This window comes from Nerophis ophidion, linkage group LG07 (assembly GCF_033978795.1).
Source record: "Nerophis ophidion isolate RoL-2023_Sa linkage group LG07, RoL_Noph_v1.0, whole genome shotgun sequence".
Lineage (NCBI taxonomy): Eukaryota > Metazoa > Chordata > Actinopteri > Syngnathiformes > Syngnathidae > Nerophis > Nerophis ophidion.
This window is the reverse complement of record NC_084617.1, coordinates 32,031,061-32,310,158: the sequence shown is the minus strand read 5'-3', so window position 1 is coordinate 32,310,158 and position 279,098 is coordinate 32,031,061. Positions and strand designations below refer to the sequence as shown.

At 39.8% G+C, this 279,098-nt stretch overlaps 3 protein-coding genes across 3 annotated transcripts; 2 read left to right on the top strand and 1 right to left on the bottom strand.

Moving 5' to 3' along the window:
- Nucleotides 1-79,430: 79,430 nt before the first annotated feature.
- Nucleotides 79,431-169,496, bottom strand: nbr1b (NBR1 autophagy cargo receptor b). The gene is made up of 23 exons (XM_061905980.1): nucleotides 169,284-169,496; nucleotides 157,394-157,456; nucleotides 154,712-154,730; nucleotides 154,621-154,643; nucleotides 150,483-150,671; nucleotides 145,405-145,473; nucleotides 145,099-145,319; nucleotides 130,229-130,354; nucleotides 126,672-126,878; nucleotides 126,012-126,171; nucleotides 119,702-119,785; nucleotides 115,124-115,309; nucleotides 114,957-115,064; nucleotides 106,093-106,168; nucleotides 99,958-100,062; nucleotides 99,739-99,894; nucleotides 99,482-99,664; nucleotides 94,231-94,423; nucleotides 91,917-92,162; nucleotides 91,670-91,755; nucleotides 91,509-91,587; nucleotides 86,255-86,348; nucleotides 79,431-81,666 (listed from the first exon to the last, which is right to left on the bottom strand). Exons 1-23 carry the CDS (start codon nucleotides 169,383-169,385, stop codon nucleotides 81,493-81,495), a joined length of 2,949 nt encoding a protein of 982 aa, XP_061761964.1. The 5' UTR covers nucleotides 169,386-169,496; the 3' UTR covers nucleotides 79,431-81,492.
- Nucleotides 169,497-174,347: 4,851 nt separating this feature from the next.
- aoc2 (amine oxidase copper containing 2) lies at nucleotides 174,348-209,489 on the top strand. The gene is made up of 5 exons (XM_061905979.1): nucleotides 174,348-176,044; nucleotides 187,945-188,063; nucleotides 190,724-190,890; nucleotides 191,092-191,224; nucleotides 208,229-209,489. Exons 1-5 carry the CDS (start codon nucleotides 174,499-174,501, stop codon nucleotides 208,517-208,519), a joined length of 2,256 nt encoding a protein of 751 aa, XP_061761963.1. The 5' UTR covers nucleotides 174,348-174,498; the 3' UTR covers nucleotides 208,520-209,489.
- Nucleotides 209,490-228,796: 19,307 nt separating this feature from the next.
- On the top strand, nucleotides 228,797-262,846 carry LOC133556244 (all-trans-retinol 13,14-reductase-like). Its single transcript, XM_061905978.1, has 12 exons — nucleotides 228,797-229,529; nucleotides 230,460-230,642; nucleotides 238,079-238,217; nucleotides 238,279-238,381; nucleotides 243,476-243,671; nucleotides 243,744-243,941; nucleotides 246,213-246,332; nucleotides 246,413-246,551; nucleotides 250,061-250,170; nucleotides 250,711-250,877; nucleotides 261,291-261,450; nucleotides 262,421-262,846. The coding sequence occupies exons 1-12, from the start codon at nucleotides 229,376-229,378 to the stop codon at nucleotides 262,570-262,572; spliced, it is 1,821 nt and encodes a 606-aa protein (XP_061761962.1). The 5' UTR covers nucleotides 228,797-229,375; the 3' UTR covers nucleotides 262,573-262,846.
- The last annotated feature ends 16,252 nt before the right edge of the window (nucleotides 262,847-279,098 follow it).

Below are 279,098 nucleotides of genomic sequence, written 5' to 3'. Positions count from 1 at the left end.
ATGTCCAACAATGGAGTAAGGCAGAACCCAGGGAAAGAAGAGCTATGGTCCAGGAGGAAGTACGAAACCTGGAAGAGGAAGGTCGAATATCAAGAGCAGTGGAACTAGCGTCCCAGGGAGCTTGGACCAAATGGGACCTCCCTAAGAGAAAGATCACATGGGCAGATCTGTGGAAGCTGGAACCATTCCGCATCTCTTTCTTGCTGAGATCAGTGTATGACACACTCCCGACTCCAACAAACTTGCACAGATGGGGCATGAGAGGGGATCCACTATGCAAGCTTTGCGGGCAGAAGGGTACCATGGCACACATTCTGTCAGGGTGTAAAACAGCACTCACCCAAGGGAGATACAGATGGCGTCATGACAAGGTGCTCATGACACTGGCTAACACCTTGGAGCAGCAGAGATGCAAGAAACAGCAACCCCAAGGGAAAACAAAATCCATCCAGTTTGTGAGGGAGGGAGAAAAGCCACCAACCACAGCAACAGCAAGGAAGAGCCTACTGCAAATGGCACGGTCTTGGGATATGAAAGTAGACCTGGGAGGAAGGCTGCAGTTCCCCCAGGTTGTACAAACAACCCTGAGACCGGATGTGGTGCTGTGGTCTGAAGAGGCAAAGAAGATAATTCTTATTGAACTCACAGTCCCATGGGAAGAAGGTTGCGACCAAGCCTTTGAAAGGAAAAGTGCTAAATACCAGGACCTTTTAAATGACTGCAGGGGAAAAGGATGGCAGGCATGGCTTTTCCCGGTCGAGGTCGGCTGCAGAGGATTCCCTGCCCAGTCGGTATGGAGAATGCTCACAGCTTTGGGAATAACGGGGAAGGAGAGAAAGACAGCAGCTCGCAGGATGGGGGAGGCAGCGGAGAGAGCCTCTTGCTGGTTATGGAGCAGGAGAGATGAGATGAGCTGGAAGCCAGGAGGAGGAGATAGGCAGTGACTTGGCCACCACTGCCGGCCCACCAGCGGTAGGGTGTTACGGTTCAGGGTCGAAACACCCAATGACCGCTGGACACCGTCTGAAGATATCAAGTTCTCCTGGCCAAGGCTCCATTCACCTAAGGTGAATGAAGAAGAAAGCATCTCCGGATGTAATGCAATCTTATATATATATATATATATATATACATATATATATATATATATATATATATATATATATATATATGTATATGTATATGTATATATATATATGTGTATATGTATATGTGTATATGTATATATGCATATGTATATATGTATATGTATATATATATATATGTATATATATATGTATATGTATATATGTATATGTATATATGTATATGTATATATATGTATATATATATGTATATATGTATATGTATATATATATGTATATATATATATATATATATATGTATATATATATGTATATATATATATGTATATATATATATATATATATATATATATATGTATATATGTATATGTGCATGTATGTATATATCTCAGTGACGTGCAGTCAGGGGTGGCAGGTGAGGCACACCTGCCATCATGGAAAGAAAAAAATGTAAAAAGAAAAAAATTATAATTATATTGTTATATGTATCCAGTGATTATACTATAAAGTTATTTTCCATTTAACTTCACCAGTTTCAAGTTATTTTTTATTCAAAATCGCTTAATTTTCACATTTGCCGTTCAAATACTTACCAGAGACTTGCGGTGAGTCAGCAGCCAGTTGAGCCTCCCCGTCACCATGGCAATGACTCGGCTAACTGCTGGCTGCGGTGCAGTGAGACCGTATTGCTATATGTATTATATTATACATTTCCATAGTTTAGTTAGCTGAGGTACATAATGTCCAGAGTATTTTGTCAACAACTGTATGTGTGTAACGTGTTTCTTGTGCAGGGCAATCATAAAACGGCTGCAAAGACGCACTGTGTGAGGCTCGCAGTAATCCCGCCTCCTGGCGGGATCATTCTTGCGGCTGCAGAAAAAGTGACAACAATCTACAGTTAGCAAGTCAAATGCAGCGGCCGTTTTTTTTTCTTCTTGCCTGCAGTTTTAAAATGGTGGATTATATATTTAAAATAAAACAGTTTTGTAAACTGGACTTTCAATCGAAGCAGGAGATAATAATTAATGGAAGACCAACGCCGGAGATAAAAGGTTTGCTTCCGACTTCGGGACAGAAGACCCGCACTTTTCAAACGGCGTGGTACACACGAAAAGGCTGGCTATGTGGATGTCCAGCAAGAAACCGCCTTTTCTGCTTTTCCTGTTTTCTTTTCTCGTATTGTGACAATATCTGGACTCAGATGGGATATTGTGACCTGAAGAATTTGCAGAGAAGCCTCGTCAAACATGAGCGGTCGACCACTCACATTTAAAGCCAGAACACGCTCAAAACGTTCGGGATGTCCAGGATAGACTTGGCTTTGGATGAACAGCGAAGACTCAACATCAGCACCTACAATGCTAAGGTAAAGAAGAACCAAGAGATTTTAAAATACCTCATCAATGCCACCTGCTTCCTCGCCAAACAGCAACTGGCATTTTGTGGAAATGATGAAAGTACAGGCTCTACCAATCGTGGCAACTATGTTGAACTATTGCATGTTTTTGCTGAGAATGATCATGATGACAGGCTAGCTCAGTGGTTCTCAAACTTTTTTTGTCATCCCCCACTTTGGACAAGGGGGCGTTATCAAGCCCCACCTGCCCCCATCGCCCCAACAGAACGCTAATGCCAAGCTTAACATTTTCAAATTTATTGAACATCAACTAACATCAAGTTGTATACATTCAAACTCAATAACATAAAATAACATTAAGTTCAATAATAAATAAAAGACTGTGCAGCTCTGGTATAACTTGCATCAAGTTCAATAATAAATATAATAAATTGCATCAAGTTCAATAATAAGTAAAAAAGTGTTATAACTTGCATCAAGTTCAATAATAAATCAAATAAAAGTGGTATAACTTGCATCAAGTTAAATAATAAATCAAATAACTTGCATTAAGTTCAATAATAAATAAAATAAATGTGCCACTTTGCAATAATTGCAAAAAAAAAAAAAAAAAAGGAGGAGCTTTTGCAAATCCTCGCACAGTGACTCGCCATTCACAAAGCGGATGTATGCAAAGAACAGGCAGTCCTTATTGCTGTCAGTAGCTTTGTCCACTTGTAAAGCAAAACGACTTTCTTTTAATTTGTCTTCAAGTTGTTCCTCAAGATCACTTGCAATGTCGCATATACTTCTCGCAACGGTGTCGTTTGACAGAGGGACAGCTTTTAATTTTGCTGCGCTTGTCTCATTTATTGCAGCGGGGAGAATGAGCTGCTCAGCAATTGTGTGTGGTTTTTTTGCATTGTGCAATTCTGTATGCAACGCTATGTGAAGCCATTTGAGCGTTACTGTTAACTGATGCAGCTTTTACCATGCGCTTCTCCTGTTGACGGTACTCTGCCAGTTTTCTTTGAAAGAAATCAAGTGGCTTATTGACATGATTGGGGTGTGTGATCTTCAGGTGTTTCTTTAATTTGTTGGGTCTCATGCTGTCTGCTGCTAGCGGTTTTAGACACAGAACAGACAGGAGTCTCTCTTCTGCCCCCACCACCGCTGCCGTGAATCCAAGAGCAAGATACCCTGCATCATATTTTCATTTCGGTTGGCTTTTTGGTTGATTAGGCCCGTCAGATTTTTGTTTCTCTGCAGGCGCTGGCTCGACAACCTTTGAGGTGCGAGTCACAAATGTATCCATTTTGTGTAATTGTGGTCCACACATTAGCCTGCTACCCATCCATGAGAAAGTTTCTTATGCTTAGCCCCGCCCCCATTAGTTACTGTTGCTATGTCTGTCAAACTTTCGGTCCTACCTAGACATTTAAAGCCTACAGGAAAAATAAGTAATTTACATTTATTTATATAGCGGATTTCACAGACAGAATCACAAAGTGATTTACAGTGTGTATAGAAAATGAAAGCATAGTAAAAAAAAAATATTAAGTGAAATTTTCTCCCGTTTCTCGCGTCCCACCTGTCATATCCCTATTCCCCACCAGTGGGGCCCGCCCCACACTTTGAGAAACGCTGGGCTAGCTAGACATTCGGAGACATCCACTGTATTTTCTGGTTTGTCAAATAGAATACAGAATGATTTAATCGAAGCAGTTGGGGGTGTCATTAAATGACATTAAAAAGGAGATCAGTGCAGCCACATTTGTTGCTGTAGAAGTGGACGAGACCACAGATGTCACAAACCATGCTCAGATTTCTGTCATATTACGGTATGTGACTACAACTGAAGCAGGCTGTGCGGTGAAGGAGGCATTTTTGGGATTTGATGACGTCAGTAATGACAGACGCGCTCCTGCCATTGCTGAGTATGTCTTGGGAGTGTTGGAGAAGTATGACTGTGTTGAAAAGCTTGTAGCTCAGACCTATGATGGGGCCGCTGTAATGGTCTCAGAGCATTAAAGAAAGAGTACCCAAAGCCATGTTCACCCACTGTTACGCACACAAGCTGAACTTAGTGCTACTGCATTCAGCAAAGTGCATGCCCGAGTGTCGCACGTTTTTTTAAAACAGCTGAGGGACTAGCCTGATTTTTCATTAAGTCCACAAAGCGCACTCACTTGCTGGATGATGTTGTCAAGCGCCGTTTACCCAGGGCAGCGCCCACAAGATAGAGCTCTAACTCTATGCTGCTGCAGACAATAAGCATAAACCACAATGATATGTGCGAGTTATTTCACATCATCATTGAAAATCCTGACAGCTGGGATAATGACACGCTAATGATGGCAGCAGGATACGATCAGTGGCTGTCAAAACCATCTACATGCTTTCTCCTTATGGTATATGAGGACATTTTCAATGAGACTAATGCACTTTTAAGAGTGCTTCAAAACAAAGTGATGGACATTGAATATTGTCTTGCACGCATCCGCGACACCATTGCAACTCTCGAGCACATGAGACTGGAGTTCAAACATTTCTGTGACCGATTTGAGAAGAAATGCAGCGCACTTGGCCTGGCAGAGAGTGGAGGCAGACAGTCAATGAGATTTGAACGAAAACGAGTGTTCTGTAACATTCTGGATGACATAAGCTATCAAATGAAGGCTAGGTTTGATCATTTTGGTGAGCTGGCTTGCCTTGGTTTGGTTGATTGTTCAAAATTCAGTGAAATGTCAAAACATTTTGATGACACAAAACTACAGAGCCTGTCCAAATATGCCAGATTCTTTGACTTTGTGCAACTAAAGGTGGATCTAGTTGGACTATATAGCTCACAAACGGTGAGGGATAAATGTAAATCTCCTGGACAGCTTCTCAGCTTTTTGGCCCAGAAGGACCTCATCCAAACTGTTCCTGAGGCGACAAAGTTACTCCAGCTAGTGCTCACTGTTCCAGCTACTACAGCATTGGTGGAGCGGTCATTCTCAGCACTGAAAATAATCAAAACATACAATCGGAACAGGACCGATCAAGGACGACTTGCTTCCCTGGCAGTGATCTCCATCGAGACAGAGAGACTTGTAAAACAGAAGGAATATAATGAAGACTTCTATAAACAAGTTATTGATGCTTTTGTTCAGAATGGACTTCACTTATAAGTAAAGGTAAGACCATAATAACGTTTTTTTTAATTTAATGTGCTTTTTTGTGTGCCACTGTTTGTATGTGTAAAGAATGCTGGTATGAGCTTTGAAACATAACCCGTTAACTGCTGCCAATCAAATGGTGAATAAGATACTCTTTAGGGAAGTGGTCCCCAAGACCGTGGCCCGATTGGTACCGGGCCGCAGAAGAATTTTTTATTAAAAATTGTTTTTTTTTTTTTTTATTTAATCAACATAAAAAACACAATAAACACTTACAATTACTGCACCAACCACAAAAACCTCCCTTTTTCATGACAAAACGTCCCTTTTTCATGACAAAGAAGAAAAAAATAAATAAAAAAAGGACATATATATATATATATATATATATATATATATATATATATATATATATACATATATATATATATATATATATATATATATATACATATATATGTATATATATATATATGTATATATATATATATATATATATATATATATACATATATATGTATATATATATATATGTATATATATATACACATATATATGTATATATATATATATATGTATATATGTATATATATACATATAAGTATAAATATGTATATATATATATATATATATATATATATATATATATATATATAAGGAGCCAGATGAGTTGGTCCGGGCATCTGGTCAGGATGCCACCTGAACGCCTCCCTAGGGAGGTGTTTCGGGCACGTCTGACCGGTAGGAGGCCATGGGGAAGACCCAGGACACGTAGGGAAGACTATGTCTCCCGGCTGGCCTGGGAACGCCTCAGGATCCCCCTGGAGGTACTGGACAAAGTGGCTGGGGAGAGGGAAGTCTGGGTTTCCCTATTCAGGCTGCTACCCCCGCGACCCGACCTCGGGTAAGCGGAAGAAAATGGATGGATGGATGGATAAACTATAATTTGTATATCATGTGCTATCATTTTGTATATTGTGTACTATCGTTTGTATATCATGTTTTATCATTTGTATATTGTTTACTATCATCTGTATATTGTGTACTATCATTGTGTATATTGTGTACTATCATTTGTATATCATGTATTATCATTTGTATATTGTGTACTATCATTTCTATATCGTGTACTATCATTTTGTATATTGTGTACTATGATTTATATGTTGAGTACTACCATTTGTACTGCAAAGTATTCTCTGACTGCACAAAACCACAACAAGAAATAAAAAAATAATATTTACATGTGTATATATTTGTATATATCTGTATACGTTTGTATGTATATTTTTATTGTTTTTATATTGAAGTTGCACGAAACATCAACAATGATTCCTGTTGCAAAGGAACATGTAAAGTACTCAGTAGTCAGAGTACACTACATGTGCTATGTATACTACAAGTGTAGGAACACATGTTACTAAGAGTACACTACATGTACTATGTATACTACAAGTGTATGTACATCGTACTCAGAGTACATTACATGCACTATGTACAGTACAAGCAAGGGAGTAGGTTTGATTTTGAGATTGGTGGGGACACAAAAGTGCTCCAAGGCAGCACTCTGAAAGTTTACTTTTTTTTTTTTTACATTAGCAATCATAATTTCACGTCTTGCAGATGTTATAGGGTAAAGCAACTAAAATGAAAGCAAAGGAGACAACTTGGAAGAGTTCTCATCTTTACTCTTTAGTGTAGGGCTGTACTGCAACTGCGCATCATACTGTTAATTAACATGGCCTACTGTCCATCAACAACATCAGATATACTTTAATGCAATACAACATTGTAAATAAACATAAATGAACTGTAATAATCTCCAGCGTCTCCTTCTCTACTTCCTCCTGCCTCTCTTCCTCTAACTTCTCTGGCCTTTCCTCCTCCATATCCTCCAGCCTCTCTGCTGTCTGTCACCTTACAAAAAAATATGTTGATGCATAACAGATACATTAGGGACAATGACCATAGAGCTTGATGGTACAGTTACTACCTGAGCAAAAGGGCTTTTACTAAATATGAATATTATTAATATCAATTAATTATATTTTATAATTGTAAAATCACATGATCATCTAGTGAGGTTTTATTGTATTTCCACCACAAAGTTTTGTTCATTGGTATTTTCAAACCGTTGCTCACTTCTACACAAATACATGAAACTAAAAAATTATAAAAAAAATAAAACGGAAAGGTGAAATCTGGCGATCTGATTGGCTGTTAACCGTGGTTTAAATATTGAGCACGGCTACTATTCTAAAGCCTTATCACAGCGCAGGCTATCACTCCGCCTCAGGCACGTATGACTGGTATGAATGGAAGTTGTTGTCCATGACAACAGACTGTTGCAGTCTGTAGTAAAAGACAGCTGATGTTTTTACGATGTTAAAAAAACGGACTAAAGAAGTTGAATTCACATGTTTAAGGTTAACTTTCACCTCCGGGGAGGGTTAACAATGGTAGAGGGGACTGAGCATTGACTTTCACCTGAAAAAAAGCGGAGGAAAAGACGAGATGCAGTGCTAATTTGGAGCTAACGTCTGGATAGGTGGGACTATTTTTTCCACAGTGAGGCTATTTTATTGGATAATGTGTATTTCTGGTTGAATAAAACTACATTAAATTGATTGAGTATTCCTATTTCATATTGCCTTTATTGGTAACCGTTTTATAAAAGCAATATATCACTCCAGTCCATGGTACATGCTCATTATAGCACTCTAAGGGGCGTGACTGGAGTGATATATTGTTTAATTATTCAATATTGTTGAGCCTCTATACACCCTTGAAGTAACTTACAGTTTGACTCCTAAAGAAGTCTCTTATATCCAGTTTTCTTTTCATTGACATCCTTCAAAACCTACAGCACACACGCACGCAAACAGACACAAACACAATGTAAATCACACCACTGATATTAAAATCCATCTAGCTACCGTGTGCCAGGAACAACAAATGCCGAACATGTTGACAACTTGCACTGACAGTTGCACCGCCTCTCGTCCGGTGGCTAGCAACTAGTGTTGTGTCGTTCGCAAACGATTCGTTCGAATGAACAAATCTTTTGAGTGAACATACTGAACCGAATCACTTCATGAACTGATTCGTTCCTTTCTAAGTTCAGTTGAGCTCCGCCGTGACCATGCCGGCATGAGTGGAACTGGCGCGAATCACGTGAATCACGTTCACGATCGTACTGACGCAGAAAACTGACTGCGTCGCGACGTGAATCACGTTATTAACGTCCGTGAACGTACTGACACAGGGAACTGACTGTGTCGTGGAGGATGACGTCACATTGAGGATCTCGTTCAGTCACTTTGCGCGTCATTCTTTGGGTGCTGAGGGCATGTGTCATTCGCGAACTGACACACACCGAGATCTGCTGCTTGGGAAGCTGTTACTGACTGACTCATGATTCGCCGACCTGCACACATTTTTTTATTCTATTTTTCATGTCGTGTTTATTATATACCACTTTTAGAGTGATCATTATTGTTTAAAAAAAAACAACACATTGAATGTGATATAAAAGGAAGAGTGATTTTCATTACATTTTTAATCCATGTATGTTTTGTTAGAAACATTACATGTTAAAATAATAAAATGTAATGTGAAAAAAGAAAACTTGTAACACATTTTAGAATCGTTTCTATCTTGTCAAATCCACTATGAATTGTTAAAATAAATATAATGTAATAATGTAGAAAATATTTGCATTTCAAACACATTTAAGAATATATTTCAATTGTGTCGTCAAATCAAATGTTAAAATGTAAAAATAATAATACCATTTCTAAATTTGTATGTAATTTTTACCACTTTAAAAAACTTTTCTTTTTTTCAGATCCATTTTAAAATGTCATGAACACCTCATGGAGAGGACACAAATAAAAGAAGAAGGAAAAATAATAATATTCGTAGCAAATTTTAAAATAAATTGTTATTATCTTGTCAGATTCACACACACCGAGATCTGCCGCTGGGGAAGCTGTTACTGACTGACTCATGATTCGCCGACCAGCACATAGAACTGCTGCTGCAAAAGTGATTCGGTGAACGAATCTTTTGAACGAATCAATTTAAAGAACTGATTGTAGTGATTCAGTACAGTCAAAAGAACTGCCGATCCCATTACTACTAGCAACTAGCACGTAGGCTAGCTTTTACAAGCAGAAAGAGTGACAGCGGGGACAGCCAATTACACGTAAGTTAGCATGAAACCGGCAACCAATCAGGGAGCGATATTTAGGTTAGAGGCGGGACTTCTAGCAGAGACCGACATTTAACCCTTTCTGTGTCATAATCATTGAATAAACATTACGGGCAGCGCTTGTATTGATAGTGACTACACAGTAGCGGCTGGATATTGGTAGGGACGTGTCCCTAGGGTCCCTACCCAATTCTACGCCCTTGAGTACAAGTGTGAGTACACACGGTATTCAGGGTACACTACATGTACTATGTATACTACAAGTGTATGTACACAGTACACTACATGTACAATGTATACTACAAGTGTATGTGTGATGGACCCGAGTGGTGGAATATTAAAATCCAATAAAAATTGTTGGTTAAAACCAATATAAATATTAAGAACCCAATGTAGTGAGAGCAGCTGTCCCAAAATAAGGAAATATTATATTGGTTCACAATTTATTAAAATACAATTAAAAACCAGTCATGTTGTCGACACTAAAATACCAAATGGTAGCAAATGTAATGGGCGAGGGTACAGTCACGAAAGCGCGTGGGTCCGTATCTTGGCTCTGCCCACTGCCACGGCGCCCTCCTGCACACAAAATTAAAAAAGGAGGCAGGCCACGGGGATGAAATCAACTAAAACCACGGAGACGCTATTAGGGCTGACGTCACACTTACACGCAAGGCAGGGTTTCTCCTGCCTTTGCTGTAGTTCCGCGTCAACGTATTGAGTACGCCCACTCCCCTCGCCAGTCTCCGGTCACTCGCGGGACCTACGTGGCCGTACCGTCCCGTTACGCCTCCTGGTCGCTTCCGGGGGTCGCCGCAGGTTCCTGGGTGCAATCACACATACATACATAAGCCAGTGGAAGAAGAACATTTGGGGAAGACAATGATCTTGGAAGAAAGTGTGAAGAACATCAAGACTGTGGAAGAACAACATCTGGGGAAGACAAAGACCTTGGAAGAAAGTGTGAAGAACATCAAGACTGTGGAAAAACAACATCTGGGGAAGACAAAGACCTTGGAAGAAAGTTTGAAGAACATCAAGACTTTGGAAGAAGAACATCTGGGGAAGCCACAAGCCTTGAAATAAAGTATGAAGACGATGAAGACTGTGGAAGAAGAACATTTAGGAAAGACAAAGACCTTGGAAGACATTGTGGAGAAGATGAAGACCGGACAAATCAACAAAATGGAAAACAAACTTGAAATTAAAATTGAAGTAAAAGAAATACATGTTTCTACATTTGAATAGACCCTGAATGCTTTTTGTTGTAGAAATTAATGCCATTCCTTTTCTCAGAAACTCACACCACTTGTTGACAACACTAAGGGTGTGAGGTAACACCTGTGCAGTCAGATTAGAGAAGGTGTAGACAACAAAAAGGAAATTGAGGTCAAAAATAAACACTTTACACTTTGGTTCAATCAATCAATCAATCAATCAATCAATCAATCAATCAATCAATCAATCAATGTTTATTTATATAGCCCTAATTCACAAGTGTCCTAAAGGGCTGCACAAACCACAACAACATCCTCGGTAGAGCCCACATAAGGTTAGACCCTGATATTCTCTCTCTCTTAGAAACTCACAGCACTTGCCAACGACATGAAGACTGCGGAAGACCATCTGCAGAAGACCCTGCACGAGAGTGTGGATAAGTTGCACTTTCAGACTGTAGAAGTTGCAGACACCAAAAAGAAAATTGAGGTAAAAACCAACACTTTTCTACATTTGTATGAATGTTGGATCCTAATAATTTCCTGTTTTAGGAACTCATGCCACGTGTTGATGACATGAAGACTGTTGAAGAAGAACATTTGGCAAGCGGAAGTTATAGTCAGAACACTCAGCAAGTATTGATCTTTCATCATGTGTGGATGAACGTGGGTGGCTGCTATGACAACAGCACAGGTATGATGTCACTTCCTGCTCACCTTAGATCTTTGAGTCAACACCAGTAGGGGGCACTAGTTGCACTAACATGACATGATGGTCCTCCTGCAGGGGTTTTCAAAGTCTGCATCAAGGGTCACTACTTCGTCACCTTCACCTGCGGCAAAATATTTAAAACAAATGTGTGCATGCGTGATGAAGAACGACCAAGACAAGATGATGGAAGTGTATGAAGACTCCACTACAGGCGGCACTGTGAGCCGCAGCATGGTGATGGAACTGGATGTGGGAGACTACCTCAATGTTGTGTTATGTAGAAGTGGATGTGGGAGACTACCTCAATGTTGTGTTATGTAGAAGTGGATGTGGGAGACTACCTCAATGTTGTGTTATGTAGAAGTGGATGTGGGAGACTACCTCAATGTTGTGTTATGTAGAAGTGAGATGTGGGAGACTACCTCAATGTTGTGTTATGTAGAAGTGGATGTGGGAGACTACCTCAATGTTGTGTTATGTAGAAGTGGATGTGGGAGACTACCTCAATGTTGTGTTGTATAGAAGTGGATGGGAGACTACCTCAATGTTGTGTTATGTAGATGTGGATGTGGGAGACTACCTTCATGTTGAGTTGGATTATGGTTGTAACGGTATCAGGGTCAACATGGATATTGATCATCATGTTAGTCATAACATGGATATTGATCATCATATCATTAATATTAGTGCGGTATCAGATGGATATTGATCGTCATATTAGTAATATTGATTCACTACCAGATGGTTATTGATCATCATATTAGTACAATTGATACAGTATAGATGGATATTGATCATCATATTAGTAATATTGCTACACTATCAGATGTATATTGATCCTTATATTATTAATATTATACAGTATCAGGTGGCTATTGATCATCATGTTAGAAATATTGATAGAGTATCACATGGATATTGATCATCATATTAGTAATATTGACATCACTATCAGATGGATATTGATAATCATATTGGTAATATTGATACACTATCAGATGGATATTGATCATCAAATTAGCAATATTGATACAGTATAGATGGATATTGCTAATCATATTAGTAATATTGATACACTCTCAGATTAATATTGATCATCATATTAGTAATATTGGTATACTATCAGATGGTTATTGACGGAGATAGATATATACATATATCCATATTTAAAAGTGGCATATTGAAAAAGACAGGATTCCGTAGGGTTGTTAGATTAATTTAGGCGATGCGAATTGAATGTGTTGTTCTATTGGTTGATCTCTCCAAAGCTTTGGAATAAAATGCAAAATACCTACTCTGGTCTGGGTTATCATTTAAAATCAGCTTATGTGTCATCAAAAGAACTTGACCAGCAACTTAAATTCCCTCGGAGGAACATCTGGTCTAAATGCAACATTATTGATCATCACGTTTGTAATATTGATACACTATCAGATGGATATTGATCATCGTATTAGTAATATTATTTCAGCATCACATGGATATTGATCAATCATCATAAGATGATATTAATCATCATATTAGTAATATTGATAAACTATCCGATGGTATTGATCATCATATTAGTCATATTGACACTATCAGTTGGTTATTGATCATCATATTAGCAATATTAACCTAGTATCAGTAGTATTGACACAGTATCGGACAGTGTTCCAATGCATGTCCCTTAGTAGGCGTTTTGCTGTAGCATAGTCTCTCTCTGTAGGCATATAGAGGCAACTGCGTACCAAATCTCTCGGCTGTCCTTTGGTAAACTGCTCCAACTAATATAAGCAGTCACCACAATCATTAGTTTTTGCTCCTACACAATGCTCAAATGCTCTTATGAAGCCCCGAAACTGCAATGGGTCACAGAAAATGGAATTTGTCTGTGTGGCAGCAATTGGGAGGTTTGTGCTTGAACCAGGAGTGCCATTAATTAATTTTTTATTTGTAATACTGTGTGGAATTCACCTGGTATTGTTTTGTTGCCTTGAAATGATTGAGCTGCTTGAGGTAAATTTTGCCTTGATTGGTTTTCCAGAGGGTCCAATGTTGATGAGCGAAGTGATTGTTTGTTTGGTTGAAGGTGTGAATTAAAGGGGAACATTATCACCAGACCTATGTAGGTGTCAATATATACCTTGATGTTGCAGAAAAAAGTCCATATATTTTTTTAACCGATTTCCGGACTCTAAATGGGTGAATTTTGGCGAATTAAACGCCTTGCTATTATTCGCACTCGGAGCAATGACGTCACAACGTGACGTCACATGGGTAGTCAATCCGCCATTTTCTCAAAGACATTACAAACACCAAGTCAAATCAGCTCTGTTATTTTCCGTTTTTTCGACTGTTTTCCGGTACCTTGGAGACATCATGCCTCGTCGGTGTGTTGTCGGAGGGTGTAACAACACGATCAGGGACGGATTCAAGTTGACTTACGTGGAGTGTGCATTGAGTAGCACGGCATGCTAATCGATGCTAACATGCTATTTAGGCTAGCTGTATGTGCGTACATTTGTAGCTATATTTGCATCCAGCCTTTCACTCCACCCACATTTAATGCCAAACAAACACTTACCAATCGACGGATTTAAGTTGCTCCAGTGTCACAAGATGCGAAAGTCCCGATCGTTTGGTCTGCACATTTTACCGGCGATGCCAAGGCAGACATGGCACAGAGATGTATGGATGTCCCTTGCCTACAATAGGACTCCATTCCATCAGACCTATTGCTCCTGCCAGAAAGACTGGCTTCATAGATGACAGACAATTTAGCATTGTGGGCTGCTATCTGAGCATCCAATTCCATTTGCTCCTTTTTCCTCCTTATAGTCTCTGCTTGTTCCTCCTGTTCCCTCTTTAGAGCTGCTGCCGGCTCCTCCAATGCATGAATCTCGTTTAGAGCAATAGCGCGGGCGATAAGTGCTGCCTTATCTGCCACTGCTAGTATTTGAGCAGAAGAAGTGGAATACATTTTGCTTTGGTTTGAGGCTGTGGATTCATTGAGCTTTGATAAGACATTAGATGGAACATTTGAAATGCTGTTGTAGGGTTTTACACTTTCATTTTCAAAACCATCAACAGCTGAACCAAAATTTACAACCTCATCATCATCATCATTTTGATAACACATCAACCTGTCAACCTTGTCAATAAAACCATCAAAATTCAAAATTTTTGCTTTGTACCATGTCACATGTTTAGTACACTCATCATTTGCTCGAGTGAAACATAAATAGACACTAGTGTGATTGACAGCAGGTGTGAACCGCTGCCAATCAACGAAAAGAGAAAAACAACAGTGCTCCGTGAATAAAACAGGAAATACAACAAAATAAGAGCACTGAACAGGAAGTAAATACAAAAACACGAAAAACTAACAGAAATGAAGTGACAGATTGTCACAGGACCTTCCCCTCAATGAACAGATACCAGATGTTCCCTGGAAAAGAAAAATGGAAAAAAGTCCACAATGTAAGGGAGGATGGAGGGAGGATTTGGTGGAAGGTCGCCAAACCTCGTGTCCCCGCAGCCAGCGAGGGAAAGTCAGGTGGCGACGGCGCGTAGAGCGCCGCTGGAACTGGCGAGGCGGGCGGCCAGGGAACGGCCACATCACTGGCCGAAAAAGAGGAGAGTGCGTCCCTCGAGGAGAACGCCCAGGGCACGGCCACATCCGCGGCCGATGTAGAGGCGGGCGCGCTGAAGCAGGCCGGGAAGCAGCAGGCGTCATCGGCGGCGTGAAAACCGCAGGCTTCATCGGCGGCGTGAAAGCGGCAGATGAAGACGCCGGGCGAAGAGAAGCAAATGCCGGCCGAGGAGCTGCATATGCCGGCATTGGAGCAGGCGGCGACGATGACGACAATGATGATGGCGGTGTCATGCGAAGTCCCACCGGTGATCAAGATGTCTCCGTGGGAGAAGATGATGGCGTGGATGACAGCGGCGTGGAAGCAGCAGGCGTCATCGGCGGCGTGGATGATGACAGCGGCGTGTGCTCGGCTGCACCGCCGCGAGTAGTGGCTGGCGTCATCGGCAGCGTGGAAGCGACAGATGAAGATGCCGGGCGAGGAGCAGCAGATGCCGGCTGAGGAGTAGCAGATGCCGGCGGCGACGAAGCTTGGCGTGGTGCTGCTACTGGCGCCGTTGGAGACGTGCGTAATGCCGGCGTTGGAACTTGGCGTGGAGCCGGCATTGGAGCTCGGCGTGAAGCTGGCGTTGGAGCTCGGCGTGGAGCCGGCGTTGGAGCTGTGCGAAAGCCCGCCAGGGACGTAGATGTCTCCGTGGAAGGAGACGCTTGCGAGGATGACAGCGGTGTGTGCCTGGCTGCACCGCTGTGTATTGTAGGCCCCCCTCCACTAGGCGGCTGCCAGACGCCGTCCACACTTGCGGGAAAACGTGCCTCGTCGTCGGAGTCCCCCGGTGCGAAAACCAGGGACGGGTGGGAGGGGGCCAGGAGGAGGGACGAAGACACGTCCCGTGCCGAGTCCCGTGCCGAGTCCCTCACAGTGGTCTCCACTGGAGCCCTCGGCGAACCAGAAAAGAGAGCGGGAGCAACCGCTGGAAGCTGCGTAGGAGCAGGGAGAAGCAGCACAGTAGAAGACGGGAAGGATGGCGGCGGCGGACGTGCCGGTTGGAGAGCCGTAGTCGGCGACGGAGCCGCGGGAGCCGCGAGACGTGAAGGAGGAGGCGGGCGCGCCGGTCGGCGAGCCGTAGCCGGCAGCGTTGCCGAGAGGAAGGATGGCGGCGGAGGACGCGCCGGTCGGAGAGCCGTAGCTGGTAGCGTTGCTGCAGAAAGAGGGTCCGCGTCTGTTGGCTGGGACCGCACAAACCTGGCCTTCAAGTCCTCCAGGAATTGTGCGGTCCAGAACGTCGGCTGAGGATTGCCGACAGGGATTCTCGCGAGGACTTTCTGGCTCGATGATACTGTTGGGAACTCGCATGTCTGCTGTTGTGTGTCCCCGAGTAGGCAAGAATCCAGGAGAGTTGAGTGAAGGTAAGAATATTTAATACAAATAGGAAAATAACAAACGCAAACATAAAGCAGTCGTGCAGATAAACGTTCTCAACATAGATTTTATCATCGAGCACTGAGGAGTGCTCGAGTGAAACATAAATAGACACTAGTGTGATTGACAGCAGGTGTGAACCGCTGCCAATCAACGAAAAGAGAAAAACAACAGTGCTCCGTGAATAAAACAGGAAATACAACAAAATAAGAGCACTGAACAGGAAGTAAATACAAAAACACGAAAAACTAACAGAAATGAAGTGACAGATTGTCACATAAAGTTTATGAGTGTGAACATCAAATATATTGTCTTTGTAGTGCATTCAATTGAATACGGGTTTAAAAGGATTTGCAAATTATTGTATTCCGTTCATATTTACATCTAACACAATTTCCCAACTCATATGGAAACGGGGTTTGTAACTGAAGCTAGTTTAAACGTGTGCAGCCGAGTAATAATCATGTCCAGAATTGTGTCCATGTTTAAAAAAAATGTTTAATATCATACAGTCACGTAAATAAAACTCCCTTTGTGACAAAACAGAAAATAAACGGGAGCAAACAAATACTAGCCTGGCACAGTCAAAAACTGTTGCGCCTCCACTCAGCAACACCTGAGCAAGATCCCAGCCCCACCCCAAGTAGACTGGCACTTGGCCTGAAGCCAACCCCTTAGTGACGTCATGAATTTGACGGACAGAAAGAGTATTTGGCTCTAACAGTATCAGATGGATATTGATCATCATATTTGTAATGTTGATACAGTATCCAATGGATATCAATCCTCATATTAGTAATATTGATACAGAATCAGATGGATACTGATCCTCATATTAGTGATATTTTGATATCAGTAATATAGTATCAGAAGATGGTGATATCAGTAATGTAGTATCAGAAGATGGTGATATCAGTAACATTGATATCAGATGGATGTAGATGGTTGTATCAGTAACATTGATATCAGATGAATATTGGAGGGATGAAAGATGTTCTATTTGTCCTACAGGTTGGTGTCGGTGTCATCCAGCTGGAAAGGGTCGTGTTGGACAACTGGACAGCTTTTTTGCTTGGCACTCACATCCTCTCAGTGACCTGTGTTTTAATGTTGATGGAAGGGGTAGGTGTGATAAGAAACAAGTATGATGCAATAAATGAAATACTTTTACATAAGGACAACATTTTATTGGCGTGGACATTCACTTTTTTATCAGTTTAAAAAGGTACAATTATGCACAAACTTTGACACTGAACTCCCGATTAGTGATATATATCGATACCAATACTCCTTATAGATACCGACATTCCTCTTTATTTTATCTAATTTATTATTAATAAAGACGTTAAAAGATGAATTTCATGACTACAAGAGGGCGCAACAATTGACATCTCCATACTCATCCATTTCCTACCACTTGTGCCTCTCAGAGTGGCGGGGGGCCGGATCCTGTTCCAGGAATTAACCTCTTAAGGCCCAAGCTGTTTGTTTACATGCTTTTTTTTATTTCTCTTTGCTATTTGGGCTTCTTGGACCCTAATTAGAATAAAAACTAAGAATCATATTTTGATATTATGTACTTAGTCCATAAGTGCACAAAAGTGTACTTCATGTTTAGTGACATACTAATTCTTATTTTTACACTTTTTTTCCCCAAATTCTATTGTATTCTACCAGATGGCAGTATAAGTGTCCACATAAGCGGCCATAAGACCCCCATTCAGTAGTGTACACAAATTTGGAAATAAGAGCTTAAAGGTGCTGTCAAAGCATGTGGCCACTAAGCTTTTTGAAGTTTTTAAGGGCACAATTCGATATTATTGTGGAATTGTCACCAAAAAAACAGACTAGGTCAAATATTATAGTGTGAAGTGAATTATATTTATATAGCGCTTTTCTCTAGTGACTAAAAGCGCTTTACATAGTGAAACCCAATATCTAAGTTACATTTAAACCAGTGTGGGTGGCACTGGGAGCAGGTGGGTAAAGTGTCTTGCCCAAGGACACAACAGCAGTGACTAGGATGGCTGAAGCGGGAATCGAACCTGCAACCCTCAAGTTGCTATAATATGTGAGCTATGCCGCCCACATATTATAGTGTGTAAAATGAAGTGTTCCTGCTCCTAGTGTTTTGGTCTAGCTCCCTTTTGGCGAAGCTATTTTTATTTTCCGTGCTGCATATATTTGTGGTGCTTTATGGAATAAATCATTCTTCTTCCCGGCAAGCTGTTTCCTGACATTCTCCACATCCTGGAAAGACGACCTTTTGCATCGTCATAGTAACAGAAACGCACCATTATATCGTTCTTCCGAAGCCGGCTTTGACGAGTTTGACAAGGATACGTGGAAGGTGCGTCAAGCGATGAAGGCGGAGACACTCAGCTATTGACATGAAATGAGGCCCGGAGGTTCCCTGGTCCCCGCCATTCCGGACAAATCAGGTAAGACGGAAGCCGTCCAGAAAGGCTTCGACTCGCTGCCAAGACGCGCCAATTCTGCAAGTTTCTCCTCCAGAGCGCAGCACTCCACAGCCTGTTTAGACTTCTCCAAAGTTTGGAAATTGAATTCATCACTTTGCCAAACAGTTCACTGACTAGGCTAGAAGCAAAATGAATAACCTGTGCCGATGACGTCACTCTGCCGGCGCCCTCCAATGTTGTCACCCTACCGCCGTTTCGTGATGACATCAGAGAGCAAGACTTTTTTTTTCTGATCCATTTTGTCAGCCTCCCGCTAACGACATTCACTTCAAAGTCACAACCTCCTGAAAGGCCAGCTCCACCACAGCTGTGCCCAGCCAGGCTGCTACCTCCGGCTCGACCACCACCACCAGTCCTACGGGGAGCCAAGCCGCAACCTCCAGCCAGGCCACCTCCGCCAAGGTCAGGACTAGCCTCAACCCAGGTGGGCCTGCAGAAACCATCCTCTTCGTTGGGCCCACAGATGTCACCATCATCCCCGCCTCCTTTGCCAGCTACAAGGCTTCCTCCTGTGTCAGCTTCACGGCTGGTGCCCGCGCCAGCACCTGGTCCACGACTGCTCTACGCGCCAGGACCTGCTCCACGGCGGGTTCCCGTGCCAGCACCCAGGCTGGGCCGCCTGCCAGCACCCCGGCTGGTCACCGTGCCATCATCTCCGTCAGCTCCTGCGGCAGAACCTCCGTTAGCTCCTGCGGCAGCACTACAGCTAGCAACACCATTGTCAACACCATGGCCAGCTCTTGCGGCAGCACCATGGCCAGCTCCTGCACCAGCAGCATGGCAGTCTCCTTTGCCTGCCGCTCAAGTTCCAGAGGCGCCTCCAGACACGCCTACTGCTCTTCTCACGGTGACGTCATCGTCTCTGGCTGGCCTTCCCACGGCGCGGTCTCCATCTTAGTCGTCTCTGGCGGTCCAGCTTCCGTTTTCTCCGGCGGTCCTTTGTACGGCGCTGCCATCTTCCTTATCATCTTCGGCGGGCCTTCCCACGGGGCCGCCATCCTCCTCGTTGTCTCCGGCGGGCTGTCCCACGGCTCCCTCAGTGGCCATTTCATGGACGTTTTTTGCAGCAACAGCAGCGGTGTGTTATAGTAATGATATGCAAAGCACATGTACTCAACACCACCCGTAGAATCACCAGCTGTGTTATAGTAAAAGGCATCTGTCCATCAGTGGTGACGATTGACGATTGATATACAAATATACAAATTAATAATTCCATGAACAAATAAAAAACTAAATCAATGAAAAAACAAATGAACACATTATTAAATAAATGAACAAATAAATAACTAAATAAATGAATTGAAAAAATTATTTTAAACAAACATAAATGACCAAATAAATGAACGTCCTCTGGCCTTTCAAGGCAACATTGAACAGATAAACGGATAAATAAACAAACAAAAAAAAGTACAATTAAAGAAATTAACAGATAACTAAACAAATACAGGAATAAATAAAACAGCAAACAAATCAACAAATTAATCAACAAATGAATTAATACATTGATAAATAAATGACCAAATAAACACATTAATATATAAATAAACAAACAAACAAATAAATACATGTACAATAAAAAAGAACAGATAAATAAACAAATACAGGAATAAATAAATAAGCAAACTAATAAATAAATCAACAAATTAATAAATACATTAATAAATGAATTAACAAATAAATAAACACATTAATACGTAAATAAATAAATTAAATAAATAAATTCTAAATAAATGTATGAAGAAATAAAAATGTATAAACAAATAAAAAATGCAAAAATATAAAATACAAAATATAAAATACAAAAATAAACACATAAATAAATAAACAAATAAATGACAAAATAAATGAACAATTAAATGAAAAAATTAATAAAGAAATAAAAAACTAAATAAATGAATGAACAAATAAAAAAACTAAATCAATAAATGAACTAATACAAATAAACAAACAAATATATTAATAAATAATTAAATGAATAAACACATTAATACATAAAATAATAATAATTCATTATTGCACAATAAATGATAAGATACATAAACAAATGCAGGAATAAACAAAAAAGCAAACAAATAAATAAATCAACAAATTAATAGATACATAAAAAAATAAATTAACAAATAAATATAAATGAAATAATTATAACACATAAATAAACACGAATACTGTATATAAATTGATAAATACATGAATAGAAAAACTTAAAAAAGAAATGAACTAAAATATTCAAAAAATAAACAAACAACCAAATAAATGAACATATAAATAAATAACAACATAAATAAATGAACAAAAAATAAACAAACAAAGCAAATAAATGATTAAATAAATGAATACACATATAAACAAGATAAATAAACAAACAAAAATAAACAAACAAATAAATGAGTAAATAAACGAATACATAAATAAACAAATAAATACATGATCAAATACATAAACGAAAAAGTGACAGATTAATAAATAAATAAACAAACAAATAAATACATGAACAAATAATTAAACAAACAAGTGAACAAATACATAAAAACTACATAAATTAAGAAATACATAAATAAATACACAAATAAACACACAAACAAATAAATAAAATAATAAATAAGTCATGGAGTGTTAGAATATGCATGACTTCCTGCTTGTGATACATGAGATACACCAAGAACCAAGATAGTACAACTGCAGGAGTACTAAGGACAGTAGTACAAGGTGCAGTAGTACAAGGGACAGTAGTACAAGGAGCAATAGTACTAGGGGCAGTAGTACAAGAGGCAATAGTACTAGGGACAGTAGTACAAGTACTTGTTCCAGGTGTGAACTCTTCTTCCTTCAGACGTTTCAAGGTGACTTTTTTTCTTTTCTTCTTTCAATTGTACTTCAAAAGAGTAAGTAATACTTCAACTTCTACTACAGTATGCATATGCTTTTTTTTACAAGGCACTTTTACACATATTAGGACTACCCACCATCGTTCACTCCAGTCCTAATATTTGAGCAAGAAGTACACAACTATGTACTTCTTTACTAATCCATCACTGTAGTACTTCCATAATACTTTTGATCATACTGTAGTGGTATTCCTTCACAGTACTTTGCCATTTTGATAAACGATGTATTGACATCCGTTGGCCAAATACTACTGACAAGTACTTCAACCAATCAGAGAGTAACTTGGACTTGTACTAATTCATATAGTATTTACTACTCATTTTTACAGTACATTTATAGTATTTTTGCTCATTTTACAGTACATTTATAGTATTTTTGCTCATTTTACAGTACATTTATAGTATTTTCTGCTAATTTTACAGTACATTTATAGTATTTCCAGGTCATTCAAAGTGTTTATTGTGGTATTTGCAGGTCATTAGAAGTACTTATTGTGGTATTTGCAGGTATTATCATGTCGGCCATGCATTGGGAGGCCAGACGGCGTCAAAGTACTTTGGATCGCAGGATGGCGATAGACAAAAAGCAGGTAGTACTTTATGCTTTTAGTAAGAGCTACAGTAGACCTATGTATTAAAAGTACTACTCAGAGTCAGTACTGCTAAGAAAGTGATGCTGTGTACTTTTGCAAGAAGCAGTACACAAGACAACGAGATGTTTGTGAATACTTTGTAGAAGAGGTGTGCTGAAGAAGTATCACATACTACAAGAGTACTTGAATATTCTACTGCATTATTCAAGCAGGACATGTGACACTCAGTAGCAAGTGTACTTTACTTCCTGTACAAGTACAGTACAAGTACAACTACACCTTACTGACATTACTGCAGTATATTTCAGACGTTCTGTTATAATTCATCTTTGAATACTTTCCTCTGATGTGAGGATTTGATTAATGGTTTTTGTCTTTGAAGCTTTTGCTGCAAAGTGAGAAGAACTGCAGTACAACTGAATACTACACAACACAAGTACACACAGGTAGTACTTTGTACGCAGTACTGTCCTTCAACAGTGAACATAGTCTTCTTATTCGACATCATCATCAATAAAGTACTTTTGAAATGACTCACACATCAATCCTTGAATGCCCAAGATGTATGAAATATGTAACAATAATCAATCAATAATCAGTCAATATATGAACTATTACATATGTATCAATAATCAATCAATAATCAATCAATATATGAAATATTAAATATATATATCAATAATCAAGCAATATTAAGTCATTATATGAAATATAAATATGTATCAAATCTCAATCAATAATCAGTCATTATACGAAATATTATGTATGTATCACTAACCAGTAATAATCTGTAATCAGAAAGATTTCATGTGGGTCAATAATAAATCAATAATCAATTAATAGATACAAATTTTAATATGTATCAATCAACAATCAAAAATTGGTAAATATATGAAAAATTCAATATGTATCAATAATCAATCAATATATGAAATTTTACATATTTATCAATAATCAATCAATAATCGGTCAATATATGAAATAATGAATATGTATCAATAACCAATCAATGATGAGTCAATATACAAAATAGTACATATGTATCAATAATCAATCAATACATGAAATATGGATATGTATCAATAATCAATCAATAATCAGTCAATATATGAAATATTAAATATGTATAAACAATGAATACTGTGTAGAAGAGGTGTGCTGAAGAAGTCAATAAATGAAATATTAAATATGGATCAATAATTAATCAATATTCAGTCAATAGATGAAACATTAAATCTGTATCAATAATCAATCAATAATCAGTCAATAGATGAAACATTAAATCTGTATTAATAATCAATCAATAATCAGTCAAGATATGAAATAATACATTTGTATCAATAATCAATCAATAATCAGTCAATATATATATGAAATATAAAAATTGTATCAATAATGAATCACTAATCCACCACTATATGAAATATTAAATAGTTATCAATAACCAATCAATAATCTGTCAATATATGAAATATTAAATAAGTATTAATAATCAGTCAATATATATAATGTCAAATATGTATCAATAATCAATCAATAATCCGCCAATATATGAAATATGAAATATGTATCAATAATCATCCATCCATCCATCCATCCATCCATCCATCCATCCATCTTCTTCCACTTATCCGAAGTCGGGTCGCGGGGGCAACAGCCTAAACTGGGAAACCCAGACTTCCCTCTCCCCAGCCACTTCGTCTAACTCTTCCCGGGGGATCCCGAGGCATTCCCAGGCCAGCCGGGAGACATAGTCTTCCCAACGTGTCCTGGGTCTTCCCCGTGGCCTCCTGCCGGTTGGACGTGCCCTAAACACCTCCCAAGGGAGGCGTTCGGGTGGCATCCTGACCAAATGCCCGAACCACCTCATCCGGCTCCTCTCATTGTGGAGGAACAGCGGCTTTACTTTGAGTTCCTCCCAGATGACAGACCTTCTCACCCTTTCTCTAAGGGAGAGCCCCGCCACACGGCGGAGGAAACTCATTTTGGCCGCTTGTACACGTGATCTTATCCTTTTGGTCATGACCCAAAGCTTATGACCATAGGTGAGGATGGGAACGTAGATCGACCGGTAAATTGAGAGCTTTGCCTTCCGGCTCAGCTCCTTCTTCACCACAACGGATCGGTACAACGTCCGCATTACTGAGGACGCCGCACCAATCCGCCTGTCGATTTCACGATCCACTCTTCCCTCACTCGTGAACAAGACTCCTAGGTACTTGAATTCCTCCACTTGGGGCAGGGTCTCCTCCCCAACCCGGAGATGGCACTCCACCCTTTTCCGGGAGAGAACCATGGACTCGGACTTGGAGGTGCTGATTCTCATTCCGGTCGCTTCACACTCAATAATAAATCAGTTGATATATGATTTATAAAATATGTATCAATAATGAATCAATAAACAGTCAATATATGAAATATTAAATATGTATCAATAATCAATCAATAATCTGCCAATACGTGAAATATTAAATATGTATCAATAATGAATAAATAATCAGTCAGTTTATGAAACATTAAATAGGTATCCTTAATCAATCAATAATCAGTCAATATATAAAATATGAAATATGTATCAATAATGAATAAAAATCAGTCAATATATGAAATATTAAAAATGTATCAATAATCAATCGAAATATAAAATATTAAATATCTATCAATAATCCGTCCGTATACAAAATATTAAATATCTACCATAAATCAAACAATTATGAAATATAAAATATGAAATATAAAATATGTATCAATAAATAATCAATCAGTCAATATATGAAATATTACATATGTATCAATAATCAGTCAATGAATGAAATATTGAATTTATTTTAATAATGTACTAATAATCAGTCAATACCACATCTCTGAGCTGCCACCTTATCGTGGTAGAGGAGTTTGTGTGTCCCAATGATCCTCAAATCTATGTTGTCCAGGGTAGCCTCCCTCCGCCTTCGGGTGGGGGGACGGGTCCGGACTGTTGTTTGTGCTTACACACCAAACAGCAGCTCAGAGTACCCACCCTTTTTGGGTACACTCGAGAGAGTACTGGAAAGTGCTCCCTCGAGTGATTCCCTTGTCCTCCTGGGGGACTTCAACGCTCATGTTGGCAATGACAGTGAAACCTGGATTAGTGATTGGAAAGAATGGCCGCCCGAATCTGAACCCGAGTAGTGTTTTGTTATTGGACTTTTGTGTTCATCACAGATTGTCCATAACAAACACCATGTTCAAACATAAGGGTGTCCATATGTGCACTTGGCACCAAGACACCCTAGGCCGCAGTTCAATGATCGACTTTGTAGTTGTGTTATCAGATTTGCGGCCTCATGTTTTGGACACTCGGGTGAAGAAAGGGGCGGAGCTTTCTACTGATCACCACCTGGTGGTGAGCTGGCTCCGATGGTGGGGAAGGATGCCGGACAGACCTGGCAGGCCCAAACTCAATTTGAGGGCCTGCTGGGAACGTCTAGCAGAGTCTCCTGTCAGAAAGAGTTTTGATTCCCACCTCTGAAAGAACTTTGAACATGTCACGAGGGAGGTGCTGGACATTGAGTCCGAGTGGACCATGTTCTGCGCCTCTATTGTCGAGTCGGATGATTGGAACTGTGGACGCAAGGTAGTAAGTGCCTGTCGTGGCAGTAATCCTAGAACCGGGGGAACCGGAGGGTGTGTTCCAACTATCGTGGGATCACACCCCTCAGCCTTCCCGTTAAGGCCTATTCAGGTGTACTGGAGAGGGGGCTACGCCGGATAGTCGAACCTCGAATTCAGGAATAACAGTGAGGTTTTCGTCCTGGTCGTGGAACTGTGGATGAGCTCTATACTGTAGGCAGGTTCCTTGGGGTGCATGGGAGTTTGCCCAACCAGTCTATATGTGCTTTGTGGACTTGGAGAAGGCCTTCAACCGTGTCCCTTGGGAGGTCCTGTGGGGAGTCCTCAGAGAGTATGGGGTAATGGACCGTCTGATTGCGGCGGTCCGCTCCCTGTACGATCAGTGTCAGAGCTTGGTCCGCATTGCCGGCAGTAAGTCGGACCCGTTTCCAGTGAGGGTTGGACCCCGCCAAGGCTGCTTTTTGTCACCGATTCTGTTCATAACTTTTATAGGGATAATTTCTAGCCGCAGTCAGGGCGTTGAGGGTATCTGGTTCGGTGGCTGCAGGATTAGGTCTCTGCTTTTTGCATTTAAACGTTAAAAGCATTGCACGTGTACGACGTTGTAATACTATTTTTTTTTTTACCAGCCGATGACGACGAAGTGAAAGACGAAGAACTTTGTTTAAACGATCTTACAAAGTTGGAAGATGATTATCGAGGTGTGTTTAAACCTTCAAATTATTTAATATTATGTGTATTCATTATTTTGTTTCATAGAGGAATTGCCTTAAGATCCTAACGCGATCGTTTTAACACAATCGCAATCTGGTGAGTCAAATGATTCTCATTTTACAAGAAAAAAACATGCGGTATACAATACATATATACATATATTTACTTACAGATTTTCCGTTTACATCTCCGGCTCGCTCGTCTCCCTTAACGCTGGCGGGTCCGTCAACGGCCGTTTCAGGCAGAGGAGAAGGCTTGATTGCGCCAAAGACTCCAGACATCGAATCCTTGCTCCGAGGGGAAATCATCGAAAGCGACGGTGAATGTCCGACAGGCACCCGCTGTAAGTTTTTCTCGTTTTCTGTAAGCTTTTTAAGATTCTCAGGAGCTTTAAAGAGCTCCTCTCACTCTAATGTCTTTCGCTCAAATGAATTTCGCGCCTAAGGGGAATGGGCGGGGACTGATTCCGGAGGTGGGCGGTTGTTTCCGCCAAGCAACCTTCTGGTTGAAATGGAGTGTGGACCAAGATGGATCCCTACTCTATATTCTTTTATTTAACCCAATGTTTTTTAAATACGTGTATAATGCTTTATATCCTATGTGTTGTGAATTCCATCCTACAATATCTTCCAAGGAACCCAAAGAAATGTTACCACACCTCCCGCTTTATTTATTCTATAGATTGCCTGAACTATTTCATAAACTAAATCTTGTCTTGTTTCTGATGCTATGTTTTTTTATGCTCATCAATGCACTGTTGGACTGCGAGCACACAACTACTTTCCTTGCTTTGTTTTCCTCTATCCAGTTAACTGCCATATAAATTGCTACCAATTCCCCCGTAAAAACAGATAGTTTATCACTGATTATTTTATTTAATACTATGTTTCCTTGTGGGATAACTGCTACAGCTCTTACCTTTATTTTTTTTTATAGTTTTTGATGCATCCGTATATATCATATCTCAATCCATTTTTCTATCCGGTAACTATTTACATTTCTATTCTTTAGTAATTGCATGTTTTCTTTTGGGTTATCAAACATCCACGGTGGTATTGCAGGCATTGGTACTGCAGGACTAACTTTAATATTGTCAATTTTAACTTTATTACATATGTCTCCTATAATCCACCCAAAACTATTCTTTTTTTGTTTTCTCTTTTTCTTGGCAGTTTGGTAGCACTGGACAAGTGGGATATCCTTGCTTGGATCCTTTTAAAGTTGCCCGATAAACTGCTGAGAGTTGATCTCTCCTCTTGTCCAAAGGTTTTTCGTTCATTTTTACTTGTAATACTGCCACTAGGGTCGATGTAGTAGCTCCACAACATAACCTTAAAGCCTGTGACTGGATCCGGTCTATTTTCCCAAGTCATGTTTTTGAAGCAGATTGGTAAATAATGCATCCGTAATCAATAACAGATGGAATTAAAGTTATAAATATATACATGTATTGTTTTCAACGTTAACCTATCAGCCCCAATCATTACCCCTCAAAGCCCTCATTATATTTAACACCTTTTTACTTTTTCCCCTATTTTTTTTATTTTCCGGAAGGAACGCTCCTGAAGGAATAAATAAAGTACTATCTAATCTAATCTAATCAAATCTATTTTGCTGATGTGGGTTGACTAGTTCATATTTTTATCAAACCATATTCCTAAATATTTAAATACTTTTACCTCTTCTATATTTTCACCTTAGAGTTTTTATTTGGAGCTTGTTTTGTACTTTTGTCTTTGTAAAATGTATGACTTTTGTCTTTCCAACAGAGAATCTTAAACCTCAAGCCGTTCCCCAGTCTTGAACATTATTTACCACTTTGTTAGTTTTTTGATTATTTCTTTTGACTCTAAATAATATACTAGTCTTTCATTAATCTTTTTTTTTTTCCATTACTTTCCCCAAATTTATAATTTCCTGCCTCTTCCGGGTCTTACCCTGACTTGCATATTGGAATTGTTACCGCTAATTTTCCCCTCTGCCGGTCATTCTCCTTCTTCATATATCCTGTCATATCATTTCAAGACCACTTCTCTGACGATGCTACCTAAGTTTTTGATCATTTGATAACCCGCTAGGTCTTTCCCCGGTGACGTATTTTTAACCTTTTTCAAAATTCGAACCATTTCATTCAAAGAAAATGTCATATCCATAGTGTTGGTAAAGCTATTATCGTTGTCTTCCATCATTTCCCCAATATTTAAACTCATTGTTTTTCTCTCTTTTGTTTTTCCACATTTCTCAAATTATCATTACTGTGCACTTTAACAAATGTTTTTGCTAAAGGTTCTGCTGTTTCTTTACCCGTGACTACATCTTCTTTGATAAATGTGGCACATCATCCTCTTTACCCTTCATTCCTATCTTTACGAATCGTTATATATCCTTTTATTATAAAGTTTAATTTTGGCTTCAGCCCTGTTTCTTGAATACAAATTATACGTGGTTTAGTTTTCATATTTTTAATATATCCCTTTAATTCATGTTCGGTTGCTATCAAACTTCTGGCATTCCACCGGACAATTAACAGGGTGTTGGAATGTGGTAACATGACTCCGTCACGTCTACTCTCCGTAGTACAGCTTGCACCCGGTCCCAAGATAGTTCTTTCAACAACTTTGATGCTGCTTCGACATTCATTTTGATCTTCTCAGTCTTATTTTTTACTTTCATTTTGTATCAAAGCTGAGTTGTGCTCTCTGGTTTATTTTGCAAATGAACCGACAGAACATGATCATGTACAAGACTCGCCTACCCACAATGCACTGCAGCCCAACGCTCCTGGTCGGATGTTTTTTCGGGGTTCATGGAGAGATGCGGTAAAGAGTGGTAGCCAAGACACACGGTCACACACGGTCACACACGGTCACACACGGTCACACTCGGCAATTATTTTGACCTGGGGAGCAGATTTAGAGGAAAAAATGTGTCTGGGGGGCCGGGATATCTGATTTTCAGGTACAAAAAACTTCACAATGACACAAAATAAAACACAACAGTTAAACCTCACACTAAAAACAAGACATTGACTTGTACGTTCAAAAGACAGAATAGAACAAGACAAGACATGCAATGCCATCTACAAAATGTTATGTAAATGTTAGTCATTACACACTTGGCTATGGTTTTGATGTATTTGTTACAGACATGTTTACGTCAAGTAACATCACATGGTTCCATTTGCACCTTTCAACAAATCTGAAAAGGAATATTAAGAAGTAAAACTTATATTTAATCCTACCTCTTCTCCGAGCACACGGTGACTGTACATACGGGTCGAAAAATGTTGACCTAATTCAGCATTTCTCAAAGTGTGGGGAATAGAGACATGACAGGTGGGGCGCGAGGAAAGGGAGGAAATTTTTATTTTTGATTTTTTTTACTATGCTTTCATTTTCTATACACACTGTAAATCACTTTGTGATTCTGTCTGTGAAATCCGCCGTATAAATAAATGTAAATTACTTATTTTTCCTGTAGGCTTTAAATTTCTCGGCAGGAGCGAAAGTTTGACAGACATAGCAACAGTAACTTTTGCAGGCGGGGCTAAGAGGAACAAACTTTCGCGCGGATGGGTAGCAGGCTAATGTGCGGACCACAATTACACAAAATGGATAAATTTGCAACTCGCACCTCAAAGGTCTGCGGAGAAACAAAAATATGACGGGTCTAATCAACCAAAAAGTCAACCTAAAAGAAAATATGGCGAAGGGTATCTTGCTCTTGGATTCACGGCAGCGGAGGTGGGGGCAGAGGAGAGACCCCTGTGTGTTCTTTGTCTAAAACGGCTAGCAGCAGACAGCATGAGACCCAACAAAGTAAAGAGACAACTCGAGACCTCACATGATGTCCAATAAATTGTTTTGTTGGGGCGATGGGGGTAGGTGGGCCTTGAAAACTAACCCCTTAGTCTAAAGTGGGGATGACAGAAAAAAAAAAGTTTGAGAAGCCCTGACCTAATTGTACGGATCTCACTTTAAATGGCAAACTGATCATTTAAATGTTTTCACTTTGAATATGAAACGAGGAGTAAAATGTACAATGTACAATATTATCAATTATTTCACAAGGACATGTTTTAAGGATATTGTACAGTATAATTAAATTTTTGACTAAAGGTATCCCCTTAAATTCTCTTACCTCGTTCATGAGTGAGGGAAGAGTGGATCGTAAGGTCGACAGGCGGATCGGTGCGGTGTCTTCAGTAATGCGGACGCTGTATCGATCTGTTGTGGTGAAGAAGGACCTTAGCCAGAAGGCAAAGCTCTCAATTTACCGGTCGATCTATGTTCCCATCCTCACCTATGATCATGAGCTTTGGGTTATGACCGAAAAGACAAGATAACGGGTACAAGCGGCCGAAATGAGCTCCCTCCGCCGGGTGGTAGGGCTCTCCCTTAGAGAAAGGGTGAGAAGCTCTGCCATCTGGGGGGAACTCAAAGTAAAGCCGCTGGTCAGGATGCCACCTTGGCATGTACGACCGGTAGGAGGCCACGGGGAAGACCCAGGACACGTTGGCAAGACTATGTCTCCCAGCTGGCCTGGGAACGCCTTGGGATCCCCTGGGAGGAGCTGGATGAATTGGCTGGGGAGAAGGAAGTCTAGGCTGCTGCCCCCGGGACTCGACCTCAGATAAGCGGAAGCAGATGGATGGATAATCAATCAATAATCAGTCAATATATTAAATACTAAATATGTATCAATAATAAATCAATAATTATGTATTTATGCTTATGTATTTCAGTAATAAATATAAATCACACTTGTACAAACTTTGATTTTTACCAAAATGAAACCGATACATTATTAAAAGATATATTCTTCTAAATGTAAAATAATGAATGACAGAGTCCATTATTAATTAGAAAAAGATACATTTTAATTACTTTATCAAATCAATATTTTATAGTGAATTTATACCTTTCTTATTCTGTTATTTCATCATATTTTGATTTACCATTTTCTCTATAAGGAGAAAGTTGACCAAAGATATTTAAAAATATGTTAAAATATATTAAGCAAATATTTCTTGTTAATATTAATTGTCCATTAGGAGAAAGTTGACCAAAGACACTTAAAAATATATTTAAATATATTGAAGTGAAATATACATCTATTGGGACACATCATCAGTGATTTTGTTTCCTGGGATCATCGGGGGTTTCGGGTCTTTCAACATCAGACCCTGTCGGCCCAGGCGACCCGGGGTGATCAATCCCCAGCCTGTGTACCGGCAGCGTTTGCCCACGGTTCTGTCCTCTTAATCCAAAACCATCTTGTGGCTTTCTTTGCGGTTTCAGTTGCGGATCTGATTGCCTTCCGTTTTGCCTCCCCGACAAGTCTTAGCTGGGTGAGCATCTGCAGAGTGACTGCCCTGTGACAGCCCACCTACAGAGGCACATATACTGTTTTCTAGCCTTGCCTCCTACACTCTTCCTCCAGCTCCTGGTACTTGACACACTTCCTCTCATTGGCCTCGTCCATACGTTCGTCCCATGGAACAGTTAGCTCCAGAATAATCAGCTGCTTGGTGAAATCTGAGACAATGACCATGTCTGGGCAGAGCCTGGTTGATGTAATCCGAGAAGGGAACTTCAGTTGCCTGCCCAGGTCCACTTCTAGGTCACAGTCGTTGGCGGAGGTGAGGAGACCGGACTTTGCCCATAGTGGTATGTTGCGCTTCTCTCCAGCTCTGTGGAATGCGATGGTCTTTGGCTTGTGGTGGTCTTTGCTGGTGTTGATGGTGGTGGTGATGCTGTCAGTGACTGCCCTAAGCAACTGGTTATGATGCCAGTGATAGCGCCTGTCTCCGAGAGCTTTTGGCAGCTGCTGAGTATGTGTTCCAGGTAGCCCTGTCCTGAGCAGCAGGGGCAGGATGATGTCTCTGTTCAACCCCAGACATGGCAGTTTGCTGGGTTTGGGAGATCATCATACACAGTCTGGACTAAGAACCTAATTCGATGTAAGTCTGCTTTCCAGATTTTGGACCAGGTGATTTTCCGTTGCAGAACATTCTCCCATTTAGTCCAAGCTTCTTGCTGCCCCATTCCCACCATCATGCTAGCTCGTACTTCCTCAACGCCTGCTCGCACTTCCTCCTGGATGATGACGCTCCTTGCCTTGGGCTTTGTCAACTCTGATTGACGGAAAGTAGCCAATTCCTGCACGCCCTGTTGCTATGCCATTTGCCTCAGTCCTGACTCAGCCACATCTATGGCTTTGCCTGTGTTCCAGTTCCTGCATGTCTGCACCTGGATACCAGCTGATGCCACCTTTGGATCTCTGGATTCTCTGTATTGCAATGCTTGCTGTGTTCTGGACACCATGACCTCTTCAGTGAGGCCACTGATTGGGGAGCTGCAGTATGTTGCTGGTGCCATACAGAGCAGAGCTGCTTAGGCTGCGTGGTACACCAAGCCATCTTTGCAGTTAGCTGCTGATCTTTCTCTCCATGCCCTCGACTGTTTTTATAGGTACTGTGTACACTAGCAGAGGCTGCAGGATCCGAGGCAGCATGGAATGCTGGTAAATCCAGGCCTTGAAACTGGCCTGGATTTACAAATCATTTATATTTGAACTTAAAAATATGTTCAAATATATTAACCAAAATAAGTGAGCTTCTTTCCAAAGATGATGTAAATATAAATGATTATATTTACAGTCCTCAAGTTCTTTGCTAGTTCTCTGGATGGAGGCACAGTCTTTGAGGCTACAGTTAAAGTACTTCCAGAGGCTCTTGACTGGCTTTTTCTGTGATGAATGAGATGGTGGCTCCAGCCAGTGAGAAGAGAAACCAGACCACTACTTTCCCTCTCTTGAGCACGAGAGACCTTGATTTTGCTGGCTTTAAACTTGTGATGAGCTTCTCTAGGCCTTGGAGAATCCACCTGCTGCCTGGTACGGACGTAGTGGTGACAGTCAGGTCATCCATGAATGCTCTGATTGGTGGCTGGCGTACTCCTGACTTGACGATCATGCTCATGGCGAGGGCGAAAAGGATGACTGAAATGGTGCAGCCGGTTATAATGCCATTCTCAAGCCTATGGCAATCTGATGTACCTGATTCAGCGGTGAATTTTATCCTGATTACTGTCGTAATCCAGAATCATGTTGCTGGGAACATGATGTTGGTGGAGGGCAACCTCAACAAGCTTGTGTGGAATGTTCCATACCATATGCGGGGGCCATATCAAGCCTCAGCACAGAGAGGTCCCCTTACCCCTTACACGTGCCTCCCTGCGGAGTTGTGTTCCAATCAGCCAGGCACTCCAGGCACTCCAGCCTTCTGAACAACGTTGAAGGAACTTAGACTTAGAATTAGACTTTCTTTTTATTGTCATTCAAGTCTGTTAGTCGTCGTGACAAGATGCTGAAGAACATTTTGCCTTCGATGCTTAGCAGCGAGACGGTTCGAAACTGACTGATGTCCTTGGACCGCCATTGGTTAGCAACTTTTCCCCTGCGCCAGATCCTCCTCAGGATCTTCCACAGGTGACGAAGAAGTTGCGGGCAGCGCTTGTACACAGTGTATGGGACTTCACTAGGGCCTGGCTCCTTTTACCACTTCCTGAACCTCTTACCATGAACCAAATTGTCCAATAGGAGAAAGTTGAAACAAATATACTTACAAATATGTTCAAATATATTAACCAAAATAAGTGAGCTTCTTTTCAAAGATGATGTAAACAAAAACGATTACTCATCGTTAACACGTTATCTTTCACAACTTTGATGTTTCAATCTGCTACTCATATTTTCCTTCATCAACAATAAAAATATATATTTTTTTCATCCTAATCATCTTTTTTACAGTTGTTCAAACATGTCCTCACTGCAACAAGAACATCCATCACAGTGGACAAAACTGCCACAGATTCTCAGTGAGTCTCAGCACAACAACAACATGTTTACACCAATATTATCATGTCAACATCATGTTTACACAAATATTATTATGTCAACATCATGTTTATACTAATATTAATATGTCAACATCATGTTTATACTAATATTATAGTGTCAACATCATGTTTATACTAATATTATCATGTCAACATCATGTTTACACTAATATTATTATGTCAACATCATGTTTATACTAATATTATCATGTCAACATCATGTTTACACTAATATTATTATGTCAACATCATGTTTATACTAATATTAATATGTCAACATCATGTTTATACTAATATTATAGTGTCAACATCATGTTTATACTAATATTATCATGTCAACATCATGTTTACACTAATATTATTATGTCAACATCATGTTTATACTAATATTATCATGTCAACATCATGTTTACACTAATATTATTATGTCAACATCATGTTTACACTAATATCATTATGTCAACATCATGTTTACACTAATATTATCATGTCAACATCATGTTTACACTAATATTATCATGTCAACATCATGTTTACACTAATATTATTATGTCAACATCATGTTTAGACTAATATTATTATGTCAACATCATGTTTATACTAATATTATCATGTCAACATCATGTTTATACTAATATTATTATGTCAACATCATGTTTACACTAATATTATCATGTCAACATCATGTTTATACTAATATTATCATGTCAACATCATGTTTACACTAATATTATTATGTCAACATCATGTTTACACTAATATTATTATGTCAACATCATGTTTACACTAATATTATTATGTCAACATCATGTTTACACCAATATTATCATGTCAACATCATGTTTACACTAATATTATGTCAACATCATGTTTACACTAATATTATTATGTCAACATCATGTTTACACCAATATTATCATGTCAACATCATGTTTACACTAATATTATTATGTCAACATCATGTTTACACCAATATTATCATGTCAACATCATGTTTACACTAATATTATGTCAACATCATGTTTACACTAATATTATTATGTCAACATCATGTTTACACCAATATTATCATGTCAACATCATGTTTACACTAATATTATTATGTCAACATCATGTTTACACTAATATTATTATGTCAACATCATGTTTACACTAATATTATCATGTCAACATCATGTTTATACTAATATTATTATGTCAACATCATGTTTACACTAATATTATCATGTCAACATCATGTTTATACTAATATTGTCATGTCAACATCATGTTTACACTAATATTATTATGTCAACATCATGTTTACACTAATATTATGTCAACATCATGTTTACACTAATATTATTATGTCAACATCATGTTTACACCAATATTATCATGTCAACATCATGTTTACACTAATATTATTATGTCAACATTATGTTTATACTAATATTATCATGTCAACATCATGTTTATACTAATATTATTATGTCAACATCATGTTTACACTAATATTATTATGTCAACATCATGTTTACACCAATATTATCATGTCAACATCATGTTTACACTAATATTATTATGTCAACATCATGTTTACACTAATATTATCATGTCAACATCATGTTTATACTAATATTATCATGTCAACATTATGTTTACACTAATATTATTATGTCAACATCGTGTTTACACTAATATTATTATGTCGACATCATGTTTACACCAATATTATCATGTCAACATCATGTTTACACTGATATTATTATGTCAACATCATGTTTACACTAATATTATTATGTCAACATCATGTTTACACTAATATTATTATGTCAACATCATGTTTACACTAATATTATTATGTCAACATCATGTTCACATTAATATTATTATGTCAACATCATGTTTAAACTAATATTATTATGTCAACATCATGTTTACACTAATGTTATTATGTCTTCATCATGTTTACACTAATATTATTATGACAACATCATGTTTACACTAATATTATTATGTCAACATCATGTTTACACTAATATTATTATGTCAACATCATGTTCACATTAATATTATCATGTCAACATCATGTTTACACTAATATTACTACGTCAACATCAAGTTTATACTAATATTATCATGTCAACATCATGTTTACACTAATATTATTATGTCAACATCATGTTTACACTAATATTATCATGTCAACATCATGTTTATACCAATATTATTATGTCAACATCATGTTTACACTAATATTATCATGTCAACATCATGTTTATACTAATGTTATCATGTCAACATCATGTTTACACTAATATTATTATGTCAACATCATGTTTACACTAATATTATTATGTCAACATCATGTTGACACTAATATTATTATGTCAACATCATATTTACACCAATATTATCATGTCAACATCATGTCTACACTAATATTATTATGTCAACATCATGTTTACACTTATATTATCATGTCAACATCATGTTTATACTAATATTATCATGTCAACATCATGTTTACACTAATATTATTATGTAAACATCATGTTTACACTAATATTATTACGTCAACATCATGTTTACACCAATATTATCATGTCAACATCATGTTTACACTAATATTGTTATGTCAACATCATGTTTACCCTAATGTTATTATGTCAACATCATGTTTACACTAATATTATTATGTCTTCATCATGTTTACACTAATATAATTATGTCAGCATCATGTTTACACTAATATTATTATGTCAACATCATGTTTACACTAATATTATTATGTCAACATCATGTTCACATTAATATTATTATGTCAACATCATGTTTAAACTAAAATTATTATGTCAACATCATGTTTACACTAATGTTATTGTGTCTTCATCATGTTTACACTAATATTATTATGTCAACATCATGTTTACACTAATATTATTATGTCAACATCATGTTTACACTAATATTACTATGTCAACATCATGTTTATACTAATATTATCATGTCAACATCATGTTTACACTAATATTATTATGTCAACATCATGTTTACACTAATATTATTATGTCAACATCATGTTTACACCAATATTATCATGTCAACATCATGTTTACACTAATATTATTATGTCAACATCATGTTGACACTAATGTTATGATGTCAACATCATGTTTACACTAATATTATTATGTCTTCATCATGTTTACACTAATATTATCATGTCAACATCATGTTTACACTAATATTATTATGTCAACATCATGTTCACACTAATATTATCATGTCAATATCATGTTTACACTAATATTATTATGTCAACATCATGTTTACACAAATATTATCATGTCAACATCATGTTTACACTGATATTATTATGTCAACATCATGTTTACACTAATAATATCATGTCAACATCATGTTTACACTAGTATTATCATGTCAACATCATGTTTACACTGATATTATTATGTCAACATCATGTTTACACTAATATTATCATGTCAACCTCATGTTTACACTAATATTACGATGTCAACATCAGGTTTACACTAATATTATCATGTCAACATCATATTTACACCAATATTATCATGTCAACATCATGTTTACAGTAATGTTATTATGTCAACATCATGTTTACACCAATATTATCATGTCAACATCATGTTTACACTAATATTATTATGTCAACATCATGTTTACACTATTATTATCATGTCAACACCATGTTTAAACTAATATTATCATGTCAACATCATGTTTACACTGATATTATTATGTCAACATCATGTTTACACCAATATTATCATGTCAACATCATGTTTACACTAATATTATTATGTCAACATCATGTTTACACTAATATTACTATGTCAACATCATGTTCACACTAATATTATTATGTCAACATCATGTTTACACTAATATTATTATGTCAGCATCATGTTTGCACTAATATTATTATGTCAACATCATGTTTACACTAATATTATTATGTCAACATCATGTTCACATTAATATTATTATGTCAACATCATGTTTAAACTAATATTATTATGTCAACATCATGTTTACACTAATGTTATTATGTCTTCATCATGTTTACACTAATATTATTATGTCAACATCATGTTTACACTAATATTATTATATCAACATCATGTTTACACTAATATTACTATGTCAACATCATGTTTATACTAATATTATTATGTCTTCATCATGTTTACACTAATATTATCATGTCAACATCATGTTTACACTAATATTATTATGTCAACATCATGTTCACATTAATATTATTATGTCAACATCATGTTTAAACTAATATTATTATGTCAACATCATGTTTACACTAATGTTATTATGTCTTCATCATGTTTACACTAATATTATTATGTCAACATCATGTTTACACTAATATTACTATGTCAACATCATGTTTATACTAATATTATCATGTCAACATCATGTTTACACTAATATTATTATGTCAACATCATGTTTACACTAATATTATTATGTCTACATCATGTTTACACCAATATTATCATGTCAACATCATGTTTACACTAATATTATTATGTCAACATCATGTTGACACTAATGTTATGATGTCAACATCATGTTTACACTAATATTATTATGTCTTCATCATGTTTACACTAATATTATCATGTCAACATCATGTTTACACTAATATTATTATGTCAACATCATGTTCACACTAATATTATCATGTCAATATCATGTTTACACTAATATTATTATGTCAACATCATGTTTACACAAATATTATCATGTCAACATCATGTTTACACTGATATTATTATGTTAACATCATGTTTACACTAATATTATTATGTCAACATCATGTTTACACTAATATTATTATGTCAACATCATGTTTACACCAATATTATCATGTCAACATCATGTTTACACTAATATTATTATGTCAACATCATGTTTACACTAATATTATCATGTCAACATCATGTTTATACTAATATTATCATGTCAACATTATGTTTACACTAATATTATTATGTCAACATCGTGTTTACACTAATATTATTATGTCAACATCATGTTTACACCAATATTATCATGTCAACATCATGTTTACACTAATATTATTATGTCAACATCATGTTTACACCAATATTATCATGTCAACATCATGTTTACACTAATATTATTATGTCAACATCATGTTTACACTAATATTATCATGTCAACATCATGTTTATACTAATATTATCATGTCAACATTATGTTTACACTAATATTATTATGTCAACATCGTGTTTACACTAATATTATTATGTCGACATCATGTTTACACCAATATTATCATGTCAACATCATGTTTACACTGATATTATTATGTCAACATCATGTTTACACTAATATTATCATGTCAACATCATGTTTACACTGATATTATTATGTCAACATCATGTTTACACTAATATTATTATGTCAACATCATGTTTACACTAATATTATTATGTCAACATCATGTTTACACCAATATTATCATGTCAACATCATGTTTACACTAATATTATTATGTCAACATCATGTTTACACTAATATTATTATGTCAACATCATGTTTACACTAATATTATCATGTCAACATCATGTTTATACTAATATTATCATGTCAACATTATGTTTACACTAATATTATTATGTCAACATCGTGTTTACACTAATATTATTATGTCGACATCATGTTTACACCAATATTATCATGTCAACATCATGTTTACACTGATATTATTATGTCAACATCATGTTTACACTAATATTATTATGTCAACATCATGTTTACACTAATATTATTATGTCAACATCATGTTTACACTAATATTATTATGTCAACATCATGTTCACATTAATATTATTATGTCAACATCATGTTTAAACTAATATTATTATGTCAACATCATGTTTACACTAATGTTATTATGTCTTCATCATGTTTACACTAATATTATTATGACAACATCATGTTTACACTAATATTATTATGTCAACATCATGTTTACACTAATATTATTATGTCAACATCATGTTCACATTAATATTATCATGTCAACATCATGTTTACACTAATATTATTATGTCAACATCATGTTTACACTAATATTATTATGTCAACATCATGTTGACACTAATATTATTATGTCAACATCATATTTACACCAATATTATCATGTCAACATCATGTCTACACTAATATTATTGTGTCAACATCATGTTTACACTTATATTATCATGTCAACATCATGTTTATACTAATATTATCATGTCAACATCATGTTTACACTAATATTATTATGTAAACATCATGTTTACACTAATATTATTACGTCAACATCATGTTTACACCAATATTATCATGTCAACATCATTTTTACACTAATATTATTATTATGTCAACATCATGTTTACCCTAATGTTATTATGTCAACATCATGTTTACACTAATATTATTATGTCTTCATCATGTTTACACTAATATAATTATGTCAGCATCATGTTTACACTAATATTATTATGTCAACATCATGTTTACACTAATATTATTATGTCAACATCATGTTCACATTAATATTATTATGTCAACATCATGTTTAAACTAAAATTATTATGTCAACATCATGTTTACACTAATGTTATTGTGTCTTCATCATGTTTACACTAATATTATTATGTCAACATCATGTTTACACTAATATTATTATGTCAACATCATGTTTACACTAATATTACTATGTCAACATCATGTTTATACTAATATTATCATGTCAACATCATGTTTACACTAATATTATTATGTCAACATCATGTTTACACTAATATTATTATGTCAACATCATGTTTACACCAATATTATCATGTCAACATCATGTTTACACTAATATTATTATGTCAACATCATGTTGACACTAATGTTATGATGTCAACATAATGTTTACACTAATATTATTATGTCTTCATCATGTTTACACTAATATTATCATGTCAACATCATGTTTACACTAATATTATTATGTCAACATCATGTTCACACTAATATTATCATGTCAATATCATGTTTACACTAATATTATTATGTCAACATCATGTTTACACAAATATTATCATGTCAACATCATGTTTACACTGATATTATTATGTCAACATCATGTTTACACTAATAATATCATGTCAACATCATGTTTACACTAGTATTATCATGTCAACATCATGTTTACACTGACATTATTATGTCAACATCATGTTTACACTAATATTATCATGTTTACACTAATATTACGATGTCAACATCAGGTTTACACTAATATTATCATGTCAACATCATATTTACACCAATATTATCATGTCAACATCATGTTTACACTAATATTATTACGTCAACATCATGTTTACACCAATATTATCATGTCAACATCATTTTTACACTAATATTATTATTATGTCAACATCATGTTTACCCTAATGTTATTATGTCAACATCATGTTTACACTAATATTATTATGTCTTCATCATGTTTACACTAATATAATTATGTCAGCATCATGTTTACACTAATATTATTATGTCAACATCATGTTTACACTAATATTATTATGTCAACATCATGTTCACATTAATATTATTATGTCAACATCATGTTTAAACTAAAATTATTATGTCAACATCATGTTTACACTAATGTTATTGTGTCTTCATCATGTTTACACTAATATTATTATGTCAACATCATGTTTACACTAATATTATTATGTCAACATCATGTTTACACTAATATTACTATGTCAACATCATGTTTATACTAATATTATCATGTCAACATCATGTTTACACTAATATTATTATGTCAACATCATGTTTACACTAATATTATTATGTCAACATCATGTTTACACCAATATTATCATGTCAACATCATGTTTACACTAATATTATTATGTCAACATCATGTTGACACTAATGTTATGATGTCAACATCATGTTTACACTAATATTATTATGTCTTCATCATGTTTACACTAATATTATCATGTCAACATCATGTTTACACTAATATTATTATGTCAACATCATGTTCACACTAATATTATCATGTCAATATCATGTTTACACTAATATTATTATGTCAACATCATGTTTACACAAATATTATCATGTCAACATCATGTTTACACTGATATTATTATGTCAACATCATGTTTACACTAATAATATCATGTCAACATCATGTTTACACTAGTATTATCATGTCAACATCATGTTTACACTGACATTATTATGTCAACATCATGTTTACACTAATATTATCATGTCAACCTAATGTTTACACTAATATTACGATGTCAACATCAGGTTTACACTAATATTATCATGTCAACATCATATTTACACCAATATTATCATGTCAACATCATGTTTACAGTAATGTTATTATGTCAACATCATGTTTACACCAATATTATCATGTCAACATCATGTTTACACTAATATTATTATGTCAACATCATGTTTACACTATTATTATCATGTCAACACCATGTTTAAACTAATATTATCATGTCAACATCATGTTTACACTGATATTATTATGTCAACATCATGTTTACACCAATATTATCATGTCAACATCATGTTTACACTAATATTATTATGTCAACATCATGTTTACACTAATATTACTATGTCAACATCATGTTCACACTAATATTATTATGTCAACATCATGTTTACACTAATATTATTATGTCAACATCATGTTGACACTAATGTTATGATGTCAACATCATGTTTACACTAATATTATTATGTCTTCATCATGTTTACACTAATATTATCATGTCAACATCATGTTTACACTAATATTATTATGTCAACATCATGTTCACACTAATATTATCATGTCAATATCATGTTTACACTAATATTATTATGTCAACATCATGTTTACACAAATATTATCATGTCAACATCATGTTTACACTGATATTATTATGTTAACATCATGTTTACACTAATATTATTATGTCAACATCATGTTTACACTAATATTATTATGTCAACATCATGTTTACACCAATATTATCATGTCAACATCATGTTTACACTAATATTATTATGTCAACATCATGTTTACACTAATATTATCATGTCAACATCATGTTTATACTAATATTATCATGTCAACATTATGTTTACACTAATATTATTATGTCAACATCGTGTTTACACTAATATTATTATGTCAACATCATGTTTACACTAATATTATTATATCAACATCATGTTTACACTAATATTATTATGTCTTCATCATGTTTACACTAATATTATCATGTCAACATCATGTTTACACTAATATTATTATGTCTTCATCATGTTTACACTAATATTACTATGTCAACATCATGTTTATACTAATATTATTATGTCTTCATCATGTTTACACTAATATTATCATGTCAACATCATGTTTACACTAATATTATTATGTCAACATCATGTTCACATTAATATTATTATGTCAACATCATGTTTAAACTAATATTATTATGTCAACATCATGTTTACACTAATGTTATTATGTCTTCATCATGTTTACACTAATATTATTATGTCAACATCATGTTTACACTAATATTACTATGTCAACATCATGTTTATACTAATATTATCATGTCAACATCATGTTTACACTAATATTATTATGTCAACATCATGTTTACACTAATATTATTATGTCAACATCATGTTTACACCAATATGATCATGTCAACATCATGTTTACACTAATATTATTATGTCAACATCATGTTGACACTAATGTTATGATGTCAACATCATGTTTACACTAATATTATTATGTCTTCATCATGTTTACACTAATATTATCATGTCAACATCATGTTTACACTAATATTATTATGTCAACATCATGTTCACACTAATATTATCATGTCAATATCATGTTTACACTAATATTATTATGTCAACATCATGTTTACACAAATATTATCATGTCAACATCATGTTTACACTAATATTATTATGTCAACATCATGTTCACACTAATATTATCATGTCAATATCATGTTTACACTAATATTATTATGTCAACATCATGTTTACACAAATATTATCATGTCAACATCATGTTTACACTAATATTATTATGTCAACATCATGTTTACACTAATATTATTATGTCAACATCATGTTTACACCAATATTATCATGTCAACATCATGTTTACACTAATATTATTATGTCAACATCATGTTGACACTAATGTTATGATGTCAACATCATGTTTACACTAATATTATTATGTCTTCATCATGTTTACACTAATATTATCATGTCAACATCATGTTTACACTAATATTATTATGTCAACATCATGTTCACACTAATATTATCATGTCAATATCATGTTTACACTAATATTATTATGTCAACATCATGTTTACACCAATATTATCATGTCAACATCATTTTTACACTAATATTATTATTATGTCAACATCATGTTTACCCTAATGTTATTATGTCAACATCATGTTTACACTAATATTATTATGTCAACATCATGTTTACACTAATATTATGTCAACATCATGTTTACACTAATATTATTATGTCAACATCATGTTTACACCAATATTATCATGTCAACATCATGTTTACACTAATATTATTATGTCAACATTATGTTTATACTAATATTATCATGTCAACATCATGTTTATACTAATATTATTATGTCAACATCATGTTTACACTAATATTATTATGTCAACATCATGTTTACACCAATATTATCATGTCAACATCATGTTTACACTAATATTATTATGTCAACATCATGTTTACACTAATATTATCATGTCAACATCATGTTTATACTAATATTATCATGTCAACATTATGTTTACACTAATATTATTATGTCAACATCGTGTTTACACTAATATTATTATGTCGACATCATGTTTACACCAATATTATCATGTCAACATCATGTTTACACTGATATTATTATGTCAACATCATGTTTACACTAATATTATTATGTCAACATCATGTTTACACTAATATTATTATGTCAACATCATGTTTACACTAATATTATTATGTCAACATCATGTTCACATTAATATTATTATGTCAACATCATGTTTAAACTAATATTATTATGTCAACATCATGTTTACACTAATGTTATTATGTCTTCATCATGTTTACACTAATATTATTATGACAACATCATGTTTACACTAATATTATTATGTCAACATCATGTTTACACTAATATTATTATGTCAACATCATGTTCACATTAATATTATCATGTCAACATCATGTTTACACTAATATTACTACGTCAACATCAAGTTTATACTAATATTATCATGTCAACATCATGTTTACACTAATATTATTATGTCAACATCATGTTTACACTAATATTATCATGTCAACATCATGTTTATACCAATATTATTATGTCAACATCATGTTTACACTAATATTATCATGTCAACATCATGTTTATACTAATGTTATCATGTCAACATCATGTTTACACTAATATTATTATGTCAACATCATGTTTACACTAATATTATTATGTCAACATCATGTTGACACTAATATTATTATGTCAACATCATATTTACACCAATATTATCATGTCAACATCATGTCTACACTAATATTATTATGTCAACATCATGTTTACACTTATATTATCATGTCAACATCATGTTTATACTAATATTATCATGTCAACATCATGTTTACACTAATATTATTATGTAAACATCATGTTTACACTAATATTATTACGTCAACATCATGTTTACACCAATATTATCATGTCAACATCATGTTTACACTAATATTATTATGTCAACATCATGTTTACCCTAATGTTATTATGTCAACATCATGTTTACACTAATATTATTATGTCTTCATCATGTTTACACTAATATAATTATGTCAGCATCATGTTTACACTAATATTATTATGTCAACATCATGTTTACACTAATATTATTATGTCAACATCATGTTCACATTAATATTATTATGTCAACATCATGTTTAAACTAAAATTATTATGTCAACATCATGTTTACACTAATGTTATTGTGTCTTCATCATGTTTACACTAATATTATTATGTCAACATCATGTTTACACTAATATTATTATGTCAACATCATGTTTACACTAATATTACTATGTCAACATCATGTTTATACTAATATTATCATGTCAACATCATGTTTACACTAATATTATTATGTCAACATCATGTTTACACTAATATTATTATGTCAACATCATGTTTACACCAATATTATCATGTCAACATCATGTTTACACTAATATTATTATGTCAACATCATGTTGACACTAATGTTATGATGTCAACATCATGTTTACACTAATATTATTATGTCTTCATCATGTTTACACTAATATTATCATGTCAACATCATGTTTACACTAATATTATTATGTCAACATCATGTTCACACTAATATTATCATGTCAATATCATGTTTACACTAATATTATTATGTCAACATCATGTTTACACAAATATTATCATGTCAACATCATGTTTACACTGATATTATTATGTCAACATCATGTTTACACTAATAATATCATGTCAACATCATGTTTACACTAGTATTATCATGTCAACATCATGTTTACACTGATATTATTATGTCAACATCATGTTTACACTAATATTATCATGTCAACCTCATGTTTACACTAATATTACGATGTCAACATCAGGTTTACACTAATATTATCATGTCAACATCATATTTACACCAATATTATCATGTCAACATCATGTTTACAGTAATGTTATTATGTCAACATCATGTTTACACCAATATTATCATGTCAACATCATGTTTACACTAATATTATTATGTCAACATCATGTTTACACTATTATTATCATGTCAACACCATGTTTAAACTAATATTATCATGTCAACATCATGTTTACACTGATATTATTATGTCAACATCATGTTTACACCAATATTATCATGTCAACATCATGTTTACACTAATATTATTATGTCAACATCATGTTTACACTAATATTACTATGTCAACATCATGTTCACACTAATATTATCATGTCAACATCATGTTTACACTAATATTATTATGTCAACATCATGTTCACATTAATATTATTATGTCAACATCATGTTTAAACTAATATTATTATGTCAACATCATGTTTACACTAATGTTATTATGTCTTCATCATGTTTACACTAATATTATTATGTCAACATCATGTTTACACTAATATTACTATGTCAACATCATGTTTATACTAATATTATCATGTCAACATCATGTTTACACTAATATTATTATGTCAACATCATGTTTACACTAATATTATTATGTCTACATCATGTTTACACCAATATTATCATGTCAACATCATGTTTACACTAATATTATTATGTCAACATCATGTTGACACTAATGTTATGATGTCAACATCATGTTTACACTAATATTATTATGTCTTCATCATGTTTACACTAATATTATCATGTCAACATCATGTTTACACTAATATTATTATGTCAACATCATGTTCACACTAATATTATCATGTCAATATCATGTTTACACTAATATTATTATGTCAACATCATGTTTACACAAATATTATCATGTCAACATCATGTTTACACTGATATTATTATGTTAACATCATGTTTACACTAATATTATTATGTCAACATCATGTTTACACTAATATTATTATGTCAACATCATGTTTACACCAATATTATCATGTCAACATCATGTTTACACTAATATTATTATGTCAACATCATGTTTACACTAATATTATCATGTCAACATCATGTTTATACTAATATTATCATGTCAACATTATGTTTACACTAATATTATTATGTCAACATCGTGTTTACACTAATATTATTATGTCAACATCATGTTTACACCAATATTATCATGTCAACATCATGTTTACACTAATATTATTATGTCAACATCATGTTTACACCAATATTATCATGTCAACATCATGTTTACACTAATATTATTATGTCAACATCATGTTTACACTAATATTATCATGTCAACATCATGTTTATACTAATATTATCATGTCAACATTATGTTTACACTAATATTATTATGTCAACATCGTGTTTACACTAATATTATTATGTCGACATCATGTTTACACCAATATTATCATGTCAACATCATGTTTACACTGATATTATTATGTCAACATCATGTTTACACTAATATTATCATGTCAACATCATGTTTACACTGATATTATTATGTCAACATCATGTTTACACTAATATTATTATGTCAACATCATGTTTACACTAATATTATTATGTCAACATCATGTTTACACCAATATTATCATGTCAACATCATGTTTACACTAATATTATTATGTCAACATCATGTTTACACTAATATTATTATGTCAACATCATGTTTACACTAATATTATCATGTCAACATCATGTTTATACTAATATTATCATGTCAACATTATGTTTACACTAATATTATTATGTCAACATCGTGTTTACACTAATATTATTATGTCGACATCATGTTTACACCAATATTATCATGTCAACATCATGTTTACACTGATATTATTATGTCAACATCATGTTTACACTAATATTATTATGTCAACATCATGTTTACACTAATATTATTATGTCAACATCATGTTTACACTAATATTATTATGTCAACATCATGTTCACATTAATATTATTATGTCAACATCATGTTTAAACTAATATTATTATGTCAACATCATGTTTACACTAATGTTATTATGTCTTCATCATGTTTACACTAATATTATTATGACAACATCATGTTTACACTAATATTATTATGTCAACATCATGTTTACACTAATATTATTATGTCAACATCATGTTCACATTAATATTATCATGTCAACATCATGTTTACACTAATATTATTATGTCAACATCATGTTTACACTAATATTATTATGTCAACATCATGTTGACACTAATATTATTATGTCAACATCATATTTACACCAATATTATCATGTCAACATCATGTCTACACTAATATTATTGTGTCAACATCATGTTTACACTTATATTATCATGTCAACATCATGTTTATACTAATATTATCATGTCAACATCATGTTTACACTAATATTATTATGTAAACATCATGTTTACACTAATATTATTACGTCAACATCATGTTTACACCAATATTATCATGTCAACATCATTTTTACACTAATATTATTATTATGTCAACATCATGTTTACCCTAATGTTATTATGTCAACATCATGTTTACACTAATATTATTATGTCTTCATCATGTTTACACTAATATAATTATGTCAGCATCATGTTTACACTAATATTATTATGTCAACATCATGTTTACACTAATATTATTATGTCAACATCATGTTCACATTAATATTATTATGTCAACATCATGTTTAAACTAAAATTATTATGTCAACATCATGTTTACACTAATGTTATTGTGTCTTCATCATGTTTACACTAATATTATTATGTCAACATCATGTTTACACTAATATTATTATGTCAACATCATGTTTACACTAATATTACTATGTCAACATCATGTTTATACTAATATTATCATGTCAACATCATGTTTACACTAATATTATTATGTCAACATCATGTTTACACTAATATTATTATGTCAACATCATGTTTACACCAATATTATCATGTCAACATCATGTTTACACTAATATTATTATGTCAACATCATGTTGACACTAATGTTATGATGTCAACATCATGTTTACACTAATATTATTATGTCTTCATCATGTTTACACTAATATTATCATGTCAACATCATGTTTACACTAATATTATTATGTCAACATCATGTTCACACTAATATTATCATGTCAATATCATGTTTACACTAATATTATTATGTCAACATCATGTTTACACAAATATTATCATGTCAACATCATGTTTACACTGATATTATTATGTCAACATCATGTTTACACTAATAATATCATGTCAACATCATGTTTACACTAGTATTATCATGTCAACATCATGTTTACACTGACATTATTATGTCAACATCATGTTTACACTAATATTATCATGTTTACACTAATATTACGATGTCAACATCAGGTTTACACTAATATTATCATGTCAACATCATATTTACACCAATATTATCATGTCAACATCATGTTTACACTAATATTATTACGTCAACATCATGTTTACACCAATATTATCATGTCAACATCATTTTTACACTAATATTATTATTATGTCAACATCATGTTTACCCTAATGTTATTATGTCAACATCATGTTTACACTAATATTATTATGTCTTCATCATGTTTACACTAATATAATTATGTCAGCATCATGTTTACACTAATATTATTATGTCAACATCATGTTTACACTAATATTATTATGTCAACATCATGTTCACATTAATATTATTATGTCAACATCATGTTTAAACTAAAATTATTATGTCAACATCATGTTTACACTAATGTTATTGTGTCTTCATCATGTTTACACTAATATTATTATGTCAACATCATGTTTACACTAATATTATTATGTCAACATCATGTTTACACTAATATTACTATGTCAACATCATGTTTATACTAATATTATCATGTCAACATCATGTTTACACTAATATTATTATGTCAACATCATGTTTACACTAATATTATTATGTCAACATCATGTTTACACCAATATTATCATGTCAACATCATGTTTACACTAATATTATTATGTCAACATCATGTTGACACTAATGTTATGATGTCAACATCATGTTTACACTAATATTATTATGTCTTCATCATGTTTACACTAATATTATCATGTCAACATCATGTTTACACTAATATTATTATGTCAACATCATGTTCACACTAATATTATCATGTCAATATCATGTTTACACTAATATTATTATGTCAACATCATGTTTACACAAATATTATCATGTCAACATCATGTTTACACTGATATTATTATGTCAACATCATGTTTACACTAATAATATCATGTCAACATCATGTTTACACTAGTATTATCATGTCAACATCATGTTTACACTGACATTATTATGTCAACATCATGTTTACACTAATATTATCATGTCAACCTAATGTTTACACTAATATTACGATGTCAACATCAGGTTTACACTAATATTATCATGTCAACATCATATTTACACCAATATTATCATGTCAACATCATGTTTACAGTAATGTTATTATGTCAACATCATGTTTACACCAATATTATCATGTCAACATCATGTTTACACTAATATTATTATGTCAACATCATGTTTACACTATTATTATCATGTCAACACCATGTTTAAACTAATATTATCATGTCAACATCATGTTTACACTGATATTATCATGTCAACATCATGTTTACACTAATATTATTATGTCAACATCATGTTTACACTAATATTACTATGTCAACATCATGTTCACACTAATATTATTATGTCAACATCATGTTTACACTAATATTATTATGTCAACATCATGTTGACACTAATGTTATGATGTCAACATCATGTTTACACTAATATTATTATGTCTTCATCATGTTTACACTAATATTATCATGTCAACATCATGTTTACACTAATATTATTATGTCAACATCATGTTCACACTAATATTATCATGTCAATATCATGTTTACACTAATATTATTATGTCAACATCATGTTTACACAAATATTATCATGTCAACATCATGTTTACACTGATATTATTATGTTAACATCATGTTTACACTAATATTATTATGTCAACATCATGTTTACACTAATATTATTATGTCAACATCATGTTTACACCAATATTATCATGTCAACATCATGTTTACACTAATATTATTATGTCAACATCATGTTTACACTAATATTATCATGTCAACATCATGTTTATACTAATATTATCATGTCAACATTATGTTTACACTAATATTATTATGTCAACATCGTGTTTACACTAATATTATTATGTCAACATCATGTTTACACTAATATTATTATATCAACATCATGTTTACACTAATATTATTATGTCTTCATCATGTTTACACTAATATTATCATGTCAACATCATGTTTACACTAATATTATTATGTCTTCATCATGTTTACACTAATATTACTATGTCAACATCATGTTTATACTAATATTATTATGTCTTCATCATGTTTACACTAATATTATCATGTCAACATCATGTTTACACTAATATTATTATGTCAACATCATGTTCACATTAATATTATTATGTCAACATCATGTTTAAACTAATATTATTATGTCAACATCATGTTTACACTAATGTTATTATGTCTTCATCATGTTTACACTAATATTATTATGTCAACATCATGTTTACACTAATATTACTATGTCAACATCATGTTTATACTAATATTATCATGTCAACATCATGTTTACACTAATATTATTATGTCAACATCATGTTTACACTAATATTATTATGTCAACATCATGTTTACACCAATATGATCATGTCAACATCATGTTTACACTAATATTATTATGTCAACATCATGTTGACACTAATGTTATGATGTCAACATCATGTTTACACTAATATTATTATGTCTTCATCATGTTTACACTAATATTATCATGTCAACATCATGTTTACACTAATATTATTATGTCAACATCATGTTCACACTAATATTATCATGTCAATATCATGTTTACACTAATATTATTATGTCAACATCATGTTTACACAAATATTATCATGTCAACATCATGTTTACACTAATATTATTATGTCAACATCATGTTCACACTAATATTATCATGTCAATATCATGTTTACACTAATATTATTATGTCAACATCATGTTTACACAAATATTATCATGTCAACATCATGTTTACACTAATATTATTATGTCAACATCATGTTTACACTAATATTATTATGTCAACATCATGTTTACACCAATATTATCATGTCAACATCATGTTTACACTAATATTATTATGTCAACATCATGTTGACACTAATGTTATGATGTCAACATCATGTTTACACTAATATTATTATGTCTTCATCATGTTTACACTAATATTATCATGTCAACATCATGTTTACACTAATATTATTATGTCAACATCATGTTCACACTAATATTATCATGTCAATATCATGTTTACACTAATATTATTATGTCAACATCATGTTTACACCAATATTATCATGTCAACATCATGTTTACAGTAATGTTATTATGTCAACATCATGTTTACACCAATATTATCATGTCAACATCATGTTTACACTAATATTATTATGTCAACATCATGTTTACACTATTATTATCATGTCAACACCATGTTTAAACTAATATTATCATGTCAACATCATGTTTACACTGATATTATTATGTCAACATCATGTTTACACCAATATTATCATGTCAACATCATGTTTACACTAATATTATTATGTCAACATCATGTTTACACTAATATTACTATGTCAACATCATGTTCACACTAATATTATTATGTCAACATCATGTTTACACTAATATTATTATGTCAGCATCATGTTTGCACTAATATTATTATGTCAACATCATGTTTACACTAATATTATTATGTCAACATCATGTTCACATTAATATTATTATGTCAACATCATGTTTAAACTAATATTATTATGTCAACATCATGTTTACACTAATGTTATTATGTCTTCATCATGTTTACACTAATATTATTATGTCAACATCATGTTTACACTAATATTACTATGTCAACATCATGTTTATACTAATATTATTATGTCTTCATCATGTTTACACTAATATTATCATGTCAACATCATGTTTACACTAATATTATTATGTCAACATCATGTTCACATTAATATTATTATGTCAACATCATGTTTAAACTAATATTATTATGTCAACATCATGTTTACACTAATGTTATTATGTCTTCATCATGTTTACACTAATATTATTATGTCAACATCATGTTTACACTAATATTACTATGTCAACATCATGTTTATACTAATATTATCATGTCAACATCATGTTTACACTGATATTATTATGTCAACATCATGTTTACACTAATATTATCATGTCAACATCATGTTTATACTAATATTATTATGTCAACATCATGTTTACACTGATATTATTATGTCAACATCATGTTTACACTAATATTATCATGTCAACCTCATGTTTACACTAATATTACGATGTCAACATCAGGTTTACACCAATATTATCATGTCAACATCATGTTTACAGTAATGTTATTATGTCAACATCATGTTTACACCAATATTATCATGTCAACATCATGTTTACACTAATATTATTATGTCAACATCATGTTTACACCAATATCATCATGTCAACATCATGTTTACAATAATATTATTATGTCAACATCATGTTTACACTAATATTATCATGTCAACATCATGTTTACACTAATATTATTATGTCAACATCATGTTTAAACTAATATTATCATGTCAACATCATGTTTACACTGATATTATTATGTCAACATCATGTTTACACCAATATTATCATGTCAACATCATGTTTACACTAATATTATGTCAACATCATGTTTACACTAATATTATCATGTCAACATCATGTTTACACCAATATTATCATGTCAACATCATGTTTACAATAATATTATTATGTCAACATCATATTTACACCAATATTATCATGTCAACATCATGTTCACACTAATATTATTATGTCAACATCATGTTTACACTAATATTATCATGTCAACATCATATTTACACCAATATTATCATGTCAACATCATGTTTACACTAATGTTATTATGTCAACATCATGTTTACCCTAATATTATCATGTCAACGTCATGTTTACACTAATATTATCATGTCAACATCATTTTTACACTAATATTATTATGTCAACATCATGTTTAAACTAATATTATCATGTCAACATCATGTTTACACTGATATTATTATGTCAACATCATGTTTACACCAATATTATCATGTCAACATCATGTTTACACCAATATTATCATGTCAACATCATGTTTACAATAATATTATTATGTCAACATCATGTTTACACTAATATTATCATGTCAACATCATGTTCACACTAATATTATCATGTCAATATCATGTTTACACTAATATTATCATGTCAACATCATGTTTACACTAATATTATCATGTCAATATCATGTTTACACTAATATTATCATGTCAACATCATGTTTACACTAATATTACTATGTCAACATCATGTTCAAACTAATATTATCATGTCAACATCATGTTTACACTAATATTATCATGTCAACATCATGTTTACACTAATATTATCATGTCAATATCATGTTTACACTAATATTATCATGTCAATATCATGTTTACACTAATATTAACATGTCAACATCATGTTCACACTAATATTATCATGTCAATATCATGTTTACACTAATATTATTATGTCAACATCATGTTTACACCAATAGTATCATGTCAACATCATGTTTACACTAATATTATTATGTCAACATCATGTTTACACTAATATTATCATGTCAACATCATGTTTACACTAATATTATTTTGTCAACATCATGTTTACACTAATATTATCATGTCAACATTATGTTTACACTAATATTATCATGTCAACATCATGTTTACACTAATATTATTATGTCAACATCATGTTTACACCAATATTATCATGTCAACATCATGTTTACACTAATATTATTATGTCAACATCATGTTTACACTAATATTATTATGTCAACATCATGTTCACACTAATATTATCATGCCAATGTCATGTTTACACTGATATTATTATGTCAACATCATGTTTACACCAATATTATCATGTCAACATCATGTTTACACTAATATTATTATGTCAACATCATGTTTACACTAATATTATCATGTCAACATCATGTTTACACTAATATTATTATGTCAACATCATTTTTACACTAATATGATCATGTCAACATTATGTTTACACTAATATTATCATGTCAACATCATGTTTACACTAATATTATTTTGTCAACATCATGTTTACACTAATATTATCATGTCAACATCATGTTTACACTAATATTATTATGTCAACATCATTTTTACACTAATATTATCATGTCAACATTATGTTTACACTAATATTATCATGTCAACATCATGTTTACACTAATATTATTATGTCAACATCATGTTTACACTAATATTACTATGTCAACATCATGTTCACACTAATATTATTATGTCAACATCATGTTTACACTAATATTATCATGTAAACATCATATTTACACCAATATTATCATGTCAACATCATGTTTACACTAATGTTATTATGTCAACATCATGTTTACACTAATATTATTATGTCAACATCATGTTCACACTAATATTATCATCTCAACATCATGTTTAGACTAATATTATCATGTCAACATCATGTTTACACTAATATTATCATGTCAATATCATGTTTACACTAATATTATTATGTCAACATCATGTTTACACTAATATGATCATGTCAACATCATGTTCACACTAATGTTATCATGTCAATATCATGTTTACACTAATATTATTATGTCAACATCATGTTCACACTAATATCATGATGTCAATATCATGTTTACACTAATATTATTATGTCAACATCATGTTTACACTAATATTATAATGTCAACATCATATTTACACCAATATTATCATGTCAATATCATGTTTACACTAATATTATTATGTCAACATCATGTTTACACTAATATTATCATGTCAACATCATATTTACACCAATATTATCACGTCAACATCATGTTTACACTAATGTTATTATGTCAACATCATGTTTACACTAATAGTATTATGTCAACATCATGTTTACACTAATATTATAATGTCAACATCATGTTTACACCAATATTATCATGTCAACATCATGTTTACACTAATATTATTATGTCAACATCATGTTGACACCAATATTATCATGTCAACATCATGTTTACACTAATATTATCATGTCAACATCATGTTTTTACTAATATTATTATGTCAACATCATGTTTACACTAATATTATCATGTCAACATCATGTTTACACTGATATTATTATGTCAACATCATGTTTACACCAATATTATCATGTCAACATCATGTTTACACTAATATTATTATGTCAACATCATGTTTACACTAATATTATCATGTCAACATCATGTTTACACTAATATTATCATGTCAACATCATGTTTACACTAATATCATGTCAACATTATGTTTACACTAATATTATTATGTCAACATCATGTTTACACTAATATTATCATGTCAACATCATGTTTACACTAATATTATTTTGTCAACATCATGTTTACACCAATATTATCATGTCAACATCATGTTTACCCTAATATTATTATGTCAACATCATGTTTACACTAATATTACTATGTCAACATAATGTTCTTACTAATATTATTATTTCAACATCATGTTTACACTAATATTATCATGTCAACATCATATTTACACCAATATTATCATGTCAACATCATGTTTACACTAATGTTATCATGTCAACATCATATTTACACCAATATTATCATGTCAACATCATGTTTACACTAATGTTATTATCTCAACATCATGTTTACACTAATATTATTATGTCAACATCATTTTTACACCAATATTATCATGTCAACATCATGTTTACACTAATATTATCATGTCAACATCATGTTTACACTAATATTATCATGTCAACATCATGTTTACACTAATATTATCATGTCAACATCATGTTTACACTAATATTATTATGTCAACATCATGTTTACACCAATATTATCATGTCAACATCATGTTTACACTAATATTATCATGTCAACATCATGTTTACACTAATATTGTCATGTCAACATCATGTTTACACTAATATTATCATGTCAACATCATGTTTACACTAATATTATCATGTCAACATCATGTTTATACTAATATTATCATGTCAACATCATGTTCACACTAATATTATCATGTCAATATCATGTTTACACTAATATTATTATGTCAACATCATGTTTACACCAATAGTATCATGTCAACATCATGTTTACACTAATATTATTATGTCAACATCATGTTTACACTAATATTATCATGTCAACATCATGTTTACACTAATATTATTTTGTCAACATCATGTTTACACTAATATTATCATGTCAACATTATGTTTACACTAATATTATTATGTCAACATCATGTTTACACTAATATTATCATGTCAACATCATGTTTACACTAATATTATTATGTCAACATCATGTTTACACCAATATTATCATGTCAACATCATGTTTACACTAATATTATTATGTCAACATCATGTTTACACTAATATTATTATGTCAACATCATGTTCACACTAATATTATCATGCCAATGTCATGTTTACACTGATATTATTATGTCAACATCATGTTTACACCAATATTATCATGTCAACATCATGTTTACACTAATATTATTATGTCAACATCATGTTTACACTAATATTATCATGTCAACATCATGTTTACACTAATATTATTATGTCAACATCATTTTTACACTAATATGATCATGTCAACATTATGTTTACACTAATATTATCATGTCAACATCATGTTTACACTAATATTATTTTGTCAACATCATGTTTACACTAATATTATCATGTTAACATCATGTTTACACTAATATTATTATGTCAACATCATTTTTACACTAATATTATCATGTCAACATTATGTTTACACTAATATTATCATGTCAACATCATGTTTACACTAATATTATTATGTCAACATCATGTTCACACTAATATTACTATGTCAACATCATGTTCACACTAATATTATTATGTCAACATCATGTTTACACTAATATTATCATGTAAACATCATATTTACACCAATATTATCATGTCAACATCATGTTTACACTAATGTTATTATGTCAACATCATGTTTACACTAATATTATTATGTCAACATCATGTTCACACTAATATTATCATCTCAACATCATGTTTAGACTAATATTATCATGTCAACATCATGTTTACACTAATATTATCATGTCAATATCATGTTTACACTAATATTATTATGTCAACATCATGTTTACACTAATATTATCATGTCAACATCATGTTCACACTAATATTATCATGTCAATATCATGTTTACACTAATATTATTATGTCAACATCATGTTCACACTAATATCATGATGTCAATATCATGTTTACACTGATATTATTATGTCAACATCATGTTTACACTAATATTATAATGTCAACATCATATTTACACCAATATTATCATGTCAATATCATGTTTACACTAATATTATTATGTCAACATCATGTTTACACTAATATTATCATGTCAACATCATATTTACACCAATATTATCACGTCAACATCATGTTTACACTAATGTTATTATGTCAACATCATGTTTACACTAATAGTATTATGTCAACATCATGTTTACACTAATATTATAATGTCAACATCATGTTTACACCAATATTATCATGTCAACATCATGTTTACACTAATATTATTATGTCAACATCATGTTGACACCAATATTATCATGTCAACATCATGTTTACACTAATATTATCATGTCAACATCATGTTTTACTAATATTATTATGTCAACATCATGTTTACACTAATATTATCATGTCAACATCATGTTTACACTGATATTATTATGTCAACATCATGTTTACACCAATATTATCATGTCAACATCATGTTTACACTAATATTATTATGTCAACATCATGTTTACACTAATATTATCATGTCAACATCATGTTTACACTAATATTATTATGTCAACATCATGTTTACACCAATATTATCATGTCAACATCATGTTTACACTAATATTATCATGTCAACATCATGTTTACACTAATATCATGTCAACATTATGTTTACACTAATATTATTATGTCAACATCATGTTTACACTAATATTATCATGTCAACATCATGTTTACACTAATATTATTTTGTCAACATCATGTTTACACCAATATTATCAGGTCAACATCATGTTTACCCTAATATTATTATGTCAACATCATGTTTACACTAATATTACTATGTCAACATAATGTTCTTACTAATATTATTATTTCAACATCATGTTTACACTAATATTATCATGTCAACATCATATTTACACCAATATTATCATGTCAACATCATGTTTACACTAATGTTATCATGTCAACATCATATTTACACCAATATTATCATGTCAACATCATGTTTACACTAATGTTATTATGTCAACATCATGTTTACACTAATATTATTATGTCAACATCATTTTTACACCAATAGTATCATGTCAACATCATGTTTACACTAATATTATTATGTCAACATCATGTTTACACTAATATTATCATGTCAACATCATGTTTACACTAATATTATTTTGTCAACATCATGTTTACACTAATATTATCATGTCAACATTATGTTTACACTAATATTATTATGTCAACATCATGTTTACACTAATATTATCATGTCAACATCATGTTTACACTAATATTATTATGTCAACATCATGTTTACACCAATATTATCATGTCAACATCATGTTTACACTAATATTATTATGTCAACATCATGTTTACACTAATATTATTATGTCAACATCATGTTCACACTAATATTATCATGCCAATGTCATGTTTACACTGATATTATTATGTCAACATCATGTTTACACCAATATTATCATGTCAACATCATGTTTACACTAATATTATTATGTCAACATCATGTTTACACTAATATTATCATGTCAACATCATGTTTACACTAATATTATTATGTCAACATCATTTTTACACTAATATGATCATGTCAACATTATGTTTACACTAATATTATCATGTCAACATCATGTTTACACTAATATTATTTTGTCAACATCATGTTTACACTAATATTATCATGTCAACATCATGTTTACACTAATATTATTATGTCAACATCATTTTTACACTAATATTATCATGTCAACATTATGTTTACACTAATATTATCATGTCAACATCATGTTTACACTAATATTATTATGTCAACATCATGTTTACACTAATATTACTATGTCAACATCATGTTCACACTAATATTATTATGTCAACATCATGTTTACACTAATATTATCATGTAAACATCATATTTACACCAATATTATCATGTCAACATCATGTTTACACTAATGTTATTATGTCAACATCATGTTTACACTAATATTATTATGTCAACATCATGTTCACACTAATATTATCATCTCAACATCATGTTTAGACTAATATTATCATGTCAACATCATGTTTACACTAATATTATCATGTCAATATCATGTTTACACTAATATTATTATGTCAACATCATGTTTACACTAATATGATCATGTCAACATCATGTTCACACTAATGTTATCATGTCAATATCATGTTTACACTAATATTATTATGTCAACATCATGTTCACACTAATATCATGATGTCAATATCATGTTTACACTAATATTATTATGTCAACATCATGTTTACACTAATATTATAATGTCAACATCATATTTACACCAATATTATCATGTCAATATCATGTTTACACTAATATTATTATGTCAACATCATGTTTACACTAATATTATCATGTCAACATCATATTTACACCAATATTATCACGTCAACATCATGTTTACACTAATGTTATTATGTCAACATCATGTTTACACTAATAGTATTATGTCAACATCATGTTTACACTAATATTATAATGTCAACATCATGTTTACACCAATATTATCATGTCAACATCATGTTTACACTAATATTATTATGTCAACATCATGTTGACACCAATATTATCATGTCAACATCATGTTTACACTAATATTATCATGTCAACATCATGTTTTTACTAATATTATTATGTCAACATCATGTTTACACTAATATTATCATGTCAACATCATGTTTACACTGATATTATTATGTCAACATCATGTTTACACCAATATTATCATGTCAACATCATGTTTACACTAATATTATTATGTCAACATCATGTTTACACTAATATTATCATGTCAACATCATGTTTACACTAATATTATCATGTCAACATCATGTTTACACTAATATCATGTCAACATTATGTTTACACTAATATTATTATGTCAACATCATGTTTACACTAATATTATCATGTCAACATCATGTTTACACTAATATTATTTTGTCAACATCATGTTTACACCAATATTATCATGTCAACATCATGTTTACCCTAATATTATTATGTCAACATCATGTTTACACTAATATTACTATGTCAACATAATGTTCTTACTAATATTATTATTTCAACATCATGTTTACACTAATATTATCATGTCAACATCATATTTACACCAATATTATCATGTCAACATCATGTTTACACTAATGTTATCATGTCAACATCATATTTACACCAATATTATCATGTCAACATCATGTTTACACTAATGTTATTATCTCAACATCATGTTTACACTAATATTATTATGTCAACATCATTTTTACACCAATATTATCATGTCAACATCATGTTTACACTAATATTATCATGTCAACATCATGTTTACACTAATATTATCATGTCAACATCATGTTTACACTAATATTATCATGTCAACATCATGTTTACACTAATATTATTATGTCAACATCATGTTTACACCAATATTATCATGTCAACATCATGTTTACACTAATAGTATCATGTCAACATCATGTTTACACTAATATTGTCATGTCAACATCATGTTTACACTAATATTATCATGTCAACATCATGTTTACACTAATATTATCATGTCAACATCATGTTTATACTAATATTATCATGTCAACATCATGTTCACACTAATATTATCATGTCAATATCATGTTTACACTAATATTATTATGTCAACATCATGTTTACACCAATAGTATCATGTCAACATCATGTTTACACTAATATTATTATGTCAACATCATGTTTACACTAATATTATCATGTCAACATCATGTTTACACTAATATTATTTTGTCAACATCATGTTTACACTAATATTATCATGTCAACATTATGTTTACACTAATATTATTATGTCAACATCATGTTTACACTAATATTATCATGTCAACATCATGTTTACACTAATATTATTATGTCAACATCATGTTTACACCAATATTATCATGTCAACATCATGTTTACACTAATATTATTATGTCAACATCATGTTTACACTAATATTATTATGTCAACATCATGTTCACACTAATATTATCATGCCAATGTCATGTTTACACTGATATTATTATGTCAACATCATGTTTACACCAATATTATCATGTCAACATCATGTTTACACTAATATTATTATGTCAACATCATGTTTACACTAATATTATCATGTCAACATCATGTTTACACTAATATTATTATGTCAACATCATTTTTACACTAATATGATCATGTCAACATTATGTTTACACTAATATTATCATGTCAACATCATGTTTACACTAATATTATTTTGTCAACATCATGTTTACACTAATATTATCATGTTAACATCATGTTTACACTAATATTATTATGTCAACATCATTTTTACACTAATATTATCATGTCAACATTATGTTTACACTAATATTATCATGTCAACATCATGTTTACACTAATATTATTATGTCAACATCATGTTTACACTAATATTACTATGTCAACATCATGTTCACACTAATATTATTATGTCAACATCATGTTTACACTAATATTATCATGTAAACATCATATTTACACCAATATTATCATGTCAACATCATGTTTACACTAATGTTATTATGTCAACATCATGTTTACACTAATATTATTATGTCAACATCATGTTCACACTAATATTATCATCTCAACATCATGTTTAGACTAATATTATCATGTCAACATCATGTTTACACTAATATTATCATGTCAATATCATGTTTACACTAATATTATTATGTCAACATCATGTTTACACTAATATTATCATGTCAACATCATGTTCACACTAATATTATCATGTCAATATCATGTTTACACTAATATTATTATGTCAACATCATGTTCACACTAATATCATGATGTCAATATCATGTTTACACTGATATTATTATGTCAACATCATGTTTACACTAATATTATAATGTCAACATCATATTTACACCAATATTATCATGTCAATATCATGTTTACACTAATATTATTATGTCAACATCATGTTTACACTAATATTATCATGTCAACATCATATTTACACCAATATTATCACGTCAACATCATGTTTACACTAATGTTATTATGTCAACATCATGTTTACACTAATAGTATTATGTCAACATCATGTTTACACTAATATTATAATGTCAACATCATGTTTACACCAATATTATCATGTCAACATCATGTTTACACTAATATTATTATGTCAACATCATGTTGACACCAATATTATCATGTCAACATCATGTTTACACTAATATTATCATGTCAACATCATGTTTTTACTAATATTATTATGTCAACATCATGTTTACACTAATATTATCATGTCAACATCATGTTTACACTGATATTATTATGTCAACATCATGTTTACACCAATATTATCATGTCAACATCATGTTTACACTAATATTATTATGTCAACATCATGTTTACACTAATATTATCATGTCAACATCATGTTTACACTAATATTATTATGTCAACATCATGTTTACACCAATATTATCATGTCAACATCATGTTTACACTAATATTATCATGTCAACATCATGTTTACACTAATATCATGTCAACATTATGTTTACACTAATATTATTATGTCAACATCATGTTTACACTAATATTATCATGTCAACATCATGTTTACACTAATATTATTTTGTCAACATCATGTTTACACCAATATTATCATGTCAACATCATGTTTACCCTAATATTATTATGTCAACATCATGTTTACACTAATATTACTATGTCAACATAATGTTCTTACTAATATTATTATTTCAACATCATGTTTACACTAATATTATCATGTCAACATCATATTTACACCAATATTATCATGTCAACATCATGTTTACACTAATGTTATCATGTCAACATCATATTTACACCAATATTATCATGTCAACATCATGTTTACACTAATGTTATTATGTCAACATCATGTTTACACTAATATTATTATGTCAACATCATTTTTACACCAATATTATCATGTCAACATCATGTTTACACTAATATTATCATGTCAACATCATGTTTACACTAATATTATCATGTCAACATCATGTTTACACTAATATTATCATGTCAACATCATGTTTACACTAATATTGTCATGTCAACATCATGTTTACACTAATATTATCATGTCAACATCATGTTTACACTAATATTATCATGTCAACATCATGTTTACACTAATATTATTATGTCAACATCATGTTCACATTAATATTATCATGTCAATATCATGTTTACACTAAAATTATTATATCAACATCATGTTTACACCAATGTTATCATGTCAATAACATGTTTACACCGATATTTTCATGTCAGCAGTATTAGTACTGTCACTTTGACATATGAAATCTTTGTATATTTCAGTCTCTGCAGTACCAGCAGCAGTGGTGACACAAAAAGAAACCAGCCAATTTGTGCTTGCAGCCTCTTCCACCAAACATTCATTAATTATTTTCTCTCTGGAACTCACCGAAGGTGGACCCTCCCCTCCCCTCTCCTCTCCCTTATCGCTCCTGCTTGTTTCTTTGTTTTGTCTTGTCTTAACTTTCTTGTTGCGTCTTTTTGCACTGCTCTCCAAATCTAAACATTGGAACTATTTAACTGGCCTCAACAAAATTGACAAGATCTATGGTTTGGGGGAACCTGCTGTTGTGACGAAGCGGTTGTTGCTGGACACACGACGGACTCTTGGGAGAAGAAGGAGGGCCGTGTGCCTGGCGACCCTTTTCTGTCGAGGACGTGAAGATATCCACCTATTCGGAATTATGACAACAGGACATCTGCTGATTGGAGTAAACGTTGCTCTGGTTTGTCGACAAATTGGAAGTTGCTGGCAGTCTTCAAAGTACCCCAAAGCTGCCACAAATGATTGGAGGATGCGGGAAGAACTGTGGATTACATCGAACTGTCTACCCCGCAGTTTTTGAGGACCAGTCATAGACAATTTTAGAGTGAAAAGCAAATTTTATTTTCACTCGCATACAAATCATTTTAACTTGGATTTTTTCCCTGGCTTCGAGACTCTCCCGAAGATCACTGTAGGAAGACACAACAAACTCCCTTCTTGTCTCTCATGGACACACACCTGTTGTTGTGGACTTTGGACTAGCGACGGCAAATACATCAAGGCCGCGGAACAGAGACACACTATGGGCTTACACACACACACACACACACACACACACACACACACACACACACACACACACACACACACACACACACACACACACACACACACACACACACACATCCACAAAAAATATACGCCACACATACACCCCCCGTCCCCCAACCCAACACCCTCGACGCAAATCCCGTAGGGGTGATGAATGGATGGTCAGCGCCTGAGAGCTGCGACCTACCACCATGACCTTGAACTACCTTCCCTCTGTTGCTAGATATCTCCAGATGTATGTTGTGATGTGTATATGTGCTTTGCTATGGAGGTTTTTTCTCACTCTGAACTGGGCCCCCTTAGGAGCCCAGTCTGGATTGTATTTTTTTACTCATCCTTCCCCAGCGTTGACCTTTTCCCCATCTTTTACGGGGCGCCTTATGGCGACCCATCAGCGTTCTTGTTCTGTAACCCTGTACACTGTTTGTTTGTCTAATCTTGAACAGGTTTGTGCTGAAAACAAAGTTTTGTTTAACTTGTTGCAATGATAATAAAGACCTACCTACCTTCACAAACCAGACCTTCATTCACCAAATATTCATTCATTCATATGCCAAACATTCATTCATTCATACACCAAACATTCATTGATTAATATACCAAACATTCTTTCATTCATACACAAAACATTTATTCATACACCAAATATTCATTCAGTCATACACTAAACATTAATTTATTCATTCATACACCAAACATTCATTTATTCATACACCAGACATTCATTCATACACCATTCATTTATTTTTACACCAAACATTTAATCATTCATTCACCAAACATTCATTCATGCATACTCCAAACATTTATTCATTCATACGCCAAACGTTCATTCATGCATACACCAAACGTTCATTCATACCCCAAAGGTTAATTCACTTGTACACCGAACTTCATTCACACATACATACATAAGCCAAACATTCATTCATTCATACAAAAAACATTTATTCATACACCAAACATTAATTCAATCATACACCAAACATTAATTTATTCTTACACCAGACCTTAATTCATACACCTATCATTTATTTTTACATCGAACATTCATTCATTCATACACCAAACATTCATTTAGACAACAAACATTGATTTATTCATACACCAGACCTTCATTCATACACCAAACCTTAATTAATTCACCAAACATTAATTTATACGCCAATAATTAATTCCCTCACACACCAAACATTAATTTATTCATACACCAGACGTTAATTCATACACCTATCATTTATTTTTACATCGAACATTCATTCATTCATACACCAAACATTCATTTAGACAACAAACATTGATTTATTCATACACCAGACCTTCATTCATACACCGAACATTAATTAATTCACCAAACATTCATTTATACGCCAAACATTAATTCACTCATACACCAAACCTTCTTTCAATAATACACCATACATTCGTTCATTCATACACCAAATATTAATTCAGTTATACACTGAACATTAATTTATTCATACACCGGACGTTCATTCATACACTAGACATTCATTCATATAGCAAACATTCATTTATTCATACAGCAAACATTCATTTATTAATACACCAAATATTCATTCACTCACCAACCATTCAGTCATACAGCAAACATTAATTCATACACCAAACATTCATTTATTCATACACCAAACATTCTTTCATAGACCAAACATTAACTCCTACAGCAAACATTCATTTATTCATACAACAGACATACATTTATTTTTACACCAATCATTTATTCCTAAACCGATCATTCATTCATACACCAGACTTTCATTCATACACAAACATTAGTTTATTCGTACAAAAACATTCATTAATTTCATACACCAAACATTTATTTATACAGCAAACATTTATTCACAAACCAAACCTTCATTCATTCATACACTAAACATTAATTCACTCATACACCAGACAATCATTCATTCATACATCAAACATTCATTGATTCATACACCAATAATTCATTCATACGCCAAACATTCATTGATTAATACACCAAACATTATTTCATTCATACACCAAACATTTATTTAAACACCAGACATTCATTCGTACACCATTCGTTTATTTTTACACCAAACATTAATTCATTCATACACCAACCATTCATTCCTGCATACACCACACATTCAGTCATACTCCAAACATTCCTTTACTCTTACACCAAACCTTGATTCATTTACACATACACCAAACATTCATTCATCAGCCAAACATTCATTCATTAATTCAACAAACATATATTCATACACCAAACATGTATTCATACACCAAACATAAATTCAATCATACACCAGACATTCATTCATTCATACACCAAAAATGCATTTATTCATACACTGAACATTAATTTATTCATACACCAGATATTCATTCATACACTAGACATTCATTCATACAGCAACCATTAATTTATTCATACACCAAACATTCATTTGTACACCAACCCTTCCTTCATACAGCAAACATTCATTCATACACCAAACATTCATTTATTCATACACCAAGAATTCATTCATACGCCAAACATTCATTGATTAATACACCAAACATTATTTCATTCATACACCAAACATTTATTTAAACACCAGACATTCATTTGTACACCATTCGTTTATTTTTACACCAAACACTAATTCATTCATACACCAACCATTCATTCCTGCATACACCACACATTCATCCATCCATCCATTTTCTACCGCTTATTCCCTTTTGGGGTGGCGGGGGGCGCTGGCGCCTATCTCAGCTACAATCGGGCGGAAGGCAGGGTACACCCTGGACAAGTCGCCACCTCATCGCAGGGCCAACACAGATAGACAGAAAACATTCACACTCACATTCACACACTAGGGCCAATTTAGTGTTGCCAATCAACCTATCCCCAGGTGCATGTCTTTGGAAGTGGGAGGAAGCCGGAGTACCCGGAGGGAACCCACGCATTCACGGGGAGAACATGCAAACTCCACACAGAAAGATCCCGAGCCTGGATTTGAACCCAGGACTGCAGGAACTTCGTATTGTGAGGCAGACGCACTAACCCCTCTGCCACCGTGTCATACTCCAAACATTCCTTTACTCTTACACCAAACCTTGATTCATTTACACATACACCAAACATTCATTCATCAGCCAAACATTCATTCATTAATTCAACAAACATATATTCATACACCAAACATGTATTCATACACCAAACATAAATTCAATCATACACCAGACATTCATTCATTCATACACCAAAAATGCATTTATTCATACACTGAACATTAATTTATTCATACACCAGATATTCATTCATACACTAGACATTCATTCATACAGCAACCATTAATTTATTCATACACCAAACATTCATTTGTACACCAACCCTTCCTTCATACAGCAAACCTTCATTCATACACCAAACATTCATTTATTCATACACCAAACATTCTTTCATACATCAAACATTCATTCATACAGCAAACATTCATTTATTCATACACCAAACCTTCATTCATTCCTACACCAAATCTCCATTCACTTATACACCAAACATTAATTCATCCATACACTAAACATTCATTTATTCATACACCAAATCTTCATTAATTCATACACCACACATTCATTCATTCATACACCAAACATTCATTCAGACAGTAATGTGAGTGGAACTGCAGCAAAGTGACGAGAATGGTGGAAGCTGGTACCAGGAACCCTGAAGTCTCCTGATGGCTGCTCTAACATCTAAGCTGCACCACCACAAATCACAAATCACAAATCTACCTGGCTATTATCTACCGCCCTCCTGGGCTCTATTCAGACGTTATCAGTGAATTCTCAGAGTTTGTCGCTGATCTAGTGACGCACACCGACAATATAATTATAATGTGGGAATTTAATATCCATGAATACCCCATCGGACCCACCATGTGTGGCGCTCCAGACTATAATTGTTGCGCCTCCTGGAGCACGACCCGGGACTCGCCCATGGCCGTGCACTTCTAGGGACGCGCCGGGCGCGTCTCCGCCCTGCAGCAGCTGGCAGCGGCAATCATTCACCGCCAATCTGCGCACCTGTTGCTAATGAGAGGTCCTGCCTTCAAGAGCCTACTATCTGTCGCCAGAACGTAGTCATGTGTTGTTGTAAGCATCCCGTGTCTGGCTTCCCTGCCGTGCGCCTGATCTCTCTCCGTGTCTTCCGAGTTCCCGTTCTGATGAATAAATATGTGAATTAGTGGGACAAGGAGAGTTAAAAAGTACATTAACAAGTTCATTCAATGGCATACAATCAGTCCTCTGATATTACAGACAACAATTTAACAATACAACAAAGGATTCTAGATTCCAAGATTTTTGAACTAAAATTATCTGAGTATACTGATCACAATTCATTAGACTTGGAATATCATCTCGATCCAGATAATTTGTTTCCATCATCTGACTCCATTAACTGCAAATACTATTCAGAAAAGGAATATAATAACTCAATAAAATCAAAAGGCACATTTTCAGTCATCCATTTTAACAGTAGAAGCATGTATGCAAATTCCAGTGCAATTCAAGACTACTTACAACATTTTGTGAATCCATTTAGCATAATTGCTATATCCGAAACATGGTTTAATGAAGCAAAAGGCATTGATTTTGAGATAAAGGATTATAATTTAAACTATGTTAACAGAACTAATAAAATGGGTGGAGGAGTCGCTATGTACGTTCACAAGAAATATAAATACAAAATATTAGAAGACATGACTGTATCAGTAAATGATATAGTTGAATGCTTATCAATAGAAATCATTAATGAAAGGAAGAAAAATATCATAGTTAGCTGTATATACAGGTCACCAGGTTCAAATGTGGAACTATTTACTGAGTGGGCTGAAAGAACTTTCTCAGAAATAGTTAATAAAACAATATTTATTTGTGGGGATTATAATATTGATCTCATGAATCCAAATAACCACATAGCAACAGAAAACTATATTAACAGGATGCACAGTATGAGTTTATACCCAACCATTACAAGACCGACTAGAATAACATCGCACAGTGCAACCCTCATCGATAACATCTTCACAAATAATATGCAGTCTTCAAACATCAGTGGAGTAATGGTCTGTGACATAACCGATCATCTGCCTGTATTCACAGTCTATAATGATGAGACCAGTACAGACCTGAATTCACAGCAAAAATATACTTACAAACGAGTTAGAACAGAAGACTCTTTCAATCTATTAAATCAGGACCTAACAATGCAAAACTGGGATTGCGTGTACAACAAAAAGGATGTGGATAGTGCCTTTGAATCATTTATAGATATATTTAATTAAATATATAACCAAAAATGTCCAATAAAAAAAATTTGAAACAACAACAAAACTTTAAAGTGCCCACGGTTAACCAAGGGTTTACAAAACGCTTGTAAAAAGAAAAACACATTATATAGACAATTCATCAAATTAAGTAATGTAAAACCTGGCTCAAAAAATGAATATACAAAGAAACTGATTGAAGACTCTGAACATAGATATAAAACATATAAAAATAAATTGACTGATATAATAAGGACTAGTAAGAAATTATATTATACCAATCTATTACATAGGAATAAGAACAACACTAAGGAGGTGTGGGGAATACTTAACACTATAATTAAAGGCAAATCAAAAAATAACTTGTATCCTAGCTATTTCACTGATAACAACCAAGATAATTATAATATGAATAATGTTGTGGAGAGTTTTAACAGTTTCTTTGTAAATGTTGGATCACAATTGGCAGCCAAATTCCCTGATTATAACAGCAATGAAATAGAGTCACTGATTGAAATGAATTCAATGAGTATGTTTCTGTTGGGAGTAACTGAAGAGGAAATAATAGATGTTGTTAATAATTGCAAAAATAAAACATCTACTGATTGTTTTGACATAGATATGACACTTGTGAAAAAAAACATACATTCCATCACCAAACCATTTAACCTGTCCTTCCAAACAGGACAATTTCCTAATAAAATTAAAATGGCAAAGGTAATACCAATATATAAAAATGGGAACAAACACATCTTCACAAACTACCGACCTGTCTCTTTGCTCCCGCAGTTTTCCAAAATTTTAGAGAAATTATATAACACTAGATTAGAGAAATTTATAGATAAACATAAGATAATTAATGAAAGTCAATACGGTTTTAGGACAGCAAGGTCAACATCTATGGCAATAATTGATGCAGTAGAAGAGATAACCAATAGCTTAGATCAGGGGTGGGCATTACGTCGATCGCGATCGACTGGTCGATCTCGGAGGGTGTGTCAGTCGATCTCAAGCCAGGCATTAAAAAATATACATAAAAATGAGCAATCATCAATCATACCAAGACTTCACTTTCGTCAGTTGTTTGACATTCTCGGCACCCGAGGATCTTGTGAGATGACGCTGGCTGCTCCGAGCTCATATTTAAGAAAAAAATCACTAACTCTCCTTTGAGTCACACATTAAAAGCGTTACTAAAACGGCCTTCTTTCATCTCCGTAATATCGCTAAAATTCGCTCCATTTTGTCCACTAAAGACGCCGAGATCATTATCCATGCGTTTGTTACGTCTCGTCTCGATTACTGTAACGTATTATTTTCGGGTCTCCCCATGTCTAGCATTAAAAGATTACAGTTGGTACAAAATGCGGCTGCTAGACTTTTGACAAGAACAAGAAAGTTTGATCACATTACGCCTGTACTGGCTCACCTGCACTGGCTTCCTGTGCACTTAAGAAGTGACTTTAAGGTTTTACTACTTACGTATAAAATACTACACGGTCTAGCTCCAGCCTATCTTGCCGATTGTATTGTACCATATGTCCCGGCAAGAAATCTGCGTTCAAAAGACTCCGGCTTATTAGTGATTCCTAGAGCCCAAAAAAAGTCTGCGGGCTATAGAGCGTTTTCCGTTCGGGCTCCAGTACTCTGGAATGCCCTCCCGGTAACAGTTCGAGATGCTACCTCAGTAGAAGCATTTAAGTCTCACCTTAAAACTCATCTGTATACTCTAGCCTTTAAATAGACCTCCTTTTTAGACCAGTTGATCTGCCGCTTCTTTTCTTTTTCCTATGTCCCCCCCTCCCTTGTGGAGGGGGTCCGGTCCGATGACCATGGATGAAGTACTGGCTGTCCAGAGTCGAGACCCAGGATGGACCGCTCGTCGGGACCCAGGATGGACCGCTCGCCTGTATCGGTTGGGGACATCTCTACGCTGCTGATCCGCTTGAGATGGTTTCCTGTGGACGGGACTCTCGCTGCTGTCTTGGAGCCACTATGGATTGAACTTTCACAGTATCATGTTAGACCCGCTCGACATCCATTGCTTTCGGTCCCCTAGAGGGGGGGGGGGGGGTTGCCCACATCTGAGGTCCTCTCCAAGGTTTCTCATAGTCAGCATTGTCACTGGCGTCCCACTGGATGTGAATTCTCCCTGCCCACTGGGTGTGAGTTTTCCTTGCCCTTTTGTGGGTTCTTCCGAGGATGTTGTAGTCGTAATGATTTGTGCAGTCCTTTGAGACATTTTTGATTTGGGGCTATATAAATAAACATTGATTGATTGATAACAGGGCGGACGCAGAGAAACACATTTTATATCTAAAGAATCCGTACCTACTGTCAAAACTCTAAAGACCGACTGCACAGTTCCTGTCTTCACCATAAAAGACCTGTTTCATCCTGCCTGTGCTAACAAAATAAGAGTCTCAGAAAGCTAGCGTGCACAAGCTAGCAAGCTACGGAGTTTGATGCCAATGTATTTCTCCCCCGCCCTCAGCGACCGCTTTCTCACTTGCTTGCCCACCCGCACACTCACTGACGTCACTCACCTGCTGCCAGACATTAAAGGGCCACACACATATGCTACTCTCATAACAAAGTGTTTAAAAACGAGTATGCAAGTTGGACAAATGAGATGCCAAATCCAACCACTATCATGTGGTATTGGACAGAAAGGAGGACTTTTTTTTCCCTCCATTTGAAAATGCGGATGTTATCAGCACCACTGTCTAATTCCAATCAATGCAAGTCATCAGAATCAAATACACCAACTTATATTCTTGTCTTCATGAAAGAAAGGAATCTATGTGTGTTAAACATGCTTGTATTATCATTAAACACCATTAACTTGTTAACAAAAATGTCTATTTCATAAATAAATAAATATAAATTATAAATAGGAATGAGGTAGATCTCCTCGACTTGGTCAAATGAAAAGTAGCTCACCTGCAGAAAAAGTGTGAGCGCCCCTGGCTTAGATAGTAAGAAATATGCAGCTGGAATTTACATGGATCTTAGTAAAGCATTTGACACCATTAATCATCAAATATTACTGAAAAAATTATACAGATATGGAATAAGGGGAGTAGCTTCGACTTGGATAAGGAGCTATTTAACACAAAGACAGCAGTTTGTGAAGATGGGCAAGTTTACATCTGGGCATTTGGACATTGCTTGTGGGGTTCCACAGGGATCCGTTCTTGGTCCCAAGTTATTTAACTTATATATTAATGACATATTTACAGTATCAAATGTATTAAAATTAGTCATATTCGCAGACGACACTAAGATTTTCTATTCTAACGATAATTATACACATTTTGTATCCACCCTAAATAATGAACTTGCAAAATTAAAAACATGGTTAGATATAAACAAATTATCCCTTAATTTAAAGAAAACAAAAGTTATGTTATTCGGCTATTCCAATCCAGGACCAGCAATAAATATAGATGGCGTGATTCTAGAAACGGTGTCAGAAATTAAATTCTTAGGAGTCACTATTGATAATAAATTAAGCTGGAAACCACACATATACAAAGCAAAATCTCCAAAACCATCTCTATTATCAATAAATCCAAATTCTTCTTAAATTACACAGCTCTGCATTTATTATATTGTTCATTGGTCTTGCCATATCTAAATTACTGCATAGAAATCTGGGGCAACAACTACAAAACTTCACTACATCCCCTGGTTACACTCCAAAAACGTGCAATAAGAATTCTACACAAGGTGGGATATTGTGACCACACAAATATTTTATTTTTACAATCTAAATTATTAAAACTGCCTGATCTAGTTGATTTTAATACAGCTCAATTACTATTTAAAGCAAACAAAAAGGTTCTACCTGCCAATATTCAAATACATTTCAAACACAGAGAAGGAGTTCATAACCTAAGGGGGTGTAGTATCCTTACTATTCCAACAGTAAGAACTACGAGGAAAAGTATGTGTGTGTCTGTGCGTGGAGTGAAACTTTGGAACGGATTGGATGTGGGGCTCAAGCAATGTTCAAATGTCCATCAGTTCAAAACAAGATACAAAAAAATGGTGTGGGCAATGTATAGGAATGTGAACATGGATGCCTAAGTGTTAAACTCCATCACTGGCTAATAATGATTATTGTTATTATTATTATTATTGTTGTTATTATCATCATCATCATCATCTTCATTATTTTATATGTATTATTGTCATCATTTATTGTCATTGCTATTGCTATTGTTCATATTGTTATTATTATTGTTATCATTATCGATATTATTATTGTTTAGTCATTGTTGATATTATCATTATTATTATTACTTCTATGACATCACCCAACTAGTTAAACTATATGAATTAGTATCAATGAGAGGAATACATTGAATTGTGTGTGTGTGTGTGTGTGTACACAAACAATCCTATATGCAATTTGAGTAATACTAATTTTCTGCAAATGTAAAAACAAATATGAATTCTGACTAAAGAATTGGTGCCGATGGAAACTAAGAAAAGGGATTTGGGTACACTATCTGGAGTACAGGGCAGGCGAGTGGGGGATCTTATGTTCGTGGATAACTCCTCTGGCAGGGGGCTCCCCTCGTCTCTTTTAATGCACAGCATAGGACACATAGCAAGATTGGTCCTCACGTCCTGTTGATCAGGGGCAGTAGCTCCACAGCCACAGATCCACTATTAACCACTAATATCACAGTCAAAATGAAAACTTGTTCCCATAGGCACCATAAACTGTTAATAATGTTTAGACAAAAGTGTATATTATATATACTATTATATATATAGTATTTATATAGGTGTGTGTGTGATGGATATGTGTGTATTTTGGGTATATGCATGTGTGTATGTATGTGATTGTGTGTGTATATATATATATATAAATATATATAAATTCTATATATGTGTTTGTACATATGTATATATGTAAGTGTGTGTGAATTTAAATGTATTATATATAGACAATATATAGCAGCAACCACTGAATTGAATTATATTATATATATTATTGTATTATATATTATATATATATATATTGTATATGTATAGGGGTGGGACCTAATAAGTTAACTTCTTCCCACTCCCTTTTGAACCAATCTTGACATCTACAAAAGATTAGTCACATGTAATGTTTTCAACGTAGGTGTAAAAATAATGTATCTATATATTTCTTTTGTATTTTATGTCATTCTCTTGTTTTGTTTGCATGGCTCAAAATAAACCTTTCATTCATAGTCACACACACATACACCCCTTTTGGATTAGTTAAACTCCATTCTCTTGTTTAGTTTATAAATATATCTCTCTCTCTATATATATATATATTTATAATACAATACATAGATCAACATTCCCCCTTGTGTCTGTGCCGTCAACTCCTGCAAACAAAACAGTATGTTCTGGCCAAATTAATTACAAGGACCTGACTGCTCAGTTTTTCTTCAGCCTCGCTCCCCAGTGATGTTAGTCCCACCTCCAGTGACTTTTCTTTTTGCCCCACTCACCATGTCTTTTTCTTTTCACTCATCCCTGGATACTGTAATTTTTGTAGCCCTCCTTATTCTTCCAAGGGAATGTTTAGCTCCTATATGCGGATGGAGGAATTTACCCGTCGCCTTACCGCCCGCCTCCCACCCTTAGGGACTGTTCCTCAGAGTGCAGGAAGGGTCTGGCATCCGCTGTCAGAGGGGATGGTACTGATGGCTAGGCAGGCGGGGTAGCATAGCTGCGGCCAGCAAGGCCGCTCGCTACCACCGGTATTTCTTTTTGCCTGGCCGCACCCGCCAACCAAACTACCAGCACACGCTCCAGAATTGGTCCCCGACCCAGCACATGTTCCAGAACTGGTCCCTGACTCTGCACCCAGGCTGGTCCCTGTAACAGCAAAAACACCCAGGCTGGTCCCTGTACCAGCATCAACACCCAGGCTGAACCCCGAGTCAGCATCAGCTCCCAGGACGGCCCCTGAGTCAGCACCAGATCCCAGGCTGGCCCCCGAGTCAGCATCAGCTTCCAGGCTGGTCCCCGAGCTAGCACCCGCTCCGAGGCTGGCCCCCGAGCTAGCACCGGCTCCTGCACCACGGCTGGCCTCTGCCTCAGCACAAATGGTCACTACTAACAGTCACTAAAATAGTCTCTTCTATTAGTCACTATTATTAGTCCCTACTAAATGGCACTACTAATAGTCAATATTATTAGTCACAACTAAGAGTCACAGTGAGTAAATCATTGACAACAAGCAGTAAAGGACAAAAACACTACGTATAGTCAGTAGTATTTTATTAGGAGTGTGCCATTCATTCCATTTGTTATCATTCAGTGTAATAACTCTTTATTGTGATTAGTAATAACTATTTATTGTGATTACTAATAACTCTATTGTGATTAGTAATAACTTTTTATTGTGATTACTAATAACTCATTATTATGATTACTTACTAGGATTATTTGTCAGCATCATTAAATAAAGTCAATAAATATTAGACAGAACACAACACGTTCCCCACAACATAAAGTAATACATATTACATACAGTGTAATACTACATATTACATACAGTGTAATACTATATATTACATACAGTGTAATACTACATATGTATGTAATACTAACATATTACATACAGTGTAATACTACATACAGTATTACATACAGTGTAATACTACATACAGTATTACATACAGTGTAATACATATTACATATAGTGTAATACATAAAGTGCTTTTACAAATAAGACTTCTTTGTACCAAAATGATTGTGTTGTTTCCACAGACGTCACTACCAGAATGTTTACTACAAAACAAATCAGAAATAATAAACACTTTCAAATCAAATTCATCAGCAATAAGTTCATTGAAGTAAAGTCATTTTTTTGTGTACAATGAATACACCTAGTGTGTGTATCTGTGTGTGTGCGAGTCTGTGTGTCTTTCTGAAGTAAGTGGAGTGAAGAAAAAAAGAAGTAAAAAAAAATAAAAAAAAGTACTTCAGGGAAGCGTTTCAAGACAAGAGGCACTGAAAAGTGCTTGGACCCCTGCTGAGACACCCATGTAACGTATTGGTGTTTAGATGACCCCTGCTAAGACCCCCATGATAACGTATTGGTGCTTGGACCCCTGCTGAGACCCCCATGATAAAGTATTGGTGCTTGGACCCCTCCTGAAACCCCCATGATAACGTATTGGCCTTGCTTCACTTTCCCCACATTTTCACATATATGTCCAAAAAGGAACACATTCATTTTTGTCCTCAAAATTCTACACACGATACCCCATCATGACAATGTGAAAAGGTTTTTTTTATTGCAAATGTAAATAAACAAGTAAGAAATTACATTAATATTCACAGCCTGGCCCTTGAAGCTGAAAATGTGCAACAGGTCCTCATTGAGATGTTCTTACAGCGTCAGTGGAGTCAACTTGTGCTAAATTCTGTTGGTCGGACACAGCTGTCTATATTTAAGGTCCCATGCAGAGCACAAACCAAAAAGAAGGTCAAAGGAACGGGCTGTAGACCTCAGGTACAGATCTGCGGCCTTGAAGATCCCAATGAGCACAGCGATCTCCGTCATCCAAAAATGGAAGAAGTTTGGAACCACCAGGACTCTTCCTAGAGCTGAGTGATCAGGGGAGGAGGACCCTAGTCAGGGAGGTGACCAAGACCATGGTCACTCTGTCAGAGCAACAGCTTTCCTCTGTGGAGAGAGGAGAACCTTCCAAAAGGAAAATCCACCAATCACGCCCAGACGGAAGACATTTCTTGGTCAAAAGTTTGCACCTGAAAGACTCTCAGACCAGGAGGAACTAAATCCTCTGGTCTGTTGAGACACAGATTGAAGTCTTTGGCGTGGATGTTTGGAGGAAACCAGATCCAATACCATCTCTACAGTCAAGCATGCTGGTGGCAGGCAGCATCATGCTCTGGGGTTGCTTTTCAGAGCCTGGAACTGTTAGAGTACTCAGGATGGAGGGAAAGACGAATGCAGCAATGTACAGAGACATCCTACATGAAAACCAAAACTTAATCCAACCTGATGGATTTTGAGAGGTGCTGCAAAGAGGAAAGAGAGAAAATGCCCAAAGATAGGTGTGCCAAGGTTTTTCAAAAAGACTTGCCGCCAAAGGTGCATTGACTAAGTACTGAGCAGAAGATCTGAACACATGTCCTTTTTGAGTTTTTCTACATTTGCAACAATTAAAACAACTTTTCACATGGTCATTACCAGGACAAAAACCAAAGTCTTCCATTTTGGAATAAGGTTGTGACTACACCTGCGTCACACCTGTGTCACACCTGCGTCAGACCTGTGTCACACCTGTGTGGTGTCAGTAAGGTGTGGAGTAGCAGTCACTGTCAGTCAACTGCACCAGCTCGTTGACCACGTCCAACAGGTGGTACTGGTGTTGGTGCAGCAGGCGCTGGTTCAGGGGCCGGTCCCCAAAGCCCATCTCCAGCAGCACGGCCATCATGGTGTCCTGGGTCCACTGGTCCACTGGGGGCTGACAACACTTTAGTAGGTACTCAAGAACATATTTCACTTGTACTTTAGTAGGTACTCAAGAACATACTTCGCTTGTACTTTAGTAGGTACTCAAGAACATACTTCACTTGTACTTTAGTAGGTACTCAAGAACATACTTCACTTGTACTTTAGTAGGTACTCAAGAACATACTTTGCTTGTACCTTAGTAGGTACTCAAGAACATACTTCAGTTGTACTTTAGTAGGTACTCAAGAACATACTTCACTTGTACTTTAGTAGGTACTCACGTACATACTTCACTTGTACTTGGACTCTTTAGTAGGTACTCAGGAACATACTTCACTTGTACTTCAGTAGGTACTCAAGAACATACTTCACTTGTACTTCGACACTTTAGTAGGTACTTAAGAACAAACTTCACTTGTACTTAGACACTTTAGTAGGTACTCAAGAACATACTTCACTTGTACTTCAGTATGTACTCAAGATCATACTTCACTTGTACTTTAGTTGGTACTCAAGAACATACTACACTTGTACTTTAGTAGGTACTCACGTACATACTTCACTTGTACTTGGACTCTTTAGTAGGTACTCAGTAACATACTTCACTTGTACTTAAGGAGGTACTCAAGAACATACTTCACTTGTACTTCGACACTTTAGTAGGTACTCAAGAACAAAATTCACTTGTACTTAGACACTTTAGTAGGTACTCAAGAACATACTTCACTTGTACTTCAGTAGGTACTCAAGAACATTCTTCACTTGTACTTGGACACTTTAGTAGGTACTTAAGAACAAACTTCACTTGTACTTAGACACTTTAGTAGGTACTCAAGAACATACTTCACTTGTACTTCAGTATGTACTCAAGATCATACTTCACTTGTACTTTAGTAGGTACTCAAGAACATACTTAATTTGTACTTTAGTAGGTACTCAATAACATACTTCACTTGTGCTTGGGCTCTTTAGCAGGTACTCAGGAACATACTTTACTTGCACTTGGACACTTTAGTAGGTACTTAATAACATACTTTACTTGTACTTGGATATTTCAGTAGGTACTCAAGAACGTACTTCACTTGTACTTCCGTAGGTACTAAAGAACATACTTCACTTGTACTTGGACACTTTAGTAGGTACTCATGAACGTACTTCAATTGTGCTTCAGTAGGTACTCAAGAACATACTTCACTTGTACTTGGACACTTTAGTAGGTACTCAAGAACGTACTTCACTTGTACTTCGGTAGGTACATAAGAACATACTTCACTTGTACTTTAGTAGGTATTCAAGAACATACTTCACTTTTACTTTAGTAGGTACTCAAGAACATACAGTACTTCACTTCACTTCACGTGTAGCCAGTTGGTTCTACATGTTGTATTGTATGCGACATAAACAGTCATCATTTCCTGCAGAATTGATAGTAGGAGACACGTCACATTGTTGAAAACATGCGTGTGTAGTAGTGTGGTCCGGTATACTCTACTAGTAGCGGTATCCTATACTGAAGCCGGTATGTTATACTAGTACTGGTATCCTATACTAGTACCGGTATACTATAGTAGTAGCGGTATCTTATAATAGTAGCGGTATCCTATTCTAGTAGGGGTATCCTATACTCGTAGTGGTATCCCATAATACAAACACCGTTTCCGTATGAGTTGGGAATTTGGGTTGGATGTAAATATAAACGGAATACAATGATTTGCAAATCATTTTTAACCCATATTCAGTTGAATATGCTACAAAGACAACATATTTGATGTTCAAACGGATAAAATAATCATTAACTTTAGAATTTGATGCCAGCAACACGTGACAAAGAAGTTGGGAAAGGTGGCAATACATAGTGATAAAGTTGAGGAATCCTCATCAAAAACTTATTTGGAACATCCCACAGATGTGCAGGCTAATTGGGAACAGGTGGGTGCCAAGATTGGGAATAAAAACAGCTTCCCAAAAAATGCTCAGTCTTTCACAAGAAAAGATGGGGCGAGGTACACCCCTTTGTCCACAACTGCTTGAGCAAGTAGTCAAACAGTTTAAGAACAACGTTTCTCAAAGTGCAATTGCAAGAAATTTAGGGATTTCAACATCTACGGTCCATAATATCATCAAAGGGTTCAGAGAATCTGGAGAAATCACTCCACGTAAGCGGCATGGCCGGAAACCAACATTGAATGACCGTGACCGTCGTTCCATCAGATGGTACTGTATGAAAAACCGACATCAATCTCTAAAGGATATCACCACATGGGCTCAGGAACACTTCAGAAAACCACTGTCACTAAATACAGTTGGTCGCTACATCTGTAAGTGCAAGTTAAAGCTCTACAATGCAAAGCGAAAGCCATTCATCAACAACATCCAGAAACGCCGCCGGCTTTTCTGGGCCCGAGGTCATCTAAGATGGACTGATGCAAAGTGGAAAAGTGTTCTGTGGTCTGACGAGTCCACATTTGAAATTGTTTTTTGAATAATTCGACATCGTGTCATCCGGACCAAAGGAGAAGCAAACCATCCAGACTGTTATCGACGCAAAGTTCAAAAGCCAGCATCTGTGATGGTATGGGTGTGCATTAGTTCCCAAGGCATGGGTAACTTACACATCTGTGAAGGCACCATTAATGCTGAAAGGTACATACAGGTTTTGGATATGCCAACTAAGCCCCTGCTTATTTCAGCAAGACAATGCCAAGCCACATTCAGCACGTGTTACAACAGCGTGGCTTTGTATAAAAAGAGTGCGGGTACTTTCCTGGCCCGCCTGCAGTCTAGACCTGTCTCCTATTGAAAATGTGTGGTGCATTATGAAGCATAAAATATGACAGCGGAGACCCCGGACTGTTGAACGACTAAAGCTCTACATAAAACAAGAATGGGAAAGAATTCCACATTCAAAGCTTCAACAATTATTTTCCTTAGTTCCCAAACGTTTATTGAGTGTTGTTAAAAAAAAGGTGATATAACAGAGTGGTGAACATGCCCTTTCCAAACTACTTTGGCACGTGTTGCAGCCATGAAATTCTAAGTTAATTATTATTTGCAAAAAAAAATAAAGTTTATGAGTTTGAACATCAAATATCTTGTCTATGTATTGCATTCAACTGAATATGGGTTGAAAATGATTTGCAAATCATTGTATTTTGTTTTTATTTACATTTAACACAATTTCTCAACTCAGATGGAAACAGGGTTTATAGTACTGGTATACTATACTAGTAGAGGTATCATATACTAGTACCAGTTTACTATACTAGTAGTGGTATCCTATACTAGTACCAGTATCCTATACTAGTACCGGTATACTCTACTAGTACCGGAATACTATAATAGTACCAGTATCCTATACTAGTACTGGTATTCTATACTAATAGCTGCATCCGATACTAGTAGTGGTAAAATATACTTGCAGCAGTATCCCATACTAGTACCAGTATACTATACTAGTAGCAGTTTCCTTCACTAGTAGGGAGGGGTATTCTATACTAGTAGTAGTTTCCTATACTCGTACTGGTTTACCATACTAGTAGAGTTACACTATACTAGTAGCGTTACACTATACTAGTAGCGTTACACTATACTAGTAGCGGTATCCTATACTAGTAAGGGTATACCGTACCACCCTAATGTGTAGTGGTTGTTGGTTTGATACCCACCTGAAAGTATGAAGTGATTAAGTGGTGTCTTGCCCAGTGTAAGTATAAAGTACCTGAGTGGGGCCTTGTCCAGTTAAAGAATGAAGTACCGGAGTCGGGCATTGTCCAGTGAAAGTGTGAAAGTACCTGAGTGGGGCCTTGTCCAGTTAAGGTATCAAGTACCTGGGTGGGGCCTTGTCCAGTTAAGGTATTAAGTACCTGAGTGGGGCTTTGTCCAGTGAAAGTGTGAAAATACCTGAGTGGGGCCTTGTCCAGTTAAGGTATTAAGTACCTGAGTGGGGCTTTGTCCAGTGAAAGTGTGAAAATACCTGAGTGGGGCCTTGTCCAGTGAAAGTGTGAAAATACCTGAGTGGGGCCTTGTCCAGTTAAGGTATTAAGTACCTGAGTGGGGCTTTGTCCAGTGAAAGTGTGAAAATACCTGAGTGGGGCTTTGTCCAGTGAAAGTGTGAAAATACCTGAGTGGGGCCTTGTCCAGTTAAGGTATTAAGTACCTGAGTGGGGCTTTGTCCAGTGAAAGTGTGAAAATACCTGAGTGGGGCTTTGTCCAGTGAAAGTGTGAAAATACCTGAGTGGGGCCTTGTCCAGTTAAGGTATTAAGTACCTGAGTGGGGCTTTGTCCAGTGAAAGTGTGAAAATACCTGAGTGGGGCCTTGTCCAGTTAAGGTATTAAGTACCTGAGTGGGGCTTTGTCCAGTGAAAGTGTGAAAATACCTGAGTGGGGCCTTGTCCAGTGAAAGTGTTAAAGTACCTGAGTGGGGCCTTGTCCAGTGAACGTGTGAAAGTAACTAAATCGGACCCTATCCAGTGAAAGCGTGAAAGTACCTGAGTGGGGCCCTGTCCAGTGAAAGTGTGAAAGTACCTGAGCGGGGCCTTGTCCAATGAAAGTGTGAAAGTACCTGAGTGGGGCCTTGTCAAGTAAAAGTGTGAAAGTACCTGAGTGGGGCCTTGTCCAGTGAATAGAGCTTTGTAGGCGGAGGCGGCGACCGACAGAGCTCCTTTGACCAGGTCACTGGTCACACCTGCATGCCTGAACAGAGGTGACAAGAGAGCTCTCACCTGTGTGCTTCAGAGGACATTCTTCTTTTCATTTTAGACAATATTGTGGAGCACAAGTACTTTCATATTTCATCCTCTCCAAGTCTCCTTTTTCATGACTTGATACTTCACTATCAGTAACTTAGTTCATGGAGCTGCCTGACCATTATCTACATTATCTAGCATTTTCTTCTACTTGTCTAGGTCTGGATTCCAAAGTCCAGACATCCCATTCCCCGGACACCTTTTTCTGTAGCTCCCAGGCCAAAGGTCCACAACGGGCATGAACATGTCACCTGGGAAACGTCCAGAAGGCATCAGGGTTTCCAAATCCATCCAAACCGGCAGAGAGGATCAGTCAGTGCCCAAAGCTGGTGAACATAGGTGAGGAACGTACTGCAGAAGGACCAGTAAGTGGAGAGCTTTGTCTACTGGATCAGTACAGTTCTGCTGCAGACACTAGCCTTCCCTCACCCAGGAACAAGATCCCCAGACATTTGTACTCCTAGACCTAGTTTTGCTGTCCACATTTAATGACATTATTCCACAGTACAGGTTGTGTTATTTTTTTACTGTTTGATACAGCACAAGATATCCCATATTAAGAAAATAACATAACCTGAGTGTGTTGCTGGCAGACCTTTATCTGGAGCAGTATGAGTCGGGGCACAAGGTAGTCTGCAACATTGCAAACCTTCATCTGGAACAGTATCAGTCGGAACACAAAATAGTCCAGGACATTGCAAACTTTCATCTGGAACAGTATCAGTCAGGGCACAAGATAGTCCAGAACATTGCAAACCTTCATCTGGAACAGTATCAGTCAGGACACAATATAGTCCAGAACATTTCAAACATTCACCTGGAACAGGATCAGTCAAGACACACGATAGTCCACAACATTGCAAACTTTTATCTGGAACAGTATCAGTCAGGACACAATATAGTCCAAATCATTGCAAACTTTCATCTGGAAAAGTATTAGTCAGGGCACAAGATAGTCCAGGAAACATTGCAAACCTTCATCTGGAACATTATCAGTCAGGACACAATATAGTCCAGAACATTTCAAACCTTCACCTGGAACAGGATCAGTCAAGACACATGATAGTCCACAACATTGCAAACCTCCTTCTAGAACTGTATCAGTCAGGACATAATATCGTACAGAACATTGCAAACTTTCATCTGGAACAGTATCAGTCAGTACACAGGATACTTCAGACATTGCAAACCTTGATCTGGAACAAGGTCAGTCGGGACAAAAGATAGTCCACAACAGTAACAACCTTCATCTGGAACAGTATCAGTCAGGACACGAGATAATCCAGAGCATTTCAAAACTTCATCTGGAACAGTGTCAGTTGGGACACAAGATAGTCCAGGACATTGCAACCTTCATCTGGAACAGTATCAGTAAGGACACAAGATAGTCCAGACATTGCAAACCTTCATCTGAAACAGTATCAGTTGGGACACAAGATAGTCCAGAACATTGCAAACCTTAATCTGGAACAGTATCAGTCGGGACACAAGATAGTCCACAACAGTAATAACCTTCATCTGAAACAGTATTAAACAGGACGCAAAATAGTCCACAACATTGCAAACCTTCATCTGGAACGGTATCAGTCAGGACACAAGATAGTCCAGACATTGCAAACCTTCATCTGGCACAGGATCAGTCGGGACAAAAGATATTCCAGAACATTGCAAACCTTCAACTGAAACAGTACCAGTCAGGACACAAGATAGTCCCAAACAATAACGGCCTTCATCTGGAACAGTATCAGTCAGGACACAAGATATACCACAACATAGCAAACCTTCATCTGGAACAGTATCAGTCCAGACACAAGATAGTCCAGAACATTGCAAACCTTTATCTGGAACAGTATCACTCGAACTAGGGCTAGGCGATATATCGATACATACGATATATCGCGGGTTTGTCTCTGTGCGATATAGTAAATGACTGTATCGTAATAATCGAATATACGTTCACACGCAGGACTTTTAGCTGCAGGCGTACACTTGAGCCTCTCCTCGCTCTTTCCTGTCTCTCCTTCTCGCAGACAAGCAGGCTTACATACGTCACATTCACGCCCTCGCAGGGCAGAGAGGTAAAAAAAAAACGGGCAGAGAGGTAGCGACATGGCTAACGTTAGCTGCTAACGTAGCCGTACGAGAGAAAGATGGTGCCGATCTGGTAACAAATGAAGGAAGACTTAATTCCCAATAACAACAGCAGGGTTTCCATCGTCTGGCAGTGGTTCGGCTTCAAGTGGGAATATGTCGAACAGACAACCGTAATTTGTCAAGTGTGGGGGGGAAAAGCGTTGCTATAAAAAGTAGCATTACTGCTAATATGTAGCATCATTTGTAAAGTCACTCGCTAGAGAATGAAGAGAATTTCATAACCTTAGTAACTTACCACATAGTGAAGGACGAATACTATTTCATTTCCTATTATGCAGCTCATTTTTATTTGACACTTAAAATGTCTCTGACAAGCTTGCAATTTATGTTTTGGAAATTACTTGAATGTTTGTGCCATTGCTTAATAACTTTAATAAATACACTTTTGGTCAATTGACTTAGTTGTGATTTCCCTCTCTGCATGAACGTTTAAAAGTAGCATGTATTAATGCAGTATGAAGAAGAATGTTTTAATGCAGACACATAGAATCATCATACTGCTGTGATTATATGCATCAAGTGTTCATTCAAGGCCAAGGCAAAATATCGTAATATATATAGTATATCGCGATATGGCCTAAAAATATCGCGATATTAAAAAAAGGCAATATTGCCCAGCCCTAACTCGAACACAAAATAGTCCAGCGCATTGCAAACCTTCATCTGGAACAGTATCAGTCAGCACACAAAATAGTCCACAACATTGCAAACCTTCATCTGGAACAATATCAGTCGGGACACAAGATAGTCCAGACTGTGGTTCTCAAATGGGGGTACGCGTAGCCTTGTGGGTATGCCAAGGGGTACGTGATATTTTTCAAAAATATTCTAAAATATTTTATTCAAAAATCCTTCATAAATATATTTATTGAATAATACTTCAACGAAATATGAATGTAAGTTAATAAACTGTGAAAAAAAATGCAACAATGCAATATTCAGTGTTGACAGCTGGATTTTTTGTGGACATGTTCCATAAATATTGATGTTAAAGATTTCTTTTTTTGTGAAGAAATGTTTATAATTAAGTTCATGAATCCAGATGGATCGCTATTATAATCCCCAAAGAGGGCACTTTAAGTTGATGATTACTTCTATGTGTAGAAATCTTTATTCATAATTGAATCACTTGTTTATTCTTCAACACGTTTTTAGTTATTTTTATATCTTTTTTCAAAATAGATCACTAGAAATGAGCAATATTTTGCACTGTTATGCAATTTAATAAATCAGAAACTGATGACATAGTGCTGTATTTTACTTCTTTGTCTCGTTTTTTAAACCAAAAATGCTTTGCTCTGGTTAAGGGGTACTTGAATTAAAAAAAATGTTCACAGGGGGTACATAACTGAAAAAAGGTTGAGAACCACTGGTCCAGAGCATTGCAAACCTTCATCTGGAACAGTATCAGTCGGGACAAAAGATAGTCCAGAACATTGCACACCTTCATCTGGAACAGTATCAGTCAGCACACAAGATAGTCCACAACATTGCAAACATATCAGTCGGAACACAAGATAGTCCACAACATTGCAAATCTTCACCTGGAACAGTATCAGTCAGGACACAAGATAGTCCACAACATTGCAAACCTTCATCTGAAACAGTATCAGTTGGGACACAAGATAGTCCAAAACATTGCAAACCTTCACCTGGAACAGTATCAGTCGGGAAACAAGTTAGTCCAGAACATTGCAAACCTTCATCTGGAACAGGATCAGTCAGGACAAAAGATAGTCCAGAACATTGCAAACCTTCATCTGGAACAGTATCAGTCAGGACACAAGATAGTCCATAACAATAACGGCCTGCATCTGGAACAGTATCAGTCAGAACAAAAGATAGACCACATCATAGAAAACCTTCATCTAGAATAGTATGAGTCGGGACACAAGATAGTCCAGAACATTGCAAAACTTCATCTGAAACAGTATCAGTTGGGAAACCAGATAATCCAGAACGTTGCAAACCTTCATCTGCAACAGTATTAGTCGGGACACAAGATAGTCCTTAACATTGCAAACCTTCATCTGGAACAGTATCAGTCGGGACGAAAGATAGTCCAGAACATTGCAAACCTACATCTGGAACAGTATCATTTCAAACTCCTTCCATCAACCTACCAAGCCTTTTGAATGAGCTCTGTGACATTCAAAGCTTTGTTTCCATGATTCTCCATCCAACAATTCCTTTAAACAAACTTTATCCCCAGTCTTTCTTTGCTCTGGAGCTGCATCCCCCCAGATACCTTCTTGTTATCATGTTGTCAGCGTCATGTTGGTAGCGTCAATCCAAGACCATTTCTTGATGCTGTCTGCTATTGAATGTCAGCATAGCCACTGGAGACCTAATATGTGTGCCAATATTACAGCGGTCATTATGTACCACAGAGCTCGGCTTGTAAATTGTAAGGAGACAGAGGCTAGTAAATAGTCATAGGTAAATAGTCATAGGTCAGCCGGCAAAGCAATATTTTATCCATGCTTAAAGGAGATAAGTGCCCCCTCGTGTACGGGAGGCATACGGCGTATGACCAATAGACTATACTAGTAGGGAGGGGTATTCTATACTAGTAATATTATCCTATAATAGTACTGGTATACCATACTAGTACCGGTATCCTATGCTAGTCGCAGATTACTATACTAGTAGCGGCATCCTATACTACTAAGGGTATACTAAAAGACCCTAGTGTGCATCCCCCCAGATACCTTCTTGGTAGCATCATGTTGTTAGCGTCATGTTGGTAGCGTCAATCCATGACCATTTCTTGATGCTGTTTGCTATTGAATGTCAACATACTGTATGTGTGCCAATATTACAGCGGACATTATGTACCACAGAGCTTGGCTGGTAAATTGTAAGGAGAAAGAGGCTAGTAAATAGTCATAGGTCAGCCGGCAAAGCAATATATTTATCCGTTCTAAAAGTGAAAGGAGTGTTTCTTTCCAACCTGGGGTCCTCAGTGGTGTCTTCATCAGAGTCTGCTGTGGCTTGAGAAACATCCGACTCTTTTTTTTCCACACTAAATACTGTAAGAAAAAACCCAGATCAAATGAATTAGAATTCAAGGATACAACTTCATACTACAGATACATGAAACATAATACTTACTATCATGAGTTTGATAAAGTTCACACTCCTCTGTTTCTTCCTCAGCTGCACCTTCTTCTCCTGCTGCTTTTCCAAAACCGTCTGGGCTGTGGACACCAGGCAAGATAGTTTAACCTTCATGCATTCCGAGCAGAATATCTGGCAAACAATTAAATATTAACAATCGTAGCAGTATTCTTCTGACTGACAATTCATACTATAAAGTATTCTTATGGAAGTATTCTTCTTCATGACCAATCCTGCTGACCTCGGTGTAAGAACGGCTGTAGGCGGCATCAGCACCTCAGGTGTCAGCGGCTCATCATCAAGTGTCTGAGATGTGCAAAGCATGTCGTTAGCACTGCTTTTGCCCAACGTCTCCGAATCCATCTCTGGAACTGTGGACTCATGCGCATCTTCTTCCTGGGGGTTGCTCCCCGCAAGTTCTGAGGTCTGGGCTTCTGGCTCTTGAGGGTTGCTGGCTGGGATCTCCCCAGGTTGTGAGAGAGCAGAGCTGTAACAAGATGACCAACATTAACAATTAAGTTCCACCAGGTGTCCATTAATCAGTGCAAAACACATATAGTAATGGTCTACACCGGAGTACACATTTGGGCTGTAAAACTACATGCATTTGTAGTACACACTTACCTTGCCCATATCAAAAAAATCAAACCAAACAAGTTACGAAGCATCTCAGAAGTTAAGAGAGCCTAAAAAGGTGAGGTTCTGCATTGGTGATGACCCAATACCAATGGTGTCGCAGCAACCTGTCAAAAGCCTGGTTAGATGGTACAACGCAAGCCTCAGGAACAAGGACCAGGACCTCACTAACAGTCTGTAAGATAAATCGGAGACACATCTGATTGGAAGACATAGACCTTACTGAAGCTGGGCTCGCTACCCATGACAGCAGTCTCCAACCTTTTATAGGGAGCTGTAAGTGCATCCCATCAGTGTTCCTGTTCTGTTACGCTCTACGATGTTCGTCTAATCTTGGACAGGTTTGTGCTGAACGTGATATTTTTTTGGACTTGTGCAGATCCTTCCTTCCGGTCTCAGAGACTAAAAAAGGTAAAGAAACGAAAATACTCCTAGAGCATGCAGGGGTGCAAGATGGCTCAACGATTGACAACACAGCTACAGACCAAGGAACGGATATGAGCATGAGCACGGCAAACGAAACAACAAGCTGAGCATTTATGGTCACACTTATGGCAAAGATAACCCCATTCAGGGAACTGAAAATGCACTGAGGAAAGAGAGGCTGCCTAAGAGAGTAGAGACAAGGGCCTCACATTGACCAGTGCTTCTCACAAAGCAACCAGTCAAATCAGTCAATTGAAGCACAGCGACGAACGAATACAAAAGTTGACAGAACATCAGCACCCCAGTCACTGCAAAGAATAACGCAAGAAAGTAAGGCCAGTTGACGTAAGGCTTCTACTTCACAGAGGTGGAAAATGGTGGTGGAGGAAGTGCAGGAGAAGATGCACTAAGGCTGTCTCTCTTGCTAAGCAACAACAACAGATGAGGTGGGAAGGCTTGGAGAGGACAGACCTCACTTGAAAGCAGCTCTGGGAAATGGTTTTATCAAATACATTTTTAGAGCTACACATGAAGTGCTCCCGTGGACCCATGGTGTGGACCTCACCTGCAGCCTCTGCCCAAACCCAGCGACTCTCCAACACATATCGACAGGTGTAAGACAAGCCTCTGTTAAACCCGGAGGCCCAATCAGGTCCTCAAGAGGCTGGCAGGAGCCCTCGAGAGCAAAATAAATACTATTAACTCAATGCCTGGAGCGCAACTAATTGCACCCGAGTGCCAACATTCATCTGAAAGGGGAAGCAAAAATCCCAACCATTCTCCTACCAAACCTGAAGCTCGACAATTTACCGTGGAACGGGATTGGGAAATGCTAGTTAATATTGGCCAGTAACAAATTTTCCCACCTGAGATTACAACCACCACGCTCAGGCCAGACGTAGTACTACGGTCCCCTAACTGAAGACGTTCAACGTCGTAGAGCTCACAGTTCCATGGGAGGACTCAACCCATGAGGTCTGTGAATGCCAGAAACTACACTACACAGACCTGGCAGCAGAGAGGAAAGAAGGCCAAGGTCTATCCAGCTGAAGCGGAATGCAGAGGTTTTGTGGCTTCTTCAACCATCAGGCTGTTGAAAGACCTTGGCATCCATGGAGAGTCTCTGCATCAAACAGAGCAGCTTCTGAAGCTGCTGAAAGTATCAGCCAGTCGCATAAGGTCAAGTGCACAGATCATTGTTCAGCTCACAAAACAGCAACAAGACCTGCTCATTGAAACAAGACCCGCTCATTGACCCCAAACCTTCTGCCCACTGGCCCCACCCCGGCATGGGACACAGAGTCAGGCTTGATCACCCTGGAGCTGACTACCTTTGATGAGGGTGTCTAAAACCCCCAGTGATAAAGGTAAACTAAGAATGTGTCCCCAAATGTACATGCTTCCCATGGCCGACACCAAATTCCCCAGCCACCTCAACATCAAGGCCAACACCAACAGTTTTGCATCATGACCTTGGTTTTAGGAACCTGTACCTGTACATGGACTCCCCTAGTGGCCGGCTGGTGTCAAAGCAGTCAGGAAGAATGATGATGTAATCCTCAGAGGAGGTGGAAGATGAGCGACTCCTCCTTCCTTCCTCTTTTCCCCTGCCTTTGTTGATGTCTATTTCTTTCTCATTTTGCCTTCCTGTGGGCGGCACACTGCATGTCGGACCCTCGCCTTCAGCTGCGTTCAACACAGGAAACAAATTTATACGCATGGTTTTAGCTTGCTCGACCATTTGAATATGCGCATGTGAAGAGTGTTCACTTTGGACTCGTTTGTCTCACAGTCATGTTTTATTCACCGTTCTAAAAACAAGCCTTCGTCTAGGCAGCTACAACAATGTGAGCAGATCTCAGTATTCTAGGACAAAGTATAAAAATTGAGGCACAAATTTCACTTTTCCACCAATGCATTAAATGCTTCATATTCAATTTTCAAAGGACATAGATTCATTTATCGAGGCGATCATTTTGCTACCTATTTTGTCACTTTGGATCGACAGTAACTACAGTAGTTTGTCACTTTGGATCGACTTTAACTACAGTAACTTGTCACTGTGGATCGACTGTACTAACAATATTCTGTCACTAGATTGACTAACTCCAGTATTTTGTCACTGGATTGACTGAAACGACAGTATTCAGTCACTTTGGATGGACTGTAACTACAGTAATTTGTCACTTAGGAATGGACTGTAACTACAGTATTTTGTAACTTTGGATCGACAGTATTCAGTTAATTTGGATCGACTGTAATTACAGTATTTTGTCACTGTAGATTGACTGTAACCACAGTATATTGTTGCTTTGGATAGACTGTAATTACAGTAGTTTGTCACTGGATCGACTGTAACTACAGTATTCTATCTGTCACTGTAGATTGGCTGTAACAACAGTATTATGTTACTTTGGATCGACTGTAACAACAGTATTATGTTACTTTGGATCGACTATAACTACAGCATTTTGTCACTGTGGATCGACTGTAACTATATTATTTGGACACTGGATCGACTGTAACTAAAATATTCCATCACTTTGGATAGACTCTAACTACAGTATTCTGTCATTTTGGATCGACTGTAACTACAGTATTCTGTTGCTGTAGCTTGACTGTAACAACAGTATTCTGTCACTTTGGATCGAATGCAACTACAGTATTCTGTCACTTTAAATCCACTGTAACTACAGTATTTAGACATTATGAATTGACTGTAATTAGAGGATTTGGTCATTTTGGATTTACTGTAATTACAGTATTCAGTCACTGTAGATTGACTGTAACTATAGTATTTGGTCACTCTGGATCAACTATAACTATAGTATTCGGTCACTTTGGATCGAATGTAACTACAGTATTCTGTCACTTTGGATTGACTGTAACTACAGTATTCCGTCACTTTGGATCAACTGTACCTGCAGTATTTTGTCACTTTGGATCGACTGTAACTGCAGTATTTTGTCACTTTGGATCGACTGTAACTACAGTATCTGGTTACTTTGGATCGACTGCACCTACAATATTCGATCACTGTAGATTGACTGCAACTACAGTATTCTGTCACTTTGGATAGACTGTAACTACAGTATTTTGTAACTTTGGATCGATAGTATTCTGTTACTTTGGATCGACTGTAACTACAGTATTTTGTAACTTTGGATCGACAGTTTTCTGTTACTTTGGACTGACTGTAACTACAGTATTCTGTCACTGTAGATTGACTGTAACTAGAGTATTCTGTCACTTTGGATCGACTGTAACTACAATATTCTGACACTATAGATTGACTGTAACTACTGTAACCTGTTACTTTGGATTGACTGTAACTACAGTATTTGGTCATTGTAGATCGACTGTAACTACAGTATTCTGTCATTTTGGATCGACTGTAACTACAGTATTTTTCCACTTTTGGATCGACAGTATTCTGTCACTTTGGATCGAGTGTAACTACAGTATTCTGTCACTGTAAATCCACTGTAACTACAGTATTTAGACACTGTGAATCGATGGTAACTACAGTATTTGGTCACTTTGGATTGACTGCCATTACAGTACTCAGACACTGTAGATCGACTGTAACTACAGTATTCTGTCACTTTGGATCGACTGTAAATACAGTATTCTGTCACTTTGGATCACTATATATCTAACAAAGACAAATCATTATTTCTTCCACATTTTCCAGAACAAAAATTTCAAAAGAAATTCAAAAGACTTTGAAATAAAATTTAAATTTGATTCTGCAGATTTTCTAGATTTGCCAGAATATTTTGTTGGAATTTTAATCATAATAAGTTTGAAGTAATATTTCACAAATATTCTTTGTCAAAAAAACAGAAGCTAAAATGAAGATAAAAAATTAAAATGTATTTATGATTCTGTACAATAAAAAAATATTACTTAAACATTTAATAAAATTTTCAGGAAAGAAGAGGAAGGACTTTAAAAGGTAAAAAGGTATGTGTGTGTAAAAATCCTAAAATCATTTTTAAGGTTGTATTTTTCTCTAAAATTGTCTTTCTGAAAGTTATATGAAGCAAAGTAAAAAAAATTAATGAATTTATTTAAACAAGTGAAGACCAAGTCTTTAAAATATTTTCTATGATTTTCAATTCTATTTGAGTTTTGTCTCTCTTAGAATTAAAAATGTTGAGGAAAGAGAGACCAGCTTGCTAGTAAATAAATAAAATTTAAAAAAGAGAGGCAGCTCACTGGTAAGTGCTGCTGTTTGAGTTATTTTTAGAACAGGCCAGCGGGCTACTCATCTGGTCCTTACAGGCAACCTTGTGCCCGCGGGCACCGTGTTGGTGACCCCTGCTTTAGATCGACTGCAACTACAGAATTCTGTCACGTTCGATCGACTGTTACTACAGTATTTGGTCACTGTAGATCGGCTGTAACTACAGTATTCTATCACTTTGGATCGACTGTAACTACAGTCTTTGGTCACCGTAGATTGACTGTAACTACAGTATTGTGTCACTTTGGGTTGACTGTAACTACAGTATTCTTTCACTTTGGATTGAGCCTTTGGTCACTGTAGATTGACTATAATTACAGTATTCTGTCACTGTATATTGACTTTAAATAAAGAATTGGGTCACTCTGGATCGACTATAGCTACAGTATTCTGTCTCTTTGGATCGACTGTAACTACAGTATTTGGTCACTTTGGATCGTCTACCTACAGTATTCTGTCACTTTGGATCGACTAACTACAGTATTCTGTCACTTTGAATTGATTGTTACTACAGTATTCTGTCACTTTGGATCAACTAACTACAATATTTTGTCACTTTGGATCGCCTCAACTACAATAGCTGGTCACTTTGGATCGACTGTTACTACAATATTCTTTCACTGTAGATTGACTGTAACTACAGTATTTTGTCACTGTAGTTTGACTGTAACTACAGTATATTGACACTTTGGATCGACTGTAAGTACAGTGTTCTAGCTGTCACTTTGGATCGTCTGTAATTACAGTATTCTGTCACTGTAGATCTACTGTAACTACAGCATTCTGTCACTTTGGAGTGACTATAACTACAATATTGTGTCACTTTAGATCGACTGTATTCTGTCACTTTGGATTGACTGTAACTACGGTATTATGTCACTGTAGATTGACTGTAACTACAGTATTCTGTCCCTTTGGATAAGCTGTATTCTGTCACTGTAGATTGACTTTAACTACAGTATTCTGTCACTTTGGATTGACTGTAAATTCAGTATTCTGTCACTTTGGATTGACTGTAACTACAGTATTATGTCACTGTAGATTGACTGTAACTACAGTATTCTGTCCCTTCGGATAAACTGTATTCTGTCACTGTAGATTGACTTTAACTACAGTATTCTGTCACTTTGGATTGACTGTAAATTCAGTATTCTGTCACTTTGGATCGACTGTAATTACAGTATTTTGTTACTTTGGATTGACTTTAACTACAGTATTTGGTCACTCTGAATTGACTGTACCTACAATATTCCGTACTTTGGATTGACTGTAACTACAGTATTCTGTAACTTTGAATTGACTGTAACTACAGTATTCTGTCACTTTGGATCGACTGTAATTACAGTATTTACAGTATTTTCTTACTTTGGATTGACTGTAACTACAGTAGTTTGTCACTTTGGAATCGACTGTAACTACAGTATTCTGTTTCTTTGAATCGACTAACTACAGTATTCTGTCCGTTTGGATCAACTGTATTCTGTCACTGTAGATTGACTGTAACTACAGTATTCTATTACTCTGGATTGACTGTAACTACAGTGTTCTGTCACTTTGGATCGACTGTAATTACAGTATTTTGTCACTTCGGATTGATTATAACTACAGTATTTGGTCACTATGAATTGACTATACCTACGGTATTCTGTCACTTTGGATCGACTGTAACTACTGTATTTGGTGACAGTAAATTGGCTGTAACTACAGTATTCTGTCACTTTGGATCGACTGTAACTACAGTATTTGATCATTTTGGATTGACTGTAACTACAATATTCTGTCACTGTAGATTGACTACAATAACTACAGTATTCTCTCAATGTATATTGACTGTAACTACAGTATTTGGTCACTATAAACTGACTGTAACTACAGTATTCTGTCACTGTAGATCGACCGTAACTACAGTATTGGGACACTCTGGATCGACTGTAACTACAGTATTCTGTCACTTTGGATCCACTGTAACTACAGTATTTGGTCACTTTAGATCGACTAACTACAGTATCCAGTCACTTTGGATCAACTAACTACAGTATTCGGTCATTTTGGATCGACTAACTACAGTATTGTATAACTTTGAATTGACTGTTACTACAGTATTCTGTCACTTTGGATCTACTACCTACAGTACTTTGTCACTTGGGATTGACTTAACTACAGTAGCTGGTCACTTTGGATTGACTGTAACTACAATATTCTGTCACTGTAGATTGACTGTAACTACAGTATTTTTTCACTGTAGATTGACTGTAACTACAGTATATTGTCACTTTGGATCGACTGTAAGTACAGTATTCTGTCACTTTGGATCGACTGTAACTACAGTATTGTGTCACTTTATATCGACTGTATTCTGTCACTTTTGAGCAACTGTAACTAGAGTATAATGTCACTGTAGATTGACTGTAACTACAGTATTCTCTTTCTTTGGTCACTTTATCCCAATATGGGTTGAGAATAATTGAGGGAGAAATTTGCGATCAAGCACTGACCTTTTGTGCTGCACTCCAGAGGGGTGGTTGGAGTGTGGAGTGGTACTGGCACTGAGCTGGGACCGGCCACCTGGGCTGTAGACTGGGGAGCAGGTAGGTAGGCTTTAAGAGGAGACGGCAGGGACGACTTTTGGCCGCTGCCCCCAGTGTCTCTGTCCAGAAGGTCATGGCTGCCACGTAGTACTGCCATAAGTACACAGAAGAATGATGCAGGATGTGCTATGGACTATACAGCTTGCACAGTTCTTTAAGGAGACCTGCTCTCATCGGGGGGCCATCAGGGGCCTCCTCCAAGGCCATGGAGCGAATCACCGTCTCACAGACAAACTGAGTGCCACTGATGTCCTCCTCGCCCTCCTCTTGTGCTGGCACGCCGCTGTCATCCACACCAGCAGCCACCTCACCAGGGACGTCTGAGCACACACAAGAAGAACCATGAAGAACAGCTCAGGGTGAATAGGAGTCTTGCAACACACCCATGATGCTCATCTCCGTCTCTTCTTGGATCAGCCCCAGAGAAGGGCTGACTTTGTCCTGCAGGTAACCATCTTGAGGAAGAGGTGAGATGCAAGGAGTCCCGTCTAAAAGAGAGGGAAATATCTCTCGGTGATAAGTACACAACAAAGGTATAAAGTAGGGGTAAACAATAGCTCATCAATACCATCAAATTAGGGCTGGGCAGTATACCTGTATTACAGTTCATACTGGTAAATCTTAAAAAGCAATGTATATATTTAAGACAATATCGCCATACCTGTATTATAGTTCATATCGGTATATCTTAGAAAGCAGTGTATATTTCAGACAATACCGCCATACCTGTATCTTCTCTGTGAAGCTCAGAGCATCATCTTATCTCAAACCTTGTGGGTTTACGGAGGCTTCTCTGACAAACTTTTCAAAATACTATGGCGGCTTCTCGACTCCCGAGTGGCGCAATGCTTTTTTTGGTGATTGGTGAGTGACTATAGCTTTATTTACACACAAACCAATTGACTTGACAACATATCTCTCTCCTTGCAGAGACTTTATCACCAATCTCATCTGTTTACGTTGTTCACTTCTGTTATCCACATATTATAGAAGCTAGCGAAAGCTCCTCTCTGCTGCTCACAGGGTGTTTAGCTACAACCTGGTTACAAAGTGCCTCTCTAAGTTAAACTAAGGTACTGTAGCATGGGTTAAAGGTAGTTTGCAACTTAACAGCCAGCGGCTTTAACGTAGTAAGCAAGTGGAAACTTCACAATAAACAGTGAAAGAATCCATCCGGTGCTGTAGGGTCAGGGTGAGCAAATCCACTTTCAGTTATTCTACATAAATAAACACGCAACATATAAGATGGACGCATTTCTGTAAGCAAAAATGTAACTTCAATAAATATTGCCTATCTTAAAGTGCCCTTTTTGTTTCTTGCCATTGCGTGATCACGGCATTCTCGCTTGATGATGGGCTCATATTGCCCATCCGATGTGAAGCCGAGATATTACAGCATCCAAATTCAAACAACTCTCCCCTAAACCACGGGGGGGGGGGGGGCTGACAAGCCATATACTAGAGTCTTTGAACGTTGCTCCAAAGTACCGATTTTGTGTGGATTGACGTATACAAAAGTAAACATTGACATGTGCAAAGACAGCAATGTATGTCATTGTGTGAAAGCTCCAAAACATTCACACATAAGCTTTTCTACACCGAAATGTATCTATTTATTATTATTATTGTGAGAATGTTACAAAACATGAACACATATGCTTTTCTAAACCCATCCATTTTCCATCCATTTTCTACCGCTTTTTCCCTTTTGGGGTCACGGAGGGCGCTGGCGCCTATCTCAGCCACAATCGGGCGGAAGGCAGGGTACACCCTGGACAAGTCGCCACCTCATCGCAGGGCCAACACAGATAGACAGACAACATTCACACTCACATTCACACACTAGGGCCAATTTAGTGTTGCCAATCAACCTATCCCCAGGTGCATGTCTTTGGAGGTGGGAGGAAGCCGGAGTACCCGGAGGGAACCCACGCATTCACGGGGAGAACATGCAAACTCCACACAGAAAGATCCCGAATCTGGATTTGAACCCAGGACTGCAGGACCTTCGTATTGTGAGGCAGACGCACTAACCCCTCTTCCACTGTGAAGCCTGCTTTTCTAAACCAAAATTCATCTATTTATTATTATCATTGTGAGAATGTTCCAAAACATTCACACATGTTTTTCTACACCAAAATTCATCTATTTATTATTCTTCTTCTTATTATTGTCATTATTATTATTGTGTGAATGCTCCAAAACATTCACACATATGGTTTTCTACACCAAAATTCATCAATTTCTTCTTCTTATTATTATTATTATCATTATTATTATTGTGTGAATGTTGCAAAACATTCACACACATGCTTTTCTTCACCAGAATTAATGTATTTCTTCTTATTATTATTATTAGTAGTATTATTATTATTACTATTGTGTAAATGCTGCAAAACATTCACTCATATGCTTTTCTACACCAACATTCATTTATTTATTCTTCTTCTTCTCCAGATTTTGGCACGCTGTACTTTCCACATTTTTCACCCTATTCAAAACATTCCATCTTCCAACTGTTCAGCCTATTTGTGAATTGTGGGCTTTCCCTTAACAAAATGCAAAAATTCCCAAATTTCCAAATAAATTTTACACATTAAAAATGAATTTTTTAAACTTCTGCCATTTCCACTTTTTTCAACGTATTTAATTCCACCTTCAACATATTCAACTCATTCTGATCTTAACCACTATGCCCTTGAATCTGTGTGGGCAGAAATCAAATTCACAAGCGCTAAGCCGGTACTGATAGGGATTGTATACTGACCCCCTAATCAGAGTGATTTCTATGGTGCTGTCGAAGAGTGCTTAGCTGGTGTAGACAACATGGAGAAAATTATAACTGGAGATCTGAACACAGATATTCAACGCAGAGATGTACCTGTCTTCAAATCTTACAGCAAGTTCTGTAATCTGCACGCTGTCTCCCAGCTAATAACACTCCCCACACGGGTGTGTGATTCCACCCAATCAGCCATAGATCTCATCCTCACATCAGACCGCCAAAACATAAAAAATAGTGGGGTCCTGATCTGTGGTCTTAGCAACCACTATATAACCTTTTGCACGCGCCAATGGCCACATAACAGCTCAATCCAGATCCCTTAAAACATACTCCAGTGATCATTTCAACCTTAAATTAGGTGAGTGGGACTGGTCCCCTGTGCTCACGAGCAACCTGGTTGAAGATGCTTGAAGTTGCTTCAAAACAGCATTCCTAGCGACACTAAATGATATGGCTCCCGTGAGAACAGTCAGGATCAAAGCCCGCTCTGAACCATGGATTAATCCAGACCTATTAGCTGCCATTAAAGACAGAGACAAAAAATACTTCGAATACCAAAAGTGTAAAACCGAAGTAGATAAACAACCCAATAATAATAACCTCAAATCACTCCTTTCAACACTCAAAAAGCAATGCAATAAATTAAGAAATAAGACAAACAGCCTGACTAAATCCTGAAAAAAAAAATTACATCAACGACAAAATAGAGGAAAACACAAATAACCACTCCACTGACACATGCCTTCTCTATCTGACCGACCACATCAAACATGAGGTGGATGCGGGCAAATACAGCGGCATGGTCATGCTGGACATTCAGAATGCCTTTGACACCGTTAACCACGCTATACTGTTGGATAAGCTCAGAGCAATCGGATTCGCTAAAACCTCATCAAGCTGGATGCAATCTTATTTGGAGGGGAAAAAACAGGTGGTAGATGTGAACGGCACCGTGGCCCCCCCTCTCAGTAAGCTGTGGAGTCCCCCAAAGCGGTATACTAGGACCTTTACTGTTCCTAATATACGTAAATAACATGTCATCAACATGCGACTGTGAATTGTTCCTGTTTGCGGATGACTCGGCCCTGCTGGTTTCCGGCAAGGACAAGTCACAGGTGGAACAAATCCTCAGTGCTGAACTCCTTAATATTTGCACTTGGCTAGCTGACAATAAGCTACCCATACACTTAGGTAAAACAGATTTTTTATTTGGGTCCCACATCAACCTTAAGAAAGTCAGTGACTTCACTATAAAAGTGGGTGACATTGTTATCACCAGGAAAGATGAGATCACCTACCTAGGTTCCGATCTAGAAGCCAATCTTTCCTGTAATAAAATGGCAACCAAGGTCATCAAAAAGGTCAACCAAAGAACAAGATTCCTTTACAGAATCTCCTCACTGGTCAACAATAGCACCTTGAAGATTCTAGCGGGAACTCTCATTCAACCCTTTTTCGATTAAGCTTGCACCTCCTGGTACCACAGCACCTCCAAAACCCTCAAATCTAGACGCCAAACATCCCAGAAAAAGCTAGTCCGGTTACTTTTAGACCTCCACCCCAGAGGTCACTCCAACCCACTTCTCCAAAGTGGGCTGGCTCAGGATGGAGGACAGAGTAAAACAACTTGCACTGAGCCTAGTCTATAAATCCGCTACAACTCCCTGATACCGAAGTACATGTCAAACTACTTCCAAAAACGTAGATGACCACCATAACCACAACACCAGGGGGAGCTCCAAAGACCACGTTAAACCCAGATTCCGATCTAACAAAGGTCTTAACTCATTCTCGTTCTATGCCACATCAATATGGAATGCACTCCCAACTGGTGTAAAAGTAAGTGCATCTCTATCCTCCTTCAAAACCGCTCTAAAACAACACCTCCAGGCAACTTCAACCCTTTACTAATACCCTCCTCCATTCACATCCCATCTCCCCGGATTGTAAATAACCTAATGTAAATAATCAAATGTATTTCTAATGTATATAATTGTTCTTATGCTATCTGAACTCACTGTGTTCTTTGCTCGCTGTATCCTAAGTAAGACCTACACTGTTTCAATGTCCATTTCTCTGTTGATGCAATTGTTGATCACTGAAGTGCTGATATCAACCAAAGCTCCTCATCCCACCCCTCGGATTGTAAATAATGTAAATAATTCAATGTATATACTATGATGATTAACTTGTGTGATGACTGTATTATGGTGATAGTATATATTTGTACCATGAATTGATTAACATGGACCCCGACTTAAACAAGTTGAAAACCTTATTCGGGTGTTACCATTTAGTGGTCAATTGTACGGAATATGTACTGTACTGTGCAATCTACTAATAGTAGTTTCAATCAATCAATCATCCTGGACGTTCAACACAACATTTTTCCAAAAACTCCACGAATTCCCAGATTTCCAGTTTTTTCAAACCCTTTTTTCATGCTTTTTTTCTGGCGACTACTCCTTCCACATTTTTCAACCCACTTCAAGCTATCCACCGTCAAAACATTCCTCTTAGTCAGGACAAAAAACAAAGTTGTTTCTTGAACTGGAAAAATTCCTCATTTTCCCGAAATTCCATAATACCATTTCTCAATTAAAACTGTTACTACTTCAACATTTCTTGACCAATTTGATACATTCCAACACCAACCAATTCAACTCATTCAGACCATTTCCTTTTTTTTTTAGCATTTTCAAAAAATGTCCTCTTTTCCCGAAATTCACATTTAAAATAGTGGGGCATTTTCCAAAGTTCCGCAATTCCCACATATTTATACGATTCAAAATGTTCCAACTTTAAAATATTCAGCCTGTTCAGGAATTGAGTGCTCCCTTTCAACAATTACAAAAAAAAATCCCTGATTTCCTCCAATTTCCAGTTTTTAGGGACATTTTCCCCATTCAAAATGAATGATCCATTTTACAAACTTCCACAATTCCCACATTTTTCAACCCATTCCATCTTCAACATATTCAACTCATCATGGAAATTCTAACAACCATTTTTCCACGTTCAACAAGCTTCCAAGAATTCCTGTTTTTTCTAACCTTATTTCTAACCTTTTTTCATTTGACGACTTGTTTCACATTTTTTAACCCACTTCAACCGTTCCACCATCAAAATATTCCTCTTAGTCAGGACAAAAAAACAAGTCGGTTTAAGAACTTGAAAAACGCCGTAGTATAATTTTTCAATTAAAAATGTTACTAATTCTACATTTGTTGACCGATTTAATCAATTCCAACACCAACCAATTTAGCTCATTCAGGACATTCATGCTCCTAGTCATTCTTTTAAAAATCCCACTTTTCCCAAAATTTCAGGAAGTTTTCATTTAAATGAATGGGACATTTTTCCAAGTTGCACAATTCCCACATTTTTCAAACCATTCCAACATCAACACATTCCACTTATCCTGGACATTCAAACTAACACTTCCCCAAGTTCCAAACCGAACTCTGGTTTTCCTGGAAATTCAAACTCTTCAACATTCAAAGCATTCTAACATTCAAACTATTCTTACATTCAAACTATAGCATTTCACTTCAACTTCAGCATTGGAGCATTTACACCTCATCTAGTACTTCCTCGTATATCCCCTCTTAATAAAACACAGGAAACACCCGCCTTTTTCCAGCAAACGTTGAACTTTTTAACTGTGGAAGTGTTATTTGAGGAAGTGTTATTTGATCTTTTTACCTGTGGAAGTGTTATTTGATATTCTTACCTGTAGGAGTGTTATTTGGGGCACTCTCCAACTCTTGAACAATGTTGATGTCCAACAACTCAAAAGAGAGAAGATCCTAGATGACAGAATGACAGGAGAGCATTTATGACTATTACTGGAATACTTTTGTACACACACACACGCACACACACACACACACACACACACACACACACACACACACACACACACACACACACACATTCTTGTATTTGTTACCATGAGACCTCCGAAAAATGCCTACCACTAGTATTATGACAAAAGTTGTAATTTTACTCAAGTCAAAATGTTACAAGAAAAACTGAAAAATTGTGTAACATTATGATAAAAGTTGAAATTTTATTGAATAACATTGTCAATTTTACAACAGAAGCTTAACATTTTGGCAATTTTATGAAAAGAGTCGTAATTTTACTCGACAAAAAGTCATAATTTTCTTAGAAAACTAATTTTGGCAATATTATAAAAATAATTGGAATTTTACTTGGAAAAATTATGACAAAAGTCATAATTTTACTCAAAAAATTTCACTACTTTGCAAGAACGACAGAAAAATTGGCAATATTGTGATAAAAGTCAGAATTTTTTATGACAAATGTCACCATTTTGCATTAAAAAGTAATCATTTTACATTAAAAAGTCATAATTTTATGAGAAAATATTGCAATATTACAGAAACAGAAATAATATGAGAAATTGTTCCCAATTTTATAAGAAAAAGTGGATATATTGTGAGAAAAATACTGCTTTTAGTACATTTTTTTGTTGTTGAATTTTTGTTTGTAATTGTTTTTTAATTGTCATTATTTGCTTCAAGTTATTACAGTATATCTCTGCATATATTTTTTTTATTTTTATTTTTTATACATTTTGGTCAAAGGGGGTGCATTTCAATTTCTTACACACACTTGTTATTTCATATGTTGACCAGAGGAGAAGCACTTTTAAAAGCGACACACAGTCAATATGAAAAATCCTCCTTTTTGGGACCACCCTGATTTTGATAGATTTCACCACCAAAGGAGATATTCTCTATTACAGTGGTTCTCAGTTTCTGATTAATTAAATTGTATAACAGTGCAAAACATTGCTCATTTGTAGTGGTCTTTCTTGAACTATTTGGAAAAAAAGATATAAAAATAACTAAAAACTTGTTGAAAAATAAACATCCATCCATCCATTTTTCGACCGCTTATTCCCTTTGGGGTCGTGGGGGGCGCTGGTGCCTACCTCAGCTACAATCGGGCGGGAGGTGGGGTACACCCTGGACAAGTCGCCACCTCATCGCAGGGCCAACACAGATAGACAGACAACATTCACACTCACATTCACACACTAGGGCCAATTTAGTGTTGCCATTCAGTAAAAAACTGCAAAATTCCATTCCGTTTTTTGAGGTTGTCCGTCATAACTTTTTTAGGAACTCTATGGGACATTGGGACTTTTGGTGTTAGTGTTACTTAACAAAAGGGAGCCAAACACACAGCAGATTGTTACAGCTTAATGTGTACATCTAATTTATACACATTGGCACCCCAGACACATGTTTTTCTCTCAATGTGGCCCCCGAGTGTGTCAAATTTAATGCGATTCATCCAAAAATTATGGCATTAATCATGTCTCAACACAGATCAATCACAGCATGGACTTGTAGTCACTTTGGTTACCTGAAAGCTGTGTCACATGTCAGTGATCAGGTCGATGCGCATGATTGACGCTGACTCAATCATTTCAAAATAAAACCTGACTGAGTTTTCAAATAAAAAAAAACATTTTAACAAATCTTGTTTATGAAATTCTGACAATAAAATTGCTGTTTGTGAAGATTTAAAAAGGTCTTTTAGATTATACGAGCAATCATTTAATCAAAAAAGACAAGTGAAATGTGTTGTTATTAAATTAAATGACAGCAGTCATTTTTACCAGACTGCTCTCAGTATTTTAGCGAGCTTATTAGGGCGTCACACTATTTATTTTCTAAGTGACTTGGCCCACTAACGATGAAAATAACACAAATATTACAAATGACCTACAATCGTGTACATACACTTGTAAAGAGCATAATGTAATGGCTGTCTTGAGTTTCCAATCATTTCTACAACTTTTATTTTTTTGTGATAGAGTGATTGAATCACTCTATCACTCTGTTTTTTGTTGGTTACAAAAAGCATTCATGAAGTTTGTTTCTTTGATGAATTTATGATGGGTCTACTGAAAATGTCAGCAAATCTGCTGGGTCAAAAGTATACATACAGCAATGTTAATATTTACTTACATGTCCCTTGGCAAGTTTCACTGCAATAAGGCGCTTTTGGTAGCCATCCACAAGCTTCTGCTTGAATTTTTTACCATTGTTCTTGACAAAATTGGTGCAGTTCAGCTAAATGTATTGCTTTTCTGACATGGACTTGTTTCTTCAGCATTGTCCACTTGTTTAAGTCAGGAATTTGGGAAGGCCATTCTAAAACCTTCATTCTAGGCTGATTCAGCCATTCCTTTACCACTTTTGACGTGTGATTGGGGTCATTGTCCTGTTGGAACACCCAACTGTGCCCAAGACCCAACCTACGGTCTGATGATTTTAGGTTGTCCTAAAGAATTTGGAGGTAATCCTCCTTTTTCATTGTCCCATTTAAAGCACCAGTTCCATTAACAGCAAAACAAGCCCAGAGCATAATACTACCACCACCATGCTTGACAGTGGGCATGTGTTCCTTGGATTAAAGGCCTTACCTTTTCTCCTCCAAACATATTACTGGGTATTGTGGCCAAAGAGCTAATTGTTTTGTCATCTGACCAGAGAACTTTCCACCAAAAGTTATTTTCTTTGTCCATGTGATGTCAGAGTGTGGACAATGCTGAAGAAACAAGTCTGTGTCAGAAAACCAACAAATTTAGCTGAACTGCACCAATTTTGTGAATAGGAGTTGTCAAAAATTAAAGCAGAAGCTTGTGGATGGCTACCAAAAGCGCCTTATTGCAGTGAACTTGCCAAGGGACATGTAAGCAAATATTAACATTGCTGTATGTATACTTTTGACCAGGCAGATTTGCTCACATTTCAGTAGACTCGTAATAAATTCATAAAAGAAGCAAATTTCATGAATGTTTTTTGTGACCAACATGTATGTACTCCAATAACTATCACAAAAAAATAGGAGTTGTAGAAATGATTGGTAACTCAAGACAGCCATGACATTATGTTCTTTGCAAACGGGGACAGCGTGGCGCTGTTGGGAGAGCGGCCGTGTTAGCAACATGAGGGTTCCTGGTTCAATCCCCATCCACCAACCTAGTCACGTCCGTTGTGTCCTTGAGCAAGACACGTCACCCTTGTTCCTGATGTGTTGGGGTTAGGGCCTTGCATGGCAGCTCCCGCCATCAGTGTGTAAATGTGTGTGTGAATGGGTGAATGTGGAAATAGTGTCAAAGTGCTTTGAGTACCTTGAAGGTACAAAAGTACTATACTAGTATAACCCATTCACCATTTACAAGTGTATGTAAACTTTTGACCACGACTGTATGTACTACTCCTCTCTGAGCTGCCACCTTATCGTGGTAGAGGAGTTTACGTGTCCCAATGATCCTAGGAGCTATGTTGTCCGGGGGCTTTATGCCCCCTGGTAGGATCTCCCAAGGCAAACAGGTTCTAGGTGAGGGATCAGACAAAAAGCAGCTCGAAGACCTCTATGAAGAAGAAAAAACATGGACTCAGATTTCCCTCGCCCGGACGCGGGTCACCGGGGCCTCTCTCTGGAGCCAGGCCCGGAGGTGGGGCACGATGGCGAGCGCCTGGTGGCCGGGCCTGTTCCCATGGGGCCCGGCCGGGCACAGCCCGAAGAGGCAACATGGGTCACCCCTCCAATGGGCTCACCACCCATAGCAGGGGCCATAGAGGTCGGGTGCAATGTGAGCTGGGCGGAAGCCAAAGGCAAGGGGACTTGGCGGTCCGATCCTCGGCTACAGAGCTAGCTCTTGGGACATGGAACGTCACCTCACTGGGGGGGAAAGAGCCTGAGCTAGTGCGCGAAGTCGAGAAGTTCCGGCTGGATATAGTCTGACTCACTTCGACGCACAGCAAGGGTTCTGGAACCACTTTTCTCGAGAGGGACTGGACCCTCTTCCACTCTGGCGTTGCCGGCAGTGAGAGGCGACGGGCTGGGGTGGCAATTCTTGTTGCCCACCGGCTCAAAGCCTGCACGTTGGAGTTTAACCCGGTGGACGAAAGGGTAGCCTCCCTCCGCCTTCGGGTGGGGGGACGGGTCCTGACTGTTGTTTGTGCTTACGCACCAAACGGCAGTTCAGAGTACCCACCCTCTTTGGGTACACTCGAGGGAGTACTGGAAAGTGCTTCCCCGGGTGATTCCCTTGTCCTACTGGGGGACTTCAACGCTCACGTTGGCAACGACAGTGAAACCTGGAGAGGCGTGATTGGGAAGAATGGCCGCCCAGATCTGAACCCGAGTGGTGTTCTGTTATTGGACTTTTGTGCTCGTCACAGTTTGTCCATAACAAACACCATGTTCAAACATATGTGCACTTGGCACCAGGACACCCTAGGCCGCGGTTTCATGATCGACTTTGTAGTTGTGTCATCGGATTTGCGGCCTTATGTTTTGGACACTCGGGTGAAGAGAGGGGCAGAGCTTTCTACCGATCACCACCTGGTGGTGAGTTGGCTGTGATGGTGGGGGAGGATGCCGGACAGACCTGGGAGGCCCAAACGCATTGTGAGGGTCTACTGGGAACGTCTGGCAGAGTCTCCTGTCAGAAAAAGTTTCAATTCCCACCTCCGGAAGAACTTTGAACATGTCACGAGGGAGGTGCTGGACATTGAGTCAGAGTGGACCATGTTCCGCACCTCTATTGTCGAGGCGGCTGATCGGAGCTGTGGCCGCAAGGTAGTATGTGCTTGTCGGGGCGGCAATCCTAAAACCCCTTGGTGGACACCAGCGGTGAGGGATGCCGTCAAGCTGAAGAAGGAGTCCAATTGGGTCCTTTTGGCTCATAGGACTCCGGAGGCAGTGGACGGGTACCGACAGGCCAAGCGGTGTGCAGCTTCAGCGGTCGCGGAGGCAGAAACTCGGACATGGGAGGAGTTCGGGGAAGCCATGGAAAACGACTTGGGCTGTCTTGGTTGACAAGACTCTGCAGCATCGCGTGGACATCGGGGGCGGTACCTCTGGATTGGCAGACCGGGGTGTTGGTTCCTCTCTTTAAGAAGGGGGACCGGAGGGTGTGTTCCAACTATCGTGGGATCACACTCCTCAGCCTTCCCGGTAAGGTTTATTCAGGTGTACTGGAGAGGAGGCTACGCCGGAGAGTCGAACCTCGGATTCAGGAGGAACAGTGTGGTTTTCGTCCTGGTCGTGGAACTGTGGACCAGCTCTATACTCTCGGCAAGGTTCTTGAGGGTGCATGGGAGTTTGCCCAACCAGTCTACATGTGCTTTGTGGACTTGGAGAAGGCATTCGACCGTGTCCCTCGGGAAGTCCTGTGGGGAGTGCTCAGAGAGTATGGGGTATCGGACTGTCTTATTGTGGCGGTCCGCTCCCTGTACGATCAGTGCCAGAGTTTGGTCCGCATTGCCGGCAGTAAGTCGAACACATTTCCAGTGAGGGTTGGACTCCGCCAAGGCTGTCCTTTGTCACCGATTCTGTTCATAACTTTTATGGACAGAATTTCTAGTCGCAGTCAAGGCGTTGAGGGGTTCCGGTTTGGTGACCGCAGGATTAGGTCTCTGCTTTTTGCAGATGATGTGGTCCTGATGGCTTCATCTGACCGGGATCTTCAGCTCTCACTGGATCGGTTGGCAGCCGAGTGTGAAGCGACCGGAATGAGAATCAGCACCTCCAAGTCCGAGTCCATGGTTCTCGCCCGGAAAAGGGTGGAATGCCATCTCCGGGTTGGGGAGGAGACCCTGCCCCAAGTGGAGGAGTTCAAGTACCTAGGAGTCTTGTTCACGAGTGGGGGAAGAGTGGATCGTGAGATCGACAGGCGGATCGGTGCGGCGTCTTCAGTAATGCGGACGTTGTACCGATCCGTTGTGGTGAAGAAGGAGCTGAGCCGGAAGGCAAAGCTCTCAATTTACCGGTCGATCTACGTTCCCATCCTCACCTATGGTCATGAGCTTTGGGTCATGACCGAAAGGATAAGATCACGGGTACAAGCGGCCGAAATGAGTTTCCTCCGCCGTGTGGCGGGGCTCTCCCTTAGAGATAGGGTGAGAAGTTCTGCCATCCGGGAGGAACTCAAAGTAAAGCCGCTGCTCCTCCACATTGAGAGGAGCCAAATGAGGGGGTTCGGGCATCTGGTCAGGATGCCACCCGAACGCCTCCCTAGGGAGGTGTTTAGGGCACGTCCAACCGGTAGGAGGCCACGGGGAAGACCCAGGACACGTTGGGAAGACAATGTCTACCGGGTGGCCTGGGAACGCCTCGGGATCCCCCGGGAAGAGCTAGACGAAGTGGCTGGGGAGAGGGAAGTCTGGGTTTCCCTGCTTAGGCTGTTGCCCCCGCGACCCGACCTCGGATAAGCGGAAGAAGATGGATGGATGGATGGATGGATGTACTAGTATTGTGAGTACTGGTGGGGGTCTTACTTTGGAAAGTACCCCTTTTAGATCACATTTAGTTCCCTTTAAAACCTTCACATGTTGCACAATGAGATGTAAGCATGGGGTGAAGTGTACATTTATGTAATCTTTTTATTAGCATTTCTAATCTAGTAACAGCATTTCACGATTAATATTTAAAAATTAACATTCCAGTAGAACAAGCACACGTCTGATTGGGGAGTCATCGTGTAACGACCTGGAATTACACTCCATGTCTGGTGTTGGAGAGGGACACTTTTTGTGTGGCCTTAAACGCATCACTGGCCAAGTGCCTAATGCGGGCGTGTTAGTGCAGCCAGTGTTGATATGACAAAGAGTCTGTGGTATTTGTAGCAGTTTTTGCTGTGGTTACGGCCCACAATAAAGAGCTTTGCTCGATTCGCGTCCCCCTTAAAGTGCCTCGTCAGACTTTAGAATAATTGGCCATTATTTGTTGTGGGTTTTTTTGTTCAGGTGGACTTTGAGGGGCACGCACCTTAGAGGGAACGTTGCTTGTAAGCCAGTTGACTTTGAAATCAACTAACAAAGAGTGCTAAATGTGATGATGATACAATTAAAACATGACTAAGTACTTTGATCGACAGTCTTTCATTTTAATTGGGATTTTTTTAAAGATGATTTTATTTTATGATTTAAATCAACTTTATGATTGTTGTTAGGATTTTAGTGTGAATCATCATCATTTTTTTATGATTTATTTTATTGACATTTCAATAATAATTATTTTTATGATTTTACTTCATGATTTTGAATGGAATTCTGATTACTTTTAATAATACATTTTATTACTTACATTTGAATTAGAATTGTTTTTATGATTTTAAATTTAATTAAGATTACGTTTAATGATTTATTTTATTATTTACGATTGAATCATAGTTGTTTTTATGATTTCAAATTGAATTATGATTACCTTAAATTATTTATTTTACTATCCACATTTGAATTAGAACTGTTTTTATGATTTTAAATTGAATTAATATTACTTTAATTGATTTATTTTAATATTTACATTTGAAATATGATTGTTTTTATGATTTTAAATTGAATTAGGATTACTTTTAATGATTTATCATCCATCCATCCATTTTCTACCGCTTATTCCCTTTTGGGGTCGCGGGGGGCGCTGGCGCCTATCTCAGCTGCAATCATATTATTTATATTTAAATTATAATTGTATTTCTGATTTTAAATGGAATTAGCATTATTCAAACATTAATAAGTAGTTGATCGACAGTCTTTCATTTTAATAGTGATTTTTTTGAAGATTATTTTTTCAAATTTAATTTATGATTGTTGTTATGATTTTACTTTGAATTATCATAATTTTAAAATGATTTATTTTATTGACATTTTAATTATAATTGTTTTAATGATTTTACTTTATGATTTTGAAAGAAATTCAGATTATTTTTAAAAATGTATTTTATTATTTACATTTGAATTATATTTGTTTTTATAATTTTAAAATGAATTGTGATTAATTAAAATTATGTATTAAATTATTTACATTTGAATTGTCATTGTTTTTATGATTTTAAATTGAATTATTAATACTTTTAATTATTTATTTTATTATTTACATTGTAATTATTATAATAGTTTTTATGATTTTAAATTGAATTAGGATCACTTTTAATTATTTATTATATTATTTACATTTGAATTATGATTGCTTTTAAGATTTAAAATTGAATTACCATTACTTTAAATGATTTATTTTATTAATTACATTTGAATTATAATTGTTTTTATGATTTTAAATTTAATTATTATTACTATTAATTATTTCTTTTTCATTATTTACATTTTAATTATAATCGTTTTATGATTTTAAATTGAATTAGGATTACTTTTAATGATTTATTTTTTTATTTAAGTTTGAATTATAATTGTTTTTATGATATTAAATTTAATTACAATTACTTTTAATGATGTTTTTTATTATTAAAATTTTGATTATGACTCTGATTTTAATTTGAATTATGATTGTTTAATTATGTTTTTATTTCATATGGTTTGGAATAAAACATTTTATATGTATGTTGTCATATGTATATGTAGTTGTATGTCTATATATACATTGTCATACATTTGTTGTGGTTGATCTTTCCTATTACAGTCATGTATTATGGATGGATGTATGATGCATATATAGAATACATCACGTTCTATATTGACATTTTCTGGGCATTGGGTGTCCATTACTAAGTATGTCTCCTGCAGGTCCTAGTATGCAGATCCATACCTGTGCAGTGAGCAGGTCCACAGAGGGGATGAAGTACTCTTCTCCACTGTCCACAGACTTTCTCCATGCTGTACCTGCTTTTCCATCCTTTGGTACTGGGTTCTTACCCTGTGATGCATTAAATATTACTTCAATCATCATTCCACAAAGGAGGCCATGTGTCCTACCTGTGGTGTAACACAAGGAGATACCAGGATCCCGTCAGCCAGCATGGGGGCAGGGGCCAAAGGGTCCACTAAGATGCTGCACCAGACTCTGGGTCCAAACTGCTCTCCAGCATGGGCCAGACGCCAGTGGGAGGTGTAGGAACCGTCCACCGAGGGAGCGCATAGGGCCACACTCACGATGCCAACCTAGACACATGTAGGTTCATGACTACAACCATTGCCACATATCAAGACTTAGACCAGGGCTGTCGAAACCCTTTTCCCTGGGGGCCACCTTGAAATCTAAATATTTGATGCAGGGCATGCAAAGTAACAGACAACATACATATACACATAGATATATGTACATGTGTGTGTGTGTGCGTGTGTGTGTGTGTGTGTGTGTATGTATATATATATATATATATATATATATATATATATATATATATACATATATATATATATATATATATATATATATACATATATACATATATATACATATATATGTATATATATATATATATATATATATATATATATATATATATATATATATATATATATATATATATATATATATATATATATATATGTTAGGGCTGCGAATCTTTGAGTGTCCCACAATTCGATTCAAAATCGATTCTTGGGGTCGCAATTCGATTAAATCTCAATTTTTTTCGATTCAACGCGATTCTCGATTCAAAAACGATATTTTTCCGATTCAAAACGATTCTGTATTCATTCAATGCATAGGATTTCAGCAGGAACAACCCCAGTCTGCTGACATGCAAGCAGAGTAGTAGATATTTGTAAAAAGCTTTTGTAATTGTAAAGGGCAATGTTCTATCAACTACCGTATTTCCTTGAATTGCCGCCGGGGCACTAATCCATTTAAAACCTGTTCTCACTCCTGCGCTTACCAAAGGCATGCGGTAAAAGTAAGCATGCGCTAATTATTTTAAAACCTCTTCTCACTCTGGCACTTACCAAAGGTATGCAGTAAAAATTTGAGTGTGATGTAAGCTTGGACCTTAAATCCTACTGAATAGCTCTTAATCTTCTTCCCTTTATGCGATTTCAAATTGCCGGTATTGAAATCAGCCTCCTCCATTTTGAAAATGATGACAGGGGAAGTGTCACTCGTGACGTCACGAGTTTGACCCGGCGGTAATACTAAGCATGCGCTAATTATTTTGGGAAGCGAGTTTGACCGGCAGTAATTCAAGGCAGGCGCATACTATATGCCCTGCGGCAATTCAAGGAAATACGGTAATTGCAAAAATGTAAATTTGTTTTAACTATTAAACGAACCAAAAATATGACTTATTTTATCTTTGTGAAAATATTGGACACAGTGTATTGTCAAGCTTATGAGATGCGATGCAAGTGTAAGCCACTGTGACACTATTGTTCTTTTTTTATTATTTTTATAAATGTCTAGTGATAATGTCAATGAGGGATTTTTAATCACTGCTATGCTGAAATAATAATTAATATTGATAATGTTGTTGATAATATTCATTTTTGTTTCACTACTTTTGGTTTGTTCTGTGTCGTGTTGAAAGAATAAAAAAACAGCTTCGTTTTAATAGTCAACGATGCAACTTTTTCTAAATTACATTTAGCCTTTAAAGTTTTTTATTTCACTTTTGTTTATGTTTTTGTTTATTTTAATAGTATTTTTAGAATTTGCCGTGGGCCTTTAAAACATTAGCTGTGGGCTGCAAAAAAAAATCATTTTTTTTGCAAATAATAATTAACTTAAAATGTCATGGCTGCAACACGTGCCAAAGTAGTTGGGAACGGGCATGATCACCACTGTGTTACATCACCTTTTCTTTTAACAACACTCAATAAACGTTTGGGAACTGAGGAAACTAATTGTTGAAGCTTTGAAAGTGGTATTCTTTCCCATTCTAGTTTTATGTAGCGCTTCAGTCGCTTCAGCCGGGGTCTCCACTGTCGTATTTTACGCTTCATATTGCGCCACACATTTTCGATGGGAGACAGGTCTGAACTGCAGGCAGGCCAGGAAAGTAACTGCACTCTTTTTTTACGAAGCCACGCTGTTGCAACACATGCTAAATGTGGCTTGGCATTGTCTTGCTGAAATAAGCAGGGGCGTCCATGAAAAAGATAGTGCTTAGATGGCAGCATATGTTATTCCAAAACCTGTATGTACCTTTCAGCATTAATGGTGCCTTCACAGATGTGTAAGTTACCAATGCCTTGGGCACTAATGCACCCCCATACCATCACAGATGCTGGCTTTTTAACTTTGCGCTGATAACAGTCTGGATGGTTCTCTTCCCCTTTCGTCCGGATGACACAATGTTGAATATTTCCAAAACAATTTGAAATGTGGACTCGTCAGACCACAGAACACTTTTCCACTTTGCATCAGTCCATCTTTGATGATCTCGGGCCAAAAGAAGCCGGCGGCGTTTCTGGATGTTGTTGATAAATGGCTTTCGCTTTGTATAATAGAGCTTTAACTTGCACTTACAGATGTAGCGACAAACTGTATTTAGTGACAGTAGTTTTCTGAAGTGTTCCTGAGCCCATTTGGTGATATCCTTTAGAGATTGATGTCGGTTTTTGATACAATGCCGTCTGAGGGATCGAAGGTCACGGTCATTCAATGTTGGTTTCCGGCCATGCCGCTTACGTGGAGTGATTTCTCCCGATTCTCTGAACCTTTTGATGATATTATGGACCGTAGATGCTAAAATCCCTACATTTCTTGCAATTGCACTTGGTAAAACGTTGTTCCTAAACTGTTAGACTATTTGCTACCGCAGTTGTGGACAAAGGGGTGTACCTCGCCCCATCCTTTCTTGTGAAAGACTGAGCATTTTTTGGGAAGCTGTTTTTACACCCAATCATGGCACCCACCTGTTCCCAATTACCCTGCACACCGGTGGGATGTTCCATATAAGTGTTTGATGAACATTCCTCAACTTTATCAGTATTTATTGCCACCTTTCCCAACTTCTTTGTCACGTCTTGCTGGCATCAAATTCTAAAGTTAATGATTATTTGCAAAAAAAAAAAGTTTATCAGTTTGAACATCAATTACCGTATGTCCATGAATAGCCGCCGGGCATGTGATACGCGCCTGCTTTGAAATACTGCCGGGTAATACTCGCTCCCAAAATTAATAAGCGCATGCTTACTTTAACCGCCGGGTCATATTCATGACATCATGATGACCCTTCCCCTGCCGTCATTATCAAAATGGCGGCGCTTTTTTTTTTTTTGCTTTTACTGCGGGCAAACCAGGGGTCTTGTTCCACAGCCATACAGATCACACTAACGGTTGTGATATAAAACAACTTCAACACTCCTACCAATTTGCGCCACACTCCGCGAACCCACATTAAACGATGACAAACACACTTCTGGAGAACATCAGCCCTGCAACACACCACAAACGCAACACAACACCTACCCAGAATGCAATGCATTCAGGACTCTTGGCTACACCATACACCCACTGGCACCAAACCCCGCCCCCCCTCTCCATGCGTTGGTTGAGGTGGGCGGGGTTGGGGGCAAGTGTATAATATAGCCAAGAGTCACGGATGCACGGCATTATGGGTAATCCCTATGCTGCGTTTATAATGTGCCACAGAGCCAATGCTCTCTAGAAATGTGCTTGGTGTGGGTTCACAGAGTGTGGCGCGTATTAGTAAGAGTTTTAAAGTTGTTTATATCACAAACATCAGTGTAAAAGGTCTGGCTGTTGACCAAGTATGCATTGCAATCTCGTGAAAGAAGCAACGAAATGCATGCGTCCAGCCGGCACGCAGACAGCATGGTGTAAAAGTGGGCGCAATGACATGCTGTAGAGCAGTGGTCCCCAATCCCCGGGCCGCGGACGCAGAATAATTTTTCATTACCTTTTTTTTTTTATCACACTCAATTTTTTACTGCATTAGTAAGCGCAGGGGTGAGAAGAGGCTTTAAAATGATTAGCGCCTGCTTACTTTTACCGCGTGCTTTGAATAAGCGCAGGAGTGAGAAGAGGTTTTAAATTAATTAGCGCCCCGGCGGCTATTCAAGGAAATACGGTATGTCGTCTTTGTAGCATATTCAACTGAATATGAGTTGAAAATGATTTGCAAATCATTGTATTCTGTTTATATTTACATCTAACACAATTTACCAACTCATATGGAAATGGGGTTTGTATATATCTATATATATATATATATATATATATATATAGATGTATACATACATGCATATATATATATATATATATATATGTATATACACATACATACATACATACATACATATATATAGACATACATACATACATATATATATATATATATATACATACATATATATATATATACACACACACATATATATATATATATATATATATATATATATACACACACACATATATATATATATATATATATATATATATATATATATATATATATATATATAAATATATATATATATATATATATATAAACACACTGCATTAGAGTATTCAAGTAATAGGACATCAATTGCAAATTGATTGAGTAGTGAGGATCAGAGGAGTTGACAGAGAGAAAAAAAGGTCACCTGTCCAGGCTGGAGAAAGGGAACAGACACTTCTCTCCAACGATCTCCAGATCCCACAGCCAGGTTTCCCCACATGAATTTCAGCTAGAGGAAGTAAACATCGGAGCGTTACAATACAAGTTTGAATGAAGCAATCACTAAACAATGATAATGAGTATAGTAGTAATAATAAAGAGTTACTTAGCCTCCTCACCTATGGGGGTTCTTTAATCCGAATATTTTTTACACTGATTTTTTTTTTTTACACTAAATATTTTTATTATGGGGCAGCACGGTGATAGAGGGGCTTGTGCGTCTGCCTCACAATACGAACGTCCTGAGTAGTCCTGGGTTCAATCCCGGGCTCGGGATCTTTCTGAGTGGAGTGTGCATGTCCTCCCCGTGACTGTGGGTTCCCTCCGGGTTTTTACTCTGCATATTTTCCCACTGAATATTTTTACTCTGAATATTTTTACACTGTTTGTTTTTTACACTGAATTTCTTTAAACTGATTTTCTTTTAACTGATTTTTTTTACACATAATTTTTTTTTAAATCTAATTTTTTGCCACTGAATTTTTTTGCGCTAAATTTTTTTTACACTGGATAGTTTTACACTGAATATTTTCACTCAGAATATTTTCACAATGAATAGTTTTACACTGGATATTCTTTACACTAAATATTTTTTACAAATAATATTTTTACACTGGATATTTTTACTCTGAATATTTTTAATGTGAATATTTTTACACTGAATTTGTTTACACATGGTAGTTTTACACTGGATATTTTTACTCTGAATATTTTTACTCTGAATATCTTTACACTGGATATCTTTACAGTGGATATTTTTACACCAAATTTTTTGGGGGTACGGCGTGGCGCGGTTGGGAGAGCAGCCGTGCCAGCAACTTGAAGGTTCCTGGTTCAATCCCCACCTTCTACCAACCTCGTCACGTCCGTTGTGTCCTTGAGCAAGACATTTCACCTTTGATCCTGATGGGTTCTGCATGGCAGCTCCCACCATCAGTGTGTGAATGTGTGTGTGAATGGGTAAATGTGGAAATAGTGTCAAAGCGCTTTGAGTACCTTGAAGTTAGAAAAGCGCTAGACAAGTATAACCCATACACTGAATATTTTTACACTGAATTTGTTTACACTGGATATTTTTACTCTGAAAATTTTTACACTGAAGATTTTTTACTCTGCATATTTTTATTCTGAATTTTTTCACATTGAATTTTTTTCACTTAATATATTTAGACTGAATTTTTTTATTCTGAATATTTTTACAATTAATATTTTTACTCTGAGTTTTTTCAAAGTGAATATTTTTACACTGAAATTTTTTACACTTAATATTTTTACACTGAATTTGTTTCCACTGGATATTTTTACTCTGATTTGTTTTACAGTAAATATTTTTTACAGTGAATATTTTTACTATGAATATTTTCACACTGACTGAATATTTCTACACTGAAGATTTTTCTCAGAATTTTTGGGCGTTGAATTTTTTCCACTGAAGATTTTTTCATCATATATTTTTAGACTGAATTATATACTCTGAATATTTTTACTCTGAATTTTTTGTACAATGAATATTTTCACAAAGAATATTTTTACACTGGATATTTTTACAGTTATTTTTTTTACACCAAATATTTTTACAATGAATTTGTTAACAGTGAATATTTTTTACACTTAATATTTGAATGTGAGTGTGAATGTTGTCTGTCTATCTGTGTTGGCCCTGCGATGAGGTGGCGACTTGTCCAGGGTGTACACCGCCTTACCCCCGATTGTAACTGAGATAGGCGCCAGCGCCCCCCGCAACTCCAAAAGGGAATAAGCTGTAGAAAATGGATGGATGGATGGATGGATTTTGACTCTGAATATCTTTACACTGGATATCTTTACAGTGGATATTTTCACATCAAAATTTTTTGGGGGGACAGCGTGGCGCGGTTGGGGGAGTGGCCGTGCCAGCAACCTGAAGGTTCCTGGTTCAATCCCCACCTTCTACCAACCTTGTCACGTCCGTTGTGTCCTTCAGCAAGACATTTCACCTTTGCTCCTGATGGGTTGTGCATGGCAGCTCTCACCATCAGTGTGTGAATGTGTGTGTGAATGGGTAAATGTGGAAATAGTGTCAAAGCGATTTGAGTACCTTGAAGGTAGAAAAGCGCTAGACAAGTATAACCCATACACTGAATATTTTTACACTGAATTTGTTTACACTGGATATTTTTACTCTGAATATTTTAAAACTGAATATTTTATACTCAGCACATTTTTACTCTGAATATTTTTACTTTGAATTTTTTTACATAGAATTTTTTTCACTGAATATATTTAGACTGATTTTTTTTTTATTCTGAATATTTTTACACAGCATAATTTGACACTTTTTTTTTAAACTGAATTGTTTCACACTATATATTTTTACACTGAATATTTTTAAACTGAATATTTTTACACAGAATTTTTTTTACACCTAATATTTCTATACTGCATATTTTTACACATTTTTTTACACTGAATATTTCTATTATTCATATTTTTACTCTGAGTTTTTTTACAAGTGAATATTTTTACACTTAATATTTTTACACAGAATTTGTTTCCACTGGATATTTTTACTCTCTGGGTATCTTTACACTGGATATTTTTACACTGATTTGTTTTAACAGTAAATATTTTTACAGTGAACATTTTTACCAAGAATATTTTCACACTGACTGAATATTTTTACACTGATGATTTTTCTCAGAATTTTTTTGCATTGAATTTTTTTCACTGAATATTTTTTCACCAAATACTTTTAGACTGAATTTTTTACTCTGAATATTTTTACACTGAATTTTTTTGTACAATGAATATTTTTACACTGAATATTTTTACAGTTATTTTTTATTACACCAAATATTTTTACACTGAATTTGTTTACACTGAATATTTTTACACTTAATATTTTTACTCTGAGTATCTTTACACTGGATATCTTTACACTGGATATCTTTACACTTTTTTTTTTTAGACTGAATATTATTACACTGATTTCGTTCACACCAAATTCTTTTTACCCTGAATATTTTTACACTGAATTTTTTTACATATAATTTTTTCACTGAATATATTTAGACTGATTTTTTTTTAAATTCTGAATATTTTTACACTGCTTAATTTTACACTATTTTTTTTTAAACTGAATTGTTTCACACTGAATATTTTTACACTGAATATTTTTATACTGAATATTTTTACACAGAATTTTTTTTACACCTAATATTTCTACACTGCATATCTGAACCCAAGTGGTGCTTTTTTATTGGACTTTTGTGCTCGTCACAGATTTTCCATAACAAACACAATGCGCACTTGGCACCAGGACACCCTTGGCCGCAGTTCCATGATTGACTTTGTTGTTGTGTCATCGGATTTGCGGCTTCATGTTTTGGACACTCAGGTAAAGAGAGGGGCAGAGCTTTCTACCGATCACCACCTGGTGGTGAGCTGGCTCCGATGGTGGGGGAGGATGCCAGACAAACCTGGCAGGCCCAAACGCATTGTGAGGGTCTGCTGGGAACGCCTAGCAGAGTCTCCTGTCAGAGAGAGTTTCAATTCCCACCTCCGGAAGAACTTTGAAGATGTCACGAGGGAGGGCCTGGACATTGAGCCCGAGTGGACCATGTTCCGTGCCTCTATTGTCAAGGCGGCTGATTGGAGCTGTGGCAGCAAGGTGGTTGGTGCCTGTCCTGGCGGTAATCCTAAATCCCGGTGAGGGATGCCGTCAAGTTGAAGAAAGAGTCCTATCGGGTCCTTTTCGCTCATCGCGGCTTCAGCGGTCGTGCAGGCAAAAACTCGGACATGGGAGGAGTTTGGGGAAGCCATGTTTTACACTGATTATTTTTACACTAAATCATTTTATACTGAATTTGTTTACACTTGGTATTTTTACACTGGATAATTTTACTCTCAATATCTTTACACTGGATATCTTTACAGTGGATATTTTTAAACTGGATATTTTCACAACTATTTTTTTTTACACTGAATATTTTTTACACTGAATTTGTTTACACTGGATATTTTTCCTCTGAATATTTTTACACTGAATAAGTTTTACTCTACATATTTTTACTCTAATATTTTTACATTTATTTTTTTTCACTGAATATTTTTAGACTGTAATTTTTTTACACTGGAAATCTTTAATCTGAATATTTTTTACACTGATTTGTTTTTACAGTGAATATTTTTACTATGAATATTTTCAAACTGACTGAATATGTTTACACTGAATATTTTTTACACTGAATATTTTTAGACTGATTTTTTTTACTCCGAATATTTTTACACTGCATATCTTTATGCTGAATATTTTTACTCTGAATATTTTTAAATAAAATTTTTTAGACCGAAAATTTTTACACTGAATTTTTTAGACTGAATATTTTAAACTGTATATTTTAACACTGAATATTTTTACTCTGAATATTTTTACACTGCATATTTTAAAACTGAATATTTTTACACAGATTTTTTTATTCTGAATATTTTTACATCTAATTTTTTTGCACTGAATTATTTTGCAGTGAATTATTTTACACTGGATATCTTTATACTGAATATTTTCACTCTAAACCTTTTAATACTGAACATTTCTTGAATTGAATACGTTTTACACCGAATTTGTTTACACTGGATATTTTTACTCCAATTATTTTTACTCCGAATATTTTTATTCTGATTTTTTTTTTATAGTGAATATTTTTAAACTGAATGTATTTTCAATGATATTGTCAGCGTACTGTAAATGAAATCAGTTCACCAAATTCAAAGCCAAACAATTCAGTTCCATTAATGTAAGACAGAAAGTTAGAGACCTGATGCAGGATTGTGTCACAACTGCTGTCCAAGTTTAGTTTTTCGTGGCCCCTCAGCAGATTGTCAAAATAAAATAATAGTTAATGAATAGGAATATCAGGTATAATTTGTCAGTCATAATTAGCATAAAATCAAGTCACGTCAGTGACATTTATTGTGATGGATAACGACAAAAATTTTATTTTCAGCTTCATCACGTCATGATTTACATGTTTAAAGCAGCACTAAGTCACTTTTCAAGAACTTCTGGGAGCACACATGGACTCACAACTAGGTGAATGATGCCTGAGTCATGGCCTGAGGGGTCTGTCTCGCAGGGCCGAAATTCCAAAACAACCAAAGAAACAAAAAGTTTTGTCTGAGGAGAACAGGACAGTCAGGATCAACATTGTCCTGGCTTTGACTCGCTGGTGTGAGCTTATGATGATCAGATCTAGGTATCACTGACATCAGGTGAACATCAGATCTAGGTGTCACTGACATCGGGTGAACATCAGATCTAGATGTCACTGACTGTAAGTAAACATCACATCGAGGTGTTACTGACATCAGGTGAACATCAGATCTAGGTGTCACTAACATCAGGTGAACATCAGATCTAGGTGTCACTGACAACAGGTGAACATCAGATGTAGATGTCACTGACTGTAAGTAAACATCACATCGAGGTGTCACTGACATCAGGTGAACATCAGATCTAGGTGTCAATGACAGGTGAACATCAGATTTAGGTGTCACAAACTAAGTGAACATCAGAGCTAGGTGTCACTGACATCAGGTGAACGTCAGATCTAAGTGTCACTGACTGTAGGTGAACATCAGAGCTAGGTGTTAATGACATCAGGTGAACATCAGATCTAGGTGTCACTGACATCAGGTAAACATCAGATCTATGTGTCAATGACGACAGGTGAACATCAGATCTAGGTGTCACTGACATCAGGTGATCATCCGATCTAGGTGTTAATGACGGCAGGTGAACATCAGATCTTGGTGTCAATGATGGCAGGTGAACATCAGCTCTAGCTGTCACTGACATCAGGTGAACATCCGATCTAGGTGTCACTGATTTTAAATGAACATCCGATCTAGGTGTCACTGACATCAGGTGAACATCCGATCTAGGTGTCAATGACGGCAGGTGAACATTAGATCTAGGTGTCACTGACTGTAGGAGAACATCATATCGAGGTGTCAATGATGGCAGGTGAACATCAGATCTAGGTGTCACTGATGGAGGGGCAACATCAGATTTAGGTGTCCCTGATATCAAGTAAACATCAGATCTAGGTATCACTGACATCAGGTGAACATCAGATCTAGGTGTCACTGACATCAGGTGAACATCAGATCCAGGTGTCACTGACATCAGGTGAACATCAGATCTAGGTTTCACTGACATCAGGTGAACATCAGCTCTGGGTGTCACAGATACTGACCTTGGTGTCAGCGCTCCAGCTCATAGTTCCAGTGTTCCTCATCTTCCAGTACTTGATGAACTTGGTCCCAGGACGCAGGCGGGTGCCATCAGGAAGGTTCTCATCCAGAAATGTGGCTGTCATGGCAGGAACCATCAGAGGACATGGACGCTTTGGTCTCCTGGAGAAAAAATGCAAGGATTGTTCAGGGTGCACTTTCACTTTCAGTCTGTACTGCAGGGCTGGACCATTATGGAAAAATTGATCATCACCATAATTCTTATGGATATTGTATTCACGATTATTCAGTCACTTGAAAACATGAGTATTTATTCTAACACCACCACTTGAAATATAGTTTAAAAGAACGCATATAACTTATTAACCAATCAAACTTGATGTTACATCCATGATGTCGTTCAAAGTACACAACAGTGTTGCGTATGTATGATTGTTTGTACATTGATGTTACATTCATGATGTCGTACACAACAACACAAGAGATGAGATGTGTGGTGTGTATGTGTTTGTACATTGATGTTACATCCATGATGCTGTTTACAACAACACAACGGTGTTGTGTGTACGGTTGTTTGTATATTGATGTTACATCCATGATGTGGTTCACAACAACAGAAGAGTGTTGTGTATGATTGCAGAAAAAAGCAGATAAAGACTAACTCGGGGCTGTTGTGCTGTGTGGCGCGAGGCTGAAGGAGGACAGGCGAAGAAGTGGCATCATGGTGGGAGGAGCTCCACTGTAGGCCACGCCTCTCCATCCGTAACTGTTTACGGATCTCCTTGACCTCGGCCTTCAACAAACGTTTTTCTGCTTTGAGACGCTGCTTCTCGGCCTTACGGAAGCTGCGGTCTCCCCGCCTGTAGAACCTGGAAACCATACCGTCATAAGATAGGATGGACTTGGATTTTAACAGGGACAAGAACTACAATCATAAAGCTAAAAATGAGCAGTAAATAAAATATATTGCACACAAATGACTGCAAGATGTGTACAAAAAAATAAAAGCAGTGAAGTTGTCACATTGTGTAAATGGTAAATAAAAACAGACTACAATGATTTGCAAATCCTTTTCAACTTATATTCAATTGAATGGACTGCAAAGACAAGATTTTTAATGTTCACACTGAGAAACTTTATTTTTAGAATTTAATAGCAGCAACGCATGTCAAAAAAGTTGTCACAGGGGCATTTTTACCACTCTGTAACATGGCCTTTCCATTTAACGACACTATTGGGAACTGAGGAGACACATTTTTGAAGTGGAATTATTTCCAATTCTTGCTTGATGTACAGCTTAAGTTGTTCAACACTCTCCCTTCTGATATTTTAGGCTTCATATTGCACCACACATTTTCAATGGGAGACAGGTCTGGACTACAGATAGGCCAGTCTAGTAACCTTTTACTACAAAGCCACACTGATGTAACACGTGGCTTGGCATTGTCTTGCTGAAATAAGCAGGAGCGTCCATGATAACGATGGCAACATATGTTGCTTCAAATGCTGTATGTACCTTTCAGTGTTAATGGTGCCTTCAAAGACGTGTAAGTTACCCATGCCTTGGGCTCTAATACACCCTCATACCATCACAGATACTGCCTTTTACACTTTGACCTGAGAACAGTCCGGATGGTTCTTTTCCTCTTTGGTTCACATTTTCCAAAATCAATTTGAAATGTAGGCTCGTCAGACTACAGAGCACTTTTCCACTTTGCATCAGTCCATCTTAGATGAGCTCGGGCCCAGCAAAGCCAGCTGCGTTTCTTGATGTTGTTGAAAAGGGCTTTGACTTTGCATAGTAGAGTTTTAACTTGCCCTTGCAGATGTAGCGACCAACTGTAGTTTTCTGAAGTGTTCCTGAGCCCATGTGGTGATACCCTTTACACACTGATGTGGCTTTTTGATGCAGTACCGCCTGAGGGATCCAAGGTGAGTAAAATCCTGCTTACATGCAGTGATTTCTCCAGATTCTCTGAACCTTTTGATGAAATCACGGAGCGAAGATAGTGAAATCCCTAAAGTGGTGACCCTCGCCCCATCCTTGTTTGTGAATGGAGGCTGCTTTTATACCCAATCATGGCATCCACCTGTTCCCAATTAGCCTGTTCACCTGGGGGATGTTCCAAATAAGTCTTTGATGAGCATTCCTCAACTTTCTCACTCTTTTTTGCCACTCGTGCCAGCTTTTTTGAAACATGTTGCAGGCGTCAAATTCCAAATGAGCTAATATTTGCAAAAAAACAACAAAGTTTCTCAGAGTGAAAATGAATTATCTTGTCTTTGCAGTCTATTCATTAGGATATAAGTTGAAAAGGATTATTGCAGCTGAGATAGGCTCCAGCACCGCTCACGACCCCAAAAGGGACAAGCTGTAGTAAATGGATGGATGTATTCTCTTTTCATATACCATTTACACATCGTGACAACTTCATTGGTTTTGGCTTTTGTAGATGACGACAGGTATGGACAGTATTGTAGACGAAAACATTTGTCCCGAGTTAGCATGCAGCATGTAATGTGTCTTGAACATGGTCACAACTTGTTTATAACGTCTGTAGTTTGACTGGGATGTTCACTTCTCCTTCATTTAACTCAAACCATATCAGTGCTCCAATAACATCAACACTAGCTCAAATGTGTTGTCGTCTCATCCAACTGAACGCAGGTTTAGTTGTCAGTGAGGCACAAAGATTGTCTGTTTGATGTGAGAGGTTATTTTTGTTGGCCAAACTGTTGCACTGAACCACAAGGTGTTGTTGGAGAAGAAAGTTTGCACCTTCATTAGCCAAACTGCTTTGTGTTTTATATTGATATCAAAAAGTAAACGTTTTTTTTTTTAATTACTTGTGTTTTTTATTTTAATTTCACAGTGATTACTTTAAAAAACATGTACGTGCCCAAGCATTTTGTTCCTGTTTTTTGATGTATAGTCCTATTTCTGCTCAAACTCTTAATGGATGTGTCCCAATACAGCATGTACAAGTACATACAGTAGTAAATGTATGTACATTACTTAAAACATAACTGTCTTTAAGAAAATGTTAAAAAGAAGAGATAAAGGCATCATGTAATGATACAAAGTTTATATAATTGATAATATTTGTCTTTAGACATTACAAATGACATGATGGGGTCATGTTCACTAACACGGTTTTACCTAACAATGAGTAATCTTGATAAAAAATCATTTTCATTATTATTTTGGCCATAATTGTGAAGCCCTATGTGTGAGACTTTATCTCATAAATGAACACTCTTTGTATCTATATGGACAACAAGTGCAGTTACCTCTTATGTCCATAAGGTGCCATCTTGCACAATTTTCACATGTATTTTTATCTATTCATGTTGTTATTTGTTTCAACCATATTATATATGCACATTCAATGGTCTACTTGAGGTGCATGCATTTTGAAGTTGTTATTATTTTAAATAAAACTTCAGCTTAATGTAAAACATCTTAGTAGAAGTAGTTTTTGAACATTTTGAACACATTTAAATACAATTTAAAATACTGCAAAAAGATAAATGATAAATACGGTCACAATAACCGTGATAAAAAGTGTTCATATTTTGACATCCACAACTGTGTATCAATAAACAATCAAACAAAAACACAGATCGCAGGGATCAAGTCAAACCCAACTTGTTTTACTTGTTTACTAAAACAAATATTTGTACCACTACTTAGAAGTGCATGAGTCATGTTGTGAGTCATGTTATGAGTCTTGTTGTGAGTCATGTTGTGACTCATGTAGTGAGTCATGTAGTGAGTCATGCAGTGAATCAAGTTGTTAGTCATGTTGTGAGTCATGCCGTGAGTCATGCTGTGAGTCATGTAGTGAATCATGTAGTGAGTCATGTTGTGAGTCATGCCTTGAGTCATGCCTTGAGTCATGTTGTGAGTCATGCTGTGAGTTATGTTGTGAGTCATGCCGTGAGTCACGGTGTGAGTCATATTGTGAGTCACGTTGTGAGTCATGCCGAGAGTCATGTACTGAGTCATGTCGTGAGTCATGTTGTGAGTCATGCCGTGAGACATCTTGTGAGTCATGTTGTGAGTCATTCTGTGAGTCATGTTGTGAGTCATAAAGTGAGTGATGTTGTGAGTCATGCCGTGAGTCATGCTGTGAGTCATGTTGTGAGTCATGCTGTGAGTCATGCCGTGAGTCATGTTGTGATGAGTCATGCCATGCAGGACCAGTTGGAATCCTACCTGTTGTGGTCGGGGGCAGGTGATCCATGTTCGGGGATGGAGAGGGGAGTTCTGGCCCTCACCAAATTGTGACTGGGGTCATGAGAGAAACTGCAAGGCTCACACAGAGTACAAGATGTACACACACTGTTGGCAGAAATAGACAGAGTACACACTATTACAAGGTAATGGTGGGTAAAGGTGCCCCCTAGACCACCATTTCTACCTGCAGTTGTCCCGGCAGGGCCAGAAACATCTAAACGAAACCACACACCCAGAAACATGTAAACGACACCACACACCCAGAAATATCCAAATGACATCACACACCCAGAAACATCTAAAAGGACACCACACACCCAGAAACATGTAAAGGACACCACACACCCAGAAATATCCAAATGACACCACACACCCAAAAACATCTAAAGGACACCACACACCCAGAACTATCCAAATGACACCACACACCCAGAAACATCTAAAGGAAACCACACACCCAGAAACATGTAAAGGACACCAGACACCCAGAACTATCCAAATGACACCACACACCCAAAAACATCTAAAAGACACCGAACACCCAGAAACATGTAAAGGACACCACACACCCAGAACTATCCAAATGACACCACACACCCAGAAACATCTAAAGGAATTCACACACCCAGAAACATGTAAAGGACACCACACACCCGGAAATATCCAAATGACACCACACACCAAGAAAAATGTAAAAGGACACCACACACCCAGAAACATGTAAAAGGACACCACACACCCAGAAACATCTGAAGGACACCACACACCCAGAAACATGTCTAAGGACACCACACCCCCAGAAACATGTCAAAGGAAACCACACCCCTAGAAACATGTCAAAGGACACCACAGACCCAGAAAAAATTCAAAGGACACCACACACCCAGAAACATGTCAAAAGACACCACAAAGCCAGAAATATCTAAAGGACACCACCTTTCCCCAAACTTATGTGCACCAATGTTATCAGTGTTGTTGCACCAACACTGATCCTTCAGACACAAACTAGTAAACATTTATTTTGAAAGGTTGCTGTACATCTCATAAAAACATAGAAGCAGCATAATTAAGAAGTATAGTCCAATTATTACAGTGACAATGAATTAATTACAATAGTCTATTATTAACATGTATAGTCTAATTATTATTATTATTATCAGCGAAATCTGGCTCAAACCAGACACATTTTTCCCGCTGAACGAGGCATCTCCTTCTAACTATACGAATGCGCATATTGCCCGTCCCCTAAGTAATAAATATAAATAATTTGAGGGACTTACTATGACGTCTGTCGCACCACTGCCCCTCTACCTGGCATTCATCTACTGCCCCCGTGGGCCCTATTCAGACTTTTTTAGTGAATTCTCAGAGAGTTTGTCGCTGATCTAGTGACGCACGCTGACAATATAATTATAATAGTGGACTTTTATATCCATATGAATACCCCATCACGCACTCAATGCGTGGTGCTCCAGACTAATTAATAGCTGTAGTCTTACACAAATAATAAATGAACCCACGCATCGCAACGGTAATACGATAGATCTAGTGCTTATCCGGGGTGTCACCACCTCCAAAGTTATGATACTCCCGTATACTAAAGTAATGTTCGATCATTATCTTATCAAATGTGAAGTTCTGAATCATTGTCAACAGGCTAATAATAACCACGGCTTTAGCAGCCGCAACATTAATGCTGTCACAACTATGACTCTTGCTGGCCTACTGCCTTCGGTAATGGCGTCATTCCCAAATGATGTGGGCTCCATCGATAACCTCATTTACAACTTTAATGATGCCCTGCGCGACACCATTGATAGTATAGTACCGCTAAAGCTAAAAAAGGCCCCTAAAAGATGTACCCCATCGTTTAGAGAAGAAACTAGAGCTCTTAATTTATAATGTAGAAAGCTGGAAGGCAAATGGCGTGTGACTAAACTTGAGGTTTCCCATCCAGCATGGAGTGATAGTTTAATAACATATAAACGCATGCTTACCTTAGCTAAAGCGAACTACAGATCGGTAGGTCGTGAGTTCAAACCCCGGCCGAGTCATACCAAAGACTATAGAAATGGGACCCATTACCTGCATTTACAATCAAGGGTTGGAATTGGGGGTTAAATCACCAAAAATGATTCCCGGGCGCGGCCACCGCTGCTGCCTATTGCTCCCCTCACCTATCAGGGGTTGATTAAGGGTGATGGGTGAAATGCAGAGAATAATTTCACCACACCTAGAGTGTGTGACTAACATGAGTACAACTCCAATATCATCCGCATCAACAAAAACGATCCTAAATATTTGTTCAGTACAGTAGCATCGCTAATCCAACAAGGGACTCTTCCCAGTAGCTCCACCCACTCTGCAAATTACTTTATGCATTTCTTTGCAGAGTGGGTGGAGCTACTTTATGAATTTCTTTAATAAGAACATTGAACTCATTAGAAATTAAATTAAAGCTACAACTGGGTTCTATTAACACAGATACGAATGTATATACGACAGATATTGCCTTCCAAAATAGTCTCTCTCTTTTTGATTAAATAACATTAGAGGAACTCCTGCGGCATGTAAATGGAATAAAACAAACAACATTTTTACTTGACCCACTTCCTGGGAAACTTATCAAGGAACTGTTCGTAATATTAGGACCATCAGTGCTAAATATTGTAGACTTATCACTTTCCTGTGGCACTGTTCACCTGGCATTCAAAAAAGTGGTTATTCATCCTCTACTCAAAAGACCTAACCTCGATCCTGACCTCATGGTAAACTACCGGCCAATGTCCCACCTTCCCTTTATTAAATGGGTTGTACTTGTATAGCGCTTTTCTACCTTTAAAGGTACTCAAAGCGCTTTGACACTACTTCCACATTCACCCATTCACACACATATTCACAAACTGATGGAGGGAGCTGCCGTGCAAGACGCTAACCAGCACCCATCAGGAGCAAGGGTAAAGTGTCTTGCTCAGGACACAACGGACGTGACAAGGTTGGTACTAGGTGGGGATTGAACCAGGGACCCTCGGGTTGCGCACGGCCACTCTCCAAATATTACAAAAATCCTTGAAAATTTTGTTGCACAGCAGCTAAATTAACACTTTGCGTCTAACAATCTTTGTGAACAATTTCAGTCCAGTTTCAGGGCAAATCACTCTATGGAGACAGCCCTCGCAAAACTACTAATAATCTATTGCTAACGATTGATGCTGATGTGTCATCCATGTTTCTGCTTCTTGATCTGAGTGCTGCTTTTGATACCGTCGATCATAATATTTTATTAGAGTGCATAAAAATACGAATTGGTATGTCAGACTTAGCCTTGTCTTGGTTTATCAGTAGGGATATTTCCTTAGCTAGAAGACCCTTGCTGAGGTCCTGGTTCTCCTGCATGCCTGTATGGCACTTCCAGTGGTGCCCAGCCGAGCCAGCACACTGGGATAGAAGACTGGTTCTCGGCTGACTGCGCGAAAGAAACCCTCAGAGGTTCAACGGGCTGAATGGAAACTCCAGCAAGCTCTGTGGAGCGCTACGGGCTGGATGTGTTACGCTATAATGTGTCCAGGCCATCCACTGCACCTGGATCTATCACCAGCTGTCTCGATTCAGTCTTGCCACTGGATGCAGGTGGACTCGGGCGAGAGAGTGAGGTTGGCGCTGCGCAACCCACCCTCACTTAAATCCAATGCACTGCAGAAGTCATAACTTCACACACACAACCCCCGCAATCTCCCCCGTCCCCACCCAAGTCCTGCGGCATCGGGCATGTGGCGAAGTGGCAGGTGTGGACTTCACTGGAAGCCATAGTCACAAACTCACACGCAGGCGGCTCTTGGGCCATAGGGTCGCTGTCCAATGACTGAGACAGCACTGGACCTCGGCAGCCCCCCGAGCGACAAGGCAGCCCTCTTTAGGTATGCACTGCCTACCTCCTGGCACGAGGAACGGGCCAGAAAAGGTGCCCCAAGAATTGCCTGCCTCACCTCTTCCTCGCCAAATAGCTGAAACTGGCAAGAATCCCATTACCAGCGGTAAGAAACAGGGAAACAGAAAAAAGATGACACTGATCACCCTTGGCACGTTGAATGTGCACACACTTCTTGATAGGGCTGGTGACCTATCAAGACCTGAGAGAAAAACTGCCCTGATCGCCAGAGAGCTGGACCGGTAAGGCATCCAGATGGCTGCTCTCAGCGAAGCACGTCTAGCTGGAGAGGGACAGTTGACAGAAACTGGTGCGGGCTATATATTCTTCTGGATAGGCCGCACGGAAGCAGAGTGGCGTGAGCCAGGAGTTGGCGTTGCCATTAAATTGAAATTGGTCAGTAAGCTGGCTGCACTTCCCAAAGGCGTCAATGACCACCTGATGACGCTGCGCCTGCTTTTTCCAGGAAAACACTTTGTCATTCTCATCAGTGCCTATTCCCCGATGACGAACCCAGACGATGTGAAGGAGAGGTTCTATGAAGACCTGAACGCTACCACCGCAGAAGTGCCCAGGGCAGACAAGCTCATCATCCTGGGTGACTTCAATGCCAAGGTTGGCACTGATCACAAGTCATGGGAATGAGTCCTTAGCAAAAATGGCATGGGCAGCTTTAACAGCATGAGCACCCTTCTGCTGGAGAACTTGATCACCAACTCAGTTTTCAGCCTCCCAAAGCGAAACAGGACCTCATAGATGCATCTTTGCTTAAGACACTGGCACCAACTGAACTATGTCATCGTGAGGCAAAGGGTCAGACAAGATGTCAGGATTACAAAGGCTGTGTGCGGTGCAGAGTGTTGGACAGACCATAGGCTCCTTGTGTCCAAGCTGAACAGCATCACAGGACTTCATCATAGGCCCTCTCCATCCGAGAGGAGGATGTACGCCGGGAGTTCTTAAAGCTGAACACACGGGCCGGATGGTGTCTCCCCGTCCACCTTGAGACACTGCGCGGATCAGCTAGCTCCTGTCTCCACTGACATTTTTAACACATCTCTGGAGCTATGCCGTGTGTTATCCTGTTGCAAGACCTCCACCATCGTCCCTGTCCCCAAGAAAGCACGGATCACAGGACTTAATAACTAGAGGCCGGTGGCGCTGACGTCTGTGGTCATGAGGTCCTTTGAGCGCTTGGTCCTGCCCCACCTCAAGGACATCACCGCCCCCCTCCTGGATTCACTGCAATTCGTCTACAGAGTCAACAGGTTTATTGATGATGCAGTGAACCTGGCCCTCCACTTCATCCTGGAACATCTGGACTCCCCAGGAGCCTCCACCAGGATCCTAATTGTGGACTTCACCTCTGCCTTCAAACCATCCTCTCTGGACTGCTACGAGACCTATTCTGCACCATGTCCACCTATACAAACACAAGGGTAACAGGCAGGACTGCAACAATCACAGCAGCATTGCTATGCTGTCTGTAGCAGGAAATATCCTGGCCAAAATTCTGCTGAACCACCTGACGGAACATCTCCAACACGAAGACTTCCTACCGGAGAGCCAATGTGGATTCAGGCGGGGTCGTGGTACAGTCGACATGATGTTTGCCACTCGCCAGCTCCAAGAGAAGTGCCGAGAACATACTCCACCTTTGTAGATCTGACGAAGGCCTTCTACACTGTCAGCCGAGAGAGCCTCTGGAAGATCATGGCCATGTTTGGCTGCACTAACATCTTCGTCAACATGGTCCGTGAATTCCATGATGGAATGCAGGCACGAGTCCAGGACAACGGCGCATCATCTAAGCCTTTCAATGTGGAAAACAGAGTCATATAAGGCTGTGTTCTGACACCCACTCTGTTCAGCATGTTGTTCTCAGCCATGGTGACAGATGCTTTCCGGTCTGGGAACATGGGGATAGACCTGCCCTACCGCACTGATGGCAAGCTGTTCAATCTGCAAAGACTCCAAGCAATAACAAAAGTACAGACCACAAAGGTTTGCAACTTCCTCTTTGCGGATGACTGTGCCCTGAATGCTTCCAACGAGCTGGAAATGCAACTGAGCATGAACAACTTCGCCAGAGCATGCTCACACTTTGGACTCACCAGCAGTACAAAGAAAACAGAAGGGATGCATCACTCTGCTCCTGGAGCGACGTACACTGAGCCCCGCGTCAGCGTAAATGGTGAAGACCCAAAAGCTGCTGAAAAAATTGTCTACCTGGGTAGCACCTTGTCACGCGTGGGCAACATCAACGAGGAGGTCATGCATAGGATAGCGCATGGCAGTGCTGCAGTTCTGTCTGGGAGCGCAGAGGGCTTGGCCTACGGACCAAACGTATTAACGTCTACCGTGCTGTTGTCCTACCCGCCCTGCTGTATGCCTGTGAGAACTGGACTGTATACAGCCAGCATGCCAAACAACTTAACGCCTTCCACATTAGATCCCGAAGGAGGCTGATCAATATCAGGTGGCAGGACAAGATCCCGGACACTGAGGTCCTTCACAGGCCTGAGATGGACAGCATCTATGCCATCCTCAAGCGATCCCAGCTGAGATGGGCTGGCCATGTCTGCCGCACGTCGAACAAATGCCTACTAAAAAGGCTCCTCTATGGTGAACTGCACCATGGAAAGCGCTCACGTGGCGGACAGCCTTAAGGACACTCTAAAGGCCAGTCTCAAGGGCTGTGGTCTGGCCCTGGTCATCTTCGAAAACGAAGGACAAACATACATACATACAGTACATACATACACATATATATATATATACATATATATATATATATATATATATATATATATACATACATACATACATACATACATACATACATATATATATATATATATATATATATATCTCCATTTTCTACTGCTTACTCCCTTTGGGGTCACGGGGGCTGCTGGTACCTATCTCAGCTACAATCGGGCGGAAGGCGGAAGCCAATTTAGTGTTGCCAGTCAACCTATCCCTTGGTGCAAATCTTTGGAAGTGGGAGGAAGCCGGAGTACCTGGAAGGAACCCACGCAATTATATATATATATATATATATATATATATATATACTGTATGTATATATATATACATACATACATACATACATATATATATATATATATATATATATATATATACACACATAAGTCACCAACATCAACAAAACTCACCTTTGTGATTTCGTTGACTTAATCGTTGCAAATGCATCTGCAGGTTATCCTTACATCTCTGTGCCATGTCTGTCTTAGCATCGCCGGTAAAATGTGCAGACACTCTGGCACATTCAATGGGGGTCTGGCGGCAGATTTCTTGCCAGTGGTGCAACTTGAATCCCTCCCTGTTAGTGTTGTTACACCCTCCGACAACACACCGACGAGGCATGATGTCTCCAAGGTTCCAAAAAATAGTCGAAAAAACGGAAAATAACAGAGCTGAGACCCGGTGTTTGCAATGTGTTGAAAATGAAAATGGCGGGTGTATTACCTCGGTGACGTCATGTTCTGACGTCATCGCTACAAGGTCGATAAACAGAAAGGCGTTTAATTCGCCAAAATTCACCCATTTAGAGTTCGGAAATCGGTTAAAAAAATACATGGTCTTTTTTCTGCAACATCAAGGTATATATTGACGCTTGCATAAGTTTGGTGATAATGTTCCCCTTTAATGGTGCCTTCACAGATGTGTAAGTTACCCATGCCATGGGCATTAATACACCCCCATACCATCACAGATGCTGGCTGTTGAACTTTGCGCCTATAACAATCCGAATTGTTATTTTCCTCTTTGTTCCGGAGGACACCACATCCACAGTTACTAAATATAATTTGAAATGTGGACTCGTCAGACCACAGAACAACTTTCCACTTTGCATCAGTCCATCTTAGATGAGCTCGGGCCCACCAAAGCCAGCAGCGTTCCTTGGTGTTGTTGATAAATGGGTTTTGCTTTGCATAGCAGAGTTTTAACTTGCACTTAGAGATGTAGCAACCAACTGTAGTTACTGACAGTGGTTTTATGAAGTGTTCCTGAGCCCATGTGGTGATATTCTTTACACACTGATGTCTATTTTTGATGCACTACCCCTTGAGGGATCAACGATCCGTAATATCATCGCTTACGTGCAGTGAATTCTCCAGATTTTCTGAACCTTTTGATGATTTTACGGACCATAAATGGTAAAATTCCTAAATTCCTTGCAATTACTCGTTGAGAAATGTTGTTCTAAAATTGTTCGACAATTTGCTAACAAATTGGTGACCCTCGCCCCATCCTTGATTGTGAATTACTTAGCATTTCATGGAAGCTGCTTTTATACCCAATCATGGCACCCACCTATTCCCAATTAGCCTGCACACCAGTGGGATGTTCCAAATAAGTGTTTAATGAGAATTTCTCAACGTTATCAGTATGTATTGCCACCTTTTCCAACTTCTTTGTCAAGTGTTGCTGGCATCAGATTTTAAAGTTAATGATTATTTGCAAAACTATTTTTTTTTATCAGTTTGAACATCAAATGTGTTGTCTTTGTAGCATATTCAACTGAATATGGGTTGAAAATGATTTGCAAATCATTGCATTCCGTTTATATCTAACACAATTTCCTAACTCATATGGAAACAGGGTTTGTAATATATATATATATATATATATATATATATATATATATATATACATATACACTGACTCACCTGCACTGTCTTCCTGTGCACGTAAGATACGACTTTAAGGTTTTTACTACTTACGTATGAAATACTTAAGTGTCTAGTTCCGTCCTATCTTGCTGATTGTATTGTACCATTTTATCCCAGCAAGAAATCCAAGTTCAAAGAACTTATTAGCTATTCCCACAGCCCAAAATAAGTCTGCGGTCTATAGAGTGTTTTCTATTGGGGCTCCAGTACTCTCGAATGTTCCAGCAGTAACAGATAGTGATGCTACCTCAGTAGAAACATTTAAGTCCCATCTTAACACTCCAGCAACTCCATCATCAAATTTGCGGATGACACCACCGTAGTGGGGCTCATCTCGGAGGGAGACGAGGCTGCATATCGGGATGAGGTGGAGAAGCTGTCGGATTGGTGCAAAGTCAACAACCTGGCCCTGAACACCTCCAAGACCAAGGAGCTGGTCATAGACTTCAGGAGGAAAAAAACGGACATCCTGCCCCTGATCATCAGTGGTGACTGTGTGGAGAGGGTCTCCGACTTCCGCTCCCTGGGAGTCCACCTGGCCAACGACCTATCCTGGAGCACCAACACCACGGCTACCATCAAGAAGGCACACCAGAGACTGCACTTCCTGAGAATACTCAGGAACAACCACCTCTCACAGGAACTGCTGGTGTCCTTCTACCGGTGCTCCATTGAGAGCATCCTGACCTACTGCATCTGCGTGTGGTTCAGCAGCTGCACGGCCGCAGAGAGAACGGCGCTCCAGAGAGTCATAAAGACCGCCCAGAAGTTAATCGGATGCCCCCTCCCCCCCTTGGCTGACCTGTACAGCTCCCGCTGTCTCAGGAAAGCACAGAGCATCCTGAAAGACCCATTCCACCCCGGGCACAGCCACCTGGAACTGCTACCCTCAGGCAGACGCTACAGGGTGCTAAAAGCGAGCACCAATAGACTAAAAAATAGCTTTTACCCAAGAGCCATAGTAGCACTAAACAGGCACTGAGTGTCCATTTGTCCATCATGTCCTCATGTGTAATGTTTAAATGTTTTTCTATTTTTTTGGACTACAATGTGAAATAATGTTTTATGTATGTATACATAGATACATCTGTCATCTCTATCTTTTTTTTTTTAATTTATTTTTTATTTATTTATTTACTTTTATTTATTTTTTAATTTATACTACCATATTGTATATGCACCTTAGGAGGAGCTGCTCCAATTTCGTTGTTCTTTGAACCTGTTCATTGCAATAATGACAATAAAACTCTATTCTATTCTATTCTATTCTAAAACTAATTTGTATACACTAGCCTTTAAATAGACCCCCCTTTTATACCAGTTGATCTGCCGTCTCTTTTCTGCTCTGCCCCCTCTCCTTACAGTTTAGGTGACCACAGATGATGCTCTAGCTGTTCAAAGCCGGGATCAAAGGTGGGCCACTCATCTGAGCATCAGTTGGGGACATTTCTGCGCTGCTGACATGTCTCAATCAAGATGATCTCTTGCTGGTCACACTATGAACTGGACTCTCACACTATTAACTAGATCCACTCCTGCTAGTCCCACTATGGACTGGACTCTCACACTATTAACTAGATCCACTCCTGCTGGTCCCACTATGGACTGGACTCTCACACTATTAACTAGATCCACTCCTGCTGGTACCACTACGGACTGTATTCTCACACTATTAACTAGAACCACTCCTGCTGGTACCACTACGGACTGGATTCTCACACTACTAACTAAAACCACTCCTGCTGGTACCACTGTGGACTGGACTCTCACACTATTAACTAGATCCACTCCTGCTGGTCCCACTATGGACTGGATTCTCACACTATTAACTACAAACCCCATTTCCATACATACTTGCCAACCCTCCCGGATTTTCCGGGAGACTCCCGAAATTCAGCGCCTCACCCGAAAACCTCCCGGGACAAATTTTCTCCCGAAAATCTCCCGAAATTCAGTCAGAGCTGTAGGCCACGCCCCCTCAAGCTCCATGAGAACAGACTCAGCAATGTTGTGACCCTCTTAAAAAGGACAATACTGCCATCTACTGTACATAGATGAGAATAGAATGTACTTTATTGATCCCTGGGGGATGTTAAGCACCACAGTTCGCTCACAATAAACAATGATAATAATATAATATATATAATGAATTGTAAATATAATACATAATATATAAATAATATAAATATATTCTACATATATTCTACATTTAAGTGCAGTCAAGGAACATATGCATTAGGGAGTCAGTTCTGAAGCCCACAGTAAAGAGACGTAACTTCATCACATCGCCTGGTTATGACTCCAACCCGAAATATTACACCGTCGACGAGCAAAATGAAGAAATACGCTTGCAAGTTCCAAAACGAATGGAAACAAGAATTTCAGTTTATCCAGGAGAGTTTGAAGGGGAAGGGCTATGTTGCCTGTAAATTTTGTAGAACAGACTTCTCCATTGAACACGGCGGTCGAACGGATATACTCAGTCATGAACGGTCAGTGAAGCACAAAGTGTCTGCAGCGCAGCATCCTTCACAACCCAGTATTATGGGCCACCTCGCAAAATGAAGACCCGATGGTGTATCTTATACTGAGACAAAAATGGCTATGCTGATAGCTGTAAGCAACATCCCATTCTCATTTGCGGATGTCTACAACAAATCCGTGAAGGTTATGTTCCCATATTCGGAGATCGCTAGCCAATACGCAAATGGCAGAACAAAGGTTACTCAAATAGTGAAAGGTAAGTGTTGTTTTTTTGTAACCAGCAAACACAGTACAGTTAGTAGAACAACTGTGTTTATATTACTGTGTATTTGATAGGTGCCGTCGGAAATTCAACTATTTCTTTTGTTTATATATACTATAAAATAAATATATATAGCAAGAATTATCTGAAAGTCAAGTATTTAATACATATATATATATATGTATACACATATATACATATATATATATACGTATATATATATATATATATATATATATATATATATATATATATATATATATATATATATATATATATATATACATATATATATACGAAATATATATGAAATACTCGCGTTGGTGAATTATACTACTCCCCTCTTAACCACGCCCCCCGCCCCAACCATGCCTCCAACCACGCCTCCGCCCCACCCCTGACCACATACTTGGCTATAACTGCGAGTACAAACCCCAGTTCCATATGAGTTGGGAAATGTGTTAGATGTAAATATAAACGGAATACAATGATTTGCAAATCCTTTTCAACCCATATCCAAATGAATGCACTACAAACACAAGATATTTGATGTTCAAACTCATAAACTAAATTTTTTTTTTGCAAATAATAATTAACTTAGAATTTCATGGCTGCAACACAGGCCAACATAGTTGGGAAAGGGCATGTTAACCACTGTGTTACATCACCTTTTCTTTTAAAAACACTCAATAAACGTTTGGGACAACGTTTATTATTTCCCATTCTTGCCTGGTTTTACAGCTTAAGGTGTTCAACAGTCCAGGGGCTCTGTTGTCGTATTTTAGGCTTCAAAATTTTCAATGGGGGACAGGTCTGGACTACAGGCAGGCCAGTCTAGTGCCCGCACTCTTTTACTATGAAGCCACGCTGTTGTAACACATGGTGTGGCATTGTCTTGCTGAAATAAGCAGGGTCTTCCATGATAACGATGCTTGAATGGCAGTATATGTTGTTTCAAAACCTGTATGTAACTGTCAGCATTAATGGTGTCTTTGCAGATGTATAAGTTACCCATGCCTTGGGCACTAATGCACCCCCATACCATCACAGATGCTGGCTTTTGAATTTTGCACCTATAACAATCCGGATGGTTCTTTTCCTCTATGTTCCCGAGGACACAAATGTCGAATATTTCCAAAAACTATTTGAAATGTGGACTCGTCAGACCACAGAACGTTTTTCCACTTTGCATCAGTCCATCTTAGATGATCTCGGGCCCAGAGAAGCCGGCGACGTTTCTGGATGTTGTTGATGAATGGCTTTCGCTTTGCATAGTAGAGCTTTAACTTGCACTTACAGATGTAGCGAAGAACTGAATTTAATGACAGTGGTTTTCTGAAGTGTTCCTGAGCCCATGTGGTGATATCCTTTAGAGATTGACGCCGGTTTTTGATACAGTGCCGTCTGAGGGATCGAAGGTCACGGTCATTCAATGTTGGTTTCTGGCCATGCCGCTTACGTGGAGTGATTTCTCCAGATTCTCTGAACCTTTTGATGATATTAAGGACCGTAGATGTTGAAATCCCTAAATTTCTTGCAATTGCACTTTGATAAACGTTGTTCTTAAACTGTTTGACTATTTGCTCACACAGTTGTGAACAAAGGGGTGTACCTTGCCCCATCCTTTCTTGTAAAGGACTGAGCATTTTTTGGGAAGCTGTTTTTATACCCAATCATGGCACCCACCTGTTCCCAATGCCTGCACACCTGTGGGATGTTCGAAATAAGTGTTTGATGAGCATTCCTCAACTTTATCAGTATTTATTGCCAACTTTCCCAACTTCTTTGTCACGTGTTGCTGGCATCAAATTCTAAAGTTAATGAATATTTGCACAAAAAAAAATGTTTATCAGTTTTAACATCAAATATGTTGTTTTTGTAGCATAGTCAACTGAATATGGGTTAAAAATGATTTGCAAATCATTGTTTTCCGTTTATATTTACATCTAACACAATTTCCCAACTCATATGGAAACGGGGTTTTATTAACTTGTTTTTTCGTGACTGTCACAGTGTCTGATATCATTTATCCTGAATGTATCAACTTATTTTGTCATGACTGTCAGTGACTGATATCATTTATCCTGAATGTATTGCCTAATGTCATGACTGTCACAGTGTCTGATATCATTCATCCTGAGTGTATCAAAAAATTTGTCATAACAGTCACAGTGTCTGATATCAGTTATCCTGAATGTATTGACTTATTTTATGCTCACTGTCCCAGTGTCTGATATCATTTATTCTGAATATATTGACTGATTTTGTTGAGACAGTCACAGTGTCTGATATCATTTATCCTGAATGTATCGACTTAGTTTGTTGTGACTGTCACATTGTCTGATATCATTTATCCTTAATTGTCGACTTATTTTGCCATGACTGTCACAGTGACTGATATCATTTATCCTGAATTTATCGATTTATTTTGTTATGACAGTCAGAGTCTGATATCGAGCCATCCATCCATTTTCTAACGCTTGTACATTTTGGGGTAACGGGGGGTGCTGGAGCCTATCTTAGTTGCTTTTGGCGAACAGCGGGCTACACCCTGGACAAGTCTCCACCTCATATAATTTATCCTAAATAGACCAACTTATTTTGTTGTGACTGTCAGTGTGTGATATCATTTATCCTGAATGTATCAATTTTTGTTATGACTATCAGTGTTTGATATTATTTATCGTGAATGTATCAACTTGTTTTGACAGTCAGTGTCAGATATAATTTATTCTGACTGTATCGACTAATTTTGTCATGACTGTCACAGTGGCTGATATCATTTATCCTTAATGTATCAACTTATTTTGTCATGACTGTCAGTGTCGGATATAATTTATCCTGAATAGATCGATTTATTTTGTTGTGACTGTCAGAGTGTCTGATATCATTCATCCTGAAATTATTGACATATTGTGTTGTGTCTGATATCATTTATCCTAAATGTATTGACTTATTTTGTCATGACTGTCAGTTTCTGATATCATTTATCCTGAATGCATCAACTTATTTTTTTGTGACTGTCAGTGTGATATCATTTATTCTGAATAGATTGATTGAAACTTCTATGAGTAGATTGCACAGTTCAGTACATAATCCGTACAATTGACCACTAAATGGTAACACCCAAATAAGTTTTTCAACTTGTTTAAGTCAGGGTCCACGTTAATCAATTCATGGTAGAATGTATTGACCTATTTTAGTGTGACAGTCAGTGTTTAATATCATTTATCCTGAATGTATCGACTTATTTTATTGTGAATACCAGTGTCTGATATTATATATCCTGAATGTATCCACTTATTTTGTCATGTCTGTCAGTGTTTGAAATCATTTATCCTGAAAGTATTGATTTATTTTGTCATAACTGTCACAGTGTCTGATATCATTTATCCTGAATGTATGGACTTATTTTGTCATGACAGTCACAGTGTCTGATATCATTTATCCTGAATGTTATTTTGTCTGATCTCACCTGCATTGGTAGCCTCCACCTGTGGTCTGCCCCCTGCATGAGGAGCAAGGAGGGGTGGAGGAGGACGGCGATCCAGGCAGGGTAGAAGAAGACACCTCAGGTATCACCTGGGTGGATGCTCCTCCCTCAGCTCCTCCACTCAGAGGCTTGTGGATACAACACTGTCCAGAAAACTCTCTGCAGATCTTCTCCACAGCCTCGCGCACCACCTGGTCTTTAAACTGTCGAGAAGAAGTGGGAAGAGCCATCAGAGAGAAGTGGGAGGAGCCATCAGAGAGATTCACACTACTGGTGCTTTTCTTCTACCTTCTCCATGTAGGAAGTAAACCAGGCAGGTGGAGTCTTGTCTTCTTCTTTGGTACCTTTCATCATCACCTGGCAGGAGGACACACATGTGACAGGAGGACAATGCTAAAGATCAAGTAGTTCTATCAGCAGTTATAGTCAAGTACTTCTACCAGCAATTAAAGTCAAATGCTTCTACCAGTAGTTATAGTCAAGTACTTCAACTAGCAGTTATAGTCAAGTACATCTACTAGCAAATGTAGCCAAGTACTTCTACTAGCTGTTATAGTCAAGTACTTCTACTAACAGTTATAGTCAAGTACTTTAAGCAGCTGTTATAGTCAAGTACTTCAACTAGCAGTTATAGTCAAGTACTTCAACTAGCAGTTATAGTCAAGTACATCTACTAGCAGTTGTAGCCAAGTACTTCTACTAGCTGTTATAGTCAAGTACTTTAAGCAGCTGTAATAGTAAAGTACTTCTACTAGCAGTTATAGTCAAGTACTTCAACTAGCAGTTATAGTCAAGTACATCTACTAGCAGTTGTAGCCAAGTACTTCTACTAGCTGTTATAGTCAAGTACTTCTACTAGCAGTTATAGTCAAGTACTTCAACTAGCAGTTATAGTCAAGTACATCTACTAGCAGTTGTAGCCAAGTACTTCTACTAGCTGTTATAGTCCATTACTTTAAGCAGCTGTTATAGTCAAGTACTTCTACTAGCAGTTATAGTCAAGTACTTCAACTAGCAGTTATAGTCAAGTACATCTACTAGCAGTTGTAGCCAAGTACTTGTACTAGCTGTTATAGTCAAGTACTTTAAGCAGCTGTCATAGTCAAGTACTTCTACTAGCAGTTATTGTCAAGTACTTCTACCAGCAGCTGTAGTCAAGTACTTCTACCAGCAGCAACAGTCTAGTACTTCTACTAGCAGTTACAGTCAAGTACTTTTACTAGCAGTTATAGTGAAGTACATCTACAAACCCCAGGGTTTCCCACACATTCATTTATTTATGGCGGGCCGCCACGAAAGAATTACAGCCGCCACAAATGAAAAATAAAAAAATAAAAATTTAAATTAATTTTTTTTTTTTCTTTTTTTCCGGCTTTTGACTCGCTCGACTGCTCATAAAAGCAATGCCAAGCCACATTCAGCATGTGTTACCACAGCGTGGCTTTGTAAAAAAAGAGTGCGGGTACTTTCCTGGCCCACCTGCAGTCCAGACCTGTCCCCCATCGAAAATGTGTGCCGCATTATGAAGCGTAAAATACGACAGCGGAGACCCTGGACTGTTGTACGACTGAAGCTCTACATAAAACAAGAATGGGAAAGAATTCCACTTTCAAAGCTTCAACAATTAGTTTCCTCAGTTTCCAAACATTTATTAAGTGTTGTTAAAAGGTGATGTAACACATTGGTGAACATGCCCTTTTCCAACTACTTTGGCACGTGTTGCAGCCATGAAATTCTAAGTTAATTATTATTTGCAAAAAAAATAAAGTTTATGAGTTTGAACATCAAATATATTGTCTTTGTTGTGCATTCAACTGAATATGGGTTGAAAGGGATTTTCAAATCATTGTATTCCGTTTATATTTACATCTAACACAATTTCCCAACTCATATGGAAACGGGGTTTTTACTAGCAATTATAGCCAAGTACTTCTACTAGCAGTTATAGTAACAAAACACTACTATAAATTATATTACTGTAATTTAATGAGATAATAAACTACTATAAATAATAATATTACTGTAAATTGAAATTTGATAATAAACTACTATAAATAATAATATAACTGTAAATGAATGCGATAATAAACTACTATAAATAATATTACTGCAATTAAATGAGATAATAAACTACTATAAACAATAATTACAGATGTCCAATAATGGCTTTTTTTGCCGATATCCGATTTTGTCCAACTCTTAATTAACAATATCAACCGATACGATACATACAGTCGTGGAAATAACACATTGTTACGCCTAATTTTGTTGTGATGGCCCGCTGGATGCATTAAACTGTGTAACAAGGGTTTCCAAATTAAATCAACTCAAGTTATGGAAAAAAATGCCAACATGGCACTGCCATATTTATTATTGAAGTCACAAAGTGCATTATCTTTTTCAACATGCCTCAAAACAGCAGCTTGGAATTTGGGACATGCTCTCCCTGAGAGAGCATGAGGAGGTTGAGGGGGGCGGGGTTTGTTGAGTTGGGGGAAAGGTTAGCGGGGTTGTATATTGTAGCGTCCCGGAAGAGTTAGTGTTGCAAGGGGTTTTGGGTATTTGTTCTGTTGTGTTTATGTTGTGTTACGGTGCGGATGTTATCCCGAAATGTGTTTGTCATTCTTGTTTGGTGTGGGTTTACAGTGTGGCGCATATGTGTAACAGTGTTAAAGTTGTTATACAGCCACCCTCAGTGTGACTTGTATGGCTGTTGACCAAGTATGCTTTGCATTCACGTGTGTGTGAAAAGCCGCAGATATTATGTGATTGGGCTCGCACGCAAAGGCAGTGCCTTTAAGGTTTATTGGTGCTGTGGACTTCCACCTATGTCCGTGTACACAGCAGCATTTTAAAAAGTCATACATTTTACTTTTTGAAACCGATACCGATAATTTCCGACATTCAAGATTTAAGATTCAAGATTGTTTATTGTCATATGCACAGTTAAACAGACAGTTTGCGTACAATGAAAATCTTACTTTGCTAGTCCAGCCTTCAACAAGTCACACGGTACTTAGCTAAAAATAAAAAAATAAAAATAAATATACAAGGCACAGTAAGTACGTAACATTATTGCACATTCTGATTGACAGTCAACAGTATAAATATGGAGGTGACCTTGGGTCACAGCAGCAGTTAAAGTGTCTTTAGTGATCAAAGGTGAAAAGTGTCTAAAATTGACATTACATTTTAAAGCATTTATCAGCCGATAATATCGGCAGTCCGACATTATCGGATATCTCTAATAATAATAGTACTGTAAATTAATGCAATAATAAAACTACTATAAATAATAATATTACTGTAAATTAATGATATAATAAACTATTATAAAGTAATAATATTACTTCAAACAAATGAGATAATAAGACTACTATAAAGTAATATTACTGTAAATGAATGAGATAATAAAACTACTTTAAATAATAACAAGTATTGTAAATGAATGAGACAATTCAACTACTATAAAGTAATATTACTGTAAATGAATGAGATAATAAAACTACTTTAAATAATAACAAGTATTGTAAATGAATGAGACAATTCAACTACTATAAAGTAATAATATTACTGTAAATGAATGAGATAATAAAGTACAACAAATAATATTACTGTAAATCACTGGTTGTCAACCTTTTTTCAGTGATGTACCCCCTGGGAACATTTTTTTAATTCAAGTACCCCTTAATCAGAGCAAAGCATTTTTGGTTGAAAAAAATAGATAAAGAAGCAAAATACAGCACTATGTTATCAGTTTCTGATTTATTAAATTGTATAACATTGCAAAATGTTGCTCATTTATAGTGGTCTTTGGAAAAAAAGATAAAAAATAACTAAAAACGTGTTGAAAAATAAACAAGTGAGTCAATTATGAACGAAAATTTCTACACATAGAAGTAATCATCAACTTAAAGTGCCCTCTTTGAGGATTGTAATGGAGATCCATCTGGATTCATGAACTTAATTCTAAACATTCCTTCACAAAAAAAAAGAAATCTTTAACATCAATATTTATGGAACGTGTCCACAAAAAAATCTATCTGTCAACACTGAATATTGCATTGTTGTACTTTTTTCACAGTTTATGAACTTAAATTCATATGTTGTTGAAGTAATATTCAATTAATACATTTATAAGGGATTTTTGAATTGCTGTTATTTTTAGAATATTTAAAAAAAATCTCACGTACCCCTTGGAATACCTTCAAGTACCCCCTGGGGTATGCGTACCCCCATTTGAGAACCACTGCTGTAAATGAATGAGATCATAAAACTACTATACATAATATTACCGTAAATTAATAAGATAATAAACTACTATAAATAATATTACTACTGTAAATGAATGATATAATAAAATACTATGAAGTAATATTACTGTAAATAAATGATATAACAAACTACTATAAATAATACTATTACTGTAAAAAAATGAGATAATAAACTACTATAAATAATATTACTGCAAATGAATGAGAAATTACTCTGAAGTAATAATATTACTGTAAATGAATGAGATAATAAAACTACTATAACTAATAATATTACTGTAAATGAATGAGATAATAAAAGTATTATAAATAATAATATTACTGTAAATGAATTACATAAACTACTATGAAGTAATAATATTACAGTAAATGAATGAGATAATAAAACTACTATCCATCCATCCATTTTCTACCGCTTATTCCCTTTCGGGGTCGCGGGGGGCGCTGGCGCCTATCTCAGCTACAATCGGGCGGAAGGCAGGGTACACCCTGGACTACTATAAATAATAATATTACTATAAATGAATGAGATAATAAAACTACTATAAATAATAATATTACTGTAAATTAATGAGATTATAAATCACCACTATAAAGTAATAATATCACTGTAATTGAATTAGATAATAAACTACTATAAATAATATTACTGTAAATGAATGAGATAATAAACTACTATAAATAATACTACTGTAAATGAATGAAATAATACATCTACTAAAAATAATAATATTACTGTAAATGAATGAGATAATTAACTATTCTAAATAATATTATTACTGTAAATGAATGAGATAATAAAACTACTATAAATAATATTACTGTAAAAGAATGAGATAATAAAACTACTATAAATAATATTACTGTAAATGAATGAGATAATAAAACTACTATAAACAATATTACTGTAAATGAATGAGACAAACTACTATAAATACTAATATTACTGTAAATGAATGATATAATAAAACTACTATAAATAATAATATTACTGTAAATGAATTAGATAATAAACTACTATAAAGTAATGATGCTACTGTAAATAAATGAGATCATATCAATATTAAATCAAGTACAGTAAGTGATACTTACCAGTCCTTGCTCTGGCACTGCAGCCTGGATCTTGCGAGTGACCAGGTGTGTGATAGTGGGACAGTTCTGTGGGGGTCTGAACCCTCTCTTTGCTTCTGCAGTACTGGTCTTAGTACTAGACCCCCTCACTGTGTGGCCCCTGGTCTCATACACGTTCATGTGCAGACGATGACCCTGTCTGGATGCACTCTGAACACAAAAGCACTATGTTATTCATATTCATATCATACTGTACATAGAACATGTCTAATGAAAACTACTTCCATTACAAGATTTTGAATGCAGGCGTGCATAGCAGGACCCGAGGGCTGGAGCATATTACACCAGTTTGAAAGTTATTTTCACTTTTGAAATGTCTATCTGACTTGCTTTGAACCTATTATTTAGCAGTAGGCCAGAGAGCCTCAGGTCTATTTTGAAAAAAGACTAAACACACACTTTTTAATAAGGCTTTTTACTGATCATGTTAAACTTTTTTAAAGTTTTTTTTGTAATTCATTTGTAATTTTTTTGTCTTATTTTCCATTTTATTCATTGCTATTATTATTACTTTTGTTCACTCAATGTCATGTATTTAATCATTCCTTAATGAATCCAATCATCCTTTTTTCTACTGCCTGATGGTGATATAATATATATTGTATTTGTTATATTTTAAATGATAATATATTTTTAATTTTACCTTTATAAAATTGTATTTGTACAAAAGCCAAAAGCAGGTGGGGGGTGGGTTGGTGGCGGGGTTTGCTGCTAGCGGGGTGTATAAATTAGTCAGGAAATGTCATGGATACAAAGGATTCTGGGTATGTGTTGTGTTGCGTTTTTGTTGTGTTACTGGGAGGATGTCCTCCCGAAATGTGTTTGTCAATCTTGTTTGGTGTGGCTTCACAGTGTGGCGCATATTACTAAGAGTGTTAAAATTGTTTATATCACAACCATTAGTGTACTCTGTGTCACCCAGTATGCCTTGCAGTCGTGTGGGTGTTGCTGCGGAAGCCACACACAACATGTTGCTGGACTGACAAGCAGATCGTACATGTTGTAGAGGACGACAAACTCAATGACTTCATAGCACACCCTAATACTTATTATCTGGGTGACTGCCGGTAATCATTCTAGAGAATATTAGCGTCTCCTATTGTCTTCTTCGCTTTGTGACACGGGTCTTAAATGGCTCTTTGAATGGCAAAGGATACCGATCCCAGAACCATGTATATCAAATATTTCCGGATGATTCAACCGCCACCCACCCGAATCAAATTAAAATCTATTTTTTCGTCATGTCACCCGCCCGACCCGCAGTTTATCTGCGGACTCCGCAGATAAGACCGCAAACCGCGCATCTCTAGTAAAGGATATCACACCACACTTCAGAAAACCACTGTTAGTAACTACAATTGATCGCTACATCTGTAAGTGCGATTTAAAACTCTACTATCCAAAGTTAAAGCCATTTATCAACAACACCCAGAAACGCTTCGCTGGGCCCGAGCTCGTCTAAGATGGACTGATGCAAAGTGGAAAAGTGTTCTGTGGTTTGACGAGTCCACATTTCAATTTTTTGGGGGAAACTATGGACGTTGTGTCATCCAGACCAAAGAGGAAAAGAACCATGCGGACTGCTGTAGGCACAAAGCTGAAAAGGCAGCATCTGTGATGGTATGGGGGTGTATTAGTGCCCAAGGCATGTATGTGCTGGAGAGGAGGCTATGCCGAATAGTCGTACCTCGGATTCAGGAGGAACAGTGTGGTTTTTGTCCTGGTGGTGGAACGATAGACCAGCTCTATACTCTCGGCAGGGTCCTTGAGGGTGCATGGGAGTTTGCCCAACCAGTCTACATGTGTTTTGTGGACTTGGAGAAGGCATTCGACCGTGTTCCCCTGGGGGTCCTGTGCGGAGTGCTCAAAGAGTATGGGGTATCGGACTGTCTGATAGTGGCGGTCCGCTCCATGTATTATCAGTGTCAGAGCTTAGACCCGTTTCCAGTGAGGGTTGGACTCCACCAAGGCTGTCTCTTGTCTGTTCATAACTTTTATGGACAGAATTTCTCGGCGCAGTCAGAGCGTTGAGGGTATCTGGTTTGGTGTCTGCAGGATTAGGTCTCTGCTTTTTGCAAATTATGTGGTCCTGATGGCTTCATCTGACCAGGATCTTCAGCTCTCACTGGATCGGTTTGCAGCAGAGTGTGAAGCGACTGGAATGGGAATCAGCACCTCCAAGTCCGAGTCCATGGTTCCTTCCCGTGAAATAGTGGAGTGCCATTTCCAGGTTGGGGAGGATATCTTGCCCCAAGTGGAGGAGTTCAAGTACCTCAGAGTCTTGCTCACAAGTGGGGGAAGAGTGGATCGTGAGATCGACAGCTGGATCGGTGCGGCGTCTTCAGTAATGCAGACACTGTATTGTTCCGTTGTGGTGAAGAAGGAGCTGAACCGGAAGGCAAAGCTCTCAATTTACCGGTCGATCTACGTTCCCATGCTCACCTGTGGTCATGGGCTTTGGGTTATGACCAAAAGGTCAAGATCACGGGTACAAGCGGCCAAAATGAGCTTCTTCTGCCGGATGGCAGGACTTTCCCTTAGAGATAGGGTGAGAAGCTCTGTCAACCGTGAGGACCTCAAAGTAAAGCCGCTGCTCCTTCACATGGAGAGGAGCCAGATGAGGTGGTTCGGGCATCTGCTCAGGATGCCATCCGAACGCCTCCCTCGGGAGGGGTCAGGGGCATGTCTGACCGGCAGGAGGCCAAGAGGAAGACCCAGGACACATTGGGAAGACTATGTCTCCCGGCTGGCCTGGGAACGCATCAGGATCCCCGGGAGGAGCTGGATGAAGTGGCTGGGGAGAGGGAAGTCTGGGCTTCCCTGCTTAGGCTGCTGCCTCTGTGACCCAACCTCGAATAAGCGGAAGAAAATGGATGGACGGATGGATGTAATGGGTAACTTACACATCTGTGAAGGCACCATTAATGTGGAAAGGTACATACAGCTTTTGGAGCATATGTTACCATCGTTATCATGGACGCTCCTGCTTATTTCAGCAAGACAATGCCAAGCCACAGTGTGGCTTTGTAGTGAGAGTGCGGGTACTAGACTGGGCTGCCTGTAGTCCAGACCTGTCTCCCATTGAAAATGTGTGATGCAATATGAAGGCTAAAATATCAGAAGGGAGACTGTTGAACAACTTAAGCTGTACATCAAGCAAGAATGGGAAATAATTCCACTTCAAAAATGTGTCTCCTCCGTTCCAAAACCTTTACTCAGTGTTGTTAAAAGACCATGTAACACAGTGGTAAAAAATGCCCCTATGATTACTTTTTTGCTGTGTTGCTGCCATTAAATTCTAAGTTCATGATTATTTGCAAAAAAAAAAGAAGTTTCTCAGTGTGAACATTAAATATCTGGTCTTTGCAGTCTATTCAACTGAATATAGGTTGAAAAGGGGTTGCAAATCATTGTATTCTCTTTTTATTTACCATTTATACAACGTGACAACTGCACTGCTTTTGGGGTTTGTATTTATGAGACTTGTATGTCATATATTGTTTGTATTTATGATATTTTTTATATAGAAATGTATGATAATATATTTTTGTAGATCTTTTATATTTGTATACAGTAATAAAGTAGACTTTTGTATTTATTATATTTCTATATAATAATATATTGTTTGTCATTTATGATATTTTATGAGGTAAAATATTGTTTGGGTTTAAGATATTTTTTAAAAATGATATATGATAATATATTTTGTGGTATTTTAATACAATAATATAATACAATATATTTTGTATATATATAAATATATATATATATATATAAATATATATATATATATATATATATATATATATCATATCTGCATTTATATATAAATTATACATAATTTTATGTACTGATTTAATATATTTTATGGAATAATGTCGTATATTTTTCTATATGTGTCGTATATTTTTCTATATGTGATATTTTATATAGTAATATAATGGTTATGTTAGTTATGGATCCATCATGATATGCATGCCAGGGTCATGTGATGTCACGATGACGTGTGATTGGTGGGAAGCAGGAAGTGTGTGTGATCTCATGGAATGAGTCAAAAAGCAGGACAATAAATCTAGAAAAAGAAAACAAATAAACAAACCTTGAGTGCTTCTTCATACTCCGCTGTGACGGAAGCACAATTTCAAATATGTGCTTTGCCAAGAATTGAAGAGTGAAAAGGTCAATCTTACCTTGGCTGTTGATGGACACCTGGAAGAAGAGCAAGATGACCTTATTTGGATGGCAAGTGCACTAAAATGTTACTTCCTCCAAATATTATATCTATTATTCCTTGTAGTGATTATGTCACCTGTAAGGAAGAGAATGCTACATTCTAATAGCCATACTTGCCAACCTTGAGAACTCCAAATTCGGGAGATGAGGAGGTGGGGGTGTTGTGGTGAGGGTGTTTTGGTTTGGTGGTAGCGGGGGTGTATATTGTAATGTCCCGGAAGAGTTAGATCTGCAAGGGGTTCTGGGCAGGGTTTCCCAGGGTTTATGTAGATGCCCATATCGGCTGTTCAGATTTACTTTACAAAAGAGAAGTGTAGGATACTTCTCTTGTTGCCTTATTTGACTTTATTAATTATTATTATTATTGCTATTGTACTATTTTTAATCTATAGTTACATTGATCATTAGTAATGTAGCAGCCTAGTTTCAAATGGCAGGGTCCCTGCTATCACGTGTTGATAAAAGTAATATTTACATAATAAGAATCAACTACAGGCTTCCCAAATACTGTACTAAATTAAGCATGATGACCCCAAAAGGGAATAAGCGGTAGAAAATGGATGGATGGAGTTGAGCATTTGTCAGCATGTGGCCCCACTTTTTTTTTCAAACGCTTAATGCAAACGGTTATTTACGGTAAATCATTAATTTGAGTTAGTCATTATTTTGTCTTAGTAAGTCAATATTTACTAAGTCAAAATAATGACATACTTATAGTATCTGAGGTAACTAGGACTGTTTTGTGTTTTTTTTAAACTTTCATGAAAAAATATCGGGACATATATTGTATGCTATTCAGCATATGGAGCGGAAAACACCCCAAAAAATTATAGGCTTTTTCACGCAACGAAGCGGGCCTACGTCACCACAGTCTGTAGTCTATTGCAGACCAAATTACACTGTTCCTTACAGCCCCTTTCCCGTCCGTCCGCCTATCCCGGGCACCACCTTAACTAAAAAATATTCTGAGGGAAACACTGGGTTCTGGTTATTTGTTCTGTTGTTTTTGTGTTGTGTTACAGTGCGGATGTTCTCCCGAAATGTCTTTGTCATTCTTGTTTGGTGTGGGTACAAAGTGCGGCGCATATTTGTAACAGTGTTGAAGTTGTTTATACGGCTACCATTAGTGTGACTTGATTGGCTGTTGATCAACAATGCCTTGCCTTGTGTCCGTAAAAGCCTCATATATTATGTGACTGGGCCGACACGCTGTTTGTATGGAGGAAAAGCGGATGTGGCGACGGGTTGTAGAGGACGCTAAAGGCAGTGCCTTTAAGGCACGCCCCCAATATTGTTGTTCAGGTGGAAATCGGGAGAAATTTTTGAGAATGGTTGCCCCGGGAGATTTTCGGGAGGGGCACAGAAGTTTGGGAGTCTCCCGGAAAAATCGGGAGGGTTGGCAAGTATGCTAATAGCTAGGAGTGTGACGAAGAGAATGCTACATGCTAATAGCAAGGTATGTTAGGAAGAGAAGGCTACATGTGAATAGCTAGTTGTGTAATGAAGAGAATGCTACATGCTAAAATCTAGGTGTGTAAGGAAGAGAATGCTACATATACGTATAGTTATGTCAGAATTAATACAGGTACAGTACATATCCATCCATCCATCCATCATCTTACGCTTATCCGAGGTCGGGTCGCGGGGGCAGCAGCCTAAGCAGGGAAGCCCAGACTTCCCTCTCACCAGCCACTTCGTCTAGCTCTTCCCGGGGGATCCCGAGGCGTTCCCAGGCCAGCCGGGAGACATAGTCTTCCCAACGTGTCCTGGGTCTTCCCCGTGGCCTCCTACCGGCTGGACGTGCCCTAAACACCTCCCTAGGGAGGCGTTCAGGTGGCATCCTGACCAGATGCCCGAACCACCTCATCTGGCTTTATTTTAGAATTAATACTTGTAAAGTACATTCATGTGTAGTTATGTTAGAATTAATACTTGTACAGTAAATATATGTGTAGTTATGTTAGAATTAATACTTGTACAGTAAATATATGTGTAGTTATGTTAGAATTAATACTTGTACAGTACATATATGTGTAGTTATGTTAGAATTAATACTTGTACAGTAAATATATGTGTAGTTATGTTAGAATTAATACTTGTACAGTAAATCTATGTGTAATGTTAGAATTAATACTTGTAAAGTACATACATGTGTAGTTATGTTAGAATTAATACTTGTACAGTAAATATATGTGTAGTTATGTTAGAATTAATACTTGTACAGTAAATATATGTGTAGTTATGTTAGAATTAATACTTGTACAGTACATATATGTGTAGTTATGTTAGAATTAATACTTGTACAGTAAATATATGTGTAGTTATGTTAGAATTAATACTTGTACAGTACATATATGTGTAGTTATGTTAGAATTAATACTTGTACGGTAAATATATGTGTAGTTATGTTAGAATTAATACTTGTAAAGTACATACATGTGTAGTTATGTTAGAATTAATACCTGTACAGTAAATATATGTGTAGTTATGTTAGAATTAATACTTGTACAGTACATATACTGTATGTGTAGTTATGTTAGAATTAATACTTGTACGGTAAATATATGTGTAGTTATGTTAGAATTAATACTTGTACAGTACATATATGTGTAGATATGTTAGAAATGACATTTGCTCACCTCCTCGTTCTCCTCATCAAAGTAAGTGAGCTGAAGACTGCACAAGCTGAAGGAGCGCTTCACCTGTGGACACACGCACAATTCACGTAGTCAGTATAGCTGGGTGATATATGGAGTTTGTAAGATAAATATATATATTTTTAAACAAGATAAAAATTAAGAAAATATCCTAATATGGATATAAAATGAGCAAACGCCGCTTATTTGTTGTGTGCTTTGATTCAAGTGTTAATACCCATCTTGACTAACTGGGTTAATAAAAGTACTGTTAATACCCATCTTGACTAACTAGGTTAATAAAAGTACTGTTAATACCCATCGTGACTAACTGGTTAATAAAAGTGTTGATAACAAGCTTGACTAACTGGGTTGATAAAAGTATTGTTAATACATTAGTCTCTGTGCAGGTGGGCCAAGATGTGTGTCACAAAGGATATTCCTTAGGTTCATAAGGTTGAGGAAGACATCTGTGCCGTCCCTCTTTGACTTCTTCATCAGTTGCTTAGCACTTTGCACTGCCCTTTCAGCCAAACCGTTGCATTGTGGGAACTCAGAGCTGCTGGTTACATGCAGCAAAATCTCTGAACTTCTGGCTCGTATACTGTCTGGCATTGTCTAAAATGAGAAGGTAGGGGGAGAAAAGTGTCTTTTCAGCTTTGTGATGACTGTCGCTGATGTGATGTCCTTGAGAAGGTCGATCTCATACCAGCTAGAGTACGAGTCTACGAGCACCTTAAAATGCTTGCCATCCCATTCAAAGATGTTGGTTGCCACTATAGACCATGGTAAGTGAGGAATTGGATGTGGCCGCAGTGGTTCCTTTCTGCTGATGGTGCCTCTGGCTGTTGCAAACAGAGAACGAGAGTACTGCTCTGTCAATGTCTCTGCTCATGTTGGGCCAAAACACTAGATCTTGTTTAGTGGACTCTGCTCCTGGGTGTCCTCTGTTCATAATGTCTGTGTAAACTGTCTGTAGTGACTAGGGGACGACAAGTTTGTGACCTTTCATGATGACGATGATAAGTTTGTCTCTGAACGGGAAAAATGGACTGATAGACAGTGGGGCAGTGTGCTGTTTAGCAGGCCATCCGTGTCTGATAACGGAAAAGAGGGTCTTTAGTAGGTCGTTATCTGCTGTGTTTCTTTAGTTCGTCTAGGCGGCTGGAGGAGACCCGGCTGACTGACATCACTTTAAAGTCGTTTAACTCGTTCACGTGCTTAAGTGTGGACGCCCTGGGAGCGTGTGACAGAGTGTCAGCCAGATACATCGGTTTCCCTTTTTTGTAAACCAGGTCAATGTTATATTTCTTTAGCTACAGCATCATACGTTGAAGTCCTGCAGGCGCTGTGTAGATCGGCTTTCTGATGATTTTGACCAGAGGTTGGTGGTCAGTTTCAATGGTGATCGGCTTTCCGTAGACGTAATCTTTAAATCGTGAACATGCAAACACAACTGTCAGAAGTTCTTTCTCAATTTGGGCATAGTGTGTCTCTGTTTGAGTCATTGTCCGTGACACGTAGGCAATTGGTCTGACTCCCTGTAGACACGCTGATCCCAGCCCGTGTTGTAAAGCATCACATGTGAGTGTGACTGGTAGTTCGACGTTGTAGTATGACAGGACAGGCGGACTGGAAATACATTTTATAGTGTGTCATAGGCATCCTGGTGTTGCTTCAGTGACTTTGAAGGTCAGCTGATTCAGAGGGGCAGACAGCTCACTTAGATTTGGCACAAACTTTCATAAGTAGTTGATCATGCCTAGAAATGGCTTTGGAGCCGTGATGTCTTCAGGAACAGGCATCTCTGTAATCGCTGTGGTCTTGTCAGGGTCCGCCTAAAGGCCCTCACTTGTAAACACATGGCCGACATAACTGACTTCTGTCAGCCGGAACTTGCATTTGAGGGGGTTAAGCCTCAGATAAACTGTGCGTGCGCGGTCGAGCACCCTCTTCAGGGTTGCGTCGTGCTCAACTGTATGATGGGGGTGCTTTAAAGCTGTGTTGAGGTCTCTGGGGTCAATGTGTACAAAACTATAATTCAAGTAGTCAATGTGTATAAAACTATTATTCAAGTAGTCAGTGTGTATAAAAGTATTAATAAAAGTAGTTGGTGTGTATAAAAGTATAATTCAAATAGTCAGTGTGTATAAAAGTATAATTCAAGTAGTCAGTGTGTAAAAAGGTTTAATTCAAGAAGTCAGTGGGTATAAAAGTATTAATAAAAGTAGTCAGTGTGTATACAACTATATTTCATGTAGTCAGTGCGTATAAAAGTATTAATACAAGTAGTCAGTGTATAAATGTATAATTCAAGAAGTCAGTGTATAAAAGTATAATTCAAGAGTCAGTGTGTATAAAAGTATAATTCAAGTAGTCAGTGTGTAAAAAAGTATAATTCAAGTAGTCAGTGTATAAAAGTATAATACAAGTAGTCAGTGTATAAAAGTATAATTCAAGTAGTCAGTGTATACAAGCATAATTCAAGTAGTAGTCAGTGTTTATAAAAGTATAATTCAAGCAGTGTTACGATTGGGTTTACGCAGCTTGCTGCACGGTTTGTTCTCCCGGGATGCAAACGGATGACTCCGGACAGGACTTGCAGGTAGGAACATATTTTAATCTTGTAAAATCAATGCAGCACCAAAAACAGAAGAAAGTGCCGATCGCACTGGAGGCTAGCTTGGCATGAGCGAGGAATAACTTACGTAACAGTGGCGTGAAGCAAGCAAAGAAGCCAGACCGACTGACTGGCAAAGGCAGGCTTAAATATTGTCTCTTGATTAGCGTCCCGAACACAAGAGGCAGGTGAAAACATAATGTAGAAATGGTAACAACTCAGAGGTGCACAAACAGGAACTAAAGGAGTCCAAAACTAACAGAAAACACAAAACATGATCCGGACAACGGATCATGACAAGTAGTCAGTGTGTAAGAAAGTATATTTGAAGTAGTCAGTTTGTATAAAACTATAATTCAAATAGTCAGTGTGTATAAAAGTATTAATAAAGGTAGTCAGTGTGTATAAAAGTATACATCAAATAGTCAGTGTGTATAAAAGTATTAATAAAGGTAGTCAGTGTGTATAAAAGTATAATTCAAGTAGTCAGTGTGTAGAATAGTATTAATAAAGGTAGTCAGTGTGTATAAAAGTATAATTCAAGTAGTCAGTGTGTATAAAACTATAATTCAAACAGTCAGTGTGTATAAAAGTATTGATAAAAGTAATCAGTATGTATAAAACTATATTTCAAATAGTTAGTGTGTATAAAAGTATTAATTGCAACTGCTTCAGTGGCCTAGTGGTTAGAGTGTCCGCCCTGAGATCGGTAGGTTGTGAGTTCAAACCCCGGCCGAGTCATACCAAAGACTATAAAAATGGGACCCATTAACTCCCTGCTTGGCACTCAGCATCAAGGGTTGGAATTGGGGGTTGAATCACCAAAAATGATTCCCAGCCACGGCACCGCTGCTGCCCACTGCTCCCCTCACCTCCCAGGGGGTGATCAAGGGTGATGGGCAAAGAATAATTTCGCCACACCTAGTGTGTGTGTGACAATCATTGGTACTTTAACTTAACTTTAACTTAATAATAGTCAGTGTATATAAAAGTATAACTCAAATAGTCAGTGTGTAAAAAACTATTAATAAAATTAGTCAGTGTGTCTAAAAGTATAATTCAAGTAGTCAGTGTGTATAAAAGTATAATTCAAGTAGTCAGAGTGTATAAAAGTACAATTCAAGTAGTCAGTGTGTATAAAAGTATAATTTAAGTAGTCAGTGTGTATAAAAGTATAATTCAAGTAGTCAGTGCATAAAAGTATAATTCAAGTAGTCAGTGTATGAAAGTATAATTCAAGAAGTCAGTGTATAAAAGTATAATACAAGTAGTCAGTGTATAAAAGCATAATTCTGTCACAAGGTGTTGTTGGTGGCGAACCCCAAGATGCAGAGAAGGCAGGCTTGGTGCAGGAAAACATAATTTAATGTCCACAATAAAGGAAAAAAACAAACAAACCAGGAACTAGGAACGGGAACCAGAAAACAGAAAAACTGGAAAAAGCTGACGGCTAACAGGATCTGGCAAAAAGGAAAACACAAAACAAGGAGCTAGGAGACAGCAAACTGTAAATAGCTATAGGAACCAGCGAACAGGAACAGCTTACCGCAAATAACAACATCGACAAGTATTAGCACGACAGGTAGTAATGACAGGTAGTAGTGACAATGACATCGACAATGACAAGTAGTAAAGACAGGTAGTGATGACATTGACAATGACAATACTCCAGCACAGACTGGATGGCAAAGCAGGTTTAAATAGCATCTGGCTGATTGACAGCGGGTGTGGCCAGGTGCCAATCAGCTGCAGCTGAGAGGAAACAGCGCCCAAGGAGACAAGCGGGAAACAACCAAAATAAAAGCGCTGAAAGGAAATAAAGACAAACACAGAGGACAAACTAAAACTTAACCACATTGTCAGCCTTGGACTGATATTTTTTTACTCCCCTCTCTCCTAATGTCACCCTTTCCTTATCTTTTTAAGGAGCGCTGTAACCGGCTGATCCGTCGGCGGTCTCGTCTTGTCCCCCCCGTGTAACGTATGTCTGCTCTTAGCGGGATTGTGCCGAAAATGTAATTTCAGTTCTGATGTGCCTTGTAGATGTTGGAACGGACAAATACAAATTATTCTGATTCTGACAAGCCTGACTGTAGCCCCCCTTCTGACAACGGATACCAGACTTTCTAGAGAACACCCCTCCCCCCAAAAAAACAGTCCAAAGTCACGGGAGGGTGGAGGTAGGACAAGGCGGTGGGCCGCCAGGCCAAGTGTCAGGTGGCAACGGCGAGTTGAACACCGCCACAATTGGCGAGGCGGCTCGTCCGCCGGCATGGGAGGGCCCACCGGAGAGGATGGTGGCGCCCTCTGCTGGCCAACCGGAGAAGATGGTGGCGCCCTCTGCTGGCCCACCAGAGAGCATGGTGGCGTCTGCTGGCCCACCGGAGTGCATCATGGCGTCTGCTGGCCCACCGGAGTGCATGGTGGCATCTGTTGCATACCCACTGGGGTGAGGAGTAGCTGTGCCTCCCCAGCTGCACAGCTACTCATAGCCCCCCTATGAAGGAACGAATCCCAGACGTCACGAGATAAGCCCACTGACGACAGGGGTGGGTGAGAGAGGGCTTGGAATGAGGCCCAAGTATTCTTTAATTTAGCCATCATCACAAGAATCCTGTCAAGCCTCTCCGCCATCGTAATCTCTGCGGGGTTCGTGTTAAGCTGGAGTATTCTGTCGCAAGGTGCTGTTGGTGACGAACCCCAAGATGCAGAGAAGGGAGGCTTGGTGCAGGAAAACATAATTTAATGTCCACAATAGAGAAAAAAACAAAACAAACCAGGAACTAAGAACAGGAACCAGAAAACAGAACAACTGGAAATAGCTAACTGCTAACAGGGTCTGGCTAGCAGGAAAACACAAAACAAGGAGCTAGGAGACAGCAAACTGTAAATAGCAATAGGAACCAGCCAACAGGAACAGCTTATCGCAAATAACAACATCGAAAAGTATTAGCACGACAGGTAGTAATGACAGGTAGTAGCGACAATGACAAGTACTAATGGCAGGTAGTGATGACATCGACAATGACAATACGCCACCACAGACTGGATGGCAAAGCAGGTTTAAATAGCAGTTGGCTGATTGACACCAGGTTTGGCCAGGTGCCAATCAGCCGAAGTTCAGGGGAAACAGCGCTCAGGGAGACAAGCAGGAAACAAACAAAATAAAACTGCTGACAGGAAATAAAGACAAACACAGAGGGAAAACGATAACATAATAAGCCTGACAAGCCGGACAAATTCAAGTAGTCAGTGTGTATAAAAGTATAATAAAATTAGTCAGTGTATAAAAGTATAATACAAGTAGTCAGTTTATAAAATTACAATACAAGTAGTCAGTGTATAAAAGTATAATACAAGTAGTCAGTGTGTATATAAAAATGTTCATCACAGTACAATTCAGCTGCTAAACCAAAATATTTTGCTACATGTCCATCTATCAATCACACTGATCTATATAGAACTTGTTCACAGGTATAAGATTGTACTACAGCAGTGGAACTGTAGTAATACAGTATTTAGCTGTTATCTTGCTAATATTACTGTTAGCTTAGCAATATGTACAGTATGTTTCGCGGTTAGCTGAGTTTTGTGTATTTCTTTGTTTGTTTAGTATTAGGTATGTTCAGCTGTGAGCTTAGTAACAAGTATTAGCTGTAGGACTGGGCGATATATCGATATACTCAATATATCGCGGGTTTATCTCTGTGCGATATACAAAATAACTTTATCGTGATATTCGAGTATACCTTCTCACACAGTTGCTTTTAGCTGTGGGCATTACACTGCAGGCTCTCCTCGCTCTTTCTTGTCTCACCTTCTCACAGACAGCAAGTGCACCTTCTAACATACGTCACATACGTTATACGTCACATACGTACACGCCCTCGCGGAGCAGAGAAGTAGCAGCATAGGTAACGTTAGCTGTGGTGCGAACGGTAATACCAGAGAAAGAAGGTGCAAATCTGATAACAAATGAAGGAAGAATTAATTCCCAAGAAAAACAGCAGGGGGTCCATCGTCCGGCGGTGGTTTGGCTTCAAGTGGGAGTATGCCGAAAAGACAACCGTAATTTGTCAAGTGTGGGGCAAAAGTTTTGCTACCAAAACAATAATCTAAATAAGTACAAAAACAGTACAAAACAGCGCCAGGCTGGCGCTGAAGCTACGTCTCATGAGGTGGCAGTAAGCCAGCCAATGATGTGTCATGTGCAGCTCACGTGACCACGCCGTATCCTTTGCCTGGAAACATTGGAAAAACGGCAGAAAACAGTACCGATAGTTTGGCGCAGAAAAATCTGGAGGTTAATGCTGCATTGGAGAAAAGTGTACGACCTAAGTCGTCAAAAGTGTAGGAATACTTCACTTTAAACACTGCAACGAAGACAGTTTCCTGCAAAATGTGCAGCATTGACCTCGCGTGGCACGGAAGTACTACATCGCTTCGGGAGCATGGATGATGAGAAGAACTCACGTTACGTAACTTTTTCAGTCCATAGTCTGAGTACATTGATCCGTTGTGTCCGTCTTTGTGTGTTTTTAATATGTTGTTAACGAGGAGAGTTTTTTCAGGAAGCGCTGCAGCAATTGTTGTGTATTAACTTTCAGAGTGTTAGGAACGTTTTGGATAGTGCGACTTCTTCATTTTCGTGTTGTTATGAGTGGCAACAGGCATTCATAAGTTCAGCTTTTTTTGTGGGTAACGTTAACGTTATGTCTTTGTTGCAACACGGGGCTGATAATGTGTCTCCGGCACATTTGACTCCGTTTTGAGAGAGAAAACGCACGGTTACCAATTTGGAGATAAACAGAAAGGACAAAAATATCTTAGGTTGGTTTCATAATGGATCAATGTAGCCAGGCCCAATTAAGCTATATAAATCTGTTTAGGCTTGAGTGACACTTTAGTAAAACTAAACGTTATGAAGGTGCCGGAATATTTCATGCTATTATTCACAGGCAGCCTAAAATGAATCCTTTATTATTCACAACAGAAACGTGTACATTATCTGATCCAGTTCTGATTGATGAGTTACATGTTTGTGTTATTATTGGTGTATGCTGCAACTCCAATGTCCATTTATTTAATGTAGCTGTTTTTTTAACGTGGTGGTGTAGTTGTCTTTTACGTCAGAAATTAATAATAAAATCAACTGGTTATGTATTGAGTTACATGTAAATGATGTTACTATGTACGTTCATAATATGGTTTCTCTCATTTCAGAAAGAAACAAGCCAGCATTAGAGACTTGGTACAAAGGAAAGTGTGCACACCAATGCAAGCGGCTGCACTGACTGATGCTACCTGAATATGTTGGTAACTGACATGAGGTTACTATCAATGGTGAAGGATGAAGGTTTTAGACGAAGATTCACGTCTTCAGAACGCAGAGTTGGAATATGATTACAACCCTTTATGTACATATTTATATACATATCTATATAATATTTACATATTTATATAATATGTAACAACAAGCTCCATTTACAGACAGAGTCCCATTGTTTTTATGAGCGGTAGAGCGAGTCAAAAGCTGAAAAAGAAAAAAAAAAATTGTTTTATTTTTTTTTGTGTGGAGGCCGTAATTCTTTCGTGGCGGGCCGCCACAAATAAATGAATGTGTGGGAAACCCTGTGGTTACACTCTTCCCTTGAGGACCCATTTTACCAAACTAATGGAGAGAAAGTACGAGCAGACATTCAATGCAGTGTAAACTGACAAAAAAGCCACCCGGAGCAAAATTGCTCTCACTACTGATGTGTGGACACATGTCGCCACGGAAGCCTACCATGGCAATACATGCCATTGCATTGGAGACGAATGGAACATGAAGTCAATCTGCCTTACGACCACGCCACTAGAGGAAAGACATTCAGCTTCCAACATTGCAGAATGGTTGGAATAAGTAATAGCCAGGTTTGAAATTCCCCTAAGCAAAAGTATTGCTATTGTGCAGGACAATGGTGCACTTTATAAAAAAAACATTTTTTTTGTAACACTTGCCTTGTTTTAGTTGGCAAGTCGAAAGGAAATGGTGCCAGTATGCTGATTTTTTAAATAAAGTATTGGAAAGGATAGAAATGTAGTTTGTCTCTTTTATCCGATTAATTGATTAATCGAAGTAATAATCGACAGATTAATTGATTATCAAATTAATTGTTAGTTGCAGGCCTAGTATCAAGTGTTAAACCAAGGTTAAGGGAAAATATCGAGATATATATCGTGTATCGCGATATGGCCTAAAAATATTGCGTTATAAAAAAAAGGCCATATCGCCCAGCCCTAATTAGCTGTGATCTTCGTAACAAGTAATAGCTGTTAGCTTAGTAACAAGTATTAGCTGTGAGCTTAGTAGCACAAACTAGCTGTGAGCTTAGTTACAAGTATTAGCTGTGAGCTTAGTAACACAAATTATCTGTGATCTTAGTAACAAGTATTAGCTGTAAGCTTAGTTACACCAATTAGCTGTGATCTTAGTAACAAGTATTAGCTGTGATCTTAGTAACACAAATTAGCTGTGATCTTAGTAACAAGTATTAGCTGTTAGCTTAGTAACAAGTATTAACTGTTAGCTTAGTAACAAGTTATAGCTGTGAGCTTAGTAACACCTATTAGCTGTTAGCTTAGTAAAAAGTTTTAGCTGTGAGCTTATTAACAAGTATTAGCTGTGAGCTTAGTAACACGTAGTAGCTGTTAGCGTAGTAACAAGTATTAGCTGTTAGCTTAGTAACAAGTATTAGCTGTGATCTTGTTAACAAGTATTAGCTGTTAGCTTAGTAACAAGTATGTGAGCTTAGTAACAAGTATTAGCTGTTAGCTTAGTAACAAGTATTAGCTGTGAGCTTAGTAACAAGTATTAGCTGTGAGCTTAGTAACATGTGTTTGCTGTTCGCTTCCTAACAAGTATTAGCTGTTAACTTAGCAACAAGTATTAGCTGTGAGTTTAGTAACAAGTATTAGCTGTGAGCTTAGTAACATGTGTTAGCTGTTAGCTTAGTAACAAGTATTAGCTGTTAGCTTAGTAACAAGTATTAGTTGTGAGCTTAGTAACATGTAGTAGCTGTTAGCTTAGTAACAAGTATTAGCTGGTAGCTTAGTAACAAGTATTAGCTGTTAGCTTAGTAACAAGTATTAGCTGTGAGCTTAGTAACATGTAGTAGCTGTGATTTTAGTAACAAGTATTAGCTGTGAGCATAGTAACAAGTATTAGCTGTTAGCTTAGTAACAAGTATTAGCTGTTAGCTTAGGAACAAGATTTAGCTGTGAGCTTGGAATAGAATAGATAGAATAGAAAGTACTTTATTGATTCCTGGGGGAAATTCAGCACCACAGTTCGCTCACAATAAACAATAATAATAATAAATAATATATGACATATACAACAAATAATATATGACATATATTCATATATATAATATATGAATAATTGTAGCTGAGATAGGCGCCAGCGCCCCCCGCGACCCCAACAAGGGAATAAGCGGTAGAAAATGGATGGATGGATAAATATATTCTACATTTAAGTGCAGTCAAGAATAAACATATGCATAGTAACACATAGTAGCTGTTAGCTTTGTAACAAGTATTAGCTGTTAGCTTAGTATCAAGTATTAGCTGTTATCTTAGTAATAAGTATTAGCTGTGAGTTTAGTAACAAGTATTAGACTGGATTAGATTAGATTAGATTAGATAGTACTTTATTTATTCCTTCAGGAGAGTTCTTTCAGGAAATATAAAATTTTCAGCACAATCCCATTCAAGTACAGACAAACATTACAGGGAGACAGAAAAGGATCGCTGACGGGTCTGCCGGCTTCCAGCGCTCCTTATAAAAAAAGGTGAGATACAGGTAAACAAGTGTGTGTGTGTGTGTGTGTGGGGGGGGGGAAATAAAAAAATAAAAATAAAAAAAAATTAGCTGTTAGCTTAGTAGTAAGTATTAGCTGTGAGCTTAGTAACAAGTATTAGCTGTGAGCTTAGTAACAAGTATTAGCTGTGAGCTTAGAAACAAGTATTAGTTGTTAGCTTAGTAACAAGCATTAGCTGTGATCTTAGTAACAAGTATTAGCTGTTACCTTAGTGATACGTGTGCTAGCTGTTAGCTTAGTAACAAGTATTAGTTGTGAGCTTAGTAACGAGTATTATCTGTTAGCTTAGTGATTCATGTGCTAGCTGTTAGCTTAGTAACAAGTTTTAGCTGCTACCTTAGTGATACGCATGCTAGCTGTTAGATTAGTAATAACTATTTGCTATTAGCTTAGTAATAAGTATTTGCTATTAGCTTAGTGATATGTGTGCTGGCTGTTAGCTTAGTTATAAGTAGTTGGTATTAGCTTAGTGGTACGTGTGATAGCCGATAGCTTAGTTACAAGAATTAGCTGTGAACTTAGCAATACATGTGCTAGCTGTTAGCTTAGTGATAGGTGTAATAGCTGTTAGCTTAATAACAAGTATTAGCTGTGAGCTTAGTGAAACATGTGCTAGCTATTAACTTAGTGATTCCTATGTTATCGTCATGCTGTTAACTTAGTTGTAAGTGTGTTAGCTAAGTAATAATGTTGTGAGCATTTCACCAATCTCGCGCACTTTGCCAATTTGGACGCGATCTAACAGCAAAACAGTCTCCCAACACTGCGTGGATGGCATCAAGGCCTATTTTTCCAAGCGTGAGGGTTGGGAAACGAAGGTGTTTGGCGAGGGAAGTGTGGATTCAGGCCGGGTGGCCAATTTCAAGATCCAGGTAACCCTACATTATTTTATTTAATAAATATTAAACCAAGTTGTGGTAGTAGTTTAGTCAGTAGTTTAGTCGTGGATGTACACTGTATAGTGATGAATCCAATTAACATTTGATTTTACTTTGATTTGACATTAAAATGAGGTTGCGCATTTTGCAAATTGTGCCCCTTGGTATTGTGCTTACAACAATAATACGTGTTAGCTGTGAGTTTAGTAATAATATGTGTTAGCTGTTAGTTTAGTAATAATATGTGTTATCTAAGTTATAATACGTGCTACCTAAATAATATGTGCTAGCTAAGTAATAATATGTGTTAGCTAAGCAATCATTTGTGTTAGCTAATTAATAATATGTGCTGGCTAAGTAATAATATGTGATAGCTGCTAGCTAAGTAATAATGTGTATTAGCTAAGTAATAATATGTGCTAGCTGCTTGGGCTGCTGTCCCCGCGACCCGACTTCGGATAAACGGAAGAAGATGTATAATATGTGTTAGCTGTTAGCTAAGTAATAACATGTGCTAGCTGTTAGCTTACCATGGCCTCCATCGAGTCCCAGCTCTTGGTCTCCGTCCCCGACAGGAGGAAATTCTTAGAATTACCCCTGAAGTTGAGTTTGACGTTGATGTATGAATCCATGATGTCCGCACATTAAAACGTATTCGTCACAAAAATCGCCAGGCAGGATGGAGGTCAATCTCGCTGCTATATTCTGTGTTTACATCAGCATCATAGACACGCCCACTCTCTACCTCGTGACCGGAGCAACGAAAGCAGCTTCCGCTTAATTCCTTTCAAAACAAACGTATTTTCTATCCGGGCCCAAGCAGTGCAGCAAGAGCTGTGTTGAAATGCATGCTGTTTTTTATCATCATTATCTCCGTTTAAACGCCTTTTGGAGGCCCTTAACGTGCACGACAACTCCCCAAATGTTCCAAGCGCATCAGGTTCGATGAAAAATGTTATCATTTGTTCATCCCAAATATGACATTTCAAAATTGGCTCTCTAGCGCCACTTTTAAACGCCTACTGAAACCCACTACTACCTACCTCGCAGTCTGATAGTTTATATATCAATGATGAAATATTAACATTGCAACACATGCCAATACGGCCTTTTTAGTTTACTAAATTAAAATTTTAAATTTCCCTGGAGTTTCGTCCTGGAAACGTGTGATGATGACGTGTACGCAAGACGTCAAGGGTTTTTAGGAAGTAAGAGCGCTGCGCACACACACAGCTAAATGTCGTCTGCTTTAACGGCATAGTTATGCAGTTTTTTGGACATCTGTGTTGCTGAATCTTTTGAAATTTGTTCAATTAATATTGGAGAAGTCACAGTAGAAAGATGGAGTTGGAAAGCTTCAGCCTTTAGCCACACAAACACACAGTGATTCCTTGTTTAAAATTCCTGGAGGTGAAACGTTACTATGGATCAGAGCGCGGTCAAGCCAACATGAATCAAGACGGAATGTCAACCAGCAGGTTTCGGTGAGAAAATTGTGGTTAAAAAGTCGCTTCTTACCGAAGAAAAGCTGAGCTTGTGCCGTCCATAGCTGCCGTCGACTCCCCGAGACACTGCGCGTCAAGACACCCGTGGATACACACCTCCGACTATCAGGTACTATTTAACTCACTAAAACACTAGCAACACAATAGAAAGATAAGGGATTTCCCAGAATTATCCTATTAAATGTGTCTAAAAACATCGGAATCCGTCCCAATCGGGTTGTTTTTTTTTATAGTCCGTCACAATCAATATCCTCAGACACGAATCTTTCATCCTCGCTCAAATTAATGGGGAAATTGTCGCTTTCTCGGTCCGAATAGCACTTTTTGCTGGAGGCTCCCATTAAAAACAATGTGAATATGTGAGGAGCCATCAAACATGTGACGTCATCGTCTGCGACTTCCGGTAGAGGCAGGGCTTTTCTCTTAGCACCGAAAGTTGAGAACTTTATCGTGGATGTTCTCTACTAAATCCTTTCAGCAAAAATATGGCAATATCACGAAATGATCATGTATGACACATAGAATGGACCTGCTATCCCTGTTTAAATAAGAAAATCTCATTTCAGTACGCCTTTAAAAGTAGACACAATGAACACCCATTTCCCAGTATTCTCACATGAGCAGGTACCCGTATACTTTTGTAGCCTATCCATATTATTTATTTATTAATTGTTTTGACAATGAAATCAAACAATGCCAATGATGATGTTGAGGAATTATTGGATGTTTTATATGAATTATGATTGACTGATTGTTTTCTGCTGCTCACGCTCCTCCTGGCGAGCCACGTTCCTCCTCCTATGATTAAGAAGACAGGACAGCTGGGTTCTCCTTTTATCCGTCTATATGTTGAAGGAGTGAGGAGCGAAACAGTTTATGTACCGCTAAATATGTGTTATTTTTGATGATTTTGAAGTCAACCACAGAGCATATTTTTGTTTGTGAAAATAAATTATATTCATTTTGAATCTAGATATGGATATAATTTATTTTCACAAACAAAAATATGCTCTGTGGTTGACTTCAAAATCATCAAAATATATTAATTTTGAATCTAGAAAATGGGCTTTACGGTGGAAGAGGGGTTAGTGCGTCTGCCTCTCAACTCGAAGGTCCTGCAGTCCTGGGTTCAATCCCAGGCTCGGGATCTTTCTGTGTGGAGTGTGCATGTTCTCCCCGTGAATGCGTGGGTTCCCTCCGGGTACTCCGGCTTCCTCCCACTTCCAAAAACATGCACCTGGGGATAGGTTGATTGGCAACACTAAATTGGCCCTAGTGTGTGAATGTGAGTGTGAATGTTGTCTGTCTATCTGTGTTGGCCCTGTGATGATGTGGCGACTTGTCCAGGGTGTACCCCGCCTTCCGCCCGATTGTAGCTGACATAGGCGCCCCCCCGACCCCAAAAGGGAATAAGCGGTAGAAAATGGATGGATGGATAACCCTAGAAATATCTCTGTGAATGTTTATAAGGAATTTAGGGAGTCATAGGCCTCCTCCTCAGGGCTACTCTGCAATCTTTTTTTTATTTTTTCAAACTTTTTAAAAGCAAGAGTCGCCGTAACACGTACAAATACTACTTCTACTTTCATTTCCCAGTGTTTCAAAGAATGATAACTTTCATGTTTCTCTACCTTCCAGGACTTTTGCCAAACATCTTTCTCACAACTTACACACATGATAACGTTCATGTTTCTCTACATTCCAGGACCTTAGAGAATAAGATGATGCAACGTTCCTACCACAGGAGAACTATTACACAAAACATCTTCAGCTCAACATTCATCAACCCCTCGTGTGTGTGTGTGTGTGTGTGTGTGTGTGTGTGTGTGTGTGTGTGTGTGTGTGTGTGTGTGTGTGTGTGTGTGTGTGTGTGTGTGTGTGTGCGTGTGTGTGTGTGTGTGTGTGATGCCCCCTCCACAAATCAAAGTTAACCAGAATTGTGGAAATTCTTTAGTCAGACTTTTTCCTGTATAGTATTGCTCACACATACTGTGCAATACTATAGTACAATATGTATAAGTGTAGTGTGATGTGTGTATTAGTGCAGTAGAATGTGTGTGTTAGGGCAGTACATTGTGTATTATTGTAGTACATTGTGTGAATTACTGTAGTAGAATGTGCATTAGTGTAGGATAACTCGTGTATTTGTGTAGTAGAAGGTGTGTAATAGTGTAGTAAAATGTGTGTATTAGTGTAGTAGAATGTATATTAGTGTAGTACAAAGCGGATTACTGTAGTAGAATGTGTATTAGTGTAGTTCTATATGTGTGTTAGTGTAGTAAAATGTGTATTATTGTAGTAGGATCATTATTAGTGTAGTACAGTGTGTGTATTAGTGTAGTACAAAGTAGATTAGTGTAGTAGAATGTGAATTAGTGTAGTTCTATGTGTGTATTAGTGTAGTAGAATGTGTATTATTGTGGGTGGATGTTTATTAGTGTAGTACAATGTGTGTATTAGTGTAGTACAAAGTGTGTATTAGTGTAGTTCAATGTGTGTATTAGTGTAGTATATTGTGTATTAGTGTAGTAAAATGTGTATTATTGTAGTAGAATGTGTGTTAGTGTAGTACAATGTGTGTATTAGTGTAGTAGAATGTTTATTAGTTTAGTACAATGTGTGTGTTAGTGTAGTACAATGTGTGTATCAGTGTCATAGATTGTGTATTCGTGTGGAATGTTTATTAGTGTAGTACAAGCCTTGTATTATTGTAGTAGAATGTGTATTAGTGTAGCACAATGTGTGTATTGGTGATGTAGAATGTTTATTAGTGTAGTACAATGTGTGTATTAGTGTAGTACAATGTGTGTGTTAGTGTAGTAGAATGTTCAATAGTGTAGTACAATGTGTGTGTTAGTGTAGTAGAATGTGCATCAGTGTCATAGATTGTGTATTAGTGTAGTACTATGTGTGAATTAGTGTAGTACAATGTGTATTACTGTAGTACAATGTGTGTATTAGTGTAATAGAATGTTTATTAGTGTAGTACAATGTGTGTATTAGAGTTGTAGAATGTGTGTATCAGTGTAGTAGAATGTGTATTTGTGTACTACAATGTGGATTTGTGTCGTAGAATGTGTAATAGTGTAGTATGTGTGTATTAGTGTAGTTTAATGTTTATTTGTGTAGTAGAATGTGTTTATTTGTATACTACAATGTGTGTATTAGTGTAGTAGAATGTGTGTATGAGTATAGTACAATGTGTATCAGTGTAGTAGGATGTCTATTAGTGTAGTGCAATGTGTGTATTAATGTAGTAGAATGTGTGAATGAGTATAGTACAATGTGTATCAGTGTAGTAGAATGTGTATTAGTGTAGTGCAATGTGTGTATTAGTGTAGTAGAATGTGTGTATGAGTATAGTACAATGTGTATCAGTGTAGTAGGATGTCTATTAGTGTAGTGCAATGTGTGTATTAATGTAGTAGAATGTGTGAATGAGTATAGTACAATGTGTATCAGTGTAGTAGGATGTCTATTAGTGTAGTGCAATGTGTGTATTAATGTAGTGGAATGTGTGAATGAGTATAGTACAATGTGTATCAGTGTAGTAGGATGTCTATTAGTGTAGTGTAATGTGTGTATTAATGTAGTAGAATGTGTGAATGAGTATGGTACAATGTGTATCAGTGTAGTAGAATGTGTATTAGTGTAGTGCAATGTGTGTATTAATGTCGTAGAATTTGTGAATGAGTATAGTACAATGTGTATCAGTGTAGTAGAATGTGTATTAGTGTAGTGCAATGTGTGTATTAATGTCGTAGAATGTGTGAATGAGTATAGTACAATGTGTATCAGTGTAGTAGAATGTGTATTAGTGTAGTGCAATGTGTGTATTAATGTCGTAGAATGTGTGAATGAGTATAGTACAATGTGTATCAGTGTAGTAGAATGTGTATTAGTGTAGTGCAATGTGTGTATTAATGTCGTAGAATGTGTGAATGAGTATAGTACAATGTGTATCAGTGTAGTAGAATGGGTATTAGTGTAGTATTCGAGAGCATGAAAGTATTGCATCAGAGGAGGATTCTTCTCCACTCTGACATTCTTCTGCTCCTCTGCTATTGGATCATGCAGGAAGTGGGCGGGTTCTCATGCAGAACTTTCTTCTGACCACCTTCTCACCACCTTCCTACTACTGCTCTCAGACTTTTCTGACCACCTTCCCCCACTGGTTTTGGACTCTTCTGAACACCTTCCCCCGCTGATCTGGGACACGGTTTGAGCACAGAAGCACAAGATGCACTCCCTGGTCAAATGGACGCTTCTTGTCCTGGTCCTGGTCTCTGTTCTTCTCAACATTGTTTTGCTGGGCTTCCACTCCAGCAGGGCTCCCAAATGCTCCGGCCGACGCCTTCATCCTCTCAAAGGCAAACACGACAAGCGCAGCCGCGTCTTTGCTGATGTCACTCAGGAGGAGTACCTGCAGGTCCAGCAGTACATGGTCCAGCAGAAGGACTTGGCCATCAGCACCAGGCAGCTCACCAAGCCGTCGGAAAACTTCCTGTTCCTAATCGACTTGTCTCTGCCCAAAAAGGCGGACGTTTTGTCCTACCTGGACGGGGCAGGTCCTGAGCCGGTGCGCGAAGCCACTGTGGTGGTCTTCTACGGGTCTTTGGGCCACATCAAGGAGTACGTGGTGGGACCTCTGCCTAAGCCCACGTACCACACGGACGTGACCAAGAAGAAATATAAGAGGGAGCTGCCCATCAATGCCCGCACCGTGACCGTGGGGGAGTACGACTTGTTGTCTAAGTTTTTGGAACAACAGTTTTCCAAGCTGAAGCAGCTTATGAAGGAGAGTTTTGGCACTAAAAAACTGAACCTGTTTGAGCAAATGCCGCGAGGACTTCGTTCTGGAGACAGAAAAACCTGGGTGTCTTTATTCAGGAACATGAGCGGCATGTACATCCACCCGGTAGGTTTGGAGATACTGGTTAACCACGAGAGCGTAGATGCCACCAACTGGACGGTGGATAAGCTCCTGTACAACGGTCAGTACTTCGACACGGTGGAAGAACTCCATGACAAGTACTCTGCAGGGTCCGTGAGAAGAATCGTCTACCAGGAAACGGCTGACTATGGCTCGCTGAAACCTAGGAACACACCATTGCAGCTCGGTCCTCTGCAGTTCTACGCAGAAGGAAAACGCTTCAGTGTCAGTGGTAATCACGTCCTCTACCTGGACTGGAGTTTTGCCTTCGGTCTGAGCTCCCTCACTGGCATGCGAGTTTTTGACGTACGCTTCAAGGGGGAGCGGATCATCTACGAGCTGAGCGTGCAAGAAGCCATGTCGGTTTACGGCTCGGTGACGCCCGGGATGATCCTCACCAAGTTCTTGGACTCCAGCATCGGAATCGGACGCTTTGCACACGAACTGGTCCGCGGCGTGGACTGTCCCTACCAGGCCACTTATGTGGACACCTTCCGCTACGTGGATGTGCCGGTGCCCGTCAGATTCAGAAATTCCATCTGCATCTTTGAGCACAACTTTGGTCAGCCCCTGCGCAGACACTTCTCCGACTTCTTCAGCAACAGTTACGGCGGGCTGGTCAACAGCGGCCTGGTGTTCAGGACCATCACCGCCATCGGGAACTACGACTACTTGTGGGACTTCATCTTCTACCAGAGCGGCTCAGTGGAAGCCAAGGTCCACGCCACGGGTTACATCTCCTCGTCTTACCTGCTGGACGGCAGCCTGCGGCACGGCCACCAGGTAGCGCCAAATGTCCTGGGCAACATCCACACACACTTCATCAACTTCAAGGTGGACGTGGATGTGTTGGGTGAGCAGATATTCACAGTTATTGTTCTGTATTATCTATCCATAACTTACATGTTTTATAAATAATTTTGTATTCACAATTATTACAATTTTTAGCATATATTATCTAGCTACAATTTACATGTTTTATATATTATTATGTATTCACAATTATTATTATATATTAACTATCTACACTTTACATATGTTACATATTATTATGTATTCACAATTATTATCATATATTTTCTATCTACAATTTACATGTTCTACATATTATTATGTATTTACAATTATTATTATATATTATAAAGCTACAATTTACATGTTTTATATATTATTTTGTATTTAAAATTATTAGTATATATTATCCATCTACAATGTACAATTTTTTATATAATATTGTATATTTAAAATTATTATTATATAATATGTATCTACAATTTACATGTTTTGTATATTATGTATTTATGATTATTAGTATATATTATCTGCATAATTTGCATGTTTTATATAATATATATTCACCATTTTTAGTATATATTATGTATCTACAAATTACATGTTTTATATATTATTATGTATTTACAATTATTAGTATATAATGTGTATCCACAATTTACATGTTTTATATATTATGTATTTTTACAATTATTATTATATATTATCCATCTATTAGTTACATGTTTTATATAATATTATACATTTACAATTATACATTATGAATTTACAATTTACAGATATTATATATTACGTTTTTACAATTATATATTATAATGTATTTACAATTGTTATTATATATTATGTATTTATAAATTACAATCATCATTATATATTACTATGTATATACAATTATATAGTATTATGTATTTACAATGTACAAATGATATTATATATTATGTATTTACAATTTACAATTATATATTATGTATTTACAATTTACATTTCTTCTATCTTATTATATATTTACAACTATTATTATATATTATGTACCCGCAATTTACAATTATTATTATATATTATGTACCTGCAATTTACAATTATTATTATTATATATTATTATATATTCATGCATTCATGTATTATGAATTTACAAATTACATGTTTTATATATTATGTATTCCCAATTATTATTACATATTATGTGTCGACAATCTACATGTTTTATGTAATATGTTTTATATAATATGTATTTACAATTATTAGTATATATTATGTATCTACAATTTACAATTCCATCAATCCATCCATTTTCTACCGCTTATTCCCTTTGGGGTCGTGGGGGGCGCTGGCGCCTATCTCAGCCACAATCGGGCGGAAGGTGCGGTACACCCTGGACAAGTCGCCACCTCATCGCAGGCCCAACACAGACAGACAGACAACATTCACACTCAAATGTACACACTATAGCCAATCAACCTATCCCCAGGTGCATGTTTTTGGAAGTGGGACAAAACCGGAGTACCCGGAGGGAACCCACGCATTCACGGGGAGAACATGCAAACTCCACACAGAAAGATCCCGAGCCTGGGATTGAACCCAGGACTGCAGGACCGTCGTATTGTGAGGCAGACGCACTAACCCCTCTGCCACGTGAAGCCATATATATATATATATATGTATATATATATATACATATATATATATATATATATATATATATATATATATATATATATATATATATATATATATATATATATGTATATATATATATATATATATATATATATATATATATATATATATATATATATATATATATATATATATATATATATATATATATATATATATACATACATATTGAGGCAACATGGGTCCCCCCTCCAATGGGCTCACCACCCATAGCAGGGGCAATAGAGGTCGGATGCAGTGTGAGCTGGGCGGCAGCCGAAGGCAGGGCACTTTGCGGTCCGATCCTCGGCTACATAAGCTAGCTCTTGGGACGTGGGAACGTCACCTCTCTGGGGGGAAGGAGCCTGAGCTAGTGCGCGAGGTAGAGAAGTTCCGGCTGAATATAGGCGGAGCCACCTCGACGCAAGGGCTCTAGAACCAGTTGTCTCGAGAGGGACTGGACTCTCTTCCACTCTGGCGTTGCACGCAGTGGGAGGCGACGAGCTAGGTTAGCAATTCTTGTTGCCCCCCCGGTTCAAAGCCTGTACGTTGGAGTTCAATCCAGTGGATGAGAGGGTAGCCTCCCTCCGCCTTCGGGTGGGGACACGGGTCCTGACTGTTGTTTGTGCTTACGCACCAAACAGCATTTCAGAGAACCCACCCTTTTTGGATACACTCGAGGGAGTACTGGAAAGTTCTCCCCCGGGTGATTCCCTTGTCCTACTGGGGGACTTCAACCATATTTGCCAACCTTGAGACCTCCGATTTCGGGAGGTAGGGGGGGGGGGGGGGGGGGAAGGGCATGGTTGGGGGCGTGGTTAAGAGAGGAGGAGTATATTTTCAGCTGTTGTGTGCGCAGTTGTGCACTACACTTTCTAAAAGCCGTAGAATTTATTGTCACATATGCATGATTGATTGATTGATTGAGTGAAACTTTTATTTGTAGATTGCACAGTACAGTACATATTCTGTACAATTGACCACTAAATGGTAACATCCGAATAAGTTTTTCATCTAGTTTAAGTCGGGGTCCACGTTAATCAATTCATGGTACAAATATATGCTATCAGCATAATACAGTCATCACATAAGTTAATCATCATAATATATACATTGAATTATTTACAATCGGGGGGGGGGGGGGGGGAGCTTTGGTTGATATCAGTACTTCAGTCATCAACAATTGCATCAACAGAGAAATGGACATTGAAACAGTTTAGGTCTTACTTAGTAGGATATGTACAGCGAGCAGAGAACATAGTGAGTTCAGATAGCGTAAGAACAAGTATATACATTAGAAATACATTTGATTATTTACATTAGGTTGTTATAAAATCCGGGGAGATGGGATGTGAATGGAGGAGGGTGTTAGACTAGTAAATGGTTGAAGTTGCCTGGAGGTGTTGCCTGGAGGTGTTGTGGTGCATGTACAGTAGATGGCAGTATTGTCCGGTTTAAGAGTGTCACAACATTGCTGTTTACGGCAGACAAACTGCCTTACGGTAGACTAAAACGTGACTGCTGTTGTTGTGTGTTGTTACCGCGCTGGGGGGACGTTATTTAAACTGCTTAACAATAAACCCACATAAGAAACTAAGAACTCGCCCTCGATCATTCTACAGTTATAACGTCATTGGGCAATGTGGGAAAGCGGACGTGAAAACAGGCTGTCCTAACTCAGGTTCGCATGGATCTGGAGGGGCAGCGGCCTCCAGCTCCGCCTGAATTTCAGGAGATTTTCGGGAGAAAATTTGTCCCGGGAGGTTTTCGGGAAAGGCGCTGAATTTCGGGAGTCTCCCGGGAAATCCGGTAGGGTTGGGAAGTATGCTGCAACGCTCATAATGGCGACGACAGTGAAACCTGGAGAGGCGTGATTGGGAAGAATGGCCGCCCACATCTGAACCCGAGTGGTGTTTTGTTATTGGACTTTTGTGCTCGTCACAGATTGTCCATAACAAACACCATGTTCAAATATAAGGGTGTCCATATGTGCACTTGGCACCAGGACACCCTAAGCTGCAGTTCCATAATCAACTTTGTAGTTGTGTCATCGGATTTGCGGCCTCATGTTTTGGACAATCGGGTGAAGAGAGGGGCCGAGTTTTCAACCGATAACCACCTGGTGGTGAGTTGGCTGCGATGGTGGGGGAATATGCCGGACAGACCTGGCAGGCCCAAACGCATTGTGAGGGTCTGCTGGGAACTTCTGGCAGAGTCTCCTGTCAGAGAGAGTTTCAATTCCCACCTCTGGAAAAACTTTGAACATGTCACGAGGGAGGTGCTGGACATTGAGTCCGAGTGGACCATGTTCCGCACCTCTATTGTCGAGGCAGCTGACTGGAACTGTTGCCGCAAGGTAGTTGGTGCCTGTCGTGGTGGTAATCCTCGAACCCGTTGGTGACACCGGCGGTGAGGGATGCCGTCAAGCAGAAGAAGGAGTCCTATTGGGTTCTTTTGGCTCATAGAACTCCGGAGGCAGTGGACGGGTACCGACAGGCCAAGCGGTGTGCAGCTTCAGCGATCGCAGAGGCAAAAAATCGGACATGGGAGGAGTTCGGAGAAGCCATGGAAAACGACTTCCGGACGGCTTCGAAGCGATTCTGGACCACCATCCGCCTCCTCAGGAAGGGGAAAAAGTGCACTGCTGACCTCTACTGCGGTTGTTGTGGATCGGTGGAAGGAATACATCGAAGACCTCCTCAATCCCACCAACACGTCTTTCTATGAAGAAGCAGTGCCTGGGAAATCTGTGGTGGGCTCTCCTATTTCTGGGGCTGATGTTGCTGAGGTAGTTAAAAAGCTCCTTGGTGGCAAGGCCCCGGGGGTGGATGAGATTCGCCCGGAGTTCCTTAAGCCTCTGGATGCTGTGGGGATGTTTTGGTTGACAAGACTCTGCAGCATCGCGTGGACATCGGGGGCGGGTACCTCTGGATTGGCAAACCGGGGTGGTGGTTACTCTCTTTAAGAAGGGGGACTAGAGGGTGTGTTCCAACAATCGTGGGATCACACTCCTCAGCTTTCCCGGTAAGGTCTATTCAGGTGTACTGGAGAGGAGGCTACGCCGGATAGTCGAACCTTAGATTCAGGAGGAACAGTGTGGTTTTCGTCCTGGTCGTAGAACTGTGGACCAGCTCTATACTCTCGGCAGGGTCCTCGAGGGTGAATGGGAGTTGGCCCAACCAGTCTACATGTCCTTTGTGGACTTGGAGAAGGCATTCAACGTCCTGTGGGGAGTGCTCAGAGAGTATGGGGTATGGGACTGTCTGATTGTGGCGTTTCGCTCCCTGTACGATCAGTGTCAAAGCTTGGTCCGCATTGCCGGCAGTAAGTCGGACACGTTTCCAGTGAAAGTTGGACTCCGCCAAGGCTGCCCTTTGTCACCGATTCTGTTCATAACTTTTATGGACAGAATTTCTACAGGCGCAGTCAAGGCGTTGAGGGTATCTGGTTTGGTGGCCGCGGGATTTGGTCTCTGCTTTTTGCAGATGATGTAGTCCTGATGGCTTCATCTGGCCAGGATCTTCAGCTTTCACTGGATCGGTTCACAGCCGAGTGTGAAGCGACCATAATGAGAGTCAGCACCTCCAAGTCCGAGTCCATGGTTCTCGCCTGGAAAAGGGTGGAGTGCCATCTCCGGGTTGGGGAGGAGACCCTGCCCCAAGTGGAGGAGTTTAAGTACCTCTGAGTCTTGTTCACGAGTGAGGGAAGAGTGGATTGTGAGATCGACAGGCGGATTGGTGGGGCGTCTTCAGTAATGCGGACGTTGTATCGATCCGTTGTGGTGAAGAAGGAGCTGAGCCGGAAGGCAAAGCTCTCAATTTACAGGTAGATCTACGTTCCCATCCTCACCTATGGTCATGAGCTTTGGGTCATGACCGACAAGATCACGGGTACAAGCGGCAAAATGAGTTTCCTCCGCCGGTTGGCGGGGCTCTCCCTTAGAGATAGGGTGAAAGTTCTGCCATCCGGGAGGAGCTCAAAGTAAAGCCGCTGCTCCTCCACATCGAGAGGAGCCAAATGAGATGGTTTGGGCATCTGGTCAGGATGCCACCTGAACGCCTCCCTAGGGAGGTGTTTAGGGCACGTCCAACCGGTAGGAGGCCACGGGGAAGACCCAGGACACGTTGGGAAGACTATGTCTCCCGGCTGGCCCGGGGACACCTCGGGATCCCACGGGAAGAGCTGGATGAAGTGGCTGGGGAGAGGAAAGTCTGGGCTTCCCTGCTTAGGCTCCTGCCCCCGCGAGCCGACCTCGGATAAGCGGAAGAAGATGGATGGAAGGATGAATATATTATATATTTACAATTATTATATATGATGCATTTAAAATTATTTTATATTATGTATTTACAATTTATAATTATATAATAGTGTACATTTACAATGTACATGTTTTATATATTGTGATATATTTACAATTATTATACATTGTGTATCTACAATTTACCGTTTGTCACACATGGACTTGGATTGGTTTTGCTTCTTCCACGCAAAAGATGATTGGCACGAGCCAGACGAGAGTGTAAGTACCTATTTGTTTATTTAAACACTATAATAAAAAATAAACAAACTAAGGGCGCTCACAAGGAGGTACAAAACTTGGCTACAAAAATTCAAACAGGAAAACAAAAACACTTGCACGATGGCATGAATGAACTATGGACATAACAAAAGGACCTAGCACAAAAGCATTAAACTATGAACCATATACAACAACTTACATGACATGGATCTATGGACGAGGGCATGAAGGAGATGCAGCAAGGGTAGCGTGTGTGCATGAAGGCCAGCAGGCAAGCACATGCAAAGTTCCCAGACTGATGGACAGAAAGCAAAATCCTTAAATACCGGCTGTGGTAATTAGTAACAGGTGTGAGGGGCTGAGGATCGGGGCGTGACTAGGGGGACCAGGTGTAAACTAATGGGTTGGCATGGAAACAAACAAAACAAAACCATTAATATATATAATTATACATTCACAAATATTATACATTATGTATTTACTATTCACAATTATATATTACAATGTATTTACAATTTACAACTATGCATTATATATTATCAATCAATCAATCAATGTTTACTTCTATAGCCCTAAATCACGAGTGTCTCATAGGGCTGCACAACGACATCCTCGGCTCAGATCCCGCATTAGGGCAAGGAAAAACTCAACCCAATGGGACCAATGAGAATCCTTGGAGGGGACCACAGATGTGGTAAATATTGTGAGAGTCCAGTCCATGGCGGATCTAACATAATAGTGAGAGTCCAGTCCATAGTGGGGCCAACAGGAGACTATCCCGAGCGGAGACAGGTCAGCAGTGCGGAGTTCCCAACCGATGCACAGACGAGCGGTCCACCCCGGGTCCCGACTTTGGACAGCCAGCGCTTCATGAATCCCCCCCCCCCCCTTAAATGCTTCTACTGAGGTAGAATCTCTAATCGTTACTGGGAGGGCATTCCAGAGTACTGGAGCTCGAATAGAAAACACTCTACAGCACGCAGACTTTTTTGGGGCTCTGGGAATCACTAATAATTATTATTAGTTATTATGTAATTACAATTCACAATTACTATATGTTATTATTTATGTAATTATTTATTTACAATTATTACATATTATGTGTTTACAATTTACATGATGTATATATTATTATATATTTACAATTATTATTCAATATTATGTATTTACAATTTACAACTATATAATATTGTGTATTTACAATTATCATATTGTAGCTGAGATAGGCACCAGCGCCCCGCGCGACCCCAAAGGGAATAAGCGGTAGAAAATGGATGGATGGATGGATAATATTATGTTCATACAATTTACAATTATTAAATATTATTTTATATTTACAATTTACAATTATTATGTATTACTATATATTTACAATTAGCCCGCCCGGCAGAAGAAACTAATTTGGGCCACCCGTGATCTTGTCCTTTCGGTCATCACAGTTAATGACCATAAGTGTCGATGAGAACGTAGATCGACCGGCTCAGTTCCTTCTTCACAAACAACGGATCGACATAGCGTCCGCATAACTGAAAACGCTGCAGTGATCCACCTGTCGATCTTACGATCCACTCTTCCCTCACTTGTGAACAAAATCTCCTCCCAAACCCAGAGATGTCACTGGGTTTGGGAGCGAACAATGGATTCAGACTTGGAAGTGCTGATTCCCATCCCAGTCGGTTGGCTGTGAACCTATCCAGTGAGAGCTGAAGATCCTGGCCAGATGAAGCCGTCAGGACCACATTTTCTGCAAAAAGCAGAGACCTAATCCTGCTGCCACCAAACCGGATCCCCTCAACGCCCTGACTGCGCCTAGAAATTCTGTCCATAAAAGTTATTTACAGAATCGGTGACAAAGGGCAGCCTTGGCGGAGTCCAACCCTCAGTGGAAATGGGTCTGACTTAATGCCGGCAATGGGGACCAAGCTCTGACACTTATCGTAAAGGGAACGGACCGCCACAATCAGACAGTCCCATACCCCATATTTTCTAAGCACTCCCCACAGGACTTCCCGGGGTACACCGCTGAATGCCTTCTCCAAGTCCACAAAGCACACAAAGACTGGTTGGGCAAACTCCCATGCACCCTCAAGGACCCTGCCGAGAGTATAGAGCTGGTCCACAGTTCCACCACCAGGACAAAAACCACACTGTTCCTCCTGAATCTGAGGTTCGACTATCCGGCGTTGCCTCCTCTCCATCCATCCATCCATTTTTTACCGCTTATTCCCTTTCGGGGTCGCGGGGGGCGCTGGCGCCTATCTCAGCTACAATCGGGCGGAAGGCAGGGTACAGTACACCTGAATAGACCTTACTGGGAAGGCTGAGGAGTGTGATTCCACAATAGTGGGAACACACCCCCCGGTTCCCCTTCTTAAAGAAAGGAACCACCCCCCAGTTCCCCTTCTTAAAGAAAGGAACCACCCCCCAGTTCTGCCAATCCAGAGGTACTTCCCCCGATGTCCACGCAATGTTGCAGAGTCTTGTCAACCAAGACATCTTCACAGCATCCAGAGGCTTAAGGAACTCCGGGCGGATCTCATCCACCCTGGGGCCTTGCCACCGAGGTGCTTTTTAACTACCTTGGCAACTTCAGCCACAGAAATAAGAGAGTCCACCACAGATTCCCCAGGCACTGCTTCCTCATAGGAAGATGTGTTGGTGGGATAGAGGTCTTCAAAGTATTCCCTCCCCCGAGCCACAACCTCCGCAATCGAGGTCAGCAGCACACCATCTCCACCATACACGGTGTTGACAGTGCACTGCTTCCCCTTCCTTAAGCGGCAGATAGTGGTCCAGAATCGCTGCAAAGCCATCTGGAAGTCGTTTTTCATGGCTTCACTGAACTCTTCCCATGTCCAAGTTTTTGCCTCTGCGACTGCTGAAGCTGCACACTGCTTGGCCTATCGGTACTTGTCTATTGCCTCTGGAGTTCCATGAGCCAAAAGGACCGGATAGAACTCTTTCTTCAACCTGACGGCATTCTTCACCGCTAGTTCTCGGATTACCGCCACGACAGGCACCAACCACCTTGCGACCACAGCTCCAATCGGCCGCCTCGACATATAGAGGTACGGAACATGGTCCACTCAGACTCAATGTCCAGCGCCTTGCTAGTGACATGTTCGAAGTTCTTCCGGAGGTGGGAATTGAAACTCTCTCTGACAGGAGACTCTGTTAGACGTTCCCAGCAGACCCTCAGAATGCGTTCGGACCTATCAGGTCCGTCCGGCATCCTCCCCCACCATCGCAGCCAACTCACCACTATGCGGTGATCGGTAGAAAGCTCTGCCCCTCTCTGCACCCGAGTGTCCAAAACATGAGACCGTAAATCCGATGACATAACTATAAAGTCGATCATGGAATTGCGGCCTAGGGTGTCCTGGTGCCAAGTGCAGATATGGACACCCTTATGGTTGGATTTACTATGGGTATTTGTTATGTGTATCTGTATTTATGGCGGACTTACCTGGGACTTTAAGATGGGCGGGGCTACCACTGACAGGTGACCAATTGGGTAGCTTTAAAAATGGCGTCATTGTTTCATTTGGTAAAAACAGCATCCTTCGTCACCAGCATACCCCACTGGTAAGCTCATTTTGTTATGTCCGCTTTTCTTTGTTAGATCAGCTGAATTATTGTTTAAATTCCATGCTTGCCCGCTTCCTTGCTTTTCTGTTTGTTGTGTGTCCGCTATGTCCGCGGCACTTGTTGTGCGGCCGGCTTGCTGCTTCACAGCCAGGGCAATCACTCACTGTTTTAGTTTTTGAACGACGTTGGCAAAATTATTAAATTAAAGGGTACAACTACAGTAATGTGCGGATTGAAATCTGGTGGATTAGATTGTTGTCGCGTTGCGTGTGTCCGGCTGCATTTGAGAGTTCAAAGGTTTATTCTTCGGTATGGCTTGAGTTTAAAAATACCGGCACTTTACTTCCTGGTTTGGCTGATGGGATTTGTAGTTCTTTTATGTAGTTCTGCTCATATGTGTAATGTGTGCCTCAAACAGAGCGCCTGTGTTTTTTGTTTTTTTAGTATGCTTGTCCATGAACCATGGTGACATTTTAAATCATTCTGATCACATTTAAAACATTATATGACATAAATTAATGGTGATAATAAAATATAATGCTAAAATTGATAAGTTAAGATAAAATCACAGTGATTGTGAGAGTGAATGTTGTCTGTCTATGTGTTGGCCCTGCGATGAGGTGGCGACTTGTCCAGGGTGTACCCCGCCTTCCGCCCGATTGTAGCTGAGATAGGCGCCAGTGCCCTCGCGACCCCAAAAGGGAATAAGCGGTAGAAAATGGATGGATGGATGATAATATGTCATATCATGGTTGACAACATTATGGTTCAGTTGATGAATTCATGTCTATTATTTACATTATGATGATTCAAGATAGATACATTGTTTTGTTATTTTCATGTTTACTTTTAGGTTATTTCCTGATGCTGCTGTTGCTGCAATAGTATTAAATAAAACAAGCAAAAGAAGTGCACAGCGAGTAATTCCTTTCATGCCCAATACGGAAATACGGAAAAAACTGAACACTTATGTTTGAACTTTGTGTTTGTTATGGACAATCTGTGACGAGCACAAAAGTCCAATAACAAAACACCACTCGGGTTCAGATCCAGGTGGCCATTCTTCCCAATTACGCCTATCCAGGTTTTACTGTCGTTGCCAACATAAGCGTTGAAGTCCCCCAGTAGAACAAGGGAATCACCCGGTGGAGCACTTTCTAGTACTCCCTTGAGTGAATCCCAAAAGCGTGGGTACTGCGAACTGCTGTTTGGTGCGTAAGCACAAACAACAGTCAGGACCCTCCCCTTCCACCCAAAGGCGGAGGGATGCTACCCTCTCGTCCACTGGGTTGAACTCTAACAACAAGAAATCCACCCAGCCCATCGCCTCTCACTGCGTGCAACGCTCGAGTGGAAGAAAATCCAGCCCCTCTCTAGAGAACTGGTTCCAGAGCCTTTGCTGTGCGTCGAAGGGAGTCCGACTATATCCCGCCGGAGCTTCTCCTCCTCGCACACCAGCTCTGGCTCCTTCCCCCCCAATGAGGTAACGTTCTACATCCCAATAGCTAGCCTATGTAGCTGAGGATCGAACCGCCAAGTGCCCTGACTTCGGCTGCCGCCCAGCTTACATCGCACCAGACCTCTATGGAGTCCATTGGAGGGGGGACCCACTTTGCCTCTTCGGGCTGCGCCTGGCCGTGCCCCATGGGGACAGGCCCGGCCACCAGGCGTTCACCATCGTGCCCGCACCTCCGGGCCTGGCTCCAGAGGGGGGCCCCGGTGACTTGCGTCCGGAAGAGGGAAATGTGGGTACTTTGTTTGTATTTTTCATAGAGGTCTTTGAGCTGCTCTTTGTCTGATCCCTCACCTACGACCTGTTTGTCTTGGGAGACCCTACAAGGGGGCATAGAAGTCTCCGGACAACATAGCTCCTAAGATCATTTGGACACGCAAACTCCTCTACCACGATAAGGAGGAGATTATCATTTCATATCATTATTTATTTGCTATTTAAAATGATCACTATTTATCATTACATATTTACAAATTACAATTATACCTATATAACATTTTATATGTACAATTTACAATTATCACTAAATATCGTTACATATTTACAATTTCCAAGAAGTATTACAGTAAATACAATGAAGAATGATCTATCAGACAGTAGAAGAAGCTAGTTTGTGAGTGATATCTGGGTGCTGCATGTAAAGTACTGCAGTCCAAAAGTATTTGTGTGTATTTGCCTGCAGGAGTGAGAAACGTGTTCCAGACCAAAGACATGCAGTTTGTCAACAGCACAATTCCATGGGTTGCTAACGGCTATGCTATGGTTCCCCAGCTGGTGGAGAGGCAGCTGAAATCAGAACAGGTCATATTTCCATTCATTTATTAAAATGTATTTCTAGTCGTCAATAAAGACAACATCAGTACAAACATGTATTTACTTACGTGTGTACATGACTTTTAAAGTGTGATAATAATAACAAACGTGCTCCAAGTTTCAGCACCGTACAAAAGTGTAGCTAGCACACTTGCTGTGTACACCTTGCATTTGACCCAAATAGAGACAATCCTGTTGTTACAGAGTCTTTCCCTTAATTTCCTAAACACAGCACTCACTCTCGCCATCCTGAGTCTGATCTCATCATCAAGCTTGGCATTTTCTGTCACTGTGCTTACGAGGTACTTGAATGTTCGAGATTGCACAAGTGGGTCTCCCATGACACAGACCACCCCTGGTAGGGATGATATGGGCTCATGCTTGGGTGGCTGGTACAAGCATCTTGTCTTCTCGGTGTTTATTTTGAGGCTGAACTGACTAGCTGTTGCTGAAAACTTGTTCACAAGATCTTGTATGTCCTCTACATTGTGCGCAACTACAGCACTGTCGACCGCAAACAGTAATTCTCTCACAACCTTTACTGTTGTCTTGCTCTTTGCTCGAAAGTGAGCAACCTTGAACAGATCTGCATCTTTTCTTGTCCGGATGTAGACCTCGGGTGACCTGGTGCCGCCACCTTTCCCTATCGGCAGCTGAATCCTCCCAGTTTGCTACATCGATGTTGCAGGCCCCGGGATTGGCATTCAGTGTGTCTTGAAGCAGACAAGGGGTCTTCCGAGGCCATGCTGTCCCTCCTTCAGCTGACTGTAGAGCATCATCTTTGGTATCCGACTGTTCGGCATACGGACAACATGACCTGCCCACCGGAGCTGGGCTGTGATAACCAGGCTTTGAAAGCTGGGTAGACCACACTTTTGCACAACCTTGAGGTTAGACATTTCGTCCTGCCACTTGATGTTGTATATTGAGCATGGACACCTCTGGTGGAACCGTTCCAGCAGATGGATGTGACGATGGTAGGTTGTCCAAGTTTCACAGCAGTAGACCAGCGCACTCACCATTACTGCTCTGTAGACAGCAATTTTTGTACACAGCTTTTTGCTGTGGTTCTGCCACAGCCTCTTTGTCAGTACTCCAAATGATGAGCTTGCTTTGGAGATGCGCAGTGAGATCTTGTTGTCCAGAGATGTATTGCTGGAGATGGTGCATGCAAGGTAGCAGAACTTCTCTGTGACATGATCGCAAAGATCATGTCACAGGCACCTTTGCCTGCACAGAAACCACATTGGGATTCAGGGACAACATTCTCAGCAATATGTTTGATGAGTCGGTTGAGGATGATTCTCGCCCGGATCTTTCCTGTGATGCTCAGCAGGGCTATACCGCGATGGTTATTGCAGGATTCCCTGTACCCTTTCCTCTTGTAAACATGCACTATGGATGCATCCTTGAAGTCTTGAGGGACTTCACCCTTCCTCCAGAGGACCTGGTCCAGGGACAATATCTTCTCTACTAGTGCCATGCCTCCAATCGTGTAGATGTCTGCGGTCAGCCCATTGCCTGCTGGTGCTTTTCCAGAAGTGGTCTGTTTTAGTGCTTTCACTATCTCTGCACTGGTTGGGGGGGTCAGCCAGCTCAGCTTTCACTGGCAGCTGGGGAATCGTGGCAATTGCCTCTTTACAAATTGTGGAATCTCTGTTTAAGAGCTCCTTGAAGTGCTCTGCCCAGCATGCTGTCACTTTTGTCGGTGAGCAGGACTACGTTGTTGGCTAAACGGACTCAAGTGGTTTTGCAATTTTATCCCACCAGTTTTTTTTCCGATATGCCGAGTCCTAGGCTGCAGCTTTTGCTTGGCTGATTGGTATTGCTGCTTCTTCTGGCTGCAAGCCTTATCATCAGTATGTTTGGGAGCTTCATGGAGCCTGTTGATGAGGATGTTGATTTCAGGGTCGTTCTCAACAAAACAGTTCCTATGCTTCCTTTTGATGAAACCAAGAGTATGAACAGCAGCAGTGTAGACACACTCCTTAAAGATCTTCCACTGTTTTTCCATGCAGCACTTCCATGATGTTCTCTTCCAGTGCCTTGTTGTCATGTACCAGGCTTCCAACATTGAGCTTACGCAAGAGCTTGCCTCGGGTCGTCTTCCTCTTCTGGGCAAGCTGGATGTTTATCTTGCTCCTGAGTAGACGGTGGTCTGACCAGCAGTCCGCACCCCTCATGCAGTGTGTGATGTGCACATCAGCTCGGTTTCTCTGGTGGTCTATGACGTAGTCGAGCCTGTGCCACTGTTTGGAGCGAGGGTGCATCAAGAGGACTGACCTGCCAGGCAACAGGTGGTTTGGAATCAGAGTTTCCCTCTCCTATCCGATGTGTTGGCTAGACTAGGTACTACCGGATGTACCATACAGGGATGCAGGTGGCCCAGGTCTGTCAGTAGAAACATTTCCTTAGCCAAAGGGCCTTTGCTGAGGTAAGGTTCTGCCTCTCTGCAGCCTGTGGTTGCAGTTTAACGTCTTACCCAGGACACTATGTGTAGTAATAGTATGTAAGTGTAGTAGACATTTGTGTAGTAATAGTATGTATGTGTAGTAATAATGTGTAGTGATAGTATTTAAGTGTAGTAGTAATGTGTAGTAATCGTATGTAAGTGTAGTGGTAATGTGTGTAGTACTAATACTGTGCAGGAGGCGGCGCTGCGTAACAATGCCAAAGTTCCTCGCTATCTCCACATCGCGAGCAACAAAACCAACGCCTGGGGCCATCAGCGCTCCTACAGACTTCAGCTTCTCAGCTCTACAGGAGATCACCTGCCAGAGAGCCAGACCGAGGAGCGCGCCATGTCCTGGGCCAGGTGAGAACGCCTGAGACACATGTCATCAGGCTTGACTGGAATCAAAATTAATCCATTATTGGTTATGTAAGTTTATCCCTTAAAGAAAACAATATGTTTGTGTGTGCGTGCGTGCGTGCGTGCGTGCGTGCGTGCGTGTTTGCTTGCGTGCGTGCGTGCGTGCGTGCGTGTGTGTGTGTGTGTGCGCGTGCGTGCGTGCAGGTACAAGGTGGCCATCAGCAAGCATAAGGACGAAGAACAGAGCAGCAGCAGTTTGTACAACCAGAACGATATATGGATGCCAGCGGTCGACTTTAGCTCTTTTATTGCAGATGACGAAAACATAGAGAACGAGGTGCGTTGACATGAACACATGAAGACATACATGAATAAATGGACACAAAAACATTAATACATGGACATATGAAAATATGAATACATGAACACATGAATATATAAATACATGAATGCTTGAATGTATAAACATATGAATACATGAAAACATGAATACGTGAGCATATGAATAATTAACTACATGAACACATGAATATATAAATACATGAATGCTTGAATACGTGTACATATAATACATGAACACATAAATATATCAATACATAAACATGTAAATACATAACTACATGAACACATGAATATATAAAAAACATGAATGCTTAAAAGCATGAACACGAGAATACTTGATTACATGAACACATTAATACAATAATACATAAACATATGAATACATAACTACATGAATACATGGATATATATAAACACATGAATCCTTTAATACATGAACATATGAACACATGAATACAATAATAAATTAACATATGAATACCTAAATACATGAGCACATGGATATATAAAGACATGAATCCTTGAATACATGAACATATGAATAGGTGTATACATTAATACAGGAAAATATGAATGCATATATACATGAACACATGAATATATAAATACATGAATGCTTGAATACATGAACACAAATAAATAAACACATCAACATATGACACATTATTACATCAACACATGAACAGATGATTAAATGTAAAAATGAACACATCAATACATGAACAAATGATTACATAAAAACATGAACAAATGATTAATTCATAAGCTCATGTTTCCATGAGAATATGAATAAATGAAATAAATAAATGAACAAATGACCACATGAACACATAAATACAATCACACATGAATAAATTAAAAAATAAACACTTCAACATATAATACATACATACATCAACACATGAGCAAATGATTACATGAACACATAAATACAAGAACATGTGAATAAATGAAAATTGGAATACATAGATAAATTAACATATGACACATACATCAACGCATGAGCAAATGATTACATGAACACATAAATACAGGAAAACCTGAATACATCGACACATGAATACGTGAATACATGGACACAGGAATACATGAACACTAATAAAGAACACATCAACATATGACACTTACATACATCAATGCGTGAACATATGATTTACATATAAAACATGGACACGTGAATATATGAACACATTAATACATGAACACATGGACGAATGAACACATGAGCACATGGATGCATGAATAGATGAACACATGAACAAGAGAATAAAGGAACCCATGGATACATGAACACATGGATACATGAATACATGAAAACATAAACAAAAGAATACAGGAACACATGGATACATGAATACATGAACACATGGAAACATAAACACATGAATACATAAACAAATGAACACATGAATAAATGGATAAAAGAATACATGTATATACGAATACATGAACACATGGATACATGAACACATGAAAACATGAGCACATGGATACATGAATATATGAACACGTGACTACTTAAATACATGAAAACATGAACACAAGAATACATGACCACATGAAAACATGAACATATGAATACATGAAAAATTAATACATGAACACATAGATATGACCACATGAATACATAGATACATTAATACATGAACACATTAATACCTGGACACATTGATACATGAATACAAGAGCACATGAATACATGAACACATGAATATGTGGCTAAATGAATACATGAACACATTAATATGTGGGTAAATAAATACATGAATACATGAACACATTGATTCATGAATACATGAAAATATAAATACATGAACACAGATGGATGAATACATGAACACATGGATACTTGACCACATGAATACATGGATACATTAAAACATGAACACAGGAATACACGAACATATGAATACATGGACACATTGATAGATGAATACATGAACACATGAATACAAGAGCACATGAATACATGGGTATATGAACACATGACTACATGAATACAGGAACACATAGATACATGAACAAATGAATACAAGAGCACCTGGATACATGAACACATGAATACATGAGCACCTGGATACATGAACACATGAATTCATGAACACATGGATACATAAACACATGAGCACACGGATACATGAATACATGAGCAAATGAAAAAATTAAAACACAATTACATGAACACATGGATACATGAGCACATGGTTACATGGATACATGAACACATAAAAGCATGAACACATAAATACATTAATACATGACCACACGGATACATGAACACATGGATACACAAACACATGACTACATTACTACATGGGTACCTGAATACAGGAGCAGATGGATAAATGAACAGATGAGCATAGCTCGGTTGGTAGAGCGGCCGTGCCAGCAAATTGAGGGTTGCAGGTTCGATTCCCGCTCCCGCCATTCTAGTCACTGCCGTTGTGTCCTTGGGCAAGGCACTTTACCCACCTGCTCCCAGTGCCACCCACACTGGTTTAAATGTAACTTAGATATTGGGTTTCACTATGTAAAGCGCTTTGAGTCACTAGAGAAAAGGGCTATATAAATATAATTCAATTTAAAAAAAAAATACACAAATACATGAATACATGAACTCATATTACTTGAATACATGAAAACATGAATGTATGAACATATGAATACATGAACACATCAACACATGAGCACATGGTTACATGGATACATGAGCACATGAATACATGAACACATGGATACATTACCACATGGTTACATGGATAAATGAACACATTAATACATGAAAGCATTAACACATGAACACATGGATATATTAGCATTAATGCATCAATGAACACATTGATGCATGTATATATGAACAAATGGATACATGAATACATGGATACATGAATACATGAAAACATGAACACATGGATACAATAATACATGAGCACATAAACACATGAATACACGAACACATGAATACATGAACACATGGATACTTGACCACATGAATACATGGATACATTAATACATGAACACAGGAATACACGAACATATGAATACATGGACACATTGATAGATGAATACATGAACACATGAATACAAGAGCACATAAATACATGGGTGTATGAACACATGACTACATGAATAGAGGAACACATAGATACATGAACAAATGAATACACAAGCACCTGGATACATGAACACATGAATACATGAGCACCTGGATACATGAACACATGAATTCATGAACACATGGATACATAAACACATGAGCACACGGATACATGTATACATGAGCAAATGAAAAAATTAAAACACAATTACATGAACACATGGATACATGAGCACATGGTTACATGGATACATGAACACATAAATGCATGAACACATGAGCACATGAACACATAAATACATTAATACATGACCACACGGATACATGAACACATGGATACACGAATACATGACTACATTACTACATGGGTACCTGAATACATGAGCACATGGATAAGTGAACAGATGAGCACATAATACATGAATGCATGAGCACATATATACATAAATACACAAATACATCAATACATGAACTCATATTACTTGAATACATGAAAACATGAATGTATGAACATATGAATACATGAACACATCAACACATGAGCACATGGTTACATGGATACATGAGCACATGAATACATGAACACATGGATACATTACCACATGGTTACATGGATAAATGAACACATAAATACATGAAGGCATTAACACATGAACACATGGATATATTAGCATTAATGCATCAATGAACACATTGATGCATGTATATATGAACACATGGATACATGAATACATGGATACATGAATACATGAAAACATGAACACATGGATACAATAATACATGAGCACATGAACACATGAATACACGAACACATGAATACATGAACACATGGATACTTGACCACATGAATACATGGATACATTAATACATGAACACAGGAATACACGAACATATGAATACATGGACACATTGAAAGATGAATACATGAACACATGAATACAAGAGCACATGAATACATGGGTGTATGAACACATGACTACATGAATACAGGAACACATAGATACATGAACAAATGAATACACGAGCACCTGGATACATGAACACATGAATTCATGAACACATGGATACATAAACACATGAGCACACGGATACATGAATACATGAGCAAATGAAAAAATTAAAACACAATTACATGAACACATGGATACATGAGCACATGGTTACACGGATACATGAACACATAAATGCATGAACACATGAGCACATGAACACATAAATACATTAATACATGACCACACGGATACATGAACACATGGATACACGAACACATGACTACATTACTACATGGGTACCTGAATACATGAGCACATGGATAAGTGAACAGATGAGCACATAATACATGAATGCATGAGCACATATATACATAAATACACAAATACATGAATACATGAACTCATATTACTTAAATACATGAAAACATGAATGTATGAACATATGAATACATGAACACATCAACACATGAGCACATGGTTACATGGATACATGAGCACATGAATACATGAACACATGGATACATTACCACATGGTTACATGGATAAATGAACACATAAATACATGAAGGCATTAACACATGAACACATGGATATATTAGCATTAATGCATCAATGAACACATTGATGCATGTATATATGAACACATGGATACATGAATACATGGATACATGAATACATGAAAACATGAACACATGGATACAATAATACATGAGCACATGAACACATGAATACACGAACACATGAATACATGAACACATGGATACTTGACCACATGAATACGTGGATACATTAATACATGAACACAGGAATACACGAACATATGAATACATGGACACATTGATAGATGAATACATGAACACATGAATACAAGAGCACATGAATACATGGGTGTATGAACACATGACTACATGAATACAGGAACACATAGATACATGAACAAATGAATACACGAGCACCTGGATACATGAACACATTAATTCATGAACACATGGATACATAAACACATGAGCACACGGATACATGAATACATGAGCAAATGAAAAAATTAAAACACAATTACATGAACACATGAGCACATGGTTACATGGATACATGAACACATAAATGCATGAACACATGAGCACATGAACACATAAATACATTAATACATGACCACACGGATACATGAACACATGGATAAATGAACAGATGAGCACATAATACATGAATGCATGAGCACATATATACATAAATACATGAATACATGAACTCATATTACTTGAATACATGAAAACATGAATGTATGAACATATGAATACATGAACACATCAACACATGAGCACATGGTTACATGGATACATGAGCACATGAATACATGTACACATGGATACATTACCACATGGTTACATGGATAAATGAACACATAAATACATGAAGGCATTAACACATGAACACATGGATATATTAGCATTAATGCATCAATGAACACATTGATGCATGTATATATGAACACATGGATACATGAATACATGAAAACATGAACACATGGATACAATAATACATGAGCACATGAACACATGAATACACGAACACATGAATACATGAATACATGAACACATGGATACATGTATCCATGTGTTCAAATGGATACATAATACATGAGCACATGGCTACATAGATACATGAACACATAAATACATGAATACATGGACACATGAATACATGAACACATAGATACATTAATACATGAACACATGAATGCACAAATACAAGAATACATCAACACATGGATACATGAGTACATAAATACATGAACATGTGAATACATGTATATATGAAAAATATGAACACATACATGAACACATGAATACATTAACACATGAATACATTACCACATGTATACATGAACACATGAAAAAATGGATACATAAATACATGAAGGCTATGCAAATGTATTTACTGTATATAGCACATTTACAACTATTTTAAAATTGGACCAAATTGCTTAACAGGTTAAAATGCATAGAGAGAGAAAATAATGATAATAATAATAAAAAAATTAATAAAAATAACACATGAACACATTGATAAATGAACACACGAAAAAATAAATACATGAATGCATGGACACACAAATACATGAATACATGAATAGATGGAGACTTGGATACGTGAATGAATGAGGACATGGATACAAAAACACATAAATACATGAACGCATGATTACATGAACACATAGCTACATGAACACATGAATACATTAATACATGAACACATGGATACATGAACCCATGAGCACATGGATACACGAACACATTAATACATTACCACATGGATACATGAATATATGAGTACATGGATACATGAATACCTAAGCACATGGATACATGAACACATAAATACATGAACACATGAACATATGAATACATGAACACATCAACGCATGAGCACAAGGTTACATGGATAAATGAATACATGAGCACTTGAATACATGAACACATGGATACATGACCACATGGTTACATGGATTCATGAAGACATAAACACATGAATACATTAACACATGAATACATGGATGCATGAATACATGAACACAATAATACATTAACATATGAACACATGAATACATGACTACATGAACACATGGATACATTATCAATCAATCAATCAATCAATGTTTATTTATATAGCCCCAAATCACAAATGTCTCAAAGGGCTGCACAAATCATTACGACTACGACATCCTCGGAAGAACCCACAAAAGGGCAAGGAAAACTCACACCCAATGGGCAGGGAGAATTCACATCCAGTGGGACGCCAGTGACAATGCTGACTATGAGAAACCTTGGAGAGGACCTCAGATGTGGGAACCCCCCCCCCGCCCCCCCCCCCCCCGCCCCCCCCCCCCCACCCCCCCCCTCTAGGGGACCGAAAGCAATGGATGTCGAGCGGGTCTAACATGATACTGTGAAAGTTCAATCCATAGTGGCTCCAACACAGCCGCGAGAGTTCAGTTCAAAGCGGATCCAAGACAGCAGCGAGAGTCGCGTCCACAAGAAACCATCCCAAGCGGAGGCGGATCAGCAGCGTAGAGATGTCCCCAACCGATACACAGGCGAGCGGTCCATCCTGGGTCCCGACGAGCAGTCCATTCTGGGTCTCGACTCTGGACAGCCAGTACTTCATCCATGGTCATTGGACCGGACCCCCTCCACAAGGGAGGGGGGGACATAGGAGAAAGAAAATAAGCGGCAGATCAACTGGTCCAAAAAGGAGGTCTATTTAAAGGTTAGAGTATACAGATGAGTTTTAAGGTGAGACTTAAATGCTTCTACTGAGGTAGCATCTCGAACTGTTACCGGGAGGGCATTCCAGAGTACTGGATTCCGAACGGAAAACGCTCTATAGCCCGCAGACTTTTTTTGGGCTCTAGGAATCACTAATAAGCCGGAGTCTTTTGAACGCAGATTTGTTGCCGGGACAAATGGTACATTACAATCGGCAAGATAGGATGGAGCTAGACCGTGTAGTATTTTATACGTAAGTATTAAAACCTTAAAGTCACATCTTAAGTGCACAGGAAGCCAGTGCAGGTGAGCCAGTATAGGCGTAATGTGATCAAACTTTCTTGTTCTTGTCAAAAGTCTAGCAGCCGCATTTTGTACCAACTATAATCTTTTAATGCTAGACATGGGGAGACCCGAAAATAATAAGTTACAGTAGTCGAGGCGAGACGTAACAAACGCATGGATAATGATCTTGGCGTCTTTAGTGGACAAAATGGAGCGAATTTTAGCGATATAAGAAGGCCGTTATAGTAACGTTTTTAATGTGTGACTCAAAGGAGAGAGTTGGGTCGAAGATAATACCCAGATTTTTTACCGAGTCACCTTGTTTTATTATTTGGTTGTCAAATGTTAAAGTTGTATTATTAAATAGAGGTCGGTGTCTAGCAGGACCGATAATCAGCATTTCTGTTTTTTTGGCGTTAAGTTGCAAAATATTAGCGGACATCCATTGTCTAATTTCATTAAGACACGCTTCCAACTGACTACAGTCCGGCGTGTTGGTCAGCTTTAGGGGCATGTAGAGTTGGGTGTCATCAGCATAGCAGTGAAAGCTAATACCGTATTTGCGTATGACGTCACCCAGCGGCAGCATGTAGATGCTGAAGAGTACAGGGCCAAGGACCAAACCCTGGGGAACTCCACACGTTACCTTAACATAGTCCGAGGTCATACTGTTATGGGAGACGCACTGCACCATGTCAGTAAGATAAGAGTTAAACGAAGACAGGGCTGAGTCTGACATACCAATTCGTGTTTTGATACGCTCTAATAAAATATTATGATCGACGGTATCGAAAGGAGCGCTAAGAGCAGCAACACAGATGACGCATCAGAATCCATCGTTAGCAATAGATCATTAGTCAATTTTGCGAGGGCTGTCTCCGTAGAGTGATTTGCCCTGAAACCGGATTGAAAGGTTTCACATAGATTGTTAAACGCTAAGTGTTCATTTAGCTGCTCTGCAACAATTTTTTCGAGGATTTTCGAAATAAAGGGAAGGTGAGACACCGGTCGGTAGTTTACCATGAGGTCAGGATCGAGGTTAGGTCTTTTAAGGAGAGGATGAATAACCGCTTTTTTGAATGCTAGGGGAACAGTGCCCGAGGAAAGTGATAAGTTTATAATATTTAGCACTGATGGACCTAATAATACAAAAAGCTCCTTGATAAGTTTCCCAGGAAGTGGGTCAAGTAAACATGTTGTTTGTTTTATTCCATTTACACGTTGTAACAATTCTTCTAATGTTATTTCATCAAAACGAGAGAAACTGTTTTGGATATTTGCAGTATCCGCCGTGTATACAGTCGTATCTGTGTTACTATAACCCAGTTGTAGCTGGGACGCATTGTCTTTAATCTCCTTTCTAATAAGTTCAATTTTCTTATTAAAGAACTTCATGAAGTCATCTGCCGAATGGGTGGAGCTACTGGAAGGAGTCCCTTGTTGGGTTAGCGATGCTACTGTACTAAACAAAAATTTTGGATCGTTTTTATTAATGCGGATGAAATTTGAGTAATAATTAGTTTTAGCTAAGGTAAGCATGCGTTTATAAGTTATTAAACTATCACTCCATGCTTGATGGTGCACCTCAAGTTTAGTCGTGCGCCATTTGCGTTCCAGCTTTCTACATAATAATTTCTGAGCTCTAGTTTCCTCAGTAAGCCATGGCGTACGCCTTTTTGGAGCCTTTTTTAACTTCAGCGGTGCTATACTATCAATGGTTTCGCGCAGGGCGTTGTTAAAGTTGTTAGTGAGGTTATCAATAGAGCCCACATACTTTGGGAATGGTGCCATTACCGAGGGCAGTAGACCAGCAAGAGTCGTCGTTGTGGCAGCATTAATGTTGCGGCTGCTATACCAGTTATTATTATTATCATCAATCAATCAATGTTTATTTATATAGCCCCAAATCACAAATGTCTCAAAGGACTGCACAAATCATTACGACTACAACATCCTCGGAAGAACCCACAAAAGGGCAAGGAAAACTCACACCCAGTGGGCAGGGAGAATTCACATTCAGTGGGACGCCAGTGACAATAGTGACTATGAGAAACCTTGGAGAGGACTTCAGATGTGGGCAACCCCCCCCCTCTAGGGGACCGAAAGCAATGGATGTCGAGCGGGTCTAACATGATACTGTGAAAGTTCAATCCATAGTGGCTCCAAGACAGCAGTGAGAGTCCCGTCCACAGGAAACCATCTCAAGCGGATCAGCAGCGTAGAGATGTCCCCAACCGATACAGGCGAGCGGTCCATCCTGGGTCCCGACGAGCGGTCCATCCTGGGTCTCGACTCTGGACAGTCAGTACTTCATCCATGGTCATCGGACCGGACCCCCTCCACAAGGGAGGGGGGGACATAGGAGAAAGAAAATAAGCGGCAGATCAACTGGTCTAAAATGGAGGTCTATTTAAAGGCTAGAGTATACAGATGAGTTTTAAGATGAGACTTAAATGCTTCTACTGAGGTAGCATCTCGAACTGTTACCGGGAGGGCATTCCAGAGTACTGGAGCCCGAACGGAAAACGCTCTATAGCCCGCAGACTTTTTTTGAGCTCTAGGAATCACTAATAAGCCGGAGTCTTTTGAACGCAGATTTCTTGCCGGGACATACGGTACAATACAATCGGCAAGATAGGCTGGAGCTAGACCGTGTAGTATTTTATACGTAAGTAGTAAAACCTTAAAGTCACATCTTAAGTGCACAGGAAGCCAGTGCAGGTGAGCCAGTACAGGCGTAATATGATCAAACTTTCTTGTTCTTGTCAAAAGTCTAGCAGCCGCATTTTGTACCAACTGTAATCTTTTAATGCTAGACATGGGGAGACCCGAAAATAATACGTTACAGTAATCGAGACGAGACGTAACAAACGCATGGATAATGATCTCAGCGTCTTTAGTGGACAGAATGGAGCGAATTTTAGCGATATTACGGAGATGAAAGAAGGCCGTTTTAGTAACGCTTTTAATGTGTGACTCAAAGGAGAGAGTTGGGTCGAAGATAATACCCAGATTTTTTACAGAGTCACCTTGTTTTATGATTTGGTTGTCAAATGTTAAAGTTGTATTATTAAATAGAGGTCGGTGTCTAGCAGGACCGATAATCAGCATTTCCGTTTTTTTGGCATTAAGTTGCAAAAAGTTAGCGGACATCCATTGTTTAATTTCATTAAGACACGCTTCCAACTGACTACAGTCCGGCGTGTTGGTCAGCTTTAGGGGCATGTAAAGTTGGGTGTAATCAGCATAACAGTGAAAGCTAATACCGTATTTGCGTATGACGTCACCTAGCGGCAGCATGTAGATGCTGAAGAGTACAGGGCCAAGGACCGAACCCTGAGGAACTCCACACGTTACCTTAACATAGTCCGAGGTCACACTGTTATAGGAGACGCACTGCATCCTATCAGTAAGATAAGAGTTAAACCACGACAGGGCTGAGTCTGACATACCAATTCGTATTTTGATACGCTCTAATAAAATATTATGATCGACGGTATCGAAAGCAGCGCTAAGATCGAGGAGCAGCAACATAGATGACGCATCAGAGTCCATCGTTAGCAACAGATCATTAGTCAATTTTGCGAGGGCTGTCTCAGTCGAGTGATTTGCCCTGAAACCGGATTGAAAGGTTTCACATAGATTGTTAAACGCTAAGTGCTCATTTAGCTGCTCTGCAACAATTTTTTCGAGGATTTTCGACATAAAGGGAAGGTGAGACACCGGTCGGTAGTTTACCATGAGGTCAGGATCGAGGTTAGGTCTTTTAAGGAGAGGATGAATAACCGCTTTTTTGAATGCAACGGGAACAGTGCCCGAGGAAAGTGATAAGTTTATAATATTTAGCACTGATGGACCTAATAATACAAAAAGCTCCTTGATAAGTTTCCCAGGAAGTGGGTCAAGTAAACATGTTGTTTGTTTTATTCCATTTACACGTTGTAACAATCCTTCTAATGTTATTTCATCAAAACGAGAGAAACTATTTTGGATATTTGCAGTATCCGCCGAAAATACAATCGTATCTGTGTTACTATAACCCCGTTGTAACTGGGACGCATTGTCTTTAATCTCCTTTCTAATAAGTTCAATTTTCTTATTAAAGAACTTCATAAAGTCATCTGCCGAATGGGTGGAGCTACTGGAAGGAGTCCCTTGTTGGGTTAGCGATGCTACTGTACTAAACAAAAATTTTGGATCGTTTTTATTAATGCGGATGAGATTTGAGTAATAATTTGTTTTAGCTAAGGTAAGCATGCGTTTATAAGTTATTAAACTATCACTCCATGCTTGATGGTGCACCTCAAGTTTAGTCGTGCGCCATTTGCGTTCTAGTTTTCTACATAATAATTTCTGAGCTCTAGTTTCTTCAGTAAACCATGGCGTACGCCTTTTTGGAGCCTTTTTTAACTTCAGCGGTGCTATACTATCAATGGTTTCGCGCAGGGCGTTGTTAAAGTTGTTAGTGAGGTTATCAATAGAGCCCACATACTTTGGGAACGGTGCCATTACCGAGGGCAGTAGGTCCGCAAGAGTCGTCGTTGTGGCAGCATTAATGTTGCGGCTGCTATAGCAGTTATTATTATTATTAGCTTGCCGAACATGAGTCTGAACTTCGAATTTTATAAGGTAATGATCGGACATTACTTTAGTATACGGGAGTATCATAACTTTGGAGACGGTGATGCCTCTGACAAGCACTAGGTCTATCGTATTACCGCTGCGATGCGTTGGTTCATTTATTATTTGTGTAAGACCACAGCTATCAATTATAGTCTGGAGCGCCACGCACGGTGGGTCCAATGGGGTATTCATATGGATATTAAAGTCCCCCATTATAATTATATTATCGGCGTGCGTCACTAGATCAGCAACAAACTCTGAGAATTCACTAATAAAGTCCGAATAGGGCCCTGGGGGGCGGTAGATAACGGCCAGGCACAGAGGCAGAGGTGTGGCAGACTTTATAGAAAGCACCTCAAACGATTTATATTTATTATTTAAGTTAGGACTAAAGTTAAAGTTTTCGTTGTATATTAGTGCGACACCCCCTCCCCTTTTGAGGTGACGGGCAATATGCGCATTCGTATAGTTAGGAGGGGATGCCTCATTTATCGCAAAAAAGTCGTCTGGTTTAAGCCAGGTTTCGCTAAGACCGATGACGTTAAGGTTGTTGTCTCTAATGACCTCATTGACTAATAACGTTTTGGGAGACAAAGATCTGATGTTTAGAAAGCCCATATTATAGGTAGTGGGCTGTTTTAAGGAGTTGTTGATAAAATTATCCGTAGTAGCAATATTAATAATGTTGCGTTTATTATGCGCAGTGTACTTAAAATAATTACGACCATATCTAGGAATTGATATGACGGGAATTTTCAGATTGTCTACTTGGCGCTGCGATAAACTGAACGCATCATAATTTGCCACCTCAGTAGAACGCATGTCTAACTCTGACGTAGTCATAGACACAGTAGAAAAAACATTTTGTGAGTATTGTATTATTCTACGACAATTGCTATGTGTACAGGGATCATCCAGCCTGGCGCTGGCTAGTTCTAACTTAACTGACTCCATACCCAGGCTAGCAGGCTCTGTAATTGCCTGTGACCGGGCTTGCTCTAGTGCAGTTAGTCAAATGTGGCTCAATGCGAAGTCTATGTTCCGAGACAGGAGGATAGCGCCTTCCTGGTTAGGGTGAAGGCCGTCTCTCCTCAGCAAGCCTGGTTTGCCCCAGAAAGAGGGCCAATTATCAATAAACGTAAATCCCTGTTGTCTGCAGAAGCTATCCAGCCACCTGTTAAGAGAGACTAATCTGCTATATCTCTCATCATTGCCTCTCCCAGGCAGGGGGCCAGAGACAATTACTCGATGCCTGGACATCTTTCTGGCGAGATTACAAGCCCTGGCTATGTTTCTCTTTGTAATCTCTGATTGTCTCATCCTAACGTCATTGGAGCCAACGTGTATTACTATATTCGCATAACTAGTGGTGCGGTTAGCCTGCCGTACGTGTTTACTAGACCTGTTGCGAGTTAGCTCCCTAAGATTAGCTTCAATGTCAGGTGCTCTGCCCCCGGGAATACACTTAATTGTGGCTGGTTTGCTAAGCTTTATGTTTCGGGTGATGGAGTCCCCTATGACTAAAGTGTGGTGCCCGGTAGGCAGGGGTGTAGGACTAGCTAAAGGGCTAAATCTATTATGCGTCTCAACCGGTACACCGTAGCTTGTAGGCCGGTTAGGGCTGCTACAAGCTGGGCTAGTTAGCTCGCTACAGCTAACGCTAGCAGATGTGTCCGCAACATCTAAAGTTACGAAATTACACTGCTCTAACTGGCGGACACGGCTCTCTAGCAAAGCCAACCTATCCATGAGTAAAGTGCACGAAGCGCAGGAAGCCATACTCACAGAAACTTTCCGTCGCCGAGTGGGGTGCCAGCTGTCTTCGGGAAGTGGTGGTCACGGTGGCGGGGGAGAAGCTTCCTTCAGACCGGCGCTGCCTTTCTCCGCTAGCCTCGTTAGCTTAGCAGCTAGCTAGCTGAGGGCGAAGTGGTGAGACAGAGATCGGGTGATTTGCAAGTTAAATTGAACCATTAAATATGTTCGATAAGTTGTAAATAAAGCTGCAAAACAGTTAAAATCACACAGATAGAACGATACTTAGCTTTTTTGCAACAAGAGCAGTCAGCGAGCAGTCATTAGCTTGCCGAACATGAGTCTGAACTTCGAATTTTATAAGGTAATGATCGGACATTACTTTAGTGTACGGGAGTATTATAACTTTGGAAACGGTGATACCTCTGACAAGCACTAGGTCTATCGTGTTACCGCTGCGATGCGTCGGTTCATTTATTATTTGTGTAAGACCACAGTTATCAATTATAGTCTGGAGCGACACGCACGGTGGGTCCAATGGGGTATTCATATGGATATTAAAGTCCCCCATTATAATTATATTATCGGCGTGCGTCACTAGATCAGCAACAAACTCTGAGAATTCACTAATAAAGTCCGAATAGGGCCCTGGGGGGCGGTAGATAACAGCCAGCCATAGAGGCAGCGGTGTGGCAGACTTCATAGAAAGCACCTCAAACGATTTATATTTATTATTTAAGTTAGGACTAAAGTTAAAGTTTCCGTTGTATATTAGTGCGACCCCCCCCCTCTCCCTTTAAGGGGACGGGCAATATGCGCATTCGTATAGTTAGGAGGGGATGCCTCATTTATCGCAAAAAAGTCGTCTGGTTTAAGCCAGGTTTCGCTAAGACCGATGACGTTAAAGTTGTTGTCTCTAATGACCTCATTAACTAATAACGTTTTGGGAGACAAAGATCTGATGTTTAGAAAGCCCATATTATAGGTAGTGGGCTGTTTTAAGGAGTTGTTGATCAAATTATCCGTGGTAGCAATATTAATAATGTTGCGTTTATTATGCGCATTGTACTTAAAATAATTACGACCATATCTAGGAATTGATATGACGGGAATTTTCAGATTGTCTACTTGGTGTTGCGATGAACTGAACGCATCATAATTTGCCACCTCAGTAGAACGCATGTCTAACTCTGACGTAGTCATAGTCATAGCAGAAAAACCATTACGTGAGTTGTGTATTATTCTAAGAAAATTGCTATGTGTACAGGGATCATCCAGCCTGGCGCTGGCTAGTTCTAACTTAACTGACTCCATACCCAGGCTAGCAGGCTCTGTAATTGCCTGTGACCGGGCTTGCTCTAGTGCAGTTAGTCAAATGTGGCTCAATGCGAAATCTATGTTCCGAGACAAGAGGATAGCGCCTTCCTGGTTAGGGTGAAGGCCGTCTCTCCTCAGCAAGCCAGGTTTGCCCCAGAAAGAGGGCCAATTATCAATAAACGTAAATCCCTGTTGTCTACAGAAGCTATCCAGCCACTTGTTAAGAGAGACTAATCTGCTATACCTCTCATCATTGCCTCTCCCAGGCAGGGGGCCAGAGACAATTACTCGATGCCTGGACATCATTCTAGCGAGATTACAAGCCCTGGCTATGTTTCTCTTTGTAATCTCTGATTGTCTCATCCTAACGTCATTGGAGCCAACGTGTATTACTATATTCGCATAACTAGTGGTGCGGTTAGCCTGTCGTACGTGTTTACTAGGCCTGTTGCGAGTTAGCTCCCTAAGATTAGCTTCAATGTCAGGTGCTCTGCCCCCGGGAATACACTTAATTGTGGCTGGTTTGCTAAGCTTTATGTTTCGGGTGATGGAGTCCCCTATGACTAAAGTGTGGTGACCGGTAGACTGGGGTGTAGGACTAGCTAAAGGGCTAAATCTGTTATGCGTCTCAATCGGTACACCGTAGCTTGTAGGCCGCTTAGGGCTGCTACAAGCTGGGCTAGTTAGCTCGCTACAGCTAACGCTAGCAGATGTGTCCGCAACATCTAAAGTTACGAAATTACACTGCTCTAACTGGCGGACACGGCTCTCTAGCAGAGCCAACCTATCCATGAGTAAAGTGCACGAAGCGCAGGAAGCCATACTCACAGAAACTTCCCGTCGCCGAGTGGGGTGCCAGCTGTCTTCGGGAAGTGGTGGTCACGGTGGCGGGGGAGTAGCTTCCTTCAGACCGGCGCTGCCTTTCTCCGCTAGCCTCGTTAGCTTAGCAGCTAGCTAGCTGATGGCGGAGTGGTGAGACAGAGATCGGGTGATTTGCAAGTTAAATTGAACAATTAACTATGTTCGAGAAGTTATAAATAAAGCTGCAAAACATTTAAAAGCACACAGATAGAATGATACTTAGCTTTTTTGCAACAAGAGCAGTCAGCGAGCAGTCATTCACGTTGACCCGGAACCGGAAGTCTCCTCATTAATATATGAGCACATGGTTACATTGATACATGAACACAAAAAACACATCAATACATTAACACATGAACACATGGATACATAAACACATGAATACATGGACACATGAATACATGGATACATGAAAACACAAATACATGTAAACATGAACGCATAAATACATGGATACATGAATACATGGACACATGAATACATGGACATATGGATACATGAATACATGGATACATGGACACATAAATACATGAATACATTGACACATGAATACATGGACACAACCCCGAAAGGGAATGAGCGGTAGAAAATGGATGGATGGATGGATGGATACATGAATACATGAAAAGAAAAATACATGGACACATGGATACATGAATACATAAAAACATAAACACATGAGTATATGGACACATGGATACACAAATAAATGAAAACATAAATACATGGATGCATGGACACATGAATACATGAGCACATGAACCACAAAACAGAGGTACCAGTGATAATAGTTTCTGTATTTGCAGGATCTGGTTGCCTGGGTAACCACCGGCTTCCTGCACATTCCACATGCAGAGGACATCCCTAATACTGTAACCGTGGGCAACGGCGGCGGAGTCTTACTGCGACCTCACAACTACTTTGATGAAGACCCTTCAATCCAATCAGATGACAGCGTTTACTTCCAACCAGGAAGTGAAGGGTCATGTGACCTCAACAAGATGGCGTGTGTGTCTCAGCAGACTTGTAGTCCTGTCATGGAGACCTGGGACTACCACGGCTTTGATGGAGCCATGAAGTTCACAGACTGGCACTGAATACTCCTACTACATCCTACATGTACTACTACTACATTCTACATGTACCACCACTACATCCTACATGTACCACTACTACATCCTGCATGTACTATAACTACATCCTACATGTACTACTACTACATCCGACATGTACCACTACTACATCCCACATGTACCACTAATACATAATACATAGTACATGTACTACTAATACATCATACATGTACTACATGATGCAGTAATACATAATATATGTACTGTAGGACATAGTAATACATAATACATGTAATACTGAATATAGTAATACATAATACATGTACTACATGATCAAGTAATACATCATACATGTACTGCAGGATATAGTAATATATCATAAATGTACTGCAGGATATAGTAGTACATCATACATGCTCTACATGATATAGTAATTCATCATACATGTACTGCAGGATATAGTAATAAATCATACATGTACTGCAGGATCAAGTAAGACATTGTACATGTACTACAAGAAATAGTAATACATAATACATGTACTGTAAGATATAGTAGTACATCATACATGTTCTACATGATATAGTAATACATCATACATGTACTGCAGGATCTAGTAATACATCATACATGTACTACATGATATAGTAAAACGTCATACATGTACAACTAATATACTAATATATCATACATGTACTAGAAGGTATAGTAATACATCATACATGTACTGTACTACATGATATAGTAATACATCATACATGTAATACATTATATTATAATACATCATACATGTAGTATATAATATCATAATACATCATAATGTACTACTGGATAGAGTAATACTGTATACATGTACTAATGGATATAGTAATACATCATACATGTACTACATGAAAGAGTAAAACATCATACATGTACTGCTGTTTACATTAATAATCTGCAACTACTACTGTACTTTCTAATTTGTCATACAATTAAAGTATCAAATACTGTCTTCATTCTTTTTTTTAATTATTAAATTATTTAAGAGTAATATTAGGCGACTTCTCCAGGGTGTACCCCGCCTTCCGCCCGATTGTAGCTAAGATAGGCGCCAGCGCCCCCCGCGATCCCAAAAGGGAATAAGCGGTAGAAATGGATGGATGCATTTCAGTGCGAATGAATATTTTCCAAATGTATACTTCGTTTCTTTGCTGAACATAAAATGTATGTTCTTTACAAAATGCATTATGGTAGTATACGTTATACTTTGTTATCACAAAATATGATGTTATACAAAGTACTTCTATATTTACGCAATATGATTGTGAACAAAATACTTCTACGTTTACAAAATATGATTGAATACAATATACTTGTATATTTACAAAATATTGTGGTATTCAAAGTACTTCTATGTTTACAAAATATGATTGTATACAAAATACTTATATATTTACAAATTAGTTCTATATTTACAAAATATGATTGTATACAAAATACCTCTATATTTAAAAAATATGATGGTATAAAAAAAGTACTTCTATATTTTTAGAAAATATGATTTTATACAAAATAATTCTATATTTCCAAAATACGATAGTATACAAAATACTTATAAAGTCACAAAATATGATATTTTAGACACTAGTTCTATATTTACAAAATATGAATGTATACAAAATACTTCTATATTTACAAAATATGATTGTATAAAATATACTTGTATATTTACAAAATATGATGGTAGTTATAGTACTTCTATGTTTAAAAAATGTGATCATATTAGAAAATACTCCTATATTTACATTATATGACTGTATACAATATACTGTACTTCTATATTTAAAAAAATTCGATTGTTTACAAAATACTTCTATATTTACAAAATATGATCATATACAAAATACTTCTATATTTACAAAATATAATTGTATACTAAATACTTCTATATATACAGAATATTATTGTATAAAAATACTTCTATATTTACAAAATATGATTGTATACTAAATATATTTACAGTTTATGATTGTATACAAAATACTTCTATATTTACAAAATATGATTGTAAACAAAATACTTTTGTTTACAAAATATGATTGTATACAAAATACTTCTATATACAAAATATGATCATATAGAAAATATTTCTATATTTACAGTATATGATTGTATACAACGTACTTCTATATTTACAAAATATGATTGTATACAAAATACTTCTATATACAAAATATGATCTTATACAAAATATTTCTATATTTACAATATGTGATTTCATACAAAATACTTCTATATTTACAAAGTATGATTGTATACAAAGTACTTCTCTATCCATCCATCTTCAACCGCTTATCCGGAATCGGGTCGCGGCGACAACAGCTCCAGCAGGAACCCCCACACTTCCATCTCCAGAGCAACATTCGCAACTTCCTCCTCGGGATACCGAGGCGTTCCCAGGCCAGAGAGGAGATGTAATCCCCCCATCTGGTCCTTGGCCTGCCGCGGGGTCTCCTCCCAGTGGGAAGTGCAACAAGGACCTCCCGAGGGAGACGCTCGTGAGGCATCCGCACGAGATGCCCAAACCACCTAAGCTGGCTCCTTTCCAAGCGAAGGAGCAGCGGCTCTACTCCGAGTCTCTCTCGGGTGACTGAACTTCTTACCCTATCTCTAAGGGAGATGCCAGCCACCCTTCTGAGAAAACTAATTTCAGCCGCTTGTATCCGCGATCTTACTCTTTCGGTCATGACCCACATTTCATGACTACAGGTGAAAGTAGGAATGGAGATAGCTCGGTAGACTGAGACCTTTGCCTTCTGGCTCAGCTCTTGTTTTGTCACAACAGTGCGGCAAATAGACTGCAATACTGCCCCAGCTGCTCCGATTCTCCGGCTGATTTCCTTCTCCATCTTTCCCTCACTCGTAAACAAGACCCCGAGACACTTAAAGGCCTACTGAAACCCACTACTACTGACCACGCAGTCTGACAGTTTATATATCAATGATGAAATATTAACATTGCAACACATGCCAATACGGCCGGATTAGTTGACTAAATTTAAATTTTTAATTTCCCGCGGAGTTTCATGTTGAAAACGTTGCGGAATGATGACGTGTTCGCGTGACAACACGGACACTCAGTAAATATTAGCTCAGCACCAGTTACGGCTAAAAGTCGTCTCTTTTCATCGCATAATTACAAAGTAATTTGGACATCTGTGTTGCTGAATCTTTTCCAATTTGTTCAATTAATATTAGAGACTATAAAGAACAATGCTGTTGGTGGAAAGCGGTGTAATGCAGCTGTCTTTAGCACCGAGACACAGCCGGTGTTTCTTTGTTTTTAACACTAAGCGGTCAAGCGAACAGGTTTCTCTACGTCAACAAGCATGTTTTTGGATGGGAAAATTGTGATATATACCTTACATGAGACATCATTGGATTATTTGTCCTCCTGCAGTAGCTGTTTAAAAGGCAGCTGTGAGCTGGTCTCCTCGGCTTCTCTCTGAGACACTACGTGTTTACCACAGCTATTCGACCTCAACGTATGTCTTTACAATCTCACTAAAACACTATTAAAATAATAAGCAGATAAGGGATCTTCCAGAATTAGCCTAGTAAATGTGTCTAATTACATCTGAAACACTCACACTGCCCCCGCCCGAAACTGTCGCTTTTTATTTTATTTTATTTATTTTTTTTCTAGTCCTTCGCTATCAATATCATCATCCACAAATCTTTCATCCTCGCTCAAATTAATGGGGAAATTGTCGTTTTCTCGGTCCGAATAGCTCTTGCTGCTGGAGGCTCCCATGAAAAACAATGTGAGGATGTGAGGAGCCCTCACCCTTGTGACGTCATCGTCTGTGTCCGGTAAAGGCGAGGCTTTTTTATCAGCACCAAAAGTTGGGAACTTTATCGTCGATGTTCTCTACTAAATCCTTTCAGCAAAAATATGGCAATATCGCAAAATGATCAAGTATGACACATAGAATGGACCTGCTATCCCGTTTAAATAGGAAAATCTCATTTCAGTAGGCCTTTAAACTCCCCCACCTGGGACAGAGTCTGGTTCTCTACCTGGACTGTACAAACCATCGGTTTCCTACTGAGAACATGGCCTCAGATTTGGAGATGCTGATCATCATTCCAGCCGCTAAACATTCGGCTGCGAACCAATACAGTGAGAGCTGAAGGTCACGAACCGAAGATGCCATCAGGACCACATCATCTGCAAAAAGCAGTAACGCAACTTTTAGCCCCCCGAGAAGTAAACCCTCTCCGCCATGGTCACGACTGTGCCTAGAAATCCTGTCCACGAAAGTCACAAACAGGATACACAGAGCGCAGCCCTGGCGGAGACCAACCTCCACTGGAAACGGATCCGACTTACATCCAAGCAACCTGGCACAACTCTCGCTTTGGTTGTACAGAGATTGGATGGCCCTCAGCAGGGTTCCCCTCATCCCGTACTCCCTCAACACCTCCCACAAGATCTCCCGGAGGACACGGTCATACGGCTTCTCCAAATCCACAAAGCACATGTAGACGGGATAGGCATACTCCCAGGCCTTCTCCAGGATTCCCGCAAGAGTAAAGAGCTGGTCAGTTGTTCCACGACCAGGACGGAATCCACATTGCTCCTCTTGAATCTGAGGTTCGACTGTCGGACGGACCCTCCTTTCCAGTACCTTGGCGTAATCTTTCCCAGGGAGGCTGAGTAGTGTGATACCTCTGTAATTAGCACACACACTCTGGTCCCCCTTTTTGAATATGGGAACCACCACCCCAGTCTGAAAAAGCGTATCAACCAAGACAGTCCCTCAACACCCAGAGCCTTCAGCATTTCTGGACGGATCTCGTCAACCCCCGGAGCTTTGCCACTGTGGAGTGGTCTAACGACCTCAGTGACTTCACTCCGAGAGATTGACGTTGCACCCCCATCATCTTCAGGCTCCGCTTCGGTCAGGGAGGGTGTGTCTGATGAAGTTGGGTTCAGGAGTTCCTCAAAGTGCTCTTTCCAACGCCCTACGACTTCCTCACTTTTCACTTTAAGTCAGCAGAGTCCCATCCCTGCTGTACACAGCTTGGATGGTTCCCTGCTTCCCCCTCCTGAGGTGCCGTATGGTCTTTCAGAACAACTTTAGTGCTGCCCAATAGTCTTTCTTCATTGATACCCCGAACTGCTCCCACACCCACTGTTTAGCCTTGTCCACAGCCACGTCCGCTGCCCTTCGGGCCTGTCGGTACCTTGCAACTGCCTCCGGAGTCCCCTGGGATAACATACCCCGGTAGGACTCCATTTTCAGTCGGACGGCTTCCCTGACCACCGCTGTCCACCAGGGTGTTTGAGGGTTACCGCCCCTTGAGACAACTAGCCTTCTGGCCACAGCTCGCAACTGCAGCTTCAGCAATAGAGGCTTTGAATATTGCCCATTCCTGTTCAATATCCCCAACCTCCACAGGGATGGCAAAGAAGTCCCGCCGGAGGTAAGAGTTGAAGTCCTCCCGCACAGAGGACTCCTCCAAACGTTCCCAGTTCACCCGCACTACACGTTTGGGTTTGCCAGGTCTGTCCAGAGTTTTCCCCCGCCATCTGACCCAACTCACCACAAGATGGTGATCAGTTGACAGTTCAGCCCCTCTCTTCACCCGAGTGTCCAAAACATTCGGCCTCAGATCAGCTGATACGATTACAAAATCGATCATTGATCTTTGGCCTAGGGTGCTCTGGTACCAGGTACACCTATGAGCATGCTTATGCTTGAACATGGTATTTTTTATCGCAAGTCCATGTACAGCACAGAAGTCCAATAACAATCCACCATTCAGGTTCAGATCAGGGAGACCGTCCTCCCAATCACGCCAGTCCAAGCCTCACTGTCATTGCCCATGTGCGCGTTGAAGTCCCCCAGCAAAACTATGATATCCCCTAACGGCGCCCCATTCAGGACCCCATGCAAGGTATCCAAGAAGGCCGAATACGCTGAACTCTTGTTTGGTGCATACGCACAAACAACGGTCAGAGTTTTGCCCCCTCCAATCTTAAGGCGAAGGGAGGCGACCCTCTTGTCCAATGGGGTGAACTCCAACGTACAGGCACTCAGCCGGGGACTCGTGAGTATCCCCACACCCGCCTGGCCCCTCACACCCTGAGCAACTCCAGAAGTGAACAAGGTCCATCCCTTGTCCAGGAGAGAGGTTTCAGAGCCCTTGCTATGCATAGAGGTAAGCCCCATCAGATCCAACCGGTAGCGCTCTACCTCCCGCACAAGCTCAGGCTCCTTCCCCACCAGCATAGAGACATTCCACATCCCAAAAGTCAGCCTCCACTTCCCCGAATTGGTCGGTCCGAAGCCTCTACTTTCACTGCCATCCACTTGGCAGTGCACCCGACCCCACTGGTTCCGGTTCGCGGGTGGTGGGCCCACGTGGCGGAGAGAATGGTGTGTCCATGTATCTTCTTCGGGCTGTGCCGGCCGGGCTCCGTGGCTAACCAGGCCACCAGGCGCTCGCTGACGAGCCCTGCCTCCGGGCCTTGCGCCTGAGGAGGGCCCCGGGCTTCCTCCGGGCTGGGGAGTAACGCATCCTCACTTAGACTCTTTCATGGGGGTATCGTAACCCTGATGGGGGAGGGCCTTCGGTTGCTACACTTTGCCCAAGAGTGACCCGGAATTATGTAAGGCAGGGGCGTTCAACTCCCTGAGGCTCTATACAAGCCCACATACCCACTATGTGGGCTTGTATAAAATTAAAAATACTTCTATATTTACAAAATATGATTGTATGCCAAATACTTCTATATTTACAAAATATGATCTCATACAAAATACTTGGATATTTACAAAATGTGATTGTATACAAAATACTTTTATGTTTACAAAATATGATTGTATACAAAATACTTCTATATTTACAAAACATTATATTATACAAAATACTTCTATGTTTAAAAAATATGATTGTATACAAAGTACTTCCATATTTACATAATATGATTGTATACAAAATACTTCTATATTTACAAAATGTAATTGTATACAAAATACTTCTGTATTTACAAAGTATGATTGTATACAAAATACCTGACACACTGTGCTGAGGGAAGTCCTGTTTTGGGGTTGTCTGGTGAACTTCCTGTTTTATGTTGAAAGTCTAATCCTCCTCTCGTTTCAGGCCGCTTGCCCTTCCTCCTGTGTCACTAGTCTGATGTCTTTCCTGATTGCCTGATTGTGCCCACCTGTGTCACCCTCCCTCATGTGTATGGAGCCCTCGTCTTCCCCACCTGTGTCACCCTCCCTCATTTGTATATAGTCCTCATCTTCCCCACCTGTGTCACCCTCCCTCATTTGTATATAGTCCTCATCTTCCCCACCTGTGTCACCCTCTCTCATGTGTGTATAGTTCTTGTCTTCCCCACCTGTGTCACCCTCCCTCATGTGTATGAAGTCCTCGTCTTCCCCACCTGTGTCACCCTCCCTCATGTGTAGGGATGATATTTGATAAGAAATTATCGAGTTCGAGCCCATTATCGAATCCTCTTATCGAACCGATTCCTTATCGATGCTCTTATCGGATCCAGAAGTTGTTGTATATGGAAAAAAACAATATTTGGTTTAACTGAAACTCATTTTTATTTTATAAGAAACAAAATAAATAAATAAATAAATAAATGACTGTTGTTTGCCCCCCTAAAAAAAAAATAAAAAAAATATTGACTGTTACCCAAAGTATATTAAGTGGGATTTTTACAGAAAAAACAAATATATACAGTAAAAAAAAAAAAAAACCTGTCTCTGTGATCACTGTGTATAAATAATAATAGTGTTAAAAAAATCTGTCCTATCCATCCATCCTTAGGCACAAAACAGAAAATAATACAGCTCCCCGAAAAGTGAACTTCTGCTGCTATTGAAACATACTAACTACACACACTATGACACTAAGAACGCCACAGTCATCAATCAATTCTTCTTCCAAAAAATGTGCATGTCTGCTTTTTCAGGATCAAGTCTGACCCTCTCTTCGCTAATTGTGTCGTTAGCGGTGCAAAAACACGTTCACTTGGCGTTGAACTAGCTTGGACACACAGATAGGTTTGACGAAATCCTCCTCCAGTCTGTATCTAAACCTTATGGGGTCCATCAGTGTGGCCTCCTCCAGGAATGACTGCACGCCCTTGTCCTGGAGGGAAAATGTGAGACGGATATAGGATAGAATTAGGGGGGAAATTAGCTGAATGTGAAGGCTAGGGTGTCTGTTATTAAGTCTTTAGCATATCAGTGTGTGGAAATAAATGATGGGATGGATTAACTAATGAAGTTAAACATTGTACTGATATGATCCACTGGAAGAGGTTATTCAAATTAATAGTGCTTTGTGGAGAGGGGCGTGGTCACGCGTTTCCTGCGGGGGGGGTGTGTGCAGGAGCCGGCCATGAAGCAGCCAACAGGTGAGTGGATAATCTCAGCTGGAACGAGTTACCTGTTCCCTTTATTAGCAGTACCGGGGACCATGAGGGGAGGAGATCATGGGAGCAGGAGAGACCGAGAGGCTGAAAAGCAAAGAAGGAACTTTTGATAGAAAAACTGCATTGCTGAAAAAGCAAAGAAGAAACTTTGATAAACAAATCAGATTTCTGAAAAGCAAAAAGACAAACTTTGAAAACGACAACAAACGAAAAAAATAAAAACTCTCCTGTTAAAGACCAACGTCTCAAGGTGTTGTGGTCACACTGGTCCGCTGGAATCCGCAAGGGAAGAGGAAGACCTTCACAACTGCCGCCCAACTAAAACGGACCAAGAAGATGTCCACCACAACCCCCTGGAGGCGCTCGGACGAGTGCTGGCCGAGGTGTCAGCGGCAAGCCAGCAGCAGACCCAACTACTGCAATCCGTAATGGACAGAGCAAATGCAGGTACGGGGGCGTCGACGTCTATGCAGCGCATGGTGGAGGGGGAGGACCCTCAAGTATACCTTGATGTGTTCGAGGCCACGGCAACAGCGTACAGGTGGCCGGAGGAGGAGTGGGGAGTGAAGCTGCTCCCGCTCCTGGCAGGGTAGGCGCAACGGGCGGCCTTGAGTCTCCCAGCAACCGCCCGGATGCTGTACCCAAACCTGCGCCGCTCCATTCTGGATCGGGTCGGCAGCAGTTCAGAAGACCACCAGTGGAGATTCCGAGCTCTGAGGTTGGGCCCAAATGACCGCCGGTTCGTGTTGGCGCAACAGCTGAGGGACGCGGCCACCCGGTGGCTACAACCAAATGGGCAAGATAGAAAGATGTTCGAATTGGTTGTCTTCGAGCAGTTTATCGATGCCATCCCAGCCAGGACCTCCGCATGGGTGAGGTACCACCGCCCCCAGGACGTGACGATGGTTGTAAACCTGGCGGAGGACCACCTGGCTGTCCAGAAGGAGGCGACTGCAAAGGCGGCCGAAAGGCCTACCCCAGCACCCCGTCGACGACTCACACCGCCGGAAGGGACATCCCTGGAGCAGTGACCACGCACGGCCGAGCCACCCGGAACCAGAGAGAAGGTTCCCCACTCAGAAAAACAATGTCAAAGCACACACACCCGCACCCATTCACGCACCCACAGACCCACAATAAGGGGGGGAACACGGGGCTGTCTCATCTCCTCTGCTTGTGCGTTGCAGGGTACCGGCGCTGCGAATGGAGGGCTTCCATCGGAGATGGCGCCTCAAGCACCAGGGCCGGTGTGCTGGGGGTGCGGTCAGCCCGGGCATGTGCGCCGGGAGTGCTCCGTGATGGAGGTGGGGCAGGTGCTACGGGTTGTCGGGCCCCCAGCACCTGCCCCCGATTCCGGGGAGACATACTGTGTCCCAGTAAGGGTACAAGGGAGTGTATACCAGGCAATGGTGGATTCAGGCTGCAAACAGTCCATGATCCATCAGAACTTGGTTCAACTTGGGGTATTGAGGCAGGCAACACGGGGTAAAATTAGATGTATTCTAAGTAATTAGTAACGTGTGGGGATGCGTGGGGATGCGTTCACAGACTGTAGGAGGGGGGAGCATCCACGCGGTTCTCAGTGGCGACGCGGCTTCATCCGGTGCTGCCGAGCGGGAAACGATGGGGGCTGTGCGGGAGGCCTCCCCGGCCCTTCGATGGCAACCTATGGAGGATTTTCTCCTCGAGCAGTCCCGCGATGACACCTTGCATGCGGCCTGGGATCAGGTGGATTACATCGACGGTCAGCAGGCGCGCACGGGGAAAGCGCAAGAATTCCCCCATTTTTCAATTATTCACGATAGGTTATACCGAGTGAGCCATGACACTCAGACCGGGGTGGAGCACACCCAGTTGTTGGTGCCAAAAGGCCACTAGGAAATGATTTTCCGGGCAGCCCATCTTAACCCGCTATTTGGCCATATGGGGTATGATAAAACGCTTAATTGGGTTAAGGTCCGATTCTATTGACCAGGCCTCCAGGCAGACGTACGCCGGTGGTGCGCTGCCTGCCCGGACTGCCAGCTGATGAACCCATCGGCCATCCCGAAGGCCCCTTTGCGCCCATCACCACTCATAGAGGTCCCGTTCGAAACAATTGGGATGGACCTCATCGGACCATTTTCCCCGAGCACACGGGGATACCGCTTTGTGTTAGTCCTGGTGGATTATGCAACGCGGTACCCCGACGCCTTGCCGCTGCGCTCCATCTCTGCCAAGAGTGTTGCGCAAGCGCTGTTTCAGGTCATCTCCTGAGTCAGAATCCCGAAAGAGATTCTGACTGACCAGGGCACGTCCTTTATGTTACGCACGATAAAATAACTATACGGATTATTGGGAATCATGGCCATCTGCACCAGTGTTTATCATCCAAAAACGGATGGGCTGGTGGAGCGATTCAATAAAACGCTGAAAACCATGATCCGTATGTTCATGCACAAGGACAAACAAAATTGGGATAAATGGTTGGAACCCCTAATGTTTGCGAAGCGGCAGGCACCCCAGACCTCCCTAGGTATTACACCTTTTGAATTATTATATGGCCGGAGGCCTCGCGGAGTGCTGGACGTCAATAAGGAAAGCTGGGAGGAAGGTCCAAGCTCCAGCAAAAACGAAGTCCATTATGTCATGGACATGCGGGCAAAACTCCACAAGGTGGCGCACTTATCACGTATAAATTTGCTCCATGCCCAGGAGCGTCAACAGCGCACGTACAACCAAGGGACCCAACTCTGCAAAGGTACTTGTATTGCTTCCAACCTCAAGTTCCAAATTACTTGCAAAGTGGCAAGGACCCTTCGAATTCACACGGCAAGAAGGTGATGTTGATTATGAGGTTCAGCGCTTGGACCCGTGCGGAGACACTCAGATTCATCATCTGAACCTGCTGAAGGCATGGAGAGAGGCCGAGCCTGTCTCCATGGTGATGGTAGTGAGAGAGGAGGAGTAGCTGGGTCCTGAGGTCCCGCGAACTGGCCCACCCCCTCATCTTCTCTATGACAAGCAGCTCACGTTAGCACAGAGAGTGGATGTTGCTGAGTTGCAGCGCCTCTTCTCTGACGTGTTCTCGTCACGGCCCGGCCGGACAAATCTCATACAACATCATATTGAGACCAGCTCGGGGGTTACGGTGCGGTCTCGGGCATATCGGCTTCCCGAACACAAACGCAAAGTAGTTTGGGAGGAATTAAAAACTATGCTTGAGATGGGTGTAATAGAATAATCCCACTGTGTGTGGTGTAGCCCCATTGTTCTGGTAGGGAAAAAAGATAGGACTATACGGTTCTGTGTGGATTACCGCAAGGTAAATGCGGTGTCACATTTTGACGCATACCCAATCACGACGCTGGATTTAACCAAGGGCTACTGGCAGATTCTTTTGTCACCAGAGTCCCGAGAAAAAAACGGCCTTTTCCACTCCGGAAGGTTTGTATCAATTTGTGACACTTCCTGACGTTTCCTTTCTACTCTAGTGTGTCAAGTCTAGAGTTTATAGCCATTTGTTTATTGATTCTATCTGAAGAGAATTCTCAGAAACTGTTGAATAAAAACCTGCTCAATCGTTGCCGTCTGTAACCGAATCTTCATTCTTGCCAAGGCCTAACAGTATACTCTGGCCAGTATGGACTCAGCAGAGGCTAAACAACTGACGGAGATCCTGCGCGACCAGGAATCACGGCTCGCCCGACAGTAGGATTTTCAGTCAGAAATGGCAGCGAACATGGGTCACTTCTTTTCCCACCTGCAAGTGACACTCACCAAGACCACGTAAATCAGGTTTTAAAGAGACTCTTGGACAATGACTTGTATGTTAAAGCTGAAAAGAGTGTTTTTCATGCCGACACTGTCTCCTTCCTGGGCTTCATTGTAGCCTCTGGAAGAGTGCAGAAGGATCAGACTAGAGTTAGCGCTGTGGCTGATTGGCCTACACCTGACAGCCACAAGAAGGTTAAAAAATTATTGGGATTTTCTAACTTTTACAGGTGGTTTGTCAGAAGCTTCAGCGCAACAGCTGCTCCTCTCCATGCTCTTACCTCCATCCAGGTGTGGTTCCACTGGTCTCCAGAGGCAGTGGGCCTTCCAGACACTCAAGCACCGCTTCACCTCAGCTCTCATCCTCACCATTCCGGACCCACTGCACCAGTTTGTCGTGGAGGTGGATGCTTCTAATGAAGGAGCTGGAGCAGTCCTATCTGAACGCTCTCAACAGGACTGTAAGATGCATCCATGTGCTTTTCTGTCGCGGTGGCTGTCCAGAGCACAGTCGGCAATTGGGTGTTGATGGCGGTCAATACTTACTTACGTATAAAATACTACACGGTCTAGCTCCATCCTATCTTGCTGATTGTATTGTACCATATGTCCCGGCAAGAAATCTGCATTCAAAGAACTCCAGCTTATTAGTGACTCCCGGAGCCTAAAAAAAAGTCTGCAGGCTATAGAGTTTTTTCTATTTGGGCTCCAGTACTCTGGGATGCCCTCACAGTACCAGTTGGAGATGCTACCTCAATATAAACATTTAAGTCTCATCTTATAACTCATTTGTATATTCTAGCCTCTAAATAGACCCCCCTTTTAAACCAGTTGATCTGCCGTTTCTTTTCTGCTCTACCCCCCTCTCCTTCGTGGAGGTGGGGGTGGGGGGGGGGGGGCACAGGTTCGGTGGCCACGGATGAAGCGCTGGCTGTCCAAAGTTGGGACCCGGGGTGGATCGGTTGGGGATGACTCTGCGCTGCTGACCTGTCTCCACTCAAGATGGTTTCCTGCTGGCCCCACTATGGGCTGGACTCTCATTATTATGTTAGATCCACTATGGACTGGACTCTCACAATATTATACTAGATCCACTCAATGTCCATTTCACCCGTCGCCCAAGGGGGTCCCCACATCTGCGGTCCCCTCCAAGGTTTGTCATTGTTCCATTGGGTTGAGTTTTTCCTTGCCCTTATGTGGGATCTGAGCCAAGTATGTCTATGTGGCTTGTACAGCCCTTTGAGACACTCGTGATTTAGGGCTATATATGTAAACAGGCACCAGCGCCCCCGCAACCCCAAAGGGAATAAGCGGTAGAAAATGAATGTATGGATGATTGATTAATGATTGAAGCTCGACTTAGAGGAATGGGGGCATTGGCTAAAAGAGGCCGAACACCCATACATCGTCTGGACGGATCACAATAATTTGGAATACATAAAGAAGGCTAAGAGACTGAACTCTCTCCAGGCCAGGTGGGAGCTTTTCTTTAACCGATTTTCCTTTAGCCCGGGGTCCCGCAATGTCAAGCCAGACGTCTTGTCTCAAATATTCGACCCCAAGCTTGAGTCCAAGCAACCTGAGACCATTCTTCCACTGAACTGTGTGGTATGAGTGGTTATTTGGCCAATAGAAACTGAAGTAAAGCAAGCTAATGGTGTGGCCCTGCCACCTAGGGGATGCCCTGATAATCAGTTGTTTGTCTCCACTGAGTTACGTGCCCGGGTGATTCATTAGGCTCACACATTGCTGCTTTCGGGTCATTCTAGTGTTGAAAAAAACTATGTTTGTGATCTCCCCACAGTTCTGGTGGCCAGCCATGGATACGGAGGTCCAGGAGTACGTAAGGGTACATTAGGTCTGTGCCCGAAAAAAAAACGTCTTCCAGGTCTTCTCCAGCCACTCCCCATTCCCTCCAGACCGTGGTCAGACATTTTTATGGACTTCGTCACAGGGCTCCCGGTCTCACAAGGTAACACCACAGTCTTCATTGTGGTTGACAGATTCTCCAAAATGATCAGATTCATCGCTTTGCCTAAACTACAGTCCGCCAAGGCGACGACAGAGTTTATGATGAATAATGTTTTCCGAGTTCATGGTTTCCCCTAGGACATTGTTTCAGACCGGGGGCCCCAGTTTGTATCAAGGTTCTGGGGGAAGTTCTGCCAACTCATTGTAGCCAAGGCCAACCTAACATCTGGATATCATCCAGAAGCCAAAGGCCAGACCGAACGACTAAACCAGCAGCTGGAAACCGGCCTCCGGTGCGTGGTTTACCAGAACCATGTCATGGTCCCCCCCGCCCATGCCATGGTCCAACGTTGTTGCCGTATTTGGGAAGCCGCCCACTAGGTATTGGACAGACAAGGAGATTGGATGAAGAGAGCGGCAGACCGCAAGAGACGCCCTGTGCCCACCTACCAGCCTGGTCAGAAAGTCTGGCTATCAGCCAAGGATCTACGTCTCAAGGTTCCATCAGAGAAACTGGCACCACGTTTTTTAGGCCAATTCCCAATCATTAGCCTCGTCGGACCTTCAGCGGTTCGGCTTCATCTGCCCTGATCCCTCCGCGTCCATCCTCCTCTTCCACGTCAGTCGGATCGAACCAGCCAAAGAAATCACCATCGTCCGAGCCACCACGTCCCGTCCACCACCCGAAATATTGAAGGCGGCCCAGTATAGAAAGTTAAACGCTTGTTGGCAGTACGCAACCGGGGCCGGGGCAGACAATTCCTGGTGGATTGGTAAGGATACAGACTCGAAGAGAGACAGTGGGTTCCGTGGTGGAGGGTGGTGGGGGGGTCACTGTCACACTGCGGTGAGTGAAGTCCTGTTTTGTGGTTGTCTGGCGAACTTCCTGTCTTATGTTTAAAGCATACTTGCCAACCTTGAGACCTCCGATTTTGGGAGGTGGGGGTGTGGGGGGTGGTTGGGGGGGCGTAGTTGGGGAGGGGGGCGTGGTTAAGAGGGGAGGAGTATAATTCACCAACTCGAGTATTTCATATATATTTCATACATATATATATATACTGTATATATATATATATATATATATATATATATATATATATATATATATGAAATACTTGAATTTCAGTGAATTTTAGCTATATATATTTATTTTATTATATATATAAATAAAATAAATAGTTGAATTTCCGACGGCACCTATCAAATACACAGTAATAAAAACACGGTTGTTCTACTAACTGTACTCTGCTTGCTTGTTACAAAAAAAACAAAACACTTACCTTTCACCATTTGAGTAACCTTTGTTCTGCCATTTGCGTATTGGCGAGCGATCTCCGAATACGGGAACATAACCTTTACGGATTTGTTGTAGACATCCGCAAATGAGAATGGGATGTTGCTTCCAGCTATCAGCATAGCCATCTTTGTTTCAGCATAAGTTACACCATCGGGTCTCCATTTTGTGAGGTGGCCCATAATACTGGGTTGTGAACGATGCTGCGCTGCGGACACTTTGTGCTTCGCTGACCGTTCATGACTGAGTATATCCGTTCGACCGCCGTGTTCAATGGAGAAGTTTGTTCTACAAAATTTACAGGCAACATACCCCTTCCCCTTCGAACTCTCCTGGATAAACTGAAATTGTTGTTTCCAATCGTTTTGGAACTTGCAAGCGTATTTCTTAATTTTGCTCGTCGACGGTGTAATATATTGGGTTGGAGTCAATAACCAGGCGACGTGATGAAGTTACGTCTCTTTACTGTGGGCTTCAGAACAGACTCCCTAATGCATGTTCCTTGACTGCACTTAAATGTAGAATATATGTAGAATATATTTACATTCTATTCTATTCTATGTACAGTAGATGGCAGTATTGTCCTCTTTAACAGGGTCACAACATTGCTGAGTCAGGTTCTCATGGAGCTGGAGGGGGCGTGGCCTCCAGCTCCGCCTGAATTTCGGGAGATTTTCTGGAGAAAATTTTTCCCGAGAGGTTTTCGGGAGAGGCGCTGAATTTCGGGAGTCTCCTGGAAAATATGGGAGGGTTGGCAAGTATGGTTGAAAGTCCAATCCTCCTCTCATTTCAGGCGACTTGCCCTTCTTCCTGTGTCACTGGTCTGATGTCTTTCCTGATTGCCTGATTGTGCCCACCTGTGTCACCCTCCCTCATGTGTATACAGCACTCGTCTTCCCCTGTCTTGTTACCAGAGTATATGGTGTGATGGTGTACCTCCAGCTGTCTTCCACAGTCCTGTCCAAGATATTAAGTATTGCCTCGCTTTATTCCTCGATTTCTTTGTACCCTCTCAAAAAGAGTGATTTTGATTTGCTAAAGTTTTTTGGTCAGTTTTTGTGAGATAGTTTCATAGTGCTCTGCTTTCTTTTACCCTCCTCTTGGAGCACTTTCATTTGTAGTTTTCTTTGCCCTTGAGAGTGTACTTTCTGTTTATAGCTTTTGGTCTCCTCTTCGTGAGTGATTTTCTTTTGGTGTAATTAATTGTTGATTGTTGTTTTTTAATATCATTAGATCCATGTAGATTGTGCTATCACCTTTTTCTCTCCCTTGGGAGTGATTTTTTGTTTATTGTTATTTGCTCTATGCTACGTTTCATCTTTTCTCTGGTGTGTCTAGTACAGAGTTTATAGTCATTTGTTTATTCCCTCTATCTGAAGACTGTTCACAGAAACTGTTGAATAAATGCCTTCGTCAATCATTTCTTGTCTGCAACTGAGTCCTTATTTTTGCCAAGGCCTAACAATACCTTTATATTTACAAAATATGATTGTTTACAAAATACTAATATATTTACAAAATATGATTGTGCACAAAAATACTTGTATATTTACAAAATACGATTGTATTCAAAATACTTCTTTATTTACAGAATATGATTGTACACAAAATACTTACAGTGTATATTGGGGGCGGAAACCTGCTGGATATAGTTGGACGGTGGAAAGAATACTTTGAGGATCTCTTTAATCCTACAGATTCTGTAGAGGAGGCAGAGTCTGAGGTCACAAACGCGGACATGTCCATCACTGAAGCCAAAGTTGCTGAGGTAATCCAAAAACTGCCCAGTGGCAAGGCCCTAGGAGAGGAGAGGTTCTGGATGTTGTGGGGCTTTCGTAGCTGACATGTCTCTTCAACATTGCATGGAAGTCTAGAGCGGTACCTCTGGATAGGCAGACCGGGGTGTTGGTCCCCTTTTTTAAGAAGGGGGACCAGAAGGTGTGTTCCCATTATAGAGGAATCACACTTCTCAGCCTCATGGGGAAAGTCTATTCCAGGGTGCTGGAGAGGCGAGTCCGGCTGTTAGTTGAGCCTCGGATTCAGGAGGAACAATGTTATTTTTGTCCTGGTCATGGAACACGGGACCAGATTTATACCCTCACTAGGGTACTGGAGTGGGCATGGGAGTTTGCTCAACCAGTCCACACGTGTTTTGTGGATTTGGAAAAGGCCTTCGATCATCTCCTGTTGAGGGTGCTCTCGGAGTACAGGGTCAATTGCTACGGGCCATACATTCCTTGTACAAGCGGAGCAAGAGTTTGGTTCGCATTGCCGTTAGTAAGTCAGACATGTTCCCAGTGGATGTAGGACTCCGCCAGGACTGCCCTTTGTCACCGGTCCTGGTCATTATCTTTATGGACAGAATTTCTAGGCACAGCCGGGGTGTGGAGGGTTTCAAGTTTGATGGCCAGTGGATTGCATCCCTGCTCTTTGCAAATTATGTGGTCCTGTTCGCTTCATCGAGCTGGGACCTTCAACGTTCACTGGGGCGGTATGTAGCCGAGTGTGAAGCTCCTGGGATGAGAATCAGCACCTCCAAATCTGAGTCTATGGTTCTCAGTCGGAAAAGGGTGGACTGTACCCTTCGGTTCAAGAGTGAAGTTCTGCCTCAAGTGGAGGAGTTTGAGATTCTCGGGGTATTGTTCATGGGTGAGGTAAGAATAGACCGCAAGGTCGACATATAAGGCGTCTGCAGTGATGCAGTCACTGCACCGGTCTGTTGTGGTGAAGAAGGAGCTGAGCCAGAAGGCGAAGCTCTCAAATAACAGGTCAGTCTACACTCCTCTATGGATACGAACTTTGGGTAATGACCAAAAGGACAAGGTCGCGAATACAGAACTGAGTTTTCTTCGCAAGATGTCAGGGATCCCCCTCAGAGATAGAGTGAGGAGTAGGTCATCCGGGAGGGACTCAGACTAGAGCCGCTGCTCCTTCACGTCGAGAGGAGCCAGCTGAGATGTCTCGGGCATCTACTAGAGATGCCTCCCCAGTGAGGTGTTTCTGGCATGTCCAGCTGGGAGGAGACCTCGGGGCAGACCTAGGACACGTTGGAGGGACTATGTCTCATAGCTGGCCTGAGATGGCCTCGGTATCCCCCTGTAAAACTATTGGAGGTGGTTGGAGACAGGGAAGCATCTCTGCTTAGACTGCTGCCCCCCACGCCCCGGACTTGGATAAGCAGTGGAAAAATTAAAGGATGGATGGATGATTGTATACAAAATACCTCTATATTTACAAAATAAGATTGTAGACAAAATACCTCTATATTTACAAAATATGATTTTATGCAAAATACTTCTCTATTTACAAAAGATGATATTATACAAAATACTGTGTAGTACAACGCTAAAATAGTACTACAGTAATGTAAAATAACAGTGTGGTAGTACAACAGCAATACTACATCGCAGTAATACAGTTTGAGATGCTACTTCAGTAGAAGCATTTAAGTCTCATCTTAAAACGTATTTGTATACTCTAGCCTTTGAATAAACCCCCTTTTTTAGACCAATTTATCTGCCGTTTCTTTTCTTTTTTTCTCCTATGTCCCCCCCTCCCTTGTGGAGAGGATCCGGTCCGGTGTCCATGGATGAAGTACTGGCTGTCCAAAATCGGGACCCAGGATGGACCGCTCATCCAGAGTCGGGACCCAAGATGAACCGCTCGCCTATGCATCGGTTGGGGACATCTCTGCACTGCTGATCCGCCTCCGCTAGGGATGGTTCCCTGCTGGCTCCACTTTGGATGGGACTCTCGCTACTATATTGGATCCACTTTGGACTTGATTCTCATGGTTAAGTTAGATCCACTATGGATTGGACTTTTACAATATCATGTTAGATCTGCTCGACATCCATTGCTTTCGGTCCCCTAGGGGGGGGGGGTGTTGCCCACATATGCGGTCCTCTCCAAGGTTTCTCATAGTCTTAATGGTCGACGTCCCACTAGGGTGAGTTTTTCCTTGCCCTTATGTGGGCCCTACCGAGGATGTCGTAGTGGTTTGTGAAGCCCTTTGAGGCACATGTGATTTAGGGCTTTATCAATAAACATTGATTGATTGATAATAAAATAGTAATATAGCATAACAGCAGTAAAACAGTAGAGTAGTACAACAGTAAAGTAATAATACAGTATAGTAGTTTACCAGTACAGTAGAATAACGGCTGTACTGCAATATAATAGTATACAAGTACAGTAGGAAAACAGCAGTACTACAGCAGTGTCATAACAGTAAGATAGTACAACAGCAGTAGTAGTTCAGTAGCAAATTAATTGTACAGTTAAGTAATATAAGGGTACAGTAATAAAGAACAGTAATACAGTAGTACTAGAGAGTAGTAGATAGGAAGGCAGTAGACATGTGATGAAGCATGTTATTAAAGCATAATAATCCATAAAAAGAAGTCATATGAATCATATATTATATCTAGTATAATAGTATTACAGTAGTACTACCGTAGTACTTCAGTAGACAGAAAGTAGACATGTGATGAAGCACGTTATTAAAGCGAAATAATTCTCTATGAATCCCATTTTTCTACACTTCATTGACTAAGGCAAAGTTTCATCTTGGAGCAGAGAGGACATCTTTGTTGACACAAGTGGGCGTTAAATGTGCGGCAAGAAGAAGGCCCTGAGGGGCTTTGAGTACCGGCAGCCATCAGTAGTACTCGCTGGTGTACTTCCTAGTGTGACTTCACAGTCATCAGTGGGTAACAACAAGTTGGGTGTTTGCGACCTTTGACTCGCTCTTTCAACGCCATCACGGCCAAAATGTCACGAGTACAAACTCCTCCTATCAGCTTCTCTCTACAAAATCTTCCGCCTTCACTTCAGACTGTTGCTTTAACTCAGTGTTCCTTGCTGTACCTGAATGCTACTTTAACTCAGTGTACCTGGATGGACCTGACTTGTAGTTTAACTCAGTGTACCTGGCTGGTCTTGACTTCTACTTTATCTCAGTGTACCTGGCTGGTTCTGACTTCTACTGGTCCTGACTTCTACTTCAACTCAGTGGACCTGGCTGGTTCTGACTTCTACTGGTCCTGACTTCTACTTTAACTCAGTGTACCTGGCTGGTTCTGACTTCTACTTTAACCCAGTGTACTTGGCTGGTCGTGAATGCTGCTTTAACTCGGTGTACCTGGCTGGTCCTGAATGGTGCTTTAACTCAGTTTACCTGGCTGTTCCTGACTTGTACTTAAACTCAGTGTACCTGGCTGTTCCTGACTTGTACTTAAACTCAGTGGACCTGGCTGTTCCTGACTTGTACTTTAACTCAGTGTACCTGGCTGGTCCTGAATGGTGCTTTAACTCAGTATACCTGGCTGGTCCTGACTTCTACTTTAACTCAGTGTACCTGGCTGGACCTGACTTCTACTTTAACTCAGTGGGTGTACCTGGCTGGACCATGTGGTGGTGGCTGCTGGCCGTGTTGCTAGCAGGAACGTTGGTGGCCTTCCTCACCTTTGGTCGCCGTTACAAAGTATTCAGCGAGAAGAACCTGAGAGCTCCTGCACCTTTTGTCAGCGACAACAAGAAGAGAGACGACAGGCTGAAGAAAGGTGACTACACACTTTTTGCACCTACCCAAGTACAACTCTACAGTAGTACAACACTAGTACTACAATATAATAGCCATCCAGTACAGTAGTGTTACAGTGGAGTAGTATTACAGTACAGTACAGTACAGCGGTACTACAGTAGAGTAGTACCACATGAGAGTTGTGATACAGTACATTAGAACCACAGTAGAATAGCATTGCATTACAGCAGTACTACAGTTTAGTAGTATTACAGTACAGTAGCACTGCAGTAGAGTAGTTTTACAGTACAGTAGCATTACAGTATAGTAGTATTCCAGTGCAGCACTACTACCGTAAAGCGGAATTCCAGTAAAGTAGTACAACAATAGAGTAGCAGTCCAGTAAAGTAGTATTACAGTAAAATGGTATTCCAATACAGTAGTAATACCGTAAAGGGGTATTCCAGTACAGTAGTACTACTGTAAAGCGGTATTACAGGACAGTAGTAATATTATTTAGTAGTAATGCAGTACAGTGTAATGGTATTCCGGTATAGTTGTACTGCAATAGAGTAGTATTCCGGTACAGTAGTACTACAGTATAGCAGTATTCCAGTACAGTAGTACTCCAGCACAGCAGTACTACAATAGAGTAGTGTTCCAGTACAGTAGTACAGTACAGTACAGTAAAATGTTACCTGGATCATGTGCCAAACTTTTCATACCTTTACTTCACAAAAATCTTCATGGAACTTTAATACTTTTAGTTTGAAGGTGTACTTATTCAGTTGGCACTTCAATTTTGTTTTATAAAAATAAAACTGCTTCTCTATTTTATTTTTATATCTGGCGACTCGATATTCAAAATAAGTTCAGTTTCCACACCCAGATGTGAAATATATTTGTACAACCTTTGACCTGTTAGTGTGTTTCTCACCAACAAAAATTCAAAGTCTTGGTATCAACGCAGGATTCCGCTTGGATCGAGTTCCAGGCAACTTGGACGCCGTGGTAATCGGCAGCGGCGTGGGAGGACTGACAGCGGCGGCCATCTTGTCCAAAGCTGGAAAGAAAGTTCTGGTTTTGGAGCAACATGACCAGGCCGGTGGATGCACACACACCTTCCAAAATAAAGGCTTCGAGTTTGATGTTGGTAAGTTAAGTAAATATTCTTATAAACATGCCCATAAATGATCATCAATATTCATAAATGTTCATCAATATTGCACAATGTTCATCAATATTCATCAATGTTCATAAATGTTCAATATTACACAATGTTCATCAATGTTCAATAATATTCATCAATGTTCATCAACATTCATAAATGTTCATCAATGTTCTTTAATATTCATCAATGTTCATCGATATTCATAAATGTTAATTAATATTCATCAATGTTTATCAATATTCATATATCCATGTCAATCAATATTCATCCATGCTCATCAATGTTCATCAATATTCCAAAATGTTCATACATTTTCATCAATATTCATCTATGTTCATCAATATTCATCAATATTTTACAATGTTCATCAACATTAATAAATGTTCATCAATATTCATAAATGTTCATTAATATTCACCAATATTTATCAATATGTATTGATATTCATAAATGTTCAACAATGTTCATCAATATTCCACACTGTTCATCAATGTTCATCAACATTTATACATGATAATCAAAGTTAATCAATATTCATCAACATTTATCAATGTTCATCAATATTCATAACTGTTCATTTATATGTTTGTCAATAATCATCAAAGTTAATCAATATTCATTACGTAAAGCAATATTCATAAATTTGCATCAATATTCATAAATTTGCATCAATGTTCTGTTCATCAATATTCAGCAATGTTCATAAATGTTCATCAGTATTAACACAAGTTAATTGATATTCATCAATATTTATCAATATTGATCAATGTTCATCAACCTTCATACATTTTCATTAATGTTCATCAATATTCATCATATTCATTCTTGTTAATCAACATTTATTAATGTTCATCAATGTTAAGCAAAATTCATGAATGTTCATTGATGTTCATCAATATTCATACATGTTCATCAATGTTCATCAATATTCATAATTGTTTATCAATATTCATCAATGTTCCTAAATGGCCATCAACATTCATAAATAATCATCAATGTTCATCAATTGTCATAAATGTTCATCAATATACATGTATGTTCATTAATATTAATCAATATCTATCAACATATATCAATATTTATCAATGCTAATCAACATTCATAAATGTTCATCAATCTTTATCAATATTCATAAATATTCATTAATTTTCATTCATGTTCATCAATATTTATTAATGTTCTTCAATGTTAATCACTATTCATAAATATTCATAAATGTTCATTAATATTAAACAATATTCATCCTTGTTTAGCAACATTTATCAATATTCATCAATGTTCATCAACATTCATTAATGTTCATCAATGTTAATCAATATTCATAAGTATTCATCAGCATTCCACAATGTTCATCTATATTCATCAAAGCTCATAAATATTCATAAATTGTAATCAATGTTAATAATTATTCATCAATGTTCACGATATTCACAAATGTTCATTAATGGTTTTATACCTTCATCTATATTCCACAATATTCATCAATGTTAATCAACATTCATAAATATTCATTAATGTTCATCAGTTTGGAGTGGGTGCTAGTTCGGGGACCAGACTTGGAGCGGGTGCTGGGTCGGGGGACCAGTCTTGGAGAGGGTGTGGGTTTGGGGACTAGTCTTCGAAAGTGTGCTTGTACGGGCACCAGCCTTGGAGCGGGTACTAGTACGGAGACCAGCCTTGGAGCAGGTGGTGATGGTCTGGCTGGAGGTTGAGGTTTGGCCAGTCGAAAAACAGGTGGTGGTGATCTAGCTGGTGGTTGCGGCTTGGTATGCCGTAGAACAGGTGGTAGTGGTCTGGCCTTGGGTTTGGCCTGTTGAAAAACAAGTGGTGGTGGTCGAGAAGGGGGTAGCAATTTTGCAGGCCGCAGCTGTGCTACCCCAACAGCACAGCCACCAGTACAAACCCCCCACCTCTGACAGCGGAAGCCAGATGCTTCCTGCCAACTGTGGAACAGTCACAAAGGGTGGGAGGCAGGAGGTGGGTAGATTCTTCAGACGCTTCCTGCCAACTGTGGAACAGTCACAAAACGTGGGAGGCGGGAAGCAGGAGGCCAGGAACTGGGTAGATTCTTCCTCCCCTTTAGCTATGCTAAACAGTCCATCAAGAGATTGTTGATGAGGGTCAAAAAAACCTTTCCGAGTGGTGGGCGGAACAAAAAGCAAAGGGGGCGGGCCAAAGTCACTGGGGGCGGAACTTGAATCACCGGAGGCGGAGTTTGAATCATTGGGGCGGAGCTACAATCACTGGGGTTGGAGCTTGAATAACTGGGGGCGAAGTCTGAATCACTGGAGGCGGAGCTTGATGTACTGCAGGCGGAGTTTTAATCACTGGGGTCGAAGCTCATCTGGGAAGTCTCCTCGCTTACACAATTGGCACACGGCCGCGGTCTTCTCGGGCCTGACAGAGTCAAAAGTGACCAGCGAACCCTCAGGGCTCTACACAATGTTCACCAGCTCCTCGAGTGTATAGCCGAGGGCGTCCGCTGTCATTGCGTCTGCCGCACTTCACGTCTTGGTTACATACCCGTAGTTTGTGTCATGGGGATCTCGCATTGGGGATTTCAATGTCTCGGTCGAGTGAAGGGATAATTCCTGCGGGCAAAGTGGTGAGGACGATGTCCGGGCGGCTTGTGAGTGGGAGAGGAAGCGATCTTCTGCTTCCGTCACCTCAGCCAACAGCTGCCACCATAGCGTCAGAAGGGAGATCTTCTATGGCCCGCTCCGCTTTGTCCTCGCATTTCCATGGCTGGGTGTCCGCCTTGAGCTCCAGGAAGATCGTTTGCTTGTCCTTGTTGGACAAGAACACTTCATCCTCTGAGGAACACCATGACTGCAATGAGTCTGTCTTCAACTGCTGGAACATCATTTTCGGCAGGTCGGCGATATACACTTCGCCAGGTTGAGGCAATTCACGGCGTCTCGGGGGCATGGTGACAGATAAGGAACCGTAGCGGTCGAGAAAGGGGTGGGGACTGAGGTCATTGGGCCGTCTGGTTCCTTATATTATAGCCAGAACGTACTGTTACGGTTTGTACAGGGGAAGAAGACGGCACAGACAGGAGGGTCATCGTTTAACTCTGTTTATTTATATATATTAATAATACATATATAAATAAATAAAAAAATAATAAACAAGGGTATAGAGTGTGACTAATCCAAAAGTGTATGGTGTGTGAGTATGTGTAGGAATTAAATGATGAGTGTTACCCATAGTTTTGAGCGAGAGACGGAAGTCCAAGAGGGCCAAATCTTGCTCAGAGGTCCATGAGCCGACGTTAAGTCAAGGGGAGGAGAGAGGCGTCAAAGTCCGTTTCCAGGCGGGAGGTAGAGATTCAAGAGGCAGCCAGGGAAGCAGAGGAAATACAGGGAGACGAGACACACAGCTTGTGCTGTGGGAACGGAGGTATGCTGCTGGAAGGCGACAAGGAGGACACAAGTCAATTGAACACAGTGGGGAAGAATATACAGAGGGAGCAAAGAGTGAATAGAGCTAGATATGTATGGCTTACTGTACAGGACAGGTCGCTACATTCTGGCCCAGGATAGCATGTTGTCCTAGCTTAAGATGGCAGGTCCTCTCATCAGCGACAGGTGTGTTGATTGCTGATGATTGAATGCAGCTACTGGCTGCAGTCTGAGTGGTGCGCACTTGGCGCGCTCTTGGAGGTGCACCCAGCACAGCGCACAGATGAAGGCGTATTGAGGTGAGCCTGGACAGTGACACAATATTCATAAATGCTGATCAACATTCATAAATGTTGACCAACATTCATAAATGTTCATCAATATTCATGATTATTCATCAACATTCATAAATGTTCATCAGCATTCATAAATGTTCATCAATATTCATCAATATTAATCAGTGTTCATCAATATTAATCAATGTTCATCAACATTAATCAATGTTCGTCAACATTCATCAATAGTAATCAATGTTCATCAATATTCATGAATGGTCATCAGCATTCATTAATATAATCATAAATGGTCATCAGTATTCAACAACGTTCATCAATGTTATTTAATATTCATAAATGTTCATCAATGTTCATTAATGTTTATCAATGTTCATCAACATTCATCAATATTCATCAATGTTCATCAATGTTGATAAATGTTCATGGCGGACAAGAAAACACAGACATGGTCCCCGCCATCAGTGTGTGAATGTGTGTGTAAATGGTTGAATTTTTAAATAGTGTCAAAGCGCTTCGAGTTCCTTAAAAACGTATTAAAGCGCTATACAAAAAGCGCTACACAAGTATAACCCATGTTCATCAATAGCCATCAATATTCATCAATGTGCATCAATCTTCATAAATGTTAATCAACAGTCATCAATATTTATAAATGTTAATCAATATCTATCAATATTCATCAATGTTCATCAATATTTTATTGATAAATTAATATCAAACATTCTCCAAACCAGACGACATTGGTTTTGTTTTGTAAAGAAAACAGGAAGTTACTTAACTTTGTATCTCCAGAAACTTTTTCAGTAACGCTCGAAACCAGGAAACTTGAGTCCTTTGAGTTGTTGAGTCGGGTTTCAAAATTTGATGATTGCCAAGACCTGGACAACACAGAATCTAGTATGAACAAGATCTGTATGATTAAGAATCAAGCATTATCAATACCTGGACGACAAAGACTATTACCAAGACCTGGATGACTAAAAATCTAGTATGACCAAGACCTGGATGTGTAAAAATCTAGTATAACCAAGACCTGGACGACTAAGACTCTAGTATTACAAAGACCTGGATGACTAAGAATCTAGTATTACCAAGACCTGAATGACTAAGAATCTAGTATTAACAAGATTTGGATGACTAAGTATTTAGCATTACCAAGATTTGGACAACTAAGAATATATTATGACCAAGACCTGGATGAATAAGAATCTACTATTACCAAGACCCAGATGACTAATAATCTAGTATTACCAAGACCTGAATGACTAAGAATCTACTATTACTAAGACCTGGATGACTAAAAAAAATATATTACCAAGACTTGGATGACTAAGATGTAGTATTACCAAGACCTGGACGACTAAGAATCTAGTACTACCAAGACATGGATGACAAAGAATTTAATATTACCCAGACCTGGATGACTAAGAATCTGGTGTTACCAAGACCTGTATGACTAAGAATCTAGTATTACCAAGACCTGGACAACTAAGAATGTCATATTGCCAAGACCTGAATGACTAACAATGTTCTATTACCAAGACCTAGATGACTACAAATCTACTATTACCAAGACCTTGGTGACTAAAACGTAGTATTACCAAGACCTCAACGAATGAGAAACTAGTATTACCAAGACCTGGATGACTAAGAATGTAATATTACACAGACCTGGACACATAAGAATTTTGTATTGCCAAGACCTGGATGACTAAGAATCCAGTTTTACCCAGACCTGGACGACTGAGGATCTAATATTACCAAGACTTGGACGACAAAGAATCTAGTATTACCGAGACCTGAATGAATAAGAATCTATTATTACCAAGACCTGGACAACTAACAATCTAGTATTACCAAAACCTGGATGACTAAGAATCTACAATTACAAAGTCCTGGATGACTAAGAATTTACTATTACCAAGACCTGGAGGACTAAGAGTCTACTATTACCAAGACTTGGATGACTCAGACGTAGTATTACCAAGACCTTGACGACTAAGTATCTAGTATTACCAAGACCTGGATGACTAAGAATCTATTACTACCAAGACCTGGACAACGAATAATCTCGTATTGCCAAGACCTGAATCTGAATGACTAAGAATCTACTATTACCAAGACCTGGATGACTACGAATCTACTATTACCGAGACCTGGATGACTAAAATGTAGTATTACAAAGACCTGGACGACTGAGAATCTAGTATTACCATGACCTTGATGACTAAAAATTTACCATTACCAAGACCTGGATGACTAAGAATCTAGTATTACCAAGACCTGGATGACTAAGAATGTAGTATTACCCAGACTTGGACAATTAAGAATCTAGTATTACCAATAACTATATGACTAAGAATCTAGTATTACCAAGACCTGGACAACTAAGAATCTCATATTACCAAGACCTGAATGACGAAAAATCTACTATTAACCAGACCTGGACAACTAACAATCTAGTATTACCAAAACCTGGATGACTAAGAATCTCATATTGCCCAGGCCTGGACAATTAAGAATATAGTATTACCAAGACCTGGACGATTAAGAATCCAGTATTACCAAGACCAGTATAACTAAGAATATAGTATTACCAAGACATGGACGATTACAAATTTAGTATTACCAAGACCAGTACGACTAAGAATCTAGTATTACCAAGACCTAGAAAACTAAAAATATTTTTTATACTAAGACCTGGATGACTAAGAATCCAGTATTACCCAGACCTGGACGACTAAGAATCTAGTATTACCAAGACTTGGACGACTAACAATCTAGTACGACCAAGACCTGAATGACAAAAAATCAACTACTACCAAGACATGGACAGCTGACAAGCTAGTAGGGGACGGCGTGGCGCGGGTTGGGAGAGGGGCCATGCTAGCAACCTCAGGGTTCCTTGTTTGATCCCCACCTTCTACCAACCTCGTCCCTTGAGCAAGACACTTCACCCTTGCACCTGGTGGGTTGTGGTTAGGGCCTTACATGGCAGCTCCCGCCATCAGTGTGGGAATGTGTTTAATAAATGGGTGAATGTGGATATAGTCTCAAAGCGCTTTGAGTACCTTGAAGGTAGAAACGCGCTATACAAGTATAATCCATTTACCATTCACCATTTGTATAACCAAGACCTGGATGACTAAGAATCTCATATTGCCCAGACCTGGACGACTAAGAATCCAGTATTACCAAGACTTTGACAACTAAGAATCTAGTATTGCCAAGACCTGTATGACTAAGAATCTAGTATTACCAATACCTGAATAGTATTATGTGAAGTTTCCCTCTTGTGGATCGTCCTGACCGTAATAGATCTTCTCGTGAGCCGGTAGTCTGGTACAACAATGTTTTAAATTTGTGCGCACACGCGCCAACACAGCACACTGTTCTTGCAACTTTCCAGTCCTTCTGCTGCTCTCCTTCTTGCGGCGTGGTCTCGGGCACATACGGGTAGTGTCTGTCTGCAACGCCAACAACGTGTCTCGGCCGGGCTGCTGCTAATGAAGGCGACAGGTGATTAGATACCCATTCCCAACTGGGCAATCTACTCACCTGCCGCTGGTTTCGAGGCGGGTCCTTACACACCCCGCTCCGCGGCAGGCCCGCAGACCACGCTCCCCTCCACATACTACTATTACCAAGACCTTGTACAACAACCTTTCTTTAGTCCAGGAAGTGAATAAATAAGTGTTTTGATTGTTCCTTCCGTCAGGTATTCATTATCTTGGTCAGCTTCACGACAACAGTCTACTTCGAGTGGCTCTGGACCAAATCACAGAGGGTCAGCTGCAGTTCACCCGACTTGAACAACACTTTGATACTTTAGTTCTGGGCCAGCCTGGACAACACAGGTAAAGCGAATACTTCAAATGTGTAGTACTTCATCTCAGACTATTTGCATGCACTGCTCAGGGAGTACCACATCCATGCCGGAAAGACTGAAATGGCAGAGAGTCTGAAAAAACAGTTTCCAGGGGAGGAAGATGCCATCGATGAATTCTTTCGCTTGATGAAGGTACACTTGTAGAAGTACTTGTGATTAAAACCGGCAGTGGTACTGGTGTCAAACTCATTGTATGTGGTCCGCCACTTTAGGTTAATGTGACATGCCACATAATTTTGAAGTGGCCTGCCACTTTATTTTGAGTGGTCTGCCACTTTATTTTGAGTGGTCTGCCACATCGTATATGTGGCAAGACACCTCTTTTTAATATGGCCTGCCACATTTTTTAATCTGGAGAGCCACATTTTTTTTTAAAGTTGGCCTGCCAATTAATTTAAATTTGGCCCACTACATCAGTTTAAATTGGCCGGACACATCTTTTTAAAATGGCGAGCCACTTTTTTTCAAAGTGTCCAGCCACATCTCTTTAAAATGGCCTGCTTAATCATTCTAACGTGGCCTGCCCCATCATATATACAGTTTTGCAAGTATGTTTCTAGAAGGTTCAGTAAAGGTTTAGAAAACCAACAGACCCAACAGGCATGACGTGCATGCTGCTGATTCTGTGAAACTGAATCATTTACTGAAAAGGGGGTGTTCAAAAAAATAGCAGTGCATAGTTCAATTGAAAAAAAAAGGTCTTAAACAAGTGGCCCTTCTTTAAAGGGGAACATTATCACAATTTCAAAAGGGTTAAAAACAATAAAAATCCCTTCCCTGTGGCTTGTTGTATTTTTTTGAAGTTTTTTTCAAAATTTTACTGGTCCCGGAATATCCCTAAAAAAAAGCTTTAAAGTGCCTTATTTTCGCTCTCTCGAAGCCACTGTTCATTTTCCTGTGACGTCATACAGTGCTGCCAATGTAAACAAACAATGGCGAATAGCACAGCAAGATATAGCAACATTAGCTCGGATTCAGACTCGGATTTCAGCGGCTTAAACGATTCAACAGATTACCCATGTATTGAAACGGATGGTTGGAGTATGAAAGTATTGAAGAAGAAACTGAAGCTATTGAGCGAATAGCTATTGACGCTATTCATAGCCATAGCATGGCCGAATAGCTGCGTTAGCATCGCCGGTAAAATGTGCAGACCAAACGATCAGGACTTTCGCATCTTGTGACACTGGAGCAACTTAAATCCGTCGATTGGTAAGTTTTTTTTTCGGATTAAATGTGGGTGGAAGGAAAGGTAATATAGTTCCAAATGTACATACAGCTATAGCCTAAACAGCATGTTAGCATCGATTAGCTGGCAGTCATGCCGTGACCAAATATGTCTAATTAGCACATAAGTCAACAACATCAACAAAACTCACCTTTGTGATTTCGTTGACTTCATCGTTGCAAATGCATCTGCAGGTTATCCATACATCTCTGTGCCATGTCTGCCTTAGCATCGCCGGTAAAATGTGCAGACACTCCGGCACATTCGATGGGGTCTGGCGGCAGATTTCTTGCCACTTTCGCATCTTTGGGCCAGTGGTGCAACTTGAATCCCTCCCTGTTAGTGTTGATACACCCTACGACAACACACCGACGAGGCATGATGTCTCCAAGGTTCCAAAAAATTGTCGAAAAAACAGAAACTAACAGAGCTGAGACCCGGTGTTTGTAATGTGTTTGAGAAAATGAAAATGGTGGCTTTCTTACCTAGGCAACGTTACGTACTGACGTCATCGCTTCAAGAGGGCTAAACAGAAAGGCGTTTAATTCGCCAAAATTCACCCATTTAGAGTTCGGAAATCGGTTAAAAAAATATATGGTCTTTTTTCTGCAACATCAACGTATATATTGACGCTTACATATGTCTGGTGATAATGTTCCCCTTTAAGGATCAAGGCAACTGATGCTGCATAAGCTGGCTGCGCATTTGTCCTTGAAAGAATAAAATGGGTCGTTCAAGACACTGTTCGGAAGAAGAGCGTTCTTTGATTTAGAATTGAATAAAACAGGGGAAAACCTGTAAAGAAGTGGAGAAAATGATAGGCTGTTCAGCTAAAATGATATCAAACGCTCTAAAATGGCAGACAAAGCCAAAAAGGCGAGGAAGAAAAAGAAAAACGACTATTGGAATGCGACTTGTCCAGGCTGTACCACGCCTTCCGCCCGATTGTAGCTGAGATAGGCACCAGTGCCCCCTGCGACCCCAAAGGGAATAAGCGGTGGAAAAATGGATGGATGGATGGACTATTGGAATGGATGGGAGAATAACAGAAATGCCAAAGGCTCAGCCAATGATCAACTCCAGGAGGATCAAAGAAAATCTAAGATGGCCTGTGAGTACTGTAAAAATCAGACCACATCTATGTGAAGCCAGACTACCAGCAAGAAACTCTGCAAAGTCCCGTAGTAAAAAAAAAAGACGTGTGCTGAATTGATTTATTGATTGAACCTTTTATTAGTAGATTGCACAGTACAGTACATATTCCATACAATAGACCACTAAATGGAAACACCCATATAAGTTTTTAACTTGTTTAAGTCGGGGTCCACGTTAATCAATTCATGATGAAGCGGTTTCAATTTGCCAAAGATCCCATTGACTCGCCTACGTAAAAAGAAATGGCGTAGTATTTTGTGGACTGATGAGAGTAAGAGTGTTCTTTTCAGGTCTAAGGGGCACAGACAGTTTGCCAGACGTCCTGCAAACACTGAATTCAAGCCCCAGTACACAGTGAAGACTATGAAGCATGATGGCGCAAGCATCATGATATAAGGGATGTTTCTCGTACTATGGTGTTGGTCCTATTTCTCGCATACCAGGGATCGTGGATCAGTTTGAGTACATCAGAATACTGGAAGAAGTCATGTTGCCGTATGCTGAAGAGGAAATGCCCTTGAAATGGGTGTTTCAACAAGAGAATGACCCCAAACACAACAGCAAGCGAGCAAAATCATGGTTCCAGACAAACAGAATTCAAGTAATAGAGAGGCCAGCACAATCCCCGAACCTTAATCCCATTATCCCATTGAAAACTTGCGGGCTGACATCAATGAAGCTGTTCATGAGGCAAAACACTAAACCCCTGAACTCCATTTAATGAAATCCCGCAAACGCCAACTGGAAAGACTCTACAAGAAAACTGGTTTAACTGTCCATCACCAAGCCTACACTGATCACCTCCACCAATACACAGAGGCCCTCAACTCTGCTCGATCCACCTACTACTCCGACCTCATACGCTCTGGCTCTTCCAACCCCAAAGCTTTCTTTTCCACAATAAATAAACTCCTCAAACCTACCGACAACATCTCAAACACCTTCAACACTACCAAATGCAACGCCTTTCTATCATTCTTCCAAAACAAAATAGACACAATTTAGAGCTACCTGATTTCCTCCGCCACTCCCTCCTCCTGCCCACCTGCTTCCTGCTTCCAACTTCCACCTCTCTGTCGACAACTCCACTCTGTCCCCATCCTCTCACATCCGCCACCTAGGAGTCATTCTGGACAATAAGCTCTCTTTTCAACACCATGTCAACCACAAGAACGGCTTTCTTCCACCTCGAAAATATTGCCCGTCTCCGTACATCCCTCTCCTTCTCTGCCGCTGAAACCTTGATCCATGCCTTCATCACCTCCAGACTTGATTACTATAACAGCATCCTCTATGGCTCACCTTGCAAAATGCTCAATAAACTCCAATACATTCAAAAGTCTGCCGCTCGCCTGCTCACCCACACCCGCTGCCGTGAGCACATCACCCCAGTCCTCCAGAAACTCCACTAACTCCCCGTTCTTCACTGGATCCACTTTAAAACCAAGAAATGCAGAGGAATTGTGGAACGTTGCACAATTGTCCTGGGCGGCAATACCTGATGACCGGTGCCAAATGTTGGTCGACTCCATGTGCCACAGATGTGAAGCAGTTATCAGAAACCGTGGTTATGCAACTAAATTGTAGTTAATAATTCTAAGGAAGGGCAGAACGGTGGAGGAGGGGTTAGTGCATCTGCCTCACAATACGAAGGACCCGGTAGTCCTGAGTACAATCCCGGGCTTGGGATCTTTCTGTGTGGAGTTTGCATGTGCTCCCCATGACTGCGTGGGTTCCCTCCGGGTACTCCGACTTCCTCCCACCACCAAAGACATGCACCGGGGGATAGGGTGATTGGCAACACTAAATTGACCCTAGTGTGTGAATGCGAGTGTGAATGTTGTCTGTCTATCTGTGTTGGCCCTGCGATGAGGTAGCGACTTGTCCAGGGTGTGCCCCTCCTACTGCCCGAATGCAGCTGAGATAGGCTCCCGCGACCCCAAAGAAAATGGATGGATGGAATTCTAAGGAAAGTTGAATCTGCAAGCCTTTCTTAGTTTGTACAGTACATTTGAGTTTTGTAAAGAAAGATGACAACACTGCCATTTTTTTGTTTTATATTTCTTGACTTTCTGTAAAATATTGTCAAATTGAATTACTTTTTTTTTTCTCCAATTTTCTGCCTTTAAAGTAGAATGTGCAGTCTCCCCAAAGCATTTGTGTTGATTATAAAGCAATTTATTTGAAGAATTGTGAGGTTTAGTCTCCCTTTTAAACACACTGCTATTATTATGAACATAACTGTAAGCCGAGTCATTTTATAGTGGTCCACCACGTCAGTTTAAATTGGCCAGCCACATCTTTTTAAAATGGCCAGCCAAGTCTTTTTAAATTGGCCAGCCACATCTCTTTAAAATGGCCTGCCTAATCATTCTAAGTGGCCTGCCCCATCATATATAAGTCAAGCCAGATATTTTAAAATTGGCCAGGCAGATCTTTTTATATGTCCTGCCAAATCATTTTAAACTGGCCCGCCACTTCATTTTAATCGGCCAGCCAGATCTTTTTAAATGGCCTGTCACTTCATTTTAAAGTGCCAAGCAGCATTTTTTAACATCGCCATTTTATATGTGGATTGCTAAATCATTTTAAAGTGATAAGCTACATTTAAAAAAAAAAAAAAAAAACCTGCCATGTCATTTTGAAGTGGCCTGCCACATAATTTTAAAGTGGCCAGCTGGCTTTCCAAATAATTTTAAAGTGGCGCGCCACATCATTTTAATGTGGCAATCTACATTTTTTAACAGGGCCTGCCAACTCATTTTAAAGTGACCCGCTACATCTTTTAAAATGGCCTGCCAAAACAACTAGCATGCTTCTTGCGACTGTCTACTGTATTGCAGTCGGTGTCAAAGCGGACGCCACTAATCGCCTGTTTGAAGATTATTCCTTACTGGCTGGTCACATTCCTCATTTGGGCGGGTCTATTGGATCGCATATCAACAGTGTTCCGCCTGGCGACAACAAACCATTCTGAAATGATGTCCCGTCTGACAGACAACAAGGACTTGCAAGCCTTGTCCGCCTACCTCTTCTATGGTGACACACACACATCCCTAAATGGGACCCAGGAAGCCGAAAGTGACACTTTCTTCTCTCGTTTCCTTGAAGGTGTGCCTCCTAAAGAGTCCAGCTTCCTCATCAACGCTCTTCTTATTCACCATTACAAGCGAGGTGCGTATTATCCACGAGGGGGCGCCAGTGAGTTTGCCTTCCACATCATTCCGGTCATCCAGCAGTCAGGGGGCGCTGTGTTGGTCCGAGCTCCTGTGCAGCGAATTCTGCTGAACCAGCAAGGGAGAGCCTATGGTGAGAAAATATTCTTCATGTGTTCTTCATAATAATAATATTTGACATATTTATTCTTCATATTCACATCAAGAGTTTAAGGATGTTTGCATCATTCCAGGAGCTTTTAAAATCTATTGGTTTGTGTTTCCACCGAACCTTGAAGAAAATGATATTCCAGTCAACCATCTCCTTCTGTCATTTCAAATTTGGTTGCGGGGGCAGCGGCCTAAGCAGAGAAGCTCAGACTTCCCTCTCCCCAAGTACTTCGTCCAGCTCCTCCCCGAGAGGTTACCAGGCCAGCTGGGAGACATAGTCTCCCCCCGACGTGTCCTGGGTCTTTCCTGTGGTTTCTTACTGGCCAGATGTCTCCCGAGGGAAGCATCCGTGTTACATCCTCACCAGATGCACGAACAACCCCAACGACTTTGCTTCAAGTTCCTCCTGTATTACAAAGCTGCTCACCCTATTTCAAAAGAAGAGCCCCACCACCCTACGGAGGAAACACATTTTGGCCGCTTGTTCCCTTGATCTGATCCACATCACTGCAGACGGTGCACCGATTTGCCTGACCACCTTACAATAAACTCTTCCCTAACTCCAACTGGAACTGCTTCACTTGGGGAAAGATCTCATTCCGAAACTGGAGATCACACTTTTCCAGACGATAACGATAGACTCACTCTTTGAGGGGCTGATTCGTATCCCAGTCACTTCACACTCAGCTGTGAACTGATCCTGTGAGAGCTAAAGATTGTGACCAAACTAAGCCAGCAGGACCACATCAAAAAGAAGAGACCTAATCCTGCAGCCACCAAAGCAGATCCCCTCAACCCCCTGACTGTGCCTAGAAATTGTATCCATAAAAATTATGAACATAATCCGTGACAAAGGGCAGCCTTGGTGTAGTCCAGCCCACACAGATAATATATATATGTATATATACATATATATATGTATATATATATATATATATATATATATATATATACATATATATATGTATATATACATATATATATTATCTGTGTGGGCTGGACTACACCAAGGCTGCCCTTTGTCACGGATTATGTTCATTATATGTATATATACATATATATATGTATATATATATATATATATATATATATATATATATATATATATATATATATATATATACACATTATTATTACTTTACATGGAGTCGGATTTTGGTCCACAATTCAAAACGTTTGGTAACCTCTGATATAGGGAATCCAAAAAGGGCGGGCACTCTGAACTACTGTTTGGTGCATAAGTGCAACAACAGTTGGTACCCATCCCACTTACCTGGGGAGGGAGGGAAACTACTGTCTTGTCTGCTGGGTTCAACTCCAAAGTACAGGCTCTGAGCCAGGGGGCTATAAGTGTTACCCCCGTCCGCCGCCTCTATGTGTTTGTAATGCCAGAGTGGAGGACAGTCGAGAATCAGAATCAGAATCAGAATCAGACATCAGACATACTTTATTAATCCCCGAGGGGAAATTAAAATTTTTAGCACAATCCCGTTCAAGATCAGACAAATATTACAGGGGGACAGAACAGGATTGCTGACGGGTCTGCCAACTTCCAGCGCCCCTTCCAAAAAGGGTGAGATACAGTCCTGCCCCTCTTGAAGGACTGGTCAAGAGCCCTTGCTGTGCGTCGAGGTGAGTCCGATTATATTCAGCCGGAACTTCTTCACCTTACGCAACAGCTCAGGCTCTTAACCGCCCAGCGAAGTGATATTCCACGTCTGTACAGCTGGTTTCTGTAGCTGGGGAACAAAACGCCAAGGTTCCTGCTTTTGGCTTCCGTCCAACTTACAATGTATACAACCATGAGTGATGATGAGCCCATTGGAGGGTACACCCACCTTGCCTCTCCAGGCTGTGCCCAGCCGGGCCCCATATGGGCCTCATTGAGCACCACATGTAGGCTTGGCTTCAGATGAGGGCCTGGTGACCTGGTGTCTTATAATTATTAGGTTTGTTCATATGCGTGTTTGTTTGTGGATTACGTTCCACAGAATTGGTGTTTCGGAGTTGCTGTCTATTTCCTTTTGTAGCTTTTCTACTTTCCAAATTATTGAAATGAAGCCTGTAAAAAATGAGTTCGCTTCAACACAAACGCTCCTATCCCGTTGCACCAATCAGCAGTTCTATCCCTCCCCTTTATCTGTTCCTGTCTGAAGGAGGAAATATTTAGGACAAAGTTTGGTTCATGTCCAACTTTTCAAATGTTACTCCTCCCACTGCTCATGTTTTGTTTGTCGGGATGTTTCTGTGGCAGGTGTGACAGTTCTGAAAGGCCAAGAGGAGTTGGAGATCTTTGCTCCTGTTGTCATCTCCAACGCAGGAATTTTCAACACCTTCCAGAAGTTTTTGCCCCGGCAGATCCAAGAGAAAGCAGGTGATGGATAGACTGTTTGGCTTCCAACTCCTACTGCTCGCTTGTTTTCCAGCCTGACTTCCAATCCTTTGTCTGTGCAGAGATCCAGTCCTTGTTGAGCATGGTGCGTCACGGTATGGGCTCCTTCTTGGTCTTTGTTGGTCTGGACGGAACCAAAGAAGAACTGGGAATCGTTTCCACCAATTTCTGGATGTACAAAGACAACGATCTTGACGCACTGTAAGTTTCTGAAATGTCCCAACTAAAAACAACAAAGTCTTCAATCCGACTCTTTGGGTCACCGCGTAGAAGAACACGTCCATCTTGTTTATCTTCATCTTTACTCCTCTGGTCTTCTTGTAAAACTGCATTGCATCACTTTGACAAGTGTTTAGGTGACCTGCTTCTGCTAGTGCGCCAGTGTAAATATTATAGAGAAGTGTCATAATGAGACTATATGCTCTTCTTTATCTCTGGAAACACACACACACACACACACACACGCACACACACACACACACACGCACGCACGCACACACGCACACACACGCGCACGCACATGGACACGCACTCACACACACACACGCACACACACACAGACAGACACACACACACACACACGCACACACACACACATCGTTATCGTGTAAATGCTCCAAAACATTCACACGTGGTTTTCTACACCAAATCTATTTATTATTATTATTATTATTATTTTTATTATTATTATTATTATTATTATTATTATTATTATTATTAGTGTGTGAATGTTCCAAAACATTCAAAGCTATGTTTTTCTACACCAAAATGCATCTATTTATTATTATTATTATTATTATTATTATTATTGTGTGAATGTTCCAAAACATTCAGTTATGGTTTTCTACAACAAAATGAATTTATCAATCATTATCAATATTATTATTATTATTGTGTGAATGCCCCAAAACATTCACACATATGGTTTTCTACAGCAAAATGCATCTATTTATTATTATGATTATTATTGTGTAAATGTTCCAAAACATTCACACATGTGGTTTTCTACACCAAATCTATTTATTATTATTTTTGTATTATTATTATTATTATTATTAGTGTGTGAATGTTCCGAAATATTCAAAGCTATATTTTTCTACGCTAAAATGCATCTATTTATTATTATTATTATTATTAGTAGTAGTAGTAGTAGTAGTATTATTGTGTGAATGTTCCAAAATATTCAGTTATGGTTTTCTACAACAAAATGAATTTATTTATCATTATCACTATTACTATTATTATTGTGTGAATGCCCCAAAACATTCACACATATGGTTTTCTACAGCAAAATGCATATATTTATTATTATGATTTTTATTGTGTAAATGTTCCAAAACATTCACACATGTGGTTTTTTACACCAAAATGCATTTATGTGTTTATTATTATTATTAGTATCATTATTATTATTGTGTGAATGTTGCAAAACATTCACAGCTATGGTTTTCTACACCGAAATGCATCTCATTATTATTATTATTATTACCAATATTATTATTATTATTGTTAATATTATTATTATTATTATTATTATTGTGTGATTGTTCCAAAACATTCACAGCTATGGTTTTGTACACTAAAATGCAATTATTTATCATTATTATTATTATTATTGTGTGAATGCTCCAAAAAATTCACACATATGCTTTTCTACATCAAAATGCATCGATGTATTATTGTTATTGTGTTAATGTTCCAAAACATGTACACATATGTTTTTTTACACCAAAATGCATTTTTATATTATTATTATTATTATTATTATTTGTATTATTATTATTATTGTGTGAATGTTGCAAAACATCCACAGCTATGGTTTTCTACACCAAAATGAATCTTTTTGTTCTTCTTCTAATTAGTATTATTGTGTGAATGCTACAAAACATTCACACATATGTTTTCTACACCAAAATACATCGATTTATTATTATTATTGTTATTATTCTTATTGTTATTGTGTGAATGTTCCAAAACATTCATAGCTATGGTTTTTTACACCAAAATGCATTTACTTATTATTATTAATCTTCTTGTGTGAAAGCTTCAAAACATTCACACATATGGTTTTCTACACCAAAAATGCATCTATTTATTCTTATTGTTCTTATTATTGTGTGAATGCTCCAAAACATTCACACATATGGTTTTCTACACCAAAATGCATGTATTTGTTATTATTATTATTATTTTTAAAATTATTATTATTGTGTGAATGTTCCAAAACATTCAAAGCTATAGTTTTCCACACCAAAATTCATCTATTTATTTTTCTTATTATTCTTATTGTTATCATCATTGTGTGAATGTTCCAAAACATTCACAGATATGGTTTTCTACACCAAAATGCTTCTATTCATTATTACTTGTTTTTTTGGCGCGCTCTACCTTCCACATTTTTCATCGGATTCAAACAATTCCGACTTCAAACGGTTCAGCCTATTTGGGAATCGCGGACTTTTCATTGACAAATTCCCAGATTTCCCAGAATTCCCGGGACATGTTTCCTATTAAAATTAATTGGCCATTTTTCAAACACTCACCATTCCCACATTTTTCAACTGATTCAAACCATTCTACCTTCAACATAGTCCACTTCTCCTGAAAATTTAAACTATAAGGTTTCCATATTAAAAAGAATTCCTGTTTTTCCAAAGCCCTGTTTCCACCCTTTTTTTCTATCAGCGACTTCTTCCGCAATTTTTAACGCATTCCAACTGTTCCACCGTCAAAACATTTCTCTTAATCAGGACAAAAAAACAAAGTTGTTTTTTAACTGGAAAAATTCCCAATTTTTCCGAAATTCCAAGTATTCCGTAATACCTTTTATCAATCAATCAATCAATCAATGTTTACTTATATAGCCCTAAATCACTAGTGTCTCAAAGGGCTGCACAAACCACAACACAAACCACTACGACATCCTCGGTAGGCCCACATAAGGGCAAGGAAAACTCACACCCAGTGGGACGTCGGTGACAATGATGACTAAGAACCTTGGAGAGGACGAAAGCAATGGATGTCGAGCGGGTCTAACATGATACCGTGAAAGTTCAATCCATAATGGATCCAACACAGTCGCGAGAGTCCCGTTCACAGCGGAGCCAGCAGGAAAACATCCCAAGCGGAGGCGGATCAGCAGCGCAGAGATGTCCCCAGCCGATACACAGGCAAGCAGTACATGGCCACCGGATCGGACTGGACCCCCTCCACAAGGGAGAGTGGGACATAGGAGAAAAAGAAAAGAAACGGCAGATCAACTGGTCTAAAAAGGGAGTTTATTTAAAGGCTAGAGTATACAAATGAGTTTTAAGGTGAGACTTAAATGCTTCTACTGAGGTATCATCTCGAACTTTTACCGGGAGGGCATTCCAGAGTACTGGAGCCCGAAATGAAATCGCTCTATAGCCCGCAGACTTTTTTTGGGCTTTGGGAATCACTAATAAGCCGGAGTCCTTTGAACGCAGATTTCTTGCCGGGACATATGGTACAATACAATCTGCAAGATAGGATGGAGCTAGACCGTGTAGTATCTTATACGTACGTAGTAAAACCTTAAAATCACATCTTAAGTGCACAGGAAGCCAGTGCAGGTGAGCCAGTATAGCCGTAATGTGATCAAACTTTCTTGTTCTTGTAACCATGCATTAATAATGTCAAATGCGTGTGTGCCTGCGTGCGTGTGTGTGTGTGTGTGTGTGTGTGCGAAGGATGGATCAATACTCCTCCCTGAGCAGAGAGCAGGTACTTGGCAACATTCCCATGATGTTCATCACCTTTCCGTCTGCCAAAGATCCCACCTCCAGCGTTCGGCAGCCAGGTAACCACACCACTTTTATCCTACGATAATGACATTAATGATGTCGTGTGATCGCTACACCAATACGAACTTGTACAAAGTGAACGACTGTACGTGTTCCCTTGTGTAGTTTTTATGAATATTTGACGTTTTGGACGGGCATCATAAACCCTCATAATTATAATAATAGTAAATGCCACTTAATCAAGTCTGGGTCTGGGGGTTATCAGCCGAAACATAGAAGCCCAGCTACTTTGTCCAGCTACTCCTGGGGGATCTTAAGGTGTTCCCAGGCCAGCCGGGAGACATACGTAGTCTTCCCAACGTGTCCTGGGTCTTCCCCTTGGCCTCCTACCAGGGAGGCGTATTCCGAGCTCCTCCCGAATGACAGAGCTTCTCACCCTATCTCTAAGGAAGACCCTTGCCACCTGATGGAGGAAACTCATATCGGCCGCTTGTACCCGCGATCTTGTCCTGTCGGTCATAACCCAAACCTCATGACCATAAGTGAGGATAAGAACGAAGATTGACCGGTACATTGAGATGTTATTGTGTGTTCAGGGAAGTCCTGCATGACGTTACTCACCATGGCTCGCTATGAGTGGTTTGAGGAATGGGAGAAGACCAAACTGGGCAAGAGAGGACAAGACTACCTGGACCTGAAGAACGGAATGTCCCAGGAGCTGCTGGACTGGGCCTTGACCATCTTCCCCCAACTGAAAGATAAGGTGTGTTTCCTTCATGTGTGTACTTACCTTTTAAGACACACTAATACTACCCAATAAGTGAAGTGAAGTGAATTATATTTATATAGCGCTTTTCTCTAGTGACTCAAAGCGCTTTACATAGCGAAACCCAATATCTAAGTTACATTTAAACCAGTGTGGGTGGCACTGGGAGCAGGTGGGTAAAGTGTCTTGCCCAAGGACACAACGGTAGTGACTAGGATGGCGGAAGCGGGAATCGAACCTGCAACCCTCAAGTTGCTGGCACGGCTGCTCTACCAACCGAGCTATACCGCCCCACCTACTACCATACTAATAGTAATACTACAGTATTACTATTAGTATTAGTATTATGAATGGTTTCCTCCCACACTGCAAACCAAAATCTTGAAAAATAAGTTCAAGCTGACACTTGCTGTTGTCAGAGGTATTTGGTGATGGACCCCAAGATGCAGAGATGGAGGCAGGCATTGGATATGAAGACATTATTTAATATAAATAATAGAACAAGAACAAACAAAAAGCATGCACGTGGGCGGAATAACAAACTAAGGGAGCTAGCATTGGGAGCTAGAAAAACAAAAAGGAACTTTAGCCCGGAAGCTAGTGGACAACAAACAGAAAAACTGGAAATAGCTAATGCTAACAGAAACAGCTTACAACTACGACGACCAGGACAAACTGTAGCACCACAGGTAGTAGCTGTAACAAAACAACATGACACGATAGCAACGACAATACAAGTCCGAATGACAATACAATGATCCAGCACTGACTGGAGGAACAAAGCAGGTAAAATAGGAGCTGGCCGATTGACATCAGGTGTGACCAGATGCCAATCAGCCGCAGCTGAGTGAAACCAGGACACAGGGAGACAAACAGGAAGCCGTACCAAAATAAGAGCACTAGACAGGAACTAAAGACAGGAGATACTAAACACAGAGGAAACAGACAAATGCAGAGGAACAAACTAAAACATAGACAAACTGTCAGGGGAAAGCCTGACAGCTGTCCTCCAAAGTCTACTGGGGTAGGCTCCAGCTTCAATTTCTGTCATGCAAGGTCTAGTGGAGCAGGCTCCCGTTTCACTTGCTGTCATTCTAGGTCTAGTGGAGTAGGCTCCCGCTTCACTTGCTGTCATCAAAGGTTTGCTGGGGTAGGTTCCAGCTTCAGATTTTGACATCTAAGGTCTGCTGGGGTAGGCTGCAGCCTTATCTGCTGTCATCTAAGATCTGCTAGGGTAGCCTCTAGCTTCACTTGCTGTCATCCAAGGTCTGCTGGGGTGTGCTCCAGCTTCACTTGTTGTCATCTAAGGTATGCTGGGTTAGGCTTCAGCTTCACTTGCTATCATATAAGATCTGCTAGGGTAGGCTCCAGCTTCACTTGCTATCATACAAGATCTGCTAGGGTAGGCTCCAGCTTCACTTGCTGTCATCCAAGGTCTACGAGGGTAGGCTTTTGTTGCTGTCATCTAAGGTCTACCAGGGTAGGCTCCAGCTTCACTTGTTCTCATCTAGGGTTTGCTAGGGTAGGCTCCAGCTTCACTTTCTGTCCTCCAACGTCTACCGGGGATTGGCTCCAGCTTCACTTGCTGCCATCCAGTGTCTGTTATGGTAGGCCAAGCTTCACCTGCTGTCATCCAAGGTCTACTGGGGTAAGCTCCAGCTTCACTTGCTTTAATCCAAAATCTACTGGGGTAGGCTCCAGCTTCACTTGCTGTCATTCAGTGTCTACTGGGGTAAGCCCGAGCTTCAGTTGCTGTCATTTAATGTCCACTGGGGTAGGCTCTAGCTTCACTTGTGGTCATCTAGGGTCTGCTGGGGTAGGCTCCAGCTTCACTTGCTGTCATCAATGGTCTGTTGCGGGAGGCTCCAGTTTCACTAGCTGTCATCTAGGGTCTGTTCGGGTAGACTTCAGCTTCACGTGTTGTCATTTAAGGTCTGCTGGGGTAGGCTCCAGCTTCACTTGCTGTCATCTAAGGTCTGCAAGAGTAGGCTCCAGCTTCCCTTGTTGTCATCTAAGTTCTGCTAGAGAAGGCTCAGGATGTTCATGTGGTAAGGTGGTCGGGTGGTCAGGTGGTCAGTTGTTCAGATTTTCAGGAGGTTAGGTGGTCAGGTGGTTAGGTGGTCAGGTGGTCTGGTTGTTGGGTGATCAGGTGGTCAGGTGTGCAGGTGGTCATGCTGTTCAGATTTGCAGATGATCACGTGGTCAGATGATCAGGTGGTTGGGTGGTTGGGTGATCAAGTGGTCAGATGATCAGGTGGTCAGATGATCAGGTAGTCAGGTGTTCAGGTGGTCAGATAAACAGGTGTTCATGTTTGCAGGTGGTTGGATGATCAGGTGGTCAGGGGATCAGGTGTGCAGGTGTTCAGATGATCAGGGGATCAGGTGTGCAGGTGTTCAGATGATCAGGTAGTCAGGTGTTCAGATGGTCAGATTATCAGGTGTGCTGGTGGTCGGGTGATCAGGTGGTCAGATATACAGGTGGTCAGATGATCAGGTGGTCATGGTGTTCAAATATGCAGATGATCATGTGGTCAGATGATCAGGTGGTTGGGTGATCAGGTGGTCAGATGATCAGGTAGTCAGGTGGTCAGAATTGCAGAGGATCAGGTGGTTAGGTATGCAGGTGGTTGAGTGATCAGGTGGTTAGATTATCAGGTGGTCAGATAATCAGGTGGTCAGCTGTTCAGATGGTCGGATGATCAGGTGTGCAGGCATCTAGATGGTCAGGTGGTCAGGCCTTCAGGTGTGTCTCCGAGCTCCCTCCCACATAGTGCCACCAGAGGGAGATAGAGAGCAGAAAGTACAAGCAGGTTGTTGGTGTTGTATGCAGATGGCGATGGTGGACGCTGCCACCCAACGGACTAATGTGCACTACCTGCGCATGTGGCGATGGTGGACGCTGCCATCCCCTGACTAATGTGCACTACCTGTGCATGTGGCGACGGTGGAGCTGCCACCCAACGGACTAATGTGCACTACCTGCGCAGGTGGCGATGGTGGACGCTGTCACCCAACGGACTAATGTGCACTACCTGCGTAGGTGGCGATGGTGGACGCTGCCATCCCCTGACTAATGTGCACTACCTGCATAGGTGGCGATGGTGGACGCTGCCATCCCCTGACTAATGTGCACTACCTGTGCATGTGGCGATGGTGGACGCTGCCATCCCCTGACTAATGTGCACTACCTGCGCAGGTGGCGATGGTGGACGCTGCCACCCAACGGACTAATGTGCAATACCTGCGCAGGTGGAGATGGTGGACGCTGCCATCCCCTGACTAATGTGCACTACCTGCGTAGGTGGCGATGGTGGACCCTGCCATCCCCTGACTAATGTGCACTACCTGTGCATGTGGCGATGGTGGACGCTGCCATCCCCTGACTAATGTGCACTAACTGCGCAGGTGGCGATGGTGGACGCTGCCACCCAACGGACTAATGTGCAATACCTGCGCAGGTGGAGATGGTGGACGCTGCCATCCCCTGACTAATGTGCACTACCTGCGCAGGTGGCGATGGTGGACGCTGCTATCCCCTGACTAATGTGCACTACCTGCGCAGGTGGCAATGGGGGACGCTGCCCTCCCCTGACTAATGTGCACTACCTGTGCATGTGGCGATGGTGGACGCTGCCATCCCCTGACTAATGTGCACTACCTGCGCAGGTGGCGATGGTGGACGCTGTCACCCAACGGACTAATGTGCACTACCTGCGCAGGTGGCGATGGTGGACGCTGCCACTTAACGGACTAATTTGCACTACCTGCGCAGGTGGCGATGGTGGACGCTGCCATCCCCTGACTAATGTGCACTACCTGTGCATGTGGCGATGGTGGACGCTGCCATCCCCTGACTAATGTGCACTACCTGCGCAGGTGGCGATTGTGGACGCTGCCACCCAACGGACTAATGTGCACTACCTGCGCAGGTGGCGATGGTGGACGCTGCCATCCCCTGACTAATGTGCACTACCTGCGCAGGTGGCGATGGTGGACGCTGCCATCCACCGACTAATGTGCACTACTTGCGCAGGTGGCGATGGTGGAGGCTGCCATCCCCTGACTAATATGCACTACCTGCGCAGGTGGCGATGGTGGACGCTGCCATCCCCTGACTAATGTGCACTACCTGCGCAGGTGGCAATGGTGGAGGCTGCCACCCCCCTGACTAATGTGCACTACTTGCGCAGGTGGCGATGTTGGACGCTGCCATCCCCTGACCAATGTGCACTACCTGGGCAGGTGGCGATCGTGGACGCTGCCATCCCCTGACTAATGTGCACTACCTGCGCAGGTGGCGATGGTGGACGCTGCCATCCCCTGACTAATGTGCACTACCTGTGCATGTGGCGATGGTGGACGCTGCCATCCCCTGACTAATGTGCACTACCTGCGCAGGTGGCGATGGTGGACGCTGCCACCCAACGGACTAATGTGCACTACCTGCGCAGGTGGCGATGGTGGACGCTGCCATCCCCTGACTAATGTGCACTACCTGCGCAGGTGGCGATGGTGGACGCTGCCATCCACCGACTAATGTGCACTACTTGCGCAGGTGGCGATGGTGGAGGCTGCCATCCCCTGACTAATATGCACTACCTGCGCAGGTGGCGATGGTGGACGCTGCCATCCCCTGACTAATGTGCACTACCTGCGCAAGTGGCAATGGTGGACGCTGCCACCCCCCTGACTAATGTGCACTACTTGCGCAGGTGGCGATGTTGGACGCTGCCATCCCCTGACTAATGTGCACTACCTGCGCAGGTGGCGATCGTGGACGCTGCCATCCCCTGACTAATGTGCACTACCTGCGCAGGTGGCGATGGTGGACGCTGCCATCCCCTGACTAATGTGCACTACCTGCGCAGGTGGTGATGGTGGACGCTGCCATCCCCTGACTAATGTGCACTACCTACGCAGGTGGCGATGGTGGACGCTGCCATCTCCTGACTAATGTGCACTACCTGCGCAGGTGGCGATGGTGGACGCTGCCATCCCCTGACTAATGTGCACTACCTGTGCATGTGGCGATGGTGGACGCTGCCACCCAACGGACTAATGTGCACTACCTGCGCAGGTGGCGATGGTGGACGCTGCCACCTAACGGACTAATGTGCACTACCTGCGCAGGTGGCAATGGTGGACGCTGCTATCCCCTGACTAATATGCACTACCTGCGCAGGTGGCGATGGTGGACGCTGCCATCCCCTGACTAATGTGCACTACCTGTGCATGTGGCGAAGGTGGACGCTGCCACCCAACGGACTAATGTGCACTACCTGCGCAAGTGGCGATGGTGGACGCTGCCACTTAACGGACTAATGTGCACTACCTGCGCAGGTGGCGATGGTGGACGCTGCTATCCCCTGACTAATGTGCACTATCTGCGCAGGTGGCGATGGTGGACGCTGTCATCCCCTGACTAATGTGCACTACCTGTGCATGTGCCGATGGTGGACGCTGCCACCCAACAGACTAATGTGCACTACCTGCGCAGGTGGCGATGGTGGACGCTGCCACTTAACGGACTAATGTGCACTACCTGCGCAGGTGGCGATGGTGGACGCTGCTATCCCCTGACTAATGTGCACTATCTGCGCAGGTGGCGATGGTGGACGCTGTCATCCCCTGACTAATGTGCACTACCTGTGCATGTGCCGATGGTGAACGCTGCCACCCAACGGACTAATGTGCATTACCTGCGCAGGTGGCGATGGTGGACGCTGCCATCTCCTGACTAATGTGCACTACCTACGCAGGTGGCGATGGTGGACGCTGCCATCCCCTGACTAATGTGCACTACCTGCGCAGGTGGCGATGGTGGACGCTGCCATCCCCTGACTAATGTGCACTACCTGCGCAGGTGGTGATGGTGGACGCTGCCATCCCCTGATTAATGTGTACTACCTGCGTAGGTGGCGATGGTGGACGCTGCCATCCCCTGACTAATGTGCACTACCTGTGCATGTGGCGATGGTGGACGCTGCCATCCCCTGACTATTGTGCACTACCTGCGCAGGTGGCGATGGTGGACGCTGCCACCCAACGGACTAATGTGCAATACCTGCGCAGGTGGTTATGGTGGACGCTGCCATCCCCTGACTAATGTGCACTACCTGCGCAGGTGGCGATGGTGGACGCTGCTATCCCCTGACTAATGTGCACTACCTGCGCAGGTGGCGATGGGGGACGCTGCCATCCCCTGACTAATGTGCACTACCTGTGCATGTGGCGATGGTGGACGCTGCCATCCCCTGACTAATGTGCACTACCTGTGCATGTGGCGATGGTGGACGCTGCCATCCCCTGACTAATGTGCACTACCTGCGCAGGTGGCGATGGTGGACGCTGCCACTTAACGGACTAATGTGCACTACCTGCGCAGGTGGCGATGGTGGACGCTGCTATCCCCTGACTAATGTGCACTACCTGCGCAGGTGGCGATGGGGGACGCTGCCATCCCCTGACTAATGTGCACTACCTGTGCATGTGGCGATGGTGGACGCTGCCATCCCCTGACTAATGTGCACTACCTGTGCATGTGGCGATGGTGGACGCTGCCATCCCCTGACTAATGTGCACTACCTGTGCAGGTGGCGATGGTGGACGCTGCTATCCCCCTGACTAATGTGCACTACCTGTGCAGGTGGCGATGGTGGACGCTGTCATCCCCTGACTAATGTGCACTACCTGTGCATGTGCCGATGGTGGACGCTGCCACCCAACGGACTAATGTGCACTACCTGCGCAGGTGGTGATGGTGGACGCTGCCATCCCCTGACTAATGTGCACTACCTGCGTAGGTGGCGATGGTGGACGCTGCCATCCCCTGACTAATGTGCACTACCTGTGCATGTGTCGGTGGTGGACGCTGCCATCCCCTGACTAATGTGCACTACCTGCGCAGGTGGCGATGGTGGACGCTGCCACCCAACGGACTAATGTGCACTACCTGCGCAGGTGGCGATGGTGGACGCTGCCATCCCCTGACTAATGTGCACTACCTGCGCAGGTGGCGATGGTGGAGGCTGCTATCCCCTGACTAATGTGCACTACCTGCGCAGGTGGCGATGGAGGACGCTGCCATCCCCTGACTAATGTGCACTACCTGCGCAGGTGGCGATGGTGGACGCTGCCACCCAACGGACTAATGTGCACTACCTGCGCAGGTGGCGATGGTGGACGCTGCCATCCCCTGACTAATGTGCACTACCTGCGCAGGTGGCGATGGTGGACGCGGCCATCCCCCGACTAATGTGCACTACTTGCGCAGGTGGCGATGGTGGAGGCTGCCATCCCCTGACTAATGTGCACTACCTGCGCAGGTGGCGATGGTGGACGCTGCCATCCCCTGACTAATGTGCACTACCTGCGCAGGTGGCGATCGTGGACGCTGCCATCCCCTGACTAATGTGCACTACCTGCGCAGGTGGCGATGGTGGACGCTGCCATCCCCTGACTAATGTGCACTACCTGCGCAGGTGGCGATGGTGGACGCTGCCACTTAACGGACTAATGTGCACTACCTGCGCAGGTGGCGATGGTGGACGCTGCTATCCCCTGACTAATGTGCACTACCTGCGCAGGTGGCGATGGGGGACGCTGCCATCCCCTGACTAATGTGCACTACCTGTGCATGTGGCGATGGTGGACGCTGCCATCCCCTGACTAATGTGCACTACCTGTGCATGTGGCGATGGTGGACGCTGCCATCCCCTGACTAATGTGCACTACCTGTGCAGGTGGCGATGGTGGACGCTGCTATCCCCCTGACTAATGTGCACTACCTGTGCAGGTGGCGATGGTGGACGCTGCTATCCCCCTGACTAATGTGCACTACCTGTGCAGGTGGCGATGGTGGACGCTGTCATCCCCTGACTAATGTGCACTACCTGTGCATGTGCCGATGGTGGACGCTGCCACCCAACGGACTAATGTGCACTACCTGCGCAGGTGGTGATGGTGGACGCTGCCATCCCCTGACTAATGTGCACTACCTGCGTAGGTGGCGATGGTGGACGCTGCCATCCCCTGACTAATGTGCACTACCTGTGCATGTGTCGGTGGTGGACGCTGCCATCCCCTGACTAATGTGCACTACCTGCGCAGGTGGCGATGGTGGACGCTGCCACCCAACGGACTAATGTGCACTACCTGCGCAGGTGGCGATGGTGGACGCTGCCATCCCCTGACTAATGTGCACTACCTGCGCAGGTGGCGATGGTGGACGCTGCTATCCCCTGACTAATGTGCACTACCTGCGCAGGTGGCGATGGAGGACGCTGCCATCCCCTGACTAATGTGCACTACCTGCGCAGGTGGCGATGGTGGACGCTGCCACCCAACGGACTAATGTGCACTACCTGCGCAGGTGGCGATGGTGGACGCTGCCATCCCCTGACTAATGTGCACTACCTGCGCAGGTGGCGATGGTGGACGCGGCCATCCCCCGACTAATGTGCACTACTTGCGCAGGTGGCGATGGTGGAGGCTGCCATCCCCTGACTAATGTGCACTACCTGCGCAGGTGGCGATGGTGGACGCTGCCATCCCCTGACTAATGTGCACTACCTGCGCAGGTGGCGATCGTGGACGCTGCCATCCCCTGACTAATGTGCACTACCTGCGCAGGTGGCGATGGTGGACGCTGCCATCCCCTGACTAATGTGCACTACCTGCGCAGGTGGTGATGGTGGACGCTGCCATCCCCTGACTAATGTGCACTACCTGTGCATGTGGCGATGGTGGACGCTGCCACCCAACGGACTAATGTGCACTACCTGCGCAGGTGGCGATGGTGGACGCTGCCATCCCCTGACTAATGTGCACTATCTGCGCAGGTGGCGATGGTGGACGCTGCCACCCAACGGACTAATGTGCACTACCTGTGCATGTGCCGATGGTGGACGCTGCCACCCAACGGACTAATGTGCACTACCTGCGCAGGTGGTGATGGTGGACGCTGCCATCCCCTGACTAATGTGCACTACCTGCGTAGGTGGCGATGGTGGACGCTGCCATCCCCTGACTAATGTGCACTACCTGCGCAGGTGGCGATGGTGGACGCTGCCACCCAACGGACTAATGTGCACTACCTGCGCAGGTGGCGATGGTGGACGCTGCCATCCCCTGACTAATGTGCACTACCTGCGCAGGTGGCGATGGTGGACGCTGCTATCCCCTGACTAATGTGCACTACCTGCGCAGGTGGCGATGGAGGACACTGCCATCCCCTGACTAATGTGCACTACCTGCGCAGGTGGCGATGGTGGACGCTGCCACCCAATGGACTAATGTGCACTACCTGCGCAGGTGGCGATGGTGGACGCTGCCATCCCCTGACTAATGTGCACTACCTGCGCAGGTGGCGATGGTGGACGCGGCCATCCCCCGACTAATGTGCACTACTTGCGCAGGTGGCGATGGTGGAGGCTGCCATCCCCTGACTAATGTGCACTACCTGCGCAGGTGGCGATGGTGGACGCTGCCATCCCCTGACTAATGTGCACTACCTGCGCAGGTGGCGATCGTGGACGCTGCCATCCCCTGATTAATGTGCACTACCTGCACAGGTGGCGATGGTGGACGCTGCCATCCCCTGACTAATGTGCACTACCTGCGCAGGTGGTGATGGTGGACGCTGCCATCCCCTGACTAATGTGCACTACCTGTGCATGTGGCGATGGTGGACGCTGCCACCCAACGGACTAATGTGCACTACCTGCGCAGGTGGCGATGGTGGACGCTGCCATCCCCTGACTAATGTGCACTATCTGCGCAGGTGGCGATGGTGGACGCTGCCACCCAACGGACTAATGTGCACTACCTGCGCAGGTGGCGATGGTGGACGCTGCCATCCCCTGACTACTGTGCACTACCTGCGCAGGTGGCGATGGTGGACGCTGCTATCCCCTGACTAATGTGCACTACCTGCGCAGGTGGCGATGGGGGACGCTGCCATCCCCTGACTAATGTGCACTACCTGTGCATGTGCCGATGGTGGACGCTGCCACCCCCCTGACTAATGTGTACTACTTGCGCAGGTGGCGATGGTGGACGCTGCCACCCCCCTGACTAATGTGCACTACTTGCGCAGGTGGCGATGGTGGACGCTGCCATCCCCTGACTAATGTGCACTACTTGCGCAGGTGGCGATGGTGGACGCTGCCATCCCCTGACTAATGTGCACTACCTGCGCAGGTGGCGATAGTGGACGCTGCCACCCCCCTGACTAATGTGCACTACTTGCACAGGTGGTGGTAGTGGACGCTGCCATCCCCTGACTAACGTGCAGTACCTGCGCAGGTGACGATGTTGCACGCTACCACCCCCCTGAATAATGTGCGCTACCAGCTAGGTGGTGATGCTGTATGCTGCTACTCCCCTGACTAATGTGCACTACCTGTGCAGGTGGTGATGGTGGACGCTGCCACCCCCCTGACTAATGTGCACTACCTGGGCGCCCCCAGAGGTGAGATGTACGGTGCTGAACACAACTTGGAGCGCTTCACCCCACAGGCGGTGGCTAGGACCAGACCACAAACCCCAGTGGATGGTCTCTACTTGACAGGTGAGAACTAGCGGCGCCCTCTCACCTCCAACACCCACTGATCCTTCTTTTTTCTTTCTTATTTGTTTGTTTGTTTTTTGTTTGTTTATATTTTTGTCCATTTTATCCGTTTTGTTTGTCTTTTTGTTTATCTGTGTTTTTGTTTGTTTGTTTATCTTGGTGTCTGTTTGTTTGTTTTTGTTATGATCCACTGCCCGGATCATTTTATGATTAGATTTTTGAGTCTTTTGTGTTTTCTTTTGGTTGTGGACTCCTTCGATTCCTGTTTGTGCAATTCTCAGTTGGTTACCATAGTTACGTATTATTTTTACCTGCCGCTTGTTCCGGATGCACACCTGTTTTGTAATCACTGTCATTATCTAAGCCTGCCTTCTCCGGTCAGTCTATCTGGCTTCCTAGTTTGTCTTCGTACAACAAGTAACGACGTTCTGTTTCCTGCTCGCTACCTGCTAGCTTCCACGCTAGGCTCTTTATTTTCTAGCTCCCATGCTAGTTCTTTTAGTTGTTTGCCTTAGTGCTATTTATTTCTTAATAAATCCTTTTTCCTACCTGCACGCTGTGTCCGAAGCCCGTCTGCATTCCTGGGAGAACGAAAATCCGCATCACCATGCGCCCGGGTCGTTACAGTTTTGTCTGTTTTTCTGCTTTGTGTGTTTTGTGTTTGTGTTTTAGTTTATCTGTTTGTCCGTTTGTTTGTTTTGTATATTTGTCTGTTTTTCTATTTTGTTTGTCTTTTTGTTTATCTATCTATTTGTTTGTTTGTTTATATTTTTGTATTTTTGTTTGTTTTTTGTTTATCTGCTTGTTTGTCTGTGTTTGTTTATCTGTTTGTTGATTTGTTTGTTTGTTTTTCTGTTTTCTCAATTTTTTCTATGTCTTTTTTGTTTATCTGTTTGTTTTTTATATTTTTGTGTGTTTGTTTTTTTATCTGTTTGTTTATCTCTTTGTTTGTTTGATTGTCTGTTTACAGGGCAGGACGTGTTCTGTAATGGAATGGCCGGAGCGCTGCATGGAGGACTTCTGTGTGCCTCAGCTGTCCTCCATCAGGTTCTCTACATCGACCTGCTGGCCCTGAAGTCCCGTATGAAGAAAAAACATAAACTCACCCGAAAGTCAGCATGACAACCCTAAATATGTATCAGGTGTCTGCAGATACATATTACTTTTCACTATTGTGTTGTTTATTGTAGTATTAACATGTTTTACCAATTCTGTAACATAGATTTGTTATATTATTAACATGTTTTACCAATACTGTAACAAATATTTATTGTAGAATTAACATGTTTCACTTATACTGAAACATAGATTTATTGAAGTATTAATATTTGTTACCAATACCGAAAAATCTGTTGTTATGGTTTGTGCTCAGTGAGACTAAAAGGTTTACTTCGCATTGTTGCTGTGGATTGTTGTTTATTATTTACAGTAAAGACAATAGGAGCTTTGACGTTCCTCGATTTTGTTGACGTATGCTGGCAAGTTTGGTGACTATTTTCATGCTCCAAGTTTCTTAAATCAAAAGTCTTTCTAGCAGAAGTGAATGTAGCTCACCAAAGAATATAGCTTTACTTCATTTACCCACGATACAACAGAAATATTTAGGGCACAAGACAGTAAGTTGAACACACACAAGGACTACTCATAATATTAATTAAGAAGCAAATATAGCAATAATAAATACGTAACTTTAGAAATGCTGCACTGATAATTATGTAATCAACAACTATTCACATGTACTCCAGTGACACGTCCCTTTCTTAGACTCAAAACTTACTTATATCACACGTTTGGATGGTGATAATAAAGTCTACTGCGTTAAAATGTGTTAAGAAATTAGCTCGTTAGGATTTATTTGTATTGTACATGCATTGTCTTCAATGGGAACCTTGCCCCCACCAAGATGGCTGCCATGTAGGAACGTTGCCCCTAAATAGATTGCTGTGTCACGCCAAATTTTTTCCCCCTTACAAAAACCTTCCTCCCCCATTTACTTCCGGGGTCATGATTAATACAGACGTTTTGTTAATGCTATATTATAAAAAAAAATATTTTTTTTATAAACACAAGCACTTACCGGATTACACATTTACTTAGCGTGTTCTTATGTTTCCTCTTATGTCATCCCATAGCTTGTTTGTAAATTTTTTTTTTTAATTATTTTTTATTTTTTATAATATAGCGTTAACAAAACGTCTGTATTTTTATAATATAGCGTTATATTTTTATAATATAGCTATAACAAAACGTCTGTATTAATCATGACCACGGAAGTAAATGGGGGGCGGGGGGAAGGTTTTTGTAGGGTGGAAGAAATTTGGCGTGACAGCTGCTATGTAGTAGCGTTGCCCCCACCAAGATGGCTGCAACCCAGGAACATTGCCCCTAAATAGATGGCTGTGTCCCGGCAAATTTCTTCCCCCCACAAAAACCTTCCCCTCGGAAGACATTTGGCGTGACAGCCCCTCTAATGCCTGAATGACCCCAATGAGGGTGGAAGGACCTTAAAGCAGCCCACACATCTGCCTGTTTTGAAAGCATTATAATTGGCTGATTGTCATTGGTAAAAAATAACGGTGAGGAAAAAATATTAGCATTCCAGCATGCTAACCTTTCAAGCTATTTTTGCTTCGCTAATTTTGCAGCTGTAACCCTTAAGAGTCATCATACCTGTCAACCCTCCCGGATTTTCCGGGAGACTCACGAAATTCAGCGCCTCTCCCGAAAACCTCCCGGGGCAAATTTTCTCCCGAAAATCTCCCGAAATTCACGCCCCCCAACACTGAGTCAGACCTGACTCAATGTTGTGACCCTCTTAAACAGGACAATACTGCCATCTACTGTACATAGAATAGAAAGTAAACATATTTTACATTTGTTCTGAAGCCCACAGTAAAGAGACGTAACTTTATCATGTCGTCTGGTTAGTGACTCCAACCCAATATGTTACACCGTCGATGGACAAAATGAAGAAATACGCTTGCAAGTTCCAGAACAATTGGAAACAAGAATTTCAGTTTATCCAGGAGAGTTCGAAGGGGAAGGGGTATGTTGCCTGTAAATTTTGTAGAACAGACTTCTCCATTCAACACGGTGAACGGATATTCAGCCATGAACGGTCAGCGAAGCACAAAGCGTCCGCAGCGCAGCATCGTTCACAACCCAGCATTGTGGGCCACCTCGCAAAATGGAGACGGTAGACCCAATGGTATCTTATGCTGAGATAAAGATGGCTATGCTGATAGCTGGAAGCAACATCCCGTTATCATTTACGGATGTCTACAACAAATCCGTGGAGGATATGTTCCCGGATTCTGAGATCGCTCGCCAATACGCAAATGGCAGAACAAAGGTTACTCAAAGAGTGAAAGGTAAGTGTTTGTTGTGTCACACACACACTCTGTGCTGCCCTCTGCTGTTGGAGCATGCAGAAGCACCTCTGGAGACACCAAACACGCCCTGACGCTCATTAGGCAGACCGCGCCCACTCTCCGCCGCAGCTTGCGGCAATCAACGACTGACACACCTGGCATGGATGAAGGACGGCAGTATAAGAACGGTCGACGCTGACTCTTCGACGTGGGAACGTAATCTACTACCCATAAGCTCCACGTATCTGATAGACCGCCTGATCCTGCTCGTTGCCTGTTTTCCTTGTTGCCTTTTTGTTCCCCTGATCCCTGTGTCTCCCGCTCTTCCCACAGTGCTCGTATCACCACTGCTGTTTCCCTCCTGGACCTGTTTGCCTTCCTGGATCCTCGATCTAACTTTGGACTTTCGGACCTCCTCTCCTGCCTTTGACCCCTGCTTGGACCTTGGACTTCCCCTGGCTTCTTCCCCACTCGGATTTGCACGCTGAACATCCAACACGCACCTCAACAAACCTCACGGTATTTACATATGGTAATTCCACACATAGTCATTCATGCAGACACATAGTAGCATACACACTCCACGTAAACATCAAGTATTTAATAAACCTATTGAACTTGACATCCCATTGCCGTGCCGTCTCCTTCCCCAGTAGCAACTTAACAGTACGTTCCCACCAAGATGGAACCAGACGGCACCCCTAATTCTTCGGCCGGATCTCGGGCCCAGACTTCCCCAGTTACCAACCTGTCCATCATCCAAACTGTCCTGCATCAACATCAGGATCGTTTTTCCACACTGGAAGACAATTTGGACGTTGCATTTTCCAGTCTATTGGCCAGATTGGACAACTTCAGCAGTGGTCAGGTGACACCCTCCACACCAGTTGTTAGTGCACCCATTACACTCGCCACTAGGGAAGCTACACCACTCCGTGAACCTAGGATTGCCAACTCTAAGAACTTTGAGGGGAATTTTGAACTTTGTCGTGGCTTCCTGGTACAGTGTGAGTTAATTTTTTTACACCAACCCCCAAGATATTCTAACAATGGTGCTAAAATATCCTTTTTGTTTTCTTTACTCTCGGGGCCTGCGCTGAAATGGGCTACATCAGCGCTCAGCAAAACTTTGGGATTAAACACAAATTATGCCACTTTTTGCAAAGAATTTTTGGCGGTCTTTGATCCTCCCGCTGATGGCGGAGACGCGGCCTCCAAACTCCATTCTATTCGACAGGGCTTCCGCTCTGTGGCTACATATACATTGGAGTTTCGAACCCTGGCAGCGGAGAGTGGATGGTAGGACAAGGCACTTCTGAGCGCATATAGAAGGGGACTTAATGAAACCATTAAGGATGGTTTGTTACGGGACAGACCTTCTGCTTGTCAGGACCTCATTGAGCTAGCTTTGTTATTTGACCAACGCCTTCTTGAACGGGAAGCAGAGAGGAGGAGCGACTGTGGCAGCCCTTCTTCAGCCAAACACTCTCGCTATTCCAACCAAACCCTCAACAAACAGTCTGGCGCAGTTGGTCCAGTTCTAACCACACCTTCTGATCCTATGCAAATTGGCAGGTCCCAACTTCGAGGAACGGGAACGGAGGTTCCAACTTCACCTCTGCCTTTATTGTGGCCGGGTATATCATCACATACGTAACTGCACCTTTCGGCCAGAAGGATCAGGCTCATCAGTCAAGGAGATCTTGGTGAGACATACTTCTGTCCCCACAACTCCTTCTCGTAAGAAGCCTAGTATTCTGTTTCCAGCAAGACTGACTTGGGAAGTTAGGACATTGTTCGTGGACGCATATCTGGACTCCGGAGCCGACGAGAGCTTCATTGACCTTGGGTACGCCCAAGAAAAGGGTATACCATTAATACCGCTTGAAAATTGTCCGCCCAAGCCCTTGATGGCCATCCTTTGGGGCCTATTAAGCACCGTACTAAACCTTTGTCTCTCACCCTCTCTGGCAACCATACAGAAATCATCAGCTTCTGGGTTCTGGACGCTCCGGTAGCCCCTCTCGTCCTAGGCCGGTCTTGGCTAATCCAGCATGACCCTCACATCTCTTGGGCCACGGGCAAAATTCTGGCCTGGAGCAACCACTGCTACTCTAATTGTCTCAAATCTGCAATCATTCACCCTGATAAACCAAAACAGTGTCACTTCCGGTGGATCTTTCCCGAGTTCCCAGTGCATACCACGACTTAGCAGCCGTGTTCAGCAAGGACAAAGCAATGTCTCTCCCTCCTCACATCCCTAATGCAGTTCTTCCTGGCAGCCGATTGTACAACTTATCTCTACCTGAAAAACAGGACATGGAGGACTACATTTATGAATCCCTTGCCTCTGGAATCATCAGACCTTCTAAGTCCCCGGTTGCTGCTGGGTTTTTTTTGTTAGCAAGAAGGACGGGTCACTTCGTCCTTGCATTGATTACCGTCAACTAAATTGCATAACTGTTAGGAATAGATATCCCTTACCTCTACTTAACTCTTCCTTCGAACCACTCACTCCCGCCACCATTTTCACGAAATTAGATCTCCGTAATGCTTATCATCTGGTTCGCATGTGGGAGGGAGATGAGTGGAAGACGGCATTCAACACTCACCTTGGACACTTTGAATATAGGGTGATGCCTTTTGGTTTGACCAATGCCCCCGCTGTTTTCCAAACCCTGATTAACGATGTTCTCAGGGATATGATCGATAAATTTGTTGTGGTTTAACTTGACGACATGTTAATTTTCTCAAAAGACCTTCAGGAACATCAACGACACGTCCGTCTTGTTCTTCAAAGATTACTAGAGAACCGACTCTTCGTCAAAGCAGATAAATGTGAGTTTCATTCTTCTTCTGTTGAATATCTTGGCTTTGTCATTGAAAAGGGACATGTCAAAGCTGACCCCAAGAAGGTGAAGGCTGTAGTGGAGTGGCCCCAACCCTCTACCCGGACCGAGTTACGTCGGTTTTTGGGTTTCGCTGGATTCTACAGAAGATTTATCATGGACTTCAGTAAGTTGGCCGCACCACTTCATGCACTCACTTCCACCAATGTACCCTTTCAGTGGAAGCAGGTATGGCATTCTGGTGCCTGAAGAGGAGCTTCAGCTCTGCACCCATCCTGGTGTACCCTGATCAAGACTGCCCATTCATAGTTGAGGTAGATGCTTCTGATTCGGGAGTTGGCGCAGTACTTTCGCAACGCTCCAAGCAGAACAACAAGATCCACCCCTGTGCATTCTTTTCGAGACGCTTATCCCCTGCGGAGCGCAATTACGATGCTGGTAATCGGGAGTTACTTGCTGTTTACGAGGCTGTAAAGGAGTAGAGACATTGATTGGATGGTGCTAAATTTCAATTTCAAGTTCTTACTGATCACCGTAATCTTCTCCATGTCCGTGCCGCCAAGAGTCTTAATGATCCTCAGGCCCGTTGGTCCCAGTTTTTTGGTCGCTTCAACTTTGTTCTCTCTTTTAGACCTGGATCTCGTAACACCAAGGCTGATGCACTCTCTCGCCAGTTCTCGGAAGAAACCACTGACAAGACACTTAAAGAAGAAACCGTCCTTCCTCCTTCCAGGATTATTGGCATGGTCACTTGGAAAGTAGAGGCTCTTGTGCAAGACGCGTTAACAAAGAAACCGGGGCCAGGTGGCGGACATCCCAACAGACTTTTCGTCCTTCGGGATCTACGCCCTCAAGTTTTGGAGTGGGGACATTCCAGTGTGTTCTCTTGCCATCCTGGTTTTCAACGCACACTTTCCTTCATCCGCCGGCGATTCTGGTGGCCGTCCATGGCCAAGGATACTCGTGAGTTTATCGCCGCATGCAATACTTGTGCACGGAATAAACCGTCCCACAGACCACCGGCAGGACTCCTGTGTCCTCTTCCCGTCCCCAGTCGTCCATGGTCTCACATTTCTTTGGATTTCGTTACGGGTTTTCCCTCATCCCAAGGTAATACCGTAATACTCACCTTTATTGACCGATTCTCAAAAGCTGCACATTTTGTCCCACTTCCATCTTCCTCTGAAACTGCTGACCTCCTGACCAACCATATAGTAAAACAACATGGCATCCCGGTGGACATTGTCTCGGACCGTGGACCCCAGTTCACATCCAGGGTGTGGCAGACCTTCTGCACGGGTATTGGGGCCACGGTCAGTCTCACTTCTGGCTATCATCCGCAGAGTAATGGTCAGGCTGAGAGAGCGAACCAGAGTGTGGAGACCATGCTGCGCTGCATTTCTGCTCGACAAGCTTCTTCATGGAGCAAGTTTCTTCCTTAGGTCGAGTTTGCCTATAACGCCATGAAGAGTTCAGCTACAGGGTTATCACCATTTGAATGCTCCCTTGGGTATCAACCACCTATGTTTCCCCAACAGGAGATTGAAGCATCTGTGTCATCCTCTCGCAAACACATCAAGAAATGCCATCAGGTGTGGAAGGCTGCCCAGGCGTCTCTTCTAAGATCATCTGAAAAAATGTGCAACAGTGCCAACCGGCGACGCATTTCAGCCCCTGTTTACTCTCCGGGCCAAAGAGTACTTCTACGTACCAAGGACATTCACCTACAGGTACCATCCCGGAAACTCGCTCCTCGTTTTTGTAGGACTCTTCACCATTGAGACCATCATCAATCCTGTTGCAGTCAAATTATCTTTACCACCGTCTGTTAAACGACACCCCGTAGTCCACGTATCTCAGATTAAACCTGTTGCTTGTTCCCCACTTTCATCCCCCAACCCCATCCCTCCTCCTCCTAGAATGTTGGACAATGGGGATCCTGTTTGGACAGTTAAGGAGGTCCTCGGGGTCCGCTGACAGGGGAGGGGTTTAGTGTATTTGGTAGACTGGGAGGGATATGGACCCGAGGATAGGTCTTGGGTTCCTGCTCCCTACCTTGCTGACCCCGAACTTCTAAAGGAGTTCTATCGGGCCAACCCTGGAGCTATTCGACGCTCGTCGGGGGCCTCGCATAAGGGGGGGGGGGGCACTGTTGTGTCACACACACACTCTGTGCTGCCCTCTGCTGTTGGAGCATGCAGAAGCACCTCTGGAGACACCAGACACGCCCCGACGCTCATTAGGCAGACTGCGCCCACTCTCCGCCGCAGCTTGCGGCAATCAACGACTGACACACCTGGCATGGATGAAGGACGGCAGTATAAGAACGGTCGACGCTGACTCTTCGACGTGGGAACATAATCTACTACACGTAAGCTGCACGTATCTGATAGACCGCCTGATCTTGCTTGTTGCCTGTTTTCCTTGTTGCCTTTTTGTTCCCCTGATCCCTGTTTCTCCCGCTCTTCCCACAGTGCTCGTATCACCACTGCTGGACCTGTTTGCCTTCCTGGATCCTCGACCTAACTTTGTACTTTCGGACCTCCTCTCCTGCCTTTGAACCCCGCTTGGACCTTGGACTTCCCCTGGCTTCTTCCCCACTCTGATTTGGACGCTGAACATCCAACACGCACCTCAACAAACCTCACGGTATTTACATATGGTAATTCCACACATAGTCATTCATGCAGACACATAGTAGCATACACACTCCATGTAAACATCAAGTATTTAATAAACCTATTGAACTTGACATCCCGTTGCCATGCCGTCTCCTTCCCCAGTAGCAACTTAACAGTTTTTTGTTTTTTTTAGTAACCAGCAAGCACAGTACAGTTAGTAGAACAACTGTTTTTATTACTGTGTATTTGATAGGTGCCGTCGGAAATCCAACTATTTATTTTATTTATATATATATATAATAAAATAAATATATATAGCTAGAATTCACTGAAAGTCAAGTATTTCATATATATGTATATGAATTATACGCCAACCCTCTTAACCACGCCCCCCACCCCCCGGAATCGGAGGTCTCAAGGTTGGCAAGTATGAGAGTCATATAACTCGGTATTATCACGCCCTCATTGGGGTCTTTCAGGCATTAGAGGGGGTGTCACGCCAAATGTCTTCCGGGGGGAAGGTTTTAGTAGGGGGGGAAGAAATTTGGCGTGACAGCTGCCATGTGGTTACGTTGCCCCCATCAAGATGGCTGCCACAGAGGAGTGTTTCCCCTACCAAGATGGCTGCCACGTAGGAGCGTTGCCCCCACCTAGTGGGCTGCCAGGTAGGAGCTTGCCCTCACAAATATGGCTTTAATGTAGAAACCATTCCCCCGGCCCCCACAAATATGGCTGCCACGTAGGAAATTTCCCCCACACAAGTAAACACCCTGCATCCACAGGTCAGGGGCGCCGAAAAGGAGGGGTAAAGGAGATGGATTCTAGGGGCCCATGATGGAGGGAGGCCCCTAATGATGAAATTATGTGTTGGGGACCCTGTAAAGATTCTTTTCATGGGGTCCAAAATCCCTAACGGCGCCCCTGCCACAGGTACACACTAAATACACAAGTCCATACCCCGCATACACAAGTACACACCCCACGTATACAAGTACATACACTGCATACACAACTACACACCATACATACACAAGTACACACCATACATACACAAGTACACACCATACATACACAAGTACACACCATACATACACAAGTACACACCCCTCATACACAAGTACACACCCCTCATACACAAGTACACACCCCTCATACACAAGTACACACCCCACATACAGAAGTATACGCCACACAAGTACATACCACACGTACACAAGTACATACCACAAGTTCACACCCCTCATACACAAGTACACACCACACAAGTACATACCACACGTACACAAGTACATACCACACGTACACACCTCTCATACTAAAGTACATACCCTGCATACACACCTCTCATACTAAAGTACATACCCTGCATACACAAGTACACGCCAAACATACACAAGTACATACCCCTCATACACAAGTACCTTCCCCTCATAGACAAGTACACACCACTTATAAAAAAAGTAGACACCGTGAACAAGTACACACCCCTCATACACAAGTACACTTCCCACAAACACAAGTACACTTCCCACAAACACAAGTACACTTCCCACAAACACAAGTACACTTCCCACAAACACAAGTACACTTCCCACAAACACAAGTACACTTCCCACAAACACAAGTACACACCCCTCATACACAAGTACACACCCCTCATACACAAGTACACACCCCTCATACACAAGTACACACCCCGCATACACAAGTACATGCCACACATACACAAGTACACACCCTTTATTCTAAAATGTTGTCAGGGACATTTACAAAAATGTAAAAAAAAAAAACTGTTTTGCTTCAACAGCACAATACTGGTCCTGTAGTTGTAGGAAATGTCTCAACCTCATCAGGAGTCCTGACAAAACCACAAAATGCAAGAAAATTTATTTTTTTCGAAATGTTTTATTTTTTTCTGAAATGTTGTAAAGGGGACAGACCCTTAACCAACATTTTTTAAAACGGTCTTGATTCAACATCACAATACTGGTCCTGTAGTTGTACAAAATGTCTCAAAACCTCATAAGGAGTCCCGACAAAACCCAAAAATGGCAGAAAATGTACGACATTTTAGCGCAAAAAGGTTTTTAAAAAAAATACATTTTCGTTTTTTGACGGGACTCCAGTTGAGCTATTGAGACATCTCCTACAACTACAGGACCAGTATTAAGCTGTTGAAGCTAGACAGTTTTTTAAATATTTGTGTAAGGGTCCCCCCTTACGACATATTAGCAAAAAAGGTTTTCGAAAAATATACTTTTTCATCCATTTTTGGGTTTTGTCGGGGCTTCTGATGACTTTTTGACAAATGTTCTACAACTACACGGCCAGTATTGAGCTGTTGAAGCAAGACTGTTTTTTTATATTTTATTTTTGGGTAAGGGACCCCCCCTTATGACATTTTAGCAAATTTTTTTTTTTTCTTTTCGAAAAATATACATTTTCTGACATTTTTCAGGTTTTGTCAGGACACCTGATGAGGTTTTGAGACATGTTCTACAACTACAGGACTAGAATTGTACAGATGAAGCAAGACCATTTTTTACATTTTGGGGCGAGGGTCCCCCTTAACACATTTCAGAAAAAAAAACGTTTTTGAAAAAAAAAAAAAAAATTCTGCCATTTTTTCAGGTTTTGTCGGGACTCCTGATGAGGTTTTCAGAAGTCTCCTACAACTCCTGGACCAGTATTGTATTGTTGAAGCAATACAGTTTTTTTTTCATTTTTGGGTAAGGGTCCACCCTTACGCCAAGTCAGAAATAAAAAAGTTTTTGAAAAAAATAAATTTATTGCCATTTTCGGGTTTTGTCAAGACACCTGATGAGGTTTTGAGACATATTCTACAACTAAAGGACCAGTATTGTGCAGTCAAAGCAAAACAGTTGTTTTTTTGTTTTTTTGGATAAGGGTCTCCCCTTACGACATTTAGGCAAAAAAAAGTTTTTTCCATCCATCCATCCATCTTTTTCCACTTATTCGATGTCGGGTGGCGGGTGAAGCAGCCAAGACAGGGAAACCCAGACTTTCTTCTACCCAGACATTTCGTCCAGCTCCTCCCAGGGGACCCCAAGGCGTTCCCTGGCCAGCCCGGAGACATTATCTTCCCAACGTGTCCTGGGTCTTCCACGTGGCCTCCTCCCGGTCAGACGTGCCCGAAACACCTTCCTCGTGAAGCATTCGGGTGGCATCCTGACCACCTCATCTGGCTCCTCTCGATGTCGAGGAGCAGCGGCTTTAGTTTGAGCTCCTCCCGGATGACAGAGCTTCTCACCCTGATTCTGATTATCTCTAAGGGAGAGCCCCGGCGGAGGAAACTCATTTCTGCCGCTTGTACCCGTGATCTTGTCCTTTCGGTCATAACCCAAAGCTCATGACAATAGCTGAGGATGGGAACCTACATCGACCGGTAAATTGAGAGCTTTGCCTTCCGGCTCAGCTCCTTCTTCACCACAACTGATCGATACAGCGTCCGCATTACTGAAGACACCACACCGATCCGCCTGTCGACCTCACTATACACTCTTCCCTCACTCGTGAACAAGACTCCAAGGCACCTAAACTCCTCCACTTGGGGAAAGATCTCCTCCACAACCCGGGGCTGGCACTCCACCCTTTCCCAGGCAAGAACCATGGACTCGGACTTGGAGGTGCTGATTCCCATGGCAGTTGCTTCACGCTCGGCCGCAAACCGATCCAGTGAGAGCTGAAGATCTTGGCCAAATGAAGCCATCGGGACCGCATCATCTGCAAAAAGCAGAGAACTAATTCTCTAGCCACCAAACCCGTCCCCCTCAACGCCTTGACTGCGCCTAGAAATTCTGCCCATAAAAGTTATGAACAGAATCGGTGACAAAGGGCAGCCTTGGCAGAGTCCAACCCTCACTGAAAACAGATCAAGCTCTGACACTGATCATACAGGGAACGGACCGCCACAATCAGACAGTCCGTTACCCCATATTCTCTGACCACTCCCCACGGTCGAATGCCTTCTCCAAGTCCACAAAGCACATGCAGACTGGTTGGGCAAACTCCCATGTATCCTCAAGGACCCTGTCGAGAGTATAGAGCTGGTCCACAGTTCCACGACCAGGATGAAAACCACGCTGTTCCTCCTGAATCCGAGGTTTGACTATCCGGCATGGCCTCTTCTCCAGTACACCTGAATAGACCTTACCGGGAAGGCTGAGGAGTGTGATCCCACAATAGTTAAAACACACCCTCCGGTTCCCCTTCTTAAAGAGAGTAACCACCACCCTGGACTGCCAATCCTAAGGCATTGCCCCCAATTTCCACTGGATGCTGCAGAGTCTTGTCAACCAAGACAGCCCCATAGCATCCAGAGCCTTAAGGAACTCTGGGCGGGTCTCATCCACCCCCGGGGTTTTGCCACCGAGGAGCTTTTTAACTATCTCGGCAACCTCAGCCCCAGAAATAGAAGAGCCCACCACAGATTCCCCAGGCACTGCGCCCTCATAGGATGACGTGTTGGTAGGATTGAGGAGGTCTTCGAAGTATTCTTTCCACCGATCCATAACCTCTGCAGTCGAGGTCAGCAGAACACATTCCCCACCATACACGGTGTTGACATTGCAATGCTTCCCTTTCCTGAGGCGGCATGTGGTGGTCCAGAATTGCTTCGAAGCCGTCTAGAAGTCGTTTTCAACGGCTTCCCCAAATCCCTCCCATGTCCGATTTTTTGCCTCCGTGACCGCTGAAGCCGCACACCGCTTGGCCTGTCGGTACCTGTCTGCTGCCTCCGGAGTCCTATGAGCCAAAAGAACCCAATAGGACTCTTTCTTCAGCTTGACTGCATCCTTCTCCGCTGGTGTCCACCAGCGGGTTCTAGCATTACTGCCACGGCAGGCACCAACCACCTTTCAGCCACAGCTCGGCCGCCTCAACAATAGAGGTACGGAACATCGCCCACTCGGACTCAAAGTCCATTACCTCCCTCGTGACACTTTCAAAGTTCTTCCGGAGGCGGGAATTAAAACTTTCTCTGACAAGAGACTCTGCCAGACGTTCCCAGAAGACCTTCACAATGCGTTTGGGCCTGCCAGGTCTGTCCGGTATCCTCTCCCACCATCGCATCCAACTCACCACCAGGTGGTGATCGGTAGAAAGCTACGCCCTTCTCTTCACCCGAGTGTCCTAAACATGAGACCGCAAATCCGATGACATAACTACAAAGTCGATCATGGAACTGCGGCCTAGGGTGTCCTAGTGCCAAGTGCACATATGGACACCCTTATGTTTGAACATGGTGTTCGTCATGGACAATCTGTGACGAGCACAAAAGTCCAATAACAAAACACCACTAGGAATCAGATTCGGGTGGCCATTCTTCCAAATCATCCCTCTCCAGGTTTCACTGTCGTTGCCAATTTGAGCGTTGAAGTCCCCCAGTAGAGCGAGGGAATCACCCGGGGGAGCACTCTCAAGTACTCTCTTGAGTGAATCCAAAACGGGTGGGTACGCTAAGCTGCTGTTTGGCGCGTAAGCATAAACAATAGTCAGGACCCGTCCCCCCACTGAACGGCGGAGGGAAGCTACCTCTCTCTTCCACTGGGTTGAACTACAACGGGCAGGCTCTGAGCCAGGGGGGAACAAAAATTTCCACCACAGCCTGTTGCCTATCACTGCTGGCAATGCCAGAGAGGAAGAGAGTCCATACCCTCTCGAGAAAACTGGTTCCAGAGCGCTTGCTGTGCGTCGAAGTGAGTCCTACTATATCTAGCCGGAACTTCTCCACCTCCTCCCCCAGTGAGGAAACGTTCCACGTCCCAAGAGCTAGCTTATGCTGAAGATGATCGGACTGCCAAGTGCCCTGCCTTCGGCTCCCGCCCAGCTCACATGGCACCCGACCTCTATGGCCCCTGCTATGGGTGGTGAGCCCATTGGAGGGGGGACCCACATTGCTTCTTCGGGCTGTGCCCGGCCGGGCCCCATGGGAACAGGCCTGGCCACCAGGCGCTTGCCATCGTGCCCCACCTCCGGGCCTGGCTCCAGAGGGGGGCCCCAGTGACCCGCATCCGGGCAAGGAAATCTGCTTCAAACATTTTCTGCCATTTTCGGGTTTTATCAGGACACCTGATGAGGTTTTGAGACATCTCCTACAACTACAGGACCGGTATTGTGCTGTTGAAGCAAGACCGTTTTTAAAATTATTGGATAAGGGTCCCCTCTAATGTATGTCCATGACATACGCCTGCCCATACCATGGGCCACTCCCTTCACAACAATGACATCAACAAAGCACTCTACCACACGGTGCCATTGAATGTGAGCATTTGCCCACTCAAGTAGGTTAGGAGAACCAACTGCAGTCAGGTGGAGACCCCGATGAGGACCACGAGCATGCAGATGAACTTTCTTCAGACGTTTTTTCCGTTTGTGCGTAACTTTTTTGGTTACACAAGTACACGTCCCTCATGCACGATTACATACCTCATGTACACGCTCCACATACACAAGTACACACCCATCATACAAAAGTACACACCTCACATACACAAGTACCCACCGCAAATACAGAAATACGTCACATACACAAGTACACACCATACATACACAAGACCACACCCATCATACACAAGACCACACCCATCATACACAAGTATACTCCCCTCATACACAAGTACACACCTCATATACACAAGCACACACCATACTTACACAAGTACACACCCATCACACACAAGTACACAGCCCTCATACAAAAGTATGCACCTCACATACACAAGTACACACTGCACATACACGAGTAAACACCCATCATACACAAGTACACGCCCATCATACACAAGTACACACCCTTCATACACAAGTACACACCCTTCATACACAAGTACACTCCCTTCATACACAAGTACACACCTCACATACACAAGCACACACCATACTTACACAAGTACACACCCATCATTCACAATTACTCACCTCTCATTCAAAAGTACGCACTTCACATACACAAGTTCACACCTTACATACACAAGTACACACCATACATACACAAGTACACACCCATTATACACAAGTACACACCCATCATACACAAGTACACACCTCTCATACACAAGTACAAACCTCACATATACAAGTAAAAACCTCACATACACAAGTACACACCATACATACATAAGTACGCACTCATCATACACAATTACACTATCCTTATACACAATTTCACACCTATCATACACAAGTACACGCCATACATACACAAGTACACACCCATCATACACAAGTACACACCCTTCATACACAAGTACACTCCCCTCATACACAAGTACACACCTCACATACACAAGCACACACCCATCATTCACAAGTACACACCCCTCATACAAAAGTATGCACTTCACATACACAAGTTCACACCTTACATACACAAGTACACACCATACATACACAAGTACACACCCATCATACACAAGTACACGCCTCTCATACAAAAGTACAAACCTCACAAATACAAGTAAAGACCTCACATACACAAGTACACACCATACATACACAAGTACACACCCATCATACACAAGTATAGGCACATCAAACACAATTACACAACCCTTAAACACAATTACACACCCCTCATACACAACTACACACCTTACCTACACTAGTACACACTATTCATACACAAGCACACACCACACATACACAAGTACACACTTGACATATACAAGTACACACCACACATACACAACTGACATATACAAGTACACTCCACATACACAAGTTCACTCCACATACAGAAGTATACACTTGACATATACCAAGTACACAATTGACATATACCAAGTACACACTTGTCATATACAAGTACACACTTGACATACACAAGTACACACTTGACATATACAAGTACACATTCCACATACACAAGTACACACTTGACATATACATGTACACAGTAGACATATACAAGTACACACTAGACATATACAAGTACACACTTGCTTACACAAGTACACACTAGACATATACAAGTACACACTTGACTTACACAAGTACACACTTGACATATACAAGTACACACTCCACCTACACAACTACACATTAATAAATAAATAAATGGGTTGTACTTGTATAGCGCTTTTCTACCTTCAAGGTACTCAAAGCGCTTTGACACTACTTCCACATTTACCCATTCACACACACATTCACACACTGATGGAGGGAGCTGCCATGCAAGGCGCCAACCAGCACCCATCAGGAGCAAGGGTGAAGTGTCTTGCTCAGGACACAACGGACATGACGAGGTTGGTTGCTTCTAGGTGGGATTTGAACCAGTGACCCTCGGGTTGCGCACGGCCACTCTCCCACTGCGCCACGCCGTCCCCGAGTACATTAGACATACACAAGTACACACTTGACATTTACAAGTACACACTCCACATACACAAGTACACAATTGATATACACAAGTACCAGCTCCACATACACAAGTACACACTCCTCATACAAAAGTACACACTCCACATAGACAAGTACACACTCCACATACACAAGTACACACATGACAAAAATAAGTACACACTTGACATACAAGTACACACTCCGCATACACAAGTACACACTGCACGTACCCAAGTACACACTTGACATATACAAGTACAGACTCCACATACCCAAGTACACACTCCACATACAAAAGTACACCCTGCACATACACAAGTACACACTTGACATATACAAGTAAAGACTCCACATACCCAAGTACACACTAGACATATACAAGTACACACTCCACATACCCAAGTACACACTGGACATACACAAGTACACACTCCACATACAAAAGT

Bases quoted from the DNA above. Each gene is read 5' to 3' on its own strand.
- LOC133556244 (XM_061905978.1), top strand. From the start codon at position 229,376: ATGTGGTGGTGGCTGCTGGCCGTGTTGCTAGCAGGAACGTTGGTGGCC. The intron at 246,333-246,412 runs GTGATGGATAGA...TTGTCTGTGCAG, and splicing joins GCAGATCCAAGAGAAAGCAG to AGATCCAGTCCTTGTTGAGC. The intron at 246,552-250,060 runs GTAAGTTTCTGA...GTGTGTGCGAAG, and splicing joins GACAACGATCTTGACGCACT to GATGGATCAATACTCCTCCC.
- nbr1b (XM_061905980.1), bottom strand. From the start codon at position 169,385: ATGGATTCATACATCAACGTCAAACTCAACTTCAGGGGTAATTCTAAG. The intron at 119,786-126,011 runs GTCAGTATCTGT...TACTTCCTCTAG, and splicing joins GCTGGAGCGCTGACACCAAG to CTGAAATTCATGTGGGGAAA. The intron at 86,349-91,508 runs GTTGGAAAGAAA...ACCTCTGTTCAG, and splicing joins GACACCACTGAGGACCCCAG to GCATGCAGGTGTGACCAGTG.
- aoc2 (XM_061905979.1), top strand. From the start codon at position 174,499: ATGCACTCCCTGGTCAAATGGACGCTTCTTGTCCTGGTCCTGGTCTCT. The intron at 176,045-187,944 runs GTGAGCAGATAT...ATTTGCCTGCAG, and splicing joins GGTGGACGTGGATGTGTTGG to GAGTGAGAAACGTGTTCCAG. The intron at 190,891-191,091 runs GTGAGAACGCCT...GCGTGCGTGCAG, and splicing joins CGCGCCATGTCCTGGGCCAG to GTACAAGGTGGCCATCAGCA.